Source organism: Semicossyphus pulcher, unplaced genomic scaffold, assembly GCF_022749685.1.
Source record: "Semicossyphus pulcher isolate SPU_LCO1_2020_fin unplaced genomic scaffold, fSemPul1.0.p SCAF_9, whole genome shotgun sequence".
NCBI classification, from domain to species: domain Eukaryota; kingdom Metazoa; phylum Chordata; class Actinopteri; order Labriformes; family Labridae; genus Semicossyphus; species Semicossyphus pulcher.
This window is the reverse complement of record NW_027211770.1, coordinates 9,669,904-9,929,101: the sequence shown is the minus strand read 5'-3', so window position 1 is coordinate 9,929,101 and position 259,198 is coordinate 9,669,904. Positions and strand designations below refer to the sequence as shown.

Below are 259,198 nucleotides of genomic sequence, written 5' to 3'. Positions count from 1 at the left end.
TGGTAAAACTTTTTACATTGGTCAAACAATACATTTTGTAAAATGTAGTTTATACTGTAGATGTTTTTAAAAGAAATTGTGCTGATACTAATATACCGTCTTACTATGGTGACATCCTATAAATAATAGACATTAGGTTTGCCAAACGGAAAGCATTTTGTCCCCATAAAATAATCCACCAAATATCGTCAATATCAAATATGTAATTTAAAGAAACTGAGGAATGTTCATGTTGTGTGGCTTGTGGTGCCCCCCTGTGGACAAGGTATGTAACATACATAATTGTAAGTCCATAAGTACACCCAGACAAAATGATAAATACCTTACAATTATAAAATGGGATATATAATAGAAAACCATTGTGTAATAAAGTATATCAACACATAGACATATGAAAATAATTAAAATTGTATCTGCATGTTTTGGGGATAAAGACAATGTGATAAAGCTTTTAAATTCGTTTATAAGCTAATAGTTTATACTGTTACATACATTTTTTATGTTTGCCCTGTATTGCTACAGTGACATGGTAGATAACGTGGACATTAGGGTAGTAAAAAATAGTTTGTCCACATAAAATAATCCACCAAATATTGTCAATATCAAACAGAAAATATTAAATTGAATGCAACTGTGAGGAATGTCCATTTGTTTGGATTTTGGCACCGCCCAGCGGACAAAGTATGTAGTATGTTTTCCCATTTAGACACTGGTAATCCAGATTTGTTAATGTGTGTATTTGGATCAGGTTGATAATGCATTTTTGACTTAAACTGTATGCAAAATAAGAATTTATTGTCCCGGAGGGGAAATTTGTCTCAGGCAATGATGCTGCAGACAGCTGTGCTAATTTCATACAAAACATAAAAGACACTTTAAACGTACACCAAGACAAAATGGTAAATACCTTAGAATTACAAAAATGGCATTTGTAATATAATAGAAAACCATTGTGTGATTAAATATATAAACAACTAGACATATGAAAATAATGAATATTGTAAGAGTGCATGTTTTCGTTCTAAAGACATAGATATAACGTCTTCAAAAAGGCTACATGGACCACCGCAGCCTCCAAGTCACAGCAGGAATACATGTCAGGGCCAAAGGTGTCAAAAACACCAGTCAGGGTTAATGCTGTCAGGCTACAGGAAGTCCTGTCCCCCATGACTCACTGCACAGAATTGAGAATAAATCTTTGTCTGGCAAAGATCCCTGTAAAAATTCCCACAACCATCTTATCAATATACACCAAAACATCACAGCATGAACTGTGGAAATACCCCACAAGACTTCTCTTTGAGATCATTCAGCTCCGACGTGGAGTGAAGAAAGCCTCTTTCCTTACAAATCTACATCAGTAAGAATTGATCAGATTGTTTTTGTTTTCTGTATGCATACTCTAATACAATGCACATAGCGATTTACTGGCCTTGCAATAAAATAATCAGGCTCCTGACACTTAAGTGTCGTAACAGAAGATGTGGATTCTGAACTGGAAACATAATAAAGGGGAAAATTACAAACATATTCAACCTTGTGCCTTTTTAAACTGAATCTTTTGACTGCTTTCAAGTGGCAGAGAGAGGTACAGTCATGGCACTCATGGCATTGAGATAACAGGAAAAACACGTGTACTTTTTACCATATAAAGAATTAATACTGCTTTTTCAGTTGAGTCATGCTTCACTGTCTGCCTACACAATGGCTCTCTCTGTGCTTAGAAAGGCTCTGGCGCCATCTAGTGGACACTATCATACATTTCTATTTCCCTTTTGCATACCAATTACACCATGTACTTAGCCCTTTAACCACCTGCTTTCTTAATGTTAAAAAGAGATTCAGATGTAGGCTACGTGGACAAAAGTCAGAAATGCTAGCTCTACGAGTGATGGAAAGAGTAGGCTATGACTTCGCCTTCATTTGCTTGTAAGGGAGGATCTGAGCCGTATTCAAACATAGACTGACTGTAAATGACATTGCATTAGCAGATCTGAGGGCGGTGATGTATGTATGACTTTGTTTTCCAGTAAATCCCAGCCTGGATCTTGCAAGGGCCCCAACCTCGCCCCCCTTGGCCACTCCCTCTTCGTTTATTGGTTCACTGTAATGAAGGGCGACTGCAGCATCAAGCCAGACGTTGGTAGCCGAAATGGGACCGGAAATTGATAGGCATTAAAACATAGTATAGTTCAAAAATTGGGAGCGTGTGAAATTTGTTTGTTTCTTTGGATGTGTTTAAGACACTTTTAATAGTGCAAATTTAAATTTCTTTTAAAACCTGAGGATTGAAAAGACCTTAATTTCTATTATTTTAATGTAGTCTGTGCCTGCTGATTTGTTTCAAAGATATACATCCCTGTATAAAAAAAACATTATTGTTATTAATACTACTACTACTACTAGTACTACTACTCCTATTTTTTTCATGATTATTGAAAATCAACAACAACAATATTAATTATAATAATTATAACAACAACAACAACAACAACAACAACAATAGGTCTAATAATAATGATAATAAAAATAATAATAACGGCAGTTCATTACATATAAAAAGTTGTTTAAATACAATATTCACTACCTTAAGCTCAATTATGCCAAATAGATGACTACGTTCATGTTCGATGGTGCTTTTAATTTGAAAGTTGATAACGGAAGTTAACAATTTCTTCTGTGTGACTTGATACTAATGAGAAAATTTTATTTAACCTCCTCAGTTGGACAAACGTCATTCACCTCGTAGCGTCAAGAAAGTAATTAAGGAAAATCGGCCGTCCTTAAACAACTTCGAGAAAATATTAAGCGACATTTTTATATCTTGAAAGAGACCGAGCTGTTGCATTATGGACCCCAACAAGTCAGCAAGCGCTCCTCCAACAGACTGGTCTGGTGAGAAGTCCTCCATGGGCCAGGCGGCCCCTCCGCCCTACCACGACAACCCTTCCCCGTGGTACCCGCAGTCTGGCCCAGGATACCCGCCACAGCAGCAGGTAAGCACCGGTCCTCACTAAGAATAAGTAATAATTTTTTATATTTTATTTAGGGTTTTAAAAAAAGGCTCCTCAGCTAAACTTTTCTTTTTCCTTTTTTTTTTCCTATTACCGTTACGCTTCCAAATATGTTAACAAGATAATGGCAATAGCCCATATTTTATGCTTATCTTTTTAAAACAGCTTTAATTTGAGCCAATACTGTAAAAAGGAGATAAAGAGAAACATCTCACTCACTGAATGTAAGAAATCATGGTCTTAGAAAGGTTTTGAAGTTTTTGAAGTAATGTTGTCTCATGTTTTAAAAGAAATCAGCATTAATCACTGTAACTTTGATCGATTGGCCTGTTTATTGGATCTCTCATTGTAAGCCTTACCTGACCACCGCTGTGTCACTAAAAGCAACAAGAATCAACTCCTGAAGCTTTATCCCTTTGTGGTGAAAGTGGACAACAGGTGTCTTTGATTACTGTTACACCCCAAACTATGAGTTACTCAATTCAGTTTCACTTCCTTGGTTCTGTTCGTCCCTAATCACAGGTATAGACTGTGGAGCCAGAGGCCAAATTATAGTTTCGTTTCACATGAAGCTTGTTTTTACAATTTTGTACAACAAGCCCTATTTTTTCTTTCCGACCTTGTCACGCTTGTCAGGTTGGGTTCACTTTACACACCTGTTAAGTTTTGTTTTGAGTGAGTGTGGTTTTTCATTTGTGTGGCCTGAAGGGCTTTGGAGCCCCGCCGCAGCAGTTTGGAGGCCCAGGATATGGACAACAGCCGTACCCCGGAGGTCAGCAGGCCACCGTTATTGTCCAGCCCACGCAGTACGTGGTCCCAGTCCCGCTGGAGCACCCCGTCAACGACTACCTGTGCTACTCCATCTTCACCCTGATGTGCTGCTGCCTGCCGCTGGGAGTGGCTGCCCTCATCTACTCCATCTCGGTGAGTTTGAGTCACTTTTATTTATATTCTTTATGGACTCGATATACAGAGCGTCCCCTAACTTCCCCAAACCTAGATTCTGAATATACAAAAGGTTTTTTTCCAAAACAAGTGATCTGATTGGACAAGAGACATTTCATGAGTGCTGATATAGAGTACAACAGCACAGGAACTTTTGACTGTATGTATAACTCTAAAAGTAGCTTGTCTGTGGTACGATGTAGACAAACATAAAGTAGTACTCAGTATTTTGGTAGTCATAACGTTAGCGAGCATGCTAAGGTTAGCCAACTAGCTCTAATATAAATACAATGCATGACTCCGGCATTGTGCTTCATAAGCAAACGGCAAATTACGCCTGTGTAAGTACCAGATGAGCTCGGCTGCCAGATCGCCTCTGCAGCCGAGCACATCTGGTACTTAAACCGGCGAACCAGCGAATCATCACAAGCATTAGCGAACGTTAGCCAGGCAGGGCAGGGCGGCTGGAGAGAGCTGGGATGAGGCACTTGTGCTGTGAGAGAAAAAATGCTGCACGCGGGTTTAGTTTCTCTGACAACAATAAGTTGCGGGTCTGTGATCCCCAAAAGCAATCGAAGGTCTCCATGATTCGCATGCCCTGCTGATGTTGACTCTAGTTTTCCCCCTGACGCCGGCCACACTCCTGTTTGGTCAGACGGGCTTCACAAGAAAAAACGTATATATTTTTTTTATTCTTAGTTTGCTTTGGTGTTGTTGAGGGTGCAGGTTATTTGTTGGCATTATTCGTCTCCATTTCACAGCTTGCGTTGTCTTGTGTTGCACAATGTTGCCTGTAGTGGCGGACATTGAGTTCTCGGCAATGGTACTTGCGCATGCGCAGATACGTCACATCCACTTGTTCCGAGGAAAAACCATCCCGAGTGCTTTACATAAAAATTGTCCCACAGGTTGTTAGGGCCAATGGAGGAAGTTGGGGAAGGTCTCAATTTATCAGTTCCCCTACTGTCCCTTCACACATTGTCAATAAAAAAAGATATTTGATTGATGAATACATGTAAAATCTTACATATAGCCCCTTTAAAATTAGATTAAAAAATCAAAAATACTCAAAGACATATTCCTGAGACATTTTTGTATTGTTAGATATTTTCAATCAAAATAAAGCAAATCATTTATATTTACAAATCACAAGTCTAAACACTCCAACGGACAACAGTAGGTCCCTTTTAAAACTACTGATACATAGCACTGACGATGACATTGCAGTATTAGTAATAAAGGTACTTTGTGTTTTGTGGGTTGATTGAACTTTCCACCTTTCATGCCAGGGTGGAAAATCTTCTGTTTATTAAAGAGCCAAAATCTATTCAAAGGTAAATACGCACATTGTTTTTTAGGCCTCTGAGATGAGCTCTACTATTTGTACACTGCTGCTCAGTTCGATTTTTCAGCGTGTGTAAATTATTAATGGAGGCAACAGGAGAACACGTTTGTGTGTGTGTGTGTGTGTGGGTGAATAAGTGTGTGTGCCAAGTGAGTGGAAGTTAATGGAAGGACTGGACAACAGGCAGGATGGTGCCAGCAAAATAATGGAGGAGATGTTTCTTGGTCCTGAATGTTTTTGTGGCTGAAAGGCTTCCTGTCCTGGTTCAGCTACTTCTATAGCGTTTGTCTTTTGATATCCGTCGCTCCTCGAAGTTTCATAAGTTTGTCTCTCTGTTGTTCAGCATTCAGACTCAGGACCTATGAACTATGGGCGTTTGTGTTTGAATGTTCTCACATTTGGAACTAATAGCTACTGTAATCATACATCAATATCCATAATAAGTCCCTCCCTAGTTTCCTGTTATTAAAGGAAACATGTTAATCTGCAGAATCAAACAGCACTCTGCCGGCCGTTTCATGGGAACTTTAATTAATTAATGTTTTACACTGTTTCTGATAACGGAAGACAGTTTCCATTCAGTCTGTGTTTAATCCTCAGTGGGAAAAAAACTTTTGCAACTCCTTTTTGCCCTTGCATTGGTACTTTTGGAGTCTTACTTGCACACAGAAAGTGGACTTTTTTCAGGCTTTTAAAGGTGCTACTGTCTTTGAATTGTATTTTTTGTTTCTGCACAATTTTTTGGATGAATTCTTAAATGTTTTTGAGGGTTCAGAAGTATGCACATCTACTGTTTCCTGCAAAAAAAACACATCTTACCTCATTTATGTTGCTTGTTGTCTTGAAAGTAACAGAGAGCTAGAGATGACATAGTTTGTTTATACACACATATGCAAACTATACGTACACAACTTTGGTACACAGTATGTGCCTGTGGCTAATCATTAGCTGGTGAATGAGCTTCGGTGAATTAACCATCTCCTACAGAATGAGATTCTGTATGAGATATAACTCAGAGTAAGTAACATATGAATTATGTAATACTAGATTTTCACTCACAGAAAAAGCTGGAACAAAGACTTCTTAGATGGGCTGTAAAATAACTGATTATCTGATGTTTGCTTGAAAAACTAACTCAAACATGGCCGACAGGTTCAGTTCAGTGACTGGAATTAGCTTAGGTGTCACCTAGCAGACAGCCAAGTAACATGCACCTGTCACTTAAAGCAGCCATGTCCCTAATTATGCACCATTTTAAGACTTAATATAATTTTTACGGGCAGTTTGACATGAATAGATGATGAATTTTTTTTTTACCCGGCTGTAAACATATTTAACTCTGCTCTAAAGTTTGGCATTTAAATATGGAGCCTAATTTTGATCAACTTGCTTTTGGAGTCAGTCTCATGTGGCCACTGAAGGAACTGCAGTTCTTGGCACTAAAGCACTGGCTTCTGTTTTAAGGCCTGGATGTTGCTGGCTGGGTATAGCTTAATTTGCGGCTGTTGTAGAGCTCTTTTAGTTCACATTTAGCATCAAGTATTCACCTTTCACACAGAAAAAAAACTGTTTGAAAATAAATCTGTGTATTGCCAAGAATCTGACAATAGGATGCATATCACGACACAGGGATTACCATTCAAAAAATTGCAAGGTATCGATGCATCCAGATACTGTGAGAAAGGGAATCTTTGCATGTAAACTATCATTTAAAAACTGCTGCAGTGTTTTTAAAAATCTAAAATAAAGTGTATCAATATTTTATTACACCCCTAACCAGACGTGCCTTTGACGACACTTCTGTTAACATCTCTGTTGTTTCCATTTCTCTGTCCTCTGATCATTAATGACACAGTCACACGCAGTCCCCTGCTTCCCTTTATTAAAAATGATCCGGTTAACATGTACAGAGCTAAGTTCATTAAAAAGCCATCGCTTTTTAAATGATGACAGTGGCTCATTTGACTGGTGCCTGTCTGTCTTCAGAGACAAAGTACTCTGACGATAATTCGGACCAGTCACTCAGACAGCAACCTGATTTGGCCTCTGCTTCCTCTGCCTCTGCTGATATGATAATGAACAGGTACTGTGTGTGGTCTGAAACTGCAGGGCTGAGCCGAGTAAAACATGATGCAGTGAAATCTGAACGTACTATTATTTTTGTCACCAATTAATTCTTGATTACCCGTCAGTTGTTTGGTCTTTAAAGATTCAATCTGGAAGATTTCAGTTGTGTACTCTATGGCAGCACCTTTGGCGATAAATGGTGATTGCAGGAGTAAACTTCACAATTATTCAGACGTCTGTGGTTGGCCCCCTTTGTTATGGTTGTAACTCTTTACTTTCCTCACTGACGGTCACTTTCCTTTCAAGACTGTTTGCCTTTATCTAAGCGTCGAATTTGTTTCTTTTTCTTTGGATTTTCACTTATTTTAGAAGTTGTATCTGTAGTCATCGATCTTTTCTTTGTTTGTTCAGCCATAGTAGATTACTGTTTAATCGCAACACTTGCAGAGATCTGAAAAGCAGCCGCTTAGCTCCGCCTACCCTCTCTGGCAGACCGAACACTGCTGGGTGATGGAAAACGCGTCACTAACTGGGCGCCGCTTGGGACACCCAGTCCATAATAATACTATATACTGCAAATGCAAAGGCTTTCAACAGTGGGCCATAGGCTCAATCACCATTGTGTTACCTCATTCGGTGATAGATAGTGATTTAACATTTATTTAAATGAAAATGTTCGAGATTACACCTTTTAAATGTCACAAAATGAGTAAAAAATAACCTTTTTCCCTCATATGTCTTGTCTTGTCCAAAACTCAAGGATGATCAATTTGTTGTGGGGTAAAGAAAATAGAAAATATTCACCTTACGATGCTGGACTCGGAGCTTTGTTTCCCTTTTTTCTCATAAAAATCCTCAAACAGATCAGTAAATTATCAAAATAGTTGTGGATTAATTTGATAGTCAACAATTAATCTAATAATCTGAACAGCTCTTAACCAAAGTCAGTAATCCCTAATTACTGTGTTTGAGTGAACCCGCTCATCTAATGTAAGACACAGATATAGTGAAAGTAATGATGCAGGACCTGTTTTAACCTGTTTTTGATTCCACGTTTTTGCTATCCGTCTTTTACTTTCATTTGTGCCACAGTAACGGTAATCCAGTATTCATCAAGGCAGTGTAACAAATATATTTAATAGCATCTGTGTTGTTATTGGTGCATCTGCACAATGATCACATAGATATATTATAGTGTATAGTGCCTGCTTTAATGTAAATGCTTGAGGCCGCTTTGCACTGACAACAGTCACTGCATTACTGTTAATACTGATGGAGAAACAGCCTTGATACGGTAATAATAAGTCAAAATCTGAAGTTTTAATGAGCACTTCATTGGTGATGTGTTGACATAGATTTATGCTTAGCGGACAGAGGAGGTAGCCATAGCAACAGTATATGTTATCTGATTTCAGCAGGATGTGTACTGGGTGTGTTCAACATTAACTGAATTAAGGGTCCTGTTTTTTTATAGGAATTAAATTAAGGGATAAAAATAGAGTTTCAGTTATTCTGGCCCAGTTGTTCAAAAGTAAGCTGATATGAGTACAGCTATTGGATTGGATCAAATCTTGAGAATGGGTTATTTTAAAGAAGAAAAAAAATTGAAGATTGTGAAATCAGATCAGGTAATCAGGGTTCGGTTTTTATCTGGATGTTTAAAACTTTAGAGTAGGATTGGACAAAGTAAGATGGATGAGTTGATCCAGGTTAGCAAAAAACGGGATTTCCAAATGTTACAATTTACAATGTTACAATTTAATTTAGTAGACACTTTTGTCCAAAGCGACGCACATCTGAGAGTTAATACAACACAAGCAATGATTCAAGACAGGAGGGAACAAAGTCAGTAAGTGCCAACAAACAGCTTGAAGTGCGGTCGGACACTGGTGCCAGCAGACAGTGTATAGGGCATTTTTTTAATTATTATTTATTTTTTTTATAATGATCAGCAGCAGCATCAGCAAGGTCAGTACAGTCGTCATCATCATGAATACCTTAATCGGAAACGCTTTATATTAAGGTCCTTGTAATAAGCATTAGTTAATAGGTAATAAGACCCTTATAAGTCCTTATAAGATGCTTATTAACATTAAATATATAAACATTGTATAAGTGTTAATAATAGTATTAGAAACATGTTTATTGTTAGATTATAAGATATTTATAAGCACTTATAGTTTCTTATAAGTTTCTTATAATAACAGCATTACAAATTAATTAATTCACTTTGTTATTATGCCTTTGTAAAGCCTTTACTAAATTTTATAGTTGCTTTATTAAGATTAATACATACTTTACTATGCAGTAATGAGCAAATAACTATTCACTTAATTATGCCCTTTTGCAGCTACTGGATCTAAAGCGAGAACAGTGCCTTATTAAGGTTAATAAATCCTTTATTATGCCCTTAGTTTGTAATGAGCACTACATGGGGGATCAAGGTTGATAAAATAATAAATCATACAAATGAAATGTTTTGGTGAAAAACAAAAAAAACACACTTTCAGACAGCTCCTCTAAATTGTTATATATTTTTTCATTTTTCCCATTGGACAAACCAAAAAAAACGGCCATGGCGTCGGGCGCTTTTCTGCATGACTCGAGGCGCTCAGAGCGTTTCCTCAAAAACGTGAGGCGCTCTGCAACGCCAAAGCAGTGCTCAAAAAGCGTCCCTCTCATTGAAAACAATGACAAAAAAGCAACTAAAATGCCTTCTGTCTGATCGGGCCTTTAAGCAAGTAATCGCTGCGAAAAGAGCGTATTGTATCATCCAAAGTAAAGTGGAAAATGTGAAAGTCAACGTGTAAATGTCAAGGCTGTGGGCTTCACGCCAGAAATCCATTTCCCCTACACTATACTGAGTGAGTCATTCAGAGAGATCAGACACTGTGCAAATGAACTCACACTGTCTGCAGGGGAAGATGCCTTGAGAGGCAGGGACATCAAACCGCAATACCTTTTGGTACTCACTTTGAAGTAACACAGCGTATGTCAAAAAAACTAAAGGGTTGAATGTCTAGTCTTAATTGTAGCATGATCTACTTATTCTTTATTGAGATAGTTCATGTATTATAATTAAAAAATATAAATAATATATATCTCATATTTCTTAGAATAAAGAATACAAATTTAGCTATTTGCTATTGAAACCGATGTTTAGCAGAATTGTAAATGTTTTCTTTTCCTGAACTGAACTGAACCTTTCAAAGACTTTAATGAAGTGCTGACATTTGTGTGAGTGATGGCGTTCCATGACTTCCTGCACTACATTAAAACGACTTTCCACTATTCTGAAACATTAACCTCCTTGAAACTAAGAATCCGGTGGTCCATGAACATCCCATCGAATGCAGGTGTGGTCAGGCATGTAAGTACACGACATAGCGTGTGTTTACCTCAGCAGCTCAGTGCGGGGGCTTTTGCTAACCATTGTGATGTGTAACCCTTTCACACAGCACAGACCTCATCTTTAATCTCTCAGTGAATCAAGGCTTCAACATCCTGAAAGGGTTAAAGACACAAGTGAAGTGTCTGTTTACATTCAGCTTATCTTGTTTGAGTTGTGGAAAAACACAGTAAGGCTCCAGTCGTTGCTGTATCAGGATACCTCGCTTCTTTTCCCTCTAAACAGAAACTTAAACTTTACTCCCATCCTGTTTGACACTGAATGAATGGTGTTTATGCACAGTGCACTTTGCTGATAAGCTGAATAGATGGAGATCATTTTGTTACCAAGTGACCAAAAGTGCAATTTGGCTAGATTAGTTATACAGACTGGGACAAGAGGAGAAACAATACTTAAGTTTTTGGTAAAAGCAGTGAACACACACAGTAACATTTTGGCTGCTGTGTACACAGTTGTGACTAATTACAGTTTCCATGCGGCATTCACATACTTCATACTGGCTTCGCTGATAACACCGACACTGGAGAATTTAAGTTATCGGAGGAGATAGAGGCTGCAGGCTGATTAGCAGCTGGCAATGTACATTTATAACGATACAAAGGCCTCCATTTGATCACACACACTGACGCACCAATATGACCTCAGTAGAGCTACTAAAACAATGTAAAGCCATAAAAAAGCCAACTATACTGAACTGATTAACTTACACAGACCCTTTATACTTTTATACAGCCTTTATGTGCAGCATATGACCAGAGCTGACCTGAAGTTACCGCTGCATTGACCTTAAGAAAAGAGAAATCTGTCTCATTTGGCCATTTGGTGTCTTCAAACTCATTTGAATAATATTTGGCTGCAGCTGATCTGTACGCTGCCATTTCAGCCTGGAAACTCACTGAAAGACAGTCGATTTGACTGTGATAATTTGTAGGTGAGTGGGTAAGTGTTTACAGTTGGGTGGAAGCATTAATGTTGTTTGTAGAAGGCTCAATCGCACACATTATAATGATAACCCTGTGTTCTTAACAGTGAATTTTCCTGGTTTAAAGGAGCATATTTTGACATTTTTCTTGGCAAACACCTTATCTCTAGTGACAGTATTCCACCCTGCAGAGTTCACGCTGTAATCAGCTCAAGACAAAATGCCAGTTTGAACAACTGAAAGAAAACATTGACTTCATTTCATAGTCCCGTGTTTTTAGGAAGTCAGATTTGGACTGTTGTTGGCCTCTGTCTCTCTTGCTCTTCCTGTGTCTTCTGCATGTCTCCCTCTCTTGTTTCTGCCCTTCCCTCTATCTCAGACAAGTTCCCCACTCACATTCTCTGACCTCAGTGAGCCAACTATTCACTCAAAAGCATTTTTCACAAAGGCCAGGCCAAGAAATGTGAAGAAACATGGCTACAACACAACACCAACCAGCTGCAGCCTATATACAGCACCCATATAAAGCACCATAATAACCATAAAACCTTTTTGGCTAACCGCCGGAGTCAGCCCTGCACATGGGTCTGTATGTAATTGACTGACCTACATCCGCAGTGCTCACCTGCTTTCCAACACGTTGTCATAAGCCTTATAAGGACAGTCCTTGTAACATTGCCCATAAAAGTGCCCATTGACCTGATGTGGTCAGCCACACACTAGGTTTTGACCTAGTCTTGTTTCTGTTCAGCACAACAAACAAACTCCTTATCAGCCTGCATGAGTCTAATGTTTTACCTGTAAAGTTGTGTTCAGACCAAATTAGAATTTAATTTTTCAAACAACAAAATAATAGAAATTTAATGACAGGATCCTTGACTTGCATGAATAAAGCGATTTTAAATGAGCTGTGATGCGACCTCCATCCAACCATCAAGCTTTATAAAAGGGGTTGTCATCTCCTCTTGAGGACAGACCTGACAAAGCACTAAGGGTACGAATCTTTCAATATCTCACAATTGAATTTGATTTAGAATCTTAAGGTCACGACTCAATCCAAAATCTGTTCTCGATTCCATCCGATTCACAATCAATGCTGTATTTGTTACAAAGGGATGCTTATTTCAGGATTTACTCCAGTCTGCTGTGTGCTAACTGGTAAATTATTAAAGCACTGTAAAATGTGTTCAAGATTATGCAGCTTTTATATTTGATACAATGATGTAAATACACAAACCTCAGACAAAAGACAATTATTTTTCTAACTTGATAAAATAAAACATTGTTTCGTACTTGACTTCAACTGTAACATTTTAAGAAAAACAAGTTCAAGTTATGCGAAACAAGAAATACTACCTCTGTATAAGAAACTTGCTAAAATCATATTTTTACACAAATAACACTGTAAAACTATAAGTACAAATACTCATGCTGGGACGCTCTGATTAGAAATGGTAAAATATTAAATATAGAGACATAGAATAGAATATAATAAAATAAGGAAGCAGAAACGAAACACTAAGATAAAATAAAAGTAACAATAAAGATAGGTCCACGCATCGCAGGTAAGAGCTGCTCTGTGGGCATTGGTCAGGGCTTTCCCCGTACATTACCGACGCTGAGGACTCACCACAACAGATGAACAGGCGCTGGTTTCCGTTTGAGAAATTTCCACGGAGGATGCAATAAATCAAGAAATGACAACACATATTTTGCCATCATATCTGGAGGGGCAGGTTTTCACTTGCTTGTGATCTAAACACACCTACATGATCCCACGCTCAAACTCACACGGGTCATGCAAGGTTTCGGTTTCAGTCTGAACCCACCTTAAGAGGCACAGTAACCAGTTTCCCATAGGTACAGGCTGCCAGCCAGACTTTTGACATTTCCAGAATATTTCAAGTCGCGTCACCTTTTTTTTTTAACGATATTTTTAACCAGCTAAAGGACTTTAAGCATCTGACGTCGGGAAACAGAGAAACAAGCTGAGCTGAAGGTAGCCACAGCTCAGCTCGTGTTCCCTGAAGCCCAGACGAGAAGCTTTTTCCGGTGTTTTTATCAGTTTTAATTTCTGTCAAATTGTTTTGGAGTGGACAAGACCTCTGTGAATAGTTCATCTACTTGAAAACACCTTTTAAGCAATGAACAATAAAAGAATCCTCACCAAAAAAATAGGCCAAGCAACTACAAACAAGCGGACCCCGTGCACCTGCTGAGGAAACACCTTTATCGTCTTTATTTAGTGGGTATACCTGTCTTAATCACTGTTTGTTTAGGTAAGGAGTTGACCTCGGCACATAATTAAACCTTGTGAAAAACGAATGTTTAATGTTCACAGACTTCCCTGCTGTTACTCTGAGTATAATCTCTAATTACAGATTCTACATAGAAATCTGCAGAATCTGTAGGTAGGGACGTGGATTTCCAAGAAGGCAAGTCCTCTGGTTTCCATTGTACTATGCTTGCAGTCTGAGTAATATTGACCAATCACGTATCAGCAGGCTGCGGCGTATGCAAGAAAAACAGTCCGTGAAGAGAGCAAAAGCAGGCGGAACATAATGACATTCAGGCTCCCATCAGCGTCATCTGACAACGATTTAGCTTCTTATTAATCTCTATAAACAGACATCTGCAGCAAGTTCAGCTAACAATCTGTTCTAGATCTAAAATTCAACTTGAAATAAATTCCATTGACGCTGTGTCACAAAAGCTGTTTAGCCTTCACATTTCCCAACTTCCTTGAATGCATCAGAAATTATTGATCCGACCTCCGTTCAACAAACAAACAAGTATTTTATAAGTAGTTTTTTTTCTCCTCTCGAGGACAGACGTGACAAAGCTTCTTTTTTGCTTTTTACTAATCTGCATCATGATGTTGGCAGAAGTAAGACTCGTTAATTAAAGTAAATCACAAGAAAAACGGCCTCTTTTTCCGTAAACAAAGCAGCACACGGAAAAGTGAAGTCTTGACTGGAAGTCGTTTATCTCTAACCGCTGTCTACAAGCCCCGCATGTTCACTGTTGTCCCCGGAGGCTACATTGTCGTCAGACTATAGCCGATGGCATCTGAGATTGCTCTGTGTACAGTGATGCAGCTAAAAAGAGATTTGACTGAAAAATGGTGAGTTGCTTCAGGGTCTTCTTGACTTATTCGAACCGTTGACTCTTAATGAGAGCGGCCCTTAAAGATTCATTCTGTTCATGTTACTTTATAAAATCAAAAAAAAGAAGAGAGAGAAACAAGACAAACTTGGAAACAGTTTGGAATGACTTATTCTATGCATCCAAGAACCCCAATCATCCACTGAATCTATGGTAAACTTCTCTTTAGATTTGATATGAAACAGTCAGCCAGCTCTAACTACGACTTGTGCTTCCTTTAAATATCTGGAACATGTAAGCACACGATGTGGGACACAGAGGTCTGAGACGAAGTGGCATAAACTGTGTTCCCCTAGAGCCAAATCCTCTTTTTTTTTAATAATAAGTACTCACATTATGTAATTGACTGAAAACTACAGGACATGTTACGGCTCACTGGTCTTAATTGCAGCCAAAAAAACATACAGTACAGCTCTGGCTGCTGCAGCACAAAGTGTACTCTAGAAAATGGCTGGAATACTTAGAGTATGTGGTCATCATGTTTAAACTGTGTAGGGCGTCTACAGATGGTAGAAGGCAGGGAGGGGCAGGGAAAGAGGAAAGAGAGGGGTTAACATGATTGAAACGGGTCTCACAGAGGTTACAGTGGACACAACAGGAAGGAAGAGACACGCCTCCACAGGGTTATCAGTTACAAGTAAAATTACAGCTAACACTGCCTCCACATTTCCAACACAATAAACGCTGTGTTTTCGATATGAGAGGAATTCCTCAAGTGGTCTTTCTGGGTTTGTTGTTGCTCAGGAAATCTATAAAAAGTTGCGGATAGGAGGGAGAGGAAACAGAGCCTGGTACTCCTGTGCAGTTATTCACTGTAGATCTGTCGGAATCGTCGGCTTATAGAGTTTCCAATATCCTCTTCTGTGGTTGCTTGATGAGGGAGCTGGATGACGTGAGAAGAAGGAACTTGCAGGACAAATAATAAAGAACAGAAAGTGGCAAAGTGTTCCAGAGAAAAAGACAAAGAGGGACAGTCATTTCTTGACTGCGCTCTCTTGGGTCACTTTCAGAGTTCAGAGCTGGGAGGCTAAACAGAAACCGAGGCAGAGACGGAAACAAGATAGAGCAATAAGAGGAGAGGGAGTGGTGGAGAGATACGGAGCAGGCAGCTGGAGTCTGTCTCACTTAACATTCACTTTCTGGCATTTCAACAAAACATGGACGAGAGGACAAAGTGAGTGTAGTGGCAGCCATTCTTGCAGGACGGGAGGTTTCCAACACGTGTTCTCCAAAGGCAAACGTGCACTTGTTCCAAAAGACGAAAGAGGCCGATGAAAAACTGAACAATTAGATGCTTTAATAAACAAAAATCGACAGTTACAAAACTTTTGTCTTGACTCTAAACCTATTACCAGAAAAAAAAAATGACTACAAGATGCCTGTTGGTCAGAAAGAGTGGTGCTCCCCGTCCTGCTCGCTTGAACACTTCATTCACGGAACGGGAAAACGCATCACTAACTGGGCTTTATTTGTGATTTTTTTCCTACATGTTGCCTCAGACACCCTTTTAGACAAGACATAGTGACTTAACAGACATTTATTTAAATGAAAAAGTTCAAGATTATACCTTTTGAGACCGTTGTTTCAAAGTCCCGGTCTCGTCTCAGCCTCGGGCAAACGACCAGACCAGGCCACAGCTGCGAGTGTATCACTAAATCGCCTGTTCATTTATAACAACATTACTTTGATCAGATGCAGAACTTCCTGCTTCAAATGCAACCAATAACTTGCTTGTGAGAAACAGGCCGCACAAAGCTATATAGCTCGGGGAATATAAGGTTACATTAAGGATGCATTGAGGTGAACGAAGAGGAAACATACAATGAATTCTGGTCTGGTCTTGTTCATAACTTGGTCTTGAATTATTTGCTTCTGAGCGCAGCATGGAAAGTTGTATTGTTGAACGCTGGAGCGACCAGACAAGAGACGCTTTTGTCAGGATCAGACATCAGCGCTCTGTCTCGGAGCCACTCATCGTTTCTGCGACTGCGTCATCAAACGGGCCTTTGTTTCCCCAAAACATGGGCTTTTCCTCACAGCTTAGCCCTTATTGACAGTAGATAAACATCGAGGCAGTAGCAGGCGGGGGTCCTTAGAGTGTGACGCTGTGATTTGAACTTCCTGTCCTTAGTTCCATTTAAAACACACTTAAAACTAGAGGTCGACCGATTAATCGGCCCCCATAGGACTCATTAAAAACTATCCTCATCGGCGGATCTGGGCTCAGATAGTGGCCGATGGCTGTGCAGCCTCAGGCGGGGATGTACATCGCGTGCATTCGGAGTCTCCATACGTGACATACAGGTAATGCAGGTACCTGGGATAATTAATTAAAGTTAACTTTATAACACAGCTTTATTCACAAATTATGATCATGATAAGGTTGTTGTTTATAGTACTGCATTATTAATGAATAAGACTATTGTTAACTTTCACTGCTTTTCTGCCGAGCTCATGCTGGAGTAAAGCACGTCACAGCGTCAACACAAACTGTTGTGAACAACAATGTGTAGGTAAAGTTAAAGGAAAGGAGCGAGAGACTGGCGCAGGGGCGATACATTCGCTTCTTATATAAGATTTTTATGGTAACTTCTTTGATGCTACTTGAGTTGTGTCTGCTGAATTAGTGTTTCTGTTTTTTTCTCCCAAATATGCCAGAAAGCTTCCGTGATGATAATAACCATTCATTTGTAACTTTAGTAAAACTTTACTTTATCAGGAAGGTTTTAAAAAATTAATAAGTGCAACTTAAATCTTTCATGTAGATTGAAATAAATATTGAATATATAAAAGTAAATAATAAAGTTATATATATGTACATTATCTATTTGACAGCCTATTTAGTTAAAAGCTGTATTGAATAGATTTACATGTTTCTTGTTTCTTACGTTAGATGGCAGCTGGAGGAAACACAGTCCCTCTATGGGACTATTTTGTTTCGGAAAGAAACAAAGTGGGCACAACAAATTGAGTTTGATGTTCATTTGCAGATTATATTTTCTTTACTACTTATTTTATTTATTTAGGTATTCATTACTCTTTGAGATTCATGTTCTGTTCCAGATTTATGTTTTTATTTTGTTATTTATTTGACATAGACTTTCAGTTCAACAGTTACGTGTAAGGATATGTAATAAAGATAAAGATTGTTCATATAAATTAGTTTCTTTTTTTTCGTGGGGTCGGGAGATATCGGCCGATTTATCGGCTATCGTTATTATATCGGCCTTTAATAATCCACTATCGGTCGACCTCTACTTAAAACATTCACTGTGTAGACATTCCTTGTGTTATTCAGGGCACGACTGTTGCACTGCAGTTGTATTTCAGAGTTCAGAGTTTGTTTCACCGTATGTGCAACATCAGAAAACTTGAGTGCCCTTCTTAACGACTTCTTATTTTCTCAGCAGGGATGAACACATCCATCCAACACTTTCCCTGCTCACTTAATGTCCAAACATTAAGGAATGCATCGCTTCTCGCTGCTGTTCATCTGCCAGTTTCAGGGGTTCATGTCCCAGCATTCACGTGTTGAACCGCTGAGCTGCAGAGAACATGAACATGAAGGCAAACACCTGCTGCCTGTCAGTCAGTATGGCTGTGAGCTCAGAGAGTACTGTTGTCTGCCAAATATTGAGTCATGCAGACTAAAATGAGCTACAGCAACAACACAGCAGGCTGAAGCTATAGAAAAAGGGTCATTATCTTCATTCCAGTATGACTGTTACCATTGAATAACACGTAATAACAATAACAAGTATAAAATAAACAGATATTTATCTAGTTATTGTAAATATTTGTTCAGCAGTCTTTTTCCTAACTTCAGTATGACGCCCTTCACTGTAACAGGATGGCCTCACTTATCTTGATTGATTTGTGTGAGGTTTGTGGAGATAGACCACCCACAGCTCTTCATCTAGCTTTCAGTCTGAGACATTTCTTTTTACTTTGAGTGGGAGAAATATGATTGCAATTTGGAATACATGTTCTGCAATGGTTTATCAAAAGCTAATGTACAAAAATCATCCGTCTTACATTACTTCATCTTTGCTTTTCTTTACCTCAGGTGTGCATACACTGCAGGTTTTAAACGTCTTTTTTAATAACAAATTTGTGAATTTTTAAAGTAATAATCTCAGACTTTCATTTAAATGAATGTCTGTTAAGTCTATCGCCGAATGAGGTAACACAGTGGGGATTGAGCCTATGGCCCAACGATGAAAGCCTTTGCATTTGCAGTATTACAGACTGGGTGTCTGTGTCAACTTCACACGCGTCGCCCAGTTAGTGACGCATTTTCCATCAGCCAGCAGTGGTTGGTCTGCCAGAGAGGGTAGGCGGAGCTAAGCGGCTGTTTTTCCGGTCTCTGTAAGTGTTGATGACTACAGATACAACTTCAACAATAAGTGAAAAGAAAAAGAAATTTGACGCTCCGATGAAGGCAAACGATCTAAAAAGGAAAGTCTACAAGGAAAATCAAGAGGTACAACCGGAGCCAACCATGGACGTCACACATGCGTCTAAATATCTGGGAAGTGTGCTGCTTGTAAAGTTGTGTACAGTTCTTTATCTGAACTTAATTGCTTGAAACAGCTGCTGCCGCCTGGAGACGAGGCGGATGAGAGACAGATGTCAGGCCAGAAATAAAACACGATGAGCTGAAAGATCCTTAAAACAACACTATGGAGCTGGGAGAAACAATCCCACCTTCAATGCACAATAATTTGATCCATCATGGATACACAAATGTTGATGAGTGCAGTGTTAAGGTTTAATGATTAATCCAGGAACACTGTTCCACCTGGCCTAACATAGGCAATAATTAGTGTTTCACCCAAACTGTCAACAACATGTGGTGTGTTTTTCACTCAGGAGGAAGCACCAGGTCTCACCCAAGAAAGCCACACTTAATAAATCCCAGATGGGGAATTTTAAAGACCTAAGTACTAAACCTTTGAAGTTGAAAATCACGCAGAGCTCACTTTGAGGTAGCAGGCAGCCCTGACATATGCTGCGGCCTCGTGGCTACGCCTATTTAGCCTTGGCTATCAACAGCGACCTTATGAGCCCTTGTTATCTAACACATTACTGCAGAGCCTGTGTCCCTGCATCTCTGACTGTAGTCAGTATGAAAGCAGGTACATGTGTGTCCGCCACAGTGGGATACATTTCAAAGTGACGGTTAGGGGAATCTCGGTCTAGTTCCAGCAAAGTGATGCTAAAAGTGTGAGGATGAATGACTGGAAATGTTAATTGTTTAAATAACATGCCTGACTCTAAGCCATCATGACTTTCCTTTGGTCTAAATGTGTGTGTGTGTGTGTGTGTGTGTGTGTGTGTGTGTGTGTGTGTGTGTGTGTGTGTGTGTGTGTGTGTGTGTGTGTGTGAGAAAGTCCCTGCTGGCTTTTTATACCTGTCCCATCCTCTCTTTCATCGCCTCTATTCTCTTCTGCACTCAGTGATTTTCCCACAAATATACCACCCCCTCCCCCCCACCCCCTCTTTGTTCTAACGGTGACTCAGATTGCTCTCTTGCAGAGGAAGAAAGCAGGAAACCACAGACACACACACACACACAGAGCACACACAGTACGGCGGGACCAACAAGACAGGCAGAAATGAAGATAGACGTGCCGCCGGTCAGGCAGCAGCAGGAAAGCCGAGCCAATCTGCAAAAAGCATCAAATTCAATTTAAGCAGCAGTGTATCAGGCTGTATAATATCATTTAAAGATTGCACTCGCAGGATATGAGGATGCATTACAACGAAGTCCTTGCTTGAACCAATGTTAAGGGCTTTTATTTTGTTTGTATAAAACAGCCTCAGAAGAAAAACTTTTTTGAAGCTTAACATGTCATTTTAGAAAACGTAGTATTCCTCCAAGAGGATTATAAGGCATCATTTTGTTGTTATTTTTAAACTAGAAATGCAAACAGAAGAGGGATCCTTCCTCTGTCGCTTCTCCTGAGGTTCCTACACTTTTATTTTCTGTTAAATAACTTTATTTGTAAAAATTTCCAAGAAGTTTGCTGAAGAAATGATCTAACTTTGGAGTTAATTATCGGGACAAAAGCTCCTTTTAAACCCAACTTATAATTAATAATCACTTCTTCATTATTGGAAACTTTACTCTCCATATAGGTTGATTTGTATGCCAATGTGTGCAAATGTGTGCATGTTTTATTTCACATATTTGTATGCCGTCTTTTTTAAGCAATACCTTTTTTTTGTTGTTGTTGAAATTTGTTTTCATCAGAGTCTTTGGACAAACACAAAGTTGAGATTTACTTTAAATTTTGAAACCTTTGGTGCATCGATTTTCCGTTTTTATTGTTAAAAAGAAAGAGCACAGGCCCACATTATGTGCAGTGTTAACTCCATAAATATCCATCCTCCATAAGTATTTTTTAGTCTTTGAGCTTCAAATGGAGATGCGATGACTGTTTCTGGCTCACATATCAGCTACTGCTACAACTGTGGTGTAAAGGGGGGTTTAGAGACCACACACATACTGACTTGGCTGTCAAACGAGAAGTCACTCAGTGTACGTTCACAGCTGTGCGTAGTGACAGTTGCAATTAACTCTCACTTCCTGATTCTAGTTCTGCAGAATTTGCGTAATTTCCAACTTCAGTTCATCTTTCTGTTGTTTTTTGGCACAGTAAGTAGTTGTTTAAAATACACAGTTGTAGTTTTAATACATTTTTGAAGTTGAAGGATAAAAATAAATTCCTAAAACAAATACTCTAAAATACTTTATTTTTTTATGCATGAAAAGTATTAATGAATAGCCTGTTAATTAAAAGTTTTAAAATTAAAGTTTCTCTACTGCAGAAAGTGGCTCTTACCACCATGTGACCGTACTGCAAAACAATTATAGATGTTGTGACTGTACAAAGTTCTCGCTGAAGTCGGTTTCACAAGTGGTAATTTTTTTATTAGTCCATGACGCAATACAGGATGAGACATTTTATTTTCAACAGCAATGATAAAAAACTTAAATAGGTAGTGGCTTCAACCCTGCGACCAGTCCAACCAGTTCAGAGTCAATCAACACAAAAATTGAATAATAAATCCTCTCATTGCTGAGTTTAAAGAGAGCAAAAGTCATCTGAACGAAACAGAACAGGTCTCTTAATAAGAAATGCACCTGTTTATAAATGTGCATTTTTCTGTATGTAACCATGACTGCCTAAATCTGGCAGGGATAACATTTTGAACAGTAGTAAAAACACTGAAGTAAAAATGGTCGTGGTGAATTTCTCTTTGCTGTAGTGGCTACAAAAAGCTTGCTAACATACATAAAGTGCTGTTCATTTTTTCGTAGTATTTATTGGCCTAGTTAGGCGAAGAACCTTATGAGTCATAATTGCATTGTTTCCCACTAAGAAGGAAGTGTATAAGATTGTGAGTTGCTTTTATTGGGGCCTGTCTGATTGTGTCATGCCTTTATCATTTTCACATGCGTAGTTGCATTGTAGTTTAATGCCAGTTAAAACGAGTTGCCTTCTGGAAAGTTCTCACCTCCTTCCTGTTAGATGTTACGCAACATGTTGTTTTGAAATTCATGTCTTTCTGGGTGTCATGACTAGAGGAATGTGAAATATGGGAGTTTTGAGCAGTGAGATTGTGAAAGTTCATCTGGACAGCAAATTTGGGATTTACACAACCTATATTGCAGGAAGTGATACACAACTGACGTGACAATATCATTGCACAGGCTGTACATACTCACGCACCATCCCCTGCTGTCTGAGCTCTTTTGTTGGGGGAGGGACGGAGATGCACAGATTGACATATTCTCTGTGACTTTCTACAGAAATACGACTATTTTCCTACGAGATGCTGATTGACCTGTCCAGCCATGCTGAAATTCTGTTCATGTTTTTCATTTACTAAAAGCAACTGGAGGTTGTAGAAGAGGAGAGCAGAGTGGTCATGACAGTTTCATAATCCAGTTTATGTTATGAGGATGTTAGATAACCGTTCTTTGCCGTGATAGTGCTCTCAAAGATGCCCTTGTTCCCAATCACAAGAGCATTTAACTTTTCAGAAGTAAACAATGTAGTCATTGATAAAAACTGTAACAAAGAGCAACTGGGTTGAACTTAGTCTGTATTTCAATTTTATTAATCTAGAACAACTGGATCAAAGTCTTTAAACAGAGAGCCCCATGCAACTACAGTCAGAATATCATTAGCTTAGCTTCAAATTAAAACTAGAAGCAGATTTAAGATTAATGTGAAGCTACAGTCAGAATATCATTAGCTTAGCAGTAGCTTAGCATTAACACTAGGAGCAGGTTGAAACTTCTATAAAGCAACAGCCTGAAGATAATTTGCTCAGCTAAACATTAACAACGGGTTTAAAACTATTATGAAGGTAAAGTCATATTTTTGTTAGCTTAGCATAGCATAAACACTGAAAGCAGGCTTTAAACTACTATGAAGCTAAAGTTGAAAGATCATTAGTTTAGCTTAGCATTAACACTAGGAGCAGGTTTTAAACATAATAACTTAGCAGGCTTAAAACCACTATGAAGCTACAGTTGGAAGATTGTTAGCTTAGCATAGTATTTACACTATAAGCAGGTTTAAAACTACAATGAAATTACAGTGAGAAGATCTTAGCTCAGCATAGCATAAACACTGAAATCAGGCTTAAAACTACTGTGAAGCTATAGTTGGAAGATCATTTGCTTAGCTTAGCATTAACACTAGAAGCAGGTTTAAAACTACTATGAAGGTAGGGTCAGATTATTTTTAGCTTAGCTTAGCATTAACATTAGGAACAGATTTAAAACTACTTTGAAGCTGCAGTGAGAAGATGTAAGCTTAGCATAGCAAAAATCTGAACACTGAAATCAGGCTTAAAACTACTACAAAGAAACAGTTGGAAGATTGTTAGCCTAGCATAGATGTAACACTAGTAGCAGGTTTTAAACTACCATGAAGCTACAGTCAGAACATCTTTAGCTTATCTTATCTAAATTCTGGGTGCAAGCTTAAAACTACTACTGAAGCTATAGCCAGAAGATGAAGCTTATCTTAGCATTAAAACTTGAAGCAGGTTTAGGTTTAAATGAAGCTACAGTCATGATATTATTAGTATAGCTTAGCATAAATACTGGGAGCTGATTTAAAACTACTATGAAGCTTCAGTTGGAATACCATTAGCTTAGCATAGCATTAACACTAGAAGCAGGTTTAAAACAACTATAAAAAGATTGTTAGGCTAGCTTAGCATTACCACTAAGAGCAGATTTAAAACAACAAAGCAGCTACAGTCAGGAGACGGTTAGCTTAGCTTGGTATAAACACTGGAAGCGGGTTTAAAAGGCTGAGTGACAAATCTGCAGAGCCAACCACCGCTATGCGGTAGCTTAATATTTAAGTGGCAGATATGTGAGTGGTAATAATCTTCATCTAACACGCACAAAAAGATTTCCCACCTTAACATTTCAGATAAGAAGTTGTTTCCACATCAGGAAGTACATTTTTCTTATGTTATGCTTAGAAGTCAATAAACATTCTTGGAACCATATAAAAAGAGATCCAAAGAAAAAACTTGTCTGCAGGATATTAAAAATAAAAAGGCTAAATCTTACTTGAGCTGCCTTTAAAAGATAGAGGACAGAGATTGATCAAAACATTATCCCGTAGGAATTGTGCATGGGCAGTCATGGACAGGGTCACAGTGGACGTCTGAGAGAGAACCAGACAACCGCGTATAATCACGACCAGCTGTACTGTAACAAACAGGGCCTTCTCACGACACCTAGAAAACACACACAACACAAAGGTTCAGTGGCACACACACACTCAGACATAATCAAATACACACAGGGATTTAATAAGGGTGTGGGAGTGAAAGTGGCTGTTTGATTGGATTTAGACTGAGGGCTGGCATCCTGTTAAAGGCACAGAACTGTTTATAGCCAGACCTTTCTTTTCACAGCCCTTTACACCATCGCATTCAAGAGCATGTTTGTTTGGACGCCATTGATACCAGCCATATCATTTCCTTTTCAAGAACACAATGAGCCTCATTCACGTACTTTTTTTAGGGGGGCATTTCTTTAGTTTTCAAGAAGACTCACCCATGTTGTCATATCTGGGATTTGTTCCCTTATGCACATTTGTATATTGACATGCTTGTGCAAAACAAGTGGTTATTGTGTTTTCTTCAATTCTGCTGATGTATATTATCAAAGGTATTAAAATGAATATGACTTTTACAGTGGGATCATTTATCATTTATAGCTTGCAATCAATTTTGAGAGAGAAATGCGTTAATTAAAAAAACACCATAGCTTTGAGTTTCAGCTGATAACTTTATTTTGGGCTAGTCTGTAGTCTGTAGTCCATGACAGCATCTGAGATCAGACATGTGGCTGGGGCATGTGTCTTATTTATAGAGGCTATAGTCGACGCCTGCAGCAGCCCTGGGTTGAACTCCGACCCCCGGCCCTTTGCTGCATGTCGTCCCCCACTCTCTCCTCTAAATAGTCCCTGTCCTTCTCTGCCCTCTCCTGTCTCTTTTCAGCTGTCCTGTCAATAAAAGCGAAAATGGACCAAAAAATCTTCTTCAGTGTCATTAGTGTGTTTTGGGGATTTGTTTTTTTTCTTTTGCCTCATCATTCACTGAACTACTAATTGCATGCCATGCTCTGTTCTGGTGTCATTCGTGTACATTACTGACACTACTAAATATGTCTGCTTTTTCGCTGCTGCTCTACCTCCTTTTTCAGAACTACTCCTTCTGCTACAACTTGCTTAGGTATTCCTGAGCTCTACCTCTGTTCAGTCTCTGAGGCTCTGCAGTCTCATTCCTGTCTGTGGAGATCGGCGGGGCATTTATGTGCTAATTGGAAACAACTAGCACAATTTTCCACGTACGAGGACAAAAACACAGGTGCTTTTCTCTTTTTAAACACTAACACCTTTCTTTTCTTGAGAATGATTGAAAAAAAAGTTTGTTCTTCTCATGTAGTTTCACTGACCCTTTATTGCGGTTTCCATCTATTGTCACAGATGTGACATATTAGCAGGAAAATCCATATTTAGTCTTCCCCTTCCTCCTTGATTTATATCAGTTATTAAATGTTTTTAGGTAGTGGAAATAAAAAGGGATTAAAGCTGGGTTCCGCTTCTCAATTTGTATTGCATGAAAAGGGAAGGTGTGCACTCGGTAGTATCTGTTGCGTAGCCTTTTAACTACTGATTCTTTGTAAATCAGACAGATTACAGTTTTGGAAGGGGAACATGTAACCACAAATGCTTGCTTTCATTTCCTCCCAAGATGTTGGCAAACTTGTTTTCAGGGTTAAGTGGGCACTGCTGACAGTTTTTTCACCCTCTTCTGCGGAGTTGGTTTTACTGTTGTGATTTTTTAACTTCTGCTGCTCAGTGCTTAGTTTGTGTTCAGAAAGAAAAACATTTGCTTTTGCAGTTAAGGTCAAACATGCATAATTGAACTAAAATTGTATTCATGTATTTATTTATGCGAATTGATAATATACAATAATATACTGCAGAATTAAAGAAAATACAATTACCAATTATTTTGCACAGGTATTTCAGTACTGAAATGTGTGTAAGTGCACCTTTGAGTGTGCGTGAGGTTTGTTCACCTAAGAACAAATATCAGATAACATGGGTAAATGTCCGATTCTCTTCAAAACTACACTAATGCGTTTCAGGAACACATATAACTAATCTACTATCAAAATAGCTGGCAATTCATGAATTAATCTTCTCCATATTAGTCATACATAATCAGCAATTAGCTGATAAGCAGCAGCATTTTGCATCTTTCAGCTAATTGTTTTGGTTTTGTGTTCCATAACTTTACAGCTTAGGTTCAGTCTCACCACCGTTTTCTGTGACTCTAAAAGGCAACTGTGCCCCACTCCTCAGCACCAATCAGCAGACAGACACAGTTAGCAACTAGCTGGTGAACATAGTGGAGCATTTAGCAGCTAAATTGCTTAACTTCAGAAGTTGGTTGAGACCAAAATCAGAGCTAGTTATCAAGGATTCAATATAAGATAACCCTGTGTTACAAAACCCTTTTAAGATTATGTTGATGTACTGATTTATTTATTTCATATTTTAGCAAGCATTTCAACTTCTTAATATCTTTCTGTCCTTTAGGCCCGTGAAGCCAACAGCGTCGGGGATCGGGCGAAAGCCGAGCGGAGCAGCAAGACGGCCAGGACCCTTAACCATGTGGGCCTGGGAATTGGGCTTGGGTTCATGGTCCTCTACATTGTCTACATAGCTGTGATGGCTTCTTAAAATCAATCAATGACATATAAAAAAGTAACTAACAAGACTTTTGCTTTGTTTAGCTTCAAAAGTGAGCCTGTTTGTCATCATTGTATCTGATGTGAGCTGCACGCGACACCAGTCCTCTTCTTCGCTGCAGCTGAACAGTTACGCACCCAGAAAGCAACAGTTAGTTATGTATCGCTTGCTTGGATGTTTTTTCTCACTCGATGTATGCTCTGTACTTTATCAATGCTGGTAATGTCAGATTTTCTGTATGCCAAATTTCTTTATAAATAAAGTTTATTGAGAGAAAACAACTCTTGTACTGTCTGATCTATTTAGATGATTTGTATCTGACCAGTGCCAAAGCTTAACAAGATTTGTAGTAATACAAGTCACTCCCTGGTGCAAAGCTTAAGTTGTTTTTTATCCTCATCTGTCAAACGTTGGTCTCAAGCAGAGTACCAGATGGTAAATGTACAATCTTTAATGACAAATGTTTCCCCATGGACAAAAAATGGCACCTTGCATTCTTTCTGAGGTATTGTGTTTTGTAGTTAGAGGAGAGAGTAAATAGCCCCTATTAAACAGCCTTTTCAAGATCGGACTGTTACGCTTTGCCGTTTGTGTCAAAGACCTGGAGGCAGTTTGGCGGGGCGAAGTCTTTCCGCCTCTGAGCCGGTAGCTGAGGAAGTAACAGAGGCGTAACAGGGGTGAAATGGTGTCTGTGTAGACAGCGGAGTCAGCAGGACAGAACAGCGCTGTGTGTCTCTCCTTTCATGCCTCTTTTGCTTCTGCAACACCATAACGCTATAAAATCACACTGGAACAGCAATATTACAGCGCAGTGTAAGAGTATGAAGGGCAGTGTAACGGACTACTTCTTTACTTGCAGCGTTGTTTATATTTGACTTAAAAAGAAGAGGTCAATGTAGTGAGAGTTCAAAGCCAAACTGGAAATATGACAAAAAAAGTGATCATATTTAAAGTTCCAATCTAGAACATTTTCATTCTCTTGGCGTTCTCTTTGGCGGCACCCATGGCGATAAACGGGAACGGGAGCACACTTCCCAGATATCCAGACAGTGTCGCATGTGTGACGTCCACGGTTGGCTCCGGTTGTAACTCTTGATTTTCCGCCGCTTGTGATTTTTCTGTGAAAGTCACAGACACCCAGTCTGTAATACTGCAAATGCAAAGGCTTTCATCAGTAGGTCGTAGGCTCAATCACCATTGTGTTACCTCATTTATCGATAGATGGCTTAGGTGACTTAACAGACATTTATTTAAATGAAAATCTCAGAGATTATCACTTTAATATAGGATGTAGAGTATTTTGAGGAACAGCACAGGCCAAAAACACAGCTCCTTATCAAGGATTCAATATAATCTAACCCTGCATTTTTTTTTGAAGATATTTTTTTTGGCCTTTTCGCCTTCTTTCTATAGGACAGTAAAAAGTGACAGGAAATACAGGGAAAACAGAGTGGGCATGTCAGGCATCAAAGGGCTGCAAGTCGTGATCAAACCCTCAGCTGATGCGACGAGGACTTTGCTTCTGTACATATGGGACACTGCTCTACCGATTGAGCTAAATTGATATGTAAGATTTCTTTCATATTTTCGTGTATTTCAACTTCTTAATATCTTACTTCCTTCAGGTCCGTGAAGCCAACCAGGTCGGGGATCGGGCGAAAGCTGAGCGCAGCAGCAGGACGGCCAAGACCCTTAACCATGTGGGCCTGGGAATCGGGCTTGGGTTCTTCATTCTCTGCATTGTCTACGCAGTGGTGATGGCGTCTGTGATGTCCAACTAAATTTGTTTCACTATTTTTACATTTTTTTTGCCCAATTTTTATATTATATATAATTGTAACCCTTTAGTAGCATGACTGGCTAAAAACCTTGAATCATACTGACATTGTTTTCATCAGTAGACGGCCATTTGTTATTAATAGATTGCAGAAGCTATTTACATGTAATCCGTGACTCTAAAGCACTTTAGATTTGGCACTTATATTTTCAAAAAATCATATTCCATCAACATATTTTGTGTTTGATCACACATCTAAAAGAAATATTTTTTAATTTTGATTTGTAAAATGCCTTGTGGACTGAAGAGTTTAGCCTGAGTTTCGTTTTGTCCACTTCACCTGCAGAGTTCAAGTGTTGCCTAAGGAGAGTTTTACATTTTGTGTTCAAATAACAAAAGATAAAATTTAAGTTTGCAATATCAAAAATTTTAAGTTCAACTGAGTTTTGTTCAGTTCTGCCATTGAAAGAGATTTGTCCGAGTGTACAATGGGCAAAATGTTGCTGTCCTTTCAAAAGCTTTAAATATGCACACCCTCTTTCACTCTTAAAAGTATAACATAGTATGACATATAAAAATAATAACCAACAGTACTCACAAAAGGAGATACTTTGCTTTGTTTAGCGCAAAAGGAAAAATACTTAGTGAGCCTGTTTGTCATCAAAGTGTATCTGATTTGAGTTGCACGCTTACTGCAGCTGAACAGAAACGCATACAGAAAGCAGCAGTCAGTTATGTATCGCTTGCTTGGATGTTGTTAGTCATACGATGTCTGTATGTTCTTTTCATTACCAAAGCTGACAAATGTAAGACTTAATTGTATGCCACATTTCTTTATGAATAAAATATATTAGCAGAAAAACAACTCTTGTGCTGTTTGATCTATAGAGAATTGGAAGCTGACCAGTGCCAAAGCTTTACAAGATTTGTAATACAAATCTCTCCTCAGTGCAAAGCTAAAGTTATTTATCTTCATCTGTCAAACATTAGTGTCATGTGAAGTACAAGACGGTACTAAAATTGGGGTCATGCATCATTTAGAGGTATGTTTTATCTCTGTAGCCAGTGTTTATCTAGTTACAGGAGAGAATAAATGACCACCTTTACAGGCTGGTTGCCATGTATATATTTGACCTAAAACGATGGAGTCAAGTTCTGCACCTATTCTGACTATCAGCAGCATAGTCTTCAGGAAACCACTCTGCAGGTTCCTGGAAGACTGCCGCCGCCACTGCATGAGCGACTGGGACATTAACCCTGTAGAAATTGGCAAATGTGCATGGTGTGTCCCAGATGGCCATAACACAAATCTCACTCAGGCACCGCGCACAGGGCTGCCCAGGAAGCCACACTCCTTGTTGAGTAGCTCCTCACACTGAGGGCCAAAAACAGACCTTTTGACCTACACGCCTGCTCAATTACCTAAACAATCCACCTAGAAAGCTTCTGCTTGGACAGGGCATGTTCCCTCCTATGGCCCTCATAGCAGACAAACAGGCTAACAAAGCAGCGCCAGCCAGGCGTTGCTTGTATATAATGACCTTACTGGCCAGAGCAGTTCTTCTAAATTAGCCTCATCCTGCAGGTATGAGGGGCCATGTGATGCCAGCTCAATGATCTGATTAGAGTGGGCAGGAGCCAACCTCTCTGGGAAAATGATGGTTTAGGCCAATGTGCCAACTTGTGCCCTCTGAGTTTTAGTGCATACATGCTTCATTTACTGACAGGGCATGAAGCTTATGCACAGGTTTTGCTGACGCCATTGCAATAAAAAAGCAGCCTTTGCTTAAGACCACATTAGCCCCATCTGCTCTAAAGGCTCAAAGGGGGCGAGCTGATGAGCTTCCAGCACCAGAGGCAGGCCTCATGAGTGAGCCTTGACAGCCTGCGGTGGATTTCGCTACTAGGCTCCTTTAAGTAACCAGATCACAAGAGTATGGAACCCTGTGGTCTGGTTATCTATTCTATAATGCCTGGCCGAAGTCACTGCAACATACATCCTAAGCAAAGAACTTCCAAAAAGACTGCAAAAAAGTGCAGTACTTTTGACACAGGGAAACTCCACATTGTGCCCCCACTCCACTCTGCAAATATCTTCCACCTGGCATAGAGTACACTGGTGGAAGGTGCACTAGAGTCCATAATGGTTTGGATTACTGAATGATCACATTCCTTTCTACCAGCAGGAGTCTGTGGTTGCCTTCCTGGACAATGTGTATTGTCACCGCAATCAGTGGAAACAGTGGGAAGGCATACAGGAGGTGACCTGGCCATGGGTGTGCCAGGAAGTTTTGTCCCAACTGACTCAGTGTCTCCATCAGGAGAACCATAGAGGGCAATTTGAGGACTCTCAGACAAACAGTTCATCCCATATTTGTGCCATATTTCTTCTATAACCTCTAGATGGAGTCTCCACCCTTCCCCCCTGAGGTTGGTTTTTGGCATGAGAGAAAATCTGCCACTACTTTCTGTGGCTCTGGCAGATACGTGGCCCTGAGGCTGGAAAGGTGAGGGAAAGCCCATGCAAGGAGCTGCCTAGCAACCTGTAGCAAGAGATTTTATCTGGTACCCCTTGATGATTCGAAAGCGGACATAAGACTGTTGTGAGACATGACAAGAACATGCCTTCCCCTCAAATATGGCAAGATACTTTTGAGCGCCTGGTATATTGCCAGAAAAAAATAATCTCCTGTGCAGACCAGAGCCCTGTCACCACTCACCCTCACCTGTGCTGAACCTCACCTAAAGGTGGGAGCATCAGTCACAACCACCTTGCAATGTAAAGGACTCAGAGCCCCCAGCCAGATATGCCCTGTCTCTCTGTGTCGCAAAGCAAGGAGCCAGTGACTGGACACTCTGACCTCAGATCTATGTAACTTTGGATCTAAATTAAAGCCATTTATCCAAAAATGGAATAGCAGCAACTGCTGGAGGCCCAGTGGGTATGCTGATGTCACTGACGTTTGCATAACCTATAAGTACTTTTACTTTAACCTCCTGTTCTTCATTTCCATTTAATGGCACATATTTATACTTTCTATTTATACTCTATCCATTCAGATTAAATATATTGATGAATAAGTGCAACAAAATACAACTTCTTGGTCTAAGGTTTCTTAATTTAAGAGTTTCCTTCCACGGGAGGAAGAGCTGGTGCATTGCCTCCACTCGCCGCAAAGTTCAGGTGGCCGGAATCTGGCAGGAGTCCAAGGTTAAGCCAATGAACACAACCCTTTAGCTGTGTGTCAGACAACTTTTGGCAAGATTGACAGTGAGGCCTAGTCTTGTCACTTGACTTAGAAGGGCTGTAGTATTCCGCCCTGCCTGTACCTGTGTTGGATCACAGATCAGCCAGTCTTCTAAATACGGGAGGATTTGCATACTGTTGGCTTACACTGGGACCAGAGCTGCCCGCATGCACCTTGTGAAGACCCCTGGGGCTAGGGAAATACAGAACAGGAAAACCTGATAGGCTGATAGATCTTGCCAGGTATTTCCAATGATTTAGAGCCATGGGAGCCAGGGATTTGATGGATCAGGAAATATACTGCTACTCTTGGATCTACTCCTTGGATGGAACCCTTCTCCAGGAGGTTGGCTACTTCTCCAAGCCCGAGCCTTTATGGGATCCTTGACTGCAGTCAGTCTGATTGCGTTGAAAGCTGGGGGCTGGTGTCAAAACTGAAGATTGTACCCCCCTGGTTGTTGAACCCCTAGTGGGAGCAATGTCCAAAGCCTCGCTCTTTCTGCTTAAGCCGTGGGAGAACTTCACACCATAGATCAGACTTCTCTAAGGAATGGGAGGTCCTTGAGTAGCCACCGGGATGCACTGACTAGCAGTTGAGGGTGACCAGTGCCATAACCCTGCTGAGGTTGACGCCTCAGTAGGGGTGTTTGTTCCCAAAAGTTGGCAAGCAGAGTCTGATTAACCTGAATTCCCGGTTCCAAGGCATCCTGCACAGCTGGGCCAAACAGCTTTCCTGGAACAACTGGGAGAGTGCAGAGGGCTCAAGAGCCTGGCTCTGAATGTGGGGACTGTGCCAGCCATACCTGACAGCAAGTCAGGGTATGCATTGACATCAGTCTGCCAAGCTCCCTGGTCATAAAGGCAAATGCCAGAAGTGATGCATCACTTTGGACAAAAGCAATTAACACCATAGGATTGCAGGGACTGCAGCAAAGCTAATATTATGTGGGAAAGAAAATTTTCAACACGGGCATCTGCCATGTGACATTGCGGCCTTGGACAGCAAGCTTCAAGGCTCAAGGCCTAATCAGGTGACACAATGAGACTAGCTCTACTGCTGGCATCTTGCCTAGACCATAGCTTCTGGTATTCTGCATAGAGGCAAAGCACTGCCATCGCCTGTGTGGCGATATAAAGACTTGGTTACACTCCCTGTCTGCTGGGAGCCTCTGTTGGGTGCATGGTTGAAGCCACTACTTTCCTCTGTCCCGGCCTGTCCTTACAGAACTGGTTACAGAAAGCCCTCGTAGACAGGGCATCCTCCTCCCACACTGGAGTCTAAGCCAGTGGGCTGCTAACTGGGGTTGCTGGCTGAAGGTTAAGGAGCAGTCCCTTAATTCCAGTCAATTCTGAGGCTAGCTTGTAGACTTAAGCTGCTAAACAATAAACTTCTTGGCTTCTTCCTGGGAGGAGCATCCTGAGGTGGGGAGGGTCTAGGCCCACTCTGTGCATTTGAAGTAACACCAGATGAGGGCAGCTGGCCTTCATGCTGCTGTCCCTCTAGAGAAATAACTGAAGAGATCCAAGGTGAGCAGACACTAGAACCGCCAACGGTTCAGATTTATCCTCAGCTGTCTTTTGATTGTATGTAACTTTTTTTCCAGGAAATATTCAAGCCCCCCTACTGTTAAAAAATGTCAACATAAAGCCAGAATTAAAAAATGGCCATTTATACCTACAACCGCCAGGGGGTCAAATGTACCCATATATGGAACGGCGTCATTTATGCGCTATTCATTTCACGTGTCTAGATTGATACATTGTATGTTGCTATGGCAACGCCTTTTTTTCTACTACGGTGTGTCATCAAGTTGCTCATTAAGTCATGAACTCCAATTCAACATGGATAAGAGGAAGAGGTGCATCAATGTAAATCAGGGATTAGATTTACTCGATGCCTTGAGTGAAGGTGAGTCCGATGGTGGGGAGGTCTCTGGACTACATGCTGTTCTTTGGTTTGTTTTCTTCGAAGCACCTTGTTCAGAAAGTGTTTTGCAAGTAAAGTTTATTGTTATATATATATTTCATTGTCATGTTGTCATTTTGTATGCTGCATAAAGACACCACATCTAGCATTTCATTAAAGAACTTTGTGTTGTAAAATGATTATCATATTACTATTATGAAATTATCCTTTAAACTTGAAAATCAATACATTCTAATAGCAGGTAAATTTTACCAGTTGGTGGTTTTAGGTATACTGTGACCCCTGGCGGTTCTAGTAGTTTTGTGAACAAACACTAACATGTGGTGGAGAAGAATGAAGCACAGTAATTGTTACGTATTGTTCGCTGCGATACCCTGCCACCTCCCTTCCCCTGTCTCTCGCTCGCTGTGAATGTTCCTGAGTATTACCTGCTGCGTTCACACATCGGCTGACCCCGACTTTCTCTCGACATGTTACTAGGCAGCTGGCAGGAGAAAGTAGGGGTCATGTGCATGTGTGAAAGGAGCTTAACTCAGCCAGTTGGGTTAGCTTTAAGACACATGGGGCATTTGTCATGGCTAGCAGTGAGACAAGCAGGTACCACATACATGTGAACCCGACATACTCAGACACAGGCAGAGAGCAGTAAATTGTTAAATAGTCAAATATTTTCTGCAAGAATAATCCTAAAATAATATTCAAATGATTCAGATTTGATTTTGAAAAGGTCACTACACCTGCAGCGATCACTGTTGTTTCAGCTAGTTAAAGCTAAGCAGCTCATTGTCTCATAATTTTAGCAGCAACGAAATACATTCATCAGTATATCTGTCCGTTTTCTGCTGCCTTTCAGGGTACAACTTATCTATCATGGAATTAATTATATTTTGCTGCATTATTGTTGAATGCTGTTGATAATTAATTATTATTATTTTTAAATATATTTTCTTACCTCATCTTTGCCTGCACTATTGACATCTATTTTCTTTGAAACCATGATATTATGATGTCTGTATTTTTTCACTGCCTTTGTAAAGTATTATGTAACTTGGATTGCGAAAAGTGCCCCATTTATCAAGGTTATTATTATTAATGGTAAACGTTTTCTCCCAGTCCCACCCTCACTTCTTCCTTTGACGTGCTCTCTTTTGTCACACTTTTCTCCTCCTCCTTCCCTTCCTGCCCATTCCTCCATCCTACGCTTATCGTTAATCCCTCTCACATTTCTTTATACTTCCCCATTCTTGGTAAGGACCCAACAGCCTCTCGTCCCCACCCATCCTGTCTTTGGCTTTTCACCCCCCTCTCTTTTTCTCTTCTCCTTCTGTCCGACATTTTCTATTCCTTATTTATATTTGCTTGTAATTTCAAACATGCCTTTCTTTCATTGCCTCCATTCTCATTGAAGGCATCTCTCCTCAGAGGTTTCCTTTTACAAAGCCTGACACAAATCTCAAATTCCCTGTTTCGTTTTGGCACAATACTGCTTTATAACTTTTGTCTTCTCACCACTGTCGGTATCAGCTAAAGTACGTCCTCTTTATTCTCCATGTGCTTCTTTGCAGCCATAGCATACATTGCTGACGCTGAACTCCAAACTAACGCAACATTCATTACTGTGACTGTGTGTTGTAATGTTTTTCCAATCTAGCACTGTTTAATACCAGACATCTGCCTGGGATCAACAAACTCTCAAGTTCAATCTTGTTGTTCTTTGAATTTACATTTTTGCATTGACCCTCACTATGATGAGATGTTTGTGAGGAGACAGTAACATCTTAACATCTTTCAACTTCTTGTGACAATGTTTTCCTTATTTTAACGCACAGGACTCAGAGTGGATCATAACATTTAACAAAAAGGAGGCGCGATGAGGCCTTCCGTTTCATTCAGTTGAACAGAAGATTTATTATAATTATTGTTTTCCATTTATAATGTTTGTATACCTGCCATGTATTGTTATTGCATCCCATATGAATTTATTTTGAAGGCCCATGAAGGAACAAGTGTCATAAATTCACTGAGGCTACAAAATGCCATGATATGTGGTAGAAATCCTCTGCTGTGGACATGATTTGTCTTCCTCAGTGCTTTACTAAACAGTTGTTTGTGATTACTGAATAACTCTACAAGCCTGAATCATCTGCCCTACAACCTAAATAATAAGCAGTATCAGTGATTAGCCTAAATGATCAGACACAGGCTGAGCGAACATGCAGACAGCCCAGTTTCAGACGACGTGAACTGTTTCATAAAGAGGAATAAGGTCTTGTAACACAGTTTTGAGGCTTTACTAGATCAACAAAATTGGTCAAGAATGTTGAACCTCCTGCAACCCCTGCTTCCTGTTCTGTTGTTCATGTTCCGTGAGAAAATATTTGCATGGTTTACATTTTGGTATAAACATTTAATGTTCACACACCGTGTACCAAAAATGTGAGATCCTGTCTAACCACAAACATAGACATGCGAACTTGCTTGTATCTGTTCCTTCTTGTATTGTGGTGAACCTCATTGTCACACTGCAGTGGCTTAAATTATATGTGTCACTCTTACTATAATGGAGGATCCTACTGGCTGGTGTTGTATAAGGTTTACAAGATCGTAGTCTCGTGAAAAAAATATTTCAGAATATTTTCATATTTCAGAAATAATTCCATGTGGGTTCAGATGGTAGCAAATAGCTGATTCAACCCACGGAGTGGCATGAAGGTAAGCCTGTATTGTTTATCTCTCTTTGCCCATAACAATCATTTAATTTGTGCTATTAACAATGATGCTAACTGCGTCTCTGTCTCTGCTATAATCTTTCTGGGTTTGGCTTTTACAGCTGGTCCGGATGTGAAACCGGCTCGGATTACTCTTGTTTGCTCAGTGATTATTGACTTCCTTGATGGAATTTCCAGTAAGGCAAAGACACTTTTTACAGCCAGGCTGTTACAGAAGAAGTGCACTACTTACTAGAGTGAAATGTTTTAATGTTGTGGTGGGATGACAACCACACATCACACGTGAGATGCCTTTGAAAACAAGTTTATCATTTATCAAAAACATTTTGGTGCTGCTGCAGAACTGCTGGTTCAACTCTGGGCTTCTGCTGCCCCCTAGTGGCCATAAAAAGGCACTGATGACACAAGATTTTATACTATAGGTTATACTGTATATATTACTTTTTCCCCTAAATAATAAAAAATACACCCTGATTTTTGAAACATAACAGAGAAAGAGTCCCATATTTATTAGTTAAAAAAGCCAAAATGTAGGTTTGTTGCAACAATTTTTCGGTAACGCTTCATATCAAGGTCCTTGAAATAAGTGTTAATAGGTAATAAGACCCTTGTAACTCCTCATAATTAATAATAATAGTATTATAATTATATTTATTGTTAGATTATAAGACATTTATTAGCACGTTTAAGAAACTTCTTAACAATATATAGACAGCTTAAGAGCGTTAATAAAAGCCTTATTAGTTTCTTGTTTAGACAAACTCATTAATTGAGTCTTACTCACTTACCTATTATGCCATTGTTAAGCCTTTACTAAGCCTTTACAGTTGCTTAATTAAGATTAATACATACTTAATTATGAAGTAATTAGCAATTAACTATGTGATAATTAACAGTTAATTGTGCTTTTTTGCTCCTACTGGATCTAAAGCAGAAGAGAATAGTCCCTTAAAAGATAAGATAAGATAAGATAAGATAGAACTTTATTAATCCTGAAGGAAATTATAGTGCCAGATAGTTCCAAAAATACAGTACAAAATTAGAAAAATACAAAAAAACAAGTCAAATATTAGTGCAAATATAAAATATGAAGTGTATGGCTTAATGCAAAAGAGACAGTGTCTAAAAGAAAAAACTATATAACAATAGTTATTTACAGAAGTAGGCAGAAAGTAATGATGGCAGTTAAAATTACAGTAGTGTTGACAGTTATAACTTAGTAAGTACTTCTATTGCACAAGATTATGAATTCAAAATTAAGGTTAATAAGGTTAATACGGTTTTTTTTAATGTAATGATTTATTTACATTTTATCAACCTTGACCCCTGAGTAGTGCTTATTATAAATGGAAGCTACAAAAAGCATAATAAAGAATTTATTAACCTTAATAACAATATGATTATGATACTATTATTAACACTTATATATTCTTATTAACATATATCTAATGTTAAAGTAATAATCTCGAAGATTTTCATTTAAATAAATGTCTGTTAAGTCTCTATCTATCGCAGAATGAGGTAACACAAAGATGATTGAGCCTATGGCCCACTGATGAAAGCCTTTGCATTTGCAGTATTATGGAGAGGGTGTCTGTGATGACTTTCACAGAAAAAATCACAAGCGGCGCGCAGTTAGTGACGTGTTTTCTATCACCCAGCAGTGACTGCCAGAGAGGGTAGGCAGAGCTAAAGGGCTTCTTTTCCGCTCTCTGCAAGTGTTGGGAGTAAACAGTAATCCACTATAAGATTGATGACTACAGATACAACTTCAAAATAAGTGAAAATCTAAAGAAAAAAACAAACAAATTTGACGCTAAGATGAAGGCAAATAGTCTAAATAGGAAAGCGACCGTCAGCGAGGAAGATCAAGAGTTACAACCATGACGAAGGGAGCCAACCTAGATGTCTGTTTAAACCAGGAAGGGTGCTCCATTTATCACCGATTATCGCTATTAGGGGGCGCCCAAGAAAACAAAACTGGAATCTTCAAGCTTGTCAGTTTCAAAAGCATCCCATAAGGACTTAAGGGTTTTATTACCTATTAACTAACGCTTATTACAAGGATCTTAATATAAAGTCTTACCGCTAATTTCAACTGAAAATAAATATATATACCTTTGAAATAATATAAAAATTATTACATATAACTGCATGATTTATTTCAGGCTCTTAACCTGAAAGCATTCAAATATCCAGGTATCCACTCCTCTGTCCATCACACAAGGAAGAACTGAGAGCTTCTGTTTCTATGCATAGTCTTCACTTTATTGAACATAAGAAAATAAGTACAAATGGCAAACCCTGAAGAAAATTTAATTCTTTTAACAGGCAAATAAATTAAGGTCACCCCTTCAACGATTCAGTACAAGAAGCATGGCATGTGATCAATACTTCAAATGACAACGGCACGAATGTGCATCCTTCTTGTGTGGAGACGATGTGAGAAGTTCCAGATCGTGGCGATTTCTCATGAGACGCTGCTTTGATTTAATGGAAAACTTTCTTATTACTGGTTCGCGCAAAGAATTTAGAGCCGGGCCTGATATCAGCAACCTCATAATTCAGAACTTGTGAACAAACACTGAAGAGCAAAATATCTCAAACAGCTCCGAGTACTTTGCTGACCCTGACTGAAAGATATCGCCTGTGATCAGGATTTTGAAGACAACAACAGCTGGAAAGATAACAGATACATCAAGCTGCTTAATTTGGTTAACTCTTATATGAAGACTTAAGGATAGTTTAAGCTTAATCACGTCTATCAGCTGATTAACTTCTGAACAGATAAATAGTGATAAATGTAATCAGTTGGACCGCACACGTGACACACCACAAGAAGAAAATACCATCAAAGACTGAAGGCCATAGTGAGTGAGAAAAGACTAGCTTATACTTCAACAAGTAAATACAGTATAACTCGCCATGTTTATTAAACATTTCTGCAATATTTACATACTTATAACTTCTGTCTTCACAACAACATGTGCGTTTCAATTACAATCCCTTCGACAACCTCCTCACGTCAGAGAGCTAACGGAGAGAAGCTTTCATTAAAGAAGCTTTAAATGCCATGCAAGACAAGGAAATGAGTGTTTGTCATCATCACAAGGGTGTGGGGGAAGTCTTGTTAACTGCTCGATTATTTGTTTTTGTTTCCCTCTTGAATGCATTATGATATATACAAAACCATCTCACACAGAGTGAGAGGAAACAAGAACCGTGTTGAAATGCATCAGAATAAAAAAGGCAAAACACGCATGAAAGAGAGGAACCGAAGGGTACAGACAAGACAGGTTTGTATTTAACCATTCTAAATGGATACACATGTGCAACCATGAGCACAATTTGTCCAAAATGTCAGCTCTAATACACGATGAGTAGCTCCATAAATAGTAAATAAATGTGAGTAGAGGAGAGGAGATCTTCTTAGTAGGAGCGGATGGCAGGAGGGACGTGGGCACAGTCCTGCTCATCCAGAGAGTGGTCAATAACAGGGCGGTACTCCAGGGTCACCTGTGATCACACAAAAACAGAGATTAATCATGTGTTTTACTGCTAGAGTTTCCTAATATCCTGCTGTAAGCGCCACGCCACAAACTGAAGAGGATTATACCTTTCCAGTCTTTGGGTCGACGTAGGACATGGTGTGCTTCCTCCAGTGCTCATCGTAGGGCTTCTTCTCCTGACCCTGCAGGGGCTTTGAGTAGTCATACTCGTCCACACGATCCTGGATCATATAAAGAAGAACAGTCAGAGGAGAAACTGGCTGCAATACACACTGAGATGTTTGGACACTAAAATAAGTGAGGAGAAGGAAAGTAAAGCGCAAACAGCGGGTTTGAGAACACTGGCATTGACAGAATGAAATGAGACGCAGAGGAAGCCACACAGCAAGAACTATGAAGAAACTCGCGTAAACACATAAAGTCAAACTGACCTTGAAGTCCTCTCTGGCGTGGGCTCCCCTGCTCTCCTTCCTCTGCTCGGCAGAGTTGATGGTCTGGACGGCATTCAGCATCAGATTCTGCAGCTCCAGTGTCTCCACCAGGTCTGTGTTCCACACGATGCCTGAACAGAGAGAAAAGGAGGAGAATTCATGTATTGTTGATTTACAGCCTGTCGCATATTAATACTTTGGCACAAAGAACCAGAGTGAACTGTGAACAGACATAACATGCACATTAAATGGTGCAGTACCTCTGTCGAAGGTCTTGAGCTCCTCCATGGTCTGGTAAATGGCGTCCATCTTGTCGCATCCCTCCTTCAGAACGGAGCCGGTACGGAACACGGCAGCATGAGCCTGCATGGTCTGTGAGGAACCGAGACATGACTCATGTTTGTATATGGACGTTTCTGTGTCAGTAAGTGATCAAGGCTAAGATCCACAAAGGCCAGGAGACCCTTTCAACGACACTTTAAACATTTCCAAATATATTCTTAAAACACAACAAAATATGTCTCTCAGTTTGTGTCTTTACCTTCTGCATGTTGAGCCTGATCTCGGAGGTTCTCAGGCTTCCGTTAGCAAACCTCAGCTTGTCCAGGTTGGCCACAGACTCCTCTCCTGCACTGGGCTGCAGAGGGGACAGAGCCTCACCTGAGGAGAAACCAAAACACCAGAGTGAGCCGTGAAGCAAGAAGGAAGCGTGTACAAGAACACTGATACATGAATAAAGCTGGCAGAGACCTGGGGCCTATACTACGAAGTTAGTTCAACATACCCAGGGTATCATTTCCTGATGTGGCTTCACTGAACTCAACAAAGGCAATCACACTAAGCGGTCACACGACGCTGGTTAGCAACTGGATAATTCAACTCAGGGTTTCTATGAGCGCGTTCACATTAAAGGGGCGTTGTTTGGAGCAAATGACCAAACTAAACATGGGCTAGTCTGCCGTCAGCTGATCAGCATATTTTACAAACTCAGAGCAAACTATGATTTTAGAAACATGAAGAAATTACACAAAATCCAGACTGAAATCCACTCAGCTGCAGCTGCTGAATGCAGGAAGGACAAATGGCAAAAGAAAAACAAGACTGTGTAAATGCGCAAATATAATAATATCATTGCTCCATCATTAGAGCATGATATACTTATAACAACACTTGTGTGTTACATGAGATTAATACGTTGATCTATTACTGACAGATTTAGACTAATTTTCTCAGTCCAGCCGCATCAAACTACAGAGCAAATAAAAATAAATAAAACCACATTTTAAAGCAGTATGAATGCTTACAGTCATATCTTCTAAGTACAAAAGATCTTCAGGCTTCATTGTTTTTTATAAGTCTCTGTTGTAGATGTATATCAGTAAAGCACCATGAATATGTTTCATGAATATATTTCATATAAAAAAATCAGACGGTAAAGAGGAAGTGTTTTACCCGTCTCTCTCCCTCCTCCCTCTCACCATCAGCTCACAGAGCTCCTCAATCAAGAGACCTGATTGGTCAGTAGGCGCCGTTTAGTTCAGGTTGATCTCTTTTCTCTAACATAACCTGCTCCGGAGCAGGTTAGGTGTTCAGCATAAGTTACCATGGTGATCTACCCTGGTAAGAAGTGAACCACCTTCGTAGTTCTGACAACTCAGAGTAAACCCTGAAGTTACCTCGGTAACCGCAAATCCTGCTTCTCAGTGTACACCCCCCGGTCTCATTTTTGCAAGACAAAAGTGCTTGTGTTTCTCAGATGACGCCACCTGATATTTTCTTTACATCTAAATGAGGAATGGAATTCCTTGACATGTGGCCTGATTGTTATTTCACTTAATTAATGCTCTCGTGTCAAACATTTCACAAAGCAGAATTTAAAAAGTCTGATTTCCTGAAGACCTCACCGGGTTTGTGCTCCTCTGCGATGGTGAGGGCGCAGGCTCTGCCAAACACCACCAGGTCCAGCAGAGAGTTGGCACCCAGCCTGTTGGCACCATGCACACTGGCACATGCTGCCTCACCACAGGCGTACAGTCCAGGAACCACCTTGTCCTCTCCTTTGGTGTGAGTGATTGCCTGATGGAGAAAAATGTGTCATGTTGATGCTCACAGAGAAGGAGAGAGGAGAGGATTGACAGTGTGTGGATGCATGACCTACCTGTCCCTTGAAGTTTGTGGGAATTCCACCCATGTTGTAATGGACGGTGGGCAGGACGGGGATGGGCTCTTTAGTGACGTCGACTCCGGCAAAGATCATAGCCGTCTCTGAGATACCCGGCAGCCTTGTGGCGAGCTGCTGGGGGGGCAGGTGGTGGAGCTGCAGGTACACGTGGTCCTTCTCTGGACCGACACCCCTGAGGGAAGAAAGTCAGACAGGAAGAAACATAAGAAAGGGCAGCAGCTTTTCAGTGTGTAATCAAAACATTTTTGCATGAACAGTTTCATCACACACACGCAGATTTCCTCCATACCTGCCCTCTCTGATCTCGATGGTCATGGAGCGGGACACCACGTCTCTGGAGGCCAGGTCTTTGGCGTTGGGTGCGTAGCGCTCCATGAAACGCTCTCCCTCACTGTTGATCAGGATCCCTCCCTCACCACGGCAACCTTCTGTGATCAGACAACCCGCTCCATAGATACCTGTAAAGAAGTTTCACAGGTTAAAGGGGAATTCATGGATAAAAACACTGCAAACACCATAACAGAAGATGTGCTGTAGTGTGCTGAGTTTGAGCTTAATCCTGGAGCTTTCGTCACACTGTAATGAGTTAGTTTTATGAGGGTATATTATTCCTCTGGGAAGTTATCCTAAAGATCTAACCTGCTCTGTTACATGTTTTTTTTCAGATGTTGATGAATGAAAAACTTGTGCAACAGTATATGGTTATTTAAGAAACAGCAGTTTTCTTTGGAATGAAAATACTTCAAAGGATTCCTGATTGATGTGATGAATTTTAGTGACCCTCCGACCAATGAGGCCACAACACTGAATTTAAGTCCTGAAAGCTATACTGTTATGGCACATCATGGTGTCAATAAAACAACTTTTATAATGTGCTTTATTGACTGGACATTATTAGGTCCATTCACATTTTACCCTCAAACTGTTCTAGTGCTCATATCCTTTTAATTTATTACTTAGAAAATACAAACATTGATATCAAGTTCCCTCTAATATAAAGCTGATGATAACATGTTGACACAATTTAATATGCTTTGTTAAGCTACTGGTTTAATTTGTCCATTTTGTTTTACAATAGTTAAAATTTGTTATATATATTAAAACTTCATGCTTGAACTCTGACCACCGGTCAGGGTGGTGTTCATCTCTATTTAGGCAGGGCAGGGACGTGGATTTTTAGGGATGGCAAGTGTTCTTGTTTACCTTTGTGATACGCTTGTAGTAATGAGTAATATTAGAAATTAGTAATGAGTAATATTGTCCAATCACGTATCAGCAGGCTGCGGTGTATGCAGGAAAAACTGTCTGTGTGGAGAGCAAAAAGCAGGCGGAACGTAATCCGCCTTAATGACATCCTGGCTCCCATCAGCGTCATCTGATGATGATTTACTTACTACTCTCTATAAACAGACATCTGCAGCAAATTCAGCTAACAAGCTGTTTTAGATCTAAAATTCAACTTGAGATAAATTCCCTGACACTGCGTCACGAAAGCCGTTCAGCGTTTAGATTTCTTGACTTCTTTGAATGCATCAGATCGATCCGACCTCTGTTCAATCGAGCATTTTAAAAGTAGTTTTCTTTTCCTCTTGAGGACAGACCTGACAACGCTTAATTTTAGCTTTTTACTAATCTGCATCATGATGTTGAAATTTCAGCAAAGGTAAGGCCAGTTAATTAAAGTATCTCACAAGAAAAAACGGTTCTTTTAAACAATGCAGCACGTGGAAAAGCAAGTCTTGACTGGAATTTATCATGCATCGCTAACCGCTGGCTACACGCCCGGTATGTTCACAGTTGTCGCCACAGGCTATATCATCGTCAGACAATAGCCAATGGGATCAGAGATTGGGGTGGTGTGAACTCAACAAATCACCTGGATAATCATAAAGCCATATATAATCCTGGCATCTATAACAGACGATAATGGCTACCTCAACATTTGTAGCGACATGAAGGTTTGCTGTATTTATGTAACGACACATGTTAACAACTTGCAGAGTTGCTACATTATATATTGTTGGGGGGGCATTTTCACTCCTTTAATTTGGTGAACTCAGCCTTCAGTGACCTCCTACAGGCTACATGCCTCGGCTACTTCATACATAAGTGTGGAGTCAGGTGTCCAGCAGGAACAAAAATAAAGATGACCACTTGGCCTTTATGCAAGCAAGGTCTATTATTGGAGCTAAATGTAAATACACAGGCATGACCAGACGCATGCACCACTCGAGTTATAAAAATATAAGTTACTATGCAAACAATAATATAGTTATAAGGAGCTGAAATATAACATAAAGCAGACTGACTCATTACATTAAAAGTTCTCCAGGTTTAAACAGACCTGATGCATTACTGTCGCATATAGTACAAGAGACAGCGCATATCAATTAATAGTTTTAACATCTCTCTGAGACACTCGGCCAGCACTTTGTCAAAGTGTTAGACCAGAGATAATAAGTGTTTACATCTCCCAGTCACTCTTCATTTGCCTGTAATAAAATATAAACTTCAAGAGGAACAGAGACTGGTGTCTTATCACTCTTATAAGGCAAGACAATAAAATGACGGACTTTGATCTGATCGAATATCTTTCTATTTGAAATTAACACTCAATCTAAAATGTCTTTAAAGCATGTACTGTATGTAGTTACTATGGAGCGTTCAAGTGACCGTCTTTCAAAATATGTTTCTGCTTCACTCTGCTGTTTACAAGCATCTTCTGACTTGTGTTTAATAAGTTAATATGTTTCCTCACCGGTGGGGTGGAACTGTACAAACTCCAAATCCTGGCAGGGCAGCCCAGCTCTGGTCACCATTGCATTTCCATCTCCTGTGCTGGTGTGGGCAGATGTGCAGCTGAAATAGGTTCTTCCATAACCCCTGAAAGAAAAGATTGAACTCCTTTATAATCTATCGTTCACTTTCACGTTGGTGTATTATAAGTAAAAACAACATGTTTACGCAGTGAGCGTGAAGCTTACCCGGTAGCGATGACCGTGTTCTGGGCCCTGAAGCGGTGAATAGATCCATCCTCCATACAGAGAGCAATCACTCCTTTACACTCTCCATTCTCCATCAGCAGGTCCAGGGCAAAGTACTCCACAAAGTAACTGGTGTCGTAACGAAGTGACTGAACAGAAGACAGAAGGGCAGAGGGACACATTAACACTGAGTGAGTTGTGGTTTAAATGATACTCTCTGGTTTCCTAATGCATGGACTGAGCCAGAGAAAGAAGGAAGTGAACTTACCCTTCCATAAAGTGTATGCAGCAGCGAGTGTCCGGTCCTGTCTGCTACACAGCAGCAGCGGTGAGCCTGGCCTCCCTTTCCATACTTGAGACTCTGACCACCAAAGGCCCTCTGATAGATCTTCCCATCGTCTGTGCGACTGAATGGCATGCCAAAGTTCTCCAGCTGGGAAAGAGACACAGAAACATGGGGTTGAGGATTTATTTGTTTCTTACATGTGTGAGGAAAGAGTCCTTTTATAGTTGGACTCAATAACTTAAACCACCTGGAACAAAGTATTTTTATTTTATCTTTTTAAATAAAAATAAATAAAAGACAATAAAAATGTTTTTAACAAAACAAAGAAATTACAGACCAACCTTAAAAATGCTCATTTAAACAAAACAATACTACCATCATACATCGTCATCTTTTTGTGTTATAGTAATAATCTCGAAGATTGTCATTTAAATAAATGTCTGCCAAGTCACTATCTATCCCCGGATGAGGTAACACAATACTGAGTGTGCCTATGGACCACTATTGAAAGCCTTTGCATTTGCAGTATATTGTATTATTATGGACTAGGTGTCGGGTGAGACTTTCGTGGAAAAAAATCCCAAGCAGCGCCCAGTTAGTGACGCGTTTCCAATCAGCCAGCAGTGGTTGGTCTGCCAGAGAGGGTAGGCGGAGCTAAGCGGCTGCTTTTTCTGATCCCTGCAAGCATTGCCAGTAAACAGTAATCTACTATGTCTGAACAAACAAAGAAAAGATCGATGACTACAGATACAACTTCAACAATAAGTGAAAATCCAAAGAAAAAGAAACAAATTCGACGCTCAGATGAAGGCAAACAGTCTAAAAAAGAAAACGACCGTCAGCGAGGAAAATCAAGAGTTACAACTGTAACAACCGGAGCGAAACATAGACGCCTGGTTATCTGGGAAGTGTTCTCCCGCAACTGACGTTTATCTCCATAAGGTGCTGCCAAAGAGAACGAAACTGAGAACTTCATGATTATAACTTTAACTGCCTGATTTTTTTTTACTTTAACATTGAAAGTATTGTTGGATGTGGCATTTAGTGATAGATTAGACGAAATGTGAAATAATCGCTTGTATTTTTCAAAGTTCTGTATTTTACGTTTTGATCCTGAATATCACCTTGAGCTTTATGAGGTATATTAGAGATGAGCAGATGATACAGATTCTCGCTCCTGACAAGAGCTCCGTTTTGATTCATTGTGCTTGTGAGAAATATCAAGTGATAGATGATATCTGAAGCGTCAAATGTCCCTGGTGCCTTGATAATATTAATTCAGTCTGACAGTTATAAAGGTTTACAGCTTATTTTAAAGAGACGGCATATCAATGGTTAAAAAGACTAGGGAGTAACAGAGAAAATGGTGATGTATGTTAAAAAAGAGATGTTCATAGGTACGGGAACATCTCCACCGTATGCCAAGTTATAAAGTTATAAATCTTATCAGACAATTTCAAAAATATCAAGGGGAGAGACCACCTTTTCCTGTGGACTCAGGTACAGATTAACGAACCGTGCCCGAGTACGATACACAATGTTCACACTAATCAAATGAACCGAACTTTGGGATCAAGTGTACTCAGATCCGGGCCCAGGTCCCTAATGTGATGTGACAATTATCTTACTGTATCATTTGGCATAATTACATCCAAAAATAAGCATATAGATTCAATAACACGCACAGGCGTCTAGACTTTTCTTTTTTACTTACATATGAGACTGAAATGATTAACACCAGTGAGGTATGGTGGTGCTTTGGCCCCAGTTATTAAGGGCTGCTATGAGTTTTACCCCACACCAGGTGGCACTGTGTTTGCGGAGTTTGAAGCACTAAAAGCTCTGAATCTTTTCTGACACAAATATTAAGAAAGCTATAAGCTTCACAAGTCTTAATCCAGTCAACACTATTGTCCTTTGTAATGATTGACTTACATTATGTGGATTTTCTCCTTTGATGCCAAAAAGCTATCGTCAGCTAACATAACACCTGATATGCGTGTGTGAGGGGTTTGAGAGTGAGTTTGAGAGAGGCCTTACCTCTACGACGGCTGCAGGAGCCTGCTCTGTCATGTAGTGGATAGCGTCCTGATCTCCAAGCCAATCAGATCCCTTAACTGTGTCGTAGAAATGCCACCTCCAGTCATCCTCCTCCATGTTCCCCAGAGCTGCATTGATCCCACCCTGAAGATAAAAAAAACAATTTAATTTTGAAATAGACAGCACTAATATTTATATGAAACTTTGGATTTAAATAACAATTTGGTATTAGGAGTATGACAAATTGCAGTCTAATAAATAAAGAAGGATTAGAGGCTATAAAATGCAGCAAAAACAAAGAAAAACATGTTTATTTTGAATGAACAAATACAAAGTGTTGTTATACCTGCGCAGCAACTGTGTGAGACCTGGTGGGGAAGAGCTTTGTGATGCAGGCAGTGTTGAACCCAGCCTCTGAGAGGCCAAAAGCTGCCCTAAGTCCTGCTCCTCCAGCTCCTACCACCACAGCATCAAACTCATGATCCACCACTGGGTACTGGGTGGAGATCTGAAGACAACAAAGGAGAGAAGTTACTGTAAAGTTTACCATAAGAACAGACTGAGGCCATTATTTTGCTTGATAAAAGGTTGTTAGCTTGAATTACAGTTATGTATCCTATCTTGCAAGCATACTAGTAATAAGATAAGATAAGGGAAATTCAGGTGTTGCAGCAGTACAAAGACAAAATAGCAAATAAGTAAATACAGTATAAAAATAAGCATAGATAAAATAAATAAAATAAAAATACGAGGTTTACACAACTGTTATACAAGTGGAGTAAGTGACAAGTTAAAATGACAGTTGTGGGTTAAAGTGACATGGTACAGGTAAAAGCAACATTTTAGCAGTATGAGATAATACAGTATGGTATGAGGTATAAGGTAAACGATATGGTACAATTTAAGGTGCATATTAAAAGTGGTAAATAACCCTATTACATGCTGAGTGACACATTAAAACAAATGTAACTTACATTATCTGACACAGTGGCATTTTTCTTCTTGCCATAGATGGAGAAGTGAAAGTTCCTGGAGCCCTGAACTGCAGCTGCAGGGACCTGGAACAAAACATCACCATTTATACAAGTGGAGGAGTGAAACTAAAGCTGCACCTTGCTCACATGGGTCTTTTCGGGTCCGCAACCTGAATTCCAATCGGACATTAAGAATAAAAGAAAAATCAGCGTTGGAAATAACTGATTCCAAGGTTACAGGGTCGTTGACAGACATGTCATAGTACTTCACCAAGAGTCAAGAGGATAAATAACTGATACCAAGGTTATTTAATAAGAAGAGAATAAGTACTAGGGATAAGATGGGAAGGAGTCAAAGCAAGAAGTTTGAGCCATTTCAGGCTGCCTGGGATGTAGTTCATACCTTTTCAGGGTGTGGGAAACTTAAAAAGGCATTTCTAATAGTTATGTGTTAGAAAGTGTCCAAGTACGCACAAACTGTTGTAGTGTTCTGACCGGACCTGAACTTATATTTTAGTATATTTAGCTTTTTTTTTTTTGCACTTTGCATCACAATTTCTTTTAATGTTTGTAATGCTCTGTTTTTAACTGTGTAAAGCACTTTGAATTGCTAAACTAAATTTAGACCCGAGTTCCTCAAAAATTCCTATTGAGATGGCTGCTTACCCATAGTTAACATACTCTGTTAAAAACATACAGTGCTAGGTTGATTAGCATATGGAGGAATGCTGTTTTTATATATATTTCTAATGACACTTAAATAATACTCCACAAAAATGCATTATTATGCATAAGTATTTCACACTGTGCACATTGTTTAGCGCACTTTGTGCTTTGTGCTGGTTTTTAATAATATTATCTCATTATAACATCACTTCAGTCCAAAAGCTGCCTTTAAACAAATTACCATTGTGTCCTTTGACATGTAGTGAAGTGTTTTTCACAAGGGCAACTGAGTGTCTGTTATAAACACGTCTGTATACCTTCTTTAGGTTCACAGTTTTCTGAAAACATTAATATCTATGAAAAATATGAGACAAGTAGTAATGGTAGAGCCATACAGGACATTCTGTTGGAGAAAAACAGCTTTTACTCCTGGTGTCACATTGAAACAGCCTCAGCTACATAACACAGGTTACGCAAGTCAGAATCTGCGAGTTACGAAAGGTGAAATAGCAGTTAAATTATTCATTTCAGCCTACAATGAGCAATAGGCAAACATATAAAAAGCTCTTATAGATGTGTAAAAGACGACATATCTAAATGTTGCTACTCACTGCTTTTGTTTTAGAGAGTACCCTCTTGGAAAGGAGACGGGACGCGGCACGAACACTCGCCATGTTGTCAGCTGCAGGACCGTTTCTGACGGGCGGCGGAGGATCACATATTGTGTTGCACTGGAACAAACCACTCTCCGAAAATGGGGTTTCCTGTATGTTGCTCATAATGTTTAACCTTTAAAAACATGCATAAGTGTGTTTTTAACTTTATATAGTGCTTTGATAAAAACAAAAAATCAAAATAAACACACAACTCAAACTTTAATATCTTTTGGGTCTTTACTATTTAAGAGTATATTCATGAATCACCCTTGGTCAGTCAGTGTGGATGGACTGCCATAGCGTAATAAATTGTGTAAGCTGGGTGTGCAGGAACAAATGTATAAGTGACCTAGACTTTTCATTCAAGGTGAGACTGAGTACCACATATTTATCAGACGTACAGTAGCTTGTAGTCGGACCTCCAAAGCCACTGTGTCCCGTGTTATGTGCGTATAAAATACGACAGCGAGCATACGCCATCAGGCTAAAATGTTAGCTAGCATATTAGCTCATAGCTAGCATTCATTGTGGTTAGCTTGGCTGTCAAACTTCCAAGTCATGTCAGACTGGTGTTTCTGTTGTTGCTTGTTGCAGTGTTTTGGTAAATGCTAACAAGCTAATTTTTAAAACACTTTCACATCTGGTTCTATAAATGATTGTAAAGGCAATGAATACTGTCAAAGCAATTTTAAAATAGCTTAACTTTCCTTCTAAGAAGCTGCAAACTCAATAGATCCAGGACATCCATTGACAAGCTATGCAATCAACTTTATAATTATGTAATATTTAGTCTTGTGTTTACTGCAGAATCAGTGCTAATGAAAAGGCACTGATGTTTTGATCTGCGTTGTGTGTGTGACAGCAGCCTCCATGAACAACTTGAATGACCCCCCTAGATGGAACATCCAACCAGACCCCAGAGGAAGAGGGGCGGGGGGCGGTGATGGAAACCAATGGAACTACGCCCTGCTGGTCCCCATGCTGGGACTGGCTGCGTTTCGTAAGTTACACAAGGAGATGTGTATGTAAGAGCGTGTGTGGATGAGGTAACAGACTGAGGAGAACATGAGTTATTGTTTATATAGTTAGTGACATCTGACAAACTCAAAATGGAGGGTTTTTTGTGAAATGCTCATATTTACCTCTGTTATTTATTTTTCTTTAGTCATATTTGTTGTTTATTTGTATACAATTACAATATACGTGCACATATACATCTTCACTTGCTTAGGACTTTTTGCAGGAATGGTAAAGGAAATGTGTAGATGTAGTTTTTATTATGTCCAACATCTGGAACAAAACCAGATCAAGAATTAAATGACTCTTACTGTGCTAATGGCCAATAAATTTAATACTCTAATATTTCTAAAGCGTATTTATCCTCCAAAGCAAAGTTAAATATCTTCTTTGTCCTGTGTCTTATCTCCCACTTTGACTTCAGGTTGGATCTGGACCAAGGAGTCTCAGAGGGAGATCCAGAAGGTCAAAGCCCAGTATGACAAGGATGTATCTACAATAAAAAGTGAGATGGAGGCACGGTACCGTGACACACTGACAGAGAGGCGAAGGGCAGCAGCTACACTAGAGCTGGAGCTGGAGAAGGAGAGACAGAGGGTGAAAGGCTACAAGCTGGCCCTGATCTCACAGAGCCAGAACCTGATGGAAGAACGGAAACAGTTACATCAGGTAAAATCTTCTCTTGCTCCCACTCTTCCTTTATTTCTTCTATTGATGCTGCTTCTCTTCTAACCTGTATCCTTACATGAGTAACCCATAACACTGTCTTCTCCCTTGCAAGGAGCGTGAGGCATTAGAGGAAGAGAAGCAGAAGCTGGTAAAGTCTGGCGCTGCAGGAGCCGTGCTGCATCAAGCCCTGGAGCGAGAAAACAACTGGTACCATCGTGCTACCATCACCCTGAAGGAGCTAGAGGCTCAGCTTGTTGAGCGCCAGAATGCCTACTGCTCCCTCATCCAACCTCGAGATCAACGGCTGGAGATGGAGAAGAACATGCTGCTTAAGGCCGTCAAAGAACCCATCAGTGCAGAACTGGACTTAGAGTCTGATCTGAAGGATATTTTTAAGCGAGATAAGCACTGTGCGGACCTGTTAAACCTGGACAAAAGGAAGAATGGAAGCCTCATGTGGGTTTACCTCAAGTACTGGCAGCTGCAGGTCACCGTCCAGAAACACAAGCGAGCTGAAGATGCCATATTAGGAGGGAAAATGCAGTCGCACACAAAGTGACCAAAGACAAAGCAAGCTGTTTTCATTTGACTTTGAAGAATGTTGAAAGTACGTGAGTTGGAAATGGAAAATGCATGTTATTGTCACTCAAAGTATCTTTACTTGATAGGGATGTTATGGAAACAGACAAGAGGTAATCTCAACATGACCATGTCCAACATCTGAAATTTTCCTTCTTGATCCCAGAGATTTAGAAAGAAGGGATATTTTAAGATGGCTGAAATACAATATTATCATAACTTAAAGAGCCCCTATTTCAGTCAGACACATTCACTTTTAATTATGTGAAAATGTATATTGACTTAAAGGGCCAGTTCGCCGATTTTCAACCTCAGTCCTATCATGCTATTACGGGGAGCTAATGCCATTATGGTAGAAACAAAATGCAATTTTGCTCTGTGCCTTTGGAGGACGCTATCCGCTTCTCCAATGGGCCCTGGAAAACCTCCACCAGACTACGTACAACACATCATCTGGCGGAGGCCAGGGAGCTCGCTAAACTACACTTCCTCAATCTAGGACACCCGCCTCCGATGTCATGTCTCGTTCAGAATCATCAAGTTTTTAATGTAGACTGCAGACCCAAACTTTTTTTTAGACGATCCACCGGTATATTCTCGTCATATTTAAGATTCTGTACCGCTCTGAGCCATTGCCTGCAGCGATCAATGTCCTTGATTGGAAAACGGCAGTATTTCACTCCAGCCTCTCTCGTTGGGCCGTTCCTTTCAGAGGGAGGGCACAATGCATGCTGGGTGTTGTAGGTATGTAGAATGGGTGAAACCACAAACTGTTTAAAAACGTTCTCCACAGCCATGGCGCCAGTTTCAAATATTATTGCTGTTATCGATTACAGAGAACACCAGCTTTGACTGACAGTGGCTTTTTTCCAGGGCCGAAGCGCTCCTTTTAAATGTACTACAATCATTCAGATGATATCCAAATTGGATACACAGCTGATGTTGATACATATAAAATTTTGTCAGATAGTTTCTGTCAGTTTCACTCACTATGTCTGCCTGCCATGGATTACTGCTCATCTTTAGGGTGCAATTATTGTATGCCTACACCTCAGGTATGAATTTAGGGATCCCAATGCCTGTTCTAATTATGATGTGATAATAAAAAAACATCTTCAGGAAAAAAAATCCTAACCATTGTGAAAAAGACCATGAATTGTAAACACATTGTTGTGAATATATTTACCAACATTATTTTGATGAAAAAGTCTCTTAAGTCTGTCTGTAAAACGTCCTGACATGATATCTGAGGGGGCATTATCTGTTTCTATGGTTTTTACCAGCACTTCTGTCCATAACTGTCCTCCGTCTACGACATCTCTCTGTACTCTCTAATGTGTGATGTGTGCCATCTATTAATTTAAGAAAAGCGTTTCTGTTTCTGATCACTGATTTTACATTTCAAGTCTTTGCTGGAAGTTTGTCTGAGCTTTTGAACTATCAGGGAGACGGGACTCTGCAGGTGCATGTACATATAAATACAGGAACAGTACCACAACACTGCAACACAAATAGTCAGATAGCACCCTCTTACTTCACACTTCACCCCTGTAATGAAAGGATCAGCTGTAGCATCAGAAGGGTACCAGATGAGGTGTTTGTTTTGACCATAACTTGGTGAATAAATCCTGGGTAAAGTTTGATCAACTGAAATGTACTGATGCCAACCACTCTGAAACAATCCTAATAAATCTTTGGTCGAAAGACTAAATTTCCAGGCTGTTTGTGTTTTCTCCTAAGGATCCCTGCTTTGTTAACCAAAGTATTAGCTCACGAAATGACCCATTACAATACTGTTTTTTTACCACAAGAGGGTGCATCCACTTAATTAACTTTTACAGCCTAAGCCGGCGGAGGCAGACAGGGCACCTCACCCTGGCTCTGCCTTCCCCGTCTTCTTTCTCTCTGCCTGCCCCTGAGTTGCTCTCGCTTCTCTCCTCTCTTCCCTCATGAAAATGGGCGAGTAAGGGGAGGTACAGCGTACAGCCTAGCCCGGCGGGGGTGAGTGCTAGTCCCAGACAGGGCACCTTACTCTGGCTCTGCCTTCCTTGTCTTCGTTCTCACACACCTCTCTCTACAAACTCTCCTCTCTATCCTTCTCTCTCTATTGTCGCTTCTCTTGTGTGTTTAAAGGGGGGGTATTATGCTAATTTCAAGCTTTATATTCACTCTGTGATACCTGTGGAGTACCATAGCATAATTTACAGTTAGACATAACTAATTTTTCTGTCACTGGTGCTCTGTGCAGGCCCTCATACAACCTCTGTCTGAAACGACTCAGTCAGCTCTGAAACCCCGCCCCTAGAAGTCTGCTTTCTTCTGATTGGCCAGCTCTCCAAAGCCTGCAAGGGGCAGAACAGGCATACCGCCCACCCTGAGGTTGTGTTACAGAGTTGTCATCAAAGAGTAAACTTTACTTTCCACAGTGGTGGAGTAAAAAAAATTCAGAGGCAGACTGAGCTGGGTGTGACATCACAAAGTGAGGCGTCTGGTGAATGTCTGAAAGCAAGCGTTCACAGCAGCCTGCAGACTTTTTCAGCAGGGGTTTACTCCAACATACTTTTACCTACAGATTTGAAACTTCACCCACGTTAAGTCTGGACATCCAACAATGTAACATTATATATATGTCTTAAAATGTGAAACAGCATAATACCCCCTCTTTAATTTAAACGTGGGTGCCAGTAGAAGCCATGTGGGAGGGTAGGTAGTGTCAGCGTTGTCAATACCTTGCTTACATGAACGGAGCCTGGGTCTGTAGAAGTTGGCAATGCTGCTTTAGTTGTAGGTTAGGTTAATTTCAAGTATTGGGATGAGGGAACAAGGGGAGGGGTTTCTTCACTGAGTGCTTATCCTTATCAATAGGGAACAAGTATCTTGTGTTTAATTCAAATAAACTGAAGAATGCTCCTTTAATCCAACAGCTATGTGAAAGCTTTTAATGCGTACATGTGATACAGAGATACACTGAAAGAATTGAAGCATTACATAATACTCGTATTATCTACTACAGTGCATGTATGTAAAGTTACTTAATTATCTCATTAACTTGAGACAGACAAAAACAGAGGCAAAGGGGTCAGACATTGTTTCATGAAGCTGTTAGAGGAAATCAATTCTTCTACAATCTTAATGAATCAGTATCAGTGTGTTTATAAATAAAGTAGTCAATAAAGTAGTTTTTTTCCACCTAAGTCAAATCTAATGTGTTTGATACTGAAAATATTCAATAAATGAACCAAGTTTTTAAAGCATAAAAGCAGTTATCACAGTGCAACTCTCCCGGAGACATTTTTTTTCTCCATGGTTTCTTTACATGGTTTGTACAATTCAGAAGTAAATTTAATTTGAGCATAAACATCAATATTAAGCTAACAAATGCTCTGTTATATTGTCTCAACTGTAGTTTAAGACCCTCAACCTCCTCGCCTCACTCCCTCCTCTGCACCCGCTGAGACGTTTCCCTCGGTGACGACATCAGGCCCGAGGCTCTGAAGTTCACTCTCGCTGGCTTGCTGAGATCCTTCGCTGTAGTTATCAACTCCTGTTCATCTCCCTTCTCTTGTGTGACAGGCTGTTCTGTGCGCCCCAAGCTGGTTGAGCCTCTGCTGCTGTAGAAGAGAGGAAGCCGGTGCTCCGTCATGGCTCCGCCGTCTCTGCCCAGCCTCAGAGTCTGGCTCGGACTCCTCTGGACCGTGAAGTGGACCACCTGTTGCTGCTTGTAACTCTCTCTGTGAATGCTGTCGGTCTCTGACAGTGTCAGCCTGGAACACATCAAACACACCAGATTAATGATGTTTAATTCACTCTCTGTGATGCTTCTATCATCATGTCTCTTACAATGATTTTAAAAAGCTTCTACACTTGGGGGTAAAGTAACAGCTGCTGCTCCACTGCTCTCTGTGTACAGGCAACATACCTGTAGTGACATCACTGATCACAATGAGGTCATGAAGTGCAAGCTGTCGCTTTAAAGGCACAGAAAGGTCTGGCCTCTGCCTATATTGCTGACAATGACCTTTTAACTTTTTGTGAGCCAAATCGCAGCCTTAGATCCTTTAGCAAGGCCCTTTTTTTCTGGCTCCACAGTCCAGGCTCGAAACAAAAGGAGACTGTGCCTTCTCTGTTTCTAACTATTATTATAATCATTATTATGACTAATATAAATAAGGGCGTGGAGCAGCAGTTTTCAGCTCTATTATATTTGATTCACTGTGGTTTAACTCGCTCAAAAGACAGCATGTCCATGATGTGTTTACAGTAAATATATAACAAACACACGTTGTCTTTTACCCTCTCTCCTGCTGAGCACTACACCGTCAAATCCTACACATATTTAACAACATTTACATGAACTAAAAAGAACAATGCAGTAGAAAACCTTAGGAAATAAAGAACAATTTGAAGAACGACCTACCTGTATTGTGGTCTCGTTTCAAGGACCAGGCTGAGCCAGCATGCCTCGTAGCTCTCCTTCTTCCACTGGTTGTCCTCCTGAAGATCACAGAAGGAGTTCACCAGGTAGCAGCCTCCTCTGCTCACACAGTGCATGGTGTGATCGTAAAGAGTGTAAATCACAGGGACTTCTATTTAAAAAACTCAAAACTAATAAGACTCAAGGGAAACGGATACGGATAAGAATGATCAAATCATGTGGACCAAGTACTCTGAGAGGTGAGTCTTAAATAGACGGTCTTGTTTCTATTTTTACTCCTCTGAATCACTTTGTTGTGAATGTTGTGAATGTCCTCACTTCAGGGGTCCTCAAGGTTGGTTTTCATTTGAAAATGAGCTTTAGTTATTTCCATGACATGAGTCAGCCACGCAGACCCAGATAAATGTGACCTTGCACTTATTTAATTTATGTAAGTTATATGTGTGATATCGCGTACATCTGGATAAAAAGAGAGGTCAAATTAAACTTGTGTCACTTGTGCAACATGGAGTTCAAATAACCCTCATGTACTGGTGGAGTTTTTGTGCTATGATTAAGATTTGATTATGTGCACATGAGTAAAGGTTGTGGAGACTTTTCTGCCAATATTCATACTATAGTTGCGTGTGTGAAATCTGAAACCACTTATCTGTGTAAGTGGATGGAGGGTTAATCCCACCAGGTCATAGAATAAATCCTTCCCACTCCTCAGATATCTGCCACATAGGCCACATATCGTATGAAGGAACAGCTGATGGAAATGAGATCACAGACGTCACTTCATAATCCGGCTCATTAATCCAAAACTTAACTAGCATCATGTTAAAAACTGCTAAATTAATGTTTATGACGGAGTTTTAGACAAAGAAGAAACTGACAACCCACGTCTGATGAAACCTCGAGGGTGAAACTGGATCAGAGTGTGTTTGAGGCAGTGAAAGGTATGCTGGACTCCTCCCAGCAGGAACAAGAGCCAGCACGATATCGTCTACAATCATCTCTTCAAGTGAAGAAGCAGATATTAGTTTTCCATCATGAGAAGGCAATTCTACAGCCAAGCCACTTACTAATAGCGTCTCTATGTACCTTCTTCATCTTTGACTATACAAGACAAAACCACATGCATCCATTATCTATCCTGCTAAGAGCCGTGGGGGGGCTGGAGCCTATCCCAGCTGACACTGGGGTGATAGGCGGGGTTACACATTGGACCAATCGCCAGTCAATCACAGTGCTGACACACAGAGACAGACAACCTTTCACGCTCACACCTACAGGCAATTTAGAGTCATCAATGAACGAGCATGTTTTTGGACTGCGGGAGGAAGCCGGAGTACCCGGAGAGAACCCACACATGCACAGGAAGAACATGCAAACTCCACACAGAGAGGCCCACTTTGTTTGAACCAGGATTTGAACCAGGAACCTTCTAGCTGTGAGGCAACAGTGCTAACCACTGCATTACCTCTTTTATCGCTAAATAGATCGTCTGTTTTTGACTTCTCTTTTAATGCATTTTAAGGTATTTTACCACGACAATCAGGATAAATCAGAGGGCGATAAATGTAGTATCAAAGGTTAACGAGGATGCTAACACTCTTTATCCTCCTGTAATATGTCAATTTATCCAGATTACGATTCATAAACACTATTCTGCTGTTCTTTACTGTATCATGTAATGGCTGTGGTTCATCTCTATCCGAAACTGGCCTCAAGAGTTGAAATACATAAAACAAAGATTTGTTTAACTGATGTATTCATGCCCTAAAGTTCTAACAAAAAGTAGAAACATAAAATTGTCATAATCAATTTATTTAAATCAAATAATGAATTTATTGTTAAACATTTAAATATACAGAAAACTTCTCTCAGTTCAAAACACACTTGGCTTCAGGACTGACAAAGAGTTGAAAAAAAATGACAAAACCAAAACAAAACAAAACATGATGTCTGATGCCTACATCTCCAACGACTGTATAAAGATATTGTACAGTATGTTCACAGAGAGAAGTGAAAATGTATTTATCACACACGGCTGTAACATGTCAGCATCAGTAGCTGAACCATGCCGGCCTCTTCCTGGATCTCTCCACGATCCTCTTGTCTTTGTCCTGCTGGCCCGGTGTCTCTCCCTCATACAGGACGACGCTTTCCACAGCCGGGGCCTTCAGCGGGCCGCCTTCCATCGCGTTAATCTGCAGACGAATCAGAGCGGTCTCCTTGCGCACCTTAGCATAACAGAAGCCGCACATGATATGTTTCTGCTTCAAGTGGCCGCACTCTGTACACGGCTCAATGTTGGTCTGAGAGGAGACAGAAGAGGACAGAAAGTGTGAAACTGTGGGTCAAACAATGCTCATCTTTGGCAACCCTTAAACAGAAATTTAAACAGTGATTTGTGCCTCTTAAAACCAACTGATATTTCCTTGTTAGAATGATAGAAACTGTTCCTGAGCAACTTGAGAGCATAGCATTTCTCAATTTAGCTTTTCAAAAACAAGTGCAGATTGTTGATTAGAGGAATACTGAACAGTTTTGAGTTCTCATTAAATCAATCATGTAACACTAAGCATCTTACGGGCTATTAAAATGGGAATTCCTTGTACCGAATATGAATTTTAGACAATGAAAGTGTGCATGAATCACAGAAAAGGGCCTCCAAAGCAAACAGTCACAGAGTTGTATTTATATAATTGTATATTTGAATGTCTTTTGTGAAGCCTGTAAAGAATCTCCAGATATTCAGCTATGTGTATGCTTGTTATTAAAAGCTCCATTACTTGTGGTATCCACCAACTTCATTAATATGTTGGTGAGCCGTTGATGCTGCATCTATTCAACTGCTATTGTTGTTCATTTGATGATAATTGCAAATAGGTGTTTAAATTGAGTTTTATAAAAGTAAACTCTGGTATATTTAATATGTTACTGTTACATTCAGTTGATTAGAACAGACAGGTTGCACTGTAAAGCATTTGTTGTGGTACAGTAGAAATCAGTCTACCTTGACTTTTAGGAGTTTTTCATCAGCTCTCCTCCTGGTGCGGTTGATCTCTATAGTGCGTCTCTTCTTGGGTACTGCCATCCACAGGATGCCATCTAGGAGACCAGGGGGCTGCTCTGGGCTCTGCTGCTCCTCCAGCTCATCCTCCCTGTCAGTCTGAGGCAGGAGGCTGGGGCCATTCACTGCCAGCGCCGGAGCTGCTCACAGGAAAAACAATGTTACCTATCCGTTCAACCTTAGAAAACAGTTCAGTGTGACCAGAAATACAGGAAGCAAAAGAAGAGACATATGGGGTAAGGTGACATACTTAAATTAAAAGTTAAACAATGGAGAGACACTGTATGTACTGTAAGTGTATAAGACAGGGACGGAGCTTGTTACAATGATTAGCAGTAACGTTAGCTGCCGTCCTGAGCTCCAGTCATTAAACTCACCCAACTGTCTCTCTAGTCCTGCCACCTGCAACAGTCTGCTCTCAATATGCAGCAAAGACACTCTGAGACTTTGTACTAAAGCAGCTAAATTCATCATTTTTGTAGTCGGCACGCTTCCTTTCCAGCCAACATGCCAAACAGCTCACGGTCAAGGAGTATCAGTGCATCATCAAACAGCGACAGTATATTCTTCTTCTTCATCTGTGAAATTTCCGCCAGACATGATGACATTCGGCGTCTTACTGCCACCTGGCGGCCAACTTTACAAACTGTACTGTTACGTTTTCAGAGTAATTCAACAACATTGTTATGCTTTGTAAGTAAATTCACCAAACAGAGAAAGTCAGAACCCTATGAGCTCTAGCTGTCATGATAGTGTTTGCATCCAGTTATTATAAGACGTTAATTTTTGTCTATGTTTTACACGTGTAGGTTGTCTTACTACACCTCTTAAATTATAATAATATACAATATACACCTTTTTTCCCCTAATCTATAACTTTAATTTTTAAATTGTATCTTTTTATTGTGCTGTATTTTTGTATTTATTATTATTATTATTTTTTAATATTTTATATAAATTAATGTGCACATTTCCTTGGCTGGACAGGTACCATAAGCATTTCACGATGCATTCTACTATATATAACAGTGTATGCGACCAATAAAAAAAAAAAAGATTTGATTTGATTTCAAACCATTAATTTTTTATTGTATTTAAATATGCCTTATTTTGTGGATTGTCTTGTCTTTTTATCTGAATATCGAGTCTGTGATAACGTTTTGAATTGATTAGAAATATTGTCCTGTATCAGTTTAAGTTCAAAAGTGTAAATGTAAATTTAAAAAAGGTATTGCTTAAGTTTTATCGCAACATATCAATTTCTTGAAATGTACTGTTATTGTCTAGAATTGTTCATGTATAATTCACAACCTAGACTAATATTTCATTACCAAAATTATAAGTAAAGGGTTTTTAACACTTCCTCAGTTCCTAAAGTCTTTTCATATCAACTAAAATCAGTGGTCCATATTATTTGTTATTTTAATTTCGGAGAAAACAGAATAACGAGAAGAAGAAGTTTTAACTATTACTGATTTATTTAAAATCTACTATCTATCACTTCACAGACTTGGTTTCATGTATCTCATAATATATTTTTTTATATTTAATAACTACTATATGTAAATATTAATTCTTCATCGTCACCTGATAGCTAACACCTATAGACTGTACACCCAGGACCAGGTTTATAGGTGGTCTTTATAGGTGGCAGTATACACCCTTAAATGTATTTGCAAGTCTGCAGTCAACACAGAGTAGAAGAAGAAGAACAAGATGGCGGAACGAGGCTACAGTTTCTCCCTTACCACATTTAGGTAAACTTTGTCAAAATTGGCATAAAATTTGATTAGGGTATTTTAATTTGTGCGGCGAAGGTAGCGTTGTTGAATGACAATTTTATAAAGTTTGTGCAAGACTCTTAGTTTTTAAAGGTTAATATGATTTCAGGAGCCGTTGTTGCTGATGCACTGTCATCGCCGGATGGGCTAATGAATTAGCTAGTGTGAACTGTTAGCATGTCGGCTATCGTGGTTTTAAATGAAAGAGTCTATTGAAGCTTTGCTTCTTAGATCGACAATGAAAAATAAACCAAATTGTTTTATTTGTCATCCTAAAATTGAATGGACGGAAACGGGTTAGTTTATTTGCTAACTTTCTGGAGACTAGCTAAAACAGCGTTAGCTCAGATGAGTAAGGTGTTTCAGCTTTTGCTTTCAGTTTCGCCTGAATCATTAAAAGTTATAATGGATTTTAAAACATCACTTGTTGTGTCAGCATGTAGTTAAACTGACTTTCCTCATCGTATATTAATGCAGCATCACTTGTGTTTCGTCCTGCAGCCCCTCGGGTAAACTGGTCCAGATTGAGTATGCACTGGCAGCTGTAGCAGCCGGAGCTCCCTCAGTCGGCATCAAAGGTATGGACTTTTGAAAATGTGTTTATAATTTTTAACCATGGCATTTATTATCAATAAGATGGGTCACTGGCCTTTGAAGATATGTGTGACTGAAAAATGAAGTAAAAAGGTTTTGTAAAGACAAGATTTATTTAAATGGGATTATAAACTACTTCAATTGATGTGTGATGGTTCGGGATACGTGACTCTCAGTCTGAAAAGGTTTATTATTATATTAATTGCATACACTGGGGACAGATTAATTAAATCAAAAACACTTATGGTATTGGGGCACTGTCACTACATCAGTTTAATTCTGTTTACTATGATATGGAAGATGACTTATTGATTTACATTTTTGGTAAATCAGGTATAATATGGAAAAGTAATGCCACTATAGCTATGCATGTCTGTATTTATTTACAATATTGAACATTGTGCTATTTATGTAAACAAGTCAATGTGTGCAACTACCCAACCCGTCACAAACATCCTTAAATCCGATCTTGTGACATCAAACCAATAAAGTTGATGATCATCATTTGTGATTGGAGAAGAATAATTTTGATATTGTCTTTGATTTTTCAGCTTCCAATGGAGTTGTCCTGGCAACAGAGAAGAAACAGAAGTCTATTCTTTACGATGAGCAGAGTGTCCATAAAGTGGAGCCGATCACTAAACACATAGGCATGGTGTACAGCGGCATGGGGCCTGACTACAGGTGGGGATGCTTTTTGCTCAGAATGTGATAAATTCAGACAACGCCACCAGAATGTGTAGGACTAATGAACATCACATGAATGAATAACTTGTGTCGTCCTTGCAGGGTTTTGGTTCGACGAGCCCGCAAGTTGGCACAACAGTACTTCCTGGTTTACCAGGAGCCAATCCCCACAGGCCAGCTTGTCCAGAGAGTGGCCTCTGTCATGCAGGAGTACACACAGTCTGGGTAAGTAAGCACAGAAAAGCACTAATACACACACAGCTTACAGACAATAACCACTATTTTTCAGAGGTAAGATGTGTTTAGTCAGAATAAAATTTTTATTGAATCTGTCTTTTTTTTTTCCTTCAGTGGAGTGCGTCCATTCGGTGTTTCATTGCTGATAGCTGGATGGGATGAGGACCACCCCTACCTGTTCCAGTCAGACCCCTCTGTATGTTGTTTTACCAATTTTAATTTAAGTTTTGTATTATTTTTCTCTTTGTAACTCAAGGTTTATTAATCGATTTATATAAATTGTTTGACTGCAGAATAATCCTGCTTTGCAGAAATAATAACTCTGCTTGTTGATTGTCTTACATAAACAAATGTAAGACAATGTAAGGGTGTAATAATATGAACTTATATCTGTCACAGTTATAATTTCTTAAGATGTGCTCAACAGTTTTGCCAGTCCCTCACAGTCTGCAGGGATTCTAAATGTAGAAACTCAATTACATTGCCTGTCAGAGGGAAAAGTCCTTGCTGGATCTTTACTCTTCTGTTTCTGACTGGCAGGGTGCATACTTCGCATGGAAAGCCACGGCCATGGGGAAGAACTACGTTAATGGAAAAACATTCCTTGAAAAAAGGTGAGATTGTTCAATTGTTCAAAAAGTTATAATACAATAACGATTATGTTTCAGACGGCAAATATCCAGATGTTTATATTGACCTATGGGATAAGCTTGGTCCTTGCTGTATTTGGGCCAATCTCCCACTGAAAGGGCTCTGTAAGTCTATGATGTCTATCTCAATGGGCAATACACGATTGTTAAGAGGTTGTTTGTTGTGATTCATTTAGATTTTATGTACACATGCCATGCATTTACATCCAACATGCAAACATTTGACTCGTCAGAGAGAGCCCTGGATACATGGGCTACGTATGAACTCCATTAAATCAATCAGATGAAGCTCCAGCAAGCCTTCAGCTACCTCAGAATTCAAGGTTAGTTAGCACAGTGGCTGAGGGAGGACAGAGGAGCGAGGAAAAGGTATTTGATGGAGACATTGTGGTGAAAACAGCAGCACTTCTGTTATTTGGGAATTATTTCGGATTTATAAGAGACAGTGTGTTAACAAACACAGCTACTGTGTAAAATGTGCACAACAGTTGTACTTTCTAGAGCGGAAATTCATATAAAGTCAATATTACAAAGTGCTTACTTCAATGTGTGTTTATTCATCTCAGAGAGTCATTGCACACCAAAGATTTTACTAATTTTGCAGGCCATATTCAAATTCCTAATTTCTTTTTATCTTTGTTAAAATAATTCCTGTACCTGCCTGAAACTGCCTCTGAGTACCTTTGCATCGTCCTATCACTTTACATTACAGGTAGAAAAGATCTGTTTTCAGTCTAGCCAAAAGAAGGCTGCCATATATGTGCCTGTGAACTTTCCCCCTGGAAAATAAAAATCACACATCAGTCAGGCTCTTCTGTACACCATAAATGCACACAGTTTATATGTTTGGTAGGCTAAGCTGTCACTGCTTTTACAGTCTAGCACTTGATGAACTCTACAAAGGCTGCTAGATGACCACTTTGTTCTTGTTCTTCAGGTATAACAATGACCTGGAGTTGGAAGATGCTATCCACACAGCCATCTTGACGTTGAAGGTACGTTGTTTATTTTAAAAATACACAAGGTGTTTGAATCTTCTCTTCTGTAAATACTCTTTTTATAAACATTCATTTACACTTTTCTATTTTTGTGTTTCAGGAGAGTTTTGAGGGTCAGATGACGGAGGAGAACATTGAGGTGGGGATCTGTAATGAGGCCGGCTTCAAAAGACTCACCCCAGCGGAGGTGAAAGACTACCTGGCAGCCATTGCGTGAACACACCCTCCCAAGTGACGGGGCTTTCAGGCCACATTCATGACAAAGACATAACAGCACAGTAGCCAACTGTCTCATGGCACATTTTTGTAAACCACAGTCAGATGGATAGTTTGGCTTCACTGTGTTTTGGCCAAACTGTCCCTACCCTGAAAACATAAAAGGAGGCCTACAATAAGTTCACTATATTCAAGATTACCAACATGAGCTGACAGGATAAAACAGCCTATATTGCTAACACCAGCTGCAGCTCACAACTTAATCATTCCACCATCAGTGGATTTGTAATAACAGAAACAGGTTATCAAAGATTTCCAGATATTTGCTGTCAAATATATACCCCGCTACTGTAAAATGTGGCAGTTGGCTGCTGTGCATATGAAAATAAATGTGGGCTCTGATGAGTAAAATTTCAAGTTTTCCATTGAATCCTTCAATTGCTACATGTGTTTACTAGAAATGTATTCTTTGTAGCCAGTGTGACAAAAGGCCTCGGGTCATACAAAGGAGAAAACAAATTAAAATAGTAACAAGGCAAACCCTTATTAGGGACCAGAAAGGGTTTTGGTCTCTGGGGTGATTTATTCATCCTGAAATTCTTTCTTTAATCATCTGACTGCACTTCATTAGTATCCCTCAAACACACTAGGAAGGAGGATCAGAAAAGGGAGCAAGTATAGAGGTTGCAATGGAAATGTTTAAGATTTTACTGTGAGGATCTTGTTGACTGTACAGCAGTTTTACACAATGTACTCTTATGTTTTTTCAGGCTAGAATCAATTCTAGAGTTTGTATTTTCTCTTCTGGTATCTGTCCCTTATTCAAATAAAAGATGACGACTTGATATTGACTCTGTGTTTTTTTAATAAACTGCTATTGCGTGGAAACAACTGGTTAGAGCTATTGGTAAACGTGTAAATCGTGTTATCAATACATGGTTTGTGTACACTATGTTCGCGCTCTAGTACGTTATGTGGAGCAGAGGAGCGCGCTCTAACGTCAGTCGGAACACCCACTTCAACTTTTGTACATATCCCTCCGCCTATGATATGTGTAAATAAACACAGTAACTGCAATAGTAAACACAAGGACTGTTACCCTTCAGTTATGCTCTTTCGTCGAAGTGATGGAAATCAAATCAAATTTAATATTGGACACAATTTACCATTTTGTAAAGAGATCTATTTTTCCTGGCGGTAGCTCATTTTCTTCTTACCTCATAACCTCTGATGACGTTTATGGCGCCAGAAATCAAGGGTTTAGTGTGGAGCTGGTGTGTGCGTGTGTCAGCTGGCGGATATTCATCGTTATCTGTGCAATGGTAGCGGTACCGTGATCGTTACACATTTAATGCAGGCGTCGTTCGTACATATATAAGGTCGATTTGGAGTCAAGATGGTGATTCTTCGCAGCAGCAGCGGCGGTGGTGTCGGAGCCGAGTCGGTGGCATCAACTCCAAAAAGGAGGACGATGGAGTTGGACACGAGCACCGAGTTTCTGTCGCTGCTTCCCGCGTCGCAGAGAAAGTCCGCCCGGCTGACCCGCTCCTCCCGGGGCCTGGATGACAGCTTCAGCAGCCCCGAGCACAGCACGGCGAACGTAAGCATGCACACATAGACAGCTGTTTGATAGATATACCATCATTTAATATGCGTAAAAATATCTATGAACTCAACTTTGCTGTGCTAGCTTTGCTAGCGTGCTAAGCTAACTAGCTAGCAATCATGTCAGCTTGTCAATAAACATCACTGACAAATTCTGTGAATGAGCACTGGTTGTATCTCCTAATATTTACCTGAAACTCGCGCGAGGGTTGGAATAAACTGCTGTGGAACTACAGTCAAAATTAACAGTAAACAAAAACTGTTAATATTTTGTCAAGTGATATGTATTATGAAAATGCTGGAGGTAAATTAGGTAAGCGACGAGCATGTAGTAAGGTAATCTTCCAGCAAGGTATGTGTTTTAGTACAGGACAGGTGGTGGTTCAAATGATGAAGTGGGTGGGGGATCAGTGCAATCATCTCATTTTACACTAACTCATTCATTCATTGAACCTAACCTCTAACATATCATTTCATAACCTAATTTTAATTACTTTTTCGTTGGTTATGAAACAGACTGAAATTAATTCTGATTACTCTAAATGAACTTAAAAAGCAAACCAGACCATCAGCAACAAGATTGATTATTTCTATATAGTAATTTTAATGCTTGAAACTGCTGGCGGGGGGTAGGGGTCAGACGAAATGATTAACTGCACGCTGCCTTGTTTACATTTTCCAGGACAAAAGTTTAAAGTGAGTGATACATGTGACTGTTAAAGAAAGCAGGATGAGATTGTTGTTAAAAACCACCACAAGCATGTACAGGACAAGTTCCTAACAGGAGCTTTAAATATATTCTGAGAGGAAACATGTTTTGCTTACTTTTGGGACTTCATTTCTAATCTATAAACAACCCACTGCCTTAGACGCATGACGAACACGTAAACAAAGATGATGGCCACACATTTTGCTTTTTATGTGCACACTTAAGTTAACTTGTACGTTCAGGATTATGTGCCCATGAATACATTGAACTTCTAATTCAATCAAGCACACACCTATTCTTTCTTTGAATGCTATAAACTATCAACTTTTAATTTCGCTGTGCCAGGGACATGCTGACATGAAGCAGGATGAGGGAAGTGGCCTCCAGCACTCTCTGAGGACCCAAGGACAGAGAGTTAAACTAGATGTCTCTTTAACTGACATGGACCCAAAGACCAACTCCCCGGTAAATGAAGACAAGGCTGGAGGATGCTGCACCAGGTAATACAGGCCTTCTTACTTCGCTATTGGGGTTACCTTTTAACCAGCTACTCTTTAAAGGGAATTATTTTTTTGCTGGAACCCTTTTTTCATTGCTGACAGTACAAACAGATGAGATGTGCAATTTAAGTATTATTTTTCCTTTTAACCTTTACAAAAATGACTTGCCTGCTTTTGTGGGAAGTCTCTTAATTTGTGACAAATGTTAAACAAAAGATCCTTTAGAGAAATAATTACCGGTAATAATTGTAGGAACATTTTCCCATCTGTACATGACTGCACAAGGCCTACTTTATATACAGTGGCATTGCCAGAACAAACTTTTATCAAGAAATCCTAGGTGGGGGGTATTTTACATTTTGGTTCACATAACTTTGCACATTTTTAACACAGACTTTTGATGTCCCCCCCTTCAGGAAATCTTCCAGGCTGCAGAGAGAGGGAAAAGCATCCAGTGGCAAGCAGCAAGCAGGTACAACTTTCTACATCAGCATTTATTTCCAACAAGCTCTAAAGCTTTAAATTTCAATAGCAAACAGAGCATGTTGAACAGCACAGTCAGGAGGACCTATACTTCTGTTAAGCACACAAAACAAACACTTTTTGAACTGGTGCTCTAGATGTTCCAGATGAAGTGGAGGGGTCATCCACTCCCAAGAGGAGCCGCTTTAACCTACAGAGCCGAGAAGAAGAAGAAGAAGAAGAGGAGGAGGAGGAGGAGGAAGAGGAAGAGGAGGATCGCTCTGTGCGACGAAGTTCCCGAATCACCAGATACAAACTGAATTCCCGGAACCAGTCGGTGCTCTACGACCGACTCATCACCAAGTGAGTTCAGCTACATTCACTTCATGTTTCATACAGCTGGGTATGTATGGATTTAAAGCTTATGTATAACTGATAAAAATTGGACCGATCCTCCTCTTATTTTCCATTAGCACTGCTGAAGCTGTCCTCCAGAAGATGGACGACATGCAGAAGATGAGGCGCAGACTGAAGAGCCGAGATAGAGACCCTGAGGAGGAGGTAATAACACACATTGTATTGGTTAATCCTAGTGTTTGTGGAAGATGTACTGACTTTGTAACATGCTCTGAAACTGTGAATTAATCAGCTTTTGAACTGTTTGGTCTGAGCAGCTTGGAATGTACACCAGGGGCAGGATGACGAGGTCTCTGAGGACGAATGTGGAGAGTAAAGACACCGAGGAGGAGAATCAAGGTGAGCTGGATAAAGCACGCTGGTCTGCGTACACATCCGAGTGCCTCAAGTTACTAAAAGGACTACTGAAGACAAGAGACACCTGCACCTGTTGCAGAATCAAAAGCAGGGCTGAAAACCCATTGTTTTTAATGTCTATTCCCCATAACAGGAGGGGATGAGGATGAGGATGATCATGATGAAGAGGAGGAGGAAGATAGAGAAGATGAGGAGGAGGAGGAAGATGATGATGATGATGATGATGATGATGAAGATGACGATGAAGACGCAGAGGATGAGGAAGAAGAAAATCAGAGGCGTTATGACTTCAGACAGCGCAAGACTGTGGTTCGCTACCAGGCCCCACAGGACGGTACTGCTTCTGTTTAACTCCATCATATTGTTTAAATGACAGATATGGCTGCACATGAAACACCTGAATGATCGCTGTTCTAATTGCAAATTTAGGTATTTTCCACCAGGGTTTTTTGGGGGGGGCAGAGGGCATTATTGATCTGTTTCATTTTCGATTTGTTAGAGCCCAGAGAGCCCAGGAAACGCAGCATGTACTTCAAGGACCACTCGTCCCCGACCAGGCGCAGGTTCAGATTCAGCTCCACAGCCCCCAGGAGCCCCTACAACAGAAGAAGAACCAGCAGGTGAGCGTGACAGCTCAGCAACCAGCCTTCACTTTAAAACTGAGGAAATAAACATCACATAAGACGCTTTCAATAAAAGTCGGTATCAGTGGTCTATCACAGAATCCAGAGCAGGATCACTCCCGTAATGGTTTCTAAATTTGTACGTATCTTTTTTTTCCTGATTCTCTTCATACAAACCTCAGGAGTAGTTCTGAGAGGTAAGACGCTCACTACTTGTCCTTGTCAGTGTTTATTGTTAGTCTGTAGTTTGTGTTGGGGTGCTGTCTGTCTCTGCTGGCACTGGGGTTGTTGATAAGGTGGCACATTTACTGTTGGAGCAGACAAGGTTGGAAACTACCTCAATTCATGTGTACACGATTAAAAGAGCAATAAAAGGCAACAATAGAGAATAAAACACAAATAAAACAGCTATAGCCAAATGAAATACAGTAACAGAGACTCTCTGTTTGATGTATTTTAGTTTTTTCATCCAGCCTGAGTCTTCCTATTAAAGATACGTTTGATTGTCATGTGCTTGATTAACCGCATTGAGGCTTTGAGGCGAGTCAGTCAAGGCCTCCCTGTTTGTTGCTCACATGGTGCGTCAGTCAGGTGTTGTGCATGGTGATATCATATTAAGTTGAACCATGATGCACAAAAGTAATGATCAAATCACAGATTTTTTTTGAGGGTTTTCTGATGTCTGGTGAACCTCTAATATGTTTGTATATTTGATCATTATTAATGAGTGAGTTGAAATGTCCTGTTTGTTTTTGACTGTTTGGTTAAAGTTGTTTGCTTACACTAAATGTCTTCACTCACTAACATTAAGGGCAAAATAACAACAAACACAACTTTTTTGTAGCTTAAAAGGAAAAAAAGCATCTGAACCTAAATGGTGCTTGGATTCTTTGTTGTACTTATCCTGATTTTCAAAAAGATGCAGACAGAGTGAGAGGTGATGTTTCTTCATCTTCTGCCTTTGCAGAAGGAGACATGCCATCCACAGCAGTGACTCCACGTCCTCGTCTTCAGACGAAGAGCAATTCCAGAGACGCAGAAGTAAAAACAGGAGCAGGTCGGTCAACAGGTGAGAGCAGCAGCTGTCATACAGTACAGGTAGAGGTAGACAACAGCAGTGTTCTTCGGAAGTGACGGAAGGATTCAATAGTCACTATTGTACAATAATTACAATATGTCCGATCAAAAAAAGGTTACTGTCATCTTTTTATGAATGCGCCTCTTTATTAATGTAAATGTGGATAAATTGTTAACTTAATTAAAAATCACTGATAACATTTCCTGTTATTATAACTTATATAAACTGTATGGATGAGTGGGATCCTTGACTTTTAGTATGTTTTTATTATTGTAAAAATTATAAATGGAACTAAATATTTGAACAAGAATGAATCTGGAAAATGGTGTACTATATTTTTCGTGCAGATGTCTGCCTATGAACCTTGTGAAAGAAGACCTGCTGGGAATCCACAAGGACAGGATGAAGATCGGAGCGAGCCTCGCTGACGTGGACCCCATGCAGATAGACAAGACGGTGAGCTGCAACAATGGTTAATAACACTCAGTTTACCTGAATATGGCACTTGTAGTATAATAAAGCATTAAAGCACACAAGAAAACATTGACAGATATTGTCTTTCACAACTTTTATATGTATTATCACAGCTAAATAAAAGTACATTTTAAGACCGCACCACTTTGTGTGGTATTTGCAAAGGGAAATAACTCAATCTTGTATTCCTGCTTATACAATACTGATGTTTGAAGAGTTCGTAGGTCAATGGCAAAACATAAAAAATAGTTATGTGCAGACACTCAAATGCAACTTGTCACCCAGGTGCGGTTTGAAAGCATTGGAGGTTTGAGCCGACACATCTCAGCGCTGAAGGAGATGGTGGTCTTCCCTCTTCTCTACCCAGAAGTCTTTGAGAGGTTCAAGATACAGCCTCCAAGGTAAACAATGTGTGTTTGTTGAGTATATAAAATGTGACAGGCTGGTTAAGCCTTCATGTTTCATTCTGTGTCTTTATATCTCAGTTACTCAAAGTGTTGCTATCAAAGCCTTTATATATAAAAGTTTGTATATGTTGTAAAGTCAGAGCAGGAAGCTTTCATATCACGTCTGGAGCAAAACCAAAACCTTTTAAATCACACTCGTGACTTAAATTATTTAATTTCTTTTATTTATTCCACACTTTTTATTTAGGAACTTTGAACATCTTTCCTACTCAAGTCTAAATTAAAAACATTTTGACAGACCAAAAGCATATCTAACATCTTGCAAATAATCCCACTGGACTGTGAAATTTTAAATCAAAACTTTTTAACACTTTCTATGTTGGTTTATTTCTTGTAACTCTTCTTGATTTGTAATATTAGTTAAACGATACCTTGATTCCCATTTTTGGTCTTTGTCATGTTTCCTTGTGTCTTTAGGGGTTGTCTGTTTTACGGTCCTCCGGGCACAGGGAAAACCCTCGTGGCCAGAGCGCTGGCCAATGAGTGCAGTCAGGGGGAGAGAAAGGTGTCTTTCTTCATGAGGAAAGGTGCAGACTGCCTCAGTAAGTGGGTGGGAGAATCTGAGAGACAGCTACGACTGCTTTTTGATCAGGTAAACCAAACTGAACTCAACAACAGAGATGTCAGTGTTTTATTTATTGTAAAAGCTAACTCCCTGTATTCTGGCTCTTTAACTGAGGATTACAAAAATTAATTTAAAGTTTGTGCATTATGAACAATCAGGACTAAACGTAACGTGTTATACACTTATGACTTGTTGAATTGTCCTCAGGCCTACCAGATGCGTCCGGCCATCATATTCTTCGATGAGATTGATGGTTTGGCTCCAGTCAGATCCAGCCGTCAGGACCAAATCCACAGGTGAGCGGCGCTCCTGTTGTTACTTTGTGCAGTTTAGTGAGTCTAACAGCTCATCTGAATGTGTGGTGGGCTGCTGGATGCTGCCGCTTGATTTCTCTAAAACAGATAATGCATTTTTATTTATTTTAATCAGCATTTAGCGTTGCTCATTATATGCCCATTCATGCTTTACATAAGAACAATCACAGTTACCGTAAAATCCGGAGTATAAGACGCATTCTGTTTTTTAGAGTATCCCAGAGGGAAAAGGTTTTCTATAGCTATTTATTAATAAAAAACGTGTATACGTTATTTCAACACTATTTTAATTTATTTCATTTAAAACACATTCAAAACAGACACAAATTACAGCCTACCATCTGCTTTCAACATGTTGATGGTTGCAACCCTGCAAGCTGGCGGTAGCTGGCAGCCTACGGTAACGTTGATTGTTGTGAGGGTGGCGGCTGCAGTGCCAATCATGATGGTGCACGTACATGACGAAGCTTTAGCAACAATCAAGTTAGAACTGCGGCATATTGTAAATAGGAGACGATGTAGCAGCTTGGACCGGAAACAGTTTAAAGTCGAGGTGAAATGAAAAATGTCATTTTAATCCTTTTAGATCACATCCCCCGTAATATTGTGCATCTATTTGACAATATAGGCCAAAAAAAATACAGCAAATCCATTTCTTCGTATTCTTATATCAAAATCCGATAATTTTTTCTTCCGGTAAAACTAAATTTCACGCGTGCTTACATAAGTTAGCACCAAACAATTTCAACCAATCAATCTGCAACATTTAGCCGCAGAGCACCAAGAACGCTCAGTCAGTTAGCTAGCTACTGCGCTGTGGAGAACCTCTGTCTACGGCCACTTCTCAACGATCAAATCAAATCCCTCTAATGATATGTCCCGCCTGCACGTCCTGTTTCACTCGGAAATACGTCACAATATGGAAGCTAGATACTCTCGAAATGCTGTTTCAGCTCGACTTTAATGCGGAGATGTGGCACCACTTATCAACAGACAGCTTTAGCTAGATTATAGCGCCATCGTCTGGGTACAATACCGTAGCACAATAAAAAACCTCTCTGCATTTTATACTGGTATATTGGTAAATAGGACACAGCACACTTTTTAGATGAAAAAATAAATTATTTAAAGTGCGTCTCGTACACCGAATTTTACGGTATTTACTGCCAGCAGAATGACTGGAAGCAGCTGTCAAAAGTCACGGTTAATGTTTGCACCACCTCGAAGTGGGGACAGTCTGAAGAGCTGCAGCTACACAAACACATCTCACTCTCTTACAATGAAAACTGTATTGAACTAATGCATGTTGATTATTATATCATGTTTGAATCCTCTTTTATATTTATGAAGGAGTAAGTCCAGCCGCATGCAATAGGAATGTTGGCGTTCACCATCTTATGCAAGCGTACTTCAATATTGTCCTTGAAAAAGAAATTGTTTCTGATGCAATATCTGTGACCTACATGTATTCCTCACTGAAATCCAACATAATTAATGCAGCTCAGTGCCCTGCTGTTCAATCCTCTGTTACTGGGAAATGGGAAAAGACTAAGACAATGGGTTTTAAACTTGTAAACACTGTTTCTGCAGCTCCATTGTGTCAACACTGCTGGCTCTCATGGATGGATTAGATGGCAGAGGAGAGGTTGTTGTGATAGGAGCTACAAACAGACTGGACTCCATCGACCCAGCTCTGAGACGACCAGGACGCTTCGACAGAGAGTTCCTCTTCGGCCTGCCTGACAGAGAGGTGAGGAGCTGTCGGTTTCCCCTTTAAGGCGGATAGCACAGAGAGAAACTGACATGCGGGTTTAAGTCCAATTTGCTCCATATTTTTGGGCTGGAATCGAAGAAGACTTTCAGAATGTGAATATTGGACATGAACTTGAAATGAAGTGATCTTATTTTGTACGGCAGGCGAGGAAGGACATTCTGAAGATCCACACCAGACAGTGGACTCCAGCACCTTCTGACACTTTTCTGGAAGAACTGGCCGATAAATGTGTTGGTATGTTTGAAATGACACTTCCCAACAGCTCATTAAATACACATCTTTCCTCACCCAGTGTTCCTGTGCAGCATGGAAAAAAGAAAAGCGTACAGCTACACTAGGGCCCAGAACAAGCTTGATGTTGTCCAAAGCATGTAGTGTGACTGTAAGCACTGCAGCACTGAGCTGCCTCTATGCCTGCACGTTCAGCCTGCAGAACAGCTCTGCCCCAAGTGTCTTATAACTGTATTAAATCCAGACAGCTGCCACCAAATTAGGCAAAACATTATTAATGATTTGCAATCATTTTAAAATGGACCTTTTTTTAAAAAAATAAAGTAGATTTTTCACTTTACATAGTTTTTAATAATAACAATTTTAAGTGCAAAATCTATTGGAAATTAGTAGGGGTGTATCAGATCATTTAACTCACGGTTTGGATCGTATCAGGGTTTTTGAGTCACAGATCAGGTCATATTTCGGATCAGCAAGGGGGAATAAAATCATATTTATTATAACTTTTACACTCGACTGTCACTCTTCATCTAAACTCAATAACGTTTCTAGTAGAGATAGACCGATATGTTTTTTTCAGGGCCGATACCGATACCGATTATTAGTAGTCGAGAAGGCCGATAACCGATATTTGGAGCCGATATTCATTTGCAGTAAAAGTGAAAATATTGGCGTCAAAACTTTGAATAATACAAACTCCAACACTTAACTTTGTTTAAATGCCTTTAAGCATATGTTTATTAAACAAACAAACAAAAAGCGCAGGGAGTTCCCAGGGTCAGCAGCATCTCTTATAAAGTTAACTGAAAATTTAAATAAATAAATAAATAACTTCCTGAAGTTTTATAAAGTAAATCAAACAAAGTTAAATAAAATTTGCAAAGAAATGAACTCTTATTAGCCGTCGGATAAAAAAATATATAAAATAATAATAATAAAAATAAATAAAAAAATGCTGATATGCGTCAAAATGCCGAATATCGGCGCCGATAATCGGTCTATCCCTAGTTTCTAGATGCAGCTTACTGTAAAAAATTGTTTTAATAATTAAAAGCTGCATCTTTTTAATATCTCTGTCAGTGGGACCCACCATAAGTAAACATTACAAACTCAAAACATTAATCCTTCTATAGTTTAGTGCATTACAAGTGTGCTATAATTACCCAGCAGCTTTGGCTACATTTAACATGCTCAGCCTTCGTGTGCACATTTTCTTTTCTGGCTCCACCTGCACTACACTTGCTGTTAAAGTCACAGGCAATAAAACGAACGGTAAGCTTCCATTCTGGGATTACACCTTCAGTTTCTGGACCCAGCCCAGCGTTATAAATCTAACTTTGTGAAACAAGGGTAACAGTAAGTTAATATTCACACATTACAGCAGGCTGTGGGACATAGTTACATGCGTTGAGCTTCCGATTGTTATCGGAAGCAACCGCCAGCGTGTTCAAAATAAATGCTGACGCTGTGAGAGTGAAAAGAGAAGAGCGGATGTCCTGTTAGATACAGAGTAGATAAAATAATTATAAATATCAACACTGTATGACCCGTTTCCGTGTTAAAGGCACACCTCTCCTGAAAAATATCCCACATATACACCACGTAATCTCCGTTCCCAAGCTATGTTTAGCATCGCAGTGAAGGTAGTATAAATTTGGATATTCGACAGACGTTCACCAAAGTCAGTCGAATATCCGACCTTAAACAAACTCCTCAACCCAGTCTTTCAGCAGCCACTCGGTTCACATTTTTTTTCTCCCAAAACTGTAGTGATTAGGTTCTGCCACGGCGTCACGGATAAACTACGATCCGTTACACCACTTGAAATAAGACCCTTATGAGCTCTTGGCAAACCTGCATCTCAGAACCAAAACTGTGCCTTTTCACCATTCCAATAATTGACACAGGACTCACTGGAACAGAGTTTTTTCCAACAACAGCAGATTGTTTACACGTTGTCTCAGCGAGTTACAACAATGTCTCTCTCTTTGGATGCCAGGTTATTGTGGAGCAGACATTAAGGCAGTGTGTTCAGAGGCCGCCCTGTGTGCACTGCGCCGTCGCTACCCACAAATCTACTCCTCCTCGCAGAAGCTTGTGCTCGATGTCGACTCCATCGCCATCACAAACAAAGACTTCATGTCTGCCATGTTAAAGATGGTGCCTGCATCCCAGAGGTATGATCAAAGTAACTGAAGTACATTTCTACATCGTGCTGTCTGTTGTTTTTAGGTGTAATCGTTACTCTTGCATTGCCTGGTTCTTATGTAATGTTCTCATGTAAATATGATGCTGACTGTGATTTTTAGGGCAGTGGTGTCACCAGCCAAGGCCCTGATACCGGCCATTCGTCCTCTGCTGAGCGCCGCCCTGCAGAACATCCTGCACACAGTCAGCAGAGTGTTCCCACATGCTGAGCAGGGCTTGAAGAGGAAGAGGGAACAAGGTCTAGTTTGCTTTGTCTTTGTTTCCTCGTCTGCTTTGCATTCAGATATTCTTGCCTTCAAAGTCATGCATTCTTACTTTTAGTTTTTAATCCCCCCTTTGTCCAAAAGATATTATGGAATAAAAAGACAGTTTATTTGCCTGTATCAGTCAAGTATCGGGAGTAACGGAGTGTTTGTGCTTGTGCGTTTCTTTCCAGATGTGGCCTGTGGTGTGTCTGAGGATGATCTGATGTTCAGTGAGGATGAGGACTCAGAGGTCCTCTCCAGTGGACAGACCTCCCTCTCCCAACTCAAAACACCTGCTGCTCAGGGACTTCTCAACCTCAGCAGGTGGGTTAGACTTTAGTCAGGAAGAATTTAATGCAAGAGTTTAATTGCCTCTTCAATCTGTGAGATTATGTGTCTGTGAATAAACTTTATTTCATCCTTTATCAATCAGAATTTTAGTCGCTCTCTATCAAGGAAGCACAGGAATTTATCCATGCAGCTCGTGCTAGTTGTTAAAATTTTACCTCCTTAATCTTAAATGTGAGCCGTCAACTGTCCCAGTGACCCAAATATTTTTTTCCTGCCTGTTTTGATTAGTACAGCTAAAGAGAGACAGGGCCACACCGGCGCCCCGAGCACTTTAAAAACCTAAAAGAAACAAATTTTAATGTTCGATTGCTTTAGACGTCTAAAGGTCTCTGTCATTCCCTCTTGTGTAGGAGTGTGCTGAGCCACCCGACCTCCTACCGCCCCAGGCTGCTGTTGGAGGGCAGACCGGGCTCAGGTCAGAGCTCTCACCTGGCTCCTGCTGTCCTCCACGCTCTGGAGAAATTCACCGTGTACACTCTGGACATGGCTGTGCTGTTTGGAGCCAGCGCTACTGCACCAGAAGAGACTTGTGCTCAGGTAAAAGAGATGCAAATGTTCAAATTAAGAAACTATTATTTCTGCTCATATTTAGCTAAGTAATTTAGATCAGGACATTACCACACAGTACCGAGGTAGAGTCCAGGAAGTCTCGACTTTTGCAGCCTTGTCAAATTCAGTGTGTTCTCTTCAGTGGACTTCACTGGCCAAAATGGCTGCCACAGAAACTGTAGTTCATGGGCCCCACCTCCTTACATTGTGGGCAGTGGGGATAAATATGTACTACAGACAAATACTGAATAAAAACAAAAGTATTTAATTATGGATGTGAAATGGAGAGAATCGAACAAATCTTCATATTTCTAGAGATGCTGTAAGCTAAAATATGTTTTCTTACTTACTTGAAAGGACTTGCATCATTAATTATTAAGATGGTAGGTTGGCAGACCAGTTGCTGCTTAAAATTGTATTAAAACTACAATCTTCTCTCAGCTCTTTGATTTATGCACTAAACCTTTCCATTCTGTGTCATATTGATCCTTTCCTTTTGTTCTGTGAAGGTGCAACTCTACGCTTGTCTGTTTATCTGCTTTCAGTTTTTGTATAAACCACATACTGATGTGTGCTTGTCATATGTTCTGCAGATCTTTGTTGAAGCGAAGCGGACCTCTCCCAGTATCCTGTACATCCCTCACATCGGGCAGTGGTGGGAAACTGTGGGTCCAGCCTTAAAAGCCACCTTCCTCAGCCTGCTCAGCTCAATACCGGCCTTCAGTCCTATATTGCTCCTGGCAACATGCAGCTTGAGATATGACCAACTCAGTGTGGAGGTATGGAAAGGAAAGAGATACACTGTTAGACAAAGAGTGGTGTCTTCAATATGAAAAGACTCTCTCTAACATACAAACAAAACTCCTCCACAAGTCTTCTCTGACTCTTGTCGTCTCAGGTGCAGGAGTTGTTTCGGGTGGAGTACGGAGAGGTTTTCCACGTCCAGGTCCCCACCAGCAGAGAAAGAAGAAACTTCTTTGAGGATCTCATCCTCAATCAGGCAGCCAAGGCCCCCTTCTCTAAAAAGAAAGCTGGTGAGACATAGCTGCGTGCTGTGATGAAGTTCAGATCTAAGCTCGCTCTGTGTGATCTGTGATAGAAGTGAGGTAGCAAAGCATTGCCAAGGGTTCGTACTTGGCGTGATGTAGTTGTCTTGTATTATGGAAAGTCTACTCTGATTTTAATTCCTGTTTTTGAAAGTTAATTATTTACCTAATGGGTGTAGTGTTTTGACACTAAAATGGATAGTGAAGATCCTGCAGTTGGCTAACATCTGATCTGAACATCTGAAGCTTTGCCTGCAGATTTTAGGATGACTCACTGTGCTAGTTTAAATCACTCTTCACTCCACCGTGTGTCTTTCAACTCTCCACTTGTAGTGCTCCGAGCAATGGAGGAGCTCCCTGTCGCCCCACCGCCTCCCACACGTCAGCTGACAGAGGAGGAGATCCAACGATTGGAGGAGCAGGAGGAAGATACCCTCAGGGAGCTCCGCCTCTTCCTGCGTGATGTCACCAACCGCCTGTCCCAAGATAAACGCTTCAAGGCTTTTACAAAGCCTGTGGATTTAGAGGAGGTCGCTGTTGTTTAAAAGTCATCTCATTTCCTGTTTCTGAATAAAGCCTTTTTGATGTCTTAACTGTTTCATAGCTGAGACGTTTAATGATGAAAGATGGCAACAAAAATTAATGAATCCATCCAGTGTTCAGTCTCATCCCTTGAGTTGTACTCACAGCAGTGTCTCTGTCATGTGTTTTAGGTACCAGATTACGCAGAGGTGATCAAGAAGCCCATGGACCTGTCGACAGTTCTCTCAAAGGTCGACCTCCATCAGTACGGGACGGTCAAAGAGTTCCTCCATGACGTGGACCTCATCTGGCAGAATGCCCTCGAGTACAACCCAGACAGGGACCCCTCAGGTTCGCACAGTTGAACTATGCTCACAGAGAACAAACACAGTATTGATACCATATTGGTCCAAATATAAGACAGGGTTTTTATCCCTTAAAATAAGTGGGGTCGTCTTATATTCAGGGTCTAGAGTGCCAATATACGTTAACAACAGTAGACAACGCCACTTATCTAAGTATCTGAGTGTATCCCTCACGACTGAGGCCAGCCATCACTCACAACTACAGAGCCAGGGAGAAGAAAGACGGAGCGACACAGTGATCGTCCCAAAATCGCTCAAAAGCAGTCAACAGCTGAGGCGGAGTATTGATGTCAATTTTAAGATAATGGTTATCAATGCAGCAGAGTCATTAAACAACTGTCAAGCAGCCAAGAAATACAATATCACAGGCTGCTTCTCAAGTCTCTTAAATTGCATCCCTCACTTGTGTCTTAGTCCCTCCCACTAGAGATGCATGGAGAGACGTGAGGAAGCCAGGCGAGGAGAGAGGAAACAAGGAGACATGAGACGTTCTTTCCTCTGAAGCGATGTCTGTTTATGATGACGGCATTAGATGATTACGACTGGATCAGCTGTCAGTCGGCTTTGGCAGCTGTTTGTGTCTGCACACAAGTGAACTGTGGGCCTATTAATTCTAATAAAAAACATAGTAACAGTTTTTCACTCTGTATCCTGTTACATGGTTAACAAACACCTGCACATGAATAACCGGCAGCAGTAGAAAACACGTTATGCTGATCAAACCCGACGCTCGTTTACATCAGCCTCACGTGTGACTGAATGTATAAAAAGTGCTGACAGAGACTCTCCTGCTCTCTCTGACTTTAATTCATTCATAATAAAAATAACGGGGAAATAACTGATCATGACTAGAGACCTTTTTTTTAATTAAATTTAATTAAAATTATTTTTTTTGACCAGACAGTTAACTTATTTTTAGTTTGATGGTGGCTCAAAACAAATCAAATCTGCAGTTATTCACTCTGTGTTTGTTTAGTTATGAGTTATGATCAATATTTTGTTCTAAACGATCCAAGGTAGTCAAATACCAACTCATACTGACGTTGTTTAGTCTGTTTCAAGTCACCCTTAAAAGTCTGTTTTAAAGTCTGCTTCTTCCTCTCTCATATATGAAACTGCGATGATGTTGTGAAGTTTCACATCAGTCAGATCAGCTGCAGCGTCCAATCACTAACTGATATCTAATGAGGGGGTGTGTCGGCCAGTGAAAGACTTCCGTGGCGGATGCTCTCATGTATCCTCGCTTATCACTCCTCAGAATTCCCTCCTTGATCCCTGCTCCTCCGAGCAGCGATAAGAGCTTTAAGACGGTCCTAATGTAGTGCGTTCAAAAAGATCATCTTAAAAATGCTCACAGTCTAATGGAACATCGTACTGTGGTCCTCAAAGCGGACGCTTCCAAGAGATTGACAGCAGAGTGTGTGAGTGTGTCACTGAAAACAAAGGTCTGCTCGCTACCAGAGCTGTCATCCAGCTGTTTCAAGTCTGCTCTACAGATAGATCTCACTTCGATGGTTAACGATTTATTGAAATTTGAAAGGCATTTTATTTAATGTGAAAATGTAATCAAAGATATTAAAAACATGATTAATTTGGTCTTTAAAAAAATGTGTCTTGAAAAGGGGGGATTGTCTTATATTCAGACCAATATGGTACTAATAATAACGTGTTGCGTTAATGAGACTGTTTGAGCATAAATTCATGTTTTTACTCGTTTGATTGTGAATTTTGTGTCTATTTGTGTTTCCTCCAGACCGTCAGATCCGCCACAGAGCATGTGCATTGAAAGACACTGTGCATGCCATCATCAGAGATGAACTGGACGAAGATTTTGAGAAGATTTGTGAGGAGATGAAAGTGTCACGTAGCACAAGAGGTGAATGCTGTGTATATGCATGCATTTGGTTAAAAGGCTCATATTTTGATGCTATTTCTCTTCCCCTATTCATCCAGTTTGTCTTTAAAGTCACTCAAATTCTCACAGAAATAACTTGTTTTTTTATTTCTTACTGATTTCTGTTCAACTACATTTCTATTTAAAAAAAGACTGAACAGTTGCGTCCTCTTAAACCAGGACTTCAGTTTCCGGATGCAGTGTGTTTCGATGGACAAAAGCAGTTTTATGGTGTAAAATGACAAAAAACCTTTTGCTTTCTTTTTTGACTTCCTCAGACAGCTCCACTGTCTGTTTTGCTCCGTCCTTCTACCATGTCCTTCCCAAACAGTCCAAACCTCCTGCTGAGCCCAAGATCACTGAAATGACCCCACAAAGAGAGCCGGCGGGACCAACAGCTTCTGTTACTCCAAGTACAAGTGCCTCTGCTGTTGCAGCGCTCAAAAACACAAGTAAAGTCTTGAGGGATTACAACATTTTAATTATTAATTTGAAAGAACTGTGACCAAATAATCATACGCCTTTTTCCCCATCAGTCCAAAAGAAGAAAAGGCGGAGGAGTCGCTGGTCTGCTGGTGTGTATGCAAAGAAGAAGTCCTCCTCTCCTCATACGTCCAGAGATGATACACAACTGGGGTCTGATGAGGAAGAGGAAGATGGGGACGATGAGGAGGAGATTGAGAGGGGAGGAGGAGCAGAGTCTAACGAGGGGGCTGAAGGAGAGGAGGATCAGATGGTGGTTGATGAAGAGTCAGCGCATGTACCAGCTCAGGAAGGTAGTTCAGTGAAGGAGCAGGACAGTGAGGAGAGGAGTGAAGCTGCTGCAGACGAGGCTAGTGAGTGTGAAACAATGAAACCTGAAAATGAAGATAAGACACAGGACGAAAAAGAAAAGGAGGAAGCTCTTACGGATCAAACAAGACGGCAAGAAGAAAACGAGAAAGTGTTGAAAGAGGCAGAAAATGAGAGCAGTGAAACCACTTCAGTGAACACTAACAAGGACAGCCAAACTGAGACAGGGGGAGATACCCAGTCCAACACAAAGGAGAGGGAGGGAACTAAGAGCCAACACCTGACAGAAATTAAGACTGACAAATGTCAAACTGTATTAGAGTCGGATGATGGGCACAGCAACGTAGTTACAGTAGAGGAAGCGGAGAAGAGCAGTCCTGCTGAACCAATGGAGCTGGAAGCAACAGAAACCCCAGCCGGCACTGATGCCTCTGCAGCTGTCAGAGGAGAGGACGACACAGGAGCAGGTTTGATATTAACACTCATACAGCAAGGAAAATATCAAGATAAACGCTATCCTTTAATCCACTAAACCCCCAGCTAAAGAAAGTCACTTGAGTGTATTTGCAGCTAGCTGGGTGCAGTCACAGTGTTTAAGATGAATGTGACAGTGAACACTTTGTGTGTGTGTGTGTTCTGTGTCTCAGAGCGGAGCGTGAGGCGTATAACTCGGGCTCTGAAGAACACAGTGCTGCAGCAGCAGATGATGGATGTGAACAAAGCTCTGCAGATCCTGGAACAGGAAACTCCTCCTCTCGTGGTTGATAGAGACAGATTAAAGGTGTGTGGGATACCATGGTTGTCTTATCTATTTTTCAGTCTTCTTTTATTGTCTTTTCATACTATCTTATGTAAATGTCAGAGCAAGCCTTCTTTTCATTCTCTCATCCTGCACTCTCAGGTTTTTCCCTCACAGGAGAGTATGAAGTTTGACAACTAGTAATCTGATTGTCATTTCTCTCTCTCTCGCCTTCCTTTGTCATTCCAACAGGAGCTTTTGGAGAGAGTTGTGTCAAAGACTGAGGGCTTCGAGGTCTACAAGCTGGAGAAACTCTATGCTCTGCTCTGCCAGAGTATCTATAGACACAGACGAGACTACAACAAAACTGCACTAACACAGGTTGGTATTGGTCTGAACTCATGAGCAGATGTAGCCTGTATTTTGTTTTGTTTTTATTCCTGAGGGGTGTATTACGAAGCAAGTTTGACATACCCAGGCTTTCTTAAAGTAAGCTGGCTCAACAAAGCCTCAAACACCAGTTAGAGACACCGTTATCACAAAGGTGGTTGTGAACTTTCTCTGTTAACTCAAGCTTTCTGCTGCAGGCTCTGAGCGCGCTCACAGAGAAAGGGGGTGTTTTACATGTCATTTCACGCTTCTTCCGCACAAAAAGGAGCGATCGTCGACTGTGTGCTTCAGTCAGACTGTTTAAATGAGAAGCGGTTATGATTATTTAATGTAATTATGTAAAAACCAGCACTGCTGCAAGAGAGGAGCGCTGCAGAAATGTATTGTGAATACGTAAATTAATGTATTAATTTTACCACATGAAACGCTCTTATTTATTTCTAAATAACAACTACAACTCTTAAATTTTAACAATGATGCACATTTTGCAGATTTATTCTGTGATAAATACCTATACTATAAAATTGTATCTACGTTTTCGCTGCAAAACCAGCCGTGTAAAACGGACACGGCAGGAAATGAGAACCAAACTTTAAAACGTAATCCACTGTCCTTAGAGGCTGTGTCCTCATCTTTCTTTTACTGTATGGATGATCTGCTCATTTTAAAGTTTTAAAATTTACCTGAAGCAAACTGTTAAAAACAAAAAGAGGGAGACTTTAAGGGGGGTCACATTATATTCATTGCTAACTGAATGCATAGGCTCCGTGATGCGATGCGTAGTGTGTGCTACTGTGCCTGCATGGGTTCGTTCTGTGGCTTTACATGCAAAACATTAGAAAAGTTGACATTTACATAACCCTCTAATCTCGCTTCATAGTGCACCCCTCTGGTATTGTGATTTTTCACAGCAAGGAAAGCACTGGTATATTTTATAATCTTATTGGTGTCCTGAAAATCTTCATCATATACTTTGCAACTGTGCTTTTCCTGCTATGAAAAGTCAAAACATCTGCAGTAAAGGAAGCCTTTAGTATTCCAGTTTCCACATTTAATTGTCACAATTTTAGTTGAAAAGAATGAAAGCTAATGATTACTTTAATATAGAATATTGCCAGTAATATTCAGTATTGATTGATTTTTTTTTTTTATGTAACTCATTGTAATTATTAATGTAATTAATATTCGTTAACATACGGTAGATGGTTTCTTCGGCCCAAAGTACTTGCATGTTTCTAATCTCTTGCTGTTCTCCTTTGTATTAGGAGTTGGAACAAGAGATGGAAGACTTCTGTTGACTCCTCTACATGAACAAAGTGACCATTTTTTATTACTATGCTTATCGTTCTCTTAGCCTTGTAAATATATAAACACTGGTTCTATTTTCATAGATATCTACAGGCACCTATTTGTGCATTAGCTAAATCTTCGTATTACCACTTTTGTTTGTATTTAATTAAATGGTTTTCCTCTAAATATCATCGTGTGTCTTTTGTGTGCTCAAGTTTGAAACTAGAACTGTAAAAATAGAATATACATCATGCCATGGCATAAGGTGACCTTTTCTATAGCTTATTAACCCTGATTCAATGAGCCTCTAGGTGTGCAGGACATTTGTATTAGAGATGATTATGATTACTCTATATTTTCCCGAATTTCCCCCCGAGGATTTATAAAGTATTTCTGATTCTGATACCTGTCACTGCTACAATTTTTCCCCCATAGTTTTTTTGCTACATGTTGTGCTTCACTTAGAAAAACCCACTTGTGTGTTTATAGTTTGAGGCCTGGACTTGTTGAGAAAACGTGTGATGAAGGAATTAAGATGCACCCTTGTCTTAGCACCCAAAATTACCTTATCAAAAGTAACTCCAGTGACGTATCTTAATTTGTGCAGTGACCGCAATTTCTTGTCTTGTTGCAAAAATATCTGGGATATGGATGATACTTTTACCTGGAAAGTGGAGGGTGATGAAAGACCCCTTCAAGTTTATTTTTTTTAAGGTAGGTAGGATCAAGAGTTTTTAAAGTGACCCATTTTAGAAACTCAAAAGCCATTTAATGTCCTTTTGCTGCATGAATTTTGGCACTTTTTTGAATTTTGAACTTTGATGGAAGTGTGATACTAAATAATTGGAGTTGCCCTGTACATTCATCAATATTTCAGTATGTGAAAATCCCAGTGTACTTGCAGCCCTAGACTGATCCCTTGTCTATGGCTCAGTATAGTCAGTCCTGTTCTCTCTAGCTGCTATTGGTATTTACACCCTTATAATACAAGATGTCTTCTGGTCTTTGTTTATCTCATGAGTAGATGATTTTCAACCAATGATAATTTACTTTGAAATCATATTGATCTACAAACTGAGCTGGCTACGATTTTCGCACAGGTATTAATATATAATAAGCGCTTTCTACAGCAGCCTATCATAAACAAGATACATTGCCGTAAATAAATAATGTGCAGGTAGTTGAAATAAAAGATGGGTATAAAAAGCAGGACAAGATAAGGTGCCCATAACGAATAATAAGGATAAGGAATCTTTGCAGAGTCAGTGTTGTCCTTAAGTAGCTTCTCATGCTGCCCTGAGAGGTCATGTAAGGACACATTGGCAGCCAGCCCGGTCGGGAAGCATATTAGTTTACAGCTCACTTTAAAACAAAGTTTAATTCCCCACTTTTTTATTGGACAGTCAATAGCTAACCCCTGTTCACAAAGAGTACAACGTATTGGTAAAAACAATTGTAAATCTGCTAATTTTACGAATAATTCAGAGCACAGACAGTCGCCGAGGAATGACGTCATGACGTATCACATTGAATGATGACGCCGTTCGATCATCAAAAAAATCAGCCGTTAAAAAATATCAGAGAATTAGGTCAGCAACTTTACAGCACCAACGCTCACGTTATGAACGTAACAACGGCGTTATTGAGTATACAACTTTTACACAGACTCGACCTGGGCATGAAAGAACCTGCTCCAACGAGGAGGGAGATGTCCGGTGTTTTCAGCATCTGCAGACTGGGGCCGTAGCCGTCAGACCGGTCCGTCTGTCTGTCTGTCTGCCTGCCTCCCTCCACCGGCTTTGGGAGACCCGCGAGCCCCAAATAACGTTAACTCCACCGCGGTCCCGTCCAGACTGGGGCTGATGGTGAGCCGGGGGACGGGGAGACATCCACAGATCCCACAGGACTAAACCTGAAGGCTGCAGGAAATCACTCCTCGCCTCGTCTCGACAGCCTGGTAGCAGCACAGTGCACGTTTCAGTAGTTCCAGTAAGTTTACCGCCAGACATCATCAATAATTATGACTGCCCGGCTAACACCGGCTAGATGGGCCACCTCAAAGCATGCTAAAGGCTAGATTTAGTTTGGTTATAATTTAATCCTTTAACTTTAATTAGCTAGCTCACGCCTCCAAATAATTATAAAGATGCTAACTGGTAATGCAAATGATCCCACGATGGCAGTCTAGCAGCAGCATGCTGTATACAGTCAACGTTATTGTTAACACACATTCAACCTGAAATGGGCTGCAGATAAATAAATAAAAAAGCCGATATAGCTAAATATGGCACATTCAAACGATGGACCAAAGTGTTTTTGTTGATAAATGAGTTTTGTCCCTCCTTCAATAAACATTAACAATTTGCAATCCACTTAAAGCTACTGTGAGGAACTTTCTGTTTGTGTTGATTTTGGCGCCCCCTGTGGGTAAAGCTGTGCCTCTTATCTCTTTGTTGATCTTGTCCTGTGGATGTTTAAAGTAATAATCTTAATACATGTCACTATCACTAACTCACTATCTTTTGCCGAATGAGGTAACACAATGGTGATTGAGCCTGTGGCCCACTGATGAAAGCCTATTACGGACTTGGTGTCTGCTTTCGTGGGAAAAAATCACAAGTGGCGCCAACTTACTGACGCGTTTTCCATCACAAAATGTGATTGCAAGTGTTGCGAGTAAACAGTAATCTTCCATGGCTGAACAAAGAAAAGATCGTTGACTACAGATACAACTTAAAAAAAAGTGAAAATCCGAATAATCCATGGGCGAAGACCCAAGATTCAACATATTGGTACCATCTGGGTGGGCAAATTCTAGTTATGATTTTTTAATTGCTATACATCCCTAGATCATGTTTTAATAGGATAGACCTTGCTGACTGGCAGCTTATTAGTGGTTATCACCTCTTAAAGTAATGGACTGCTGTGCCTTCACTTGAAATCATCTTTCTTTCTTTGTATCCTCTCCCTGGACTGCTGGCTAGATACTTGTAATAAGCTCCTCAGTTCTGTTTGAAGTAACAATAACTAATCCACAGATATTTTGGCTACCTTCGGCAGATTTACAGGTGTGAATCAGTGCAATGTATTTTCTAATTATGGACACTTTTTCACAAATCATTAATTTTTTTCTGAATACTTTATTTAATTTGTGTAGAGCCAAAATATTTTGCTTAAAAGTAAAAAAAAAAGCACATTTGTTTGACCATTTTTATTGCTTATTGAATTACTTTCATAGTTAACACATGTAGTGTTTGTTGCAGGCCATCCAAATATACTGCCCATCAGCTGCCCTATTCACAGCATTCACTAGCTAGGCTCGCTCTGAATTTGAAAAACAAGATACTTGTACCCTAATGATAAGTGCTCAGTGAGCCCTCCCCTTGTGCCCTCATCCCAATACTTATACTTACTACTATACATACTATACCTACCACATGGCCCTTAGTCGTCACCGCAACCCAAGCAGCATTGCCAACTTCAACAGACCCAGGCTCTGTTAATACGTGCTCCAGGTATTGACAACGCTGATAATACAATAATGTTTTAAACACACAAATAGAGAGAGAGAAGGATAGAGAGAAGAGTTTGTAGAGAGAGGTGTCTTAGAAAGAAGACAGGGAAGGCAGAGCAAGGCTGAGGTGCCCTGTCTGGGGCTAACGCTTACCTCCGCCGTATCAGGCTGTAAGCTCTACCTCCCCCTACTCCCTTACTTTCATAGGGAGGAGAGGAGAGAAGAGAGAGTCAGGAAGATGGGGGATTTAGGCAAGGGTAGAGGGTAAACCTAACCCCAAGCCGATACTACCTACCCTACCACATGGCTTTTAACAGCCCCACAACTCAAACAAAGATAGATGGGCAGCGAGAAGCAGCACAACAGGGTTATCAAGTGGGTGAATCCCCCTTCACCGGTGTTCTGTCAAGTTAGGCCCACGACACCTCGGGGAGGCTCTACAGTTAGCTCTGGCATGCCAGAGCCACTGGCTGACTATCCTCCATACTCCACAGGTCCCTCCAGCTGAGCTTCCTCTTCTCTACATTCTCTCAGTTCATCCACTGTCCCCGCTTAGCCTGATCCACAGCCTTAGTACACCTTACAACATCTTCTTGTCGGCGTACCTGCTCCACAACCAGCTTCCTTCTTTCTCTGGGACTTTGCTTATGATGAGCTCAGTGTTGATTTTTAGTATGTAGGGTGTTAGTATATCCATACATTTTATTAAACTTAATGTCCCACTTCACCCTATAGTACTTATTTAAACAGCATTTTTTTCATTTCAAAACAACATAATGTGTGTCCACATTCAAACACATTGCTTTAATTACTGTTTATTAACTTTTATTAATGTTTTGTTGCCTTAGGTTCAAGATTACATCACTGTTAATATGATATTGGCTGTTTCTGTGCTTGTTGCAAATGGTGCAAAGGCACAAATAGGGGAAAATAAGAAAATGCTCACAAAATATGAAAAGCTGCTCTTATAGAAAGGCTATCATATTTTAATTTACTTATATTAACCCTATAGACAATTTAGGATAGGCAAATTTTGCCCACTCAGATGGTACCGATATCTGGTCTGGCCCATGGACAAAAAGAAAAAGAAACAAATTTGATGCTCAGATGAAGTCAAACAATCTAAAGAGGAAAGTGACCGTCGGTGAAAAAATGACTGTTTATCGCCATAGATGCCGCCATTACAACTTTAAAACACTTTACCAGCAGTAACTCACTGTTAGTCACAATTGGCCCCAAGCATTTGCATTGGTATCTCGGAAGTGGACATTACAATTACAAATCTACAACATCTCTATCACAGTGAATGAACTTTTCATAATGAAACAGTAACCATCAAGATAAACTATGACATGCCACGTCGGGTTAACAAATAACAAACAAAGAACCTAATGAGAATGGTAGTCAAATATTTGCTGTAGCCAAGCAAAGCGTGCCAAATGTAGTTGAGGCAATCTAAATTATGGTCGGGTGTTGCTTGAATTTCTCTGGTGGTGAGTTTGGCAGTACAGTAAACTGACTGTATGTGGGTCTACCGTTGTTACACTTGAATGTGTTAGGAATTAAGTGGAATGGGAGATAGGTGAATGCAGGGGTGCTAGACTATTCAGTACTGTAGTTTGTGTCTTTCATATGGAATCATATCGTGTTAGGATTTTACTAAATTCAGTTGTCAGAAATAAAAACTTGAAATATGGCTGCATTTAATGATTATTAGAGCAACTAAGTGTGCACAATGTAAAATAAAGGAGGAAAAGGCCCATGACAATGACCCAAAATCCAAGGGGTCATCTTCAGTTAATACCAACAATTCAAAGATAGTTAATTTTATTCACATGTTTAATATAATAATGAAGTAGAATACTTTTTTTTTTAAAAAGGAACCAGCAATTTTTTATTTTTTTTAAATATTTGATTATTAGAGTAATTAAAAGATTTTCCACGATTTTTCGACCAATAGATTGCACAACATTTAAACACAGTAAATTGCATTGACAGTTAATGTGAATATGTCTATTTGCCATAATTTGTATTGTACTGTTTTTGGTGATAAACGCTAAATCTTAAATCTTAATCTTTCATTCTTAATCAACATTTGCAATCTTAAATAAAATTGCAAATGTTAATAGGTTATGTTAATGTTAATGTTTGCCATCATGCTGAATGAAAACAAGTTCAGACGAAGCTGACAGAGTGCCTCTATTTACATTTAACGCTGAGTGATGCATTTCACAGCAAAAAGACAACTGGGGAATTTTTTCATTTTGGAAAAGAACACTACTTACGTATGTACAGGAAAGGATCAGCAAAAAGATGTACCGCTTTGTCCACGGGGACTGCCAAGATTGACACAAAATGAAAGCTCCTTAAAGATTCATTCTCGAAGATTTCGGATGTGTTCTCTTTGGTGGCACCTTTAATAAAAGGTCATTGCAGTAGTACACTTCCCAATTTAACCGGATGTCTAGGTCTACAGTTGGCTCCCTTTGTTACGGTTGTAATTCTTCATTTTCCTTGCTGACGGTCGCTTTCCTTTTTAGACTGTTTGCCTTCATCTGAGCGTCGAATTTGTTTCTTTTTCTTTGGATTTTCACTTATTTTTGAAGTTGTGTCTGTAGTCATCGACCTTTTCTTTGTTTGTTCAGCCATAGTAGATTACTGTTTACTGGCAATGCTTGCAAAGTCCAGGAATGCAGCCGTTTAGCTCCGCCTACCCTCTCTGGCAGACCACCCACTGCTGGGTGATGGAGAACGCGTCACTAACTGGGCGCTGCTTGTTATATTTTCTGCGAATTTTGCCACAGACATCCAGTCCATAATAATACTATATACTGTAAATGCAAAGGCTTTCATCAGTGGGCCATAGGCTCAATCGCCATTGTGTTACCTCATTCGGCAATAGATAGTGACTTAACAGACATTTATGTACAAGAAAGTCTAAGAGATTATACTCTTAAAGTGGCTTTAATATATTTTTTGTCTTGTAAAAGTTTGCAGTCACAAAGTACCAGAGCTTCCATTGTCTAAATAACTAACAAATTCTTAAGGTATCTCAATATCTGCTGAAAGGACACTCCTTACAGTTGTGAAGCTACTTTCAATACCTTTGATTACACTGAAGGAGCCACAAAGGCCAATTAATGAGAAAGGTGTCTGAGAATCAAACATTCTAACAGATTTTATAGTTTACTCTTTTTGCATGATATTTCTTGTGTTTCCTCCACCAGAAAAACAGAATTCAAGGACTCTACCATGTGAACACAACCACCTAACATGTGAGCCTCGACCCAGCTGTCCCAGATCATCTTTACTCAAAGCAGAAGTAAACAGCGTTGAGTTTGACAATGTCAAGCCGCAGGAAATCGACCACACCTTGCATGGTGCTGCCCTCCGATGTGGTGGAGCAGGAAGAGGCAGAGGAGAAAACAGAGAGGACAAAGGAGGAGGAGGCAGAGGAGGAGGAGGGAAAGGTCAAGGAGGGAGCAGAGGAGGGGCCGACTGCAGAGGAGTTGGATCAGGCAGTAGTGGTTGTGCCTACACCTCCGGACACAGGTAGGGTTCCTCGAGGCACATTTTTCTATGGGTAGATGGCTCTGACACTTTTGTAGGCTGAAATATACAAAGACATGTCCGTAAATGTTCTGTAAATCTGTATTGAATGTTTTTATTCTTGTCATAGATGAGCCCAGTGTCTCCACCGTAGAAGACAGCGAAGTCCTTGGTCCTGCACTGAAGCGCAATGCTACAAACCCTCCTGAGGATCCGAGCAGCGACCAGCCCACCCAGGAAACACAGTGTGATACACCCGAGGAGGGGGGCGCAGACTCTGCCGCGGTTGCTGCCATCTCTCTCAGCAAGACCCCCATCATGAGGATGAAGACTAAATCTGAACCCAAGAGGATTGCCGTGTCCCTGAAATCAGCTGACGAGGGGGTGGAGGGCTTTGGAGGGGGCGGCGAGGGAGAGGTGGGAGGAGAGCAGGAGCCCATCGAAGCGCCTCTGGGGCCGATGACGCCTGTGGAGATGCTGCTGCACGACTCCATGAAGCTCGGGGGAGGCTTGCTGGTCAGCCCGTCCTCAGAGCAGCAGAGGAAATCATCCTCTTTAAACCCCACAGTGCTGCCTGCAGGCCTGGCACAGGTAGGCAGTCTTGATAATACAAGGGGTTTAAGAATGAGTGTAACAACACTCCTATCTGTAAATATTAATGTATGTTTTCAGACTCAGCTCCAGCTTGGAAAGCTTAAAACTGCTAGATAATGGGCTGCTGGAGAACAGAGTTTCACCTTTACCTCTCTGCAGCATTATCAGTGCAGACCTTTCTTATCTTCTCCCTGCCTTTCCTTTTTTTCAGGTTCTATCCGCTTTCCAGGCCCAGCAGAGTGCAGCAGCAGCTCAGCCTCAGCTACTGATTCCCCTCAGCAGCATCCCCTCCTACAGCGCTGCTATGGACACCAACCCCCTGCTGGGCAACACATACAAGAAGTTTCCTTACCCCTCTATGGCCGAGATCAGCGGGCTGGCAGCACAGACACAGTTCACAGAGGAGCAGATCAAGGTAGAGGAAAGTTGGTTCATGTTTTGGGTGGACTACCTCTACTTTGCTATGTTTTGTTTTCATGGCTGTCCGTCAAAAAATATGATGCCTCCAAAAGTAGACGCATCCTCTTCATTTTATCAAGTGAAAAGCCACCTTGATCTTCATTTCTGAAAGTCTGACATATGTTTTACTTTGATAACGCTGGAATCAAATGTACTTGATCTACACCCAGGTGTGGTTCTCAGCCCAGCGGCTGAAGCACGGAGTAAGCTGGACTCCAGAGGAGGTGGAGGAGGCCAGGAGGAAACAGTTTAATGGCACGGTACACACGGTGCCTCAGACCATCACCGTCATACCTGCTCACCAACTGTCAGCTGCTGCCAACGGCCTGCAGTCCATCCTACAGACCTGCCAGATAGTGGGTCAGCCCGGCCTGGTGTTCACACAGGTAGGTAAGGAAAGAAAACAGGCTGTTTTTTCGCAAAGTGGGGCTCTGACCTCAACTTGCCTTGAATCCAATCAACTTAGGACTGTGACATGTTTCAGTTTGAAAACTATCATCTTAGATTGCCTGCTTTGTTTTAGCAGCTCTCATTTGAAAGGATTAGACTGAAGCGAGCTCAGCATTGCTAGAATTTAAGAGACTTTTATTTAATTTAGCTAGAATTGTTTTTAACTTGATTTGATTTAAAACTATTGGATTGACTTTGATTGTACATGGACATGACTTTGAGTTATCCTGCCTGTTCTATGTCTGTCCCTTTGCTTCAAATATATTGAACTGATTTAAGGCAGTAAGTATCCCATACAGAGGATACTGCTGTCCATGAAGTCACTGATATCAAAGCAGATATGCTCCACTGTCTTTAGTTGCTTAGTTGCGGAGCAGATAGCTGGTGCAAATGAGCAGCTGCAATTCATTCTGAGTGAATTCCCCCCTGAATGTCTTAACCTGAAATCTGTTCATAATGGGTTAATAAACTCAATCCATCCTTTCCCAAATGTGTCACTCTAGAGTCTCAAAGTGAATGTTCATTTTTCCATTACAAAGATTTCATGCATCACATTAAACCAATCTGCTAATGTCTTTTTTACTGGCAAACAGTTTTATTTTAAACATTTGCTTTAGAAAAGCCAAGAAGATGAGGCGGTATCTTACCCAGATACAAGATCGCAGAAACAAAAGGCATCTTTAATTAATCCATGCTGTCTCTGATTGTCTTCCAGTCGTGCTTTAGCATTGATTTTGTGAATATTGTGAGTATTCGTCATTAGACAGTTTCAAAACTGCATAATGATTTTTTTTTAACCAGGTCATACATACAAGGTCCCCAAATCAGAAATGCCAAACCAGATTAATAATTTTAGTTAGTCTTTTTCAATATTTTTTCTGATGTACAGATAACAAAAGGGAGGCTTATGTGACACATAAAAGAAACATAGCGGGAAATAACATCTCCATCAGACGGGGTCAAAGATCTGCACTTCCCTCTGTGCAGAATGCGATCACAAACACACTAGCGAATACGCAGACCGGTACACATGATACAAACAATACAAAGATAACCCAACAGTAACAGAAAAACAACAAACAAAAAAGAAACAGGGGAAGGCCGTGTGACGCATCATAAACAGAGAAACATAAAATAGAATTATATAGATAAATAAATGAATCATAGTCTTACAATCCTGCACAGTAAAGCATCACAAACACTTAAGCACTTATTGTAATCCATGCAACTGGATAGCTTATCAGTTATGTATTCCAACTATGATCTACCAAACCCTTCATTTATGTTGGTTTTGGTCTCTGTTCAGTCTAATTTTTACAAAATAGATTAGAAAGGAAAAGAAAACCATAAATCTAATGCATGACTATATCACAGCGGTGCAAACCCTTTCTAACAGTTTGCCCAGGCAGTTAAATACATCCCTGTTTGTCTTAATCTCACACATCCTCCTGTGTGTCATTATTTTCGGTCTCTGTGTAGGTCGGCCCGGGGGGGAACCTTCCAGTGACCAGTCCCATCACTCTGACAGTGGCTGGCCTGCCCAGCCAGTCCCAGAGCTCCAGCAGAGTTTCCTGCCAGCCCACCCTGACTAACGAGCTGAAGCGGGCCACCACAGTCCAGCCTCCGTCTCTTTCTCCACAGGTGGGGAAAGCAGCAGTTGTTGCTGCCTTATATTACCACATGGCGTCTGTATCAGTTTTATGTATATTGTATGTCACATAATAGTCATTTTGTCTTTTCCCCTCAAGGTATTTTGTAACTGCGGGTGAAGAGAAGCGCTGCAGAAACTCTAGTTTAATGTATAACTCTCTGCTTTGTTTCTAAGGAGAACTCTGCCCTCAGTGCGGACACGTTTGGTTTGCGGCCGAAGAAATCCAAAGAGCAGCTGGCCGAGCTGAAAGCCAGCTACCTGAAGAACCACTTTGTCACTGATGCAGAAATCGCCCGGCTGATGAAGCTCACCAACCTGACTAAGGGAGAGATCAAGAAGTGGTTCAGTGACACCAGGTACAACCAGCGCAACTCCAAGAACAGCCATGTCATCGTTTTCCATGACGGAGGGGGCAGAGGAAGCGGCGGCTGTAGCAGCAGTTCCACCACCACAATTGTTATTGACTCCAGCGACGAGACCCCCACATCTCCCCACCCTCCTCGCACTCCTCCTGTGAAGGAGAAAGAGACTCGGCCAAAAACGTGGAACCCGTTCCCAGATTTTACCCTACAGAAGTTTAAGGAGAAGACTCCGGAGCAGCTGGTGGTGCTGGAGGAAAGTTTTGAGAAGTGCAGCACTCCGTCAGACGAAGAACTGAGCCGCCTGAGGACAGAGACTAAACTGACACGGAGGGAGATTGATGCCTGGTTCACGGAGAGACGGAAGATGCCATCCGTCAGTACTTCCTCCCCGGATTCTTCAGAGGGAGGAAAAATGGAGACGGATGGAGCAAAAGCAGGAGAAGGAGCCAGCTCTTCCTCTCCGTCTGCATCATCGTCTCGTAGAGGGAGTCAAACTCCCCCTGGCAGTCGCAGTAAGCAGCTGCCCACCACCAGCAGCAACAGAGACATGAGAGATAAGACTAAAAAGACTCCGGAGCAGCTCCACATTCTGAAAAGTGCCTTTGTGCGGAACCAGTGGCCCACAGCGGAGGAGTACGACCAGCTGGCGGAGGAGAGCGGCCTCCCTCGGTCCTACATCGTCAGCTGGTTCGGGGATTCTCGGTACTCGTGTAAGAACAGTAACCTGAAATGGTTCTTCCAGTACCAAAGCGGAAACGTCGAAGGGCCAAATGGCGGAGGAGGCAATAAAATGGGAAGCAGCGGCGGTCGAAAAAGACGTGGCCGAAATCGTGGTTGGGGGCGTTCTCGAACCAGAAAGCAGCCGAGGAGGTCCGCCTCCTTCAGCACCGATGTCGACAGAGCTCCCCCGGCGAAGAAAGTCAAGACGGGGAGGGAGATCCTGAAAGAGTACTACCTGAAGTACCGTTTTCTCAATGAGCAAGACCTGGATGAGCTCGTCACCAAGACCAACATGAGCTATGAACAGGTAGTGATATTATTTTATTTTGAGAAAACGTCAGCATGTTTTATTGTTTCCTGTTATTATCAACAAAAGGGCCCCGTTTCCATAGCTTCTATTGTAAAAAAATTTTAAAAGATATTCCTTAAAGCGTCGTGATTTAAGAGGCTAGTGGAAACAAGTACCTTGTACCCACGTGTAGGAGGCTAATGCTGCGTTCACAATCCTACAGAGACATCACACGAAAAGCTGACGAAGATAAACAAGGGATACACCAAGTGCAGTTCTCCTTTCACTATCCACATTGGAAATGAATGACCTCACATTTTGAGGGAAACAATTTTGTTTGCAATAGAATACAATGAGAAAGCTGCATTTATAGCTACAAATTGTAGAAATAATTACATAAAATGATGACAAGAAATAAATGTATTGATTATATAGTTTATTCAACATCACCATAGCAACATCTCGTCATCCGTGTTGTGTTTTGCCGTTCTGTCGGAGCGTTTGTTTGCTTTTCCCGTGCCGTCCAAAGGTGTCCGTCTTCCTGAATCCATGTGAATGCAGCATAAGAGCAAGTTAACATGCAGGAGAAACCTCGAACTGCGTGTTTTTTGAAGTTTTAATGGTTTTATTCATTGAAAAGACTTTACTTTGATCATGACCCCTGCCTCATACATCATGTCTCTGATATATAATGGGTTAAGATGTTTAAATAACAATATAAATGCAGGCCTTCACAGGATCACAAATACATTCTCGTATATTTTAAGCAAGTTTTCTGCCACTTTCTGTCTTTGTTTTCCTTCTTGAAGGGACTTTGATGTTTGCTGCTGGAGGCAAAGTGGGCTCGTTACTGGGACGCGTCCAAACACAGAAACAATCCAAAATCTAGATGTGTCAAACTGTTTATTAAACTTAAGACTGACAACCGAATTCCAATACAAAAAAGCAACAGAAAATGTCTGAGCCTAACTCACCCTCATTGTCTGAACTCCCACCAGCCAACTCAACAGGTAAAATAAAGGTGAAACCACACCCAGGTGCCAATAACAGGAAGTGATTCAACCATAATAAATTCTCCGCTTCAAGTCGATATGCCTCCAGCCTGATGTTTCCATTTCAATCGCTTCAACTCATTTTGTTTAAAACATTTTAGTAGAAATCCCCCAAAATCACAAACGACATGACCGCGGTGTCCACTACAGGGTTTCTAAACTGTTTTTCTCTCTGTCACGAGGTGAGGGAGTGGTTCGCCGAGGTGCAGCGGCGCTTGGAGACGGGGTCGGATCCTTTCGAGGAGCAGGCTGCGGGCAGAGCTGAGGGAGAGGAGGGAGGAGAGGGAGAGGAGATGCGGGGAGAGACGTCGACGGCCACAGAGGAGCAGGCCGGCGCGGGGCTGGGAGACGAGGACGACGATGAAGGAGACGAGGAGGAGGACGGGGACGATACGGACGACAGCGAGGTTTGGGAGCCGTCACGTAGCGTCCGGAAGTCCTTGTCGGTCTCTGAGGATTAATGATTGTGAGACGCAAAGTGAAACATTAGAGAATGTTACAAGAGAAATACTGATACGATCAATGCTGGAAGACAGTTAGCTAAGCCAAGTCTTTTTGCCACTGATTCGCATGTGTACTCATTTGCTACAGTTATTCACTGTTTTTTCAAACTATTTCTCATGCGGCGTCTACATGACACTAACTGTTGGACTATTAGCTTTAGCCTATTAACTGTAAGTAATGTGTAACAGTTTAGACAAAATCATGGCGAAGAAGAAGTTTTTAGCAAACCCTGCAAATCTTTAGTGGCACCCCAAACTTTGATTACGCTTAAAAAGCTACAGTTACACAATATTTTGTCAAAAGGAATACCATGAAGTGCAATCTTCACCCTGATCTGAAGATGAAGCTGAAAGCATTTGCCCAAAAGACGTGTCCATGCATCTTTCTTTGAAAGCAACAGATGAATTCTGACTGTTGTGAAAGAGAGTTTTTGTGTTGCCATGCCCCTTTTTACATTTGCACTCCTCGCTTGTTTAGGTGAATCCTGTAAAAGAGATGTATTTCCACATTTATGCTGCATTTGCTTCAGAGAGAGTGTTTGTTATTCTGCTATGAGCACAGGCCTAATTTCAAACTTCTATCTCCAGTGTTATGAATGTTTTACCCCTGATCTGCCCCCAAAAAAGGACTTACCTGATGTGTTTACAAAGGTGCTTTAAAATGTTTCACAGCCGGATGTCACTCCTGAGCAATGACCCCAATGAAACTGCCGCACATCTTTTTGTGGAGCTGCTTTAGAGCATCTTTTTTCCCCAAGATCATCGCCAGGACCTGATTTGAATCAGCAGGTTGTTTGAGCTGATACAGATAATTTAAAATAATGACACTAAAAGTCAGGCTTTTATCTGTTGAGATGAAGGCCTGTACGACATGAGACACATTAAATACTTTAATGTTGAATGAATGCCAATGCCGTGATGCTTTTAAAGAACCCAGGATGTCCACTCAAGTCTTCCTTCTATAGTGGCTTCTTGTTTTATTAGTGTTGTTAGTATTTTAGACTTTTATCCTATGGATCCGATGGAGAAACGCCACAGTATGTGTTTAATATGCACTGCTATTAATGTTTTTAAACTGATTTCTCACCTTTTGATAGAACACATCATGTGCTGTTACGACCTTTTGAAACAGTACGAGGCTGTTGTCCCAAAGTTGAATGTGTTGTCTCCAGTTTGAGGCACAGGCACAGTTCGTGAACGTCATAATGCTCACTATGAGGCAGACATCTTGGTCCACTGAAGTACAATAGAAAACAGAAAGAATGGATTGACTGCATTAATAAATGGAGATGCAGAAACGCAGAGTTTTCCCCAAAACCAGCTGCAGCACCTGAGTACATTTATAGAAAGTTATCACCTTTACAACACTTACAGTCATCACCAAATCATCGACACCTTGCCTTTAGATTGGGGCTCACCTGCTTTCGTCAAAACGAGGCCCATGAATCGTTTTGGGTCTTAAGGAAGACTGTTAAACAGTATTTCAAAAGAAAAACATGAAGCACCTAAACTAAACTTTTAAAAAGTTGCACTTTGTCCACGTGTGTACGTAGTGGACTAAATCCTGATTAGGCACCTTAATCTCTTATTATACCATGAAATGGCTCTGAGAGACCAAATCTCTTTTGTATTAACACAAACTAAACCAGTATTTTGCCTTTTTTATCCTCTGTGGAGGAATCAGTTTATTCTCTTTTCTAATAATACGTGTTGTTTCCGAGTTGGATGTTTGTAAGGCTCAAAGAAAAGGTAGAACAATCATGCAGCGCTTTCTTTCGCTAAATTGCACATTTTGAGCCGTGTTTTTTAATCTTTTCTCCTTTCGAAAATGCACATGCGTTATATTTGTTTTGTTTTGTATTGTTGCTTTAAACTGTGGGAAGTGTCTCCTGTCTCTCCGTCTCTGCTCCCACATACCCCTGTTTCACTCCCCTTACCCCTGTTCTCTAGTCCATGTTTGTAAAATGAATGCCTAGACTCTTAATGTGCACTTCTCAAGACATGTTTCTGTAAAAGTCAAAAGTGTCCTGTTGGTTCTCAGACAGTCAGGGCTGGAACATCTTCAAAACCCTGCAACTGTTCACAAAATTCAAACAGACATTTTTGGAAAATTCACTTTCACTTGTGAAAGGAATTGTTGTGATGCCTGAAGAAACAGAACAGCTTCCCCTCTGTGGTGGGAGATCTACCAAAAACGCTCCTCGTTCTTACTGTGCGCTTCACACTTTACTGCAGTGAACTGACCGGACAACAAACTGGAAACTTTCTCATTTACAGTTCTACACAAACAGGGGAGACACTTTGATGAAGCTTTGCAGATAAACCTTTGTGCCTAAACGGCTCGTATGCTTGTTTGAACAGAAGCTCACCGTCTCTGGACAGAAGATGATGAGAGACAGTTTGTCCATGCTTTGGAAATCACACTCTGTAAGGCTTTTCTTATGGGAGGCTTGTTCAAACTAAGTTGTGATGCATGACTGAGCTCTGCTTTCTGCTGACGCTAAAAGATGCCTAGATACTCTGAAGTTAACAACTTCTGTTCTAAGTCCTTAAACTGATACCTTGGTGTTACGAATTGTATTGTAATTTTTTCACCAGGCACTTGTCACAATAAATGTCGGCACCTTTAGCTGTCAAAGGAGCATTTAAATGAGTGTCTTTGAAGCAAATGATGTCTGCTAGCTGTTAGCTAACGTAGCTAGCTAGCAAGTGAAGCAGGGCTGAAACCTTGATACATTTTGTTGATAGATTTTGTTGTCATGTGACAAGTGCTTGGGCAAGAAAAATAGCAAGTTCAAAATGTTAAGGTATACCTTTGTCTAATACTGCATGCAATAACCAAGACGAACAACTGCTCATTTTGTACATACAATCTTTGGGCTGGTATACTTGGCAGAGAGGAAGCCTAATCTGGGATTAATTCTTTGTGTAGCTTTAATAATAGCAGTTACTTTTCAACATGGACCTGTTTCTGTATTTTTTAAAATGGTTTTCCAGGAAACATCTTTATAAGCCTCGTCGCTGTCAGCTTACACAGACTTACTTCAACTAGCTTTCCTCTCTTCTGAATTTTGTAATCACCAAGTTTTGAACATCCAATGGTGACCACTATTTAATTCATTTTACTTCATGTGCTAATTTCAGCACATGCTACACAGCGGCTGTCCATATTTAGTTTGTTTTATGGCCTGGGTTAGGCTTAAACCTCCCCCCACCCCCCAAGTATCCAGCCCACAGTCTTTTACAGTGTGCTCTTTCTTTACTATAGTCTGTTTTTGAATGGTTTTATATGTTTCTATCTATGAAAACTGTGTCATTACAACTCTTTCCAGAAATCAAATATGTACAATAGAGTAGTGTTTTTTAAATAGAATCAGTTTTAGAGCTCAGCTAGTGTTGCCCAAGTGGCTTTTTGGTACTTTGCAAAACATATAGAATCAGAACTCAAAGGAGAAGACACGCACTTTGACTGATGTCTTTGAAGCACTGGGAAAATGTCCTGTTTCTTGCTAATAATGTGTCAGAATTTGAAGCTCCGTGACCAGCAACAACACATTAAATGTAACAGAAAACAGAAAATATAGAGAAACACGGTTGCTCACAGTTGACTTTACGCCTGAAAGAGATGTACTGCTCGATCTATGAAACAAAATCTGCTTCGATATCCAGCAACTGTCTAATAACAGCAGTAACATCTTAATACAAACATGCTTTACAATAGTTCCAACAGCTTGCCGATGTGCCGTGTCCTCTCCCTGAGTTTTGATTTTGTATCCAACAGTCACCATGTATCCCAGTTAACCCTGTGCAGTAGAGCTAAGAGCTAACATTGTGACCTGAGTAGTTAACCTGGTGTCTTGTTGTGCACATATGTCATATCTGTATCCTGCGCTAACCTCCTGCTATAGTCCTCACTCGTTTTCTGTATTTAGACAGGTAGTCTGTGAATATTTCTTACAGCAATCATTGATTCAAAGGCTTTCACAGTACGGCAGCCATCTTTTTTGGGCAAAAAATACACCCTGTTAGAATTGTAATATACTGTACTTTAAATGTTTTTTTACTCATTTACAGTAGAATTTTCATTTTCTGGTGTTTCTGATCTTATTTTCACTTGCTGAAAGTTTTTAGGTTGCTTTGCTTGTAACAGTTTTCTCCTTGTTCCCGCTTCAGTTCAACTCTTACTACCAGACCTGTGTTACTGAATGATGACCTCTCAGCTCGTGTGTTAAGTTAAGGTTGGTTCTGTAGACACAGATACTGTAAGAAGAATACAACAATCTAACTGTATACGCTACAAGGACTGGTCGAGTATTTTTTCATTAAAGACAACAGATTTACGGTGCCAATTTAAAATGTTGTTTAAAAATAGCTTCGATCTTAGTCCTGTAAAAATCCTCCATAAACAGCAACGCCTCACTGAGTACATCTCCATGAGGATGCAGGGAAACATGATGTTTCGCCTTACAACATTAAAGTGGTAATCTCGAAGATCTCAGTTTCGTTCTCTTTGGCGGCACCTATGGCGATTAACGGTAATTGCGGGAGCACACTTCCCAGATATCCAGACAGTGTTGCATGTGTGACGTCCACGGTTGGCTCCGGTTGTAACTCTTGATTTTCCTCACTGACGGTCGCTTTCCTTTTTAGACAGTTTGCTTCATCTGAGCGTCGAATTTGTTTCTTTTTCTTTGGATGTTCACTTATTTTTGAAGTTGTATCTGTAGTCATCCATCTTTTCTTTGTTTGTTCAGCCATAGTAGATTACTGTTTACTTGCAACACTTGCAGAGACCTGAAAAGCAGCCGCTTAGCTCCGCCTACCCTCTCTGGCAGACCAACCACTGCTGGCTGATGGAAAACGCGTCACTAACTGGGCGCCGCTTGTGATTTTTTCCGCAAAAGTCGCACCAGACACCCAGTCTGTAATAATACTATATACTACAAATGCAAACGCTTTAATCAGTGGGCTATAGGCTCAATCACCATTGTGAGAGAGTGACTTAACAGACATTTATTTACATGAAAATCTTCAAGATTATCACTTTAATAACCCAAAAAGGTTCAGATCAGTGTTAATCTGTGTCTACAGAGGTGACATTTCCATCTACATTAAGTTATTTCTTCACTCTGCCTGTACATCTGAAATGTGTTAAACACTGAGAGTGTCTGAACTTTTTTAATTGATTAATTAAACTCTGTATGTGTGTGCGTTTGCCTCTGCACGCTTGCTTTAGAAAGCTTTCAGTTCCTTCATCAGCTCGTAGCTTCCCGCTGTGAGGCAGACACTTTGTGCAATGTTAATTTAAAATCCCAGCTGTTATCGAGGCTTTGGCTTGATTTAGAAAAGAGTTCTATTTTATACTTGTTTGAGGACAAAAACCCAATAAATTTTGATCAACATTTGCCGTGTTTTGCTTTGAATAAATGGGATATGAGGTAGTGTTGCTAGTCATTACTGATTAATGATTTCTTTTAGGTGATGCACTTACAGGGGACATATTTTAGCTTTGCAATCAATGTTCTATTGTTCTAATGTGTTTTTGAAGCACGTTGTTAAAGTTAGTTTTGTTTTAAAAATTATGTACATATTTAAATGTAATTATTTTTCTGAGCCTCTCCTTCCTCCTGAAACGAACAAGCTGTTTTGCTGTTCAAAGGTAAGACCTTAGATTGGCTGACAGTAGTTAGAGTGACCGCGTAGCCCCTCCCCCACGTGTGCAAGAAGGCAGCCTCAGGTGAATGCCAGTGAATGACGATGCTCGATTTCAGCGAAAGCAAGGTTCAATATAGAAACCTGCAGCTGTTCTGAACGGCCCATTTCAGAGGCAACCTTTTTTAAAAATGTAATTCTGGAAAAACACAGAATTATGCAGTTTTCACTTTTTCACTGTGAACAATAAACACCCAAAAATCTGAAACGCATATGGCCCCTTTAATATCACACTTGCTGACAGAGATTCATTTTTCTACATTGTTGTTCTACATCAGTGGCGCAGGGTCTGTTGTTGAAAATACAAAGTTGTTCCTTATTTTGTTTACCTGAACATTCATTTGTTGCAATAAAACTGCAATTCAAACCATCAGGTTGAATAGATTCGAAGTATGAACATGACCTTAAAAAACATTATCATTTGCATTGACAACAGAGGGCTTTTCAACATGATGTAAATATTCCTCTGGACGTTCTTTGACTGAAATATTTAGAACATCCTCATTTTCATATCGGGGGAGAAAAGCACAGCTGTAGCTGGGGGAGGGCATCATATGAAAATTATTTTGGAGAGAGAAGAAGGCCAACAAGGTGAGGGAAGTTAACGCAACCTTGATTTAATTTTTTATATATGTTGGTAGATACACTTATGCATTTTAATTAACCCGAAAGCTTAATTTCTGATCTGTTTATTTATCTGTGTTGAACATTTAATTTTCCCTACATCTAATGATGTTGCTTTATTTTCTTCACAGTAAAGATGGTGTGGAGTCTTTTGTTCGTCTCTCTGATTGGTAAGTAGCTTTATAATGGATCATTATCTTTTACTTTAAATTCATCTTTACACGCTTTAATAAAGCACAAATGATGTCATTATTTATAGAGGATTTGACTTGAAGAGTTTCCATACATGTTCTGTGCTTGCTGCTGTTTTACATGCCAATAATAGTTGACAATAACTTTGACATGACTGCAATTAAGAAGTAACTTAAACTATCCTCTCTCATTTCACAGCAAGTGCAGGTAGGACTTTTACTCTCTTAGTTTACATATCCTTTCACTTCCTTTATAAAAAAATAAAATAAGATACAATATTTTTAAGCACCCTTTTCTGATTTTTTTCTTTTTTCCTCTACAGCTCCCTGCACCGTGCAAAATCTAACCCTGACTGGGAACACCTCTCAGTCATCAGTCTACACTAAGGGTGAGGTCTTGTACTCTTCTGAGAGAGCTATCGATGGGAATGAGCAGGAGTGTGCTCACACCTTAAATAAGAAGAACTCCTGGTGGAGAATCGACCTGCTGGGTGTCTACGACATTTCTGCCATCAGGATTTACAACATAAAGCAGGAGAACATCCAAATGACCAACACTCAGATCTACATTGGGAACTCTCGCAAGAAAAACGGCACCACCAACAGCTTGTAATATATTCATGTTACTTTAAATCGTGTGTATCGTATGACTTTAAGGTCGACCTCACGGATTAGAATCGTCATAAACTTTTCAAGAGGTTTTTCCTGCTAATAATGGACTTAAAGGTCCTGAGAGGAATTTTTCGTTTGTTATGAAACAGACTGAAAGTCATTTTGATTGCTCTATATGAGCTACAAAAGCAAACCAGGCCATGAGCGACAAGATTGATTATTTCTATATGGTTATTTTTAATGCCTGAAACTGCTGGCGGGGGGTAGGCGTCAGACAGAGCGATTAACTGCACGCTGCCTTTATTTACATTTTCCAGGGCAAAAATTTAAAGTGAGTGATACATATGACTGTTATAGAAAGCAGGATGAGATTTGTTGTTAAAAACCACCACTTAAGCATGTACAGGACAAAATCAGCAAAGAGAGAAGAGGTACGGCTTTGTCCACAGGGGGCGCCAAAATCAACACAAACCAAAAGTTCCTCACAGGAGCTTTAAAGTGTAAATTAAGTTATAAGTCTGAATTAATGTCTGCATATCGGCAAATTTCGATTTTTCCGATACCAGTGCAATACAAAAACAACATAATTAAATTTTAAAATAACAGCTGTTCTGCTAAATAGACGTTCTGATATTTTTCCTATCTTGTACTTGCAAGATACCAAGATACTTACTTACTTGTACTCCTATCTTGGGCCAATGCTGAGTAGCTCTGAGATATTAGTGCAATTAAATACAAAATATGCTTAATTTTGTTTATACCCACATTATTATCTTAATTATCATCACAGGATACATTTCCTGAAGTCAACCTTTCTTTCCTGCTCTAAACAGTAGTTACTAGTGAAAGCCAAAATATATTTTGTAGGCTACTGTTTTGGAGCAGAAGAATCTTGATTTTTGGTGGGCTGATAAATTATGAGAACATTGAGATTACTTGCTGATACTGCATTCTAGGCTGTATTGGAGGCATTTCCAGTACTGTTACTACTATTTTGTACAGAATCTTACATGTAGGCAGTATAGTTTTCTTCAAAGCCCCAATGGACACTGATGAAGTTTTTTAGTCTCAGTCTCTCGCTGATAACTGTTCCTGTGCTATTGTATGGATTTAAACTCACAGTGGACATCACTGTTTCTGTAGGACTTTCCTTTTAAGAAAGAAGCAAATAAGAAATTTCCTCCCACAGAACCACAAACATCATTCCTCCTCCCCTTTCTGTTTCTCTCGCTCTTACAGTTTGTTCATGTTTTTTTTTTTGTCTTCCAGGTGTGCAAACATCACAGCCTTCAACCTAGGCGACTGGAATGTGTTTGATTGTGAAAAAAAACTGTCAGGACGCTACATCACCGTGTTCTCAAAGGAAGAGAGGCATTTAATTCTGTGTGAGGTGGAGGTGAAGGTGTGCGGCACAAGAAAAGGTACAATACCTGTTCTCATCCACCCCAAGTGAGATGTTTATTCAGGGCAGTGCAAACAAACAGTGACTGAGAGACCAGTTAATACTGTATGTACGTACTGTATTTCTCTAACGTTGGGGTCATTTTTTGTGTTGTAATGATGTTAATTTTTTCAGGAAATCTTTCCTTCTATTACGTTTTGTCTTATACTCTGAAACCTCTGATGAGAAAAGATTAAACACTTGAGTCATCTTTATAATTAGGATGATTACATTATCAGAGGAAAGTACGTTTTCTAAGAAACTCTGGTAGATGACTGCTCTCAAATTAAAAATCCTTGTGTGTTCACTCTTACCCTTCTCAAAATGTGTGTATTAAGATTCAGTTCACTTTGAATATTTCACACTTAAGAGTTTATTTTTTTCTAGAATCGCCCTTCCAGCTGATCAAACAGAAGATGATATGGGAAGACGCCCTGTACTACTGCAGAGACAGAGACATGGACCTGGCTTCCATCCTTAATGAGGAGAGCCAGGCCTGGGCCGAGCTGGAGGCCCAGAAAGCAGACACTCCCTTTGTGTGGCTCGGCCTTCACTACACCTGCACACTGGGGTTCTGGTTCTGGGTCGACGATCATCCCATGTGTTTCACCCACTGGGATCAAAAAAATAAAAAGGAAGAGTGTAACATGAGTGCGGCCATGCAGGCACAAAAGGGACACTGGTTCAGCAAGTGTGTCTACAAGACATTTAATTTCATCTGCGCAAAGTAGAAAAAAATCAATGTTTTGTTTATCACCTTTTTTTTGTTTTGTTACAGTTTCTCCTCCTGTGTTGAAGGTGATGACACGCAGCAGCATTTCTACTCTCACCTGAAGCATATAGATGGCTCACTAAGTATTTTAACTATAATTTATGCCATGAATAAAACCTAGCTTGTTGACCATGTTTATGTGTTTAAAGTTGTCTCCATTTAGTCTTATTTTTAATTAAGTACACTTCAATATTATTCTTGTATAATACTTAATAAATTAGCTGTTGTGACACTTTTGCACTTTTGGGTGATCTTATCATGGATTTTTTTATATTAAGAACTGTTTTTATTGCAGTGGATGCTTGGTATTTTAATGGGCTATTTGTTTTTTTCTTTTTGATTGTAGCTCTGCTGTGGAATATATCTGAAAAATACAGAAATGTTTTGGATTTCTCTTAAATGCACAGAAATGCTAATATAAAACCTATCTATTTGCAGAATTCAATGTTAACATTTATATTTATATTTGGAATGTCAGTACTGAGTAAATAAATAAATAAGGTTTCAAATAAAGTTGTATTGGACAATTTGCTCTCTGTCTGGCGATGTGTTCTGCATGTGTCATGCACCCATTTTTTTTTCCAGAGACAGTCACTCTGATGAATAGTAAACACCAGTCACATAGTGTAAGAAACAACCCCTGAAACTAGGGATGCACGATATTATCGGCACGTTATCGGTATCGGCCGATATCGGCTTAAATATGAACTGCCAACACGCCGATATCCGCCGATATAATTAACCGATAAAATAATGGGCTGCTGCATACTTGATTAAATGCCCGACCTTGGCGCACTGTCCCCGGCGCGAAGAAGACCTGCGCGGCGCAGCGTGATGACGTCACGTGTGTCCACCTGCAGCATGAGAGAGTTAGAAGCCAAAATGTACGTGATGTGGACGTTTGTCAAAGTGTCCGAAATAGATAGCAAAACTGCTATTTGCAATGACTGCTCAGTTTCGGTGCTGCGAGGAGGAGCCAAGGCAAAGTCTTTCAACCCTACAAACTTGATTAACCATCTCAAGACCCGTCACCCAGACCGTTGTAACAAATGTGATTAGAGTATCACCATTATACTGTACGCTAATTCCAATACAGAAGAGAGTTGAGGATCTCTGCAATTAGGTGTGTGGGAAAAAAATATCGGTATCGGTAATCAGCTAAATGAGTTGTAAAATATTGGCATATCGGATATCGGCAAAAAATCTAATACCGTGCATCCCTACCTGAAACACAAACATCCACTGTACCTGTAAATTATATTATATCATGGTTTCAATAGACCCTGTTTTTATAACTTAAATAAATCCTAATTCATCTAAAATCTTTGCATTCTGCATACTATAAACATTGTCCAATCCTATTTAGTTTTAGTTCGTGTTGCATTGTTCATTGTAGTTTTTATTTGGTTTTAGTTTTTAGTTTTAATTGTTATTTCAGGAAACGCAATTATTTTTTCACTGCTAGTTTTAGTCTTAGCCTTTGTTAATTATAATAACCCTGCATGAAGATGTGCCTTTGTGTTATTTTTGTGCCGGAAACCTTCTGGCCGGAACGTTTGATCCTTGACAGTCTATTTGCCGTGCATATTATACGGAAGGACTGTGTATGTAACCACGAGGGTGTAAACAAACATTTTATGGGCTGCAGTTAGCTGTTTTTCATACACGCCTGTCGTCTTTTCACGTTTTGGGGATTATTCGCGTTTCTCCGCTCCGAATGGAGATTTTTGGAAGCACGTTTGATGACTCGGTGTTTTTGGAGGCGAGGGACCGAGTCTCTTTGCCGCTGTCTTCTTACAACGCCAAACTGTGTGAGCCAGAGGTGAGAGAGCTCACCTGGCTAACATCACATACAGCTGCTTATGAGGGGTATGGGTGAAGAAGACTGTACTGAAGGGTTAGCTACTGGATAAAGATGTAAATAGAAAAACGTCATGTAACACAATTGAAGCCGAAAATCTGCATTAAAACACCGGAAGTTGAATACATTATATTCCTATGATAACTATGTAGTTTATAATAATAATGATGATTATAAACTTTATTTATACAGCACTTTTAACAAGTTTACAAAGTGCTTGACAGAAAGATAAAAGGAAAGCAGATAAAAACAACACAGAAAAAAGACATTAGATACACAATACATTAGATACATGACAGTTAAAGACCGGAGATAAATGAAGGTTTCATGAAAGCCTTCCTGTAAAAGAAGGTTTTCAGAGAGGATTTAAAAAAACCAACAACTACAGTTGTTGCCTGTCTTATTGTGATGGACAGAGAGTTCCACAGTCTGGGGGCTCTGACTGCAAAAGCTCTGTCACCTTGTTACCTGACGAGATTTAGGAACAACCAACAGAGCTGCATCAACCGATCAAAAGGATCTCATGTAGCATATAGACTAGTAGTAAAATTAAGTAAGAAAAATTATGTTTTTAAAAACTCCTCTCATCATGTTTCCCCCTGCAGTGGTTTTGTGAGAGCGCTGCTCTGGATACAGATGACCCTCTGGAGAAGCAGAAAGTCTTCAAGTTTAGAGGAGACTTGGCTGTGAGACAGGGAAACCATCAGGTACATGAGCAGTAAATCTTTTATTATTTTGGACGATTGTACACGAACATTGGGACTTTTCAGTAATACTGACAAACCAGTAAAGTTGGTAGCAAGTAACAAACAAGGGAAGCTTTTAGTTAATTTACATTTTTATAAGTCAGATGGTCCTTGAAGACTGTTATGTAAAACTAATCATGAGCCAGTATTTAAATGTTTCCTTAGATCTGCTGTTGACATAAATACATACAGGAGTTGGTGTGGTCCAACGGATCTGTTGTCCGATAATGACATGACATATTCAAAAACTTAAAAACTAATATTAACAATAACAAGCTGTTTTTACAGACAAAGGATTTCATTAAATAAAAGCAGATCGAGTTATTTAAATATTGAATATAGCTGTTATCTGCTGTGTTTGAAAAATTCACTTTCTCCTATCAAGCTATGTAATTACTGTATATGCACACTCTCAAATAAATCAGTTTTCAGTACGTTTGTAGTGCTGTTATGACATGCTAACTTAGTGTTAAACAGCCTTGTTGTGTTTCTGTCCTCATGGTGTGGTGGGCACAGAAAGCCTTGGATGCGTACAGCAGCTGCCTGGAGTGGATCGCAGACAACAACATGACCATCAGAAGAGACGTACTGGAGGGCATGGCCCGATGCTGCACCAAACTGGGACAGCGAGACAGAGCGCTGGACTTGGCTCACTTACTGGTAAATCTTCCATGATCTCTATTCTATGCAGAGCAAGTGTGCCACCTGAGTGACTGAAAGTGGAACTATCTTTGTGAAGTCCTTTGTATATATAACTTAATGTTAGAGAAAATCAAAAATTTTGACTTTGAATGCTGTTTAGTTCAGTTTAATTAATGTGCTGAGAAGTTTATATTTCTGGGACGTCGGTTTAGCTCAGAGGGTAGAGCAGGTCTCCATATACAGAGGTGACAGTCCTCAATGCAGCGCCCGCAGGTTTCAATTCCTGTTCTCGTCCCTTTGCTGCGTGTCATCCCCCGTTCTTTTCTCCCAATATTTCCTGGCAAAAAATGGCCCAAAAAATAATCTTAAAAAAAGAGGTCAATGTTTCTTCCTTAGCTTTATGAGCTAATAAAGATAAATGTGTTAATGCTTAAATGTCTTTACAAAGCCCAAAAAATAAAAAGTCGGGTGTCTTACGTAAATACTTTTCTATACACAAATATTACAGGGTCAATAATTGCTTGTTGTCAGTCTTCTGGTTTAAATTGTCCACTAATGTAGTTCATTGTTACTTTCTCTGTGGGCAGTTTTTTCTTAAACCATGGATGTCTGTTGCGCTATCCCTAAATACTTTATAATTTATGAAATAAAAACATAGAGCTTAAGTTGATCAAGTATTTTCTGTGATGGATAAGCCATGTGCCTACTAAATTAACAGTAACAAATCAGTCATGTTGTAACGTGTGCCTAATCTTTCTCCAGAGCAAAGAAGCCTCCAACACCTGTCACCTGACCAGCCTCCTGCTGCTCAAGGTCAGCTATATCCAGAAATCACACACACACACACACACACTCACACAAACACACTTTTCCCACCAATTTTATGTTTTAAAACCCTTCTGTGGAAAAGTAGTAGTATTTTGATTTAACTGAAATCCAAACTTCTTCTAAAGGTCAGCATCTTCCAGCATTTTGGAGTGGTGGGATCAAAGATGTCGTCTCTGCAGCAGCTGTGCAGCCTGCTGTCCTTTAACCCCTGGCACTGGTACAACCTAGGACAGACGTGTCTGCAGCAGCTGGAGAGCAACACAACCACAGGTATGATGGAATTAATTTTCTTTCAAACCATCCACAACATTTGTTAAAAGTGAATGATGCAGGTTTGCTGATCATTGATTTGTTTTCACAAACATTTGTGAAAGTGAATCATTTGCCCTCATGGTCTCATGTGATGGTCTGTATTTTTCTTTACTAGGACCATGTTGCCTCAAAAGGTGTGAATCAGCAGAGGAGCAGAATAACGGAGAGACTGAGGAGCAACAAGAGGAGGTAGCAGAGCTCGACGAGGACAGACTCTGGCTGAAAGCTTGCACATGTTTCATCAGGACGAGGTACAGCCATGTGATTATAATCACATACAAGACACAAAGATTCATCCAGATTTCAATAGTAGAAAGTAGAATAGTTGAAAGTCAATAGAGAGAGCATCTGGAGCAGATGTTTGGTTAACTTGACACACAGGAGCCTGTGGGCTTAACATTACCGATGTGTGAGTCATGAGTCAATCGTTCAAAATGAACGACTCTTTTTACTGCCTTGGGAGTCACGAGCCCCCATCTTCACTAACCTGTTCACTGCAAATTGCGAATTTGAGGCAAGACTACCGTATAAGCCCCGCCCTGTGAGAAAAACAACCACTTTGGTGCTTGTTTTAACTCGCTCCCACAGTCCAACGCCGGAGCTCACTCCCTGCCCTGAGCTGAAGTTGACTTGAATTACACAAATGAGTCACTGAATCCCTCTCACTCACTCACTCACTCACTCACTCAGTACCCGCTCTCCCAACACGCCACATAGTGATCAGACGATGTTATTACAACTTCCTGGTCCCACACGGCACAAAGAGAACTTTTTCTGCACTCAATCATGGGAAAACGAGTGTCACAAACTCCGCGAAATGACTCGCCTTACTATCAGAAACTGATCAATTAGGTCCAAAAACAATCAGAAGGTCTAGAAGAGCTGCACGATTACATTTAATCTCCATTGATGTTAGCGGAGTGCTCAACCAGAAGTTGGCCTGATCAGGCGACTGAAGTCTCTAGTGCGCATGCTCAGTGGGCGCTTGGGCCGGTGGGGGATTCAAGCTCTGGGTGACTGACTCGAGTGACTCAAAAACCCGACTCTCTTTAGTGAGTGACTCATACACACTTTTAGAGTTAGTGAAAAGAGTCAAACCTCCCATCTCTACTTAACATCTTATCAATACTTTTACATAAACAAGAAATCTACAACTTTGAAATACCTCATTGTAATAAGGTGGCTCGACACATCATTTAGTAAATCATATCTGAATGCCCCTTTGTCTCTTCTGCCTCTGTCAGACTCCTGTTGAAGATCCTTCGGCAGCAGCAGTCCTCCTTTGTGCTGCAGCGTAGTGAAAGCACTCTACAGACGACGGATGAGGCGTTACAGCGGCTCAATCCCAAAGAAACAACCCTGCAAGCTCTCACTGAGGTGAGGACTCACTTCTGTGTATACATGCTTGAATTTCAGATAGGTTGAAAGTTATAGTAGATGGATAGTGTTACACTTTAACACACAGTTGTCTGTTTGATCTTCAAGGTGATGTCAGAGGATCTGATCACCGAGAAGATGAGGGAGGACTACCAGGACGGGGAGAGCCTGGTCAGTGTGTGTACGCAGAGCTTCAGGGAGCGCTGGTGGAACAAGATCTTACTGACGGGAGTGTTAGAGACTGACGGACATCAACATGAGACACAGACAGACACAAAGTCCTGACGCTCCAGTGATGCCTGTTTACAGACAAGGTGGCTGACAGGCAGGTGGAAGTTGGCAGGAAAAGAAACAGACTGGACGAAATGAAAGCCAAATCCAACCCCTAAAACTGGTGGACTTTAGGTCAACTGGGACTGATGGATATGTGGAAATACAGAAGTCGCTAATACAGGTCGACAGCTAACGATCTCAAAGTAACACAGAAAACCCCCCAATATCCAAGTAAAATTCACACTGTTAAAATGTAACTGAAGTCTTAATGTTCACACAGGGAGAACTGTACAGTGGATGTAGTTAATCCTTCATTATCACAAGCACAGGCCCATTAATGTTTCATCCGCCTCATACTGTGTGTTGAATTATTCACAGCGAACAGGGATTCAGTTCTGCTCTGAGACAGGAAGCAAAGTGAGACATTTTCAACTCTTTGAATGTTCTGCCTGAAGTGTAACTAATGCCTTAACATGTTCATGTCTTTGAAATGATTTTAATAAAATAATTCATTTTTTTTCAATATTGCAGAGTTCTAGCATTGTACATGCTGGCATACACCTCTTATATTCAACAGAGCCGTTAGTGCTGTTACTTCCACCTGTGCTGCTGCTATAACAAGTCAGCACTGTGACAAAGCGTTGTTGTTGTAAACATTGAAGTTATTTTAAGCATTAATCTCTACATTTCAGGAGCTGTCTGCCGCGAGCAAAAGCTGTTCCCACGATCAGCCCTCACATCTTTTATTTACTTCTAAGTTGTTTTGCTCAAAGGTAAATGTTCCTGAAAGATAGCCAGGTGGATTTTAAAGGTGTTAAAGCAGAGCCTGAAAAAACACAATTTCTTCAACTTTAAATATAAACTCTAAAATAACACTTGAGGAGCAGTTGGTGTTTGGACATCGTTTCTTAATAAGCCTTTTCAGTAATGTATGTACAAAAACACTTTCCCTCTGTTGTTTCTGTGATGAAAGGATGATGAACGCCTCATTTGTTCTGGATGACATCACAGAATGTAGCATCATCTAATCACCTTTTAACTGGAGACACTTGTGAGTGTGAGTTTGCAGAAGGATGTCCTTCATGCATATTTTAAAGTTAGTGTTTTATGATTACGCTCTAAATAAGGGAGGCTGGGGGTGCTGGTTTGGCTCAGTTTGTGGAGCAGGCGCCCCATGTATAAAGGCTACAGTCCTCGATGCACTGATCGCAGGCTCAACTCCCGGTCTGCTGATCATTTGGGGCATGTCATCCTCCACTCTCTACTCCCACATGTCCTGTCTCTCTACAGCTGTTCTATCAATAAAGGCAAAAAGCCCAAAAACAATCTTAAATGTGGCTCAGTGGTAGAGTTGGTCGTCTCTCAATCGCAAGGTTGGTAGTTCGATCCCTGTCTGCTACAGTCACATGTCCAAAGTGTCCTTGGGCGAAACACTGAACCCCAAATTGCTCCTGAAGGCATAGCCATTGGTGTATGACTGTGCATGAATGATTAGATCCTGATTAGAGATTGGCACTTAGGCCTCTGCCGTCAGTGTGTAAATGGGTGATTGTGACATGTAGTGTAAAAGCACTTTGAGTGGTCGGAAGACTAGATAAGCGCTATATTAGTACAGTCCATTTACCATTTAAATCATCCATCCATCCATCTGTGATCTTTTCAGCTTATCCTGTTCAGGGCCACGGGGAGGACTGGAGCCGATCCCAGCTGTCATTGGGCGAGAAACGGGATACACCCTGGACTGATTACCTGTCAGTCACAGGGCTGACACACAGAGGCACAGTCACACCTACCGTCGATTTAGAGTCACCAATGAACCTAAGGAGCATGTCTTTGCACTGTGGGAGGAAGCCGGAGTACCCGCAGGGAACCCACACATGCACGGGGAGAACATGTAAACTCATCCACTTCGTCTGAACCGGTTTTGAACATGGAACCTTCCTGCTGTCAGGCGACTAACCACTGCACCTGATTTTTTTGGGGGGCTTTTTGCCTTTATTTATAGGACAGCTGTAGAGAGACAGGAAATGTGTGGAGTAGAGAGTGGGGGATGACATGCACCAAATGATCGGCAGACCGGGAGTCGAGCCTGCGATCAGTGCTTCAAGGACTGTAGCCTGTACACGGGGTGCCTGCTCTACCAACTGAGCTAAACCAGCGCCCCATCATTTCCAGGTTTAAAAACATTGAGGATGCTAATAGCCTTGATTGTATTTGCAAATTTAAATTTTGTTTTAAAGAAAATAATGTTCAAAAAACAAGTTGATGGTCTAAAAATAGTTCACACATTTGTTAAGTCTTAATTTTGGAGGAATAAAAACAAACTATTCTAACATTATATATCAGCTTTAGACAGCAGAATAAACATGTTTCACAAGCAGAGATTCAATTTCAATTTGCAATTCAATTTTATTTGTACATAACATTTCATACAAATGCAAACCAACACAAAACAAACCAACAAGAGAAACAACTGAGTTCATATACATTTTAAAACACATTCATAATATAACTTTGCAACACCACACACGGTGAATGCACTATGTGTCATGGTCCTGTATAGTTTAGTCTCCTGCACGTGAGGGTGGATTATTCTGCTTTACTGTCAGGTCGTGCTTATGTTTGGTTACGGCCTGCTCCTTTAAAGCCTGCTGAGTGTCTATCATTCATGCTCTTGCTCCTTCCTAATGCTGGATTCGTGCTGCTGTTAAATGGCCTCCAGCCCACCTGTGCGCCCGTGTTCTGTCCCATAGTGTAGGTGGCGTTGAAGGAGCTTTGGCGAGCCACCAGTCTGGGTCCTGCAGCGTGACTCTGGGGCATCCAGTTTAGTCTTGGAGGAGGGTCCACCTGCTGGGAGGAGAGGGGCTGTGGACGCAGCTGAGAGAACAGCTTGGAGTCTGACTGAAGCTGAGGGTTAAGTTGGCTTCCCATGGAGGCTGGGGTGTGTGTGTTGGGGTGTGACAGGAGGGGCGGTTGGTGGTGCCTCTGAGGCTGATTGTGTCTCCTGTTGGCTTGAGAGGACATTTGTATCCCTGATCTGTGTCCACCTGCTGGGTGGCTTGAAGGGAAGCGCAGGGCTGTGTTTGCTTGTTCTTGCTGTGATGTTGAAGGAGACAGTTCAGATACAAAGTCCATGTTTGGTTTAAAGTTAAGTGAGCAGTTCCAGTGTCGTCTTAGACCTGCAAAAACCCCTCCTGAAGGCTCCGGCATTCTGTCTCTACTCCTCTGCTGAAAGAGAAGACCTTCAGTCCCCACATTATGCTTAAGATTCAACATTGTGTTGAGAGTTGACTGATACCGGGCAGGTCTGTGCTGTCCGTGTGCAGTTTGCAGAGGCTGTGACTCTTGAGCCCTCGCATTTCTTTCAGCTGCAGTGACGGTGAGCCTGTTAAGAAGGGACTGAACCTGTGAGATAGGGGTCTTAATCTGGTCTGGATTCTTCTCCAGAGCTTCCACAGGTGTTTGTGCATCATGCAGCGTGCAAACAGCTCCCACCATTTCCTTCGGCTTTAACACAGGGGCACTCTGCAGAGGCTGAACCTTAGGGTCTGGGCCCAGCTGAGGAGGTTTATCTTGCACTTGTGTGCCAGTGTCTGCTCTGTGTAGAGGCTGAGTGTCACCTTTGCTGCACTCCAATTCAAGACGTTGGATTTCAGATAAAACCGGCATGTTTGGTTTTGTCTCTGTGTTTTGAGCATCCTCTGTCAAATCCCTGTGGCGCTGTGTTTTGATCTGACTCGCTGTGGACCTACTGACAGCAGTGTTACCGTGAGCACAAGGCAGGGGGATATAATCAACAAAGTCGGAGACCGGTTTGGAGCTGGAGTACAACCTTTGGAATTCTTGTTCGAATGGTGCGACTCTGCTGCCCTTCATAAAAATAGCCATACTGCGATGAACCTGCCAGGTGAGCCAGGAGAAACTGAGGAGACAAAACACACACGTACAGACACACAATCACACACACAAGCTTTAATAGAGCTGAGAACTAAAAGGAGAAGGGACAAAGGTAAAGTTGACACAGACATGACATAGACATGCATTATGTATGATATGCATTTTCACTGTGGTTTCATGCAAATATACAGTTTATTTTTGTGTGTGTGTGTGTGTGTGTACCTGTATGAACCAGTCAGCACCTCAGTCCAGTCAATGATAAAAAAACTCTCAGCAATCTGACCAGTCAGCTTCCTGCCTGTCTTTGCACAGTATGTCTGTCCCCCGACACTGCGTACTGACAGTTTCTACACACACACACACACACACACACACACACACACACACAAAAAAACGCAAGACAAAGACAACAATTATTCAATATTTCTACTTGCTCCTTTTGGGCTTCTGACGGCAAAAAACATATTCTGTGTTATGAGCAAACGAGACAGAAACTACAGGTTTTTGCGAGAATTTTTTTTTTTTTTTGATGACTGCGGCCACAAATTAGAGTTATAAAACTCTGCACTGTGGTGCAGTGGTTAGCGCTGTCGCCTTAGAAGGTTCCTGGTTCGAATCCCGGTTCAGACGTAGTGGGCCTTTCTGTGTGGAGTTTGCATGTTCTCTCCGTGCATGCGTGGCTTCCTCCCACAGTCCAAAGACATGCTCGTTAGGTTCATTAGTGACTCTAAACTTTCCCGTAGGTGTGAATGTGAAAGGTTGTCTGTCTCTGTGTGTCAGCCCTGTGATTGACTGGTGATCAGTCCAGGGTGTACCCCGCCTCTCTATCAATGACAGCTGGGATTGGTGCCAGCCCCCCCCGTGACCCTGAACAGGCTAAGCGGTATATATAAAGATAGCTTCTGCACTGTAAATCATGCACATTACAATAGTGACAGTCAATAAAATCTTGCACCTGTCACATTATCTTGTTATCTGCACACATTAAGGTCCACCTTAAAAGTCCCCTGCAAATCCAAGCAGAGACTCTTCAATGTCTAATGAGATGAAGAAGACAGAACAGTGTTTTCCATGTACAGTACGTGTTTGAGGAGAGGACAAGTGAATGATACTATTAACCTCAGACGACCTTGGTGGAACCTCAGATGCACCTTTTTATTTCCTAAAGGGAGTTTCAGCAGTTTAAGCAGCTAACATGAAACTTAGCATTAAACCATCTATTTGTCAGACAGCAACATAACATTCATTTAATTTTCATGTAGTATGGCAAGCCCTTTTAACATTTAATCAGCAGGGCTGACTAGTAGCAATTTAGTGTTCACTAGTCAAAATGTCATTGTGACTAATAATGTTTGTACTAACTAAAATGTTAATTATCTGTAAAACAATTTTGACATGTTACAAATATATTCTCACATGTAGAAATTACAGTTCGACTAGTCAAAACTGATTTACAGATATCTTTAATTTATTATCAGTAATTCCTTTTAGACTAGTAAGGATTACAGATATTTACAGTTGAATTTCTGATATGTTCGATATATGCGAAATCCATTTCAGATATGTAGCCCCAATTTCCATATTAGTTTCAGATATGTTCGTATATGTCATTGACCATATCTTCAGAAATTCCTTAAATTCCAGATATTTCTTACTCTACTCTTAAAATTCCACAGCGACAAAGAAAATTAAATTTTAGATATGTAGTATTCCATTTATGATATCTGTAGAACAATTATAGATATCTACAATGAACATCACTGCTAGTAAGAATTAAATTGTTGATATCAGCAATTGATATTGCCACTAGTGGGAATTGAATTTTTGTTAACAAGTAACATTTTGACAAGTGAGAATGAAGATTTAGGTATCATTAATTAGAATTGCAACTAGTCAAAATGATATTATGGATATGCTGACTTGGAATTAAAACTGAATTATAGATATCTGTGATTGAGTTTGAATAGAAGTCAGTGGCAAAAGTGAGTCACAGATATCTACAATGAACATTTCCACTGGTAAGATTGTTGATATCACAACACTTCATTTTGACTCGTAAGAACTGAGTTGTAGATATCTGTAATTACAATTGCACCTAGTCAAAATTGCAGATATATTGGCTCGGAATTCAAACTAGTCAAAAAGCTAATGTTGATATCTACAATTGTTATTACTGTTACTGATTAAATGTTAAAAGGACTCGCCATAGATGTAGTCTGGTTTTTGTTCATTACAGAATGCAGCGGGGCTCAGACCGTCAGGTGGAGGGCAGGAGGAGGATCAACAGACTCACTGGGAAGCTTTTGCTGTCCAGTTTGAGGTCCTGCCACATGCTGACGAACAGGTCGAGGTTGAGATGATCCAGCAGCAGGTAAACGGACACGTTCCTCTTGCTGCTCGCCTCCAGAAGATCACACAGCAGCTCGACGTCACTGAAGCAGTCCATCACTATGGCCAGGGCCTTATGCACACATACAGCCACAGCCCGCTGTTTATTTGTTTTCTCAGCACATGAGACTCAACACCAACATATTTTCATTACTCTAACATGAACAGGCATGCATGAAATGTTTCTTTATACATGCCTACACATGCATGTTCAGCCGCAACACACGCACACATACCTACCATTCCAGCTTGTCGGATGTACCCTCTGATCACGTCTTTCATGAAAGCTGGTCTGCAGTCAAACTGGAAATAAACCTTGTATTCATTCTGCACATGATCAGTTGTCTTCACATCTGAAAGGGACAAAAACATGATCAGAGAAGGCAGCAAATAAGAACGACGAAGTTCAAATCTTTATTTCCTAGAAAATACATTTAGGAAACACCTCAAATATCAAGAACTAAAACACTTCTTCTCCTGTTATACCTTTCAGGCCGCTCAGGTCCAAGCCTGTCTCAGTATGATCACTGTCTGTGGACATCATAGGACATTTTGTGGTTGACTGGCTGTCAGCAGAGAAGCTCTCTGACTCTTTGTCAGCATCATCAGATGCACCAGGATGAGCTGTGTAAAACACAAAACCTTGTTTAAAGCTTTCATAAATAAAAGCTCATACGACCAGCATTCATTTTTGCTTTTCTTCTATGACACAACAGTCTGCAAAGAGCAGCACAAGCTGAAGAAATGACATATGACAATGTTAAAGACCTGTGCTGCCATCCCTCCCATTCTCCAGCATGTAAGTCTTGTCCGGCTCTGACAGGAAGTCCACCTCTCCCTCTGCGTTCAACACCTGGTGGTATCCCTCCAACCCCTGGCTGAGCAGGGAGTCTGCTGCCAGCCGAGCCGCCTCGTTGTGGCTCAGGTCCAACGTGGGTCTGCTGGCAATTAAGTCATTGTGAGAGGAAGGGGTGCGGAGTTCTTGAACCCGTCGTCTCACCTTCCCCAGAGGTTTCGACCTCCTGTACCAGAGCCTGGACACACTGCTGCCGTCCATGGGGGATAAATCCAAGTCTTGCATGATCCTTAGTTTGGATGAGATGATACCTGCCTGTCTGTCTTTGACTTTTATGAGAAAGAACATGTTGAAGCACATAGAGATATATAAAGAGAAAATAAGACCCGCCCCATTCATGGCAGGATGGTTTTACAAGTGATGGGAAATGACAGGTGAGTGCCGAGAGCAAAATCACGCAATTACATGCTGATGGGATCTGATGCAGTGTGTAAAGATGAGGAAACACTGGAAAGTATCTTCATGCATGGATCTAGTAAATATTCAGGCACAGCTATGCGCTCTGTGAGAGTGAAATCTGACTTCAGGACTTTACTTCTACGAGGCATCACATGTTTCTGGTTGTTGATTAACCAGGTCATGAATAACAACAAAAAAAGATTCACGTTTTTCCTGAGAGTGATTCTGAGCAGGTGAGTGCAGATTAAAGATGGGTGGAGAGGAAGAAAAGATTGAGTGACAGTAATGGGGATGGCTGTCATTTCAGATCACATCAAAGAATACCTGGATTCTTAAATGAACAAAAGCAGAGAGAGGGGGGGAGCGAGAGCTGCAGGCACGCCCAGACTGAACAGAGAAGCACACTGGTCCTCGTGTTTTACAGTAATTACACAGTCTTCTTCACCACAGTGGAGTCTGACTTGTTTTTTCGTCCTTGCATAAGCATGAACACAGACAATACCCTAAAGCATTCAATCACACCATGACACCTCTATTCTGAATTTGCAAATTGTCCTATTTGTAATACTCTATTTAAAGCTCCTGTGAGGAACTTTCGGTTTGGGATGATTTTAGCGCCCCCTGTGGACAAAGCTGTACCTCTTACCTCGTCGCTGATTTTGTCCTGTTCATGCTTAAGTGGTGGTTTTTAATCTCATCCTGCTTTCTTTCACAGTCATATGTATCACTCACTTTAAATTATTACCCCTAGAAATTGTAAACAAAGGCAGCGTGCAGTTAACGCTCCGTCTGACACCTACCCCCCACCAGCACTTTCAGCCGTTAAAAATAACTACATAGAAATAATCAGTTTTGTCGCTGATGGTCTGGTTTGCTTTTGCAGGTCACATAGAGTAATCATAATTAATTTCTGTCTGTTTCATTACCACACAAAACTCCTCACAGGAGCTTTAATATATGATTTATGTATATAGAAAATGGCAGCCGGAGCTAGCTCAGTGTGCACACTGCAAAATTATATGTTTATCTTATTCTAGTTCCGGCGCCGCGTGAGTTGCGGCCACTTACAGCAGCTCTGTCCTTTCCATACACAGCTCATCATGCTGTGCAATAATTTCTGCTACACTGTGCAATATTTTTCTATCACATTCTGGCTTTAATCATAAAAAAACACACCATGTGTTTTGATTTAAAAAAAAAGAATGAAATTTCTGTGCAGAAAAATAACCCCTGCATATCTTTCGACAAGGAAAAATGTAGACATAGTGTGAATAGTTTTTAATTATTTTGTTACTGTTATTATTTATGTTGTCATTTTTTTATCCTTCTATTGCCACCTGTACTTTTTGTCTATTTTTATTACTTGAGTACTTTATTTAATTTGCCTGTTTTGTGAGCTGCTGTAACGAGTAAATTCCCCCTGTGGGAGATCAATAAAGCTTATCTTATTTTTAGAATTATATTTGAATAAACACTAAAAGAGTTTAAAAAGCTGCTTTGCAAGCTACAATCACTTACCTGATACAGAGATAAAATAAGAAACACATCCAGTATATAAACTGTTTATCCTGTTCATGGTCGCGGGGGAGCTGGAGCCTATCTCAGCTGTCGTTGGGCCCTGGACTGATCGCCAGTTGCTAACAGTCAGACCTGTGGGCAATTTTAGAGTCACCAATGAACCTAACGAGCATGTCTTTGGACTGTGGGAGGAAGCCGGAGTACCTGGAGGGAACCCACACATGCACGGGGAGAACATGCAAACTCCACACAGAAAGGAACCTTCTAGCTGTGAGGCAACAGCGCTAACCGCTGCTAAACACAACATATGTGTCTCAATAGGGACAATGAAAAAGATTTATTCTGGATTTTCTTTAAAAAACAGTTTATGCAAAAACATCTTTTAAATAAGACAAACACAGTCTAATTCATTAAAATGTAAATTCAAAATAGAGCACAGCTGCAAATACATATAAAAAAGTGAAACCCATCAATAAATAAAACTGAACTTTAGACAAAAGATGGATTAAAAACACATTCAGAGGTGTAATAACAAGATGTTACACTGCACCGCAGACTTTACAGAAGTATCAGTCGTTTCATTAAACAGTCACCAGAGTCAGTCAGAGCTTCACCTGAGGCCTACAGTATTATCTGTGTCTGGAGGGGCCACAGAGAGAGCAGAGTTTCAATGGCGGAGCTGTTGTTGCTTGTAGCTTACTTGATACCTTAAATCGAAAGTACCAACTCAAGCTGAACAGTCATGTGAACATCACACAGAGCAATAACACAGCCACACCCCAGGATGAACCTGTTTCTGTCCTAACAGGGAACCAATCAGAGTGGAAGAGACGCATGTTCAAGATATTGTGGTTGATGATGGAACGTTGAATGTTTGACTCTGGTTGCATACATAGTCTGTAGTTAAAGATGAGGGAAGGATGTAAGCACTTCTGTCAACAGATAGCAGCCGGCCGCTTCGCTCCTTAGTCAGAGTCAGTGTTTCTGTGTTTGTAGCTCGCTCCAGACGAGAAGATGTTTTTCTGACTCGGTGGAGACAGAGAGCAGCTCGTGGTCACTGGGAGACAGAGGACAGTGTGTGGACAGACTGTGAGGAGGCAGAGCTGCCCTCTCTGGCTCGGGCCGCCAGCTTCTGTCTCAGCTCTCTGATTTCCCTCAGCAGTTCTCGCTCGCTGCTGTCGAGCTGGGCCCGGCCGCGGTCCAGAGAGACTGACGGAAAGAAAAGAAAGGACACACATTACGGATACAAAAACCCAGTATAATGATGGTTTTAGGGTTCAGAATGACTAAATTTGAACTTTTTTTCTTCTCTCTTCTTTTTAGCACAGCCTGTGAAAACAAGGTCAAATCTACGGTCACTTACAGACGGTGGAGGTGCTCTCTGTAGGTGAACGGCTGTTCAGACACACCATGTTGCTTCCTGCCTGCTTTGGAGAGGTGGAGGAGTTGGTTCTGACTGCTGGACCTGCAGCGCTGGTTCCAACACAGACAGCAGAGGTGACATTGGGCCTATGAGGAAGCGTCGGTCCCTGGTCATCTGGCACAAAGCAAAATATTACATAATAAATATCCTATTAGAGCCATGTCTGGACTCTTTAGCTCAAAAGCCACAAACATTGTGTGTATAAATACCTGCTTGTGCTGGAGACAGGGGCTGCTGCTGCTCCTGTAACTGGGCTCTGCTTCTCATCACTTCCTCCCACTGCAAATGAACAAGCACTCAGTGTCTTATTGAATCACTTATTCCCCAAATCCCACGATTAGTCTCATTAATGTTTCATTTTCATGCTCTGAGATTGATCAGAGATGGTGTTTATAGAGAGGAAAACACAAATACTTCCATCTCGTTTAAAAGCTTTTATGTCAGACATATGTGACGGATTATAACAATTATGTAAATTCATGTGTTGACAAACAGGCTCTTGTCGCTCTCACCTTCCTTCCTGCCACATCTGTCATGGTGTCAGCCAGTCTCTCCTCCTCTGCCAGCGTTTGCCTGTGAAGCTCTGCCAGTCTCTCCCTCTTCCTCTCCTGCTCGGCTTCCACCTGCTGCAGCCGCTCCGCCACCTCCCTCTGCCAGTCCGAGTCCAAACCCAGCTGGCACGCCTCTGCCAGAGACTGCTCCAGACCCTGTGTGTGTGTAGAGGGAAACAATTAGAGGATACAAGAGGAGAAGGTTCCAAAGTGATAGTTTGTTGTAAAATGGATGGACAAGTGCCACAAGATTGTTGGCACTTGTCCATCCATTTTACAACAAACCAGACTGGAACGTGTCACTACTAACCTGCATGTTTGTCTCTGTGCCGTGCAGCAGCTCTGTGTAGCTCTCTTCCTCTCGTTCTGCCCTCCTCAGCCTTATCTCCACCTCCTCCTCGACCCTCTGTCCCATACGCTCCTGCTCCTTCAACAGGTGCTGAGGGAAAGCAAACACAAACACACTTCAGATACAATCATTACAACAATCAACAAGTTATAGTGTTTGTGATTAGTAAATACATTTTTTTTTTACCAACCTCAGTATTTGATTGTAAGAACCTGAGTCTTAATAAAGCCTTATGTCTAAAGGAGGTTCAGCTGTAGCAGAGTCATCGTAGGGTGATAAATGGAGGAACAAGTCCCAGAGAGAGAAGAATTAAAAGAGGAAACTGGAGGAGAGGAAGGAGGGGTTGAATGTTTGTCACCTGTTCAAGTCGCCTCCTCTGAGCCTCCAGCTCCATCTGTCTGACTTCCAGATCTTGGACTGCTGCAGCTGTTTCTCGCTCCCGCTGATCCATCTGTAGCAAAGCATAAAGGATGTTGTTTAGTTAGTGGTGTTAGTGCTCAAACATGAAGGTTGTTAAAGGAGCAGTTCGCCCCTGTTAAAAGCCACTGTCAGTCACAGCTGGTGTTCTCTCTAATCAATAGAAGCAAAAAAGGCACAGAGCGAAGTTGAATTTTTTTTCTACCATAATGGCATTAGCTCCAAATAATAGGATGATTGGACTGAGGTTGAAAATCGGGGAACTAGCCCTTTAAGTCTTTGGTAGAAAAATTGCTAATCGTTTCATTAAATAGAGACAAGCACATTAAATATGATGATAAACTGTGACCTGCAGAGTTTGCGATTACATGATCATAAAGGACGGCAGCTTTAACAAAAATACATCTAAAAAATGACACTAACATATATCGCTCACTGGTATATGTAGGCTTCTTGCATAATACTTAACTCAAGTCTTCATCATCAGGTGTTTTACCTTTCTGCCGATCTCCTGCTCTAGTCCTTGGATCTGTGTTGTTCTCAGGTCCTGCTGGTGTTTGAGGAAACGTCTCCTGGTGGCGTCCAGCAGCTGTAACTCCTTCACCTTCAGCTCTCTCTTCATGGCTGCCAACCTGCAGAGGAGGGAGCAGTGTCAGCAAGAAACTCTGCTGAATAACATAATTTTTTTGTTATAGCGACAGGGGTTGGAAGCGCCTGCTGTTTTTACTTTGCCCTCTGCTGCGTTAGTTTCTCTTCCTCTTGTGCCAGGAGGTTTCTGCGCTGTTCCTCTGCCTTCTGCAGCAGCTCCTGTGTTCAATTAATTAAGATACTACAGTTCAGTTCACTTTGATGTTTTTTCTGTGTTTAAATGTAGAGAAGACACAAAACCTTTTTTTTTACCTGTTGTGCGTAATAAGCCTCCTCCTCAGCCTGGCGACGCACAAAATCTGCACGCAGGGCCGACACCTCCTGCCTGATGAGACAAAGGAACACACGTCATCACTAATGACTCTCAGATTTAATATTAGCTTAATAAATATGCATTTCTGTCAAACACCGTCTATTATCTCACCTCTCACGGAGATACTCCAACTCCTGCAGGCGTATCTTCTCCCTCTCCCTGCTCTGGTATTCCACTACGAATTCGGGGTATTGGTTGAACACGGGGTACTGGCCTTTGGTCAGGGGTGTAAAGTCAGAGAGCATAGTCCTGGGATGGATGTCAGCTGGTGTGCTGCCCATGAGCCGGTACGCCTCCTTTATCATGGCTCCCACATCCAGGTTGTTACGGTGGTGGAAAAAATACTGAAAGGAAACAAAACAGGAGCCATGAGAAACATGTTGTGGTCCGACTGACTTTATTTCACTGAAAGGTTGAAGGTAGTTACCTCAAAGTCCTGTTTCTGAGAGCAGAGCAGCAGAGGCTCACGGCAGCAGGTGATGTAGGCCACACAGGCCACGAGCAGGAATGACGGGTGGTTGGAGAAGATGTTGTCAAAGAGTTTGAGCCACTCTTCCCGAGTCAGAACCTCTGAGAACAGGGTCTCCAGCAGGGGCCACACATAGAGCTGCAACAGATACAGGGACAGTAAAATATGTAAACAAAACAGAGACATGTTCGGCGTGAAACTGTGGGTATTCTCCTCCAGCTGTTTGCAGATGTGTGCTGCTGTTACCTGTGAGGTGATGCCACAGTCCACCAGGTGCTGCAGCAGCTCCTTGTCATGATGAGCCAGAACGTTCTCTGCCATGCTCAGGATGTTCAGAGGAGGGTTTGGAAAGTACTCGAACCAGTGCTGACACCAGTTCACTGTTAAACCAAACAAAAATTATAACAGCTTGACTTTTTCCCCAAAAAAACATTCAAATGCCTGGCCCCAAGCATTGTTAAGCTTCCAAATGTGTGGGTAAAAGCTTTCATGAAGCACGGCTGGGATGAGCAGCGGTACAGAAATCCCAAAATATTAATAATGTTGTATTTACATTTCATTAGAACAACCATTTATACCTATGACAGTGGCCACCACCTCGAAGCAGAGCATTGGGTTGTTCTGGAAGAGCTTGACAAATGGAAAAGCCACCAGGGGAAGGTACACCACCTCTCCAAAGATGGCCGCCCAGTGAGCTAAGGCAGACAAAACCCTGTGCAGAGGAGCACATAACGGATTTGTTGAAAATGACGTGACTTCAAAGTACATGCTTGTCTTAAAGAACACCTGTGTACCTATAACTGTGTGCATATGGAATCTGCAAGTCCGACAGCAGATATCCTCAAAGGTTAGAGGGGGGTGTCATATATTTGCCATAAAACTCAAAAGGAGAGACGTCGGATATGGATTAAAGATTGTGGAAGACCGTCAACTGGTCTCCACATGAGATCCTGTCTGGCCTTCGCTAACACCACCGATGATATCGGCAGAGCCTTTATTTTACCACCTCTTGGTTTGTGCCATTGTTGTGGCAAACTTGTACAGGATGTTTTTGTTGCTTTTCTGTTGTGCCTTTAGGAGATCCAGTGTATGGATCACGCCCACAATATGCGAGCGATAGCCTGATGTGCTTTAAACAAAATGAAGTGGGATAATTTTGTTTAGCTAGCAGTGAGCTAAAACATTTTAGATAATGAAAGTTATAGGAAGTCCTAAGTAAACATTAGCTTAAAATAAAACAATATATTGATTTACCCCGCTGTGCAAGAACATTGTTGATCCTGTATGATTGTCCTTAACATGAATTGTCAAGACGTGGGGTGAGCTTTGCCTCGGTTTTTATGTCCTCTTCATTCTCAACACTCCGCTGACAGATTATATTATAGATGTAGCTTTTAAATGTGTATTGTCGTCCTTTCTGTCGACTTCTCTTTGATATTTGGGAACTTTTTTTTCCAGAAATTTGCTATTATTTCTCTTGGAACATCTCTAACTTGTACAGTTGAAAGCGCCATAATATTTACATGCCGGTTCGAAAGCTTGACAGGCGTAGCAACAGTAACCAACAGAGGCGGGACTTAGCGAAGGGTCAATTAGTTACAACTCTGTGTGTAAATGTGTGTAAAAGAGTGGGGGTACCTCTGCAGTCCCCTCTGTAGCTTTTGACTTTTGATGGGGTATTGATCCTGCAGAGTGAGGAAGGCTGAATGCAGGCCTTTATCAGTCAGACTGCTGTACGCTGCGTGGTTCTCTGGGAGACACAACAAAGACCGCCACACAAACATCCTGCAACACAAACAAATAAATCAGGTTTTTTCACACAGATAAGAGCTGAAAGTTGCCGTATTGATGAGTGAATCCTCCTCCTAAGCGTATTCTTACCTGTATTTAGCAGGATATTCTCCGAACGATTTGAGCATAGCAACTAGTCTCTTCTTATTCAGACCAGCAGGCAGTTCATTCTAGTGATGGACACAAATGTGAGCACACTTTTACACATTCTTCATAAAGAAAAACAACTATATTAGGATATTTGTGTGTGTTGTTCCCACCTCTTTATCCTCAGCTGCAGATCCAGCAGGCAGTCTGTGTGTCTTCACCTGTGTACGCCTACCAGAAGTCTTTACTGGTCTCTGAACGACCTCTGACCTGACCTTGACCTTTAGGTTAGACAGGTCCTGATCGGCTTGTCCTCCAGAGACTACTGCCACCTGGGAGGGAGGAGGCTGGGGAAGGGCAGGAAAGAGAGGGACACGTGAAAAATATGAATACACATACACTCATCTCGTCTCTTACCACCTTTAACATCAGCCACCTGTTACCTTGTTTAGCTCCTGTGTGAGACTCTGAACACTGTAGACATTGATGCTGCCGTTATCCATGATGGCCACAACGTGTCGGCCGTTGGGGCTGACTGTCACTGCGGTGATGGCGTCATCGTGGGAGCCCATTTGGAAAAGCAGCTTGCAGGTGTGAATGTTGATGAAACGCATCACGCCGTCCTGGCTCAGGACACCGAGCGTCTACAGAGACACAAAAAGCACACAGGGAGGACGCACATGCTTACCATGAAGATATTTCAAACATACAGTGATACATTTTCTTTAAGGCAAAAGACAACACAGATGTCTTAAAATAAACAAAAACGAGACAGCACAGCAGGAGAGCACAGGAGGTTGTCTGTGTACCTGGCTGGCGCCTCCGTCAAAGCTGTCAGGCAGAAAATCCAGCTGCCGGACGGTTCGGACCTGCGTGGGCATCTGAATCACCCTGATCAGCTGCTTGCTGTCCAGACACCACAGGTGCAGCAGGTTGGAGCGCCCACCAGCCGCAAGGCTCTTTCCATCACTGCCAACACAAGCAGGTACGTCAGTTATTGATCAAGCTGCCTGATCCATATATACTTTACTTTTATTGGCTTATGAAGTGTTATAAAGCATAATGATAAATGTAGACACAAGAATTACACTGAGCTACTTGATCTCAATGTGAGAGACCCACCGTGTGACAGCGAAGGCTTTGTAGGAGATTTTGGGTCCAGTGTCGGGAACAGGGAGCTGGTATTTGCAGAACAGTGTGTCGCTCTCCCAGGCAAAGATGGAGTCATCACTGAAACAGCTGAGGATGGTGTTACTGAGAGGCAGGAAAAACACCTGCAGCACAAACAACAGTGTTTCATGATCATGACAGCAACGAATAGAAAGAACAAATCAGTTAAAAATGAACCAAAAAACCCCCACTTCAATCCTCAGAAGTAAGATAAACCTTCATGAAGTGATCACACTAGTAAATGTTTACAGCTTTCATTGGGGGTGTGTGTTTTTACCCTCTGAATGCCGACAGACTGTCTGATGTTGAGCTTCCTCTTCCTCTGGAAGGTGTCCAGGTCCCAGAGCTGAGCCGTGTCTAAGGACGTGCTGATGGCGTAGCGACCTGAGCTGTGGACAGAGATGGAGGAGACCGCTCCCTCGTGACCCCGCATCCAACTGACCAGCTGCTTTGTGTCTGTGCAACGAAACAGAGGGCAAATAGTGCAGAAGCAGTTAATACCTCTAATGCAGAAAGATTATGAAAAGCAACTTTGATTGAAAATGCACATGTACTGATAAGTCATGGAACACCCCTAAAATAGTTATAACAAGCATGAAACAATGTGAGGATGTGTCCGTCCTACCTTTGTCAAAGCATTTGATTGTGTAGTCAGCCAAGGCCACGAGGAACTCTGTGGTCCTGCGGAGACTGAATGCCAGAGCAGTGCAGGCCTGTCCTGTCTTCTGCACCAGACGAAATCTAGTCAGAGAAAGAAGAAGTGAAAACAACATCAGACAAATGTCAGACCTTACTGAGTTTAAAGGGCCAGTGTGCCAATTTTCAACCTCAGTCCTATCATGCTATTATGGAGAGCTAATGCCATTATGGTAGAAAAAAAATTCACTTTGTCCCTTTGGAGGACGCCATCCACTTCTCCAGTGGGCCCTGGAAAACCTCCACCAGACGACGTGGAGCTCGCTAAACTACACTTCCTCAATCTAGGCTGCCCGCCTCTGATGTCATGTCTCGTTCAAAACCATCAGGTTTGAAATGTAGACTGCAGACCTGAAGATTTTTTAGATGATCCACCAGTATATTCTCGTCGTATTTCGGATTCTGTACCGCTCTGAGACATTGCGTGCAGCGATCAATGTCCTTGACTGGAAAACGGTAGTATTTCACTCCAGCGTCTCTTGCTGGGCTGTTCAGGGAGGGGTGCAATGCATGCTGGGTGTTGTAGGAAAGTAGAACAGGCGAAACCACAAGCTGTTTGTACAACTTTCTCCACAGCTATGGCGCCAATTTCAAATATTATTGCTTCTATAGATTACAGAGAACACCAGCTTTGACTGACAGAGGCTTCTTCCAGGGGCGAACTGCTCCTTTAAGGGTAGGAGCTACAAACTTGTAGGTCACGTTCTGCTCAAAATAAAAAAAGTCCATTTCATATTAAGATACAGTTATGCCATAGTAGGGAAAAGAAAGATTAAGAACAAGATAGGTGCCTTTTCGCTCTGAACCACTCCAATTAAGAGGAAATGTGGTCACAGTAATAATGACAGGTAGTTGATAAGATATAGAGAGTCATAATTTCCATGTAGCTAAAAGTTGTACAGCTAATCATGTTAATAAGAAAGAAAAGTTACAAACAAACCCTTAAACTATGAATACAGTCAGTCACCTGTTTCTACTGATGTCGAAGACATAGATGTTGCCATGGTGATCTCCAGCCAGGAAGGAGTCTCCTGTGGTGTCAAAGGCTACATGGAGGAAACGCACAGTCTTTGCCTGCTGAGCCGTGCGGACGACCGTTACTAAAACACTGAGGAAGACAAACAACAAACACACACTCAGACAGCTCTCAGGTGAACAGCAACGCAGAGCAGTGAATCATAGCTGCTCTCTAGTGGTTACAATGCACCTTGAAACAAGGGGCTTTTCCTGCAACAGCGTCTCTCATGACTCTCAATACACTTTGATTTTTACCCATGGAGCTATGAAATATGTTGAGTAATAATCTGATATGAGACCAAACGTACGCTAAGTTCTGAATGGATTTTGTATTTGTCTCCAGGTCGATCTGACTTTTCTTGGGCTATATTAGGTTATAAATATATCTTTATTAAGCTTTTCAATACCTGTTTAATTATTACCCATGGAGCTATGAAATATTTTGAGTAATAATCTGATATTAAATAACATGTAGGGTTCTTAATTGATTTTTGTATTGTCCAGCTCTGATGCCATCACCAACCCAGAGTTATTATAGTTCCATTAATTTTTATTTTTATTTGGTCTTTCTGTTTGGTTTTTGATTTCAGTTTAGTTTTAGTTAGCGTTACGAGATCATTAGTAGTTTTAGTTTTACTTTGAGAAATTGACTAGTTTAGTTTGCTTTTATTTAGTTCTAGTGTTAGTTTTTCAGGTATTAGGAGGAAAGCCTTGATTTAAAGAAGCTGAAAAAAGTAGGATGAAAGAATTCATGTGTCTGTGTTCCTGTGTCATCTTCATTCTAGGTTCTTTTCATTAGGCCAGTGTCTCTCGTTAGACAGAACAGGACAAAGTGGTTTTGCAACAAAAACAAAGCTGATGTTACCTGCAATTCTTTGGTTTTAGTTCGTGTTGCACTGTTCATTGTAGTTTTTATTTAGTTCATTTTTTTGAAAAGTGTTGTTTTAATTTTTATTTCAGTTAACAAAATATTTTTTTCACTGCTGTTTTTAGTCTTAGTCTTCATTAACTGTAATAACCCTGCACCAATCTCAACCAAAATTTTACTACACTTCATGAAAGCACCAACAGTAGTACTACTGACTTGACTAGAACATATTTGGACATATTATTCAATTAATATAAACTGTTTTTTAAAAGCTAAGATGCTAATCTTAGGGCTCAAGGCGAATATTTCCTTATCAATTCTTCAAACTAAAATAAAGCCAGTGAAGGTTGTACTTTAAATATAATGTGTATTAAAAAACACAATCTTAAGCAGTATTCTACTGTGTTATTTTGAAGTGTACAGTATAACGTTATACTGTATGTGAGTGTTTGGTAGTTAAATGTTTGGTGGAGGTCGTATGAATGTACAAAGAGAGCAACAAGTGTTACTGAACATGAATTGCAAGCCTATAGCCACCTTGTATATTTTTAGGCTCAAAAGCAAGTTTCACAGGGAAGTCTTACAGCATTTACCAGATAAGTATGACTGTCAGCATCAGGTGTTCATCAAAACTAAAGAAGCATCATTGAGCTGTTTGAGACTCACCCTTTGCCCGCTGCTGGTTTTCGATGCCAGACTTTCCCCTCTTCTTTGTTTCCGATGTCTGTCACCTCCATTTTAAAGGCAGATAATATCCCTCTTTCTAAACTTGACGTTACTGCCCCAGTTTACAGCAGCATGGCTAGTTACTTAACTAGCAGGCTAATCCGTTTTAAGGCGGAGCGAACACCGCGAAATTTGAAAGAGCAGCATTCAGCGTATTTAACTTTAAGTTACACTTACAGAAGCCGTAAAGCTCACTGACACGGTGTGTTCACCAGAGCTCAAGAGCCCCGTAGATTAACAGACTCAAAGCTTACAGGTGACTTCAACTTCAGTTTCAGGGATTTTTTTTAAACATTTGTTGGGGGACGGTTATTTTGTCGCATAAACGTGACGTAGGAGGTAAATAGAGGCATGCATTATGGGAGTTGTAGTTCTAAGCGATCATCATTAATTTCAGAATCAGAATCTGTTTTTGACTAGTATTTGACCCTGCTGATAATTTTCAAATAAGATGAAAAATAGAAAAAAGATTTTCCTCTCCGGGGCGGTCATAAGGATGCAACACAAACAAATGACAAAGTAATTAATTAAGCTGTGGTGAAAAGCTCCATTAAAAGATAGTGGTTTGACCCTTAATTCAATATATTTTCTATTGTATAAAAATAATGTTGTGTCTGATCTGTTGGCAATCACAATACAGTCTTTCCAATGCTGGTCTTGCTTAATGTTTGCTTTCTTCTTCTTCTTTAATTCGATTTACTGAAGATGTTTTGGTATTTCTTATCTCTTTTTTGTAATCAAATGTTTTCTTTTTGTTTTTTTAATAGAGAGATTGTACAGTGTCATTTAAAATGTTGAACCTTTTTCCAGTTTATAGAGGTGTCATTTTACTTTTTTAAAATAGCATCATTGTATACACAGATTCAATATGTATATAAAATGACATAAACATCATTTCCACATAAAACATAATGCCTTGAACAACTAATTATCTAAAAAAAACGAGCCCTCCTAATCCTATTCAATTGAATTCAATTACTTTAGTCATTTTCCCCATGTCTTCATTCAAAATGTGCCCTCCCAAATCCTGAAACCTAAAACCTGGAATGTAAGTTATATAGTTAAATCATAAGGATTCTGTCTGGCACGCCTCTTCATGTTGCTGGCTGCGTCTGGATGGTCAAGTGGGAGCTTTTGCAAATTACACAGGAAGTACGATAATAATGCAATACAAAACACATACATTATAATGTGAGACAATACAGATACATCCGGTTCATATATTTGTCTTCAAAATAAGAGCATCGTTAAAATATATTGGCAAATAAATAAATAATGAGATCAATAACTCTTAATAAATTAAGGAATGAGCCGACAACTTGGAGGGGAAAAAGACAATAGACTTCCATTGCTGTTGCCTCAATCTATTGTCAAGTTAATGTCAATCGTCAACGTCCCTAACAGTGGAACAGCACATGAAAATGGTCATGTACCTGATATTTCACTCAAATGTGATATTATTCTCTACAATAAAGATGTTATTCTCTAAAATAAAAGTTATTGATTTAAGGTAAATGTTCTTCCTTGTTATTATGTAACATGACCTTAACAAATGCTAGCAACGTTCCCAAGAATCAATTGATACTGTGATATCAAAAAGGAAAAGGAAATTGTTATCTTTTTAAACATGTTATTAATAGTATTACAGTGTCATAAATTGAAACTTCTGTTTCTTCGGGAAAAAAATGTTTATTTCCATTTAATATTTTCCCTTCTTCTTTTTGTTATTATACTGTAAATGGTAGTAAATAAGTAGCGTTCTTGCGTTTTTACTTTGAAAAGCTGAACCGGATGTGTGCGATCCGATCTCAGTAACGGATGTGAAGCTAGCTCTCTTTGATTAGCCACGTCATGTAAACTTAGCAGTGGAGCAATTCTGACATAGACGCAGCGAGGAACCCCAAGTTTTTTGTGATATTTGTTCATTTTTAAGAGGAGCTCTTGTTTCGGGATTACAACTCGACTCGAGCCATCGTATGGAAAGATGTCAGACATCGGGGACTGGTTTAGAAGCATCCCTTTCGTCACCCGGTACTGGTTTGCTGCCTCCATTGCTGTCCCTTTTATTGGGAAACTAGGACTGGTTGATTTCAGGACCCTAATGCTGGTTCCAGAGCTGGTCATTAACAGATTTCATGTAAGTTTGGTCTACCCTGTTCAACTGTGTGCGCTGGAGTAGCTTATGTAGGCTGTGGTTGTTGTGTTTAGGATGTTGTCAGTGGTTAGTTAGCAGGTGGCTAACAGGGCTCACTCAGCAGGCCTGAGCTGCGTAACAACCAATGAGAGGACCAGACGTCACGCAGGAGGCTACGACTTCCGGAAGCTGTCAAAATGCTACCTAAACTTTCAGAGCCAAAGTGTTACCTTTTAGGTAATTAGTCGAGTATAAGCAGTCATAGTCAGGTGTTTTTTTTGTTGTTGTTGTTCATGGAAAGTTGTAATGGGACTTTCCTAATCTGAAACGAGCCCTTTAGATACCGTTTTACAGTTTATTCCTCCTTCAGCAGCAATTTTTACCACCAGTTTGATCGTAAGGTTAAATAATGTAAATACAAGGGGTGTGACATGTATTTTATAAGACCTAACTTAGGGCAAATGTACCCAGCGTACTACTTATTTTCAGGGGTGTAAAGTAACTGAGTGCTTACTGCATAAAAGTACAACTTTGAGATACTTGTACCTAACCTATTCAGATCGGAAAAATATTTTGCTTACTTAAATTACTAACTTTTTAGATTATTTTTAGAAATACTGGTTAATATTTAGAAGATTACAATTTTATTACCTAAAAATACCTTGTGCATACAGTTCATAAATATAATTGTGATGATGGTGAATTGTTTCACATTAAACGAATCAGTGCTGCATGAAGTATGTGGAATATTGCTCACCATCCACAGCAGTGGATACACTACTTCCATATTAGTCTTGCAATGACAATAACCCCTTAATATTATATGAAATACCAATTCATGTGCAGCTTAAGTGCAAAACATTATGATGACGGCTTTTACTTTTGCAACCATTTAATCATATTACTCTGGTGATACCTTTGTTTACCATGGCAAGATATTTTACACGTATTTAACTATTTTTAAGCTGTTGTTGCATTGCTTGTTTTACTTACGTTAATGCCCTTTAAAGCTTTAATCAACACTAGTAATTTGACAATCATTACACTTACTGTAGCTGGTGTACCAGTTACAACATGTTACTGATGTCTGAGACAAACACAGGCACAGCGACTGATGAATAGCTTATTATTGTGTTATTCTATTTACTGGAATTAGTTTTGTTGCATGGCAACCAAAAAAGAAACTTAATCTCATCCATGTGACAATCTGTTGACTTTTAGCCTTAAGGGAGATGAAATCCATGATTAATCTAATTATTACTAAATGGCATTTCAGTAATATGATATTATAAGCTCCAATTCACCCTTTTCCTCTTCAACTAATGATGATTAAAATAATTCTTCACTGATTAATCGTTAAGTTGTTGCAAAATATAATTAATAAATAACGTTAAGTGTTGTAGTATTTCTAGGTATAACCTAGGGGCAGACACAAGTTGTTTCACTTCAGTGTTTTGTTCGTAATTCTATTCTATCATGTCCCACCACGATGAAGAGGAATTTAGTATAGTAAATGATCTTCACTCCTCAAGTCACTTCTTAAATGTTGTATTGATCTGAGGATTGTTGCCATCAAATAAAATAGTTTAATGTAATTGTGAAAGTTAACAGACTCTGCAGAGGAACCCCAGCCGTCTGATGCCTCACTTTCAGTGCTTCCACATGAGACTAAATGTGTTCAAAGAAGAGCCTTGAAAGTCTGGGTCTGTGAACAAACCCAGCTCTGTTGATGTTTTCTACATTTCTATTACACCCATGTCTCTTGTGTTTGTTTCAGCTCTGGAGACCAGTGACATCCACCCTGTATTTCCCAATAACACCTAACACAGGGTTTTTGTATATGGTCAACCTGTATTTCCTTTACCACTACTCCACACGGCTAGAGACAGGTGAGACTGATTCCCTCGGTGGCTTACACACATGCAGACAATGTGCTTTTTTAATGCTAACCTTTTTTTGTTGTTTTTGTTTTCCAGGAGCGTTTGATGGCAAAACTGCAGACTACATTTTCATGCTTTTGTTCAACTGGATCTGCATTGTTGTATCCTTTGACCAGCTCACAAAAACCTTCTAAGGTTATGTCCCTGTTCTTGCTCCATGCTGCCTCCATGGCCCCTCTGCATTACTCTTTCATCTGTCTGCTCTGTACCCCTCTCTCGCCTTCTCTCTCTCTCTTGGCCTCTCTCTCTCTCTGCACCACTGTGCCATGTCAGGGTGGCTCTGTGCCAGTGGCCCAGTGTCAGTCTACCCCTGCAGAGCAGAGAAACCTAATCTAGGTCACATGCAGCACCAGCAGCACAGCCCAGCCCACATCTCGACTCTGTGTCTTCTGTCAGGAGTTCAGATCTGACTTTTCAAACACATTTCTTGTTAATAAGTAACATTTGGGCATTTTTGTCTCCTGAAACCTGAGTTAAGTTTTCAGTTTTTGTTACCAAAACCGTAGGAATGGGTGTCGGGGTTAATGTTTTACTCAAAGAAGGGAGGTGGCAGATTAAAGTCAGTCAGTGTAGGGATTTGAACTGGCAACCTTCCAGCCACCCACAGTGATAATCTTAGGGTTCCAGCTGTGATTGTATTGAGCCACAAGGTTGCTGTCCTTGACTCTAGCTGAAGATAACCGGGATGCTGATGAACATGCGGGTGAGAATCCTCCTCTCTCTCTCTGTGTAACATGAGGTTGTTTTACAGTTTATAAAGGCGACAGCAATTGTTTGCAATCATCACTGGGGATTTTAGTGTTTCGTAATTTCCACTTAAACTTGGCTCAAGGAAAAGTTTAACATCTTATCTATGTAATGCATGCAAAGTATGAAGCTACCACCAGCACCTCTTAACATCTCTTACACTCTGTTTGACAGGAGATGATTGTCTGTTTTTTGCTCAGGGCATGTTACTCACTGCTGGTTCCAGATGAAAAAAGATAATGTTTAATCTTTTTGATAATAAACAATGAGATAAAATAAGTTTTAACTAATAATCTCGAACATTTTAATTTAAATAAATGTCTGTTACGTCACTATCTATCCCCGAATGAGGTAATACAATGGTGATTGAGCCTATGGCCCGATGATGAAAGCCTTTGCATTAGCAGTATTACAGACTGGGTGTCTGGTGCGATTTTTGCGGAAAAATTCACAAGCGGCGCCCAGTTAGTGACGCGTTTTCCATCACCCAGCAGTGGTTGGTCTGCCAGAGAGGGTAGGCGGAGCTAAGCGGCTGCTTGCGGCTGAACAAACAAAGAAAAGATGGATGACTACAGATACAACTTCAAAAATAAGTGAAAATCCAAAGAAAAAGAAACAAATTCGACGCTCAGATGAAGCAAACAGTCTAAAAAGGAAAGCGACCGTCAGCGAGGAAAATCAAGAGTTACAACCGGAGCCAACCATGGACGTCACACATGCAACACTGTCTGGATATCTGGGAAGTGTGCTCCCGCAATTACAGTTTATCACCATAGGTGCCGCCAAAGAGAAATGTTCGAGATTACCACTTTAACTATGAAGCTCAAAAGTTGCCGGTTGGCTGATTTTCCTACTATTTGCTACCCTTTCCTAAGCTAACTTAGCTTTTTGCTGGTGGTAGCTTCGTACTTGCTATCCTACATTACATGATTGGTATCAGTTTCCTGACCTGTCATTTAACCATGTTGTACCATGTGTGTCCTCAGTCAGAAAGCAAATATGTTTCCTTTTCACAAAATGTAGAACTATTCCTCCGAGTAAATCAGGTTTTTGTGGTTTAGTTTTAACTCTTGTTCAAGCAGAATTAAAATAAATCCTTGTTCTTCTAACATTTCCTCGCTGAAAGTCCCTCCACTCTGCTGCCACTGTGATCATGCGTCACTCTTCCTCACATGGCAATTTTATCACATTTGACACGGGCCGTCCTTGCTGTGTATTTCAAATTTGACCTCACATCTTTTTTGTTTTTGTTTTAAGTATGCTAGCATTTCAGCTGTCAAAAGCACCACAATTAAATTAAGCTATTAAATATCTTTGACCCATGGCATTGAGCACCATTTTCACCACTTCTTTGATCTTTAAATGTCACGAAATTATAAAACTGGACAATAAAAAAAAAACGTCATGTGAGTCACGGTGCATCGTGACAATCTTGAACATCAATTTTCAGCACTTGCAACACAGATAGTGTTCTCGTTACCCGCTTGTCTTAAAGCACACTTCACTGAGCTCTGAGGGGGCTTTACAAAACAGCCTAAAGGCCCATTTAAGACTTTTCACAATAAGCCCTCCTTTATGAAACACGCCTCTGATCTTCTGTGATCTTGCACTGAAGAAATAAAGACTGAATAAACTTGAATGAATTCTAAGCTGTGAATGTTTATGTTGTTGTTCTCAGCTGCTGATGATCCCCCTGATCATGTCGGTGCTCTACGTGTGGGCTCAGTTCAACAAAGACACGATCGTGTCCTTCTGGTTCGGAACGAGATTCAAGGTACCTCAAGTTTTATCACCTCTTGTCACATCTCATATAATAGAATTCAATCTAGTCTCATTCAAGGTGTCTCGTATTTTACTGTCACATCAAAGTGCGTAACATAGCCTGTATTTCAGGCTTTAACTGTCATTGTGTGATCCTTTCTCCACATAATATTTACTACCTGCATGTGAAGTGTTCCTGTGACTCAGTGAGGAGATAATTCAAACAGTCAGATTAATGTTTCTTCATATTCTGCGCTGTCGTAGGCACACTATCTACCGTGGGTCATCCTGGCCTTCAACTTCATCATTGGAGGCTCGTAAGTAACTGGTTTTATAGGTTAAACTAAAGACACAGTTTGATAGTAATTTATTAAACACACAGAAAATGACACCATTCCTTATTTAAACAAAGAAAGAAATAACCTGATCATCTGCCTTAAACAGCATGTAGAAGTGACAGTAATGTGTAATATTGTTTCAGAGACGTCTGATTAAGCAGCTTCTCTTTGATACTTTTTGCAGGTTTCTTAATGAACTCACCGGGAACCTGGTGGGTCACCTCTACTTCTTCCTCATGTTCAAATACCCCCAGGATCTCGGAGGACGCTCCTTCCTCTCCACACCAGAGTTCTTGTAAGTTTTCATTTCCAAACTGGGCTTTATTCAGAAGTTTTAGCCCCTATTCTGTTAAGTTTTGACACTTTACTCACCAGCATCATCGCTGGGAAGTTAATCTCTGTCTACAGATTCTACATCTGTAGGCAGGGACGTGGATTTTCTGGTTTCCGTTTGTACTACACTTGTAGTCCGAGTAATATCGACTAATCACATATCAGGCTGCGGCGTACGTAGGAAAAACAGTCCGTGTGGAGAGCAAAAGCAGGCGGAACGTAATCTGCTGTAATGACATCCAGGCTCCCATCAGCGTGACGACGATTTAGCTTCTTATTAATCCCTTCAAACAGACATCTGCATGCTAACAGCTAACAATCTGTTCAAGATCTAAAATTCAACTTGAGATAAATTCCCTGACACTGTGTCATGAAAGCCGTTCAGCGTTCAGATTTCCCGACTCCCTCGAATGCATAAGAAATGATCGATCCGACCTCCGCTCCACAAACGAGTATTTTAAAAGCAGCTCTCTTCTCCTCTTGAGGACAGACCTGACAAAGCTTCATTTTTCCGTTTTACTAATCTACATCACAATGTTGAAATTTCAGCAAAGATAAGACCCGTTAATTGAAGTCAATCACAAGAAAAACGAGTTATTTTTCTGTAAACAACGCAGCACACGGAAAAGCAAGTCTTGACTGGAAGTCGTTTATAGCTGACTGCTGGCTACACGCCCGGCATGTTCACCGTTGTCCCCAGAGGCTACAACGTCGTCAGACTATAGCCGATGGGATCCGAGATTGCTGGGATGTTGATGATATCCACTGCTTGAAAGCAAGACTTTGCAACTGTTCAATTATTTACTTAAATATAACATATATTTTTTCTTTCACAAATGAGACGTTAAATTCATAAGGAACAAAACGCACCCTTTCTTATCTCGGTACACTCATGGGTTTGCTGCAGCAGCCTTACGTTGTCTGGTGTGCCCATCGTTGCTATTGTTAGCTGATGTTTGAACACTGAGGTCAAAGTTCAGTGTTACTGTAACAGTTTGCTGACTTTTTTTCTCTATTCTCTTGCTGCACTGCCATGACTCCACAGTATGTTTTAGCATCTACCATTGAGCTGTAATTACCACTCAGGGCAACAGTGGTTGCTGTTTAGCTACTGAGGCTTGCTTTAAAATGCAGCACACGGGGTCACCAGGGAAACTAATATTAACTAATTAGACAGGGTTAAAACATGCCTGAAGCTTTTTTGGAAGAGAAAGAAATAATCAAAAGAAAATATTCATACCAAAACTCTTGTTTCAGATGTAACAGAGCTTTTGGTTCTACATAAACCATCTTGACCTCTACTGTTGTTTTCTGCACTTTTACAAGGGAACGTAACAAGACAGACACAAAAGACAACATACGGAAAACATGCTGACAGATAACCCAGGAGTTTGCTCACACCTGCCCTCTGATCGCTTTACATTTCTGTCCTCCTCCCTGCAGGTATCGTTTCTTCCCCAACAGGAGGGGAGGGGTGTCGGGCTTTGGAGTCCCTCCCAGCAGACCAGCTGCCCAGCAGCCGGCGGCAGGAGGAGGAGGAGGAGGAGGAGGAGGCGGAGGAGGACGATACAACTGGGGCCAAGGCAACCGTCTGGGGGGTGAATGAGCTGAGACGCGAGGAAAGAGCTACGCCCTCCTCCCCCACCCTCCTTCCACCTTTGCTCCTGATCACAAAATGGCCGTGCTGTTAATGTTTCAGGATAAAATGCTTGCTTTTTCACATTTGGACTTAAAATTTAACTCATTCATGTTTAGTTTGAAAGGATACAGCAGTATGTTTCATGTAGAGGAAGCAAACATTTTAACCAAGACGGCACAGCAGGACTCTGGCCAGAGTAAAGCCAGCCTCACTTTCACTACCACTGCAGACGTGTCCATGTGAAGCAGGTAGAAGACGATATGAATAAATAGATTTTTTAATGCAATGATTCACTATCTTCCCTCCACTTCTCTTCCTCCTCCCTGTCCTCTTCTTCTCATCCGCCCGATCCGCCCCTTTCTCCTCCCTCTGCCACCGGACTGTCAGGAGCAGAGACGTTGCAGCTGCACATCAGCACGCTGTTGATTTTGATTCTTGTGTTCCTGTCCCCTCTCTCTCTGTGACGCCATATCAGATTACATTGTAATTACCAACGCACTGGGAGCTCTCAGCCGACCCTCCACAGAACATGGGCAAAGCTATGTTAGAGAGCACAGTTTCAGGTCTGAATGTACACGGCTGTAAGATGTTTTATAAGCCTCTGTGGCACAGACCGGATCTTCCTCTGTCTTAAGCTATGATCTTAACCAAAATGAGGTGATGATGGGATTCTGCTCTTCTTTTTGTAAATATAACAGTTGTTTATTGAAAGGATGATCGAGTCTGAGTGTGTAATTACTGTCCTCCATGTTTCTTAAATGAGCCAATTATGTTCCAGAGCGGCAGATTGAGAATCAGTACAATAAACATTTAGGGCAGGAACTTATTATAATTCTCATTATCAATTAATCTGCAAATTAGCTTTGTCGTTAATCACTCTGTCAGAAAATTATGAGAACGTATCATCAAACTTGTTACATACAAGTATAAAATCCACAAGAGCAGATCAGAGTGACCTCCAGAAGCATCACTGTTGCCCAATGAGTGCAGAAAAGAGATGATAGTTCGCTGCTGAGTTGTGTAACTCAAGGGTGTCCTGCTATGAGGCTTCTGTCAAACTCCAACATGGTCAAAGCAATAACAGAACCTATTGTGGACCTTTTCTTTGAGGTACTTTGAGGTAAATGTTTCAGTTTTTATTGTAATCTCTTTGGACAACTTCTGGGCGTCAGGGATCAATTAGCGTCAAAGGCTTGAAAGTGATCTGGCAGATACAATTTATATCTGTGCCTTAAATGTCAAAACATTAAAATACAACATACATTAGTTTTAGTCAGTGGGTTGGCAGCAGGAAGGTTTTTGTTACATGTTGACAGATCTGAAGTTGCCGCTTAATCTTCAACAGACTAAAAGATGATGTCCCCAAAAGTGTGTCGTGTTTCCCCTGGTCAAGTCAAATATAATCGCGATTTACAGATTCGACAAAAAAATGGGAAGGCAAGTGTTCTGGTTTCCGTTTGTACTGCGCTTGTAGTCCGAGTAATATTGACCAATCACGTATCAGCAGGCTGCGGCGTACGCAGGAAAAACGGTCCGTCTGGAGAGCAAAAGCAGGCGGAACGTAATCCGCCGTAATGACATCCCGGCTCCCATCAGCGACTTTCTGACAACGATTTAGCTTCTTATTAATCTCTATAAACAGACATCTGCAGCAAGTTCAGCTAACAATCTGTTCTAGATCTAAAATTCAACTTGAGACAAATTCCCTGACACTGTGTCACGAAAGCCGTTCAGTGTTCAGATTCCCAGACTTCCTCGAATGCAAACGAGCATTTTAAAGGTCGTTTTTTATTCTCCTCTTAAGGACAGACTTGATAATGCTTCATTTTTACAAATATGCATCAGGATGTTGAAATTTCTTCAAAGGCAAGACCCGTTGATTAAAATAAATCACAAGAAAAATGGTTTCTTTTTCTGTAAACAATGCAGCACGCAGAAAAGTAAGTCTTGACCGGAAGCCGTTTATGCTAACTGCTGGCTACACGCCCGGCATATTCACTATGTTTGATGCATGCGTTTGATGCAAGCATGAAGCATGTTTGATTAAGAAATAGGCTGTATAGATGTAGCACTTTATACCTATATGAAATAAGAAAAAACCCTGTCAGGTTTAACCAAACCCTGATAAGGAGATGTATAAAGTCTAAGTGACCTGACAGCCAGCGTACAGGACAGAGAAGGCGATATTTCTCACTGAATCAATGCTCATGTCTTCACTGAGCTTCTTTGTGATGATGCATACACTTTATACTGACAGACCAAGACAGTGTTACAGTTGGTTGTGTATTTATTGAGTTACAGCAGACTTAAAGTAGAAAATGAAAATGCAAGCAGTTTTTCAAACTAGCCGACAGATTGTACAGTATCCCAGATACCTGTCTGAACATGAAGCTAAAGCAGCAGCAGACACTCAGCCAGCCGACAGCCGTACACCTGCTGTTCAAACGGGTTTTCAGCGACAGTTCAACTTCACTTTTTTTGGCTTGCTGAAATAATGCAAGCACTTGCAATTTGAACCAGAAAACACAGATATCCCTTTTAAATTATTTTTGAAAATAAGTTGTTAAAAATGAAAATTGTTGAAGCGCGTGCAAGAAGTTCATGTGATCCGAATGGTTTTGCTGTTTTTCAGGAAATCAGCACAGAGTTGATCAAATATATCTGCGGCCGGAAGATTCACGAACCATTTCAGGTGTTCTGAACTGACCGTACAGGAACTCACTAAACCCAGCTTTGGTAAGGAGGATTTCCTCATGTCAGCAAGCCCAAAGAGAAGACAGGAGGTGTGTTCACAGATCACAGCTGAGCAAAGGGACGTGTGAAATGACCCAAATAAAAGGAGTTCAGTTATTTTATCATGCGTGAACCAAAATCTTCTTGGCAAAGTTCATTCAAGAGTATTTCACGGGGTAAAAATCAAGAAGTGATGATCTGAAGTCTTCATCGATGGTCTGTGCTGTACCCAGGTCTGAGGCGGACAGTAGATGTCAGAAAAGAGAGCTGAAAAGGCAGCACGGTGCGATCAAACAGACACTCCACTCTCTTCTATATGTGATCAATCTTTTCTATATCAGGAAAAACAAACATTCTGTACTGTTTGAGCCTCAGGCGACAACCAGCTGATTAGAAAAGATACTAAAGTCGGGACACATAGTGCATTAATTCATTCGTCTCGGTCTGCGCCTGTGGCTGTTTGTGTTCATTCTCTGGCCTCTCAGCAGTGACGCTGAAACTGTGTTCAAATCGCCCAAAACACTGTCACTCCTCTGAACTGCGACTCCAGCACTTCTGAGTGATTGCCTCCTTCAGCGTAATTCTATGAGGCGAGTCAAGGTGACGCTGCAGGAGAGAAAAAAGTTACAGCTTCCTAACAGATTGAGATGAAGTGATCTAGCATGAAAATATCTATCGCTACTATGGAGATATATGCAAGTGCCATCAAACACTACTCATACCGAGTACTGCGAATGTATGTTTCTCAAAAAAATAGGACTGAATTTCAGCAAATAACAAACTATCATACACTTTGATCTTAAAACAACAACAACAAAAAAACATTCCAGGTTTTGGGGCGCCGGTCTGACTCTTTTTAAAAATGTAACAAAACCTGCCCTCCCAGTAAAACTGTACAAACTTTTTTATGTAATACAGAAAAATATTTACAAGGGTGCTTCTTTTTTAAAAAAAACAAACAAAGTGTAGTAGTAGTAAGAACAATGCATCAAGTCCAGCTTTGGCACTCCTCTTAATGTCTGCGTGTGCACCACAAATCAGTGCTTTAACTGCAGAACTCCACAGTCCCTGGCGCTTTGTGATGACATCACCGGCAGACAGTTCCATCACTGGTTCCACATTATGAGTCGTCGTGGGATGTTGACTGACTCAGCAGCAGTCGGTTACTTGCTCGACCTGGAACAGAATTGGAGAGAAACAGAGTGAAAAGATCAGAAGGACGGCATTTCATTGTTCTACTGATGTTTTTACCTCTTTATCTTGAAGATTTTCATTTAAATAAATGTCTGTTCAGTCTCTATCTATCGCAAAATGAGGTAACACAATAGTGATTGAGCCTGTGGCCCACTGATGAAAATCCAAAGAAAAATAAACAAATTTGACGCTCAGATGAAGGCAAACAGTCTAAAAAGGAAAGCGACCATCAGCGAGGAAAATCAAGAGTTACAACCGGAGTGTAGGAGTCCACCGAACTGTGGACGTCACACATGAGACACTTGCTGTGTTCGAAATGCCATACTATACCAGCAGTTCATACAGATTTTGCCAAAATGTAGAATGCAGTACGCAAACAAAAGGGAAATGTGCAGTATGCCAAAAATACCCGGATGTCGTACTGATTCGGAGAAAATCTCCAGTATGCCTTGGACCAGTCTACCTCGCCTACTGTATCCCACAATGCAAAGCACTGGAACGTCACAGCGGCAGTTGAAATGACGGACAGCAGCAGCATTCCAGCAGAAGGGGGCGCTATAGCTAAAGAAGCGGCAGTTACTGTTTACTTCCGCCCTGTGTAGCATACTGAAATATGAATTTGAAAAAGTCCTCCATACTACATACTACTGTCCAACACAGTACGCAGTATATAGCATGGGGTATATGGTATGTAGTATGTAGTATAAAGGACAGCATTTCGAACACAGCCACTGTCTGGATAGCTGGTTTGGATTGCTCCCGCAATTACCGTTTATCGCCAAAGGTGCCACCAAAGAGAACGAAACTGAAATCTTTGAGATCACCACTTTAAAAAGAGAATGGCAAAAGAGAATTTCACAAATCATCTACTCCTAAATAGATGGTATTACGCACATTGAAAACAAAACTTTGTTGGCAAGAGGAAGTGCTAATTATTTCACAAAGAACTAGACATTTAATACCACTCGCACCATTCCTTCAGCCTTCCTGTGACAGTAACGATGTGTGTGTCTACATCTTTGATGCTAATGATGGCGTTGTCCAAGTATCATCCTGCCATCCCAGCATGCCATCTTAGTGACAGACTAATCAGAGGTAATTACAGCCTAATAACTTCCTGTGTAGCAGGAGGCTGCAGCTGTGGCATCTTAAAAAGGAACAGTTCACCATTTATTTATCTATCTGTTCAAGCCAAGTGACACAGTGAAGCATCTCGCAGCACCGGCCGATCGTTTGCTACAGCCAGTTATTTCTGATCGGGATCATAGAGGGCTGGAGCGTATCCCAGCATGCATTGAAAAGCAAGGACACATCAGAGCCAATACAGCAGCAGCCATGTCCTTCGTGTTATCTTGGTTTTAGCCACAATTTAACCCCTTTGTGACGGGGACAAATAGAGTCACATCTTTATGACGTTTGATTTAAACATTGGGTCAAATAACTGTGTGTGATATGAAAGGAGCTGCTCATATAGACAAAGGAGCTGCCCCTTGGCTAAATGTATCTTAAAGCTAATTGTTTTGGTTTAAGGATTCACAACCTTACTGTCTTTGTTCTCTTTTAGTCTCAACAGGCAGCTGTGTTCAGCATAACAAAAACCCCATAAACTGTAGGATCTGCAGACAGACAGAGTTAGCCTCTAACTCGCAAACAAAGTGAAGCAAGCGGCAGATATTATTACAGGGACATTCATCTGTTGGCCAGAAACACAACTTCATATGCTCATGTTGCCTTTCTACTGAATGTGTTAGCAGGCAATAATTACTTCAGCCAGTGGAGTATCCTGCTTTCGGTCTCTTTTCTGCTGTGTCACCGTCTGACATCACAAACGTGCCCGAAACAGGGTTAGTAAACAGTGAAGATGTTACGGTGGTTAGGTCTTTATTGTATCTATTACTCAATAAGTCTGTTTATCAAACTCGGCGCCGACAAATGTGGAACAATGTTCGAGTGCTGCTTGGATGGAGGCGGGTGGAATTTGTAGCTGAGATGACAAGGAGTCGCAGAAGTTACCCACGGAGCATAGCATCGTGCAGGAAAGGGGGCGGAGATTAGCGTGTCGACACAGGTTTTGTGTTCCCATCAATGCCGATTGGAGGCGAGGTGATGATTACCCGGGTATACTGCAGAGTCATTTGACCCGGGTCTGAATGTCGATTGTAGCCTTTCCCATTAAGCATTAAAGCTGGGTGTTAGCGGGTGTTAGTGGGCTTTTTGACAAGTGGTAAAGCGGCTTTATTGTGGAAATACAACGGCTGCCGAGACGGAGACTGACTGATGACTGGCCTGAAAACCCGGACTAGACTCACTGGACTTTTGACTGCATGCGTGAGCATTAACTATTTTGTTTATATTTTTCCTTGCTTAACTTTTCCTCGCATTGAATTTCAATGTTGTTTTGCGTTTGAATACACTGAACTGAACTGAACTGGCTATGGATTATCCTTGCTGAATTATTTTTGAGTTTGTGGACTGTTGTAGTAAAGTCACAGACTGGATTTTGAACTAATAACCCATTTAAAGTGGATTTACTCTGTTGTGCTTTATTGTTTGTTGGGTGTCTATGTTGCTGTTAGGTTGAGTCTATTTTAGGTTCTAAATTTTTATTATTGCTTTGGACATTTGTAATCTGCAACCTAACTGGCACACCGGCACACGGTCACACCGTTACAACATAACCCAATTGATTTATGGCGTTAATCAGGCTCTTAACCGGATTAATCTCATTAGTAATATACTGTATTATTATACATGTCTGAAGTTTTCTCAGTTTTTCAACACATACATACTACATGCTGTCATACTGTTACTGTTATTTTCACTAATTCAACCTACCATCAACCTGTGACCCTCCCGGGTTGCTCCAGGGTCAGGACGTCAGTGTCTGTAGCCAGTTTCTGTCTTTCCACTCCGTCTTCACTCTCCTCTCCCACAGCCACAGTCACCTTCACCCACCTGCCAGGGACACAGACACAAATGTTTAAACACAAACACACTCCTTCTAAGAACTCGAAACAAAAATACGTTTTTTATTTGCACATTGCATGGTTCTGTGAGAGATGCATAAAGATTTAGTGGATGCAACAAATAGCCGGAGCATAAATAGAGTGATTCAGCATCCATAACTTGCTCTGCCCATACAGTTCTGTATTTTTAGACTGTTTACAGAAAAATCTTAAAATAACTCCTCAGATATGCCTTAAAAAATCTAATATTGGCCGGGAGCTGATCTTTTTTTGTCTGCGTAAACATAATTCTCCCACTAGGAAATAAATATAGGATAAGAGAGGTCTGTATCTCTACACCTACCTTCCTTTGTCAGCAGCGCTAGAGCTGGTCTGGTCCGGTTTGGCCCGGCTCAGATCCGTCACATCGTGGCCTAACCTGTCAGTCAACCACTGCACTTTGTCTGGGTCGGACAGCTTGGAGCTCTCTGTAGCTGCTGCTGTGTTCTCACTCGCCTCCTCTGCTGCAGAAATGTTCGCAACAGAGCAAACACAAAGTCAAACAAGTGAATAAAACACTCAAAGTGATATTAATAGAAGAAAAACACTCTGATCCAAACTCACCCCTCACAGCCTTGACTTCCGAGGACACAGTCTGTTTTCTGTCAGAAGTCTGGCCGTTCTGTTCCTGGCCGGCTGTCTGCCGCTCTGCAAGATTCTGGTTTTGGAAACTTTCCATCCAGTCCAGAGTTTCGCCGTTCTTCAGAGCCGAGCGGTGATCCTTGAACCAGCGGACAATGTCGGTGCGTCCGAGGCTTGTTTGGACCTCCAGCTGGCTGTACTCCTCAGGTGATGGCCACTGAGTCCGACAGAAAGTCTGTGAAGACAGATTATGTTAAAAATATGAAAAAACAACAACAAACAGAATAAATTCATTGTTCCACAACAGATACTTTGTGCACAAAGGGGTTGGTCTGTGAAGCCCCTGGTCAGATCTCATAGTTGATAGTTAGATACACTAATATTTGATCAACAATATGAGATGTAAAGGGTACAGGCGCACAGTTGGACCAAATACTTGCAGTATGAAATACACACAAAGGATGTTAGTGTGCTATTGTTAGCACTTAGCAAAAAGCACTGCTTAGCCTTTATACAGCCCCACAGAGCTGCTAGCACGGCCGTAGCTCTTACTTCTTATTTAAAGTGTCAATTGACAATTTCAAACCCCATAAACAGTTTACATCTATTGTTTCATATATTTCCCTTTGATGTGAAAGTTCTTAAAACACATAAACTGGCTGTTGTTGATGTGCTTAAAGGAGCAGTTCGCCCCTTAAAAACACCGCTGTCAGTCAAAGCTGGTGTTCTCTTTAATCGACAGAAGCAATAATATTTGAAATTGACGCCGTGGAGAAAGTCGTAAAAACAGCTTGAGGTTTCGCCCATTCTACATTCCTACAACACCCAGCATGCATTGTGCACCTCCCTCTGAAAGGAACGGCCAAGCGAGAGACGCTGGAGTGAAATACTACCGTTTCGCTGCAGGCAATGGCTCAGAGCGGTACAGAATCTGAAATATGACGAGAACATATGGGTGGTCTAAAAAAATCTTCAGGTCTGCAGTCTACATGTCAAACCTGACAATTTTGAACGAGACATGACTCTGTTCTAAATGTGGAATGTCTAGGAGGCAAACAGGAGAGTAGATTTTAAAGCACCCCAAGGAACAACATTTTACGGTGTGTGTTTTTTTTTTTCAACTAAACACTGCAGACATCGAAAGCGGGCGTCCTAGATTGAGGAAATGTAGTTTAGCGAGCTCCCTGGCCTCCCCCAGATGATGTGTTTTACGTAGCCTGGTGGAGGTTTTCCAGGGCCCATTGGAAAAGCGGATAGCGTCCTCCAAAGGCACAGAGCCAAACTGCATATTTTCCCTACAATAATGGCATTAGCTCCCCATAATAGCATGACAGGACTGAGGTTGAAAATCTGCAAACTGGCCCTTTAATACATGGCCAGCAGTAGATAAAATATATGGGTCATCCATAACTGACAGCTAGTGCCTGTACAATCTGTTACAGAGCATAAAAGGAGACATCTCCTAGATATATGTTCCATTTATAGGCTCTGTCCTCCTATGGGAAACTGCTGTTTTCTAGACAACAGTACTCAAACACCTCTTTACATTGTCAGATCTGACCTTGTAGTCACCTGCTACTGTCTTACTTCTAATATTAAAGTATCAGCAGATCTCTTCATATACTGTCAGTTACACTTTTATTTTCAAGCACCAGTTCTACACCTTCTCAAAATAAATTAATTTCACACATCTCGCTTCATATTTATTAAAAAGGTGCCATCAAGTCATCTCTTTAAAGTCAGGACTCATTAATGTCTCGCTACCTTTCGCAGCCTATCAACAATTTCAAGAGTGATCATCTTTTTGTCGTTAGATTTTGCACTTAAGTTTTAAGTGTCTTGTCTAATCAGTGTTGATGATGATGTGTTTTTCTCACCTCTCTGAGCAGGGCGAGGGAGCGGCCGGTGATGGGAGCAGGGCTCGTGGAGGCCGACAGGATGGGAGGATTTGGAGACGAGGAGGATGATGAAGTGAGGATGGGAGGTGATGCAGAGGAGGAGAGGGTTGGTGGATGAGGGGAGGAGGCTGCGAGCACGGGAGGGGAGGAAGAAGAGGAGGAAGAAGAGAGGAGGGGTGGATGAGGAGAGGAGCGTAGAGGTTTCCCGTCCTGCTCCCGATGAGAGGCTCCGTTCAGCAGCGCCCCCGGCCGCTCTACCCGGTCCTCTGTGGTCTTTGAAGCCATGGTGAGTAAAGCCTTCTCCATGTTGTCCCTCAGCGCCCGGCGCTCTGAAAACCAGCAGTCCACCTCCGTCTTGGACAGCCGGGTCTCCTGGGCCAGCTGGTCTGCAGGGGAACAGAGTTCAGAGGATCAGACGAGCCTGTTACCTTGAAGTGGGAGGGTATTTTGGAATCCAGGCTCTCCGGGGGACTAAAAAAAATGGGCTCATTAAAAACATTTCTGCTATTCCTGTCATGCAGGCGTCCGCCAGAGACGGGCCTGCTGCTCCTTTGGGGTGAGAGAAAATTAAGTCACATGCAGAGTACCAGTATAAATAGAAGAAAACACAACTGGACTTCTAAGTAGTGTTACATCTCAGTTACAGAGTAAGAACAACAAAAACAACAACCAACCGCAACGTCCTTGGGCAATTTATCCTTTTAAAATTCATTTTTTTATGTTAAAGTATTGTAAAGTTCTGTGATATTATTTCTCAGACACTTCACAACATAAACATTTCCTAAAAATAGTCCTTGGATGGCCCATTATGTGCCTCATTAGATACAACCCTGCAGGAGGGCTGTCAGCTGTTTCAGCAGGCAGATTTAATGTCCTTACATTAACAATCTGGGATCTTCAGGTTTCAATTTGTTTGAATGTACAGATAAGAACACGGGAGTGTTTTTTTAAATCCACATTTAGGGGTGCCGGTTTAGCTCAGCAGTTAAATTGCGTGTCCCATGTACAGAAGCCATAGTCTTTGATGCAGCGGCCACCCTCAGCCCCCCAACCCCATCCCTTTCCCTGTTTCTGTCACTATCCACTGTCCTCTCACTCTATAAAGGCATAAAAGACCAAAAAATTATCTTAAAAAAACCCAACACATTTTATGTAATGTAATTTCAAATGATTAAGTCATCCTGACTTATCAGAAAAAAATTTCAGTCCATTGCAAGGCCATAGAAATTGCTGGCTCACATGACATAGATAAGGATATGCAGGATAAAAACACCTGTGGCACAACAAGACGAGGTCAAAACCTAGTATGTGGCTGCCTGCATCAGGTCAATGTGCGCTTTTGTGGGCAATGTGTTACAAGGACTGGTCTTATGAGGCCGATGACAACGTGTTTGAAAGCAGGTGCGCGCTGCGGACGTAGGTGAGGGCAGCGGACGAGCAGCGGAGGCGCAGCCCCGCCTACTCCCCGAACAAAGTATCCAGAGCCGTATAGACAGAGAGTCGCGTCAGTGGAGGTTCAATATGCTCCTTGATCTGCCATTGCAATTGTCGCGACTCTCTCTCTCTATGGCTCTTAAAGTACCATCACTCAGTCACTCAGTCAGTCAGTCAGTCAGTCACATACAGACCCATACGTAGGGCTTACACCAGCGGTCAGCCAAACATATATGAAGTGTATAACCCAAATATTTCTAATGTTTAATACCTCCCCTCTGGCCCTAAAAAAATGAAAGATATTAACACTTCAGTTATATACTGCTAAGCAAAATAAGTATGAGTTAACGCTAAAAGGGTTGTTTTTTGCAGGCTGTACCTAGATCTGCCTCTGCTGGGGAGCTGCTTCTCTGGAAACTCTCCTCAAGCGCCTTCAGCTGCTCGGATGATTTCCCCTTCACCCTCTCGAGCAGGGGAAAGTGGCTCGGCACCGCTTTCTTCACGGGTGCATCTTTGGGTGCTGGTGTCACCTCAGCTTTCACCAGCACAGGAGGAGGAGGAACACCTGCAAGTAAGACACAGCGACAGTTAAAGACTAAAACATACCATACTACATGAGACTGCACAAACTGCTAAACATAATAATTATTAACTTAGTTTGATTCCACATGATTTTCTGCCTATGTATGCTCTGTTTTCTTGTTTCTTAAGGGTTAAGGTATTAAAACCGACTCTAAGAACAAATACTAGCTTGTTTACTCACTACAGAGAGGTGTGTGATTAATCACAGTTGGGGTTGATGATCACACTACATACCTTTAAGATTAAGGAGCCTCTGTTCACTGAACCACTTCTTTATCTCTCCTCTGGACAGCCCGGTGGTCTCTATGAGCCTGTAGATCTATCACATGACAAGATGCAACATGAAATAAAACATAGTGTGTTTATCAGTGACAGTGGTCTCTTTGAAATAAAAGCAGAAAATCAAAGAGTAAAGACAGCCGTGAAAAGTCCCTCTCATTTATTTTGACCTTACAAAAATGTCATTTCACTCACTTATTCTTACCTCATCTTCCTCAGGGAAAGGACACTGTGTGTAGCTGGACCGCAGCACTGAGAGCTGCTCTGATGTTTTATTGTGGTCAACTGTAAAACTGAGCACTTTGGGTGACGACAGCTTGGCTGTTGACAAGGGCGCCGAGATGGTCTGAATGATGGAGGGTCGTTTGCTCTCTGTGGCGATCACAGGGGAGGCCAGGGGTCGTTTGAGCGACTGCGCCACCTGTGGTAAACATGGTGGGAAATTTAACAACCTAATTTTTCTGCCAAGTTAAGTTAACATTTCTGCCCTAATGTTTAGTACCTGGTTCGCCACTGTGAGCGCCAGCGGTGCACACGTGACGGTGGAGCCGTTAGCGACAGGAGTCAGCACCAGGCTGGTCTGTCCCAGGAGCTGACAGGGGAGCGACTGCAGGACGGAGGCGGCCTGCTGGATGGTTTTGGAGGCTGCAGAGTTGGCAGATGGATTAGTGGAGGATTGGGAGTTGAGCTGAGGAGCCACTACGGTGAACGTCTGAGACATGGAGGAGATTGTGCCATTGAACATTTTCTTCCTGGCTTCTTCCACCTGGAATAGAGTGATAGCACTAGTATTAAAGATACGATCATTATATCATAATTAGAGTACCAAAGTCACTTTCTAACCTCTTAATGTGAAAATCTTGACTTCTTTACAAATTGTATTGTTGAATCTTTTCCCAAATTAATTAAAAATCAAATTTGAAGAAGTCTAAAATTGCTAGTTGTTTGTTTGTTTGTGTAAAGTGTAGTAATTAGCGATAATGATGCATTTTTTATTGCAGCATGGAAAAAATCCAAAGTGATCAGCGGTAATTAAAAAAAGGAAAATAAGCGTACTTTGCTTTCAGCTATAATTTGCTTTTGCATGATGAGCGAAGGTAAAAGAAGTAATAATAAGATTTTTAATATTTGAATCTAAATGCAAGTTAATTAAAAACACTTCAAACATTAAGGTGCTGCAGATGCCATTTTTATCACCACTATTATATTTAGTCTTTAGACCAGCTGATGCCTTTAATTGAGCCTCTGAGTTTTGAGGAGGAAATGTATTTAACCACACTTGAGGGAGTTAAAAGAGTGCCTAAAATGTTATCATTACTTTAATCCCTACCTCCTCAGGAGACCAGCTAATGCCCTGTTTGAGCCTCTGTGTGGTGAACCAGACTTTGATTTGCTCCTCTGGATGTTTTGAGGCTGCGGTGAGCCAGGAGAGCTCCGCCTGCGTCGGGTAGGGGAACTTGTTGAAGGAAGAGATGAGTGTCAGGTTGTCGTCCAGCGAAGGGTTGTATTTGGTTGTGTTGAGGGGCACTGCGATCTTCGGCACCTGGAGTCATACAGGAAACAAACAACAGAGACTAAATGGTCATTTTTATTCCAAAGAAGAATGATGATTTCCACAAGGAGTTCAGTTCTTGTGTTTACACAAAATGCATATTTGTAAACAAGTATGAAAGTATGGCATGGTAGATAATAAGAAGGGGTATTTATTTTATGGGTCTGTAAAATCCTGTAAATGTCCTGGAACATTGTGACTTGGTAGCAATAATTTTAATTCAATGTGATTTTAGCATGTTCAGCTCTGCACTGTCTAACAGACTCTCTTGGTTACACTGACAATTAACTGACATTAAAAGATTGCAGCGCATCATGGGAACATTTTCTCCTCTATTATTAGCACTGAATTACATAACTTCCTTGGTAATAATTAGAAAATTAAAGACCCGTTAAACAAAGCATTATCAGCGAAATACTAAAATGTTAATAGCCACCAGTTTTCAAATTAAACTTCCAATGCAGTGCCAGGATTTAAATGAGGGTTTTGACATTGGCTTATCGCTGTGAGTAACACGAAAAGAACGATACCACTGTCATGTTTGTAGGCTAAATCTCTAGATAGACCCAGGACACAGGTCACTTAGCTTAGCCTAGCATAAACACTAGCTTGGCTCAAATACCACCTCTAAAGTTCATAAATCAAACTGTCTTGTTTGTTTAACCTGTGGACATTTTTAAATGTAAAAATGGGGAGATAACAAGTTAATTTGTGAGCTTTAAATGTGTTGGAAGGTTTTTTTTTTTTTTGGACAGAGCTGGGCTAGGCTGTGTAAGCTTTTCCCCTGCTACTAGCTGTTATGCTAGGCTAGCTTGACATAGATAGCTTAACATTTTTTGGGAAAAATGCTACAAACTGAAAAAACACAATATAAACATGTTATTTTTGAGCTTCAGTGATGCCAATACAGGTACTTTTAACTTGGGACAGAGCTAAGATAGCAGTTTCCTCCTGCTACAAGATTCTACACTGAGCTATGCTAAAGACCTGCTAGCTCTAGCTTTATATTAAAGGCACAGACAGGAGAGTGCTGTCTATTTTTTCATTCAACTGGCAAGAGAGCAATTGAGTGTATTTCCCGACAGGAAAAACTATTCTTTCGATTGTACAGAAATGGTATATAAAACAAAGTAAGCATCCAGCCTGAAACTGTGTGACCCACCTGGGTATAGTTTAGAGGCCGCTGTAGGGAAGGCATGATGTGAGAAAGGCCGTCTGCTTTGAGTAGAGTTGTTTCAGGGATGATGACCGTCCCGTTCACATTGACCGCTGTGATTGGTTTCTTGGACAGTTCGGGGGTCAGTTTACCCAACTGAGACTCTGTCCGTTTAATATCTGACGACATTATTTTTGGTTTACCGATCTTGACTGTGGTGGGTTTGCTGAGCGGCGGAGAGCTGAGTTCATCCCCTCTGCCAACACTGGAGGTGTTGTAAATGACCGCGTTGTTACTGCAGCCCTCGATTGTCTGTTCTAAGATTGTCTGATTGTTCAGTTTGATCCGCTTGAATTTAAAGTTGCTCTCCCCTGGGTGACACCTCTCGTTGTGTTCTGTTAGGGTGTCGAACTTCTTGGTGTTGAAGTTACAGACGGCGCACAGGTACAGGGGGTTGAGGATGACGTTGGGATGGTTGGCGTCAACGTGCTCTTTAAAGGTGTTGAGGTTCTGTGTGGAGAAGGGGCAGTATTTACACTCGTAGCCCCCCTGCTGCCGACGCTGAGGCTTGGAGAGGTCCGGCGGCTCGGTTTCTGGTTTGTCTGGAGCTGTGGGGGGGTCCGAGGCTTTGCCTGTCAGGTCTAAGTCCATAGATGGCTCTGCCTCTGTTAAGAGATCTGTTTCCATGGGTCCTTCCTCAGTATGGTTCTCCATCGCTGGCTGGAGATTAATCCAAAACAAAAAGAATTAGTATAAAATATACGAGTATGAGACTAAACTAAAGGTGGAAACTGGTTGTACATGGCTTTGTACATGAACAAATGGAAAACTAATTAACACATGAAATACAAAGGTTACAAATGTCTGACGGTTATAACACTGGCTCTGCATTTTAAAATAGAAAAACAAGCTGTATTATAATTTAAATATTATATTTTTCTCACAAGGATGCATAACTAAAGAAAAGCCACATGCTCTGGCTAAAGATCCTGACAGTGTACCTGCACGTCGTGTGATTCCTCCTCATCATCATCCATCTCCACCATGGTCTGGTCCGGTCGGATCATACAGGGAGTGGAGGCCTTCCGTCGACTGGACATGATTGTAGATGCCGGGTTTGTCTGGGTGGACAGCTGCCCTCACTCGGTGCCCGTGGTTGGCCAGTGGAGATATAAAAAGAGGCTGAGGTGCCCAGGATGCAGGATGCAGGGCTGCTGTCAAAGACTGGTGTGTGGATAGACAGTCTAAGGTGCTGAAGAACAGCCAGGAGGACCGGCTCGTACTAGGACCCAGATACAGACCTGGGCTGTTATATCAGGAGAGGCAGCGAGCATAGGACTGTTTCTGGGACGGGAGTGAGCAGCCAAGGAGTCTTAGGAGCAGTCGTCCCCTGGGGAGGATTAGTGGCTGGAGAGAGTCGAGGGCAGTGGAAGGTGAAGGTCTGGTGGAGATTGAACTGCTGCAGTGTGGTGTCGGCCGGGCTCGCTGACAGTGTCAGCTCCAGTGCTGGCTGATATCCTGGAACTGCATGACAGGAAGTTACCTGGATAGAAAAAGAAAGGGACAGAAAAAATGATGATAATAATCATTACAAAGATTTAATTTTGACCTACTTTGATTTTTTTTAATTGGCCTTTTCCTGTGTTTCTTCTTCGTTTGCTATCCATCTTAAATCTAGGGTAGAGAATATTAACAATCATTTCTTGCTCAGTTTGTTAGAATTTTCTTTACATCCCGACATCTGATATCTGTGGATGATGCAGGCAGTCATTTAACCGTGAAAAGATTGCCTGCCTAACTGAATACTGTGCACTCATTGTGCATGAAAGCAGTCCTCCACATACTAAAACAAGCGAGCTAGTTGCACAGGAATGGTGGTAAAAGATAAAAGCTTTGATCCTTCATCAGTTTCACCACATAAATCCACTTTATGTGGTGAAATTATAAAAAAAAATGAGACATTGGATTGAACAAGTGGGAAGAAAAACCACAGATACCCCTTTCATGTGCCCTTTCAAGGGCTCAGAACAGGCTGGTTATAGCTTGTCAAAAAATGCAACATGCTGTGTTATTCAAACTCACAGGGTCTCATGTGGATCTGTACAAGCCACCACCTAAAAGAGGTAGAGTCAACAGTCAGCCGGCATGAAAGGCTCAAAACGAAAAAAGGTCAAAGGAAGTTGACAAACAAGCGGAGCAGCAGAGCAGACGGTCCACTCGTGCTCAGGAGAAAAGAAAGTGTTTTGTAGCCAAAGCTCTTAAGAGGGACTGGAGACTAATTGCAGCGAGCAAAATCACTGGACACTGGAGGTCTGAGGAAGCATCGCCTGCTTAATGAGTACTTGTTGTTTCATGCTGATGAAGGGAAAGATCAGTGTGTGGAGAAAACCAGAGGACATGAAAGCATTGCTTGGACCAGCATACAAGCAGACAGTTTCAACACTGAGGTGGTGAGCCACGGAATGAAAGGCTGTATTGTTCATGATCTCTGATGTTTCAACTCAGTGTCTATGAAACACAAGTTACTGATTCTACAGGAAGGACATGAAACAACTGGTTAAAAATGAAGGCATCGGGCGCTGGTTTAGCTTAGCGGTTAAATCGGTGGCCATATACAGAGGCTACACTCCTCGATGCGGCGGCCCCGGGTTCAGCTCCCGCCCTTGGCCCTTTGCCGCGTGTCGTCTCCACTCTCTTCCCCTGTTTGCGACACTATTCAATGTCCTATTAATGAAGGCATGAACGGCCAAAAAAATAATCATAAAAAAAAAAAAGAAGGCATCTCAGGGTCACGTTGCCTTCCAAAAAACATAAACAATTTAAAATAATTTTAAATGTATTGAAAATTGTGGTTACATTTCAAATAAAACCAATCAATCACAACATGTCACCAGTTTTCTGCATTTCTTTGTTACCACATGACTCCCGAGGTGACGACAACAGATTAGCTAAAGCATCAGTTGCAGCAGGTCATATTACAGCAGCACAGGACACACAGTGACATGTGCATGTAGCTAGGCTAATTTTCTGCAAACCAGCTAAATAAAATATCTTTGTCTTTGGTTGTTGGTAAATCACCAAAACTAATTCCTTGGATGTGTAAACCTACTTGGCAATAAACACCGATTCTGATTCTGATTATTAAATAATGTTTTATACTAGCTTAAAGCCTAAGCGGAGAGGCTCTTCTTACTTATTGAAAATACTTTCTCAGCACTGAAAAAATAAATACAGATCACGACTAAACACGGAGGATGATCTCCGAGTGCCAAAATTAAACCCAGAATGGACTTGCTCTGCTCCATGCATAGTGCCCATCCATCTCTTTAGGTGAGTTTAATGTTGGAATGAAAGTCATGTGTAAAAATCCTTACATGCAAGTTTGCACGACAGCAATAGCGTCGGCGTCTGCTGCTCTTTACGCACACAGACATCACCTGTGTGTTTGCTTATTAGGTCTCCTCAGTGCTACAGTCCATACATGGAGATGAACAGTATACTTTTATTCTGCATCCAGCCTTTCTTAAATTATTATAAAATATTATGGTCGTTAGGCTGTTGTGTTCTTTTGTGTTGTTCTAATGTGGATAGGCCAATTAGTGTAGCTGTGCGCAACATTACATACTTTAACTAGCTCGGGGACAGTGGGGTATTTTAGGGGTCGCGGGTTGGAAAGTTTGAGAACCCCGGATCCAGGGTTCTTCTAAAAAAAACTATATCATTAATCAAGTCAATATGAAAATAATTGTCACGTTAATTGATAATAAAATGAGATTACCTGCAGAACAATCTCAATGCCTCTTGTATTTCATGTGCTGTATGATTTCTTTTCTCCATTCATACTTTCTGCAAAGTGTGTGCCACCTTGAGTACGTACCTATTCCTGTATCTCAGCTTTACACCGTTTATTTTCTCTTCCCGTGTGTAGACAAAAAACTACTATGAAGATTGTTTTGATAAGTGGTTCCTACTCACTAATCCATAAGCAAGTAGCGACATGTTTATGTCAGCTCAACATACAAAAAACAAGTGTGTGCACAGTCAGAGCAGCGATCTTTAAGAGCAGGTGAACTTTGCTCTCCTCCAACATATTCACTTGTAATAACCACAGTCAGGTTATTCAGGTTCAGGTGGCAGCTTTACCATGAGTGAAAATATAAATAACTTGGGACGAGGTTTTTCTGTTGACAAGTTTTACAGATGATTCATCCGTATTATTTATGCAGAGTAAAAACTTTTATCACGGCGGTTTGATAATGTAGCTGGTATGCAAATATATGCAGCTGACAGGTCTTCCTGGATGGCAGTGAGACAGGTTACCTGTGAAATATTGACTAATGATAAATCAGATCGTGTGGTGGAGTGTGAACAGAGTGAGAAACCAGCTTCAGACTCCGATCTGAAACACCCAGGAGCAGCTTTATTTGGGTAAAAGTTGGAAATGACAAATCCATCAAGAGAGAAGTTTTGAGAAGCTGAGGGAGAGCGGAGGAAAACTTTCTGAGGGTGATATTCTAATGAGGAGAGAGAGGAGCTTATCTGCCTGAAAGAGTCGATTGATATTCTGGAGGCTTCATGCAGAAGCTTCATATTCACATGAGTAAAAATCAAATGAGTCGATGCAGCAGCGGCGCTCCTCTATCAGGACATAATGAGGCTCCAAAAAACCAAGTCAGCACAGAGGACGAGGGGAGGTCCTCCGCCAAATTAAAATCTCCTGCTCAAATGTTGATGCTTACGAGTAAATATTGACAGGAGGAAAAGGTTTAACCAAACCAGACACAGATCTTGTTTAGTGTGATCACATCTAAGTCTGTACGTCAAATTGCAAAAGGGTGGGGCAGAATATAAATCAATCAAATATGTGAGAAGTTAAACTTTAGAGGTTTTAGTCTGGGCTTCTCCAGCAGCTCCGCATTAGTCACATGGCACTGCACCCGTCAAGCCTCGAAGGCTGTCATTCGCCAGCCGACTCATTGTCCCGAGATATCTCAACTCCTCAAACAACCCACCGAGGCATCATTACAATGCAGACTCATTACCATGGTGTCGCCATAGCAACCGTGCACGTAGAGCTGTAGTCAAGTATCTGCTACACCGGTGACACTGAAGAGACTGTATAAACAGGGAAGACCTGACCGCATGTGGGACTGCGTTTGGTGTTTTTAGAGAGAGGGAAAAAAAATCCTGCAGAAATAACTGACAGGTGTGCGTGTGTGTGTGTGTGTGTGTGTGCGCGTGTGTGCGGTGAAAGCCTGGAGGATCCCACTCCTGCAGCATGCAGAGCCGTGTGGTGCGTCTGTGAGGTTTCTTCAGCTTCAATCGCTGAAAGTTAAAGGGGGAAGGTCGAGGAAGAGTCACGAGGAGAAGAAAAGACTCAACTTCCCAGAGTAATCAGGGCTGAAACGTTTCTCAGGTAGCAGAGAGAGGTGATCAGATACTACACATTTTATCCCTCTTATACAGACTCTGATCCCTGAACATGCAAGTCCTTCAATAAGAAGTATACTCATGCTTTAGTTTAAAAAAACAAAAAACAAAGCTGCACACTGACCGCCCTGGATGTGGTATGATTGCTAAGACTGTGTCATGGCTCAGGTTAAACACTTTGTAACACAGGAACAAATAACATATCTAATCACTACTCCGTATGGAGATGATTTTTGTCACATCCTGATCAGAAATACTTTCGTTATCCCTTGGGAAATTCGGGCATACATTTCCTCTGATACAGAGAGAAGCATGAAGAAATATAGGGAATAAAGAATATAGTAAATATATAAGAAAGGTGTCAGATATGTGCATTATGTATACCATTAAATAGGAAATAAAGATAAAAGATGAAATGCTGAGAAATGGATCTATGGTGATTCACAAAAAAAGAGTTCTATGCAAAAATTAAAGGTATAAGGCAGCAGTATGAATACATCTTTCTCATGCCCCCGAAAGAGCCTCAGAGAGACACTGATTTTAATGTAAGGTGGCTTTATTTATTGCTTTTACTGGGTTTGATTACCGGGTACTTTTGTCTAGGAGAGGAGACCTCTGTGGGTAATTAAGCTCCCCTTTACATTTATTTTGGCCTTTTACTGTACTGGTAGGACAGCTGAAGAGAAACAGGAAATATTAGGAGGACAGAGTGTTCATGGCATGCACCAAAGGGCCGAGGGTCAGAGTCAAACCTGGGCAGGCTTTGCCTCTGTATATCGTGCAGGCTCTTCTGACTGAGCTTAACCTGCAGAACTGATCATAAACCTCTTTAGAAGTCCTGTGAGGAGTGTTTTGCTGTTTTTGCATATAACTGTTAAAGATAAAAACCACCACTTAAACATGTACAGGACAAAGTCAGCGAGGTAAAACGTACGGCTTTGTCCACAGGGGGCGCCAAAATCAACACAAACTGAAACTCACAGCAGCTTTAACGATGGACACTGAAGGAATTTAACTTTAAAAGAAGCTAAGCTAATGAAGCAGTAGTTCTGTTTGCTGGTGATCTGAATGCGCAGTGTCCACTGAAGAACTGATTTTGAATATTAAACTGCTTAGTGTAGCTCTGACTCACATTACATTATCTGCTAGTACTGCACTGTTTCTGACCTCCTCAGAGCCCACATGGTTTAAGCCCTGCAGTGTGCATACTCTTCCACTCGCTCTAACTCGGTCTCTCAAAATCTGCCCAAAGTCATCCAGCAGCGCCGGCAACATCTGGAAAGAGGGAGCCGGAGACACATCTGTCAGCTGCATCTTAAGTACCACTTTCTACTTTAGGACTTCTGCTGCCTCACTGCTGACACAGCCCGAACACTTCTCGGATGAGCTGACGGGCGGCCGTGGCTGGACGAGGATCTGACTGTGAGCAGAAGCCGGAAGAGATGAAGCTGGACTTTGTTACCTCCTACTGGTGTGTTGAACCCACACAAGAGGAGGGCGAGAGGATGAGCAGTTACATTTATGCAACACCTATATCAGTAGTAAGCTCTGAACACAACAGCTATACAGCTTAATAAAGTCTGTGTCTTCAACTCATTGCTCATAAAAGCTGCCCGCAGCTCAAGTCACTGGATGACATCAGACTGGTTTGCATATTGAATAAATGCCTATTGAGTCATTTATAAAGTGTTCACAGCATGACAGATATCGAGCGGAGGCTGACTCAGAAAAAGGAGCATTATCTTACAGAGTAGAAACACAAGCAGCTCTGCAGTCTGAGATGTCGCAGTCAAGTTAAACTTGTGTTGTTTTAGTATCTCAAACAAAGAGAGAAGCCTGTGTAAAGAGTGCTGAACACTGAGGAAACACTGGCACCACAATCCTCTTCCTCAGTCCACTCCATCGTCTGCAGAAGAGGAGGGAGGAGGGGGGTCGCTCTCTCCGGCTGCCTCGACTGGCTGCTTGGGAGCACTGAAGCCATCGTGAAAAGATAATTGGCACCTTGTTTGATTAATAACCATTGTAATGTATAACTCCATTAAACAGTCACTGAGACAAGTTATATAATACCTTTATAATATTACGTCTAGTCTCATGAATAAAATATGACCGTATGATATCCTTGAGAAAAGAAGTTAATTGTCTGAGCTGTTTGTTTGTTTGGCTGTAAACATCTCAGCTAGTCAGTCGAGCTTTTCATCAACTATTTTAGCTTTATTTCCTGTGCGAAAGCTAATAAAATCTCTATTCGTGGACTCAATTATGGCAGCTTTCGAATCCCAGGTCAAACAGCCTCCCACCTTTCTGTCAGTGTGTCTAACCTAGTCAGCCTGTTAGCTCGTGTGTGCAGAGTCAGACGGAGCTCGGTGCAGAAGCCACAAACTCCCAACTGTCTGGATGCTCATTAAACTTGTATGAATACTCAGCCTGGCAGTCCCTCGCCTGCCCGTCTGTCTGTCTCTACTTGCCTGTTGTCTGGCTGTCTGTCTGACTGGTGCATTATATTAGCAGAGCCATCTTTCTGAAGGAGTTAGCTTTAATACTGCCAGGCAGCCGATACATTTATCAGCCCTGGCAGTAATCAGTTTAGGCTACACACTGGCATACATACTGGAGAGAGCGCAGGGGAAATCACTACAAATGCTCTGTACCGCTGAGCCTGTCTAATGTATGAAGACAGACAGATGATCTAATACAGCAGAAATATAGTGCTGCTATAGGAGGGATATCTATCCAAACAGCAGTGGGAAGAGAGTGACACTGAACAGATGAGTCACAGCAGCACACTCAGCTCATGTTTCTGTCTGTCATTAAAGTGTAGTAGAATATGGCTCAGAATGTGCGCAAAGAAACACGGATTTTGGGAAATCATTGTGGCATTTTGTTGCAAATATCTTTTAAAAAACTAGCCAGAAAGATATAAGAGTGTTGTTGTCACCGTTGCCAATTTTAGATGGGAAAAAAGTACTGATACCACAAGTGATAAAGTCAATGTTAAGCTGGAATAAATACAGACCATTTCTACATTGATTGTGCACCAGTTTCGCACAGATATGAATATGCAAAAGGTACTCAGAGGGCTGCTACCTCAAAGACACAACTTGTGTTCTTCTGCCTTGAGACGACGGGTGATTGACGCACAATGATTCATTTTCAATAAGAGGCGAGCGGGCAGGTAGGGAGGCGCGGGCGCATTCCCGTGAAATTGTCGCGGTCGTGCTCGTCTCATGCACACGCCTGCCCGCTGCCACAGTTGAAAGTTCTTGAACTTTTTTCTGAGTGACGCGCTGCATTAACCACAAAAATCACAATGGATGAGAGGCTGATCCTTGCTGGATGTGAGTTCCCGGAGATATATAACCACTTTGTAAACAGTTACCGGGACATAAGGACATAAGCAGGGCACTTTGCATGGCAGAGCATCAGGCAAGGCTGGATGTATCAGGTAATGTAACGTTAGTTCTAATTTAAGCCAGGCTATGCGTTAAGTTAGTTGGTAACTATGTTGCAACTATACCAATGTAGCTAGCTGTTATAGCCTATAAAGAAAATATAATTGTACCGGCATGGATACAGTAGTGCACAGAAGTCGTTTCCATGGTTACCACACGTGGAATCCCTGGCATTTACTCACAAAGCGCTTGTCTGCCTGTCTATTCACATGAGAAGTGCAGGTGGAGTGTCGCCCAAAGTCTGAAAATACCTTTACACGTTCAGTGAAAAAAAGTTTTAATATCAGAAGACATACAAATATGGACATCTGTGGTAGCCCTTATCATCCCAGCTCTATCTAAAAACATATCAAATTACCCCCAACATGCCGCTTGTCTCTGCCTAAACTTGCCATGACAGATGTTTTAAGTTATAATTGTGAAAAACTCCTCCAGGATCACTATGGTTACCGCAGTAGCTCGGAGCTAAGTTTTCAGTGAGTCAATATTTAGTAGTAAAGAAAATATATGGGAGGTTAGAGGCTTGCACCACGCTTAAGGGAGACATTTAAGGCAACACTGTTGATACGATATATTTTAAAATGCTGATAGGCAGATCAGGTCAGTACTGCAAGGCCACGGACAGATATGGCTGAACGAGTTGCAGGTTATGGTGTGATTTGTGACTGTTGCTGAAGAAAGAAGACGGCTGGATAAATAAACGTAGAGACACAGCCAAACAGTGCCAGAGTTTTCAGGCAGGCAGTCACAAAGTCACATGAAGGCAACCTCTGCGGTTTGAAGCCATGCATGAAGTACAAACCGTAGAGCTCTGAAAGAAGCACAAGCATAAAAAGCAGCATGGAAACACTCTCTGCATCAGTGATAGCACTATGCTGATACTTACTAAAACTTTGAAGCTTCATCACATTTTATATCACCAGTAACAAAAACACATTGCACAGAGGAAGTGCACACACTGCTTTGTTGGCATTGCTGTATTGGATGCGTTTTCCCTCCTGACTGCTTGTTACAAAAAGTCAGCCACTGCAGCGAGGAGGACAATGTGTGCGTCTGAATTGTGTGGGTGAGCAGAAGCAGCACCACCATTAATACAACGTGTCCCAGCAGGGGTGGAAGAGGCAGAATTTCGGACCGTCGCAGAATTAATTTAAATCTCATCACGCAGCTCCTCCAGAGCAAAAAAAGCAGTGCTGCACTGTGTTCCAGTGCTCGGTATGTTCTGCATAGCAACAGAGCGGCTCTACTTCTGCTGGGCTGGGCGGAAGACTAAACCTGGATTCATGATGAAAGATATTTTGTCACAGGAGGCCAACATACTCTGGACTTCTGAGGTTGTTGTGGTTATTTAATGAGTTGTAAACTAAATTGGTCATAGTATATTTGATAAAATGAAGATTCAACATAAACAAACATCTTAAAAGTAAGATTTCCATGTAAATAAATGTCTGTTAAGTCACTATCTATCACAGAATGAAGTAACACAATGGGGATTGAGCCTATGGCCCACTGATGAAAGCCTTTGCATTAGCAGAATTATGGACTGGGAGTCTGGTGGCAGCTTTCACTATCTCAAGTGGCGCCCAGTTAGTGACGCCCATCACCCAGCAGTGGTTGGTCTGTCAGATGGCGGAGCTATGCCCTTTTCTGGTCTCTGCAAGTGTTGCGAATAAACAGTAATCTACTATGGCTGAACAAACAAAGAAAAGATGGATGACTACAGATACAACTTCAACAATAAGTGAAAATCCAAAGAAAAAGAAACAAATTGGACGCTCAGATGAAGGCAAACAGTCTAAAAAGGAAAGCGACCGTCAGCGAGGAAAATCAAGAGTTATAAGCGGAGCCAACCGTGGACGTCACACATGCAACACTGTCTGGATATCTGGGAAGTGTGCTCCCGCAATTACCGGGTCACTCTGCATGAACAAAAATAAGTGATTTTCCCAAAATGTCAAACTTCTCCTTTAAAACTTGTGTATTTCTGTGACCAAGATGTGTGCTCTCTTAGCAGGACTTTTTTATGGTTCATGAATAATCTCATCAGGTTGTGTGGTGGACAAACTAATGTGTGGTAAAATGTTTCTAAATTGTATCTTTGTAAGTTCTTGACTGCCATTTCTTCACTACTGGCAGATGTACACTAACACTGACTTATGCATCAGGGTGAAAAAGTACATTTAACTTGCTGCTTTCAATTTAAACAATATGGTCACATCAGCAAGTTTTAGCAGCTGAGAATTGTGTATGTCTACTAAAGTTGCTGGGACTGATGTGGCAACATACCCAGCAGCTTTTGTGGCAAGTTGTGAAACTTTCACACGGATGCTATAGAAAGCTATGTTGGTCTGTGACCTTATTCAATCTACCACCATTGTCGGAGACACGGTGGCCTATATACAGTACAGTATGATGTACTGTCCAGCAGGATACTCATTCCACTTCGCGTAACAATCCCTAAGACACTAGTCTCACATCACCAGACCTGTCTCCTCTCTGAACACACACCGTCACACACATACACACACAAAGGGCAAGCTATAAAAATACCTAAGTGTCACCCACTCTGCGGCTGATGCTAGTGTTACTATGGCAACACTGTAACCAACAGATAATCGTGCATGAGTGTGCTTGCATCCAGGAGCAGAAACCCAGCAGAGGTCAATCCGGCACGACAGCAGCGATGTTTAAAATCCTGCTGGAATTCACTTTTTACAGCATGTGGGTAAGATTTTACAACTTATAACTAATTCTGTTCATGTTAACATAAATTCTACATTTATAGGAATGTCTGAATGACGTAATCAGGTGTAAGAAACCTTATTCAAACCAGGGTACATGTCAGATATGGGGGAAAATTTAGAGGCATTTCTAAATCTGACTCAAAGTAGCAGTTTAAGATGTGGTGGGCTCCAGCTGAACATCAGAATTGTCATGGAACTTCTCAGGCCATCTCCATTAAATTTGTAGCTGCAACTCCTGGTAAACTCACACACAGTGACCCCAATAACAGGCCAACATGTCAACGAGCATTCACCCCATCCACTGGCTGTGAGAGGGAATGGAAAGCAGATGAAGTGTGGGGAAGAGTTTCATTCCATCAAACAGAGTAAAACAGTGCTAAACTATCACTCTTGAAGATTTTTATTTAGCCGCCATGATAATGCCCACCCTTGGCGTGATTTCGCCGTCCCATTTGCACTCCCTCTGTCCAGCTCAGTGCTCCTCTCGTTCTATCTCCCTAATGGCCTTGTGCTCAGACAGTCAGCCCCACTGATAACAGTGCATCTCTCTCCCAGGGAAACACTGTACTCCAACAATATCAACTTTAAAGAGCTTGAACCAGCAAAAAACGCTCTTGATGTTATTTGTGCATCTTGTAAATGCACTGCAGAAAAGAAGTGGAGTAGAGCAAGGGTCCTCTTGCACCAAACCAGCAGTCAGCTATTTAGGTCAACAATGACAAGAGACAAATCTTCAATCACCACAACATGATACCACATTATAACACAATGTTATACAGCGTTTGGAGATCATTGTCTACATTCTTTCCTGTCTGTATGCATTTCTGATAGGGACAGCAGGGTTACTGTTTTCCCAGGTTTAATTGAGAGAGCCTGAGGACTTTGGCACTCTTTATTTTCTGTTTGATAGAGTCTCACTGAGCATTTAGTGCAGCCAGACTTCCAACCTGTCAATCTCTGCCTTCCCTGCAGTGGGTGTGGCCTGTGAATTGTCTCCAGCCTCTCCTCATTGGTCTCAGGCTGTCAGGAGGGGCGTGTCTGTGCTCTGCCAGCGGCTGACGTGGTGCAGTGCAGACGGCCTTTGAGTAAGCTCTCTCTGCGCTTTCCCCCCCTTTTCCTTTTTTTTTTTGGATCCAAACTTGAAATTTGGAGGACACGGTGGGTCGGGGAGAAGCGGGAGCTACTTTACACACAGGCTCACGCACAAACTTGAATGACCTACATGACATGCAGAGACTGATTGTGTGCAAGAGGCATGAAACTAACTTTTTTAACAGTTTGCGTGTACTGGATGTGTTCAGAATATCAGCAGAGGAATTAATCAGTCTACTGCAGAAGTAGTTTGAAGTAATAAGAGACTGCAGTGGAAAGAGAAATGAGCTCTGTGACTGGAGGATGAAGTAGACAGGGTGGTTTAATAGATGCTTACACATGCAGAAGCACACCGCTGTCCAAACTGCTTTGCACCCAAAGACTTTTAATAATCAATGCAGCAATGAAGCAGCTTATGAGATGACTGACTGCAGATACTAATGGTGGGGTCCGGTGTACCCGCTCTGTCTCCCACACACACTTACAGTATCTCACAGTCTCTCACTCCTCGGCTGTCTCTAGTTACTCAGTCACACTGTTCAGACATTCTGCCTCTCGTCTCCTCTTTCTTTTCTTTGTCACTCTTCAGCTCTCTCAGCGCCAACCGTTTTCTTTGTGACTTCTCTACTTCTGTTGGATTTCAGACACGTAAGGTACCACAGAATTTCTTTATGCACTACTGCAATTTTTGAAGATTTTCAAGGACACATAACTGGCGACGGCGTCAATAGAGAACAACATAGCGTTTCCTTAGAGTAGTTGCTCTCAAACTTCTTTCACTAATGTGCCCACGTTGCACTATTGTTGCATCCAACTGTCCCCTGACCAGTGCTAAATATCTTTAATAGAAGAAATGAGGTACAGAACAGCATCATCAGGGCTTAACTTACAAATCAACTACCTTGTAAAACATTGCATGAGGTGCGCTGGCGTCCTTCAACAGTTACGGCAACTCTTCATGCAAACTGCTAATTTCACCCTACAACAAATAAAAGAAACCCATGGGAGGGTTTAACACAAGCATTAAAAGGCATTCTTCCTCATGCTGACTGTAGTTTGCAGGTTCTGTTTCACCTTCTTCACCAGCTGTATTGCTGCCACGTTTCAACCACAAATACATTTTCAAATATCAAAACTGGCTCAGCGCAAACTTTGGGAGAGTAACAAATAATGTGATTCCGTTTCAGCTTCGACTCTGAACTATCGCCATGAAAATAGGAATATTGTATATAAAATGCAAATTTTTTACAAAGTTACATTTACATATTTTATAGCAAAGTATAGCAAAAATTATATATGACTTATACTTTTTAAATTAACATTAAAGTAGTTAGAAGAAAGCAGTGGCAGTCAATTTTAGTTGGTCTTCTCTCAATCGGAAGGTTGGCGGTTCGATCCCTGAGTGCTACAGTCACATGTTGAGGTGTTCTTGGGCAACACACTGATCCCCAAATTGCTCCCGCTGGCATAGCCATCGGATATGAATGCATAGATCCAGACTGGAAATTGGCACACACTGATGGCACTTGGCCATTGCCATCAGTGTGTAAATGGGTGAATGTGGCATGTAGTGTAAACGCAACTTTGAGTGTCGGAACATATACGTACAGTCCATTTGCCATCTACACCAGTAAGTTCAGAATTTAGAGTGCATGGGATATAATAAGACTTGCTGAACTAAAACCTACAAAGAGCCTAAATCACTGCACATGACCCCAAACACCCCCTCAATTCATCCTTCACACTGCTTCCATCAGGTCGCAGATACATGGCTCTGGCCTCCGCCATAGCATCATTATACCACCATCTGGTAACTGTAGGGAGGGAAAATGCTGTTATGTCAATATGTGTCATGTCATTATGTTATGTGTAAATCTGTCATGTAGTTATGTTATGTTCCTTTTGTACGTGGTATTTATAGAATCTATGTGTCTGAGAAGCCCTGTACAGACCTTGGCAGCAAATTTCCTGGAAAGGACAATAAAGAATCGAATGTAATCTCAATGTGATGTGTTAGTAAGTTCTGCAGCTGTGACAATTATTATGGATTTATAAACTGCATGGGTGTTACCAATGTGAACCTTGTAAATCAAGCATGGCTTTTTCACACGTCAGCAGAATGATTTGCCTCATCGCTTCAGCTCATTAGACCTTGGTGGAAACGTAGCGGACAACAGACAGGGGGATCTTTTATCCCCTTGAAAAGAAGCTAATGCACCTATTGTGTGTTTTACTTGGAAATTCTGCTTTAAGGTCGAAGGTTTCTAGGAATCCAACAACATGCCAAACTACCAATTCGCAGCCTCTACGGCCAAACCTTCCGTGACTCAAACATGGAAAAAGACTTTTACAGCTTTAGGTGCATGTGAGGTTTGAGTCTTCATCTGCTTCTGACTTCCCTCTTCTTCTCTTCTTATTCTCACGCTGTGTCACTTCGATTGTCTCTTCCTCTGTATCACTGTCACTCTCAGACATCACACGTACCCTCTCATACAGTGTTGATTTCATGCTCCCCCTCTTCTGTCCCTATGTAACTCTTCAGCTCTGCCTCTCTAATTGTCTCCCCACATCACGCTCTCCCTCTCAGCCCCACCCACAGGTGATGAGCTCATTTCTGTGGTTGCCTTAGTCACCTAACAACACGTCTGAGAAGCCGACGGAGGCACAGCAGAGAGACGACCGGAACCGAAAACGCTAGAACAAAGCACAGCGTACATGTTGGTGATGTCATCACAGAGCCAAGCTGAGCACGACAGGCCGAGATGATGACAACCTCCGTCCTCAAACCCATGATGACTCATTTATGTGTTTCTCTGAGAATGGACGTCATATTTCTCTGGACTGGATGTGGAAGGGTGGTGTGCCATCGGAAAGTGCTGGACTTTCCTGATGTTAAAAATAAAAACTTGTTGAAACCCACCCTCTGTGAGCTAACACAATTCTTAAAAAAAAACAGCCACATATTGTGCAAATAGGTGTGAGCTCAAGGCAAACAGACAAAAAAATATAGGCCCAATATCTTGAGGCTTTTGGCTAGCATTCATCATACTGTATTTTTGCCAGCAAAGCAAATACAAATAGTGAAAGTAAAAATAAGAAACATGGTCTTATGTTTCACCATATTTCACTATTGAATTATAAATAGTATCAACCACAAGACAATTTTCACCAACCAGTGTTTCAACAACATCCTGCCATTGCCTGTAGTCACACAGCAGCTATTTTCCTCTGACGTCAAGCTCAGGGAACAAAGCTTAAAACTGGGCTGCATGATAAATCGTTTAACCATCGTAATTGCAATGTGCGCATGTGCAATTGTCACATCGCAGGATGTGCGATTGTGAGGCAAATTAACTGCAACACGTCAAGCTGCTACTTTATTGGCGCAAAAGTCGGAGTACTCGCATTTTTACCCATGACTAATCTACAACAAAAGCCTGTCTGATATCACATTAGTGCAGCTCTTTATGAGAGCACAGAGTGAAATGACCGCTGGGCTGCAGTCTGTGTGTCACCTGCCAGTAAACTGTAAACATGCATGCTTGTTTGGCCTACTTTTAGCAGCTACACCTGCAGCACACATACGCAAGAGGTTGTGTGTGCCTCAAAATGTTAACGTCACTGGGCTGATCACGGTGATTAAAAATACAACTAAACCTCGTTAGAAATGGAAAATGACATACTGTAAAGTTACACAACTGCAGCCCACAAGTCTGTTTTCATTTATTTTGTGGTCTCTCTCCTTTTTCATGCAAGTGTCAGAGTCTCTGATCCAAGAGTAATAAAAGTTCCTTTAAGTTAGTTTTCTTAAAAGGAAAATAGACTTACAAGTCCCAAATAATAAAAAGTATGATTGTTAATCGTACATAAAACACACTTATCGCATTCATCTGGTATAATTTCCTGTATTTTTATTACATCGCAATTAATATCGAAGAACAAGAAGTTGGCGCAATGTCTAGGAATTTCATGAATACCAACAACCACCACCAAGCTGCTTTTTTATGGTAGAAAATGACATGTTTTTACCTTGCAATATTGCTCGATGTTCGCTGGGATTTACTAGTCAATCAGGAAGTAATTAAAAAATTACAATTTGTCAGATTCCCTACAATAGTATGGCATTATAAAAAGCATTTAAGCTTCCCACCCTGACAGTGACTTCAGAGGAAAATGGCCGCCATGTGAGTATGGCATCACTGACCCCTTATAAACAGTCTCATCACTACAACCTGTGTTTGCCAAGTTGTCTCTATGTGTATCAAGGGTAGAATCACAATTCTAGACAAAGACTGTACAAGTTGTTTACTTTGTGCCAAACTACAAATACAAATTCTGATAGATATTTGTTTTTGCGGTTCACAAAGCAAAGACTGGTGAGTCTTTTGGTTTATAAACAAAGTAACGTTAGCTGCTTGCATACGGCATTTTTCTGGCTAGATAGCTGTTGGTCAAGGCTAGAATGCTAACACTAGCAGATAGAAAACAACAAATTAAATCTCTCTGTAGTACATCACATTAAACCCTTTATCACTTTAATCAGGGTCGAAGCATGTTTAGGGCTGAGCAGCAGCTTGTCTTGTCAATCCATGTAATATTAGCTAACGTAACGTTAGCTCAGCAGCTAAAGGGGAGACAGATGTCAACAGGAGCAATTTAGAGGATATCTGATAACTTGCACTTTAACTGTATGCCATGACTTACAAGCAGTTTGTCACTATTACCATAAGTGGAAAACTAGATTGCAGATAACACTTAACAACGTAATGAATAGCATAATAAAACGGATTATAGATATTGATATATTATCACAAAATGTGAACTACAGCAAATTGGGCTGGTTTTCTAGACAGGGAATTTTGAAGCTGACTGCAGGTAAACTACTGATAAATGTAGTCAGTGGCACTGTTAAGGAGGATATCCTTTTTTATTCACATGATTTTGTATTATAAAAATTTACATTTTTTAGTTTTCTATTTTGTTACACATCTAATATTGTCTGTAATATTTCACTGTTTGCATTAGTATTTTAGCATTCACTGTGTATAAGGCTTTCACCGTACTGTCATTAAAAATAAACAGTCTGACCCCCCACCAGGCGATCCTAGCTCAAACACAGTTCAGCCATAACATTAGCAGCACGTTCCCCTCATATACTTTCTCCCACAGCATGAAAACAAGACTACCTGCCTCCTGCCCACATTAATTCATCAAGTTCACATCATTTCCCCATGTTTTCTGTCAATCTTCTGCTCCAGATAATTTCCAATCAGAAACTACTTCAGACAGCTTCAATAGCTCTTGCTAGCATGATTGACACATGCAGCATCTGGCAGCATGATGCCTGTCAATAATAAGATCCCTCACGACAATTTTTACAAGTGATATTTGACTCGACTGCACTTTCTTCTCTGTCAGACCGTACCAATGGTTTCCATTTAAATTTGCCAGACTGAGTCTTGTTCATTTTCCAGCATCCGACTACAGCAAACGAGTAAACGCCTCGAGGAACAAGCAGAGCGGATCACCTCACAGCAGGATGTTTTGGCTGTGACATTCTGAGAGGTCACAGTACATTGAGAAACACCGCCTGGTTGGGCAAGACGGGAGAAATTGGCAATTCAATGAGGATAGAGTTATTTTTCATGCAACGTTATCAAAAACCTTCTTACTGTAAATAAACCAAATTATTTTAGGCGGTACATAGAATCCCTCTTTACTCAGATGTTGTCTAACTCTGCTGCCGTCACATTTTAGTGATGACTGGACAATCATGGACGGCTAGGTAGAGTGGCTACATCTGTGCATTTCTCTAATCCTTTCAACAATACTGAGAATAATAATTCCCTAAAAAAATATTTAAAAACAGAGCTGATCTTGCATCTGTAAAAAACAATTCAGTAATGCTGTGTTGTATATCTAACTCTGAACAACTGTAAGGATTTTCAATTATCATTTAATTCTGGTTAACTGACATGGTTTATTTGGGCGAGCGAAAAAACAAACAACAAATATTCAAAGTAATTTGATTCAGGTGGGTTAATTGCATATATTAATTTCTAACACATTGAAACACCTATTTTTGGCTGGATTTCCCGAGCTTGGCTACACAACACGCAAAGCAAATGTGTGATTTGAATGTGAACGTTTACTTTTATCAAGAGACACCCTTTGATTGTTCAGTCACCAATGAAAAATGAGCCGGTTGTCATTTCAAATTATATAACATTATCTGTGATTTGGCAGATCACAAGTGGAAACCGTGAGAAGAACAAACATGAGCCACATTTCTATTCACATGGAAAGAGCAAGAGTGCGTGGCTTAGCGAGCGAAGCCAAGTTTATCCCCAGAGGAGCTGCTGGTAACGGGTATGACGGGGGGGGGTTAACTGCTCTGTGATCACACTCACTTGCATCTTTTTATGGATTGAGCTCCAGTGTTGATCAAGGACTGTTTAGAAATAAAACATAACAGGTCATCCCAGTGTGAAGAGGATGTCGTTTAATGAACAACATATTTCGTCAGACACGGTAAGAACATGAACACAGACTGTGACTGGGTGACAGCTTCAAAAGCAGTACGCATAACACACACAATGTTTTTAACTCATTTGCCTACCTTTAGGGACGGAGTGTTTAGACCGTTCAGAGGTCTGAGACTGTACGCAGGTGAACAGGTGCACTGAATTACAGTGCAGTAAATCTGTGTCAGGGACTGTTTATCATAACTGGCAATATGGGAGATATGAAATGCTACTTTATTCTCAACCTACGCGCTGTCAGACTCAATATCTGATTGTGACTGCTAATGGGAGCCAGCTGATGTTACTGTGCCTGAGTGTCTCCCTTATTGGAAATGTCATACTCATGTGTTACTTAGGGTACATATACCAGTGTCTAGCACAAAGGTGATACCTGTGCTGTAAAAGTATTTATGTAACCCCGTACATTGAACTCATTTCATGTGAGGTCACCTGAGGTCAGGGATGGCGGTGTTATCAACAGTTAGCAGCCATTTGTAACTCAATAAATGTAAGTTATATGGGGAACTTGAAATTTAATAATGCAACTACCAAATAAAAAGAATTTAATGCTTGTTTTAAGTCCTTCCCAGGCTTAGATTTTTGCACGTACACCAATTTTTTATTGGACAATTATCGCGTGATAGTGTTTAGATCTACTATAGGTATAAACTAACATCCCAATAATGCAATTAGACGATTTATTGAAGAGCTTGAATAGCATCCACGTAGTTCTGATGGAAACAACTACGAATCGGAGAGTTTACAGTGGATTTGAAGACATTTTATAGTATAGAGTCTCAGTTATAAATCTCTCAATGAAATAGTACCGACACTGTAGGCCTATACAATATGTATGTTGTCTGATATCAATGGGTAGAACTGCAAAACCAGATAGGAGACAATATACATTTGCCTCACTGGGGTATCATTTGACTTGTTTTAGTTGATAATAAGGGCCTGTAGGGCTGGGCAATACAACAATATGAAAATGTCTATCATATACGTTTTTCTATATCGTGATCAAAACCAGCAGCTGAACTGCTTTACGGCAATTTTTATATTATTTTGACAGCGCTTTACGTTCTAATCCTTCACATGGGAGTGAACCTGGAGCGAACCATTGAGGGAGGCGCTATTTATTATATATTATATAACATGCAAAAAAGACTCTGGCTCAGCCCAAGGGAAAACGGAAACTCAGTAGTTTTTATTTGCAATGTATTTATTTCACACAGAAGTATCTAAAAACAGGCTTTAACATGTGGTTGTTTCGTATCGACTAATTATTTGTTAAATTACCAGAAAACATGATATATCATAATATATCGTTATCGAGATATGAAAAATCCTATATCGTGATTTAGGATTATGGCCATATCGCCCAGCCCTAAGGATATGTTTGATCCCCATGCTTTATCTGTAAACGTTCATAATGTTCTCAGTGACTCAGTAACTAATGTTATCTCATGAAGGATGCACACCATGACATTATCAAACAACCACTCACTGTATAATGTTATTTCCTGGGTGCACTGAGGACACAGGTTTAAGCACACTGATCTGACCTCAGATCAGTGTGCGGCACACAGACTGAACTGAACTGAGTCCGGGGCACTGGGTTCATAAGAGAAGTTCATATTCTGAATAAAAAGAACCACGCCTGACTTTTTACAGCAGTTAAAGGCCTACTGCAACGAAGGGGTATAAGTGAGCTCCTATGCTACAGCAATGCGAGTGTGTCTGTCTGCATGCAGTAGGAGCCGTGGTCTCGGAGGGGAGGAGGCATCAGCAGGGGTAACGTTACGCCTACATCACAGAGTCGCACAAATCAAAGTCTATAAACAACGTCGGACTCCAAAAGTTGCACTCAAACCTCCGCTCCGCTGAACGTGAGCGGGTATCCCGGCGGCGGTGCGGAGTTTAACGGCCGTTTCCACCGGCCAACCAAAGATGTGACAGAGGGGCGCAGGAAAACACTCTCCCCAAATGTTCCCCCTCTCGCCATCGACGTAACAACATGTCGGCAAAGGACGGCCATGTTTTGCTGGTTATGTCGACACGGGGAGGAGGAAAAGTAGACACGATCTTTCTCCTCTCTGCGTTCTCTTACTAACGGTCTCAACGGTCACAACGTTCCAAAGTGGAACTCAAACACGGCGGAGAAAACGTCCAATTAACAACTTGGCGGTCACATTGTCTCAGCAGGCAGGTGTAAACGGCAGGGCCAGGCAAAGTTCATGCGGCTAGACAAGTTAAAATATTTATACAGAGGCGTGTGGGTGTTTCGGAGCCACGCATAGGCAGAGCACGCCGCAAGAGAGGCACAAAAAGCAACTACATGCAGTTTTAACTTGAGGGACTTTGGAGGTGGGGGCAGCCGTTAGAAAAACAGAGGAAGAGTTTATCCGTTTCTTACCTGCCCACCGTTTTGGCGCGATGCTCAGGTAGTGTGGTACAATCCCAAAGCGACTGCTCAACCAAGAAATAACACAAATCTGTTTTAAACACTCTCGTGGCGCTCCAATAACCGAGCAGACAACAGGCGACAGGAAAGAAAAAACTGGCGATCACAAGGAGGATCTACGCCAAAAGCCACATGATCGTCGACGTCAGAGTACGTATTTGCATGCCGTACCGGAGCGCCGGTGTCCGTCCATAGCGGGTCCATAGCGCTATAGCCGTGAAAAGTTCACAAACACACCGACGAAAGTGAAACAACTCTGTGTCCAGGCGGTGGGAGGCGTGTTTGTGGCTCCATGAAGCATGCCTGCTGGTGTAAAAATGAATGAACTGCGTGTTGTTGCCGTCAAGTTGTCCCTGTGCTGATGCCTGCCAGCCTCGGTGCTTGGAGCTGATTGAATATTAAAGTATCAGAGGGGGCGTTTGTTACCCCAAAAGCCCCACCCTCCCTCGTTCACCCCGCCCACCCCGCTTCCTCTCTCTCCCCTTGCTATCTCCCTGTATGCATGTGCATGTGAGGTGGTGCTGCTGCAGTGCTTTCCACAGTGGCAGCAGCTCTGCAGAGGGGGACCAGCATACTTCTCTGTCTTTCTTCACACACACAAAATAGACTCGCATCTGGATACATAAAGGTTAATCTGAGGTCAACTGATGCTCACAGTTTTTACTGAAAGTGCCCTGAAGTGACACAGACAGCTCAGTGAGCTCAAACACAACAGTGACCTCCACTGGATCCACCTTAGAATTGATTCTGACCTTGGCCCATGCTTGCATCAAAGTCTTTAGTTTGTGTAGGTCTATACAAAATTTATACAGCAGTGATGCCTCTGGAAGTCACAAAAGCCTTGTGTCCTTCATGAATAGAAGATATCTAACTGTCACAGAGAAAAGTGTTCATTTATTAACAGGGGTTGTGTGGTTTAACCAGCCAAGGCCCTATGCAGGTTCAACTATACAGCGCAGAGAATATGGAATTATCACTTAGTAAAGCGATTATTCCAAGTATTGCTTAGTAAATACGTTCATGTCATAAGATAAGCAATCACATGATTTAATCAAATGGAGATCCAGGATTTCAAGTAGCATTTCACAGGGTGTTATCAACAAACTCACACCAACATGCCTCTGTCGGCAGGTTGCTAGCCTGGGTAGCTAATTTCAACATCCACTTCATATGACTTCTAGTTCAACATAATACACATTTGTATGGTATGACACGATTAAGTAGCCAACACTTTATATTCATACATAACTTGAACTACAGTCTCTGATGAGCTACTGGATCAGAATGCTCCACATTAGTGGCTGCCATCTTGGTTGTTTATGACTGGCCTTACCTGAATTGGGTCACATTCAGGTAACAAAACAATTGTTATATTACTGTATGTTTACATATGACTGAAATAAATAAATAAACAAACATGGAAATCTGTTTGAATCGGAGGAGGACCAAGCTCATCTGCCAGATCCAGTAAAACGTATTCTCAGATTCCTCTGGTCTACATTTGATGAGAAAAAGTGTGATTGTTTTATGTTAAAGAAGTTTTTTTTGTCATTTTGATGGTGATGTCATATGGAGCCAGAGTCTGCGGAGTAGAGATCGGCGGGTGAAGCGGCCGTAGCCACTTCTGCTTACCAAAACAAACACTTAACTTAGCGAAAAAAACAGCAAGGATCTCGCACGCTGTAGTATTTAACAGCAGAACAGCTTCTCTATGTTGGTTAACGTACACAGGTATGAGAACTTCAATGACTGTAGTGATTGTTTTTGTTTTGTTGTTTCCTCTTGCGGATCGTCCTCCACTCTGCTAATCCGGAACCGATTGGCTGCAGGAGCCGTATTAATCAACAGAGCTGTGAATCATCATTTTGACAGCATCAAATAACTAATCAAAAATAAACTTGTAAGAAAAATGAACACTTGGACGTAAATCAGCATGATAAGAACTAACTATAATGACAGAAACCATGTTTGAGATGTCCCATCTGTTATATATATTTATATATATATATTATATGCTGACAGTAAGTCCCTCTAGAAACTCTGAATCCTACAATTCATATAATGCAGATCAGTAGTGTTTTTTGTTAGCTGGGGGCGGCTGTGGCTCAGTGGTAGAGTCGGTCATCCTTCAGTTCGATCCCCAGCTCCCTCAGTCTACATGTCGAAGTGTCCTTGGGCAAGACACTGAGCCAACGGATATGAATGTGATAACTGATTGACAGTAGGGCCCTTTATGTAGCAGCCTCTGCCATCAGTGTATGGATGTGTGTGTGAATGGGTGAATGTGACATGTAGTGTAAAAGCAGCTTTGAGTGGTCAGGTTTTTTCAGATTCTTTGTCTCAGCTTTCTGTTTAGATTTTCTCCAGCCATGCCCACATAACCCTGTTGACAACATCTGGGTTAAACTGAGTGCCCCTTATAGTTGAGTTGGTGAATGGTAAATGGATTGCACTTAAAATTTGCCTTTTTAGTCTTCAGCCCACTTAAAGTGCTTTTTTTTAGATTATCTTGCCCGAGGACACTTAGACAATTGAACTGGAGGAGCCTGGAATAAAACTGCTGCACACTGTGGTCGACTGCCTCTACCTCTATAGCATCTACCAGTATGTTGGTGTTACAAAACCTTTAAACTTGTGTCTTTTGCAGTTTTTTGTTTGTTTTGTGCCCCAATTTCAGCTAGCACCAACAGACTGGCATGCCAGGTGGAAAGCCTGTTCCTGCCCCTGAGGAGTAGGCCTCAGAACTGGTGTTGGTATGTAGATGAAAGTATAATTAACATATTTATTGATTGAATAGAATATCATTGGCAAAGTTTATATATATATTCCTTCAGAAAACACTTCAACATCCAGGGGTTGGAGCCTATCCCATCTGTCATTTTGGGGAGGGGCAGGGTACACCAGGGACTAATCACCATTCAATCACAGGGCTGACACATAGACAGTCAACCTTTCATGCTCGCCCTCACACCAATGGGCAATTTGGAGTCACCAATGAACCTAATGAGCATATCTTTGGACGGTTAGACTGTGGGAGGAAGCTGGTGAATGCGTGGGAACTCATGCACGCACAGGGAGAACATGCAAAAACCACAGAGAAAGGCCTCCAACTTTCTAGTTGTGAGGTGACAGCACTAACCACTGCACCACCGTGCAACCCATGTTAATGCTATTATAAACATAAATATAGCTATGATTAATGATTTATGTTGTAGATATTCAGCTGCAATATTTTAACAGTCGCTTTCAACCAGAACATCAAGATAAATCTTTGTCTCTAGATGAAACCCTGTATAAAAGGAAAGCTGATGAATTGAATGTCTTGAACAATAATCTGAAGGAAAAATGTTAAAACATCAGAACATAGATGAGATCAAGAGCTGTGTATTTGAAGGAATATCACCTCCAGAATGGTTCATGTGGTCGACTCAGGCTGTCACGTCTCTTCTGGTCCCGACAATGAAACCTCCTGTCAAAGCTAATAAAGTCTCTTTTTGGTCACAAAAACCGACCTGAATATTAATCATTCATAAAAAGAGCCGTGTCCTTTATGAAGTAGTCCACCTGTCTGCTCTGATCCTCAGCAAAAATATTCTTTTACAAGCCATTTGAATAACTTAAAGGGACAAGTTTATCTTCTAAGGCTACATGTCAGTTCACTGGCGAGCTTAATCCCTCCTCGCTGTGGTTCAGCCAAGTCTTTATACTTCATCTATGATCTATTGGATGAACGACCACGGCCAGGGATCTGCAAAACAAGATTTATAGGATATAGACTAATCTTTTCTTTACTTTATGTACAGTAAATTACAGTTTGAGACAAAAAAAACTCAGAGGGTCAGATGTCCCCTCCACAGATACAATCAGATACAGTTTTGTCAGAACATTTACATTACATTTGCGTTGGTGTTTTGGATGTAATGGTCCCTTTTACTTTGGCTTCTATGGACATGAAACTCTCCAAGATAAATTATCAGTACAAAAAAACAGCAACTGTGTTAGAAAATATCTGCTTCTTTACTCAGACCAAAACCAAAGGTACTAGCCTCAAAAAAATCACATGACAAGTAAAATTAACACTCAAACGTGTCCGGACTGCCTTAAAATTCTAAGCTGATTTGGGAGGATTATTTGTATTATTATATTATATATATTATTATTATTCTTTATTTGTTTCAATTTCATCATGTCCATACGGATGCAAGCCAGGGACCTTCTAGCTGTGAGACAACAGCGATAACTATTGCACCACCGTGCAACCACATCACAACATGTCAACTTAATTATATATTTATATTTGGGTCAACTTTATTATAATACAGTTCTTGGTAAGATTAGGTTTATACACATCTAGCCATTCTCTTAGCTTATATAAGACTTTTCCATCCATCCATCCATCCATTATATATAATGCTTATCCTGTTCAGGGTCGCGACTGGGGTGGAGCCTATCCCTGCTGTCATTGGGCGAGAGGCGGGGTACACCTTGGACTGATCGCCAGTCAATCAGAGGGCTGACACGTAGAGACAGACAACCATTTACGCTCATCCTCACACCTATGGGCAATGTTAGAGTCACCAATTAACCTACCAAGCGTGTCTTTGGTCCAATGGGATCATAACGTCTTAACTTAAAAATTTGTGAGGGTCATTATGGTGCCAACAGAGAAATATACTTTGTGTACTTAACAGGCACATAAACAGTAAATTCAGTAATAAAGCTCCAAAGAGCCTGACCTTTTCTGAGGACAAATGTGATTAAAAGAAAAAGTCACTAGATGGTGCCAAACGGCTGTAAAATCACTTATGTTGAGTTCCTGAAACTCCTGGTTGAGACTGAACTTGGCATATACTTGATATCTGCAGTGCATATATGGTGGAAGCGCGACCTTAACACCATCATATTTTTTATGTGTTGCTAGAGAATACCTGAAGGAAATGTTAGGTTCAAACAACTTTACGAATAAGGTGTGGAAGTGATGGGGTTGAGAGACAGAGAGAGGAAGAGAGGGGAAAAAATAAAGAAGATAAATTAAACTATAAAAGATTTTGTCACAATAGTTAAAGTGACAGTGTGGTTAGAAGAAAGTTGTTGTTCCCATAATGGATGACGTGTAAATGTAGACTACACACAGAGAACTTGGACAACGCCTCCCCTCTTCTCAGTTTATTTGTCCCCAGTATGCGGAGGGCCTTCCTTCTGTTTCTTTTGCTTTGTTGATTTATTCGTTTGTCCCGTCGTGTCACATTTTTAGACAATTTTGATTACCAGTTGACTGTTAGCGAAACCCCTCCCATGAACAGTGAATGTTTAGCAACTTTAACTCGTCACAGCAGTTCTGTCAAGCTTTGGATTTCACAACATGTCAAAGCAAAGAGTGTGGATTTGCAGAGTGTGAATGTTTTTTCCCCTTCAGGTTTCCACAACAGCAGATCTGCCCTAGCATAACTGCTGCAAACGTTAGCATACGTGGCTACTAGCCTACGTGGCTACTAGCCTACTACTCACTGTGAATTTTACAAGGCAAAGGGGGGCATAAGATAAGCTCATGTCTTTGTGGAGTAACACTTTATGTCAGAAAAGCCTTGCTAAGACGTGCAGGGGCCGGTCCAACATGTTAAACTTAGCAGAGTATCAGGCAACATTCGTGGATCTGTAAATCTACTATATGTAGCCCCTTTTACACTGCCAGTTTAAGGCGGGATTATAACGCCTGTTATGTTTCATCTTCTTTTATCATGTAAAATGCACGGAAGCAGAATGGTCGTTCTGCCTTTGAGCCGGCAGTGGAGGTAGTAACAGAGGTGAAGCAGTTTTTACTTCCGCAACGCCAAAACGCTATGTAAAAACACACACTGGGGCAGCTTTACGCCTGTGTTGTGTGGTCCAATGTACAATGATAAAGGCAGCATGATGGCGGAGCTTCGTTACGGAGCTTAGGCGGAACCGCATGTAAAAGGGCTTCTGTTTTTTTTTTTGCTAGTACGTTTAGCATCTAAATGATCTAAATTAGCTTGGTACAAAGAATACATATTTTTGGTTCAAAGCGTACGCATTTTTCTTTATAAAACTATAACATTAACACTAACAAATGTGACCCTGCAATACATTAACAGTACTGACATACATTTCCATTTTCATTAGATCTTTAACAGAGGAGGATGCTAACGTTTAGCCTGGGATCAGTTAGCTTAAGCCCTGGCTGGAGCAGAGTTAGCATGTTGTTGGTCGCTAACAAAGGTAAATATAAAAAACCTCTGGACACGTTGGAAAAAATTAAGCTAAAGACTGGGTTTTTGCCAACTTCGTTTGACCTGGCTAGCTAGCTACATCTCATAAAAGCTTTAGTGACATATAAGAATTCATAAGATTCACGGATTATGAAATTATTATGAAATTCAATTAATGTGTCTTCCTCAGTTGTTGTAAGCCACAGGTGCAACAACAGTAACTAAAAGAAAACGGGTATAACATTTAGTAAAATGACCAATTGGCTGTTGTACAACAATACTATGTGGCTGAATAGTTGTTATAGTTGGCCCGTGCAGTATTTTAATGTTGCCTTGCTTAAATATCAAGATTGCACGATACAGCAGGGTTGCTGCAGCTCAAATGAGTTTTGGCAAGTTAGTGTGCTTTTGTAAATGTGCCTGTGTGTGTGTGTGTGTGTGTGTGTGTGTGTGTGTGTGCAGGTGGTGCATGTACTTCCCCGACATTCAGTTTAGTCTCAATCAGACAGCAGACAGTTTGAATGCAGTCAAGGTGCTGTTTGGTGACGATGCATTCACAAACAGCTCATCCAGAGGGTTTGTTTTAAAATCCTGTTATCTCCACTGCAACCTCAAACTGACTTCCCTTCCCACGTTCAGGTTTAACTATGACAGACTTGTTGATACAACTGTGATACAGCAAAAAAGAGGGAAGGGAGAGGGTGGAAACTGTAGGGAGGGAAGAACGACGGCTAACAAGACTATCCGGCCACAGCTGTGCTCCCACAATGTGGTCTGGCAAAATACCTGTTGAAGTGTCTCAGATCGAGACACTAAACAGCACAAAGTGATGAGCGGACTAGTACAGCAGACGTCTATGGAAAAGACTGCTGCAAACCTCTCTCAGTCTCAGGAAAGGAGTGCAACTTTAAAGCCCCTGGAAACCAAAATACCCTTCTAACCATGTAATTAAGGTTTAATTTACAAAATAGTAGGTATATAAAAAGTATTAGAAATTTGTTTCAATCCAAATTCAAATATTATAAATAAAGTTTATGTAAAGTTCATATTGGGTGTGAATTGGGTTAGGTCAAGCACCGATATTTAATACATGAATTATACAATTATTCTGCTAACCAATCACAGCAAAATGTCACGGCAGCTACTCAGCTGTTTACATTCAGGGTGAGCTACGTCCAGCGGCCTTGTTTGTTGACAATTATGTGTGATTATTGACAGCTGCTGTTGTTGAGTGTCGACTTTGGTTGTCTACATTCGGCTGCCGGAGTTTAGTTTTGGTCTATGACGATCTATTTTGGCCAGGTGTCGCAGATGTTAAGCGTTACCTTTGCAGCAATCTCGGATCCCATCGGCTATAGTCTGACGACGATGTAGCCTCTGGGGACAACGGTTAACATGCCGGCCGTGTAGCCAGCGGTTAGTGTTTTTCTTGTGATTTACTTTAGCCAGCAGTCAGCTATAAACGACTTCCAGTCAAGACTTCCTTTTCAGTGTGCTGCATTGTTTTTCTTGTGATTTACTTTAATTAACTGGTCTTACCTTTGCTGAAATTTCAACATCATGATGCAGATTTGTAAAAAGTAAAGATGAAGCTTTGTCAGGTCTGTCCTGAAGAGAAGAAGAAAACTACTTTTAAAATGCTCGTTTGTCGTACGGAGGTCGGATCGATCTGATGCATTCGAGGAAGTCGGGAAATCTGAACGCCAAATGGTTTTAGTGACACAGTGTCAGGGAATTTATCTCAAGTTGAATATTTGATCTAGAACAGATTGTTAGCGGTTAGCATGTAGATGTCTATTTATAGAGATTAATAAGAAGCTAAATCATCATCAGGTCACGCTGATGGGAGCCGGGATGTCTTTACACCGCATAACATTACGCCTGCTTTTGCTCTCCACATGGACTGCTTTTCCTGCATAAGCTTGCTGATACGTGATTGATCAATATCACTCGGGCTACAAGCGTAGTACAAATGGAAACCAGAACACTTCCTACCCCTTATATCCACGTCCCTGCCTAAATAGCTAAATAGACCTTAGCTCTGCAGTAATATAGCACTAGCTAACGCTGCAGCCAATATTGGATTCATAGCTTTGAGAACTAATAAGAGCATCTCAGCTAATGAAGCATGTGTATGCTAACTGCCAACTTACTATGGATAGCAGAGCGGTTTTCTAACTCACCATTCAGTGACCAATTAAAATGAGTCATCTTCTTGGCACTTCTTCTTCCTCCTCTGATTCTGACTCAGACGTCTCAAACTTACTGTTGACTGTCACATGTGCCATTGTTGTGCATTGTTGTGCAAGGCAGATGTAAATCAAGACCTTCCACACTCCCACACAGTCTAGAGAAATAGTTTAAGCAAATTCAGCTGTTTTTGAAATACGAATGTTTGTTTTTACTCTGATTTTTGTGGAGATTTAGTGAGACTCCCATCTTTATGTGATATATGTATTTTTACTTGCTCAAGCCAAATTTCCGGGGGCCTTAAGTCCACAGATTCTGAAGGTCATTTGAGTTCACTGTGCTGGTAAATCAAGTAACTCACTGAAGGTTTGTTTTACACAAAAGGAGCAAACCCTGAGTTGGATTACCGGTAAGCATATTTACCGTGGAGTCATGCTTTTTTATCAATTCTGACAATTGTCTCGCCGGCTCAGGTGAGAAGCTTGAATCCAGCTCTCAAGTCTTTGGCTCATCTCTACTGTGCGCTCTTCAAAGCAGCTGCGTCCCTCAGATGATTTCCTTTTCATGTAACAATAGACTAACACACCATCACATTGTGTTGTAAAGCATCCCTTCTCCTTTAATTTACTTGATGAAGAAAATGTTGACGTTTAGCCTGTAAACGCTACAAGTCACCGCACAGAGGAAACCAGATCTTTGTTCCTCTGCGCTCCCATGTTAAGCTCAGCTTTCTTTGATTTCAAATCTACGTAATCCTTTTGTTTTTCGAGACAAAAACAGCATTCTCTATAATTGAGCAAGGCAGCAGCACAATACACAAAGCTTGGCACTATTATGTTTTCCCAAGGCACACAAAAAGAGGAAGACGGCCATTTAGCAGATACTTCGTCACCCAATTTCCATTTCTGTGAAACACTTATCCTTGTGGTTTAGGGTTCTGACACTTCATGAAACCATGATATGAAAATATTTACCGCAATGACATGAAATTGTTTCCTCTCTCTGGCATGATGCAATTGTATGTGTGTCAACATGTGTGTGTCGCTGCCACCCCCCCTCTGTGTGTTATAGTAAAGTTTCTCAGGGGGCTTACAGAGCTACCACTGTACTCATCAAACACACACATGGTTACAATTCAACCATATGGCTTTAAGTAACAGAGGGAGAGAGAAAAGGGAAATCTGAGAGAGATAGCAGGGGCAAAACAAATCGGGAGACGTTAGAGAGAGAGAGGTAAGTAGGGTGAAAGGGAGAGAGGTAAACTGAAGGGGTAGAGATGAAGACATTGGAGCTGAGATGGACAGATAAAATAAAGTAGGCAGAGGAGGACAAGCAGAGGGTGGAAATAAGAACGGGGGGAAAGGTTGCAGAGAATACAGGGACATACTTTTCTTTTTTGAACTATTAGTGTTGTGTGCATGCACATTTTAATGAGACGAGATTTAATTTTGCTTTACTTATCGTTTTCAAGCCGTCATATGCACAGGAACAAAAGTGATGCACATCTTACCAGTAATCTAAGTAAGTTCTCAGGGCCAATTTAATTAACTAGTGTGGTTTTCATAGACAGAGTGCCTGGTATGGAAGTACCCAAACGGCATCTCTACTGTCTGCAGAAAATGTGGAATACCATAATAACCATATCATCCAGTGTTGACTGGGTAGTTTTGAAACACTGGGGTATGAGAACCTGCAACAATGAGTCTGATGTCTGAAGTTATGGTCAAAAAGAAGTAGTCAAACTATGTTTTCTTATCTCTTCAAAAAGCCAAAGTGTTTGTAGCTGTTCCAAAAGACCACAATGGAAGCCAGATTGAAAAGGCAGTTGTCAGAGAGAGGAGGATGATGATGTAATAACATTTAAAGTCGAGGTGAAATGAAAAATGTAATTTTAATCCTTTAAATCACATCCCCGGTAATATTGTGCATCTATTTGACAATATAGGCCAAAAAAAAAATACAGAAAATCAATTTCTTCGTATTCATCAGCGCACCAAGAACGCTCGGTCAGTTAGCTAGCTACTGCGCTGTGGAGAACGTCTGTCTACGCCCACTTCTCAACGATCAAATCAAATCCCTCTAATGATATGTCCCGCCTGCACGTCCTGTTTCACTCGGAAATACGTCACGATACGGAAGCTAGATACTCTCGAAATGCCGTTTCAGCTTGACTTTAAATACTGGGATAGTATAATCCTAGATAAAGCACACTCTTTCAGTCTTTCCAGGAACGTATTCATAGAGTTGCACTAACTTGTTCACCAGACACAGGACAGGAATAGCAATGTTAAGGCTTTCTCAGCACTGCCAGTCTGGCCAACCACTGCATGACACCTCTTCCTCACATTAAGCAAGCTAGCAAACTTTAACAGATGTAGTGCGAGATACACTGCGAGTGACGATGAAGGGAGTCTGAAAATGAAGCGCAGATGTGCTAAATTTAGCAAAGATAGAACCAGGGCGATCGATTTAAAAAGTATCAAAAACACATTGCTAATCCAGCCTGCTGTCGCATGGAGAAGGTTAGGACATCTTCATTGTGACAAAGGATATTTATTGCAGGTTCACAGCGCTTTCAGTTTGAAATCGATGAAAGCAACAGAAATAGCGAGACATAGTCCTCAAGTCCGACATCAGACAGATGCTGATAGAAGCTATTGGCCACCTGAAAAGCACTTGATTTGGAGCATACTGACACCCTCAAAGAGACAGCTTGAGGACCTCAGGCATGTGGAAGAAGCTCATAGTAGCACTACTGCTCTTTTGTGTTCAACGGCCACAGTTGAGCTGACTGGGCATCTGGATAAGGATCCTTCCAGGACACCTCCATATAGAGATATTCCAGACACAACCTGAGAACCTGCAGCGGACTCAGAACATACTGGAAGTATTACAAATCTCATATGAGCCGGTATAAAGCCTCGGGATCCCCCAGGAAGAGCGGAAGGACAAGGTGTCATCATCATCAATGGCATCAATATCATTAAGTGCAGAGGTGTTCATAAAGAGCTGGGTCTTTAGCTTCTTCTTAAAGGTGAAAGGGACTCTGCTGACCGAGTGGAGTTTGGTAGCTCGTTCCACCACCAGGGGACTACAGAGGAGAAGAGTCTAGCTAGCGACTTAGGGCCCTGTTGTGATGGAAGTACCAGGCGCCTTTCATTGGCAGAGCGTAGTGGGAGGGGCGTAGCGTAGACCTGGATGAGGGCGTTCAGGTAGGCAGGAGCCGTTTTTGTTGCTGTTTTGTAAGCGAGCAACAGGGTTTTGAATTTATGTATGTATGAATGAATGTATGAATGTATATTCACTATATTTACACACCATGCCATCATGGACATGGTGGGAAGCTCAAATGCTGTTATAATGTCGTACTTACTGGTTGGAGGTCATAACCTGCAAATTCTGAGAAAATGTCATTTCACTGCTTACAGATTGATCGCTCCTAAAATGACAATGGAAAGTGAAAATCTACAGGGGACATTGGGCCATTTTTAAAGTTATAACAACATATTTGATCATTCATTAGCGACAGAACATAGCTAATCTTAGCTAACATTAGCGTTAGCTAACATTACCATTAAATAAGGAATTAACTAGGAATTTATGCTTTTGCTGTATCTATTTGCTGGTGTTACATGACAATGCATGTTGTATCATGCAACACTATCAAATAGAACTGTTAGCATTTAGCTACTTCCAAGCTAACAGTAATTAGCTAGAAAGTGGTAGTAGTTTCCTGCCCTCAGTACTGACATTTGTACATGCATTCATGCATCTTTCCCTTGGATTCAGTGTGTAAGTGCCAGGTTTACAAAATGCATGACACACTTGGGCTGTTGGTATGTAATCAAAGTCTACAAGACCAACAGCATGTAATCTGTAGCAATGTGCTGGCTATTTTGTGGTATGTTTCCCCTTTCATTTTGTGGTTTATAGCGTTTGGAAAGCCTCTTCTTGCTTGTTTGGTACCTAACATGCATACAGCAGTAGAATTAGACAGGACCGTAAACTAGGCTGTGGATACATTTAGTAAATAGTTTGGATTGAGGTTTTATTGCAGGGCTCGGGAGTAAGGCTATAATCCTCCAAAGACCACTACATTTTCACAGCATCTCTCCATCTTCTCTTGTGTATATTTCTCACTGAATCATTGAATTGCCCCCCTAGTCTCTCTGTTATTTGGAAGCCACAGTATTTTTTTTATTACATATGAACTTGTCTGGGTTATGATTTTGTTTCAGTCGTGTCAGTCCACACAAAGCAAGAAAATAAGCACCAAACATCTGTGTCACCTCTGATTCCTGAGCCTGAGCCACTTTATTTCTCCCTGTAGGACTTATAACATATTGAATAGGCAATTTTGGTGAACATTTATTGAGTTTAGGCCTGTCATGATACTGAATAATCTAATCGAAAGTACCGTGGGATACAGAATGAAAACACGAAAGCAAGTTCTGCTTCACCGCCTCACTTCCTCTCCTCTTCCTTTCCCACTCCTCCCTAACTTGCTTTAACTTTTTTCGATCTCACCTCTGCTGACCTTTTGCTTCTCTGTTTATTCTCATTTCTCTTGTCTTTCTCATCCACACCTCAGCACTAACTGTGGTAGTCTCTGCATTAAAACCCAGTCACACCGACACCACGCAGTGATAAACTTTGTGCTAAATGCAAAATGAAAGGATGTAAATGCCAAATATTTCCACGTCTTGTTCCCTCTCTTTCTTGCTCTCCTCTTCTCTTTGCAGAAACCCAAACATGCGCCTTCCAGCTGGGTCTGTTGCGTGTAAAGGAAATTTAATTGGCTCAAAGTGGCCTAACAACCCTACCAGCAAATGGTGTCCGTTTACAGCCAAGCGAACCGAACCCAGCAAACGAGCGAATGGGGGCACTGCTGTGACCGCAGCCTGAGCCGGTCAACTTGAATTGGACTCACCTGGGAAGCAGGATTTATTCCAGCTTGATTCCCTCAGATTTACTGGTTTAATTGAATGACTGACCCACGGTCATGGACACGGGCTAAACAGCTTCCTGGAATAATGGACGGGAACAGGAGTGAATGGACATGCGGTCGCTGAGGGGGAAAATTGTTTGAACCCTGAGAGCACTGTTTGATGTCCAGTATGGGATCTGGAGTGCTACCTGATTTCATGCTGTTTCCTCTCGGTGTTTTGTAACAAGTTCAGTTTTGGCTGGTCATTTAGTAGGTCACCTCAATGCTGAGAGGGATGGATACTTCCTGTACTGCACACTTCTATTTTACTGGGGTGGTTTGCACTCTGAATGTTACAACTTGATCCGTGTATTTTCAAAGTTGCAACATGAGGGTTCAGCTTTTAAATCTTGTTGACATTTGATCACATGATAACAACACAGTGTGCTCCTTTAGCATCTGTAAAGAACCCACTGGGTACAGCCAATAGGAGATGAGCAAACAGGAAGACCCATACTTTGGTGGTGGTTGACCAAAATCACATGGTCCTCTGCTGATGAAGGCCATGATGAGGTGGTCAAAAGTCCCAAAACAAGTAAGTAAGAAGACCTTAATTAGAGATATTGTTCATTGCTGTATCAGAAGTCGAGCATGAACGGTCAACTTCATTTTCCAGTGATACAGTCAACAGCTCGAAAAGCAAGTAACGGTCCTTGAGTGAAGACTATTTTTGTGTCCGTTTTTTTCTCAGTTTCCTATATTCACAATGAAGGGCTGCATGGTTTTGCAGTGGTTAGGGCTGTTGCCTCACAGCTAGAAGTTTCATGTTTCAAATCCCTGTTCGGATGAAGAGTTTGCATGGTCTTCCCGTGCATGCGTGGGTTCCCTCCAGGCTTCCTCCTACAGACCAAAGACATTGGTGACTCTAAATTGCCCATAGGTGTGAGATATGTCAGCCTTGTGATTGACTGGCAATCACTCCAGGGTGTACCCCGCCTCTTGCCCAATGACAGCTGGGATTGGCTCTATCCCCCTTCAACCCTGAACACGATAAGTGGTATAAATAATGGATGGATGGATATTCATAGTTATTGTTTGACCATTTCTGCCTGAGTAGGCAGACCAAACCATTTTCATGTTTTGGCTTACAGTACTTATTTCAAGTTTTTCATCAACATCTTGATAGTCCATAATAGTTTTTCTGTAGTTGCGGTCAAAGTCTTCCAATCCAGGCTTTTTGGCAGCCAAAGTTTTGCAGCCAAATTGAGACAATGGACAAATATATCCGGATGAAAAACATTTTTTGCCATGAATTAAGGATTGTGCAATCCTTGTTTATGTGCTTTGTTGGTGGTTTCTAGTTTGGCTTCCATTTTTGGCCAATTACACAGACGGAGATCTTCTCAGCATCTAAACAACATGTTTGACATAATACCAGTCATTAACCTTTGACATGTTTCAGGGTCACTGTCCAGGCCCCTTGAATCACTGAAGGCCTCCTCCAACAGCGCCCCTGACCAAACACATTACTGTCACATGCTGCTGCTTATCCATCATTTCATTAGATCACACAATCACAAATCTGTGTCAGGAGCTGACAAGATCAGAGTATTGGTGTGTTTTAAGACTTTTCAGGATACTCACAAACCCCAAACTGAAATATAATCCCTCATAAATCCGCCTGAGGAACTGTGGGCTGCTGTTGGTTAGGGACTTCTTGTAAATTTGCCCACAGTCACCCCCTCTTAAGCACTTTAAAGTGGTTTGTATGTGACTGTGTGTGCGTGTGTGCGGCGGCTAGAGGAAGTTGAGTGGCACTCTGGTTTCCTTTCCCCAGCTCTATAAAAGCTGGGAGACCATTTGTTAACTGTCAGTTGGTGAGCCTCTGTCCCCACATTAACCCGAAATAAAAACCACTGGACATCTGTACCAGCTTTGAGAAGGTGAACCACACTGCTGCCGTACCTTCACCATCTGCAGGCCCGAGCTTTTTATGACATTTGACGGCTTCTTTGATCCAACGTGTTAACTTCGTCCACAGGTAATTCTGCAGTTTTTGAATGATGGAGCAGAAAGCATTAAAATTGGCAAGAAAAAACCATAATGGTCAGCCTCTAGATGTCTCTTGGTCACTCTGGTCACGGCAAGCACAGTGAAGAAAAAAAGGGTTGTGGTGCTCATTACTACTCACCTATAGTACATTACCGCCAATTTTTATTGAGCCATTAGTCTGGGGACCACATTAAGAACAGTCTGTACGACACATTTGACAGTTCTCTACTCTATTCATAGATCAGGGAACTTTTCATAGATCTGACTTAAACTTACCACGTGCTTATCCACTTTTGATCATCGGTCTTTGCTTCCATTATTTAAACTTGATGATTTCGCCAGATGTTCTGGAAATGTTGACAACTCCACACTTTGTTTCAGCAATGTGCCATTGCTGGAGAAAGGTCTGGTTGAACCCATCAAAATTTAGCACTAATGGAAGTAAATGCTTTGGTTGTTTTATCACTTTAAACCAATCACAATTAAATAGGCTAGCTCTAAAGCCAGGATGCAGTGACGGTGCACTTGAAAAATAGCAGGAGGAAACCTGCTTTGGTGGAACATTTTCACATGGGGTGGAAAGCCTGGCACTAAAAGGGCTAAATCCCCATTATGAAGGAAATAAGTAGGCAGGTCTGTTCAATCGCAAGATCCAAAACTGCTTCAAAAGTTGTTACCGTACACTTAGAGGAAAGGGAGAAATTGAAATTGAAATTGGTGGGCATTGACAGACTTTTCGGCACTGTCTGTATCATGTAGGTCAGACTAACATCAACTTTATCAGTAATAATATACACGTTTTTGTGCATAAATAACATGTCCCTGATGCTACTCCAATAGGATATGAAATAGTGAATTCAGAATGCAAAATTCAGCTGGACTGATTTGTCACCTGCTGTCCGGTGCAAACATCAGAACTCTAGACACAGCTCTGGATGTATCACTCATATGTCCCTCAGTGATTATAACGCCCACCCATGTCAGACCAACTAAAGCTGGGTTTTGTTTAAGGACTGTTCATCTTGTTGTTGGATACGGCTGACCTCCTTCACTCCCCCCACAGATGTTCTGTCCCAAACAAGTAAAGACTTTATTAGACTCAAATTCCCAAACCAGAGTAATCAGAGTAGGCAAACAGTGAATCCTGATCTGTGATACAAAGTGATTCAACACATTACAACAGATAAAAATGAAGGAAAGCTGCGGTTATAAAAATGCAGCCATGTTTGAAGCCCATATCATATTGTTCACAACTCTGTTTAAAACTTTTGTTGATTACCAAATACCTGCAAATATAATGGGATTCCCATCGTCCTCAACTGAGCATTTTATTCAGTGCTAATTAGAAAATGCTACAATGCTAACACGCTAAAGGTGCTAGAGTTTGTTTGATCTGAATCAAAGACCAAATTGTTACAATGTTGCGTTGTGATTTTGGTTTGTGTTCACACAGCAGCTTTTGGCAGCCAACCAAAAGTTTTGAATGTGAGGAAACTGCTTTCTGATTGGTCAGAATTTCCTTGAGGGAAAAGAGAGCACACTCCTCAATCACACTCAACATGATCGCGAACATTAATGTTTTGGGGTTTTTTTTACTTCTGACATTGTCCCACAGTTTGATCATTTCGAGCCCTCACCTCGTCGCACCCCCACGTTTGCCCTCTACTCATCTTGCTGCCTGGCTGCGTGGCTGTCTCTGCAAGTGTCAACACCCGTTAACAACCCACAATGCAGTTTTTTTGGTTTGCTATCTATGTTATGTCCTACTTTAAGTCAGTTTATGTTCTAATAATAAAGGGGACGCATTTTGTCAGCCGCATCAAAAGAAGCCTTGTCGTGCCGCTGTGATGAAATCTGCCTTGAAATACGTTCTTCAAAGGATGCAGCCCCTGAAGTGGGACATAGCTAACGTTAACTGTTATACCTGCCTAACAGCATGTAAGCATTGTTATTTTGAGCATTTCAGCACGCTGATGTTAGCATTATGCTCAAATCCCTATTGTGCCAAAGTACAGCCTCAAACAGCCGCTAGCATGGCTGAATCTAGGACTTGTTACCCTTTCTATTTCTTCACAGTGAGTCGTCTTTACCTTTACAGAAATAGTGACCACATTACTTAACCACATACCTTAGATTCTCTATTGCATTCTTTCCACGTGTTAAGATGGTTTTCATAAACTTTTCTGTTTATATTAAATATTGATTGGAAAAGAGATACAAGAGAGAAGCAGGGCGTGGTGTGCAGAAGGAGTCAGAGGTCATGTGAGGTGCTCATCATTGGGTGGTCTGACAGTACGAGGCTCCAAATGACTCAATAAGAGCTCATCCTGAGGGGAGCCCAGGCCAATCAGAGTGAGCGCAAACACCAGCAACCAAGAGAGAACCTCAATTAATAACTTGACCGTAGTGTGTGTGTGTGTGTGTGTGTGTGTGTGTTTGCAGGGTGATGTCATCTCGATATGAAAGGTCACAGCAGTTAAAACAACCAATTAACTTGTCGCTAACGGAGTCACGCTCTGTTAAAACAAACACACACACTCACGTGGAGAAAAGTATTTGATATTTTAACAGAGTATGATGACATGACGGTGGACCACGTGCATAAACATGTAACCTAATCATGTGAGACTGCAAACCTTTCAACCATGATTTCCACAGAACTATATTAGGGTGAAATGAATGAATGTTTTACTGCCATTCACATACATTTGTGTGTGAGATTTAGATATATGTCAGATCCTTCAATTGAAAGTATGGTGCTTTGTCTTTCCTGGGAAAACGGATCACAATCGAGCCACCTTTTGATCTAACATGTTGAAATCCTCAAAAAGTGCTCATTATACCAAAGCAGCTGAGGGAATATGTAACCATTTACAAACCCCAACCCCTGTGAAGCTCTGAGGACCGACTGACTAACTGTGGGAGCTTTGTTCAGTCTGAGAGTGAGTGTGCTTACGTTTTAAAACAGACAAGGGGGTATGCCTTGGTGGTGGCCTATTATGGAAAAAGGCAGCAGGGGGCTAGGTACACACACACACACACACACACACACACACACACACACACACACACACACACACACACACACACACACACGCACGTCAAACTGGATGTAGATGTGGATCCATGCACACATACGCGCTTTTTTCTCTGAAGCACAGGCAGCCTGATCAGAAAGGCTACTGGAGGTAACTGTGTCAAAGATGTATGGGGTAGGAATCAGAGTGGGAGGGAGGTGGGGGGCTGCAAAAAGAGAACCGAGGAGGTAGGGAAGGAGGGAGGAGCTGGACGTAGACGGGGGTTCCTGCTAATTGGAGCCAAATGGGCAGCAGATGAAGTGAAGTGGTTCACAATGTAGCCTGGACACCCTCTCACACACAGACTAACACCATCTTCATTACACCTTCTTTGTCTGTATTGTTCTTATATCTACGTAGGTTATTCTCTATAACATCATTTCCTTTTTTTGTCTCCTTGTGATAATCTACACAGTATCACAGAAACATTAAAGTGGCTGGGCTCAGTTAAATTCAACATGTACGTAAATTGAATTTCTGGCCACTTGGGGGCAGTGCAACAAGCTTTAAGCACAGCAGTGACATGTTTTTACCTCCAAAAAATGATATGAAGTGGGGTTTTATGCAAGTTCAATATTTACTTTATTTTTTTAGTTCAGTTTTGGTCTCCACCACCTCCTGAGGACAAAAACATCTCTCTCTTTGGATACGAAATGCTTCACTATGTTCAACAGCGAGTCACAAACTTTGCCCATGTTTATGAGAGCATTTTAATTATGTAGGGTTTACAGACAGTTGTTGATGAAGTCAAAGACAGCGAATCAAATTAGTTTACCAAAATAACGAGCTGAAAGAAGAACTTTCTTCAGAGATGAGTGGATGAGTGAGGCTATAATTTAATTGTGAGCATAAAATGTTGCACTATAGATTTTATTTGATCCCTTAATGTATAAAATACTGATTATTGCAAGATTGCATAAGGGGTAATCAGGGACAGCTGGGACTAATCAGCACAGGTGACAACAAAGAGGGCAGGGCACACGATCTAAAAGGTGGCAAAAGACACAGCGGCAGGAAGTAAGACACGACATGACACACATGGGGCCAGAACTTGCAAACTAAAACAGGAAACACTAAAACCAAACTCATCATACACGACACACATATTTCAAAAATACAAAAGCAGTTGTGAAGATCCTAAAACATATTTTGAATTACAGAAATCAAACCTCTTATAAAGAGCATCTGAAATATTCAGATGTTACAGGAAGTTACAGGAAGTCTGAATGTCTCTAAAAGTAACTTGATTTGACAATAATGTAGTATCTCGTATCCACAAGAACATGAGTAAGGGGTTGTAAAAACATTCATGTCAGAGAGGTGGTGAAATATTTGACATGTTGGTTTCCCAGCACTCAGCTTGGACTTTAAACAGGATTTCCTATAGGCTCAGTCTGTCAGCAGAACACTTAGCCTCTCTTTATCTTGACTCCCCTTGAATCTCTACTTACTCCACATATGAAATAACAACTTTCACTACCTTATCATCACACAGAAATATGATCAACAGTATGAGAGGGAGATTTAGGCCATAGATAACAATAACATTTGTGTGTTCGTGTGTGAAATTACACAGACACGTTTGGCAGCGCGCACATTTGTGTTTGCATGAAGTTTAAAAGAATGCACGTCTGTCTTTGTGTGTTTTCATGGGTTTCTTGTAAAATCCAACACATGAAGAAAAACCCTCAACATGGTAAGAATGTAAGTAATTGTGTTGATCCAATTAGCTGCTGGCCCGCAGCGTCAGAGCCAATAAGGGCACAGAACGCCATGGGGTCGTTAGATAAAACCCAAAGGCCAAACACTAATTAGCCCGCTAGCTTTTGGTTCTAGCAGGCTTTGTGTGATGAGGAGGAACAGGCAGAAATACACGCACACAGTCAATAACAGACACACTTCCTCCTGCACAGACACACACACACTGGAAGCAATAAGTGTGCACACGCAGCAGGTGAATACTGTGTGATCTCTGAGGGGCACGCATAATCCACCTGTTTATGCTTGGTTTGATGATCAAGGTGAACAGGGGAGTGCGGCCACCAAATCAAACAGAACATCTATACAAAATACCCCGCGGAGGCAAGATGAAAAATGTCACAATTGCACAGAAGAAACTGACCTCGTCTCTCTCTCTCTCTCTCTCTCTCTGTGTGAAAGCAGAGCCCTGTCCTTATTACATTTTGTACTTGTTATTACATAACATACATAATCCTTTAAATCTACATTCAGAGTATTATTATATGCATTGCAAAAAATGTACTATGTAATATGTGAATTTAAAGGTGGACACACAAATGAGTCATAAACTGAGATGGTAATGAAATCTGCAAAGCTACGCTAGCACGTTACCTAAAGTTAGCAGGAGTTTCGTTCTTTTTTTCTCCCAACATGTTATCTACTGCGTCATTAACTTACACAAGTTGGCAAATTAAATTACAATATGCCATTTAACACAATGGATATTTCTCAGTTAGAGATAACAGCTTGAAAAAAAGCATGTGAATTTAGTGTTAGCTTTAGCTAAGGCTAGCTGTGGCTACCCATGTATCTCTCACTTTTGCTATCTAGACTTATCTTCCTCTTTTGAGTGAACTAAGAGCAAAAGTATAACCCACAGATCACCAAAACCAAGTTGATAACTGCCGTTTAGTTTAGTTTTTAAGTCACTTTGTTACTGCAAACTCAGATGATGAAAAAATGATGACTGTGTGCAGTACTGGCCAAAAGAGAACAGACCACACAGAGGGGCTGTGATACTCGGGTTGCTCTTGAAGATTTTGTCTAGTTTTCATTGTACTACCTTGTCATGACGGATCAAAGACCAATATAAGTACCTATCCATCCTCTGAATTGGTGCTAAGCTTCAACATCTGGCATAAATTCCTTGGCTCTCACATAAGCTGCGAAGTAGTAAGCAATACAAAATGGTCCTAATGATTCATGGACTCTCTAGCTTGACATTCAGTGTATGAAATGTAAAATAATCACTTATCTTAAAGATTCTTTGGGTTTTGACAAACAGAGTTTGTGTTTTCCAGCTGCTAACCCTGCTGAATGATGAGGCCACAGCAGACTGTGCCATATAATCAGAAAGTTTGTTCATGATCATACGGACAATAAAGACAAGTTGAGAGTTTCTGGCAAGATTAAATGTTAGAAAAGTTGTTGAAAGCTTTTAGGCATTATTAGTGATTGATTAGTGCTGAAGAAACATGACGAACAGATGTGTGTTTTGGTGTATTTGTGTTTCTGTGTATGTAATTGTTTCACTGTGATAAAATTGGTTTTGCAATAGTTTAGGCTCAGTTTTCAGCAGAGTTTGACACACATACTAACATTACAATAAAAGCATCAGTCAAGGTTTTTAAGCAGCAGCAAGTATTTAGAAATGTCCAGGGTTGCCAGAGATAATTCTTACTTGATTGTTGCTTTCTATTGTCAAGAATTATTAAAAAATCGCTTCCTTTAATCACCTTCATGCTCTGATCCAATACCCTCTGCGGACGGTAGGATTCCTCTCTAAGAACAACAATTTCAGCCAAGGCATTTATGAGGGAACCAGTTTTCCTGCAAGAAAGTAGGTCTACATTATGGATTATTATACAGCGTGCATGCCTGTCATATAAATGGTAAATTGGACTGTACTTAGTCTTCTGACCACTCAAAGCCCTTACACATCACATTCACCCTTTTACGCTCACATTCACACACTGATGGCAAAGGTGCCAGTGCCAATTTCCAATCAGGGGCTAATTACATTCATACACCGAAGGCGGGAGCAATTCAGGGTTCAGTGTGTTGCCCAATGACACTCAACATGTGACTGTAGCAGTCAGGGATTGAACCACCAATCTTCTGATTGAAAGACGACCCCCACTGAGCCACAGCCGCCCGCAATGTTGCATCTCCAAAATTTCTAAGTGAGTCCTTCTCGTTAGTCAGACACAAGTGTTATGAAATGCTGTGGTACTCTGAAGGCAGTTCTGTTTGGTTAAAAAGATCAATTTATGTTGCTCAGAAAACTCACAAATGACCAGAGATGTGGACTTGAGACTTGGACTTGAGTCGACTCGAGTCACTGTTTTGATGACTTGCGACTTGACTTGGACTTGAGGCATGATGACTCGGATGACTTGAATGTGTTCATAAGTTTGAATGTTAGTTGGAAAAAAAGTGACTTGACTTGGGACTTGACTTGTCTTAACTAAGGACTGGACTTGACTTGACATAACCTGTGACTTGACTTGACTTGACCTGTGACTTGACTTGACTTGACATAACCTGTGACTTGACTTGACATAACCTGTGACTTGACTTGACTTGATATAACCTGTGACTTGACTTGACTTGCCCAAGAAAAAATGACTCGAGACTTGCTTGAGACTTGGACCAAATGACTTGAGACTTGCTTGAGACTTGGACCAAATGACTTGAGACTTGCTTGAGACTTGGACCAAATGACTTGAGACTTGCTTGAGACTTGGACCAAATGACTTGAGACTTACTTGGGACTTGAGCAAAGCTGACTCACAACACTGCATTTGACATTTAAATGCAGTCTTTCTTAAAACAATGTCCCAGTCAGTCTGGATCATGCACAGGCCTTGCTGTCAAAATGTTTTTATTGGAACTATTTTCAACAAAACAATTAGTCCCCTAAACCATATAACTGGCCATGTACTCTTTGGGATAAGTGAGAAAATGTGTTTTATTATTTGATTTGGAAGAACTGACCCTTAAAGCTTTACTGGACTCTTCTGTCCAACACTTTACACTGCACTTGTGTGCTTACTTGGCTAAAACCTCCATCTGAGTTCACTGAGGCCACTTTGTATCCACAGGGAGATCATTAGTGACGGTGCCAGTCCTTTAGTAGATGCATTTTCAGTATGAGCATTTCCAAATTATGAAACAAAATATATCACATTAGTTCAGCTTTTTCGCAGATGGCACTGGTTTTCACAATGGTTGCATTGCAAAGCACTGACTTTAACAATAATGAAATCCCTCTGCAACTGAGGTAGCACAGTAAGGTCCCCCTGACTCCGAGGTCTCTGGATTGTTTTGGATAAAGATTCAGTATTTGAACAGTTCTGTCTGTCACTGTCTGTTCTCCAACACTTCTACACACGAGACACTGACGAGAAAATCATCACTGCACACAATTATGTTTTAAGTATTTGGTGAGTTGGTCCCAAAGCTGTCCATATTTCTGTTATCAGCTCAAAGTATCATTCATGGCTGGACACCACCAAGATAATTGATCACTTAAAAACAATCATCTAAATTATGATGATGGTGATTCCAATGGCTTCTCTCCTTCCATGTCTCCTTTCTTATCTCTTTAACATCATGTCCTTTGATGTGCAAGGATGCATGACTGGCTCACTTCCCCAGTGTCTCTAAGAAAACATCCAGGACACTTAAGCCAATTACACGCTCGCTGACTTTGAAACAGAGATGCAGCCCAAAGAGGAAGTGTAATAAATCAAGTTAAATACTTAAAATCCCAGTCTGTGGCCACTAAATACTTTCATTTCAAATGGAAGTGAAATACAGTAACATCAGGGCTAATTTGAATACCTATCACCAACTGCCATGAAACATGACTCTGAAGAACTTGAAAGCCAACAAAGACTAATTTAATGACTGACCATTCATAGGGTCAGTTTGTGAGAGGTCATCAGCCGACAGCAAAGAGCAGCATCTGCTGCCAGTTTGCATCTACGAGTCAGGAAAACTTACTGACAGGAACTAGTTTTATTGGACTAGTGTGTCACTGACTTGTGTGTCCTGGTCATACAGTACACACATACGTTTAACATCATTCGCATGTTCTTGTTGTCTGTAATGACTTTATCTGAAACTTTTATTGGGTCAATTAAGACTTGAGATATGTCAAAATTAGTTCTGTCAAAATGAACGCATTCATTTTTGCGATTAATTTGAAATATTTAAAATATTTTGTAAAAAACCAACATGATTAACGCAGCTGTGTTTACTTCCTGCGTTTCCAGACCCTCTTGGCCACTTTTTTCTAACGAGCGACTTGTGACAAATTTTGTGACTTTTTCAGACCAGTGAAAATGTATCATAGTGTAGTTCATTCCCATGTATGCTGCTCAGAGTAATCGCAGTTCACGGCTCCTCTGCCAACAGCTCCGAGTTGCTCTCTCTCCTCTCGTCCCGTGCGCAGCAGCACTGTGCAGGCCGTCAGGGGTGGCCCGGGGGTTGGCCTGGGGCAGCGGGCAGGAAGAGGACATCGGCCAATAGAGCAGCTCACTCGCCGCAGCAGTGCTGTGACAATCGCCACACCAAACCATCCTGGCTAAAGATGGATAAGAACAATGATGATTTTGAAATTCAACTGGTACTTATAGGCCTGGGTTTTATTATTATTTCTTTTACTACATCTAAGAAATAGCCTATGCCTTTCAAGCAAGTTTTGATGGCCTTGAGGGTTTTATTGGAAATCTGTGCTTTACAGGAGAGAATCTGTGTTTAAAGTTAAAAAGATGCTATTAAACAATAGTATTTTAACTTAAATATACTTCTTTTGTGTTGACTCTACATTAATTTCATGATTTTACATGTAAATATCCATTAAACTAGGATTCATATCCATTTAAATATCCGTTAGCCTAAACCTCTTCCATGGTGTTAGCTTGGTCTTTTGGGTGAGCTAAATGTGAAGTGGAAGTAAAGCTTCCCGACAAAACGTCCATACCAAAACCAACTGGAAGTCCTCGTCTCACTTTCTATGAATACAAACAGATATAATAATTTCCATGTTTGTTTATAGTAGCAACTGCCCTGTTTCCACCAAAATGACCAAGACAATTTAGTCCAAGGAGCTATGTGTAGGGTGCCTCTTAAAATCCAATGGATACAATGGTTTTTGTAACATTTATGTATCAGATCATTTTATAACAGAGGCCTAGGAACAAAATAGTTTTAGCTCAGACAATATGAGCTCTGGAAGAGAAATTGGAGGAAGCCGTCAAAGTATTTCTCCCAAGAGAAGTTGGGGCTGATGAGGAAACCATAATAACGTTACATCAACTGCCCTGACCTAAACACGTAATTAGTTTTCCTCGCCAAATTTCCAACTTGGGGAGCCATACGATCTCAGAAGCGATGCACTCTTCTAGGAAACTTTGGCCCTCAGCTGTTAGAAAAAAGATAAGAGATGTCTGATGGAGGCTTTAAAAGTCTCTGATTTATCACAGAGCTGGATTGCTTCAGCTGAGGAACTCCCTGAAAGACACTGGACATTCAGCATCTGTCCGTTCTGGCGCTACTGCAAAACAGCCTCTGTCTTAGTCTTTACATGCTGGACAGTGTGTATCATGGTGCTCTGAGATTTATTACAAACTGTAGTTTTGTTACTCACCATTGTATCTTTTATTCTAAGGTGAATTTTTACTGTTTTAGGGTCCAGAGCAGCTCATTGGTATCTGCTCATTTACAAAGCCACTCTGGGCAAAATTCTGGAATAACTTTCCTCTCTTTAAATCTTGAAGGATGGAATTCACAACCTTTGTTTGTTGAATGTTGTTCAATTTGTTGTTACCAAAGTCAGAAATGAATTGAAAAAGAAATAAAGCATAAATCGATTCTACTAAATCTTTGGTGAAATCAGTCCGGGCTGTCTTTCTGTAAATGTTTAGCTGATCATTGTCTATTGTTGAAACTGTGTGTTGCTGCTACTCAAAATCCCCCTTATAAAAGAGATCTCTGATATCAATGGGACAAACCTGATTAAATAAAAGTCGAATCAAATGAAAGAACATGTTTTTATACATTTTGACACATGACTCTGTTGCTTGAAAAGGGGTGGCTGTAGCACAGTGGTAGAGGTGGTCATCCCCCAATAGGAAGGTTGGTGGTTCAATCCCTGACTGCTACATGTCTACATGTGAAAGTGTCTTTTAGCAAGACACTGAACCCCAAATTATAGTCTTCAATGTATGAATGTAGGTAGTTCCTGACTGAGATGAAATGAGATATGAGCCCCTGCCATCAGTGTGTGAATGTGTGAATGTGACATGTAGTATAAAAGCGCTTTGAGTGGTCTGAAGACTAGAAGAGTGCGATATACAGTCTCTAATGTTGAATATTTACAACACAGTACATTTTTCCACTGACTCTGTAAACAATAGATGCAAAAATGTGCTTAAATATGCTGACCTTGATAGCTGTCCAATACGTCCAACATTCTCACATGATGGGAGAGGACTAAGGAGGGATGTTGTGGCGCCAAAAGCAGTCTGGTGGTGAGACCGAGATGCACAATTAAAGATGGATACCATTGTGTTAGAGGCTTTTGGAAACGTCACTGTTGCCACTGACTGAAGCACTCAGAGCATTAAAACAATTCAGGGAAGAAATTCAGTGTATTTGAGCAGAAAATGCACTTTTCAGACTTCATGCACAACAATGCTAATCGAAAAACCAGCAGGGGATCACATTTAAAATGCACCAACATGGTTTATTTACATCTCTCAAATATGGCAGTGCTTTATTTCCTCATTTTAAAAAGTAGTCTTTGCAGCAGGTCTCACTAAGCCGTGTTGTTGATAAGGCGCTAATAATCCTAGTTAATGATGCAGCGAGGGCTGGGGGGTCAGATAATTCCTGGATGCCGGTAATTTCATGGCAAGTAGTTTGGCAGGAAATAGAATTTGTTAAAAGGCGTGATGTTTCTGGAAAAGGGGGTACGCTGTCTGTGTTTACATCATGATCGAGCCTGACCAACGGATTAGTAACTTCCTGCTGAGATCAGGGGAGTGGGTGGGTGGTCAGACGGAGAGAGCTGTGTGTATTTGTGCATGTGTGTGTGTGTGTGTGTGTGTGTGCCTGGTTACTTCATGCTATCACTTCCTGGATCATCATTTTAAAATGATGCCATGAGTTACATCTAAGCTGGTGCCAGAACCCTGGTGAATGATTGCACACTGGCATGACTTAGTGGTACACCTCTGTGGAAAACGCCATTTTAAACATGTACTACATACACTCGCACTGGAAAGGTCGATCAGTTTATCCTGTGTATTAAAAACAAATTGAGCCCTTTGTGTAAGTTGCTGAATGCACAGAAGCCTGTCTTCTTTTTTATATAACTTTCATCTAGTAGCTTGGCCTTGGTTACTGGTGTAGGCTAGCAACATGTAAGCGCAGAAAAGCACCCTGTTCAGTCCATTTATCACACTTTTGCTCTTGTGTTTTAGGTTTTAAAAAGACAAATGAAAACATAGAAATGTAGAATCTGTAGGCAGTGAAGTGGAGTTTTGATGCGGGAAGTGTTTTGGTTTCATTCTGTAGTACGCTTGTAGTTGTATTGACCTATTACGTATGCAGGAAAAACAGTCATGGAGAGCAAAAGCAGGTGGAACGTAATCCGATGTAATGACATCCCGGCTCCCATCAGCGTCATCTGACAACTATTTAGCCTCTTATTAATCTTTATGAACAGATATCTGCAGCAAGTTCGGCTAACAATCTGCTCTAGATCAAAAATTCAAATTTAGACAGATTCCCATGATGCTGTGTCACGAAAGCTGTTCAGCGTTTAGATTTCCCGACTTCCTTAAATGCATCAGAAATGATTGATCCGACCTCCGTTCAACAAACGAGCATTTTAAAAATAGTTTTCTTCTCCTCTTGATTACAATCTGCATCATGATGTTTAAATTTCGGTAAAGGTAAGACCCGTTAATTACAAGTAGGCCTACATCACAAGAAAAACAGCATCTTTTTCGGCTTCACACCGCAGTAGTAAGCCAGAGTGAAGCCTCTGTGTAACTTACTATTTCCACTGAACCTGAGACTCACCACAAACAGATGAACGGGCGCTCTACCAGGGCCGTTAATGAACCATGAAATAATGCTGTTTACTTTGTTGACATATCTGAAGAGGCGAAATTTGCTTCACTTTTGATCTGAACACACGGCCGCTTCCCAAGTTGCTAACTGGACTGTAGTCTTTGATGGAAGTCCTTTATCGCTAATTGCGGGCTAAACCGGACATGCCCGATCTTATCACCATTTTCCCAAGAATATATCGTCATCAGACTAAAGCCGATGGGTTCCGAGATTGTTCTTATTGTAGTATCGCTCTTACTACAGCCCCATGCAGACAGACACAGGAGGTATGAGTAGAAGGCTGTCAATGTCTACAACAGTTTCTTAGTTATGATTGGAAATTTGCTGTTTAAGGAAAGGGTTGGTGATCTGTCATTCTCTACTTTCACTAAAGTAAATTGGTTTCGGTAAAATGTCTCTAATCTCTATTTGATGTGCTTGGTTTCCCTTGAGGGAAAACTAAGTTTGGGGCTTTAATTTCTGTTTATGTGTTTAATTGTGCGTGTGTGTGTGTGTGTGTGTTTGTGTAGCTGGAAGTGTGTCTTTGAGAACAAGAAAGTAGACCACACAGAGGTAATCAGCTGTCAGACAATCAGCCCTTGTAAGATGGTCACTTGCATAAATCTGTGTTTATTGTTAAATAAAGTAAATGAATGGTAAAATGGTAAAAAACATGACTGAATAAATGAATTTATTGTATCCTAATCTAGGAGACAAAAACATAGTCACATGTAACGTGCTTGCAGAATGATGCTACATTTATGTTAATAACAACTTAATATAGTCATCTAAGCCCTACTTCTTTCAGTGTTCTGCCATCATAAGTTCTGTTGTACAGGAGGGATATAAACAAAAAGGCTGGTGTGTCAGCCTAAAATGTATTCATATACTAACAATGAAAGCATTGTTACTGAGTTTACATGCATCAGGGTTCAATGAAGAACCTGCAAAGACAAAACACAGATAATGTCAGTACAAATGATCTTAATAGAGAGGTAAACGGGTGCATTTGCTGCATATAACTACCTACTTGGCAGAAAGCATGAAGACTTAATGTTTCTCTTGCATGATCTATGCTTTTGTGTGTGTGTGTGTGTGTGTGTGTGTGTGTGTATGAGGTAGAATTGAGGACCATTAAACATATCTGGATGGAAGCCTGGTCTACTGTATGCAGCCATGAGAGAGAAAAATCCATGGTATACGTGATGAGAGAGGTAATGAGAGCCATGTTCGTCAAAGCTTTGGGACAGTGAGGTAACATTTGGCTTCTTAACAACGTCTGAGGGTATAGCTCAACTTCGTCTTTATAATCACTTTAATGTGACCAAGCTGGTTCAAGTGCTACAAGTAATCCTCTTATTCATCATACATTATTCATCTAAAAGAGCTGTTTGGATATAGGACACTTTTTTTAAAGTGCCTCTGCAAACTGATATCATTAACCCATTGTCTTTGCATTAAACGCTTGTGAGTTATAACTCATAATTAGTGAGTATATTACACTTATATTAGCTGGCTGCACAGCAATAGGAGAGATTTTTTAAATCAAGCTACGTCGAAAGAGCAAAATGCTCTCTGTACCACTGCAATCGAGGGAACAGTCTGATATTAAAGGAAAATAAGCTTCTGTGCTTTCTTGCGTGTAGACCGATACAGCCAAACTGAAATGAGACGGTCTGGTCTACGGAGGATTTCCTGCTTGCGTCACCAGCTGTCCCGCCCTTACCGATGCGTCACCAAACGACGTTCCTGACGCCTAGCAACAGCGGGCTAACTAGCTAGCATAACTAACGTCATGTAACTTAACCTATGAATTGAAAGATAATTTGTTTAAAGGGCCCTTTCATTTTTGTAAACGTGTATCTCTAACTATTCGACTGAAACCAAAAACTTTTACATTTAAAAGTTTATTCTTTCAGCTGCGTAAGAATCCGCCATCTTGAATTGCAATGCATCTCGGGAAACATTGGGCCACGAAGGATGCACCCAATGGGTCCTTCACAGCACAGGTAACACAGGGCAAATTTGTTGGCCGCATTTGACAGAGCCTTCAAAATGGCACAGCGCCGCTGTGACACAATCAGCCTTCAAATATGACCTTCAAAGGATGCAGCCCCTGGATTGGGACATAGCTAGAGAATGGAAGCAGGTGGAAACAGCTAGCATGACTCTGCCTAAAGGTTAAATCTACCAACCCCTTAAAGCTCATTAATCAACATTTTATGCTAATTTTGTAAAGTGTTTTAATTTTGTTCAAATATATAAATGTGAAGGAATGAAAATAATTGGTCTTAAGGAGAGTTACAAAATAGCCCTACTGTTGCTCCCTGTCTTTAAAATAAGCTAAGCTAAGCTAAGCCAAGCTAAGCCCCTGCTTGCCGTAGCTTCATATTTAAAGTAAAGACATGAGAGTGGTTTGGATTTTCTCGTCCAACTCTTGGCAGGAAACTGTTGAATGAAAGAGAAAAACAAAACACATCTCAAAATGTAAAAAAAGGATTCATGTGAGGCAGAAGTAAGTAGAGTATCTCTCTCGTGTATCATGTGTCATTTCTGTCAAACAGTTAGCTTGTTTAAACCAAACCTCTTAATGATCTTAATGTCGTATAGTCCATGTTCACACAGTTGTATGAGCTGTTATGGCACTGAAAAGACACTGGCACTCTGTTGTGGGTTACTCCTAGAGACGCTTCAGCCAAGCATTCCCTCAGTACATGGAAGAGAGACAAAAAGAATCCCTGTGGGTCAATTTATTTCAGCTACAGTCCGTCAACTGGTCTTTAATTAAATTTGCATCAACAGTAACAGCTCGGGAGAGTCTGCTTCTGGTTGACGTTCAAAAAAATGGTTAGGCTGTGTGTATCTTATGCAGACATGCAGAATGTGTCAACTATATATCTAAATGTTTTTGAACAGTTTTAATAGTTTTTAGCTCAAATACATGATCTAAGCTGTAACTTGAACTTACACTGATCATTGCAAATGTCAGAATAACTGCATTTGATATCACAGCAGATCAAAACCAACATGCTCAAATACAAAGCACACACTCTCTCCTCCTGGCTGCGCCTCTCAGCGTGCATCGAAACCACACCGCAGCACTCTGCCATGTTTGCCTAATGATGATGAATTTGTGCAATAACACATAACCAGGCCCTATGAGGACTGGCCTTCACTACCAACAATACAGAGACTCACACTGGTTCCATACAGATTACAGAGACTGAAAGCACACTGTGTTTACAACCCACTGAGAGAGAGTGTGAGGCAAATGAGAGAGAGAGGAGAGCAAGGAGTAATAAGGGAAGGCAAGGGGAAAATAAATGTGTCTACAATAAAAGAATTAAAGGACGTGTTACCTTGTCATGTTGCCAAATAAGGTAAAGGGGCTTTAACATAATTACCAGTAAGAACCATATATTTCCTGCCAACATATATTGTACATAAAAGTTAATCTCTAAGACGTCAGAAGAGACATTATATTGCATAATGCAACAATTATTTAAATCTCATCAGCCTCCTAACTTTTACACTCTGTTTATAGGTTCTTAAATTTGATGTCCAAGGCCTGAAGAGAGACTTACAAAAAATAGATTTGTTCAGCTCAAAAAAGGTTATTTTGAGTTACCTTATGGCTGATTTTCATCCAAGTTTATTTTTAATTAGTTATTTGATTCTGCCAAAAATGATGATTGACAGCTCTGTTAACAAATACGGCTCCTGCAGACGATCTGTTCCAGATTAGCAGAGTGGAGGAGGAACGGCGAGAGGAGACCAAGTAAAACCATCACTACAGTCATTGAAGTTTCCATATCATTAACCTCAGACCAACACAAAAAGTTAAGCGTGTGTTTTGGTTAGTGGAAGTGGCTACGGCGGCGCCACCCGCCGATGTCTGCTGCACAGACTCTGGCTCCAAATGACGTCACCATTGCAAGATGGCAGCGCCTATCACGGGACATTTTTGCATCAATTCTGTACAAAGAAGGCAGATGGAGACACGTCGTCCATCTATAAAATCATTGCTCAAAACAGACATATCATCATTTTATAAATGTATCGTTTTGACAAAGGTGTTGATAAACAGTTTCCTATTTACATGCTAATATAAATAGGGACTTTGGGCCTGTGTCCACTAGTGTTTCTTTAAGTGTTGGCAGCTCCTATTTTCTATATAAAACCAATAAAGTTCAGCGTTGTCAGCACTCAACGTCCTGAGTACAAAGCTGTTTTCTGTCGCTGCGCTCTCAGTTGAAAATAGTTAAACTTTGTCAATAATAATGGCAGAAGAGAAGTTTCCTTCTCGATTCCTTTCCAATGTTTTTATGTTTTTTTGGTAAACTCTCCTTGAATAAAATCAAATATTAGGCATACAGAGCTTTTTTAAATTGTTGTGGGCGCTGCCTGTGCAAAAAACACCGTTAGTGGACTCAGGCCCTTAAAAGGAGACTTCTCATTAATCCCCCTTTTAGCCCCCCTGCTGCTGCTGTGAGGAAAAAGAATCAGCACTGAATTGATACCCTTTCATAACTAGTGAAAAACTCCTCACTGTTGATTTGGAGTACCATCTTTGTATTTTAAATGGATTTAAAAAAAAATGATGAGCAGTTCCCATGGACGTACAGACAACTATTACTGCAATACCTATGTTTCTGTTTGTGAAATTTAAAGTCATTTCTATGTTTTATAAAAAGATTTATAAAGGAATGTGTTTTTTTTGTAATTTTACACCACACAGAGAACAATGAAATGTAAGTTGCAGCCCCTTTATTGCTACACACACAGAAAATATAAATATTGTCTGTCTAGTTCAATAGCTTGATCCCTAAAGCCGTGAAGGAGCCAGGTCTATGGTCCCATTTCGTCCGTTCCATTTTTCTGTGACTGGAAATTAGCCAGGAGTAGGCTGGACAGTGGAGCAGCCTTACATCCAAGCTGGGTAAGCTTAGCTTCAACCCTGGCTCTCTTCCCTCTGCCTGCGGCGATCGCACTGCTGTTAACAGAGCGGATAACTCTCATGAGGAGTTTTTATTGATGATGGAAAACCCACCTGAGAGACAACTGGAACCTCTTAGATACAACCTAAGCAGAGTGGATGTTTATAAGTAGAGTAACTTTACTGCGACTCTCTCTCCCTGTCTCTGCTCCTCCCTGGTAATTCAATCAGAGGATTAAATGTTGCAACATCAGCTCTGGATCTGGATAATATTCACATTATCACTATGGAGACGATTTCTTGATAAACAAAGAGAGTAGAAAGTTGGCGTCTCCTTTAAATGTCACGGAAGATCACAACCACCTCATTTGCTGATATTTAATAAGAGCAATGAATTTTGCAACACTGTTATTTGTACATGTTTAAGTGTATGATCAGATCTATATAAAGTTTGAAAATTTTTGTTAATGTTGTGCTTCATATGTCTTAAGTGGCACATGCACAAATGACCAAATACACCCAACTTTAAAATGCATGGTTGTATGGGTGAGTCCATTATCATGTCATAGACAGATGGAAGCACAAATAGGGCAGGTCCAATCCAATTCAAGTCTCAAATCTATCCAGTGGTGAAGTCACACCTCCGCATTAAACTTTTTCGTGTTTGTTATCACAGATGGTAAAAAAGATGAACCACGACGGGACATGGTAAATGTTTGGCTTTTACCAATGGATGCTACTGTAAGCTAACTTTAGCTTAAAAGGCCCGCCACGGCAAAATTATTGCAGCCGCTGCTTCAGATTTCTATAACTTGTCCTGAAGTTGAAATTAAACGACAGAGATGTACGCTCCACATAAACAGTGGTTCGCCCACTCTCCTCGTTGAGGAAGAGCATTGAAACAGTGACAGGAGTCACAGGACGTCAATCACATGTGAAGTCGTGGCAACCAAATAAACAACAGCGAGACCAGTTTATTCCTCACAGTGTTCTAATGGCAAAAGAGAGTCCGACATCGGACGTTCTCTGTCCACACACAATTATATGCAGTTCTTTTACACAATGTAAACAATCCTATTGTGTATCTCCGTATGTCCCTACTGTAAATGCATTGATTGTTGCTGTTTATAAAGCTTATATAATGTGCAGATGTCATTTGATAACGATCGATCAATCGTTGTGATCGCTACGTCATTAATAACGTCCCTCGTTCACACGCGGCTCACATGCTGTGTGAACTGAATTAACTTTTGTAACTTAAACAGACTGCTGATGCAGACAGTCAACAAAGCAGACAGAGAGACAGACAGAAAGAGGGGAGGGCCAGCAGCTGTGCACAGAGCAGAGGTGCAGGTGTGTTGGAGGGACTGAAGCAAAGCAAAGTGATCAGATTAAAGTAGATTGTGAATTAAAACTTAATAACGTGAAGAACAGAGTACAGTTAAAGTGTGGAAGTCTACATGTGATGTGTTACTCACAGAGATCATTGATATAAGCAATTAATTGTGATCAATTAATTGGACCCGAGAATGGATTCTTAACTAAATGTTAGATTTAACACACAGATTGCAGGGGACGTTTAGATTCCAATTTACAGTTATTGTAACTACCTAAAAAGCCTGGAGAGTTCTCCAACTCAACCTTTTATAACAATCTCACACATTTCATAGCGTTAGTAAATCTGTATTTATGATTTCATGTGAAGTGACCTCTTGAGGTTGTGTAAATACTTGTGTATATCTTCTGTCAGTAGCAAATTTGGACAATACCCAATATGAAATGCTCTTGCTAGGAGGATGTAAATGCAGTGGATTTTCTCATACATGACACACGATCCGAATATAAAATGACCCGGCTGAGGGTATTATAAGTTTATGGGTCATCGCATGTTTGTGTATTGTGTCATTGTATGAGTTTTTTGAGAGGACCCCTATTAATGAGGAGGCTCTGACTTATTAGAAATGGACCAGGTGTGTAAATATGACAGTTTTATGTTGTGACGTCACTCTCACAGTGCAAAGCATCCTGTCAACATCTGTGTTCAGTTAGAAAGTGCTGAGTTAGCACTTCACTGTGGGACCGACCTGCGAGAGTCAAACACAGCAAAACGACACAACCTCATACCACAGTGTGTCTCCTCTACAAAGCACCCACGGGTGTTATTTAGGACAGTGTGGGAATAGAAACACATATGATTCAAATAATAAATACACTGATAGATTAAAGATATGTCATGTACACCCTCCTAAAAACAAATACATGATACTATCTCTCTCTAGTCTTGTCAGTGTGTCAAACAAATGGATAGCAGTCATAAGCAGCCATGGCTAAATCATCTACTTCTTGGCAGGTAGCTGCGTACCAGTGGAAGATAAAGCTACAGTTGTGTCAGTGCGTATGCATAGCTAGCTAACTGAACTAGCGAGATGGCAGAGGACAGCATTTACTTTGTGAAAATATTCACATTATTTTTAATTTTTGGGTGAAAGGGACGAGAGCAACATGACGGTGAAATGTTGTGCCTGGAGGATCAGTGCTTGTTAGCTGCTCTATTTCAAATTCAAAGAAGCATCTTCAGGCTTAATACAGCTCCACAACATGGGTGGGACTAAGAGTCTGTTTTGTATTGTTGTCATGGAAACAGCTAATACTGTATGCGTTATTAACTGTCATTCCTGTTGTTAGGCTACAGAGTTACAGATTATGGGCTGTTTACGAGGCTTTGCAATGACGGTAGAGTCCATACATTTAAAGGTAGATGTCCTGACAATATAACCGACGTGCATAACGAGTTGCAAGGATGGTTACATTTTTGGTAACGCAAAAGTGATCTGAAAATCTAACCTTCCCCAACACTGGTCTTGACCCTTTAAGACAGAAACCTGAGTGAGCAGGAGTTAATGACCTCACTGTTGACAGCTTTCAGGAAGTTGACTATAAATTAACCCCCGATATCCTGGTTTCTGACGGCGTTAGGCTCATCTTGTTATTTATTTCCCACCTTTAAAAGCTCCAATCACTACATCTCTACATCCTGTGATTCATTAAAACAAAACACACACAGAAATAAAAGAGCAGGTTCACATAATGAGATGATGTGGATGATGTGATGTGTACAGCAGAAGGCTGCAGGCCAGCTGCTTTATGAAGTGGCAGCTTGCTGGAACAGAGTCTACAATGAGGTCACATGTATGTTAAATGGCTGAACAACAATGCAGAATGTAATGTTAACTTAATTATTCACGTTAACAACATTTGCTTTCTAGTTTTGTATTTTATTTTGTATCCCTCAGATACAGTGTGTCTAATGTGAAAAAGGCTTATTGGGCTATAGCAGTGTTAGTGCTCTTTAAGGACAAGCTCTTAATGGGGCCTTAGTGCAGGACAATACAACACTGACGCTACACAACGTGACTTGAAACAAATATAAAAAACATGAATCACACTGCTCAGTATTTGTGATGGGTAAAGAAAGTATTTAATGGGAGGTTTAAGTCTGTATTTATAAGATCCAAATGGCTGTCTAGCTGGTTTCAGTATGTTCCAGAAAGACTGTGGCCTGATTTGACACTAAAAGAAAACTCTGGCAGCCATAATTGGTGGCATGTGTTGCACAAATCATATTGTGCATAAAAGAAACAGCTGTGAGGGGAGATATCAGCGGCTGTGTTAGGACAGCTGAAACAAAAAATGAAATATAAATAATAATTTTCCCCCGCTGGAGTTCAGCAAAGGTGTAATCAGGCTGCTGGGAACAGCCATGGGATGAGAGGTGATTTGACTGTCAGCCTTTTCTTAGGCTCTTTGTTCTGACACATTGGCGGTGCGACTAAAGGGCTGGCCATGTGAGTAAGTTGGTTGATCCCCCACTTTGATCAAGACTTAAGTACTCAACAACAATTCAAAAGATTGCCATTATTGTTTTTACAACCATACGGGGTTCCAAGGAGATTAATCTAATAACTTTAATGATGCTCTGATCTTCGTAGAATAAGGGGGAAATGCACTATGATTGGCTAAAAGTATTTTTACAGAGAAATGTTCTACAGAAACCCCAAAAACAAATGCAACAGTCTTCAGGCATCTAGAGCAGATGTGTCCAAAGTCCGGCCCGGGGGCCAATCATGGCACGAGAAAGTTGAAAGTGAGGGCCTTTGCTTCCAGGACAGACGGACATTTACCAAGAGACTGTGTTGTGTATCAGGAATATAATGTAAAGAGACGCTACCAGACGAATCATGCTAATGCATATGACAAGCTATCCAGGAGCAACCGTGCTGAAAACGTGAAAAACTCAAAGCTGTCTTGACCTGATGATAGCGGTTCTTCACGCAAGCTCGTGAGTCGATGAAAATACCATCAATGCAATCATTTATCGCTAAACATGACAAACTTTTTACGGAGGGTGAATTTATCAAAGACTGTGCCATAAAAATGGTGGAGAACATTTGCCCCGAGAAGAAGCAAGAGTTGATGACGACATGAATGCAACGGAAGAGCTGCTTGACCTCCAAAGCCTTAAAGGCCAAACAAGAGGAACAGATTTTATTTGTTTCTGTTTGTTTAGCTGTTGATGATAAGAAACTACCATGGAGAGGGATTATTAACAATGGCACGCCTGCTATGGCTGGTGAACAAAGGTATTCTAGACAGCTTTTTCTCCATGTTAAACGACTCCTCAGATGTTAAAGAAAGGCTGAATTCTTTTGTTGAGTGGCTTACATTTGGTTACATCGCCATTTGAAGAATTGACAACTGTTGTGTCATTGAAAATAGAGGGACAATTTTTGGAGCATCAGTGTTTTTGATTGAATTTCTTAAGAACAGCTGTCATGAAATTGATAAGAGGCGTTCATGCTCCCCTTTGGAAACTCCCCTGACTCTCTTTCTCTTGTGGCTGCATCGTCAGGTCAACTGTCCAGTACCTCACTTAATGAACAAAATACCATCCATCCATCCTCTATACTGCTTATCCTGGGGTACACCCTGGACAGGATCGCCAGTCAATCACAGGGCTGACACATAGAGACAGACAACCTTTCACACTCACAACTACGGGCAATTTCAGAGTCACCTTTGAACCTAACGAGCGTGTCTTTGGACTGAGGTAGGAAGCCAGAGTAACTGGAGGGAACCTACGCATGGACAGGGAGAACATCCACACAGAAGGCTCCCCTACAACCAAACCAGGATTTGAACCAGGTCCTTCTAGCTTTGACACAAGAGTGCAAACAAAATACCTTCAAATATAAAGACATTGGGGCTCCACTTTAGCCCAGCAGTTTAATCGGTGGCCCATGTACAGGAGCTACAGTCCTCGATGCAGCGGCCCTGGGTTCAACTCCTACCCATGACCCTTTCAGTCCCCATTCTCTCTTCTCCTGTTTCCAACACTATCCACTGTCCTTTCTATAAATATAGGCATACAAGGGCAAAAAAGTGTACATATATATATATATATATATACAATATATGTATAATAATATAATAATATAATGACATTCCCATTAACCTTAACTGTCCTTTGTGCTATGAGCCTATTATCATATTGCCTGAATGCTTGTTTAAGAAACCATTGAAAGCATGTGGCCAATCCTGGCTTTAGCATTAGCAGAGCTGCATACTTGTCCTGTCTTGAAACATAATTTTGGTGATTCACAAACCTTTGGCTTTGGTAATTGTGGATTAGATTCTTACTGGACCGCTGGGAATTTAAAACTCTCAATATTCACCACAAAAATCCAGCTGTGACTCTTTTCTCTCCAGCAGCCTGACTTCCTCTCCAGCATCACTCACTGTCACTGAGTTAGTTATGGGAAGGGTCTTTGATGCTTCACCATCTTTACTGCAACCAAAGTGCGGGAAGTAACGTGAGAGAGGTTGTGGTTGTAAAGTAACCTCTGAAGAACGATGTGCATTCGGCCCACCTGTGAGAGAACACACACACCCATGGATACACACGCACACGCACGGTTTAGTGTGTGTCTTTTTTTCATTTTATTCTCCTTTTTCTCTCAAACTTGACTTTTGAATTTGTGCCATTTAAAGCTGTAGTTCTTGTCATGAGCTTATCCTACACAGACACATCCACACACTCGCACAAACACACACACTGGGTCATGGAAACTAGGGCAATGGAAAGCCCCTTTTCTCCCTTCGCTCCTCTCCCTCTGTCAGTGAGTCGACTGCAGCTCACTGCAATGCACGAGTCACTGGCAGCATGGTGGATGTTCTCCAGCCTCCATCAGCCTGCTGCTCGTGTCTCTAATGATTCCTGCTGAGACTTAAAAATCTGATTTTCTAAAGAACTCCTCAGACTGTAAAAGAAAGAAATACAATAGTTATATATGCATGATATCGTTCTTTACTGCATAAGTAAAACCAAATGCTCTTGGCAGTAACTTTCTTCTGCACACTGTAACATATGGAGCGACAGATCAGTATGGTCATGTGGTTTTCTCAGCAGGTCATTTTAAAGATGATGCTTGGTTTTGAATCCACTCTGTTACTTATATTTCCTTCTCCCCTCTCATTTAAGCTGACCTTGTATAAAAGCACCATTTTACCAATAACAAACTTCTAACAAGCCGTTAAGAAGTGACATGACTTTCATGCTTTCATCTCCTCTAACAGCTTTCACTCACAGTGGGCTTTTGAATGCCCCCATATGCTAATACTGAACCATTAGTTTGGCTCAGAGTTTTGTGGTCAGTTTTCTTACTTTCAACAGATGTTGAGCAACATAAACATGCAGGGAGGGTGGAGCAGTTCCATATGTGCCTCCAACCCGGATTTGACTTCAATCTGATGGAGACCAGAGTGACAAAACAAAGGACGGCAACCTTTGAAACAGCAAAGTGCACTGTACGATTGTCAGGGTTGGGAGGGTTGCTTTAAAATATATTCAGATACAGTCACTAATTACCTGTTAAAAAATTTAATAATTAACGTTATCCAAGAATCATAATTTTAAAGTAACGTAACTGATTAATTTCAGTTACTTTTGGATTACTTCAAAACTAAATCTGCAAGTAAAGACAAGAAAATAAATTTCAGTACTTTTGTAATGTAAATGTACTTTGTTAAAGTAATAATCTCGAATATTTTCATGTAAATAAATGTCTGTTTAGTCACTATCTATCTCTGAATGAGGTAACACAATGGTGGGTGTCACAAGATCACAAGCGGCGTCCAGTTAGTGATGCGTTTTCCATCACCCAGCAGTGGTTGGTCTGCCAGAGAGGGTAGGCGGAGCTTAGCGGCTGCTTTTCCGGTCTCTGCAAGTGTTGCGAGTGAACAGTAATCTACTATGGCTGAACAAACAAAGAAAAGATCGCTGACTACAGATACAACTTCAACAATAAGTAAAAATCCAAAGAAAAAGAAACAAATTTGACGCTCAGATGAAGGCAAACAGGCTAAAAAGGAAAGCGACCGTCAGCGAGGAAAATCAAGAGTTAGAACCGGGACAAAAGGAGCCAAATGTAGACGTCTGGTTAAATTGGGAACGAAAATTAAATCTTCGAGACTGCCAGTTTAAATATGCTGTTCACACTACTTCACACTCAAACTTCAAGTAAACTGCCATAAACTTATTCCAGTCTTGGGCTCATGTTTTTACCCACACCATCCCCGCCGCGGCATCACCACAGTCACAAACTATTTTTCAGTAGTAGTAGAAGACGACAGGTTAGCTAACATTTTAAATGGAATCCTGAGCAGCTAACGTTAGCGGTTGGTCTTACCTGTAAATGTTTCTTTAGATTAGATGTCGAAACCTTGGATAATGACAGCATTTACACACTGTGCTGCGATGTTGCTCCCATTTTCTCCTTTGAAGACAAAACGATGGCGAAGTTTCCACCCTGTGAAAGTATTGTTTTCACCACAGGCCATGGCAACCAGAGACTGTTGATGGCAACTCTGAAGAGCGGTGTTGTGAGACTTGTGTGTCGTGAAGTGTCCTAACGTGTGCGTGCAGGTGCATGGTAATATCAGAGACGGTCAGACGGACCGTTTAAAAATGAGACGCCAGATGTGACAGAACATCTTTGGTATTATATCGTCTTTGTTTTAAAATGTATTTTAAAATTGTAATCCTGCCAGTAATCCCCATTTTTAATAAATGTATCTGTCATCTTTTTTTCTGTAACTGTAACAAAATAGTTGCCTTTTTGTTATCCTACTTATGTAACGCTGTTACTTGTATTCCGTTACTCCCCAAGCCTAGCGACTGTAGTGTTCAAGCTCTGCACGTTTTAATAAACTTTCTTCACAGTTTACACATTGTGTTAATCATGGGAAATGTAACATTTAGTCATTATTCCTTAGCTGTAAATGTTCACTGACACCATTTTCAAGGAAGCTCATGATGTCATCAGCATAGCTTTGACCTGAGATTGTACAGACACCATATTTTGGTTCAATGGTGCCCAAAAGTAATCCAATCACTCACTGTTAAATAGCATGTAGCAGCTCTGCCACATGCACATAATGAAATGTTTATTAAATTTTGCACAATCCAATTCCTCTTTGTTGGCTCAAGGTTTCCTCTTAATCTTTTTTCCTGCCTGGTTCAACATCCTCCCTTTTTATTTAGTTTAATTGATCCATAATCTTGATAAGTGCATGTGGTCTTTAGAAATTGTGTAGTCATTGCAATGAGTCAGCAGGTCTGCCTTGTGTCTCTGATAAGCGTCTCGTAATTTCATGGCGGTTAAACTGGACTTTTATCACACCACTTCCCCTGACGCAGTGGGGAGTCAGAGGTGAGGAGGTTCAGATTAATAATTATTAGTAATGGCAGGTGAACGATGACACATGTAGACGTATTACAGTAGAGGTTATCTCTGAGATGTGTAAGAGTCTGAGAATTGTGCGCCCACACTCAGTACACTAACATAAATTTCACCTGGCAGCCATGTGGCCCGGGGTTTCTCTAAGATAGATTCTTGACTAGTTAGTCTGCTTTGTATGGAGGATTAACTAATCAGACTACTTCCTTTGACTCACAGTGGTAGGGGGTGAGGAAGAGAAGATGAAGATTAATTAGATTATGGAGATCAAAAAGACACAAAAACACAGTCATACAAGCAGCATGAGTGAGACATCTAAACTGAAGTCTGTGGTAGGAATGATGTGAGAGCTGCTCTGCAAAGTGTTTTATGTCATTTATGATGTACTAAATGCAAATACTACAGTTTTGGTCTAAGACTAAAAACAATGCAATATTATATTAAAGGTATAATAAGTAGAATTTTTCTAGAAAAATAAAATACAGACTTTTATAAATATAATATGAAACATTAATCATCACTTATGGGCCTCTATACATGTGTGTTGGTGAGTGTGTGTGCAGACCCTTGTGAGACCCTTTACTCTGCATCTATTCTGTTGTTTTGCTTTGCAAGGGATGTTTTCAGGAGGGGCGCTGTTGTGGTTCCCTGAGCCAATCACAGCGTATAGGTGAGTGTGGGAGTGGTTCAAATTAGCAACTGGGCCCGTTTCAGACCGGCGAACACGGCGAAAGAGCGATGCAGAGTTGGCCTTTTTTCTGTTGGACATGTAGGTGCCCCAAACCGGGTAGGACAAGCTAACCGGCGGTTAGCATGCTAGCGTGAAGCTAACCGGCGGTTAGCATGCTAGCGCGAAGCTAACCGGCGGTTAACATGCTAGCGAGAAGGTAACCGGCGGTCAGCATGCTAGCACGAAGGTAACCGTGCTGCTCTCGGAGTTAGCTCGGCGGGGTGGGCATGTTCTCGCACGAGAGAGTGAAAATGAGCTTCTAGTGACGAAGAGTCCAGGAGGAGGGGCCCAGTTTGAATGTGTTGTTGACAAAATGCAAGAAAAATCCAACTTATTATACCTTTAACTTTGAAATGTATGATATGCTACATTTAACATTCTGGCATTAAAAGGTAAAAAAAACAACAACTGGACCTTGACATAGGGTTGGTGAAAGAAGCAGAAGCAGACTCAGAGATACAGGAGGAGGTAAGCTTTAATTCTTTACTGAAGAAAAACTTAAGCACAGATCAAAAAACTAAGAGGCTGAAATACTGTATGTATCTAGTACTGAAAGACTGCTTGTCTAAGACAAAGATTAACAAACATCAATGACTAGAATACACACTCACAGGGACTCACGGGGCCGGGATCGTGACAGACCTGTGTAATATGTTTTGTTTTGTTGTACATTATCTCAAATGTTTGTCTTCCAGGAAATTATATATTACAAAATCACATTTGTTAGAGAGGGAGAGAGGGAGTCAGCGGACTCTTTATGTTAAGTAACGTTACGGCATCGTGTGACTACAACTTTTCTCACTGTTTTGATTTATCAATCCACTGATATGAATATCTATCTATCTATCTAATATGAATATAACGAGATTTAAAGATAATTTTATCTTTCTGCCCAAGCTTTGTGTTTTTCCTTTAACAGCTGGTGGGAAACACGTGCAGCCCAACACTGAAGTAGGTGTGGTTACGTGTCGTGTTTCTGCCCTTTGTGATTCAGTGTTGATTTACCCTTTAAGATGGACATTGTGACTGATTTATACCAACATGAGTCTGATGTTTTCCCAGCCAGGAAAGAGTCAGGGAGAAGTTTACAATCCATCCATTTTAAAGGCATTAATATACAGAAGACAAATATGATATGCAACCATGCATGTGTAATTTCCTGTCAAGGCTCAAGACTTCGATCGCCAGGCTTCTGTTACTGTGTGATTTATAAATCTGTTAAAATATTCTGATATTCTGATTCTATGTCTGATCTTGTTTTCCTCCCCAAACTAAATATGATCTTTAATGTAATCAGGCCAGTTTTCTGTCAGTCTACAGCACACTGTAGACAAACCAGGACAAATGAGCCTTCATTTGGCAGCCTGTCACCATCATATGAAGGCTGCAGCCCTCCACACATGAGGCGTGTTGGCAGAAAAGGGTACTATTACAGTGGAAAACTTGTTGCTAAGTTTGTATCTAAAAAGACAAAATGGGATTGGCATAGGGAGAGAGGACAGAAAGGATGCTTTTACATGTTAATCTGAGCACACTGGCCTCTGCCGTTCTGTGACTCTTACCTTTCTTAGTCCAGTCTTTAATCCAACTGTGTGACTCAGACACATACAGTATACACAAAGGGATTTTAAGGTCGCAGGTCAGTTAAACACAGCTACTTTCATGCAACAGTTTTGAATCAGTGGTGTGACAGATGAAACGACTGTAAACCCACTCCAGACATAAACACACAACCACAGTAACCTGCATTTCTGACTGTTTCTCAGATGAAAGGAAGCAGAATGGACCTATTTCATATTCCAGGTCAGGCGGTGTAAAGGCTGCGGTGTAGAAATCCCCCACTTTTACCAAAGGTTTCATCATTTTCCTCACTGACATACCTTGTGGGTGGATTGCAATAAAGTTTGGTGTCTCCATTCACGGTCCCCAGAGGATGAATCATTTGGTGATCCCCTGACCTTCCCTGGCCTTTCACCAGCAGCTCAAAGTTTCAACTTATCCAGTAAAATATTCCAACCTTATCCTGATAGATTGGCACAAAATGCGGTCCACACATTTAAAGTCAGTTACCAGTAAATCAGGTACACTTAAGCCGCTTTCCCACTGGTCAAAAAACCCACATCGGCATTCAGACCCGGGTCAAATGACTCTGCAGTCCAAGCAGCGCTCGAACATCGTTCCCAATTTGTCGGCGCCGAGTTTGATAAACAGACTGAATGAGTAATAGATACAATAAATACCTAACCACCGTAACATCTTCACAGTTTACTAACCCTGTCTCCGGCGCGTTTGTCACGTCAGACGGTGACGCAGCAGAAAAGTGACCGAAAGGAGGATACTTCACTGGCAATGGGAAAACAGACAATCGGCATCTATAAGCGGTTCTCCCTGGATCTGAAACCCGCGTCAACGTGTTAATTTTGGTGGGAAAGAGGTGTAAGCTATAACTAATACAACAGCCCTGTTATAAATCCAAACTTCATTAAGTTTTTAATGTTCCATTTTTGTTGCAGAGTTTATTCAAATATGATACTTTAGGATTTTGCTAGCGCCTCTATAAGGATGCTTTAAAGCTGACGTCAGCATGCTAATGACGCTATGCAGACGTGGGTACAAACCCAAGCCCCAGACTGGAATAAGTTGATGGCAGTTTACTTGAAGTCTGAGTGTGAAGTAGTGTGAACAGCATAAAGTACATTTAAATGTGCATAATTTCTGCTATTAATTTAAACGGGCATTCGCGCATTACAAAAGTATTGAAATGTCTTTTCCCTTGTCTTTATTTGTAGTTTTGAAGGCATCCAAAAGTAACTGAAAGTAATCCGTTACATTACTTTAAAATGGTGATACTTGGATTCGGTTACTGATTACATTTTTTAACAGGTAATTAGTAACTGTATCAGGATACATATTTAAAGTAACCCTCCCAACGCTGATAAATACATTATGTCAAACCTACTCCAAAACGCACTGTTGCACCTGCAGAGGGTCACAGAAAGGGTTGTTGCACTGGGGAAGCATCAAAGGCAAGACAAAACTCCAGTGTCATGAAATGCAAGTGACCATAAACTAAAATCAACAAACCAAATCAAGTCTGAATCAATGATTTAACAAACACCCAGTCCACATAAATATCAGCCAGAGAAGTTACAGAAAAAACAGATAAATCAGAGTCATTTACACCAAATGGCTGCCCATTGGAGTGTATTATATTCTGGGGCTTTCCACCACTGCAGAGTTCCAAAATAAAACACATGTTGTGTACTTCAATCAAGATGTTTTTCATTTTGGTGCTTTTTTCTCCCAAACTGCATAAAGAGCTCTAAACGGCCTGTTGTGACTGATCTGCACGCCGGCTCTGTGCTGTAGTTTATGTGACTGTAAATAAAATATATGTTATTGTTTTAACCAGCAGATGTGTTTAATTACAACGAGGTTGCATTACACACAAAAGGAGGTTATTCTTTACATAGAGATGTTACTTTATCGTCTCATGTCCTTGTGTTGAGACAGTTTATGTTGAAACTACACAGAATTCTGCATTCAAGGTTTTATCTACCTTTGGAAATAAGTTAAATGAGTCAAAACATCCATATCAAAATAAATAACACAAATGAAACTTGTGCTAATCAAGAGCAGAAACAGTGATTATGTGCACACACACTGTTCCTGCTTTTCACAACACACACACTAAATCAGCTGCCGGCCTCTCGTCGTCTCGTCCCCTCCTGCTCCTGATAAATTTAAGCCCTCTTTACAATCCTTCAGTCAGACAGGTCAACCATGGTTCCAAACCGCACAAGCAGGGTCGCTGCTGATCTAAACACAACACACTCACATACTTATACATGCGCACACACAAACATGTCACTTTAAGTATGAGTGAAGTCAGGCGCCTGCGTGTGTTTGTGACGTAAGTGATGGAGGAGAGTGAACCATCAGTGAGAGAGCTGCCACACAGGAAACAATCACACCTGTACTGCTCAGAGAGAAAGCTGTTTTTGAGACCAGAGATGTTGCCATGACAACACAGGAAGTGAATAAGCCTGACTTTCCCCTTTTCGTGATTGATACATTTCTCTTTTATATGCAATTATAAACAGCTGGTTGTCAGTAAAAGTAATTATTCTTTCTCCATTGTTAAGTTAATACAAAGTCAATAAAGTTTATTGTAAGTCACATGGCGGCCCTGAAGCTCGATGCAGTGCAGGCAGAGAGAGAACTAGTGGGGGGGTCTGCAATCTTTAACAATCCTGTCTTTCTTTCTGCTGGTGTACCAGGCGAACATGGTGATATTTGATTAAATTACCTGATTAATGTGCTGTTTAACTTCATTTTATAAGATTATTGTAGACACAGAGTGTTTGTTTTCATGTTATTTTTGAGCTTTGAAATTGAAATGTGTCATATATTTTGTAGTTTTTATGATACTTCTATGAAGAATAAATAAATAAATCTGTTATAACAAGACGATACACCATCATCGTAGCAAAGCAAAAAATCTGGTTGGTGACGTTCACAAGTTTAATTAAAGTCACCTACAATACAGCTTAGCTAGACTTGAGCAGGCACACATTCACCAGAGAGGAGCTCACAACAGTAATATATGATTAATATGATATGAATCTGAGGCGGCAGTTAGCGTTTTAATATGTAGTTTATGTTGAGCACACATTCTGGATTCTGTGTTGTTTCTGGTTTCAGGTCAACAGGAGAAAGTATGGCACTTGTACTGCCATGTAACCTGTTACATGGCCTGTACTGGGCTCTGTTAGTGCTCACAATATTGTACTGAATGTACCTACGTTATAATGCAATTAACATTTTTTTAATGTAACACCTTGTTGTTCCTTTATGGGGTATTTTACAAGCTGTTCATAAACATTGCAGTGAGCACCTATAGAGCCAAAGACTTAATGCAACAACAATGCATTACAGCACTAATAACTCCTATCCATAGAGTTGCAAGTGGTAGATCTAGATTTAATTGTTTCTTAGCATGTCCAGCATGGACTAGATTTAAGCATGGAAGTTAAATCCTGACCTTAGGCTCAACATCCATCCATCCAGTATCTATACTGCTTATCCTGTTCAGGGTCACAGGGGGGCTGCAGCCAATCCCAGCTGTCATTGGCTGAGAGGTGGGGTTACACCTGGACTGATCACCAGTCAATCACAGGGCAACTATTCACGCTCACACTCACACCTACGGGCAATTGAGAGTCACCATCGAACCTAACAAGCATGTCTTTGGGCTGTGGGAGGAAGCAGGACTACCCGAAGAAAACCCACGCATGCACGGGGAGAACGTGCAAACTCGACACAGAAAGGCCCACTTTGTCTGAACCAGGATTTGAACTAGGAACCTTCTAGCTGCACGGTGGTGCAGCAGCTAGCACTAGGCTTAATATGTGTAACAAAATAAAACACGCACTGCCTTGTTGTGAGCTAAGCAGACAGTGTTCACTGATGACGAGTGTGAGATGCGGTTAAAATTGATCTGAAAAGCTAATCAAGTGGAACTTTTACAGTCGGTTACGGTTACTTACAAGAATGGGGCAGAGATTTCCCTTTACAACAATCTCAGGCCACAGGCAAATATTATCTGCAGAGGTATGATTGAAAAAAAACTTCCTTTATAGTCGGTATTTCGATATAGAATTCAGTTCTCATACTGACACAGATTTTCTTTATTTGACACAGTTTGAGCAGGACTGTTCGCTGGCAGCACACATGAAACTAAAAACCTTCAATACCAGCAGATCAGGGCTGATTAAGACTAATAGTTTGCTCCGTGCTGACCCTGTTTCTCCCAGAGTTTTCCCAGAGTTAAGAAAACAGTGCATATTATAAAATCCTAAATCTCTTAATCATTTCCAGCCTCACAGTACGCTCCCCATACCCTCCAGGAAGTACTCTCTCTCTCTCTCTCTCTCCGTTAAATCCCTCTCTTTCACACTCTGCCCTCTGCTCTTCAGCCTCCTTACATTTGTCTTACCTGAGATATTAATATAATGCGGCTCTGTGTGTCCTGTGACTTCACAGAAGTACAGCCCTGTGACTGACACTGGCACTGCTGCAATTATGGAAGCTACCACTGTTTCCACTTGCCCCGCTCTCTGCCCCCTGCAGAGAGCAGTTTGGTGCTGATGGGAACCACATTGTGGGATCTGCCAGGTTAGAGAGAGACTTCAAAGACAGTTTGACTTTCTGCTTCTGTGCTGTATGTAGTTAACACACACAGACGCACACATACACAATCGCTGGATGCTTTACATCAGCTCTGCTGTGGGAACGCAGCTTGTTTATAGAAATAAAGTAGAGCATTGGGATGAATAAAGGTTTAGCTTTGGAGTATAGTGTGGACATTGTCTGGTAACTTTCTGAAGTTGATCTCCTCGTCTTCCAACATCATTGTTCCCTTGGACATAAACCCCCTTAGCAGACAAGAGCATTGATAAACAGAAACACCTCAGAGAGGCACATAGGCTGCGCGGCTACCCAAACTGGGCCTTCATCACGACTTCTAAATACCAACCGGGAAGAAGAAAAGAAAAAGTGCCACAACATTTTAATTCTCTACGTGTTTGGAGTATCAGAAAAACTCAGGAGGTTTATAGCACACACAACATCCCATTTTAAAGACGCTAATACAGAAGCTTGTCCACCCAAAAGACACACAGCCAGACACAAACAGAGTGATGTAGTTTGTGGAGTACAAAGCAATGAGAAATGCAGCGACCTGCACATCGGGGAAACAAATCAACCCCTCCACAAACGTATGGCCCAGCATAGCAGAGCCGGCTCCTCAGCTGTCCACCTACATCTACAGGACAAAGGACACGCCTTTGCAGACAGCAAGGCTCACATCCTGGCACAGAGAAGACCGCTGGTTTGAAAGAGGTGCTAAGGAAGCCATCTATATCAAACTTTAACAACCATCGCCTTAACAGAGGTGGTGGCCTAAGGCAACACTTATCACCTGCACACTTTGGGATTATCTGCCCAAACAAGCCACATTCACACCCTGGACCAGGTCTCCTTAATGACCTCAAGCCCCTTATACACTGACAGTTTAAGGATTACTGCACCTATGTTTTGCCTCTTCTTCAAACGCGTCTTATGAAATCATTCCACCCCTGAGGCTGCGTCAGAGGTAGGAACAGAGGTGAAACTGCATCAATGTAATCGGTGGAGCTGGCAGGGTGGAAGAGCACCGTGTGTGTGTATGTGAAGCACACACTAGGGCGGCTTTACGCAGGCGTTGTCTGGTTTGCTGTAAAATGGCAAAGGCGGCGTAACGGCGTAGCTTTGTTATGGCGCTGTGGCGGAACCACAATGTAAAAAGGGCCACAGATGCCCGAGGGTTTTAACGACTCTCTGTGAGACTATGTCAACGGCTCATTCAACTGCATTTGATTGCAACAACCATCAGCATACTAATGACCCACAGAGGCTTATATTTCTAGTGCCGTCCATCATCAGCTACTTTCATCAGCTTAGAATTGAAGGATCCTTTCTGATGAGAGGTAAAACGTCTTCAAGAGCTTCAACCAAGTCCACCTGCCTTTTGGATTAAACCTTTGAATTGCCATGACCTGGACGACTGAGAACCTTCACAGACATGTTGATAGATAATTCTGCAAAAGCCCAGATTGTTCAGTTACAATGTGTGATGACATTCATGTTTTTTTCTCTATCTGTCTATGCCAACTGTGGAATAATTAATATTAGGGAACTAAAACAACAGGTTTTCAGATTGGCAGGTCTGAGACGTCACAAACCTAAGGAGCCAATCCCGTTAATGGACGGGGTGATGCTATGCATATCATTATGCACAACCACTTCGGCGATGTGTGAGCCAGCTGTAACCATCATTGTAATTTTTGCAAACTCACTCCTGACTACTAACGTTAACGTTACTACTACTAATTAATACATTTCAAGCGAGCTAAGTTTCAATAAGTTGCCGCTAAACGACGGCAGAGACGTGTTTTGTTTTTGTGACAGAGGGGGCGGTTGTATATTTGCATAGTGGGCGGGGCCTATGCAGATTCAGGAATTTTTAATGAGGGAGAAGGAGGAGATGTCTTTGGAGGATTTTTACAAGATAATTAAACGTATTTTGCAAAAAAAACACATCAGACACAATTTATTATTTCAAGCAGAGCATTTTATACGTCTTAAAACATGACTGGAGCTGGTCTTTAAGTTATACCTGATGTGCTATGTGCAATGTAAAGCACTGTGTAGTTTTTGTCAGTAACAAAAAACAAAGGTCATGCAACATGAAAGTACTATATTGTACTGAGCCTGAGGCAACGGTATGATAATAATGACACTAACACCTTCACACAGGTGTAGATGTATGCATGCATACCTGCTAACACCGGCCCATACTGTCCCATCCTTAGCACAGAGTACAGAATATATAAGTTATAGGCTGATGTTACTCAGATCTTGTCTGTAGTGAAGGACATATGGAAACTCTGAAGTGCACAATAGCCTTCACAGCAGCGTCTGTTCTCTGTCTCTCATATCCACAGGGTTCAGTCCCTGCTAAGAGGAGCATTGGTAGCAGCGTGGAAATCGTTTCACTGTGTGGAGAAAGCAAACAATGTTTAATTCATTGCAGGGTGGAATCGAACCTTTATGTCATCTGTGCATCTGGTCTGTCCCTCCTCTCTCTCTGCCTTGTTCTTTATCTTTATGTGGGCATAATCCACATGTCATAACTCATAAGTCATGTGAACAGGAAACTTTTCTCCTTCTGTCTCTCGCTGTCTCTCTCTCTCACACACACATGCACACATATACGTTCTTTGGCAGGCACACAAGTTCAAGTCTTAAAAGCAGTAAATGTAATTTTCTCATGGCTGTCTACGCACACACACACACACACACACACACACACGCTGCTCCTCGCTGCGTTCACTGCCGAGAATTCAGGAAGTTTGGATGTAAACCAAAGCGGGAATATGGGCCACATCTTAGCGTGAGGTCACCCTGTGGTTTTACTCACTGTGGCTGTGATAAGGAGCACAGAGCGGACCTCATGAGACACTGCAGGTAAACATAGTGTGTGATGATCAAAGCAGAGTGCTGTTTATGTTAATGTAAGAGAGCAGATTGCAGCTTTATGAATGTACATAAAGTGTCTGGATACACACTGTGTTGTATAGGTTCTTGTTTCAGGAGACTAAGTGTAAAGTTTTCTTCAACATTTAGTGTAACTGACTGAATATTTAAGGTACTATTCTTTTGAATAGAATAGCTGGTTTAGCTCGGTCGGTGGAGTGGGTGCCCCATGTGCAGCTGTCACTGCATCGGTTCGGGTCAGGCGTCGGCCCTTTGGTGCACGTCGTTCCCTCCCTCTGCTCCCAACATTTCTTGTCTCTCTCCACTATACTGTCTTTGATTTAAACACAACATATTTGTGCCCTAATGATAAGGATAAGCGCTCAGTAAAGAAACCCCTTCCCTTCTGCCCTCATCCCAATAATAATAATAACCTAGCACATGACCCTTAGTGGTCACCGTGACCCAAGCAGCACGGCCAACTTCAACAGACCCAGGCTCAGTTCATGCGAGCTCCAGGTATTGACAACGCTGATACTACCTAGTACCGACCCTGCCACATGGCCCTTAATGGCCACCACAACCCAACCAGAATGGCTACTTTCAACAGACCCAGAACCAATAAATGCAGGCCAAAAAAATTATCTTAGAAAAGTAGATATAAAGTTGCATTATAGCACAGCTCCAGACATGTTTTAAGACATAAAATGCTCTGCTTGAAATAAAAAATTGTGTCTGATGTGTTTTTATGCAAAATACGTTGAATTACCTTGTAAAAATCCTACAATGCATCTCCTCCTTCTCTCACATTAAAAATACCAAATCTGCATAGTCCCCGCCCAGTATGCAAATTTCCAACCGCCCCCTCAATCGCGAAAACAAAACATGTCTCTGACATCGTTTAGCGGCAACTTGTTGAAACTTAGCTAGCTTGAAATGTAGTAATCAGTAGTAGTAACGTTAAAGTTAGCAGTCAGTAGTGAGTTTGCAAAAATTACGATGACAGTTACAGCTGGCTCGCGCATCGCCGAAGTGGTTGCCATAGGTTACATATAATGATATGCATAGCGTCACCCAGTCCATTAACGGGATTGGCTCCTTAGGTTTGTGACGTCACAAACCTGCCAATCTGAAAACGTGTTATTCAGCTTGTCCTTGGTACACTGCAGTTTAAAAGCAGACAGGCCCAGCCATGGAGATGACTGCTCATGTTGTCCCTGATATGTCTTGTAGCACATGAAGAACACCACATGGAGATGTTTACAAGGTTAAACACTGGATTTTCAGTGGAGGGGGGCTTTAAGAAATGAATGTAAAGTTTATATTAATAACTAATGACATGTTATGACCTTAACAAAAACACAGTTAAATAATCCTAATCATTAAATAATCTGATCATTAATAACTGTGAGAATGATTAAAGACCGTCACAGGAGTAACAGGAGCACGTCTCAGCCAATCACTGTAGAGGTCCTCTCCAGCCATAATACTAGTAGAGCAGATACAGGACACTGCTTGTAGTTAAAGTACATATAAATGTCCTTTATCTGGACTTAGAGATGAATACATTTAAGTTCAAACATGAAGCAGTACATGAAGATGACATATGGCTACAATGAGACAAAGCCCTCAGGATCATTAGACCTTGGTTTTGCCTCTTCACATACATGTGGACAAACTGCAGACTACAGGAAGGTGTGTTCAAAGACATCTACAGCCGTGTACGTTCTCTCACCCCAGACATTACTTCACTTTTTGTACAAATTTTTAATAGTCTCATCACTGACAACCTTTGGACGGCTTTAATACAAATACACAAGAGTCAGCTTTTGTATTGTTCTGCAAACGGCGGCTTGGGATTTGTTTTGTTCGCCGACCTTTAACAATCTTTCATTATTCATTTTAAACAACACATCTGTCTGAAGGGGAGAGTGAGAGATACAAGAGCCTGTGGGACACCATTTACATGTTTGGCTTCGTGTTCAGGTCTCAGTGTTGAATTAGACGATGTTTAACTTGAATCTTGGAGCAAAAATGTTGCTACCAGGGGAATATTGCATCATTCATGGCCCATTTAGTGCAGAAAAAGCCTGTCAAATGGCTTTTCCACACACACACACACACACACACACTGGTGTAAAATATACACTGTCATCTTTGTTTATATGCTTTATATTGAAGTGAATGCCGTTTTTATTGTGTGTGAGTATGTATATAAGCAAAAACAGCAAAGGTAGGGAGTTTATTTGGCCATGTCAACATGAGCAAACCGTGCCAGTTGGCCTTCATCAGGAGGCAGAGAGGAGGGGAGGAGGGAGGGGGAAAGGATCTAACAGACTGTTTGGGTTTTTACACCACAGCCTCGGGGCTTTGCTTTACGATAACAAACTACATGATAACTGTATTATATAAGCTATTGGACTGTGACCTACATTTGGTAAATATTAAAGATAAAAATCCAGTGCCTGAGAGTGATTTTACGGTAAACCCCTGCAGCTTGAGGACGATGTTAGTATGCATGTTCGGGGCTTATTCCTCTCTATAAAAAGAAACTCAGTTTAACAGTGAAAGCTGCTCAGCTGGTACACTTGATCATCATATTTTATCCTGTGGTGAACCCACAAGGAGGTGCCCTCAGCAGGTTCAGCCCGGGAGTCCCCATGTGGGTCAAAGTCTGACCTCCAGGCGGTCGCCCTTTCCAGGCTGCGAGCAGGAGGAGGCCCGGGAAGGCTTTAATAAGATCATGCTGTAAGTAGACCCTCAAAGGTCTCCTGTCCTTAAGGGAGATTCAGATGTCTGTGTTGGTGATTCTAGCATCAACAGGTACCTAATGTAGACCTAATGAGCATATTTTAGAGTCCTTTTAAAGGAAGACAAAGGTTGGATCATAAGTTTGATGTCATCCTATAAGCTTCGCCATAAACACTCCCATTTTATGTCTCATGAAGTGATTTGAACATGTTGGCTACCGGAGAGAAAACATTCACAATCCAAAACATTTCTCATCTTCAAGGTGTGGCTTCTTATCATCTGACTGCAATTTGAGCAGACTGTTTGACTCAGTCACGTCCTCCCACACCTCAGACTAAACAGCCTTAATGAGTCTCTCATGACTCATCCTTCTGATTTTCCCATGCTGGCAGGCCAAGGGGATCATCAGGCTGACCTTTTGACCTTGGAAATAAATTAATGATTCTTGGTCGACGAGCAACAAAAATAAAGTTTTGTTATGGAGGGGATCACAAGAAGACACTCAAGCTCCTTTTAAAATAGGTTAATACCACTATAAAAAGAAATGTAACTAGACTGCACTTATATGCGTCTTTCTAGTCGTCTGACCACTCAAGGCCCTTACACACTACATGTCACATTCACCGTTTCATACACACATTCAGACGCTAAATTAAAAGCCACACAAGCCAACTATTCAACTAATCATTTACATACATTTTCATTCAGGCTATGCAAGTGGGAGAAATTTGGGGTTCAATATCCAGCCCAAGGTTACTTCAGCACGTAGAGTGGAAGATCTGGGAATCAAACTGCCGACCTTACAATCGGAGGGCGACCCATTCTACCTCTGAGCCCAATTGAAATCCGCTGTCAAGACTACATTGCATTACTACATTATGTCTAGAATTGTGTCTGGAGTTTATTCACATACAAGTAGCTCAGTCTGTAGGAACAAGGCTTTGGATTCAGAGGGTAGCCGGTTCAAATCCTGGAATTGATCCAGTATGGAAATTGGGACAGGTGGCCGGAGAGGTGCCTGTTAAATTCCTGGGCATTGTTGAGGTCCTGTTAAGCAAGGCACAAACTCCCCAACTGCTCATCTGTGTGCAGCCCCCTCACTCGTCTGCTTCTTCTTCTTCTTCCTCTCCTACTTCTTCTTCTCCTCCTCCCCCTTCTTCTTCTTCTTCCTCTCCTACTTCTTCTCCTCCTCCCCCTTCTTCTTCTTCCTCTCCTACTTCTTCTTCTCCTCCTCCCCCTTCTTCTTCTTCTTCCTCTCCTACTTCTTCTTCTCCTCCTCCCCCTTCTTCTTCTTCCTCTCCTACTTCTTCTATATGGCACATTTAAGAAAGAATCAGAGGCAATCCAAATTGTCTCACAGGCGACTGACAGAAGATGTAATAGTTTTAGAGACTAATAAACACCCAACAACAAAATAACAACTACTACAGCTCCAGCTTTATATCTGAGTCCACAGAATGTTTTATAAATGAGATACACCTTCCCTTTAACCATCCCTCTGTGTAAACGAACAATGAGAGAGAAAACACATTAAGTAAGACAGAGTGAGAGGGAGTCAGGGGTGGGCAGACAGTCTGCCAAGCAGCCAGCCATGCGATCAACCATCCAGACACCCAGACAGACAACATGCCCCGTAACTCTTCCCCCTCCAGGTGAAAGAGGTCAGCGGCCCACTCCTCCTGTCCGTCTGTGCTTCTGATGAAAAAGAATAACAGAGCGAGAGCTTCTGGAGGAGAGTGCTGCTGACTGAGCAACAGACGGATCAATGTTGTGACAGGAGTCCATGTTGTCTGTCTGAGGATACGTCCTTCATCCAGACTGAAAATATATACTTTTTGACTGTTTCTGACTCGAAGGTTCTCTAACGCACAAACTGTTTAGTACGTGGACCTGAAGTATTTCACACGTGTTAAACTCTGTCTACAGCAGGGCCTATAAAAACACTGGTGTTATTTCTCCCTAGCTAACTATTTCAAAGGTGTGTCTGTGTGACCTGAGCATGCCTTTATTCTCAAAGCAACAGGCTGTGAAAGAGAATCACTTCAAGCAAAAAGACTGTCACGTGTCCTAGCAGCAGCAGGAGCCACATCTAGCACCTCACTCAGCAGATGTTGATCGCTTTAAGCTAAAGTGTTTGGTTGATGAAGAACCTAAATGCTTTTGAGGAGCCGTTATCCTTTCATGGTTTATAGTTTGACAACTTTTGGCTCGCGACTGAAATGTTGACAGTAGGTGTCTCCTCAAAGGAAACACCTGCGTGGTGTCTACGGGGGCCTCAGGGGCCACAGATGGCCTTTGAAGTAGTGGAAACTCACACACAGGCACAGATAGAAACATAAACAGGCCTTAACTCAATGCTAATGCTAACACCAACCGCCAGTTTGTCTAGAAGCGAGGGCTGAGAGGAAGTCCCCAAAAACAGTATTTATATTGTCCTACTGAGAACCTCTGGACCTCACATATAGCGCTAAAAGTGGTAGATCAACACGTGAACACGTGCATAAAGCACATAGCTTATACTGCATGTATTATTTGAGTAGTTGTGAGAGTTTATGATATATATAGATATTGCCAAGAGTTAAATGAGAAGATCCTTACTGCTCCCATATCTGCATGTTGTCAGCCACCAGTTAGCTTAGCGTAGCATAATGACAGGATACAGAGGCAAACAGCTTACCTGAGTCTTTCCAAAGATGATAAAATCGCCTTCCAGGACCTTTTTAGCTCCGTGATTAATTAATTAATATGTATAGTTTTCATGTGTTGAAGTCCGTCCATCCATCATCTATACCGCTTATCCTGTTCAGGATCGCAGGGGGGCTGGGTACACCCTGGGCTGACAGACAGAGACAGACAACCTTTCACGCTCACACACACACCTACGAGCAATCTTAGAGTCACCAATGAACCTAACGAGCATGTCTTTGGACTGTGGGAGGAAGCCGGAGTACCCGGAGGGAACCCACGCATGCACAAGGAGAACATGCAAACTCCACATATAAAGGCCCCCTACGTCTGAACCGGGATTAGAACCAGGAATTCTCTAGCTGTGATGCGTCAGCGCTAACCACTGCACTGTGCGACCATGTGTTGAAGAAAAACATGGTTATACCTAAAGATATCTTATAAACAAACCCACATGCAGGCCATGTTCAATGTAAGTCGATTTAAAGACATGTATTTAAGAAGAAATGCATCTGAATATACAACGGTCTGTCACTGACTGTGCTGTCAAGACTAATACTGATATGGTACAGTTGCTCTTGCTTTGTGTGGCTACAGTGTAGCTTCAGTTAATTGTAATGGTTTTTCCCTTATTTTATGACCGCCAGCTTTACCTTCAAACACCTTCTCATATCTCATTAAGCCTGTCCTTATCAGTCTTCTCCTCTGGGTCAGTGGGTCAGGGCCCCAAATTGTGGCTGGCAGTAAACACTTCTTTCACTCTGTCTTTAAACCCACCAAAACACACTTTAAAGCTGTAATGATAAATGATAAAGACTTAGTAAACACCTCTGCTCTTTTTTCTCTGGGTTCAAAAGCAGCAGACTTCCTCATCTTATAAATCTAAAGAAGAAGAGCTAATAAATACTTTGGATTTGCCTTTTTGACCTCATAAGCAAAGGGCCTTTCCAAGAAGAGATAAGACGGACAATCCTTCTCTTTTTGACACGTATAATTACAATGACCTCTCATTGTTTATGCAATGATAAATCATCATGTCGGATACTGATGCCAAAGAACTCAACTGTTCAGACTGATAAAACAGTGATTATAACCTTATCACAGTTACTTCCTTTTATAGTCTGGATTTTCCAAAAGGAAACAACAAATACATTTCCAGCAGCATCTATTGTCTTCAACTGAGGTGTTCCTCTGTGATAAAATAACTGTTTCAGATTCAGATTTCAGATAAAAGTTACATCTGCACCTAAACTCTGCTTACACTGAGTCAACAGTGTTTTCTAATTGAAGTTAAAGCTGCACAAATATGTTTTCATTAACAAAAGACTGGTGTGAGCAGAGAATGACCTGCCTAGGCTTTGAATGTCATTTAGCTCGATGGTTTTGTTCTGTTGCCAACAAAAGTTTTATTTTGCTTCACTCTCACGTACGGTGGCCAGCCAGTGCACACGCACAGTAACGGCCCAAATGATTTCCATTAGGAGAAACAGGCCTAAATTCAGAAAATGCATGCAAAAGTCAGAAACAAATGCAACGACAGAAGGCCCGGCTAATGAAACAAACATGCTGCAAAAAGCTGAAACAAATGCGTTAACAGCAAATGTGCTGTCAATATAGAAACGATGCAAGAACACACAAACTCAGTAAACACATGCAAAAGAAAAATGCTGAAAAACCAGCGATCACAACAGAAGAGCTTTAGCCTCAACGAGAACTCACGCTGCTGAAAATTCACCCATATTTATTGTGTATTGCAAGCGCCAGGTAAGTGGCGCTGCTTTTCTCCCTCATTATATCACAATCAGTCATTTAAAGAAAACGGTGATGTACTTTTTAGTAAATAACCCTCTCGGGGTGTTTGTTTGAGTGAAAAGACTCCTATATTCACCCAAATAAGTGACGACTGAGGCTGGGCGGATGCATGTGTAGTCAAATTGTGCGCCTGCAGTGGGTCCACACCATAACAGCTTTATTATTGATAGATGACAGAAAGACAGAGGCAGTGAATTTACTGATGATCAGACCACACAATTTTATTACAGGTACTATAAACCCTGACAACTTTACTTGAGAAGTGGTTTCTGATGGACAGATAGCTTCCCCAAGTGTAGCGTCTGTTAGCTACGAATCTGTGTGTTGTGTGTTTTTGACTATGGATCGTTTATTAATTTGCAAGTCGTTTGCTGTTAAAGTGTTGTTGTTGTTCTTGTTTCGACTTTTAGCAGCACGTTTTTTCTTTTCATCTGCAGTGGGTTTCTGTCGTTGCCTGCTGTGGACTTCTGTTGGTCCTTCTGAATTTGCATCTTGTCTCTGGGTTGTTCGTGTCATTGCAGCGCTTTTGCACTTGTCAGCCACCGTACTCACTGCTCTCATCATCCTTGTTTCCTGTTGCAAACAGCAGCTGTTACACTCTGACTGATGCATGTGTAAACAGGTAAACAGGTAAAGTTAACTAATATAATAAAAAATTGTGTGTTTCAAGAGTGAAGAGCTGCATAAAAAAGTTTTAATTAAATGATTTTGAGGGCCTGAATTAACCACACTGAAGTAAATATGTTTCCTTTTTAAAGCTGTGATACAATAAGAGTAACACCCCTCCTTGCTTGTAAGGTGATAGCCCTTATTTGCATGTGTGAATCAGGAAAGTATTGATCCCTTTAGTGTGAGCAGCTGCTCAGTGCCTTGCTGATGGACACTGTTAGGGAAAAGAAAGGGCCCTGTGCTCAGTCATATCTACCACAAACAGACTTTTCCTGGAATTGGAAAGCCGGCTACATTTCACGTAAACGTCTCTTCCACTAACTATCTGGCTACTGCTGCAATGCTTTTCAGTCGTTTGTTGCCATCCTGTGATTCAGCCATTAAAGAGAAGCCAGGGAACCAGCTGGGATCTGCAGACTCTTTGTAAAAGATCAAGGTTTTCCATGAGCTCACCGACCTTTCCAGGATATGTTTGAAGCAAAAGCCATTACAGACGGGACCTCTCGTCAGTCGTCTCCTAACACCACGCGAGTTATATTTCACCTGTCCTCCTTGCAGCTATTATACCCTTTTCAAAGATCAGATCAGGATAAGACAATTAAGTGTTTATTAAACTCTCATTCACTAATTGGGTGTAATACATTTAGCGTTCTGTTTTAATCGAGTAACATAAAAACTAAGAGAGAGCAGGTCCTCGATGAGACTCGTGCAGGTCATATTGTTTATCTTTGGTGATGAAATAAGTTAATAATCCAAACTGCTCCAAGACTGCAATAAAATCGTTATTTAAGCCCCCATGGAAACACAGCTTTGACGGTCTACATTTAACACCACCTCAGCTGAGTGTGTTAAAGGCCATATCACATTTTATAGGTTCAACCAGAGAGGAGACGAGGGGTTTGCAGTGTTTGTATGCTTTAAGTGACATCATTTCCACTGGCTTTGGAGAGGGCGCATGTGCGCTTTTACAATATCCTCGAGAGGGCCAAACGACCGTATGTGGACTTGGAGATATACATTAGCGCACTGGGGGTTATATGCGTGTTTGTATGTTAAAATGGTTGTGTATGTGTGTGTGTGTTTTGAACCTGGATAGCCTCAAACAGAGGGGTCCCGAGAAGGAACTCATGGGAAAACATGGGTGGGGACTACAGGCTTCATGTTTTCTCACCCCCTTGGTTCTCACTTTGAGAGTTCCTGTGACAACTGACATGCATTGAAAGCTATAACTGATATCATGAGACAATCCAGATTACACACTTACTTCAACTGCAAATACTGTGACAAAGTGAGTGATAAATAATGCAGTTTCATCTTGTTGGTCCTGTCATCAGCCTTTGTCAGGAACCACTGAATCAAGTCAAATCAACTTTAATTAATTTAGCCCAACATCAAAAATCAGCCTCAATCTGTACAGCAAATATCACCCTCTATCCTTAGACCTTCACCCTCTATCCTTAGACCCTAAACCCTATCCAAACTAAGAATCTTAGGTACAGTGGTACATTGGTTTGAGTTCCACATGAAAGGGCTATCACTCAAGTATCATCAAAAAGAAGCCTCCAAAAATACCTTTCCGTTTACTGGGGTACCACAAGGTTCAGTGCTTGATCCCCTTCTTTTAACACAAACTACCTTCCTCAATATAATTAACATGTTTTTCCTTTCCCTGCTATGTTGATGATACCCTGCCCTATCTCTCCTTCCTGCCAGACCAGCCTATTGTCTCTGTGCAGACACCAGCCTGCCTCACGTTTAAACCTCACCTTCAAATATTAGACTGAACTTCTGGTGATCCCAGCCAGCCCTGCAGTTGAGCATGGCATTGGTGTTCAGGTCAGCATCGTGTTCTCTACATCTGTCACTTAGTCATGTTGCTTTGACTATTTCACATTTGAAAGACCAGGTCCTATATCAGCTCTCTCTTCAACCACTGTTACACAACTATAGAAGGGCTGAAAGTATTCACAATTTAATGGGTAAACCTGGTAAAAATGATGCCTTGTTTTTAGTCAGCAAAAACCATCATATGTCTAACCTCTTTTCATTTAGCTCCAATGCTTCCTAGTCGCTGCTGACATTGAGTTTAAGACACAAATCCAAACCTATACTACAACTAGCAAAACAGATCAACCATGTAATTCAGGTTTACGAGCCTTCCTGTTCACATAATCTGCCATGAACACTCGCTAGTCTTACTGGCACTTGAAGGCAGGGAATCTAAAACTCCTCCCCTGTGTGGCCCTTAGGGACTGATCAGTTAACAGTTAACAGAATTTGGTTTGCAGAATCGGGTTCAGTCTTCAAAACGTATTTGCAGGGCTCACCCATTGAATATGCCCTTCCTCTCTTGAAATGGCGCATATTCTCGATGGCTTATCCTCGATGTACGGTGGCTTGGATTGTATCTGTTTTGCATATCACTTTGGAGAAAAGCTTCTAAATAAGCTACCGTTTTATTTATCATTGCTTTAAGATTTAGAAACACAGGACACCATACTCGTTCTCAAGAGTACATTAGACATCCCTTTTATGAATACGGAATTGGGAAAAACAGCTTTTATTTATCATGCGCCGTTTAGGAGGAATACGCTTCAGGACTGCCTTAAATTAGATACATTCTTACCTCTAGAACAGTTTAAGCTCAGGTTAAATTATGTTTTTGAAAATGAACGCTCCTGTTACTCTTAATGTGTCCTTGAATTGTGCAGATCTTAGTTTGTTACTGTAGGTCTACTGGTCTTGTGTTTTTGTTGTATTTGGTGGTTTGGTGGTACAACAATGTTCATTTTTACACTTTTATGGTATAACTTGTTTGGTATAAGCATGTGATTTGTTACACTTTGTGTATGCAGGGTACCATTGCAAATGAGAGCTCTGCTCTCAATTGGTCTTCCCTGCTTAAATAAAGATTATTAATCTATTATCTATATTCATGAAGACTTAAAGAAATGACTATTACCAATGATTCCATCCGTCCATTATTTATTCCACTTCTCCTGTTCAGGGTCACGGGGGGTTGGAGTCTATCCCAGCTGTCATTGGGGCGAGAGGCGGGGTACACCTTGGCCTGGTCGCCAGTGACACACAGAGACAACCTTTCACGCTCACATTCACATCTACGGGCAATTTTAGAGTCCTCAATTTACCTAATGAGCATGTCTTTGGACTATTGGAGGAAGCTGGAGTACCTGGAGGGAACACATGCATGCATGGGGAGAGCATGCAAACTGCACACACTCCGAACCGGGACTCAAACTAGAAGCCTTCTATCTTCCACCCTGCAGCCCATTACCAAGAGTTATCTCAGGGAAAACAATTATAGTGAGCTGTATAATAAAGTGGGACCCATGACATAGTAGCTTTAACTTAGCTGAATCTAGTTTCTTCTCAATGTAATGTCTACAAAACACTGGTATCGTTTTTATTCTCTGAGGACTCAAGCCTCAAATAAATACTCTCCAAATTGACCCATAACTCCTGACCCGAACATCTCTCAAATGTTTGTACGTGCACACTTCACAAAAGCAATGACCTCATCAAGTTAGCCTTAAGTACCACCACTTTACTTTCACAACCAAATACACACACGTGTGCTGACACCGGAGGCATGAGAAATTAACGGTCAGCGCGAAAAAGCAGTGAGCTGGAGTGCAGCTACGTAATGCTGTAATCAGTAGGAGGAATTTGACACAAGGTTATGTAAACTACTCAAAAGCGCCAGCAGACAGTAATACCCAAATGAGTGTGAGAAGTTTTACTCTAATGACCAAAATAGGCGCGAGAGGCCGAGGCTTTGTGGAAGTGAGGTGACAGTGAGAGTGTGAGTCAACAGTATTTGTTTTGTTATCTTGAAAATGAATCGGTGGGAACACAGAGGAGAAGGGGGGACTGCAACACTACAAGTCTTCAGTTTATAAGAAGTGCTTTACATTAATACTTTGTTTATAATCTGCTTATTGCTTCCAGATGTTCAGCTACAGAAACATGTGGTTTATCCATGCACAGTAGCTACAGCTAATTGGAAATCACATTGTAGACTCATTAAGCTCCTGCAGTCTGAGGTGTCATTGTAGATAGATGCATAATGGGAAGCTGAGCATCGCTGTCCACTTGTTTTTCTCATCTTCAGTGATTCTGGTATATGACACCACCTTTAACCTCTTGACCCTGCCACACCTCAGCCCTTCCTCCCATCACACTCCCTTCAGCAGGATCGCACACAGGCAGCACGCACACAGTTATCTTCCCTTCTCTCAGGACGTGGCTAATGAATATATTTTAATCGCTTGTCTTGAACCCGGCTGTTCCGTTAAACTCTCTTTGACAGACACACACATATACCACAACAAATCCCTGCCTGCATAGCCCTGACATATGTTACGTTAGCCAGACGTCAGCCCCGGTCAGCTGGTGTCAGGAAGCAGAAAGTAGGTGAGCTCATCTGGGAAAGTCATACGGAGACGGTTTGACGTAACAGAAAAAACATTAAGGATTGAGCTCTGGGAAAAAGGGAATTCTGTGGCACTTGACAAGCGATTAATACAACAAAACCATCCTATAAAACCCAAAGAGGAAATAATCCACAATATTATTATTAAACAACAAAATCATTATTAAAAATCACACCACATTAAGCAACACCAGGGGCCGAAAGAGGTCCTTCTTCTCAGAAGTGATGCACTGTCGTGTTTTCCTGGGACTTTGAGAAACGTTACTATGGTAACAATGTATTTGTTATGCTTGTAGTGTATCCAAACCATCAGGAAAACATTGAAAATGAAGAGAGGAGCAGGGGGAAAGAAAAGAGATACAGAGGTGTAAATTGGAGAGAGTGGCAGGGCGGAGGAGGGTCGCTCTGGTGTCAGCTGTGTGACAAACACCTACAACAAGCTGAACTGAGTTTTACCTTACTGGTGTTTTTTTTATTTAAATACATTTTCTTGAACTGTTTTCACCTAGAAATGTTGAGATATGAACAAAAAACTGGACGATAAACAGCTTCCTGGGTCCAGACCTTTAAAACAACCAACTCTGCCAAGTTTAATGATTTGTCTGGCATCATGACATGAACAGTGGTTCTCTATTAAAAAAACAGTTGATCCAATGAGGACAGGGCCGCACAGGGACCATCGCTCAGCACCACAGGAAGGTCTAACACCACTGTGAAGCTGTTGTCAAGCTGTGGGCCCAATAACAGCCCCGGCTATAACTCTGATATTTGTGTAGTTTCTGTGTTTTGCTAACCTTTGTTTGTGTGGGAGTGTGTGCTCTGTCTTCTGAGTGGATCTTTGGCTGTCATCATGCAGGTGTCTCTTTCTGTGTTGGTGATCCGGTTTTCACTCGGTGCAACTGACAGCAGCACCTTGTTCTGCTGTTAGCGTCCAAGTCCCCCCCTCCTCCTCCACAGAAATCTGCTAGATTTGGAGGCAATGTCAGACTGAAGAAAAAAACCCATCAAAATGTGATCATTCTTTCTGATATCGGACGATCAAAACAGAGTATCTCTCTGAAGGAAGAAGAAGAGGAAGGTATACTTTATTAATCCCAGAGGGGAAATTCAATCTTTTCACAAACATTCAACACACAAGAAGAGCCGAATACAGACATGCATGAACATATGTTAGAGTGAGGGGGCTGCACATGAACATGCGCCCTGAGCAGTGGGGGAGTTGGTGCTCTGCTCAAGGACACCTCGAAGGAGCCCAGGAACTGGCACTGCTCCAGCTACCAGCCCCAGTTCTGTGTTTGGTCCGGGACTTGAACTTGAACCGGCCACCCTCTGGTTCCCAAGCCAAGTCCCTACAGACGGAGCTACCGTCTACACATCAAACCTTCAGTCTTAAAAGGCAAACTCGTTTCAGAATCAAAATCAGTTATTGGCCAAGTATGTGGGTACATACAAGGACTCCTGTTTTCCAATACTCTCGATGTACAGACACATACAAACACTGGCACTAAAGCTTCTATATGCAGGCCTATGGATACAAAATATATTACACACATTATAAAAAAAACAAAACGCAATAACACTTGTAGAAAGGAGACAATGGACAATACTACAAAAGAGAGTGCAAAGGTGCATGGTTGTAGTATTTACAGAGAACATGGATCAGCATTGGATGCAGTGATGACGTGACGGCTTCAACTTGCGCGAGATTTGGCCACGGGATCTCATAGTGCGAAGAACAAACCACAAAAGCTAAGAGACATGGGGAAAGGCCTATTATATAACAACATGCCGAAAATACACTCGCGTAGGAGGTGCGGTAAACAAGTCCGGGCATGTCTCCTTCACTGTCGTGTTTCTGGGGGATTCGATGAGTCGTGCTGTGTTCAGGGGCCCGCAGTGATGTTACCTGCCCACTTCTTGACCCTGGACTGGTATAAGTCCTGTATGGAGAGCAGGTCATTTCAAATGATCCTCTCTGCAGACCTGATTGTCCGTTGCAGTCTGTTGCAGACTTGAATCAAGTCATGAAGTCAAGAGGGAAATGCTCTGGTGGGTTGTGAAAAAAGGTATAAACAGTTGACTGACAGGGCCATATGGGGAGGACTTCCTAATCATTATAGTCTGGACATGCTCTTAAACAGCTGATTAACATGTGACCATATCAGTGTTTTGTATGTGACATCTACATATGAGTCTTCATCAATAAAATAATTTGGGTTTTAGGCTTTAATCACAGACAAACAGTACACAACAACAGTGACCATAAAAACCTGGTGCGTCACCATGACTGTCCCGTGATCTCAGTCAACACAGTGTGGCAACAGTGTACTGTGTGTTTGTTGTTTAATGTGTTGGATCTTTTGTGGTCTTTTTAATGACTCCACACTAAACTAATGTGTGTGTGTGATTGACTTCAGGGGGTTTACAGAGAGGAAAGGGTGGGAATGTTATTGATCATTGTCATGGCAACAAATGAAGACGTCAGGAAAGGTTGGTGTGTGTGTGTGTGTGTGTGTGTGTGTGTGTGTGTTTGCGTGTGTGTGTGGATTGTCTTTGGAATAAATCAGTGTGTCTGTATGCTTTTATTGCCGTGTGCATTTAGCTGTGCACTTGTGAACTTGCAGGCTTTATGTGTGTGCACGCAGACGTCCTGCAGAGGTCCAGATGTGAGGATTTGCTTGTTGGTGACACCCACCATAAATCTACAAGCTTTAACGAATGAACAAATAAGGAGAAGCAGAGAACACACTAATAAACAGAATCCGAGGAAGAAGACATTGGGTACCCAAGAAAAACTTCAGGGGAAAAAACACAAATACAGGACAGAATAAATGGAGGAGAAAGACATTTAAGATATTTAATAAACGACAATTGAATTTAAAAAATGCTTGAATGAACTGAGGCTGCTGCTGAGGACCAGATAACTTAAATGCAGAACTGAAGCGAGCTCAGAAGATCTAAATGTGACACTGACAAAGATACTGTCCAAGTAGCAGTCTCAAGAAAAGTTGGGACTGATGAGGGAACCGTACATCGTTTCCTCAACTACCACAACCCTGCTGCTGTAAACGCACAAGTAGTTTTCCTGGCTGAACTTCCAACTTGGGAAGCCAGAAGATCTCACAAGTGACACACTTTCCTGGAAAAGCACGGCCTTCAACTCTTGAGGCCGTGGTTCGAGGAAAGGAAAGAGGCTGCAAAAAAGGTGAGTGGTACACACGGCTTGCACAATCATGCTGAAATGACGACAAATGATAGTGATTGGTTAAACTGTGCAGGCTCGTTTGGGTTTGCTAAAGGCCACTCTATGAGAAGATGGAATACAGAAGGATTAGATGTGAGATTCTGCAAAAAACACATTGAAATATAATAGGCTATTCTTAAAGTTCATGCATGAACATGCTCAAATGTTTTATAGCAATATAATTTGTACATATGGTTCAGCCCTTAAGACTTCAATCGGCTTCTTCAGCAACAGTACTGCTTTCAGCCAATGACTGTATATAGATGGACGACATGTCTCCACCACCTCTCATTGAACAAAAGTTAAGCCAAAATACCCCCGGCAGCGGCTGCTACCATCTTGCATATTTGGATCCAGAGACTGCACATTAGAGATCAACTAACCAAAACACATATTTAACTTACAGAAAAAATGGCAGAGATCCCGCATGTCGGCACATTTAACAGCAGAACAGCTTCTTGTGTTGGTCTGAAGCATGTAGTCATGAATATGGAAACTTCAATGATTGTTGTGTTAGTGTTAGCTACGTCTCCTCTCTCTGATCCTCCTCTACCGGGGTTGCCAGGTCTGTGTGACAAATCCAGCCCAATGGCCAATCAAAACCAGCCCAAAGTAGAACTCAAAATACACCCCTGCCAAACCACATTGCTTTTAAAGTCCAACAGCATTGCTATCATTGCCAAATGTATTATAAAATACACAGATTGATTAAACTCAGGCGGCCATAGATTTGAGAGCGAGGAGGATTTTATCAAAACTGGCATCCATCATGGACAACTCCTCTCACCCCCTGCATGAGACAGTGGGGGCCTTAAGCAGCTCCTTCAGCAGCAGACTGCTACACCCGCTCTGTAATTTGCATGAAAAATAGGTCTACCCAAATTTCCACCCGCAGCAACACTGCAAAAGTAGCCCAATGCCGCGGGAAAACCGCACACCTGGCAACCTTGTCCTCTACTCTGCTACCTGGGAACAGATCGGCTGCAGGAGCCGTACTTGTCAACAGATCTGTCAATCATGAGGTTACGTCCCCTTTTTACAGCATCAAATACATAATTAAAAAGTAACTCGTCAGAAAAATGAACACTTGGACATAAATCAGCATGATAAGAACTAACTACGAAAACAGACGTGTATTTTGATTTTATAGTTTGACTCATGTCTCATCTGATAACATGCTTTGAGCTATGAGCCAACGTTAGCATGCACAACAATGCAACACGCTCACAATACTAACATTTGTTAATCGGCACTAGAAACAAAGAACATCTGAGGCTGATGGAAATGTAATTAGTTTGCAGGTGTTTGGCCCCAACAGTACTGGAAAAGTTTTTACACGATGACACCAGAGGAAAAATCAGGTAATCACTAAACTGGTTATAGTTTCTCATGATGGAAACATCATGATGTTGGATGGCAAATTTCAAATCAATCCATCTAATATGGAGCGATTTCTCTCAGCCAGTAGTGGAACCTTCGGTATTTCACTGCAGATCAGTCCCAATTTCAGCACACACACAGCAGCACAGTTTCATACACACGTGCTGCCTGCTTTGGACTCCCCATATCATCAGCTTTAAACACCCGAACCACCAAAGGACAGAGAGAGGTCAGATTGTATTTCATTGCCTCCCCTCCTCTCCCCTCTCCTCCCCATCAGAGTGTATGAACAACGGCTCACATGTGGGAGCTGCCCTGCACATCTGCCACTGTGGTTCAGCCTCCCTCTCTCCCCTCATAAGTGAACTGGTATTCTGACCTTTTGGACAGTGTGTGGTTTTGTTTGTGTTTGGAAGTGAAGGAATGTGCGTTTTGACATTTTGAACATGAGAACTTATGAATGAATATGTATGATTTCCTCCAGTCACATGATAAATATTTATGTCTGTCATGCTTGGGTCCAGTAGTTGACGTGAGGGACATTGACATCATAAAAACTGACCTGTGTGCCCACATTCCTCTGCCATCATGACTATTGATGATCACATTTTAGGCTGAGGGTCAGAGAAATATTGATATGCAGAAATGTGCACACTTTCCTGAACTTGTGAAGTTGAAACATCTGGATTGTTTACAACTAAGAGAAGAAAGCATTTTGTATTTACATTTATTTACTCTTATTCAGTGTATGCCAGCTTTAGTTCTGAAACAAAGAGAAAGTTTAACTTCTTTTTTTTTCATTTCTAAAACCCGACATTAATTTCCTCTTTATTTTGGATGGAAGAAACCAATGACTGTATATAAAGATGGACAATGCGTCTCCATCTGCTCTCATTGTACGAAATATGACCTGTACTGCAGCCAGTCAGCAGGGGGCGCTCAAAATGTTTTGGCTTCACTTTTAGGTAGCTGTCATGTCTATCTTTTTATACAGTCTATGGTAGAGGCTTATTTTCTACATACTTATTATTATTGCATCTGTGTTTCTGAGCCTTGTTTCAGATTATTTGTAGAATGACGGTATGTATGAAGGCCACAAGGTACTTTTATGGAGATCACATTTTAATTCTTGCATGTCTGAATTGGCATGTGTTATGACTGAGTCATATTATGGGTCTAGTTTTTGTATGTTATATTATTAATGTGTGTGATGATGTTGTTCTGCTCCCCTGCCTGGAGTTGGAGCTGTTGTCTCTGTGCTGTGTTGCAGGTGGTTGTTAGTGATTGGGGGAGAGCTGATGCTGCCTGTTTTGAAGTGGAACTGCAGAAGTAGACTTCGCCCTGCCTTCTTCCTTCACTCCGACCCGACCGTAGTGTTTCAGCGTCTTTGAGAGAAGTGGATGATAGCATCCATTCCATAAATCTCGTAAATCTTCCCATTGGTGGTAGGGGAGTGTAGCCTTTTCTTTCTAACCATCCTTTTTCTCCTATTTTTCAGTTAGGGAGTGATTTCTTTTTCTTTATAGAGGTAAAACAGTTTGTGTTAAGTTATTCTGTTGTTTTGGCATTGCTCTCTTTGAAGTTTGTTTTCTACTTTGTGTTTGTTAAAATTAATCAGAGATTGTGGACTGCATATTCGTTTGACTTTGTCTTCCTCTGGAGTGAGGAAAGGTGGTGGTGGGGGGGTCACCTTTATGTTGCACTCCGGTTTCCCCTAGGCCGGGTGTAACACGCGTCATCCAAAATAAGCTTCAGGCTGTTTTCCCTCAGCCATCAATGTGGCCTCGTTGAGTTTACTACAAAATCTTTGGCAACATGCTGAATTCTTACCCTGTCTGGGGGGTTTCACGTTGTCTTTTCCTCACGCAAAATCCATAAATTAAACTTACATTATAAGCTCCCATGTCTATAATGTACCACTGGGCCACTTCTCACAGCATGCACCGGTTTTGTAGGCCCTTTAATTGAGCTTCGGAGGTTTCACTTGGAAGATGATGGAAATGATTCACACGAAGATACTTTTTTTTTTTGGTCATTTCACATCTCAGCATGGAATGAGCAAAGAGAAGGCAGTGAATGAAAAAGGTCAGAGGTCATCATATTAAACAGCACAGGAAAAAACAGACAAGGACCATTAGGCAACAGTAGCTTCAAAAACTAGATCAAAAACTGCACCAAAAAAAATCCTGCAAGTTATATCTACTCACATCACCTCACAGTACATAGGGCATTGTAATTGATCTTAACCTACATTTCTGCTAAGTATTACCAAACATGGCTGAATTTTGTCATGCTCATTTAACAGACAGGATGTTGGGACTTATTGCTAACTAATGAAATCTGATTTCCTCTTAGGGGGTCCCTCGTACGTCCACTGTGGCCCTCCATTCTGAGCACAACACCACATGTTTCTGATGCATCGATTTTCACGGCCCGAGTTTAAGTTGGAGGTTTGTTTGCAAAACAAAGGAAAATTCTAAGTTACAGTGCGTTATATAATGGAGGATGCTCAGGATGTCCTGGTGTCCTGAGGCATGGAAGGGGCATAGGAATCATCTGGAGTTGAAGTCTGGATCTGTTATCACCTGGCATACAGCCAAGGCCCTCTGATATGTGACTGCTCATACTTCAAACACACTACAAGCGAAAAACTGTGTAAAAACACAGAGGTAAAAACTGAATTGTGAGTGTGTAGAATACAAATTTCAGATTAAGAAGCTGGTTAGAAGGTTCTTCTTTGATGCCTTACAGCCTGGTGTACAAGGACACAGGTAGGTACAGCTATCCTTTTGCAGATGCCCATTAGGGGTGTGCCTGTTAAGAATAGGGCAAGTCCAGTAACTCCTGGTATTGCAGCTTGTGGTGGGGCGTGGCTGATAGCAACACATGGCCTTGTGGGGCAAGCCGATGCAGCGTTGTCACAGGGAAGTGTCCATCCAGAGCTTGTAGCTGTTTATAAAGAGTGCCCATTGGCAATGTACCGATTGTCTGGACCCCCCAGGAGGTACTGCTTGCAGCATTGTCGAACTGTGTCTCCTGACTCCCTGTATGGCTGTTTGCAGCACTGTCGAGGGGCTTTCCCGTTCGTAGTGCATGGCTGCTCCTCATGGCTGCTTTCAGTACTCCAAACCACATGAGCATTTCATTGTTCAACTAAAACAGTGCTCATGTGATGAAAAAAAAACCTTCCAGGTGCAGACTATAAAGAGCCAAATTCAGTCTTTCTAAGGATGTGTGATCAATTAAGAGTTGCTGATGGCACTGATAGAGTAATACAGTAATGACATGAAAGTCCAGGCCAGTAACTTTTGCTTCCAGCTATATGATGCTGGGATGATATCAGACAAACAAAGCCAGAAACAACATCTGATAAAGATTGTTTCTTCCTCAACAACACAACAACAGAAACCGGCTCTGATTATGAGAATGTGTTCATGTGTCAGAGTAAAAGTAAAGACAGACATACTGAATAATTTGGCAATTTTACATCCACCCAGGTGTGTGGTTCCTTAACATTTAGTTCCTGTGTGAGGTTAACTAAACAATGTTGGCCTGTAGTTTACTAAAGGTGTGTTTCTGGAAACATATTTTGAGAAACTCTATAAAACAAGATTTAAAGACTCCTGTTAAAAAAGGGCACTGTGGAACATGAATAAACTCATCTTATCAGAATCTTTATACACAAATGATACCTCTTATTTGAAACACATAGACAAGAAGATGCATGATGAGCAGCAACCTCCGGCTAATGCAGAAGTGCAAAAAAACTGCAGTTCCTCAAGTGTCCACTTGAGGCTGGCTCCAAAAGTGAGTTGATGCCATAGACTGTATGAAAAGATGGACGACATGACAGCTCCCTAAAAGTGAAGCCAAAACATTTGGAGCGCCCCCTGCTGACTGGCTGCAGTATAGGTCATAAAGCCCACCTCCTCCATGTTAACAGATGAAACATGAGTCAAACTATAAAATCAAAATACACGCCACATACATTTTTCTCAAACATGGTTTCTGTCATTATAGTTCGTTCTTATCATGCTGATTTACGTCCAAGTGTTCATTTTTCTGACACGTTTACAAATAATCTGTCTCTCCGTGTCTTTAATGGAACTATCTGGCTGTGCAAGAAGTCTGAGCTCCAGCTTTTCGATGATCTAGATTCTCGTACTAATGTATTGATATATTTTTGCACTGGCCATACCTGGTTATTTAGCCCGTTCCACATTTATCATACATTAATTTGTTCGTCGGTTGGTATATAGGAGTCAGGATTGTTTGCTTTTTCCCAAAGAGATTACTGTCGACAGTAGTGATGACAAGACCGGTTATTCTAAGTTTCCTGGCACATGTCGTTCACCCGCCTCTCTCTCACCGGAGATTCAGGTGAGCTGCAAGTCCGCTACTTCTTTAATCTGATAAATAAACAACTGCAGTCAGTCACCGCCACAAAAAGAATCTCCTTTGCTATTGAATCAGCCACAGGTGTAGACTGTTTAGCTTTGATAACTTGGCGTTTGCACCCCCCTCTCGTCCAATATGGTTACTTGAGAAACCAATGGGTGACGTCAAAGTGGCTACGTCCATTATTTATACAGTCATGGTCATGGACATATCTCTTTGTCTTGCAAATTCAATGTCAGAAAAGCAGCCACATGCTACAGCGTTTATGAGTTGCTGTCATTCATGGTGTTAGATGATGTTTTCAGGAGGGTTCAGAAAATAACACCATCCTATCTAAAGATACCTAAAGATCCATTTGACTCACATTCTCATAAAAGAAAATCAACAATGAACATGAGGTCATGTCAACAACAGTCAGCCTCACATCCTGAATTACATCAGACAGCATGTCAGCATCAAGCCCACTTTGGTAGAACAACATGCAGCAATCAAAAGAAAATAACGTAACTCTACAGGAGAGGCGTGACACTGTTATGGTGTCTCTCAGACAGAAGAAAACATGGCAGGAAGCTGCCAAAATCTTTCAGCATCAACAATATGATTGCACAAGTCTACATTAAAAAAGGATACAGTAGAAAAGATGCAAAATCAGAACAGCAGCTTTAAACCCAACATTCAGACACAACCTTTAGTTGTGGCTCAGAATATCCCTAAGTAACCAAAAGTAACAGTTAAAAAAGACAGAACATACAAAGAAAGAGAAGCTTCTCCTGATCACTAATCACCCCCTGGAGATCAGATTGCTCAACTTTTTGTGCAAGCCCTAAATCCCCCCCACAGGCTCATAAACACCCACACACAAGCGCTCCCTTGAATCTGCAGTGTGGGTGTTCCCGGTCACACTGACTCACGGGGTGACACAGTTACCCTAAGCTGATGACGACTGCTGACATGTGGGGTTTTTTTGTGTGAGAGGGTGTGTGTCTGTGAGAGGTTACCCCAAAGACTCATAGTGCCAGACAATGCTTGTATTAATCAGTCATCAGTGAAGGTAATTCCCCCTCTGCCAAGGTAGCTTTAAGAAAGTACCAGAAGCAAAATGTATACGCCCAAGTGCTGGATGATTTCTTTTAGCTACAGTACCATATTTACTGATCGTAGCAGTCCCTGACAACTTTTGGATTGATTGCCATGAACTTTTAAACATTCATGGTGCCCAGTGGATGAATACTAATGACCTCTGACGTTCCTTCTTTTGATGCAAGCTGGAAGTTATTTGTTCTGAGTGAAATGTCTCTATAAGTATTCACACATTCAAGCTCCCATCAGGATGAGCTGTTCACTTGTGGTAGTCCACTGCAATATTTTGCTTTATGACTAAGACCATCATCATTGTGAGGATATTAACAGCATTCAGCTCAAAGCACAGCTTTACTGAGGTACCACTGGAGACTGTCACGGTGCACGGTTGTCCTCTGTAGCTGTCAGGATAAGGGGGGTGGGCCTACCTAGTTTGTGGCCAGGGACAATTAAAAGAGTCACCAGGGGACTTCTAAACAGGTGTGAGAGGCTGCAGCAGGAAGACATGTTTGTGAGTGCTGTCACAGGATAAACAGACAACTACCGTTTATCGCCAGAAGGTGCCGCCAAAGAGAACGAAACAGAAATCTTCGAGATTATATCTTTAAAAATGAACTGTCAACGCAGCCCTGACGCAAAGACGTGTCTGAGCATGGACAGAGAAACGCTGGGCTGCGAGTCGACAACAGGTAGGCCCATTCACCTACCTTTAACCTGGCAGCCTTATACTCAACCCCAGGGGTTCATATGCACAGGCAACAGAGCCCTGGAAGCCCCAGATGAAAACTGGTACACATTTTCCTTGGGTTGTGTTGATCAAGACAACTCTTGTTTTAGAGCCTTATCTTATGTTGGTTTGGTCGATTCAAGCTTTGGCGCAACGTTTTTGTAAGATTTGGGTATTCATGGTTTTCACAGGACAATTCCTAGTGATTTCGAGGCCCCAATGATCTTACTGATCAGCCAGAACATTATGACCACAGACAGGTAAAGTGAATAACATTGATCATCTTGCTACACTGGCCATCTCACAGTGGGTGGGGTATGTTAGCCACTAAGTGAACATTTTGTCCTGGAAGTTGATGTGTTGGAAGCAGGAAAAATGGGCAAGTGTAAGGATGTGAGCGACTTTTACAAGGGCATCTCCAAAACTGCAGCTCTAGTGGGCTGTTCCCGGTCTGCAGTGGTCAGTATCTACCAAAAGTGGTCCAAGGAAGGAAAACCATGAACTGGTGACAGGGTCATGGGCAACCAAAGCTCATTGATGCGTGTGGGGAGCGAAGGATTGACCGTGTGGTCCGATCCAACAGAAGAGCTACTGTAGCTCAAACTGCTGAAAAGGTTGATGCTGGTTCTGATAGAAAGGCGTCAGAACACACAGTGCACCACAGTTTGTTGAGTATGGGGCTGCGTAGCTGCAGACAGGTCAGGGTGCCCATGCTGACCCATGTCCACCGCCAAAAGCGCCTAAAATGGGCACGTGAGCATCAGAGCTGGAGCAATGGAAGAAGGTGGCCTGGTCTGATCACGTTTTCTTTTACCTCATGTGGAAGGCCGGGTGCGTGTGTATTGTTTACCTGGGGAAGAAAGCTATCTTGAAATGTGATTTCTATCAAATTTTGTTCATTGTGGACATCATTGATCCCCAGGGGATGAACTCCAGTATCTGAAGTGACAGCTGTGACCTCTCCTGATATAGCACCACAAACAGCTGAATTTACACTCAGAAAAAGATGTATCTGGTTTCCATGAAAGCAACTGAGTGTATTCATGTTCATGCTCAGATACAATGAAAGACTATTTGCATTTGAACTTTCGCACGATCTACTGGCAAACCGGAACTGGCAAAAAACAAGAAATTTACTGAGTAAATCCATGAAGTCACTGTGGGAGTGAGGGAGCAAATAAATCTCAGCAACACAGTCAATAAAGTTCATTCAATGATTATTGTTTTGAAATGAGCTTTTTGTGTTTCAAACCTTTCTCTGTCCCAAAGCATTTCTGTGACATGAAGCATTTCACTCTGCTCAGTACATCTCAGCCAAAGGTTGGTCCAATCCCTCCTGCTGTTGCCTAACGCTGGTGTCTTTGGCATCAGTTGCCTGTATACAGTATTAGGAGCTTGAGTATCAGGGGAGAAACAAGGCCTTTTTTTAGAGCTATATAGCCACATGTGGAATATAACACTGTATAATAATCTCAACACACAGCATCATATCCAACTCCGCAGGGAAGGAATTGCAAAACATGAAGTTACAGTTCACTTGGCTGTGGTCATAATGTTTCTGTGTCGTGTATTAGCTGCAGCTGAGAGCTTTGTGCCAGGGTTCACACGTGATTCTATATATCAGTGTGTAAGTTTCCTTAAAAAACAACATTGTGGACAAAGATTATCATCCGGACTGTTTTTTCTATCCTCCCAGTGCCCATAATGTTCTGTGACTGTGCACAACAATCTGCCAGGCGGTCCGAATCAATTGTTTTGACCTCAGTATAATAACAGTCGCTCCCTCTACATCAGCCTATTTGTCAGCACGTTTCCACGACGATGATTACTCATTTACGATTGGCCTGTGCCCTGGATGGGACAGGTGCCAGAGCTGGCAGTGAAACTGAAGGCGAGCTCACATCCCGCCTGCGGTGAAGTCATACCGGTTGCAAAGTTGTTTTTTTAATTTAGCGCACACTTTTCACACACAAAGAGAAATACATATATACTCTTCACACTTTGACATGAGTCACTTTTTTAACAGCTGAATATATTTGACAGGGGAATTTAACACCATAAATAAATATTGCACTGCAGGAAATGTAGACTTATATTGACAAGACTGTCCTCGCAGTGGATGGATGCTCCACCGGGGAGCAGTTATGTCTGTGTCCAGTCACAGCTGGTGAACAGTCAGCTGGGTTTGACTCCCATTCCCATCTAGTACTCACAGACTGCACATGTCCCATGTGATTTCAGTGGGACAGAACTCTGTGGGATGATCTTGGCTTTGGCACAGAGGCTTTCTTTTAGTTTAGGAGCAGTATACAGTATATACTGTATAGCTGATTTTGTGGAGTTTCTGATTTTACCCTTTTTTATTTTTAAAGCAGTAGCTCAGCATTTTGAGAACTACTGTTTGAATCCTTGCTTTGAGTACTTAATGAGAACATTATGCCAGGACGTTCTCCCATCCAGTACACATTTACAGCATGTGACCCCCATTAAAGCGTAAGTGACAAAAGCTTTGGTAAGTCAGAGGATAACCCCAGTTTGTTTTACAAGCTTTGTTGTTGATGTTTTCTCACCTAGAAACATGCTATCACTCTCTCTGAGGATTATTAAATGACTCATGATGACATCATTTGTTGATATTAGCCAGACTTGCGTCATAGTCTCTGGATGCATGTGCAGAAATTGACCACCTGTTAGTTTGTTAGAAAAAAAAAGGATCTGCCTCATGGTGCAAATTATAAGGTCACATGATTAGAGACTTTCAGTGCCTATATGATATTAAATATACATTGATTCTATCTTTTCTTATATTAAATCAAAAGAAAATATAACTAATGTTGATGTGTAATAAAGAAACCTTTGTCTATGATGCCTGTCAGCTGTATCCAGGAGGTGATTTGGAAGGGTTTTTTGGCTGACTGCCAGGGTCAACCCTACGCATGGGTCTGTTTGTGAGTGAGTGAGTGAGTGAGTGAGTGACAGTACTTTCAGAGCCCTAAAGGGAGAGAGTTGCGACTTCACAATGGCGAATCATGGAGCATATTAGACCTCCACTGACGCGACTCTCTGTTTTTATGGTTCTGGATACTTTGTTAGGGGAGTAGGCGGGGCTGCTCGTCTGCTGCTCGTCTGCCGTTCTCACCTACGTCTGCAGCACTCATCTGCTTTCAAACACGTTGTCATCGGCCTCCTAAAGACAGTCCTTGTAACACATTGCCCACAAAAGCGCAGATTGACCTGATGCAGTCAGCTGCACACTAGGTTTTGACTTAGTCTTGTTAACAGGGAGATGGTACACGTACCCCCTAACTCAAACGTTATAGTATAGTAGCCTATAGTATAGTGTGGTATAGTATAGCCTCTTTTGTAAATAATAATAAGACAGCAGGTAGTTTCACCATCCTGCTGTAAGAAGCTCAATAAACATATTTAATTAGCACAAACGTGTGTAGGTTATGTAAAGTGATGCACATTCAGAGAACTTTATAATGATGACCGCACACTTTTCAAGTCGCTTCCTTTGTATTTCGAAATAGCCCCTCTAATGAGGATGTCTGCTCCATCATCGCACCTTGTTGTAGGTTCACAATCTCTCCGCTGAGCATGCACACATTCGTATAAAACGTGGTAATGGGGCTGATACAGATTGACAGGCCTGTCAATGTGGAGGCTAGTGGTCCTAAAATGTATACAAACATAATTCAAAACACTTTAATCAGAATCAAAATGTATATAATATAGTGGACAGCTGGATGTTTGGCAGGCAGCCGGTACTTACGGCAGGTTCACAAAGGGGAGTGGCATTTGGTCAAAGCTAACCGTCCCCCCTCAAGCCGCCTACTGGCTGTATCTCCGTGAGCAGCGGTCTGCCAGATAAGACTGTATGGCCTCTCTGTCTCCTCTAGTGGAACAGAAGTGATCACAAAGAGCCACACTTTGGTTTGAGATAAGAGGCCCAGTCAGACCACTGATAGCTGACGCCCACCAGGGTACACTACAGTGTGTCACCGGTCTAACTGGATGCATCATGAAGGGGGATCAGGTGTTCCTTTATGATCTCAACAACGGATTCAAAATTGCTGCATTCACATATTCAGGATCAGTTCTGCAGTCTTAGATGCAGAAGTGAGTTTAAACATTTTAAATAGAGGGCAGATAGGGCTCTGACGTCCTGGGTATGTGTGGGGGAGATGAGAACAGGCGGGGATGGAAAAAAGCCTGAGTGTTGTGTTGGTGGGAGAGGAAAGGAGCCATGGATCTGGGATCCTTTTTTTGAAGGCAGCTGGTTGTGCTGGTTTGTGCCACAATTTGCCTTTCTTCATGGCTGATGTCATTCATTGTTTTTGGACAGGTTTTGTGTTGTGTTTTATGATTTTGTGTAATTCTAGAGGGACCGATATAACAGGGTCATGTGCCTTTACCTTTTGCTCTCTTGTTATAGTTACTACACATTTATCTGGTAAGTGCTAGTTTCTGAACTGGAGAACCTCCAAACTCCAGAACGTATATGAGCCAAAGTCCCAGGCCCATTCTTCTTAATTTCTTCTTCTATGGTACCTATTATAAATTACTCTTGCCCTCTTCACTCTGCCCTGTTGTAGCCCATTAATCACCCTAATCCATCGCGTCATTTTTTATTTTCTGTCCAAACGTGTCAGTACATAAATTTCAATGAATTGGCTCTGAAAAATAGTTGTTATAAGAGTCATTGTGCTTGCTTAAAGTTGTAGCAAAAAAAGGAAAGTTTTATTGTTTTGTATCTTTTTAAATACTTAGAGTAGAGGTTCTTTTTCTCTATGCATTTGATATCTGTTTACGGTTGTCCAACAATTAGCAGATTGGATTAGACAGTGATTTTGCAATATATGCATGTAATGCCTTTTAATTCACTTTTAATACAAAATTAGGGTCTAAGCGTGTTTGTGTGGTTGTAGGTGGGTGAGTAAGGGAAACCAACCTGGCTCCTTCTAAAATTACTTTACAGACGGAAGTAGATAACACTCGCGCGCACACACACACACACACACACACACACACACACACATGCACAGAGAGATAGGAAAGCATTGTGTCCTTTTCCAGTCGATGATTAGCAGAGGCGGAAACTCACAAGATGTCGGGGTGTCTGTGTGTACACACTCCGTCTCGAGAGCTAATTTTCCAGTGGAAACACTTCCTCTGTGTGTCTGACCCCTCTCCGGTCCAGATCAGAGGGAAAACTTAGGGTGGACTGCTCGATTGGAAATAATGTACTGGATGAGCAGTACATATATGTGTGTGTGTGTGTGTGTGTGTGTGTCTAAGAGAGAGGGCATGCGAAGAGAGGAGGATTTGATTTGAGTGTGACATTTTTTGGTAATTTGTTGTGTGATAATGTGTTTATAGTTGTGATTCAACATTGATTTAGCATAAAAATCATGAATGCTGTGAAAACATGGCTGACTGATACAGTTGTTTTAAGTCTGGCATGAGTGGTCCTGTGCAGGGAGCCTCTCTCCAACAAACACACACAAACA

At 41.2% G+C, this 259,198-nt stretch overlaps 12 protein-coding genes and 1 non-coding gene across 16 annotated transcripts; 8 read left to right on the top strand and 5 right to left on the bottom strand.

Annotated features, from left to right (window-relative positions):
* The first annotated feature begins 2,693 nt into the window (after positions 1-2,693).
* LOC138584106 (proline rich transmembrane protein 1B) lies at positions 2,694-29,803 on the top strand. Of its 2 annotated transcripts, none has more exons than XM_069656256.1 (3): positions 2,694-2,996; positions 3,723-3,938; positions 28,801-29,803. In XM_069656256.1, exons 1-3 carry the CDS (start codon positions 2,850-2,852, stop codon positions 28,954-28,956), a joined length of 519 nt encoding a protein of 172 aa, XP_069512357.1. In that variant the 5' UTR covers positions 2,694-2,849; the 3' UTR covers positions 28,957-29,803. The 2 variants fall into 2 exon arrangements, with proteins under 2 accessions (XP_069512357.1, XP_069512358.1); XM_069656257.1 differs by lacking the exon at positions 28,801-29,803 and adding an exon at positions 27,023-27,450 and having other exon boundaries at positions 2,699-2,996.
* A 9,352-nt stretch (positions 29,804-39,155) lies between these two features.
* sdha (succinate dehydrogenase complex, subunit A, flavoprotein (Fp)) lies at positions 39,156-50,606 on the bottom strand. Its single transcript, XM_069656481.1, has 15 exons — positions 50,539-50,606; positions 49,262-49,345; positions 48,634-48,795; positions 48,288-48,431; positions 46,230-46,394; positions 45,962-46,110; positions 45,736-45,860; positions 43,267-43,435; positions 42,954-43,149; positions 42,700-42,871; positions 41,337-41,455; positions 41,056-41,167; positions 40,796-40,926; positions 40,472-40,585; positions 39,156-40,371 (listed from the first exon to the last, which is right to left on the bottom strand). Exons 1-15 carry the CDS (start codon positions 50,599-50,601, stop codon positions 40,285-40,287), a joined length of 1,992 nt encoding a protein of 663 aa, XP_069512582.1. The 5' UTR covers positions 50,602-50,606; the 3' UTR covers positions 39,156-40,284.
* Positions 50,607-50,889: 283 nt separating this feature from the next.
* Positions 50,890-54,543, top strand: ccdc127a (coiled-coil domain containing 127a). Of its 2 annotated transcripts, none has more exons than XM_069656284.1 (4): positions 50,890-50,950; positions 51,446-51,583; positions 52,025-52,269; positions 52,382-54,543. In XM_069656284.1, exons 2-4 carry the CDS (start codon positions 51,454-51,456, stop codon positions 52,826-52,828), a joined length of 822 nt encoding a protein of 273 aa, XP_069512385.1. In that variant the 5' UTR covers positions 50,890-50,950; positions 51,446-51,453; the 3' UTR covers positions 52,829-54,543. The 2 variants fall into 2 exon arrangements, with proteins under 2 accessions (XP_069512385.1, XP_069512386.1); XM_069656285.1 differs by having other exon boundaries at positions 50,909-50,950; positions 51,449-51,583.
* A 1,230-nt stretch (positions 54,544-55,773) lies between these two features.
* On the bottom strand, positions 55,774-57,492 carry LOC138584645 (telethonin). The gene is made up of 2 exons (XM_069656929.1): positions 57,266-57,492; positions 55,774-56,612 (listed from the first exon to the last, which is right to left on the bottom strand). Exons 1-2 carry the CDS (start codon positions 57,397-57,399, stop codon positions 56,279-56,281), a joined length of 468 nt encoding a protein of 155 aa, XP_069513030.1. The 5' UTR covers positions 57,400-57,492; the 3' UTR covers positions 55,774-56,278.
* A 1,649-nt stretch (positions 57,493-59,141) lies between these two features.
* Positions 59,142-60,873, bottom strand: mrpl32 (mitochondrial ribosomal protein L32). The gene is made up of 3 exons (XM_069656912.1): positions 60,722-60,873; positions 60,288-60,484; positions 59,142-59,586 (listed from the first exon to the last, which is right to left on the bottom strand). The coding sequence occupies exons 1-3, from the start codon at positions 60,816-60,818 to the stop codon at positions 59,335-59,337; spliced, it is 546 nt and encodes a 181-aa protein (XP_069513013.1). The 5' UTR covers positions 60,819-60,873; the 3' UTR covers positions 59,142-59,334.
* Positions 60,874-62,050: 1,177 nt separating this feature from the next.
* Positions 62,051-66,352, top strand: psma2a (proteasome 20S subunit alpha 2a). Its single transcript, XM_069656523.1, has 8 exons — positions 62,051-62,101; positions 62,627-62,703; positions 63,271-63,403; positions 63,509-63,631; positions 63,758-63,839; positions 64,184-64,257; positions 65,231-65,288; positions 65,392-66,352. Exons 1-8 carry the CDS (start codon positions 62,061-62,063, stop codon positions 65,506-65,508), a joined length of 705 nt encoding a protein of 234 aa, XP_069512624.1. The 5' UTR covers positions 62,051-62,060; the 3' UTR covers positions 65,509-66,352.
* A 461-nt stretch (positions 66,353-66,813) lies between these two features.
* On the top strand, positions 66,814-85,630 carry LOC138583788 (ATPase family AAA domain-containing protein 2-like). Of its 2 annotated transcripts, XM_069655782.1 has the most exons (30): positions 66,814-67,107; positions 68,167-68,321; positions 68,738-68,793; positions 68,942-69,146; positions 69,257-69,344; positions 69,458-69,539; positions 69,691-69,891; positions 70,057-70,177; positions 70,363-70,377; positions 71,148-71,249; positions 71,606-71,714; positions 72,018-72,133; positions 72,617-72,791; positions 72,972-73,060; positions 74,669-74,828; positions 74,996-75,086; positions 77,083-77,260; positions 77,393-77,529; positions 77,728-77,860; positions 78,238-78,424; positions 79,030-79,215; positions 79,335-79,470; positions 79,816-80,012; positions 80,196-80,355; positions 82,123-82,245; positions 82,542-82,715; positions 82,800-83,522; positions 83,703-83,836; positions 84,047-84,175; positions 85,450-85,630. In XM_069655782.1, the coding sequence occupies exons 1-30, from the start codon at positions 66,904-66,906 to the stop codon at positions 85,480-85,482; spliced, it is 4,599 nt and encodes a 1,532-aa protein (XP_069511883.1). In that variant the 5' UTR covers positions 66,814-66,903; the 3' UTR covers positions 85,483-85,630. The 2 variants fall into 2 exon arrangements, with proteins under 2 accessions (XP_069511883.1, XP_069511884.1); XM_069655783.1 differs by lacking the exon at positions 70,363-70,377.
* LOC138584822 (small nucleolar RNA SNORA5) lies at positions 78,545-78,679 on the top strand. Its single transcript, XR_011305470.1, has one exon. It is a non-coding gene; the product is annotated as a small nucleolar RNA SNORA5 (small nucleolar RNA).
* Positions 85,631-87,358: 1,728 nt separating the features above from the next.
* Positions 87,359-104,019, top strand: LOC138584320 (zinc fingers and homeoboxes protein 1-like). Its single transcript, XM_069656519.1, has 8 exons — positions 87,359-87,463; positions 92,216-92,540; positions 92,668-93,128; positions 93,343-93,546; positions 93,761-93,976; positions 95,520-95,681; positions 95,866-97,080; positions 98,297-104,019. Exons 2-8 carry the CDS (start codon positions 92,333-92,335, stop codon positions 98,573-98,575), a joined length of 2,745 nt encoding a protein of 914 aa, XP_069512620.1. The 5' UTR covers positions 87,359-87,463; positions 92,216-92,332; the 3' UTR covers positions 98,576-104,019.
* Positions 104,020-109,674: 5,655 nt separating this feature from the next.
* cunh8orf76 (chromosome unknown C8orf76 homolog) lies at positions 109,675-114,531 on the top strand. Its single transcript, XM_069656865.1, has 8 exons — positions 109,675-109,791; positions 110,436-110,537; positions 111,093-111,236; positions 111,981-112,031; positions 112,172-112,316; positions 112,474-112,609; positions 113,603-113,735; positions 113,844-114,531. The coding sequence occupies exons 1-8, from the start codon at positions 109,687-109,689 to the stop codon at positions 114,018-114,020; spliced, it is 993 nt and encodes a 330-aa protein (XP_069512966.1). The 5' UTR covers positions 109,675-109,686; the 3' UTR covers positions 114,021-114,531.
* Positions 114,532-123,515: 8,984 nt separating this feature from the next.
* Positions 123,516-133,681, bottom strand: tbc1d31 (TBC1 domain family, member 31). The gene is made up of 23 exons (XM_069656235.1): positions 133,532-133,681; positions 131,948-132,088; positions 130,910-131,025; positions 130,562-130,740; positions 130,237-130,388; positions 129,924-130,083; positions 129,558-129,758; positions 129,288-129,461; positions 129,118-129,197; positions 128,875-129,021; positions 127,815-127,948; positions 127,483-127,616; positions 127,195-127,374; positions 126,879-127,111; positions 126,707-126,779; positions 126,534-126,613; positions 126,303-126,438; positions 125,748-125,840; positions 125,351-125,479; positions 125,002-125,196; positions 124,699-124,768; positions 124,430-124,603; positions 123,516-124,275 (listed from the first exon to the last, which is right to left on the bottom strand). The coding sequence occupies exons 1-23, from the start codon at positions 133,600-133,602 to the stop codon at positions 124,121-124,123; spliced, it is 3,207 nt and encodes a 1,068-aa protein (XP_069512336.1). The 5' UTR covers positions 133,603-133,681; the 3' UTR covers positions 123,516-124,120.
* A 1,750-nt stretch (positions 133,682-135,431) lies between these two features.
* On the top strand, positions 135,432-143,198 carry derl1 (derlin 1). Its single transcript, XM_069656018.1, has 8 exons — positions 135,432-135,728; positions 137,503-137,614; positions 137,702-137,766; positions 138,342-138,368; positions 140,091-140,186; positions 140,438-140,490; positions 140,696-140,806; positions 142,288-143,198. Exons 1-8 carry the CDS (start codon positions 135,576-135,578, stop codon positions 142,448-142,450), a joined length of 780 nt encoding a protein of 259 aa, XP_069512119.1. The 5' UTR covers positions 135,432-135,575; the 3' UTR covers positions 142,451-143,198.
* Positions 143,199-144,758: 1,560 nt separating this feature from the next.
* LOC138583944 (zinc fingers and homeoboxes protein 2-like) lies at positions 144,759-178,636 on the bottom strand. The gene is made up of 13 exons (XM_069656017.1): positions 178,557-178,636; positions 157,900-158,441; positions 156,905-157,618; positions 155,521-155,733; positions 154,693-154,956; positions 154,396-154,611; positions 154,146-154,230; positions 153,709-153,894; positions 151,875-152,281; positions 149,980-150,232; positions 149,720-149,879; positions 149,246-149,365; positions 144,759-146,392 (listed from the first exon to the last, which is right to left on the bottom strand). The coding sequence occupies exons 2-12, from the start codon at positions 157,996-157,998 to the stop codon at positions 149,248-149,250; spliced, it is 2,715 nt and encodes a 904-aa protein (XP_069512118.1). The 5' UTR covers positions 157,999-158,441; positions 178,557-178,636; the 3' UTR covers positions 144,759-146,392; positions 149,246-149,247.
* Between the last annotated feature and the right edge of the window lie 80,562 nt (positions 178,637-259,198).

Coding starts and splice junctions, on each gene's coding strand:
- LOC138584106 (XM_069656256.1), top strand. CDS start 2,850: ATGGACCCCAACAAGTCAGCAAGCGCTCCTCCAACAGACTGGTCTGGT. Junction 2,997..3,722: donor GATACCCGCCACAGCAGCAG/GTAAGCACCGGT, acceptor TGTGGCCTGAAG/GGCTTTGGAGCCCCGCCGCA. Junction 3,939..28,800: donor CCCTCATCTACTCCATCTCG/GTGAGTTTGAGT, acceptor TACTTCCTTCAG/GTCCGTGAAGCCAACCAGGT.
- sdha (XM_069656481.1), bottom strand. CDS start 50,601: ATGGCGAGTGTTCGTGCCGCGTCCCGTCTCCTTTCCAAGAGGGTACTC. Junction 43,150..43,266: donor ATCGAGATCAGAGAGGGCAG/GTATGGAGGAAA, acceptor TTCTTCCCTCAG/GGGTGTCGGTCCAGAGAAGG. Junction 40,586..40,795: donor ACGCCAGAGAGGACTTCAAG/GTCAGTTTGACT, acceptor TATATGATCCAG/GATCGTGTGGACGAGTATGA.
- ccdc127a (XM_069656284.1), top strand. CDS start 51,454: ATGAACAACTTGAATGACCCCCCTAGATGGAACATCCAACCAGACCCC. Junction 51,584..52,024: donor GCTGGGACTGGCTGCGTTTC/GTAAGTTACACA, acceptor CTTTGACTTCAG/GTTGGATCTGGACCAAGGAG. Junction 52,270..52,381: donor AACGGAAACAGTTACATCAG/GTAAAATCTTCT, acceptor CTCCCTTGCAAG/GAGCGTGAGGCATTAGAGGA.
- LOC138584645 (XM_069656929.1), bottom strand. CDS start 57,399: ATGCACTGTGTGAGCAGAGGAGGCTGCTACCTGGTGAACTCCTTCTGT. Junction 56,613..57,265: donor GAAACGAGACCACAATACAG/GTAGGTCGTTCT, acceptor GATGTGTTCCAG/GCTGACACTGTCAGAGACCG.
- mrpl32 (XM_069656912.1), bottom strand. CDS start 60,818: ATGATGAATTTAGCTGCTTTAGTACAAAGTCTCAGAGTGTCTTTGCTG. Junction 60,485..60,721: donor AGGACTAGAGAGACAGTTGG/GTGAGTTTAATG, acceptor TCCTGTGAGCAG/CTCCGGCGCTGGCAGTGAAT. Junction 59,587..60,287: donor AAAAACTCCTAAAAGTCAAG/GTAGACTGATTT, acceptor GTCTCCTCTCAG/ACCAACATTGAGCCGTGTAC.
- psma2a (XM_069656523.1), top strand. CDS start 62,061: ATGGCGGAACGAGGCTACAGTTTCTCCCTTACCACATTTAG. Junction 62,704..63,270: donor TCCCTCAGTCGGCATCAAAG/GTATGGACTTTT, acceptor TTGATTTTTCAG/CTTCCAATGGAGTTGTCCTG. Junction 64,258..65,230: donor AAAACATTCCTTGAAAAAAG/GTGAGATTGTTC, acceptor CTTGTTCTTCAG/GTATAACAATGACCTGGAGT.
- LOC138583788 (XM_069655782.1), top strand. CDS start 66,904: ATGGTGATTCTTCGCAGCAGCAGCGGCGGTGGTGTCGGAGCCGAGTCG. Junction 71,250..71,605: donor AGGAGCAGGTCGGTCAACAG/GTGAGAGCAGCA, acceptor TTTTTCGTGCAG/ATGTCTGCCTATGAACCTTG. Junction 74,829..74,995: donor TCGGCCTGCCTGACAGAGAG/GTGAGGAGCTGT, acceptor TTTGTACGGCAG/GCGAGGAAGGACATTCTGAA.
- LOC138584320 (XM_069656519.1), top strand. CDS start 92,333: ATGTCAAGCCGCAGGAAATCGACCACACCTTGCATGGTGCTGCCCTCC. Junction 93,547..93,760: donor TCACAGAGGAGCAGATCAAG/GTAGAGGAAAGT, acceptor ATCTACACCCAG/GTGTGGTTCTCAGCCCAGCG. Junction 95,682..95,865: donor CTCCGTCTCTTTCTCCACAG/GTGGGGAAAGCA, acceptor TTTGTTTCTAAG/GAGAACTCTGCCCTCAGTGC.
- cunh8orf76 (XM_069656865.1), top strand. CDS start 109,687: ATGGAGATTTTTGGAAGCACGTTTGATGACTCGGTGTTTTTGGAGGCG. Junction 112,610..113,602: donor ACATGTTTCATCAGGACGAG/GTACAGCCATGT, acceptor TGCCTCTGTCAG/ACTCCTGTTGAAGATCCTTC. Junction 113,736..113,843: donor CCCTGCAAGCTCTCACTGAG/GTGAGGACTCAC, acceptor TTGATCTTCAAG/GTGATGTCAGAGGATCTGAT.
- tbc1d31 (XM_069656235.1), bottom strand. CDS start 133,602: ATGGAGGTGACAGACATCGGAAACAAAGAAGAGGGGAAAGTCTGGCAT. Junction 130,389..130,561: donor AGTCTGTCGGCATTCAGAGG/GTAAAAACACAC, acceptor TTTGTGCTGCAG/GTGTTTTTCCTGCCTCTCAG. Junction 127,112..127,194: donor CTCAGAAACAGGACTTTGAG/GTAACTACCTTC, acceptor GTTTCCTTTCAG/TATTTTTTCCACCACCGTAA.
- derl1 (XM_069656018.1), top strand. CDS start 135,576: ATGTCAGACATCGGGGACTGGTTTAGAAGCATCCCTTTCGTCACCCGG. Junction 135,729..137,502: donor TGGTCATTAACAGATTTCAT/GTAAGTTTGGTC, acceptor TGTTTGTTTCAG/CTCTGGAGACCAGTGACATC. Junction 140,491..140,695: donor AACTTCATCATTGGAGGCTC/GTAAGTAACTGG, acceptor TACTTTTTGCAG/GTTTCTTAATGAACTCACCG.
- LOC138583944 (XM_069656017.1), bottom strand. CDS start 157,998: ATGTCCAGTCGACGGAAGGCCTCCACTCCCTGTATGATCCGACCGGAC. Junction 157,619..157,899: donor AGGAATCACACGACGTGCAG/GTACACTGTCAG, acceptor ATTAATCTCCAG/CCAGCGATGGAGAACCATAC. Junction 149,366..149,719: donor AGCGCTGCTGACAAAGGAAG/GTAGGTGTAGAG, acceptor TGTCCCTGGCAG/GTGGGTGAAGGTGACTGTGG.